General features: G+C 36.1%; 5 long non-coding RNA genes and 1 pseudogene across 10 annotated transcripts; 4 read left to right on the top strand and 2 right to left on the bottom strand.

Annotated features, from left to right (window-relative positions):
• Window positions 1-14,193: 14,193 nt before the first annotated feature.
• On the bottom strand, window positions 14,194-39,010 carry LOC107984624 (uncharacterized). Of its 2 annotated transcripts, XR_001749992.2 has the most exons (5): window positions 37,002-39,010; window positions 34,043-34,150; window positions 32,764-32,857; window positions 32,059-32,141; window positions 14,194-22,962 (listed from the first exon to the last, which is right to left on the bottom strand). It is a non-coding gene; the product is annotated as an uncharacterized LOC107984624 (long non-coding RNA). The 2 variants fall into 2 exon arrangements; XR_001749990.2 differs by having other exon boundaries at window positions 14,194-32,141.
• Window positions 39,011-77,736: 38,726 nt separating this feature from the next.
• On the bottom strand, window positions 77,737-162,198 carry LOC107984606 (uncharacterized). 4 transcript variants are annotated; one of them, XR_007063859.1, is made up of 5 exons: window positions 162,002-162,198; window positions 161,415-161,513; window positions 147,875-147,999; window positions 84,920-84,967; window positions 77,737-80,196 (listed from the first exon to the last, which is right to left on the bottom strand). It is a non-coding gene; the product is annotated as an uncharacterized LOC107984606 (long non-coding RNA). The 4 variants fall into 4 exon arrangements; XR_001749995.2 differs by lacking the exon at window positions 147,875-147,999; XR_001749993.2 differs by lacking the exons at window positions 77,737-80,196; window positions 84,920-84,967 and adding an exon at window positions 121,760-129,830.
• Window positions 138,523-139,347, top strand: RPL7P45 (ribosomal protein L7 pseudogene 45; annotated as a pseudogene).
• Window positions 147,605-161,347, top strand: LOC107984607 (uncharacterized). 2 transcript variants are annotated; one of them, XR_007063861.1, is made up of 3 exons: window positions 147,605-147,691; window positions 153,464-153,580; window positions 155,779-161,347. It is a non-coding gene; the product is annotated as an uncharacterized LOC107984607 (long non-coding RNA). The 2 variants fall into 2 exon arrangements; XR_007063860.1 differs by having other exon boundaries at window positions 156,120-156,200.
• Window positions 162,199-162,678: 480 nt separating the features above from the next.
• Window positions 162,679-215,507, top strand: LOC107984608 (uncharacterized). Its single transcript, XR_001749997.2, has 3 exons — window positions 162,679-162,805; window positions 214,509-214,932; window positions 215,208-215,507. It is a non-coding gene; the product is annotated as an uncharacterized LOC107984608 (long non-coding RNA).
• LOC105370342 (uncharacterized) lies at window positions 175,951-193,376 on the top strand. The gene is made up of 3 exons (XR_931691.3): window positions 175,951-176,019; window positions 191,805-191,950; window positions 193,273-193,376. It is a non-coding gene; the product is annotated as an uncharacterized LOC105370342 (long non-coding RNA).
• Window positions 215,508-254,015: the final 38,508 nt, after the last annotated feature.

Raw genomic sequence — 254,015 nt, forward strand, 5'->3', positions numbered from 1 at the left:
CAATTGCTTTAGCACTGAACACATCAGCCTGGGGCTCATTATAGCCTGCAAAAAAATTACTTGTTTAACATACACTTTGTTAATTTCTGTTACATGAGACTGATAGCCATCCCAACTCCTGTTGCCCTGTTAAGTTTGCCTCTTCCAGGTAAAAGTATTTAGGAAGAAGGTAAATATTTGGTTCTGGGATCTTAAAAGACAGATCTGGCTTAGAGACCAAAACAACAACAACAAAAACAACAATAACAACAAAATTGAAACCTATGAATATGTGGTAAGTCAATCCCCAAATATAGATGAGACTGCAGAAGGAGACAGAAGAAGAAAGTGCAAAGTGAGAAATGGCTATGAAGGATGATTTATTGGTTTGCAAGATTTATTGGACAGCTAGAGGAGAAATAATTTTACAGATGACAATAGACTAACAGCCAAACAATTAAGAAAAATGTCGGTAGTTCTCATTCTGCTGGCCTTTCCCTGATTGGTCTGTCAGGCATTTCTTATGCCATGCAATGCATCTGCTTAAATGTCTATGATCCCTCATAATTTGATATTATATCATAATTTAATGAAGCTGACTGGTTTAAAGACCTCTTCATTGGGAAGCCAAGGCAGGCGGATCATGAGGTCAGGAGTTCCAGACCAGCCTGACCAACATGGTGAAACCCTGTCTCTACTAAAAATATAAAAATTAGCCAGGTGTGGTGGCACATGCCTGTAATCCCAGCTACTCAGGAAGTTGAGGCAAGAGAATCGCTTGAATCTGGGAGGCGGAGATTGCAGTGAGCCAAGATCGTGCCACTGCGCTCCAGCCTGGGCAACAGAGACTCCGTCTCAAGCAAAACAAAACAAAAACCTCTTCGCTATCTGAGGAAAGTGAACATTTTTCAGTCTGCTTTCTTAATAATTGTACTGGCTTTTTCCCTGTCCTATAACTTAAGAGTATCTTTTCTTGCATCGTGTACATTTGGCATTGTCCTCTTTACTGGAAGTGTATTAGTCACTTTCCTTTTTGGAATACTATTCATCCATCTTTTCTCAAATCCCAGTTCCTCCATAAAACTCTCTTCAATTACTCCAACCCAGACTTCTCTCTTCTCCTAAGGCCCATGATACTAAATAGTTTCATCACACAATCAGGAGAGTTAATGATATGTGTTGTTCTCTCATGGTTTTATGAATATTTATCAGGTCTTCCAGGTAGATGTTAAGCACTCTGTCTTATATTTTTCTTTTGTATTACTAAGAGTACTTAGCAAAATTTTACCCAAGGGAGGCTTGCTCTGCTAGGTGAGAAAAATGTTGACATAGAAATTCCCCTGTTCTCCATCTCATCAAATCTGCCCTCCCCCCATATATTCCTCTTCCCCAGATTTATTTTTCTGTGTTCTACAATGTCAAGTACTTCACTAGGAATTCTGTTTCACCTGTGTAACCCGTCTCAGAGGATGGCTATGTATGTCTCATGGCGAGATAGGAAAAATTTCACACTACTAATACTTAAACTGTGCTTAGGTGTAAGACATGACTGAAATAAATTATTTTTCCTTAACAATGAGGATTCAAACAATGCTTTTTCCAGTTCCGTAGGAACTAACCAAGTGTCAAGGTTTGTGCTAATATCGCAGCCAGCATAGGCCGGTTGGGGTGGGTGGGAATTTGCGTTACTGCACTCCTTTATCACCCGTATGACACAGTTGGATTTTGCAGGTACAAAACAGGTTAGTTGAACCTTTTGCAATGGGAGCCACCACACCTGTTATACTCTAAGTCTTTGATGTTGTGCTCATCTCTGCAGTTTTTCCTGAGATGCAGTAGATTCTATGATCTTGACTAGGGGCAGACAGCTTCAGGGATTAGCACTTGGCCTGCTTCCATACTAACTTACTCCACAGGTCAGGGAGCCAATAGGAACACACTGGATTTTAAAGTGAGCCTCCCCAGTCAGTTGCTAAGAGTATCTGTCACAATTGTACACTCCAGGGTCAGAGAAATGACAATAGGAATTGTGTGTTATCCCAATGGGCTTGCCGTAAATGAACTTTGGCCAGGGTTCAATGATATGACTGGCCTCCTCACTAGTGTATTCTATCTTGTCACAGTAAAGTGAGTGACTGCTGGGCCTTCAGGGAATGTAGTCAAGCAATGGGTTCTCTGGTCTCACATAAAATATCAAAACTAGTATCTCCTCCCGTGCCTCCTGAGCCATGCTAAATGTGCTAAAATGTGTCCAACATCCCTACCTCATTTTCTGTAGGTTGCAGTCATGTCCAAGCTTCAAGAAAAGAAATGTAAGCAGTAGTAAAAAGTCACTTCTTATCAGGAGCTACTCCAGGTGTAATGGTCTCCAACACCTGTCTCCACCCAAATACATTCTCCTTCCAACTTTAAGTTCTGCCCTTTGCGCTTCAGCACCCGGAAGGGTGACTCCTAACTGCGTCCTCTATGTCTTGCTGGTTCATAGCAGCTCTTGCCAGAAGTTGACTGCACTTTTTCCTCTGAGTACTGAGACTGTATATCCTTGCACAGGCTAAAATGTAATACTCTCAGTCTGGAGGCGTGATTTTTCCACTCAGCAGTATCAGCACCACCTGGGAACTCAATAGAAATGCAAATTATCAGCCCACCCAAGATCTAGTGAATCAGAAGCGCTGGAGTTAGGCTACAGAAATGATCCTAACAAATCCTCTAAGTGAGTCTGATGAAATTTAAAGTTGGATAACTGAGAAGTGGAGATCAGTGGTCATCAAGCTATGGCCCAAGGTCAAATTTCCACCTCTTGCCTGTTTTTGTGTGGCCTTCAACCTACAAATGGATTTATTATTTTTAAATGGTGATCTGTTCAACAGTTATATAAATGCCCACATCATGCCCTTGATTCAGATCCACAAAGCCTAAAATACCTATGATTTTGCTGTTTTCAGAAAGTTTGCCAACCCCTGGCCTAGTGCTAATGAGGGAAATTAGAACAGACTTTCGAAGGGAAGAACAAACATCATCTTGTGAGAAATCTGTCTCAGAAAATGTCTTTATATGGGCACCATCAGAGGTGAGAATGGTCTTTTCTACCAAGCGAGTGGGAGCTAGGTACCCTAGGTGACAATTGGAAGCAATTGCTGAGGATTCTCAGCTTGTCCACCCAAGCAGTGTCCCCATTGCAGGTCTCATGGCCATGGGTCTGCCTTATCACAGCCCTGAATTTAGTGAAGGTACTTACCAAGGGCTGCATTTAGTCTAATTATAGCTCTGCTAACTAATTGGTCTATATGTTGGGCCTGACTTTCAGCACAATGTGCCATGGAGCTGTAGGAGATAAGGAGGCAATAAGGGTTCCTTTGGTTGTTGCATAAAGGATTCCTGACTTTTATGATGTACTTTGAATTGATAGCTACATTGAGCATGTCATTTTCTGTTGTCAAGGTGTCAAAAGCCATTTTAAAAAGCCAGTTCACTCTACTGCCTTTACACGTACCATTGCCTCCCTCAGCAACTTTATCTCTCAACCACCACGTTAGCTCATCTCAAGTCATAATGGACATGAATCTTGCAATTGTGATGTTACTGCATTCTGGGAGATGCCCCCATTATTGTTACCACCAGCAGTGGTTCTGAAATGCTGTCAGATCAGTGAGTGATCTATTTCCAGAAATCTTCTTCCAGTCTACCTTCTAGAAGGTACCAGCTGTCTTATGTTTGGTTCCATTCAGGTCCAGAGCTAAGGCTGGGATTATGTGAAGATTTTAGAAAATAATCTCAAGGAACAGGAGAGTAGACTGAAAAAGTAAAATGAGGAAAGAGAAGTAGCCAAAGAAAAGAACTGTTGTTGAGCTGAATTCTGCTCTAGGCACCTAGATCTCAGACCCACAGGGATCCTCCAAGGAGCAATGTATACCCATAATTTTTCACTCTAAAAGTGGAAAAGCAGAGAATTTATACACTGATTCTTGGTCATGGAGTGTCCCAGCCAGGGGCCACAAAACTTCTAACTTCTAGGTTTGAACAAGGGTCAAAATAACTGAGACCCTCCTGCAGGTGGAGGAGCTGCAGAAGACAGCAGATGTCGTTGAGGTGGGGCCTTCCCAGGCTACAGCAGCAGAACCTGATTCCATCAGAATAGACTTATGCTTGTGACCCCAGGGCCCTCAGCAATGTCAGGAACAGGGGTAGCTAGACGGAATGTAGATGAAGGAGAAAAATCTCTGTTAAGAGATAAAGTATTTTTAGGCTCACAAAAACAGACAAAATATTTCAGAACACTGCTGTCTTTAAATGAACCCAGTGCTACACCTACACCAATACTGTCTCATTTTCTCACCGGTACTGGAGTCCTGTGGCTTCTGTAACATATTACCATGAAGTCTGTGGCTTAAATCAACAGGAATTGTTCTCTCGTCCAGAAGGCCAATCAATCTCACTGGGGCAAAATCAAGGTGAGAGACCTGAGCTCCCTCTGGAGCTCCAGGGAGATTCTGTTCCTTCATCCTTCTTCCTGGGGTGACTGCCAGCATTCCTGGGCTCCTGGCCTTATCAGTCCAGTCTTCAAGGCCAGCATCTTCAAGCCTGAGCTTTGCCTTCCCATTGATATTGTGTATGTGTGTGTGTGTGTGTGTGTGTGTGTGTGTGTGTGTGCATGAGATAGAGAGAACTTATGTCCTTCCACTTTCCTCTTCCAAGGGTACATGTGATTACATACAGTTGAACTCAGGAAAATCTCCCCATTTCAAGATCATTAGCTTAATTATAACTACAATCACACTTTTCTCACATAAAGTAATGTTTCCAATGATTAGAACCTGATATCTATGAGAGTCATTTCTGTAGCCTACTACATTGTCTATTCAGAAGCAATTGCCAAGGCCTAATTTGAGATTTGAATAAAACATAGATATATTCTACTCCAAATGCCCATTCCATTATAGAAATTTAATTTAATTTTATTTTAATATTTGTTATTCACAAGGTTTTAAAAGGAAATATATCAAAATGTTCATATTTCTAGAATTCATACTTGCCCTTTATAAAACCAACTTAGAGGATGTAAGTATTGTTCTTAGCATGAGATGATGTTAGGTGAATAAAACTGTCATGAGATGGAAATTTCATTCCCCCATTCAATTACAAATGGCCAATTAGGGGAATAAAGAAATACTAAGAATACAAGATATGTATTGTATTTTACAGACATAGGTCTTAAAAAATATTCAACCAACTACAATAAAAAATACTCTATGATTATAGCCTATGGTAGACTTTTTAACTTGGTAAAATTATATTAGATGGTTCACCATGAGTAGTCGCATATTCATACAGTGGAACTATTGCATAAACCTGATTGCAAAGTTATACTCAAAAAAATGATTAAGGAATGTTTCCTAGTATTTAATGACAGAGACATTCAAAATGAACTAATACTGATAGTGATTTAATAGTTCTTATTCTTCTTTGAAAACCATTTTTAAGGAAATAAAAATTTCTGCTTAAAAAGTTATTTGTAATCAGAAGAATATTATTTTCAAATACCTATTTCTCTGTTATACTTAAATTGCATATGATATATTTTGCCAATGTGTTTTTTTATGAAGGTACCTTTTATCTGCACATAGATAATATTAGGTATCACCGTGATTGTGATGGCAGGGTTACTTTTTTAGTGAAAAGTATGCAAAAATTCACATAAATTGTTAGCACTTAAGTTGCACTTGTCTTAAATTGTCAGTGTTCAGATTCTTACAGATTTTTCCAAGCATTATACTCCCTTTATTTTCTACATATTATAAATTTATTTATTTTCTTCATCCTACGGTCTATATTATACTATGAACTTAGTGCAAAAGACAGTAAAATTAAAGATATTTGATTTGAACCATGAAGATAATTACACATTTAAATTCAAATTATAAATTAATAAGAACAAATTTCAAGTTAAATATTTAAAAAACAGTCTTTAAATTATTTTAAAATATACATTGAAAAGTCCTGAAGACAATAATAAATATTTAATGCAAATATTTCCCATATTTGGTTCAGTTGTAACTATAACTGCACAGCCTAGTTCTGTGTTTATTAGTTTAAAAGATAGTGTAGAGTAGTAATTAAAGAGTACTTATGAGGCCTGAATAATTGAACATCCAGCTGTTGAGTCTGGTGTTTGATATGGGTATAGGGAAAGGGGAGATAGTGTTGTTGCAATATTACAAAGGACCATCTCCAGATGGTGGGAAGGCAGCCTCCGCCCTTTGGGCATTTCCAGGACATCTGGCTTGCCATATGAATCCAGACAAGATTAAGGGAAAGATGTAAAATTCTTGAATACTAAGGATTTCTGATCAAGTCAAGACTTCCATATTAAACTCCAACGTTGGCTAGCATTTAAACAAAGATGGTCTCCCCTGTTGACATGGAGAATATTGTTTATTACAAACCAGGGGCTCTTTGAAGGCAGAAATGGATCTTATTTTATAATTTATCATTAGCTCTGGAGCCAACACATATAATAATGTATTGTGGTAATTTATCCTATTATATTTAGCTTATTTAGAATGAGCAACATACTGCCCGGCACAGAGAAAATATCCTATAATTTCATTCCAATCAACTATTTATAATTTCAGGTATGTTTTCTTGCTAAGGCTAGTCCCACATAGCCATCTATTTGTTTACCCAAGAAAAAGGCAACAAATAAGAGATACCTGAGTACCTGAGAAAAAGAGATTGTTTGCATCGGACAGAAAGAAAAACGTCCAGGCTAAAACAAAAATAATGAAAATAATGAAGGGAAATTCTGCCTACGTTACTCTTTACAGTTGATGTAACTCAAGTTACTGATGTAACTCAAGTTAATTGTACCCCAAAGTAATTTCAAATCTAGGGAACTGGCCTGGCACAGTGGCTCACACCTATAATCGCAGCACTTTGGGAGGCTGAGGGAGGAGCATCACTTGAGCCTAGGAGCTCAAGACCTGTGCAACATAGCAAGACCCCATCCCTGTTTTTGAACCTAATCAATCAATCAATAGAAATCTAGGAAGGTCAAATAGGCTCCTAATTTTTTAGACTCTTTTTGTTTTATATTCACCCAGGTAAACAGCAGTGATATCATTCCAGGAGAAGAAAGCAGATAGTGGAGGGAGCACAGGACTTGAAATGGAAGACAGATTTCAAGCCAGCAATTCCACTTGAGAGCTGTGGAATTAACTGCACTTCAGTCTCTCTAAAGACTATAAGCCTGTGGGCACTGTACTTTTCTCAGCCTCAGTTTGATTTTGTTGTCTTTTGTTTGTGAGTTTATTGTTATTATAATCAAATGCATCTCATAGCAATCCTGGGAGAAATATATTCGAAAGCAGTTTAAAGCGCAAAATGCAAAATGAAAGTTAGTTATTATTGATAGCAGTAAGTAGAAAGTGAAGCTGGAGTTCGAGAGAGGAAATTGTCATATCTGTGGAGTAGATATCTTTGTTACCGTTTTGTTCAAATGAGGAAAACAGGTTTTAGAGAGGTTAAAGGTTATGCATTTAATTAGAAAACATGCAAATATCAGTAAAAGTCACCTTCATTCATTTGGCTGCTCCAATCAAAAGACATGGACTCAACCTTGACTCTTATATACATATATGAATATATTTAGTTTTTTATATATATAAACAAAATTTAATCCAAATCTTATAAGCTGTATCGTCAAAATATATCACACATTAACTCCCTCGCATCACCCCCATCTGCCTTATGCCCAAACCATCATTGCCTTGTTCCCTGCAGCAGCCAAAGGGATTTTTTAAAATAAAACTGACAGCCTTGCAACCCTACTTGAAATTTCCAATGACTTCATCTTACACTGAGCAAAAAACGTCGATCTTAATTTTGTCCTAAAGGATTGAAAGCAAGTCTCCTCACTAACTCTCTTGTCCCTGCCCCTGATTCCCACCACTTCAGCCTCACTGGTTTCCTTGTACTGTGGACATGGCATTCTAAACTGGTCTAAAAATAATCTTTTAATTAAACTTGAGCATCCCACTAAAGACAAAGCATACACTTCTGCTTTCTATATTTTTATTATTTTACTCTTCTTTTTCCCCTTAATAGTGCTTTTTGCTATCTGACAATGCATTCTAATCTAATGTATGTCATTGCTAGTTCTTTCTTCCTCCCACTAGATTGTAAATACCCAGGAACAAGGAACAATTTAATCTTGGCTGGTTTTCCAGAACCTTGGAGAGCACCTACCTCATAGTAGGTATATTGGGTAAACATTCATTGAATGAACAAATTAGAAGAGCTGGATATTCAAACCCAGGTCAGTTTCACTCCAGTGCTCCTGTTCATAACCATTTTTGCACACTACTTTTAGTAGATATATCAAACTAAATAAAATACATTAAATACAGATATTCTCAGATCTAAGGAAGTATGTACCATCTGGTATGATATGGGTGTTGCCTTGTTACAATTTCCATTTATAAACTCATCCAATTAATTACATGACAAGTTGAAGAAATGGAACTAGCCAGCTGTCTCACAAATGTGCTTCTTTCTTGGCATTGATATTCAAAACTAAAATATACCTGTCCTACCTCTATCGCTGAGAGGTTTCTAAAAAGTAATTTGTGTTTAGTTTTTTTCATTATGGAGCTTTTACTTCTTCAATACTATATTAGATAACTTAACATTTTTCATATTGTTAAATAGCAAATACTATTACATAAATTATTAATTAAACTAATTTTGTGCTTCAGAAAGAGATACAGGCGAGCTTTCCTTTATGCATTTTTAAAAGTACATGTGTTGTAATTTTGCCAAAATACTGATATATTGAATATACAGAAATATGTCAAATGTAACTAGGTTGCTGTAACATATGCTTTCATAAAATGATTTTTACATATTATTTTTTCAGACAGCACAATACTTCTTTTAGTTAATTAATGTATGCTCACTCAGTTTAATTAAAGGACAACTGAAAGCAGGTTGGGGCAGGGGAAGAGATTATTGTTTATTTGTCAGTAAAACTGCATACATATGGAGATACTTATTAAATAGCCATTAAGTAATGTGCTTCTCAAATTAATATAGGCCATGATGTCTTACTGTTAGCAATCTCTGGTTTTAATTCAGTAATGTACTTTCCTTTGTCATTATTGACCTTAAGACCCACTACTTGGGTTCAGAGTCAGTGACTATATTTGAAAAAGCAGCTAGAAAATAATGCCTTCTCATTGTAGTGATGCAATTTACCCAGAAGGAAATACACTTATTACTTTCCAAAGATGATCACAATAAAATCTGGAATCTGTACAATATGTATAAAAAAACTGTTGAATACAAGGACACCTCTTCCATTTAGAAATAAATGGGGTTCCCAAAGGCAGTTCATCTATTTCACTGGTTGCTAAATCACATACAACTATGAGGAGTTTAGGCACATCGTCACATATGCTTTTCTTTAAGCATGCCAGTCAATCCTTCAAAATACGTAAACCAAGGTTATTCTTTCTTTGCTTCCATTAAGCATCTTCATTCAATATAGAATTTTGACCAGATTGTTCTATATTGAAAATCTTTTGATGGCACAAACTCTGTTTATTTCCCCAATGATATTACAACTTTGTAGATCTGTCATCATCCACGTTGTCCTTTCAAGATCTGAAAGACCCTTGCATAAAGTGAAATGATAGTTTTTATGTGAAAAGAAAAACAAAACAAACAAAAACATCATCCAGCACTTTTACTACGCACAATATGTGAGTTTTCAGCAAAATATGAGCCTTGTCTGAAATTAATTTGACATAGACAAACATCTAGAATTGACTCTATTTTTCTAGCAAAGACTTGGAAGTTTTTCTACTTCATTAGTTGCATTCCCTCTTCTTTTTGCTGATTATTAATAATTCCAACAGTAGACAAAATTTACATTATTTCATATTTTGCCTTTTGGAATTTCTTGCACTTTGGATTAATTTATACTCTATAGATACCAGTCTCTATAATTAATTTGTGTATTGCTCTTAACTTTTTTATGTTCATTTCCAATGTAACTCACATTTTTGTGGAGTAATGTCAACAAACATCAGTCTACACATTTGGGTGTAAATTAAGTTTAATTTGGTATACACTGATTTAGGAAATTAGATTTGCCAGAAACAATATTCAAGAAAATTTATTTGGAGAAAAACTTGTACAATATGTCATATTGTAGTATAGATTTTGATTATGTTCCAATATATCTAAGATAGACAATTATACATCAAGCAATAAAAGGTCTGTTTGCTGTTTTGCATACAAAACAAATGGCTTATCCAGTTCTCACTGGTTTGACTGATAACGAGGTTTCAAGCATTGCCAATCATATCATATGACTGAAATGTCAGGGTATGAAGGAAAAGATGTAAAGTTCTAAAATGTTATTTGTCTTTTTTCTTGTTGCTCTAATAACAATATACAAAAAAAAAAAACCATTTAAATATTTGGGAAAACAAAATTCCCCAAATAAATAGAAAGTGTATATTATTCATAGATTTATCTATATTAAATGCTGTTTTCATATTCCTAGACTTATTAAGAAGCAAATTTTACTGATGTTGCCGAAATTATGTTAAAGCCACTAATTGAATAATGTATTTTCCTATTTGAGTAATAATACTGTGGAGAAGTTTTGACGCATTTCCCGTGAGTCCCATTTTTTTCGTGCTAGCTATTTAGGCCTATACTACTTAGTGCAATAAATCACCTTCTACTAGAATAAAATCATTCTGATTACATTTGCTGATACATCGTTTAAAATAGCATTTTAATGGATAAGAATGGATAAATAATGAAATATGCATTATATTTGATGCTGAGGAAACAACCTTAAAGAGGTCTCATCATGTTATGACTATAGTGTGCGTGTGACTTCATCACTAACAGAGTATAAGAAATCACAAAGCAAACATACCATCTATTTCATATAGAAAAGGTCACAGCTGAGCATTGATCAAATTACTCCTTAGAGATTTACCAGTGATAACTTTGTCTCTAATGCTTTAATATGAAAAATGAAAGAGGCTTCTCTATCTCTCCTCTGTCTTTGCAATTTACGCTTTGCAATTGCAGTCTCATTCTTAACAGTATCTGTTTCACTTGGAAAGCTGTCCATTACAGTCCTCCTAAGGGTGTGTAAGTGAAGCTCCCACTATCAAAACCCTCTGCTAAAGGGAATTCTTTTCCTTTGCAATATGTTCAACCTTTGCCTTTCAGAATATGCTCAATTCCCCTCACAGAACAATTTTTTTAGAACTGCATTTTGTGTTAAATTGAATACTGTTTATGTTTAACATTGATGTATCTAGTACAATGCCACAAATGGCGGCATCTGAAGATAGAGCCCCTGGTTAAGTACAGTTATGCCTGGAAACCATCACTCTTAATGATGTTCCAACATTTGCAAGTCATATTAAGGCTTTATTTGGGAGGTGCATTCACACACGTATGTTGGTTTATGGGCTTGGGACAGGTTGCTATCTGCCTCCCAGTTTCAGGCCTCTCCTTCTTCATGTGATAGGTCTAGATACCACCTGTGTACCTGGAAACTTGCAATTATATTTGTGGTTTTTGGCTCCTTTATAAGGGGACAGGCCTTGAGAATGTTCTGGCCAATGGCATGAAAATGAAAATGGTGTACCCACTTTCAGATGTGTTCTTAAGTGGGAGTCGGGGAGGGGAGGTGCTGTCCTGCTTTAAGTCTTTTATTCTCCCTTTCTCTTCTTTGGAAATTTGGTTTTATATTATTAATATGAATTCACCTTTTTGACATTTCTTAATCTAGCCTTAAGCATGAGGTTCTATTTTATGCATGCACATCTTCTCAGTTCATGCAACGAAGTATTAATTTATATAGGACTAAGAATTTACTATTTATCTGAGATGGCTGAGACACTGCCTGCCTTATTAGCAAAGAAATAAGAATGATCTTGAGTGATCCCTCTCCTTCACCTAACTTTCTAAAAACCCTGAGTCCTCATGCCATCAAATAGAAGAGAATGGTAAAGTAGATTATGGGTTTCCCCCACCCAGGTGCACATGTGGCTGGGGTTGAACCAGGCCCCTGCGGTTCTGATGGCTCTTGCCTTGCAACTTTTTTTTTTTTTTTTTTTTTTTTTTAAGACAGGGATGCCCTCTCTCACCACTCCTATTCAACATAGTGTTGGAAGTTCTGGCCAGGGCAATCAGTCAGGAGAAGGAAATAAAGGTTATTCAATTAGGAAAAGAGGAAGCCAAATTGTCCCTGTTTGCAGATGACATGTTTGTATATCTAGAAAACCCCATCGTCTCAGCCCAAAATCTCCTTAAGCAGATAGGCGACTTCAGCAAAGTCTCAGGATACAAAATCAGTGTGCAAAAATCACAAGCATTCTTATGCACCGATAACAGACAAACAGCCAAATCATGAGTGAACTCCCATTCACAATTGCTTCAAAGAGAATAAAATACCTAGGAATCCAACTTCCAAGGGACGTGAAGGACCTCTTCAAGGAGAACTACAAACCATGGCTCAATGAAATAAAAGAGGATACAAACAAATGGAAGAACATTTCATGCTCATGGGTAGGAAGAATCAATATCATGAAAATGGCCATACTGCCCAAGGTAATTTATAGATTCAATGCTTTGCAACTTTTGCTGTGATTCCTGGATGAGTAAAATCCTGATTCCTCAGGGAAGTCTCCTTTAGGACAACCTCTTCTGAAGTGGATTTGAAAATCAGACCTCTTGGTCCTTCACTGCCCTGGTTCAATGACCCTCCTCAATCTTTCAGGGGACCAAGCCACTGAGGTTTACTGAGTCATTGCTGGTCCCAGGGATTTGTTTCTTGCACACCTAGAAGCATAATCCTCTTCCCTCCTCTTTGAGCAGCACCAGACGTCTAGAAGTTAACATCTCCTTTGAATCCTCAAACCACTAAGAGCTTATTACCCTCTTCCTCTAAAAATCCCTCTAGCTTGCTCACCACCCTGTGAGAGGATATTCTTACAAGCTATGTGGAGCCTACATTTCTGAGGGAGAAACTCTGCAGTGACTTACCTTCTAAGAGCAATTTATTAGGTGCTTCCAAAGTGCGCGAATGTGTGCGTGGAGTGGTTGAGCAGGAGTTATTGAGCTATTCTCGGAGTTTCCATGGTGGTTGTATTAGGCAGGGTTTTCCAGGGAAACAGAATCAATAGTATGGATATATAAAAATAAATATGGTATTTATAGAGGTAAATAATAATAATCTCTACAAATCAATATAAATGTAAAATAAATTAAATATCTTTATTAATAAATATAAACGTAATGTATTAATTCTAATATAAATATAAACTATAAATATAAAAATAGCATATTTATTTTCTATTTATATTTTATATATAAGTATAAAATATTATATATTAACTAATATTATATATTAGACAATGGTACCAGGAAAACCCAATAAGCTGCCTCAAAACAAATGTCTCAGCTTCTTTAGACATTGCCGGGGAAAGCACAATGGAAATATAAAATATTAATGTTTTATATTTAAAATACAAGCATAAAATAATATGATACAATAACTACTTTATAGTGATATTATATTTTAAAATATATAATGAGATATATATTTATTTTACTTGCACATACCAATCCTTTTAAAGACTCAGAGTTTTACAGAAAACTGTTATCCTGAATAAATATCTGGAGGAATGAAGGAGAGATTTTGTTTGTTGATTTGTGTGTTTGCTTATTGTGTTGTTTATCTTTGTTATAAGAAACAGGAATTTCCCACACATTTGATCTTATTGCCATGATTTTTCACAGTATTTTATGTTATTCTTGTGTTCTGTAGTATTATTGGTATCTTGAGTTGAATCCCAGCTGATAGTGATGCTGCTTTGCCTCCATTCACCTTTTCCACCTAATTGTACTTTCCCCAGGAATTTCTTTTTTTTTTTTCTTTTTTTTTTTTTTGAGATGGGAGTCTTGCTCTGTCACCAGGCTGGAGTGCAATGGTGCAACCTCAGCTCACTGCAATCCTTCGCCTCCCAGGTTCAAACAATTTGTCTGCCTCAGCCTCCCAAGTAGCTGGGACTACAGGAGCATGCCACCACGTGCAGCTTATTTTTATATTTTTGATAGAGATGGGGTTTCATCATGTTGGTCAGGATGGTCTTGATCTCTTGACCTCATGATCCGCCCATGTTGGCCTCCCAAAGTACTGGGATTACAGCCATGCATCACCACACCCGGCCTACCCCAGGAATTTCTAAATAAGCAGAGACATTTGTTTTGAGGCAGCTTATTGAGTTTTCCTGGTGCTGTTGTCTAACATATAATATCACCTCCAATTTATTTATAAGAACATCTTATGACAACTTCCCATTCTTATTTTTGACATTTTGTAATGTATATTTTCTAATGTAATTGGCAAATTGTAATTTTGATGACATTTTATTTTCTGAGCACTGTAATATTTTACTTTTGTTTTGTTTATGACAGATTTATTAAGCTTTAGTTAAAAAAAATCCCTCAAGAAATTATGATGTCCTAGAGGTAAAGTTAATTACTTTAATATCCAAACTCTAACTGGAGCTTGATGTGGAGTGTCGGGGTGGAGTTTATAAAACAAGAACAACTTCAGTTTTACTCAAAGGAATGGAGAACGTTTTCCAAAGAAAACAAGAACTGCATAATAAAGCCATTATTTTATGCCCCAGGAATAGCAACATTTTCACACACACACACAAAGCATGTTTTCATGTAATTATCTAAAAAATTTAAGATCATTATTATGGGTTAAATTGTGGTTCCACAAAAGATGTTAGTATCGTAACCCCCAGTACCTCTGATGGGATCTTATTTGGAACTAGGTTTTTTGCTCATAATCAGATAATATGAGGTCACTAGAGTGGCCCTAATCCAATAGAACCCACGTCCTTATAAAAGGAGAAATTTAGACAGGCAGAAAGAATGCCATGAGGAGATCAAGGCAGAGATTTAAGTGATGCGTCTTCAAGCCACAAACACCAAAGATGCCCAGTGACCCCCAGAAGTCAGGAGAGAGACATGGAAGAGATTTTCCTTCAGGTCCAAGGAAGGAACCAGCCCTGCAGAAGCCCGGACCTTGAACTTCTGGTCTCCAGAACTATGAGACAATAAATTTCTGTTGTTTAAGCCACCAATTTGTTGCACCCTGTCATGGCAGCCCTATAAACTAATACAATAATAACATATTTGTTCTCTACATTTGAATTATGAAAGTTCCTTCACTATCTGCTGCTGTCTCTTAGTAACTAAATCTTTGATCAAATGTGGGCACTTCACAATATAGTTGTTTTCTGTACAAGATATCTGCATCCTCTTTAATTAATAAATATTGTGCATATATACCGCCTACTTTTCGAAGATTTCACCACTTTTCAAGTGGATGAAGGCTGAAGATAAATTAATGTGATGAAAAGAAAATAACAAGCATGTTATTAATACTTTTAAAATCTATTAGATACTGGAGTCTCAAAATTAGTATTATTTTAGTAGCCCAGGTTTTAAGCTTTGGTAGAATAATAAAGAAAATATTTTATTTCCATATGCCCTTAGGTGTATTTCATATAGTATATTTTATATAATTATGTTTTACAAGTTTATTATAGGTACAGTATTTTAAAGCAATTCAAACACAAGATGCAAACATATTCTCCTGATAACCGCAAATTATAATTTTATTATAATTTTGCATTACTGTATATGGTTATTAAATATTAAATGATCAATTAAAGAATATGTTAAATACAAATCAAGATATAAGCCAGGAAATCTATTCTGAAGAATTAATTTATCAATGAATAGTGCACCTATGCATTTTGAAATGCATAGAAATTAGCTAATTAGCTATTCCCTAACCACTTGCATTAACATGAGTTCGATGATTAACAAACCACTTTGTGTCAGTGCTTTTAGCCTGTACTATTTTAGTCTTCCAAATACATTTGCTAAGTCTAAAACTAAAGTATATTACTAAAGTAACATTAGAGAAGAAAAGGGTTTAAATATCCTTTTTCTAATATTTTAAAAATATTTAATCAAACTGGCTCAATATCTCTATGTACTGCCAACTCTTAACTGCATATAACTGTCAAGAAAGATAAGATTACATATCAGATATTGTTGTACTTCTGCCCTGCCTGGTGGTGAGATCTTATCAGGGTGAAGTTCTTCAATTTCTCTCTCTCTTTTCCTCTCTTCTTACTGTAAGAGGGAAATGCATTACAAGGTCTTTAGGCCATAAGCAATGTTTTATCAAAAAATTAAAATATAAAAAAGGAGAAAAATCGTTTCTAGGGATTCTTTTTTTTCAGGTTCATCAAACGTCATATCTTTTCTTTAAAACCAAAGCAAAGTAGCCTGAATAATGCATGCTTAAAGACTTTGAGAAGATAGTTTTGTGGTTTTTCAAGGTTGCTGTATATCAAGGATACCCAGTTGAAAGCTCAGCTTTCAGCATAAGCATATTACATCTCATTGTGGACTAAGCAGAATCAGGTGGTACCCCCATCTCACACCTTCACATTATGAAAGTACATCTGGCAATTTATGTTAAATAACTCATTCATTCTGGATCCTTTAGAGGGGTGAGAAGACTTGAAATCAGAGTCACATCAAAGTGTTTGCTGAAGAAACACAATGGTACAATCTTTTAGTTTAAATTTTTTATTTTATCAATAGAATCCAGTATCACGAAGAAGTCTAGAGATGTGGATTTTAAGTATACAAATCCATGCTTCTAAACGCATCCATTTCTTAATTGACAGGAATCAACTTTTTTTGGTTTATTGTGGTGGGGGCTGGGGTACAGTATGATGCTGAAAAAAAGAAGTAGCTTTTATGTCAGGTTAAAAAGCTTGGAGTTAATCATATGAATCCTGAAAAACCATTAAAATGATTTAAGTGGAGGAAGCACTGATCAGATTTGGGTGTCAAATCCTTCTGGTGGCATCATAAAGGATGGATTTAATTTGGGTAAAAGAATGAGGCAGGATACCCTGAATAAAATGATTAAGAATAAATTTCCAAAATTATACCTACATATTATAGTATTAATAATATATCACCCTGGATTCAGACATTTTCAAGTTCCACATGTTGCGTTTTAAAACTTTCTTTATTCCTACTTTCTGAAGGTGTTCCTCCTTCTCTATTCCTGTTGATCTCATACATTTTGTGGGATGTTGTAACTAAAAAAAAAAAATCAATTGTGTCCTAGGTTTCTCCCTCTACTCCACGTCTTGCTTCCAATAAAATTCAGATATCTTGTCCATTCCCTCTCTTCAATCCATATGCATTTCCTATTCTTATACTATTATTCTGTTCTTCTTGGTCTATTGTAATCAAGTCCAAATGTGTAAACCTGTTCCAATCACCTCCAGCTGCTTCAGCTGCTTTCATTCCTGACATTGTTGCTAAGAATCCACTTTTCTCTCCGTTAACTCACATTTAATTATCTCGTTTCCCTGCATGAAAACTTTGAGACTGTCCTATAAGGTCCATTCTCCATCTGTCAACAGCATCCTTTCCAGTGGATGCAGTGATTGTGCAATCTGTCTAATTAAATCACACCTCGGCCACTCCCTGAGCATATTGTGATGCTTCTCATGTCACCATGCCTTCAACACACATTTTCTTGTAGTTGGCTTACACATTCCTTCCTCTTCGACCTTGTAAAATGATCCTACACAAGGAAACTCAAAAGTCATCTTCTATTTAAACTTTTCATGTTTTTTTTTCTAGTATGTGGTCCACAGAATAATGGACTCATCATAGTGTCCAATACTTTCCCCTAAACACATAAAAATGCCAAGTTACGACAAAGGAGAATTAAGATTGCAGATAAAATTAAGGTTGCTAATTAGTTGACCTTGAGATGAGAAGGTTATCCCTGATTATCCCAGGGCAGCCAACCTAATGACAAGTGCCCTTATAGGTGGAAAAGGAAGGCAGAAGGGGAGTCAAAGAGAGCACAGCATGAATAAGTCTTGGCCAGATGTTGCTGGCTTTGAAGATGGAGCAAGGAGACCATGAAGGGAACCATACGGAGGAACCTTTGAAGCTGGAAGTGGCAGAAATTGATTCAAGCCCCCAAAGGCTCCAGAAGGTGCTGACACCTTTTTGTTTTGTTTTGATTTAGCCCAGTGATACACATTTCTGACCTCCAGAAATGTAAGATAAATTTGTATGTGTTTTTTAAAACACTAAGTTTGTGGCAATTCCTTATAAAAAGAATAGGGGACTACTACCCTGTCAAATTAACATCTGTCCCTCTAAGGTGAGAAAGGCATACAGAAATGATAGTACATGCCTGTTACTTTTCTCGACGCTTTCACTTGTCCCTCATTTCATCTTTGCAACCCAACTAAGTAGATACTATTATCACTTTAAAGATAAGAATATTATTGCTTAGAAAGCTTTGGTCATTTGTCAACATTAAGAAGGTTAGGTGATAAAGCCAGTGATGAGGAGAATGGGTACCAATCTAAGTTGGTCTGATGCCACATATAACACGATTTCCTGTTGTGTTATTCCAGGTTTTTTATTTACATTCTCTTATGCACTGATTACAATGACTGGGGCTGAGATAAGTTTACTGACCTGCTTGAGATCACACAGCTGGTTGCTCAGAATCCAAACACCATAGCTTTCCCACCATTTCTATTGCCAGTGTGCAGGACCAATCTCTGAAAACCTGACTTGATATCTATGGCACAGCTGCCTCATTTTGGCAGAACTACATAGGGAAACAGGGAGTGCAGATCTGTTTTACATCATCTTGATGGAAAATGGTTGAAAGAGACACCATTGGCATGAATTCCTCATTTCTCCATCATGAAGCAATCCTGGACTTTGAATTATTTTAAAGTCAGGCAGACTCATTTAATGGTTGCCCAAGTTTATTCTCCTAGCTGTGAAACATTTTAGTGCAGCTGCTAAAATATTTGGGGAATATGCAATTGTGTGTCCTTCCTTTGGGCATAATGTATTACAGATGCATCAGAAGGTCTTGTCTGTTTTCTCTAGCAATTATTTTTCCATTCTCACTTCCACCTGCATTTTGAAAGGAGGCAGGCGACTATAATAATAAAATATTATTTGTATTTTAAAAAGGACACAAAGGTGGGATAATTATCTCTCCTACCCCTGTTTTTCTACCAATAACATTCTTCTACTCAACCTTCTCAATACTGTCAGTCAGTGGATTATTCTTTAGAAACACAAACATTGATAAATCACTACTATTAAATTGGAAACATTTGTGTTAGTTCTAACTACTAAAGAGATATAATAGGTATTATTAGTATTATTAAAAGGAAAGGGTGAGTAGAGCTTTTAGAACTTTCTTGTGTTTGGGAACACCTAGTCTTAGAGAAATCCTTTCATTTCCAAGAATGAGAGAGAGGCATGTGGAGAGGAAATTCCATAATCGTTACTGAGTTAAAAGTGCTAAAAAAATGCTACAATGGAAAAATGGAAGCTTAAAACATGTAATTGCACCAGGAATATGCTCTCTGTATACCAATTTCAGTAGTTACCCTTAGGAGTTTACTGGAAATTTTCCTACACACTGAATAGACAGGTAGATAAAATCAGAATTGATGGACAATGGCTTCATAAGGCAGCCATGTGCATGATGTAATATGAATTTGAAATTTTGACTACTGCCTGGAAGATAATGTTTGTGATGAATTCTCAAGATGAGAGAAAATAAAACTGCAAATAGGAGCTGAGTGGTCTGGTTTATCAATTAAATCCAGTTCAGATTGATATTGAGCCCTGATGGAGAGATGATCACCCTCAATGTCTGATGAAAATGTTTACTTGAGATTATTTATGGAACTCTGAGACAAACAGTGTTATTTAAAGGAATAGATAACACAGGGATTCACAGAATTCTGGAGACGATCATTCTTCTCATTTCCATGCAAAGCACAGCACCACTGGGACCCTCCAAGGTTAAAAATTGTTTTTGGGCCCGCCGCGGTGGCTCACGCCTGTAATCCCAGCACTTTGGGAGGCTGAGGCGGGGGGATCACGAGGTCAGGGGATGGAGACCATCCTGGCTAACATGGTGAAACCCCGTCTCTACTAAAAATACAAAAAATTAGCCGGGCGTGGTGGCGGGCGCCTGTAGTCCCAGCTACTCTGGAGGCTGAGGCAGGAGAATGGCGTGAACCCAGGAGGCAGAGGTTGCAGTGAGCCGAGATCGCGCCACTGCCCTCCAGCCTGGGTGACAGAGCAAGACTCCGTCTCAAAAAAAAAAAAAAAGCTCCCTCAGTTAGGATCTTGTCAAGCTCATAAAGGACTCCAAGAGCCCCGACCATCGTGGGCCTCAGCAGTTGCTCTTTAACCTGAAAAGGCTGAAATGGGGAGCAGAACATGAGAGGAAGAGCAAAGAGTGGAAGGAGTGGCTGTGGCTGAGCCAGGCATTTGGGATCATAAAGAAGAAATTTCTTGGTTACAACTGAAGGGTAGAACTCAGCTTTATAGTAAAAAGTCCAGTTGAACCAAACTAGCCCTTAGAGAATTCAGTCTGAGAATGCTACGAAAATACTGTAAAATGATATTCAGATTTTATAGTAATTCACATAGATTTACTTTTTCTACAGATTATCAGTATTCCATTTCTAAATAACACAGAATAAAGAAAAATTAAAAATACCCCATTAATACATTAGAATTTGTTGTGACTTATTTGTATCTCCATTAATAAAACACATGGAAAAGTCTACAGGCATTGACTTTAAATGGGAGTGATTTATCAGTTGCCACAAAATTTATGCAGAGGAATTAACCGTGGTGGTGATCAACCTGCAATGAGTGTTTGCAGTGTAACAGAACATGACTACATTTGTTATATGTGTTAAGCCTTCTAATCCTCTGTAAGATATATACTGTTACTCTCCCCAAGTTTTCATATGAAGAAAATGAGACAAGAATAACTAAAGTAACTTGTACATAACCCAATAGCCAGTAAGTCACTAAGCTGGGCTTTTAAACATACCAACCTAGCTCCACACAGTTACTTATTTTACTTTATTTTCCCACTTCTAAATATTTTTAGCTGATGATAAAAAAATAAAATCCATAAAATGGACAAGAGTAGTCGTTGACTTTTTATGAATATGCATATGTATGCTATAACTAAAAGTTATATTAAGCTCTGATAATCCCTTTTTAACTTTTTAATTAAAAATGCAGATATTTAAAAGAAGTGACAAAAGTCGGAAAAAACCTATGTAGTGTTCAGCCAACTTCAATAACTATCAAATCATGGCCAATCCCTACCCACCTCCCACCCCCATATTTTTCTGAAGAAATTCCCAGACATTTGATTGTATTTGAAGATGTAGTTAATGGGAAGTTTCTACAGACATCCAGGTGTGAGATATCTGGAAGTAAGAATAAAGTTTGGCAGACACTGTTAAAAAACAAAAGAGAGAGGCAAAGGCTTCCAACAGGATTTGGAAGGCTTGCAGATCAGAGGGCGTATGGCGAAGCCAAAAATAACTGTGGCCAAGTGGGTCTAGTGGAGACTCTGTGGGTAGGAGCAACTTGAACTATGTAAAGTTAAGTCACTCAGTGATGAAAACAGAGGTGTTAACGTTTTTCTAAAAAATGAAAAAGCAACCACTCCTCAAATCAATTTGTGTGTAGATGATCATTAGGCCTCATTTCTCATAAACCACATCTCTTAGCAAGACTGGTTTTCCCATTGGGGATCTTCAGATTAGCAGACAGCACCATGAGGTGAATGTGCAGAACTATAACTGAATTTCAGCGACTGGAACCCGCTAATGGCTAAGAGCATAAAGCGATAGGTGCACACCTTGCATGCAGTGGTAGAAATAAGGTGATAATCATTCTCCCTAAAATTCTCTTTCTGACACTTAGAACTAAAAGAACTTTAGTGTAATGGAAGGTTTACTTTTACTATTTCTGACACAAATTTGAGTGTTATACAACAGGAAGGGTTTGACACCGTACTTTAAAATGACAAAGGGAAGTGAGTGGTGAGATCTGCCTGAATGTGATATTCCCCTTGGACTTTACCATCCCGATATCATCAGAAGCTGCCACATGGTGTGAGTTGCAAAATGGAGATTAAGGTAGAGCAAACATATTTTCACCGCAGGTTAAGAACATAGAGTTCTGGGAATAGAGACCACATATGAACTAAGCCTTGGAAATCTAGTGATCTATTTGGGCACCCATAGTTTCCAGCTTCCTGAGTGTTATGGGTGAAAAACAACTGTGTTATTTAGCTATATTCGAACAGATTGAATAACTAATAGGTATACATTTTAGAAGCTGGGTTTGAAGTATGGACATCGTGTTTAAAGCTAGAATATACTTTAAAAAGTAATGAAAATATAACTGTTTTCCACATAAAATAGATAGTGAAAACAGAAAAGAAAATTTAATTTGAAATGCTAAGCATTTAAACTATGAATTATAAAGAGGGCTAAAGAGTGAAGTGATGAGGATATTAAAGCACGCTAATACAATAGAGATATTTATAATGGCAACATAATATGAATCATCACTATGGTATTTTGACAGATTTTCATGTCAAACCAGTTCCAAAATACAATCACCACTTTAAATTCAATGCTTCTTTTGAATAGAGAAAGGAAGAATACCAATGAGTGGGGAACCAATAGAAAGATTGGATTTTAACTAAGGAAAGTGTTTCTGGGAAATGTTTTACAAAATGGTGCATCATTATATCCAAATGCTAACAATAACACTTCATTTTTTTTTCAAGAAAAGGAAGCAAAATAAAATAACTTAAAATTTAAAATTATGAACAGATTAGATTTACCCGAATGCAGTTTGTGATTGATCACTGATGATGAGGATGACAATGACAACAAGGAGAATTCGGATAATAGAGACAGTGGTGTCCATGGTGGTGGAAGCAATCTGAATTGAGGATTGTACAATTTAACACTTTTATAAATAAATGTGTTGTATTGTAACTACTTTATTATTATTATTATCATTATTATTATTATTATTATTATTTTGAGACTGAGTCTTGCTCTGTCATCCAGGCTGGAGTCCAGTGGCACTATCTTGACTCACTGCAACCTCCGCCTCCCGGAATCAAGCAATTCTGCTGCCTCAGCCTCCCAAGTAACTGGGATTACAGGAACCTACCACCTCACTCGGCAAATTTTTTTTTAAATATATTTTTAATAGAGGTGGGGTTTCACCATGTTGGCCAGGCTGGTCTTGAACTCCTGACCTCAGGTGATCCACACACCTTGGCCTCCCAAAGTGCTGAGATTATAGGCATGAGCCACTGCACCCAGCCTATTATAACTACTTTTAAACTCCAGATCTTGTGATTTATTTATTCATTACTAAACTTAATTACATAATTAATAAGCATTAATGAATTAAATTTATTTTATTGGTTTAAAAATTAAGGCAATGGTGTCATATGATTGCTTGTATCTAATATTATTAACCTTCTTGAAGAAAATCTTATATTGGCAAAATGAGCACTAAACTATACAAATATGGCATAGTGAGAATAGATCATCTTGTACTGTTAACTGAAGAATACGTTCTTTATCCATGCTAAGTCTACTAGTGAAAGGTCTTGGAAATGTAGGCAACACATTGGTTTGTTTCTAGTTGTTATCTCACATGGCCTATATAATCTTTGGGAATTTCCCTGATGCAAAATGCAGTAGTTTATTTTGAAAGCTACTGCTGGGGCTGAGATAAATGAGTTTTCATATAAATACTAAAAGAGCTCTGAAACTTTTATGTTAACAAGAGGAAACTTATCAATAGCTATGTGCATCTACTCCCAAAGCCTAAAGAAGCTGTTATTAGTTGAAGACATGATAGTGTGTTAGAATAAATGATTCTGGTTACAAAAAATAGTTCTAATTTGAAAATACATCATTGTGTAATAAAGCACATTCACATCAAGATGTAAATTTATCTTAATCTTCTAAAACACATCCAATATTTAGTTTACAGGTAACAAAAGAAAAGGAAAAGGAATATTTGGTTTGCTGATCATCTCATTACAGTTGTTCCGTTGTGTGTGCTTTGCTGGTTTCCGTGTGAAAATAGTCTAGAATTTGTGCATGACTGAAGACTTTTCAGCAGCAGAAATTTCATGCCATAGATATTTTTTATCAAAACTGTTTTACACTTCTTGTTCATATTACAAATAGATGACAAGCAGCTGAGACCGTATCTACCCACTCCAATGAGCAATAATTTGCAATCAAGCTGTCTCTAAACTTGCTCTTTCTTAGGTTTATAAATAGTATGTTCTGTGAAAGTATTAGAAGTAAATAATAAAGAAACAAATTTAATTCATTGTGATGGCATCTTCTAAAACATAAGTAATATTGATTTGGGATTTGTGAAGATATTAAGCAGTAATGAAACTTGAATTCTCCATACTGGGCAGTCTTTTGATTAGCAGAAAAATATGGTCATGACTTTAGAGTTTCTCCCCAAAGCTCTTAATCGTATCATTTCCACCCTTCATTGTCTCTTATTCTTTAACACTTACACTTAAGGAAAAAAAAAAAAGGGAAAAAGACTTCCAACACAGATGAAATAAAAGTGTGTTCAAGTTTCAATAGAACAAAGTTCTTCTGGGGCTGAATTTAGTATAAAGCAGATTCACCTCAAAGTCAATTCAAAAAATGGTATTATTGAAAGCACCAGAAAGGCATAATTATAGCATTGTCCTGTGGTCTGGACCCTGAGGCCAATTTCAGAGGGAGACTTCACTGAAATATGAAATCAGATGTAAAATGCACCTTTTCAAGGGCAATTTCATTAATCTTATTGGCACAGAAAAGTTGTTTTTTTTTTCAGCTATTATACTGACTTAATCCAATTAGCAAAAGTGACCTTTCTTATTACAATGAAGATTTCTAATATGAATACTTTATTAAATCAAAGGATAAATGAAAACTATAAGTCCATATCTATTTTGTATATCAAATATGAAAGATAATATGACTGTGGTTTAATAAAATATGTTTTAATATTTAAAAATATTTCTCTTTGATTCTAACATTGCTGGAAGATTAATTAGTTTTATGAGAGGCTGAGTGATGACCGTGTCATTAAGCTATTCCTGTAATCATCATAAGGCTGTGTGGGACCTTCTCTGTGAGGAACGCTGTATTTTAGTCTGGATATGATCTTAGCATATCCCCAGTTCCCTAAAGGAGAGCTGCAGAATTCTATGGCTAATCCCAATCCAGAAAAATATTATGTCACATCACACAGTAATGAACATTATCCAGGAAAAAATTATTAAAATGGGGTGTTTTTCATTACTTCAAACAGAAGATTGTAACTTTGCAAGCAAGTCAGTGTATCCGATTTCTCACACCTCTTTACCTTTGACCTCCTGCATGTGTGTGTGTGTGTGTGTGTGTGTGTGTGTGTGTGTGTACTGCATCTATACTTTGTCACTGCATGGTTTTCTAAACAATTTCTTTGTAGTATCTAAGAGCACTTAGCAGTTTGGCCTTTTTTGTGGCATTTCAGTCTTGCATTGATTATATTTGATTTCAAATAAATGCTGTAGATCAAGGGATAAGTGGGCACAAGAAATCACATATATTGAAGTCCTCACAACATTATTATAACCCTCTGTTTTAAATTAGGAAAGGCACCTTCTTAGAATTGGTGTCTACATTGCCACATCTTCCCTTGCGGTGCCCACTCTTTCTTCAAATTACAATGGCCTGGCCCATGACCAATCCTGCTCAGACACTGTGCAAAGGTGAGGCGTCTTTCTGCTTATGCCTCTGCTGGCTCCACTTGTTGCAGAAGCACTGGAGCACCTGAAGCATGGGACAGAGGGTACTGTGTGGGCAGAGGAGCCCAAGGCATCCCCATCTTCTTCCTGGACAGACCCCTTACCTCACTGTTTGATGAAGCAAGAGGAAGCAGCTCTGCTTCCCTACTTCATGTCTAAATGATTTACTGTGTTCAAAGAGCTCTCAGGACGTTCACAAAAGAGAAGTGGTTCTCCTTCTTTATTTTCACTAAGAGCAAGATAAAACTGCTCCCTAGGTATTAGGTTCATATTGCTTCTACGTGATTTCATGCATGGGCTCCCAAACTATAAATTTAACTCACAGAGATACTAAAATATGGAAACAATAAATAGAAAGCTCTTGGTGAATCAATATCAGTATCATGTTTTAATTTCTCCTATGTGATTCAACACTTGAGGACCCTTTTCATATGGGGTCCATTGCGATACTTTTCCTATAGTAGTCACATAAACACACACTGTTGATGTGTTATGCATGATTTATACAAGAAACATATTCATTATGAAACTTCATAATTCCTCAGAAGTAGCAATGTTGGAACTCTACATGCAACCTCTCAAAGCAGTGTTTTTATGGTTGTTGTTTTGCTTTGTTAACGTTTTTTTTTTTTTTTTTCTTCAGGAATGGGCAGATCTTTTTTGGTGTATTATGTATATAAGCACCTTATTTCATACTGGCTTGCATTTATGGCCCACATTACCAAGAAATATCCATCTTTAAAAGTAGAATCCCATTTGGCCCTGTTATCTAGTCACCTGTGAGAGTAAGGCAGTAACTGAGTGTGACAGAGGACTCACAGAGTCATGCCTGCTGTCATGATGGGTAACCTGGGGACATCCGTGCATCAAGGGAAATGTTTCATTATATTAGCCAGACTGTTTAAATTGTTATTTTCCTTTCTTTCTCCCTTGTTCTTTCTCTTGCCTTCCATCTTATTCCCATTGTAGCCTGCTCTCTTTATCTAAGAGCATTGAATCAATTTAAGTGTTTATGTAATGTAATGTAATGCCACCATTCATATATTTGCACATCAAACGTGATTCCTCTTTACTGGGCAGTCTCTATCTATTAGGTGATAAGTCATAAAAGGCTTCCAAATCACTAGGTATAGATGGTGGTTGGATAAACAATTTTCAAACATTATTTCAAACATAATACTCCAATGTATAAGATATACATAGACCCATTTTCCAGATGAGCAATCAGAGAATACAAGAAATCTTCCAAAATCTGTAAGTGTTAGAGCTAATATACAGATTTAGTTTGGCAGAAAGAAATATGACTTTGTTTTGTCTTGTTTTGCTTTTTACAATTAATAATAGTTTTTTTTAAAAAAAGAAAAGCTAATCATAACTTACTGACAAATTGTTAATTCAAAAGTGATAATGATGGACTAAAAGATACTTTTTATTTTTTTGAGATGGAGTCTTGTTCTGTTGCCCAGGCCGGAGTGTAGCAGTGCAGTCTCTGCTCACTGCAACCTCTGCCTCCTGGGTTCAAGCAATTCTGCCTCAGCCTCCCAAGTAGCCGGGATTACAGATACCTGCCACCATGCCCAGTTAATTTTTTGTATTTTTAGTAGAGATGGGGCTTCACCATGTTGGCCAGGCTGGTCTCGAACTCCTGACCTCGTGATCTGCTGGCCTCAGCTTCCCAAAGAACTAGGATTACAGGTGTGAGCCACCGCGCCTGGCATAAAAATACATTTAATAAGTTCTGACTATATGCCAGACATGTTTTAGATAATATACAGTTAGAAAATAAGCATATATCTACCTTCATATAATTTAAATTTTCCTAGTGGGAGACAAATAAAACACGTAAGTAAAAACATAATACGTTAGATTGTATAAGTGCTAGGACAAAATAAATAAAGAAGGGGGGGTGGGTTCTAAGAGTTGGTGTGTGTGTGTAAGTCAAAGAAAAGAAGAAATATGCTATTTCAATGACACCTGTTATTGAGTTGATAAGACAATGAACCTTTGTTCATGCAAAGAGGTGAGAAAGGAGCCACCTTTGATTGAGTGCAGGCTGTGTGTTTGTAGAACAGTATAAAGAGACAATGGGTGGGAAATTGTGCTCAATTTCAAGAGTGGAAGGAGATGCAATCATAAAGCTATGAAAGGTCATTGTGATGACTTTTATGCTGAATAAGCTGGGAAGCTACTAGAAGGTTATGAGCGAGGAGTGACACAGTCTTCTTATTTTGAAATAATAACTCTGGGTGCATTGTTGAGAATTGACTATTGGGAACTAAGGGGGAAATCAGGGAAAAGAAGTAGGATGCTATTTCAATAACACCTGGCAGGAATGATGGTTTCCTGGACTAAAGCAAGGTTGAAGGACCAATGAAACAGAGAAGCCATTAAAGAACTATGGGGGCAAATGTTGGAAAGATTGTCTACGTGGAATTCAAAGTCATCCAAATTTATAGTAAGAACAATAAAAAAGAATGAGACAATGACCCAGGTAATAAAATATTGAAGGGATGGAGGAAAGCAAGCCAAAGACTTGGATAATTGTGACAAGACAGCAAGTAGTAAAGACTTTGAGATCATGAGCTCATGTTGGGAGCTCCTAGGGAAAATGGAGGTCTCTACCCTTTCCCTCCTTCACTTTTTTGGCTCTGTGACAGGATTTCCTAGACACCCCCAGCTTGTACTTCTCTATTATCTTTTCCCAGGAAACTTTTTGTCCAGATGGCCAGTTCTTATAATCTGATATTCTCTTCACCTGAACTTTATTTTCCATTCATTTTTCTTTCTATTTGGAGACATTTCTACTTCATATCCTCTCTATTTCCTGCAATTTCACTTTCTCTGGTTTCTATTAAAGGGATATGTGTCTCTCCCCAAAATGTCTTCTTTTGGTGTTTGCTTTTTCTGAGCTTCTTTCTCCCCCATATATTATATTTATTTCCATTGTGGTCAACATGCTTTTTTTTCCCTCTGCACAAGCCGTGCTTTCTGCAAAAAGACCTGCCCTTGGTTTCTTAATTATTTATTCAGGTAATAACAAGTTAAAGTACGCACGTGAGGAATAAATTGCTACTGCTGCTATATTAAAAAGGAGATATGTAATTTAGGTTTCTTTGACTATTTTTCCCCAAGACCCTGTCCTTCTTCATTGTCTCAAATAGCACTACTTATATTACAAATCCAGTCAAATCTCAATCAAGTTCATTCCAGGTAGCCTGAATAATCTTACTTTTTTTTTTTTTTCATGCTTTCCTCTACCTTGACTTTTTCCATTACTCTTAGAAAAGATGTGTCATAAACACTTATATTTTCATTTAAAATAAAAATTATAAATTTAAGTCAACTATGGTAATTTGCATTATGGTAAATATAAAATGAATTTTGTTTTATGAGGATAGTACATCACAGAAAATGAAAGGTAACCAAACAATTCTTATTTTCTAGCTTGTTTTGTAATTCGGGGCAAATATCTTCATATCTCTAGGACTCAGTATCTGCATGTATCAAATGTGTTGGCAAAATGTGTCTCCTTTCCCCAGGCTTCCACGTGGCACAGTGAGGACGGAGGGCTGCTGATCACCTCCTAACAGGAGAAGGTCAGGGCATGCTGGGCCCCGCTCACCACCTGTGTACTGGCTGTGCCTCAAAAGATGGGGAGCAGCTTAGCCAGCCACAGACAGCCTGGCATCCAGCATATCTCATTTGCCAGCACCTTGATAGGAGCACCAGGTCCATACTTCATCTTCTTCCTGTGTCCAGGCAGAGATGGTGATCCCCATTCCTGAGTTTATTCCACTCCCTCCTTCCACTCTGCAAGTCTCATGCACCCTCCCAGGCAGGCCCTCCTCCTGGCCCATGGGGATTAGAGGTAGGACCTTGTGTAGAAAATTCAAGTTTTTTTTTTTTCTGCTGACTCTGCTCTTTCCACAGATAGGTTTGCAAGTTCTAGATTCAGGGTGCAAGTAGAAAGTGCCTCTCTGGGGCCAGGCACAGTGGCTCACACCTGTAATCCCAGCACTTTGCGGTCAGGGGTTCGAGACCAGCCTGGCTAATATGGTGAAACCCTATCTCTACTAAAAATACAAAAATTAGCCTTCTGTGGTGGCGGGTGCCTGTAATCCCAGCTACTTGGGAGGCTGAAGCAGGATAATCGCTTGAACGTGGGAGATGGAAGTTGTAGTGAGCCAAGACTGCACCATTTACTGATTTTCTTGGTAACAGAGTCCTGATACTGAGGCAGAGTATTAGCTCCTCATCTGGCCGCTGGGAAAGCTGATATTTTGGAAACAATTTAGTCTGCGATGCTTCAGTGTACAATAGGAGGCCAAAGGCCAAAGTAGATAGATCAATTCAAAGGGCACTGTATTATAGCACTTAGGTTCTATCTCAGGTTTATACCAAGGAGGGGCTTGGCCTGTGTGGCTTGGAAGCTTGCATTGTAGATCTAATCAAGAACTACAAGCTGTCCTGCCCAATTTTTGTTTCATTTCACTTTTTGTTTTTAAAATAAACTTTTTATTCTAGAACAGTTTTAAATTTATAGAAAACTTATAAAGTTTGTACAGAGGGTTGCTATACACTCCCTGGTCCAGGTCCCTTAATAACATTTTTGTTGCTTTGATATAAATATTAAACCAACATAGATACTTTTTTATTGACTAACATTCATTTTTATGGATATTACATGACTTCCTTACTTGCTGTCTATCACAAAAAGGTATAACTTTTTATGTTCCAGGTATACCAGATTATTTTTATTTATCACATTTTAGGTGTACTTCAGATGTAAGAGCTTCTCAGATTTTCCTTCTGTTTTGGTGACCCTGACAATTTCGAGGAGTACAGGTTGGGTGTTTTGTAGAATGTCCTTCAGTTGGGATTTGTCAATTTTTTTTTCTCATGATTAGATTGAGTTTATGTGCTTTTGGGAGGAAGACCACAGAGGTAAAGTGTGATTCCCATCAAATCAAGGGTGCACACTATCAATACGTCATCACTGTTGATGTTGACCTTGATCATCTGTCTGAGATAGTTTTGATCAGGTTTCTCCACTCTCAGATAACTCCTTTTTTCCTTTCTTTACACTATACTGGTTGAAAGGAAGTCACCATACGTAAGCCACCTTTAAGGAGTGGCCTCCACTCGCAAATCACACATTTTTTCCAAAATATCGTCCCCCAAATGTGTATTAACTTTAAAAAAAAAAGAGAGAGAGAAAAACTTATAGTGGAGAAACTGAGCAGACATTACCTTTTCCTCTGAAAATGGGATCATTTACATGCTCCTAAATTTTAAGCTGTCTTTAAAGTTCTGACCCTTAGTCCATGGTAGCTAGCTGTTTTCTAAGATATTAAGAGACAGACAGGAAAATGTGTTAGGAACTGGAGGGACCTGGATTGGTCCTAGGCAATGCCACTCGGAATCTCCAAATATCAGGCAAATTATACCATCTGTAAGAGCCTTGGCTTTTAGTTGTCTTAAGCCTGAATTAGTAAGACTATTCTCAAAGGGGCTTCCTTGTCAGCATTAAATGAGATACTATAAGAGCTCTTATTTTCTTGAGTAATCTTGACAGCACTTATGGAGTGCTTGCTAGGTGCCATGGTGGTCAGCACTTTACATATATTTCGGTATTTAATTTTCACCACAACCATCAGTGATAGATGCTATCCTTGGTACCCACATATACCAAGCAAGGATAGTGAAGATCAGAGAACTTTATAACTTGCCCGAGGTTTGAGAACAGGACATTCAGGAAAACAGACAAATAAAACACCTTCAGATTTCATTCATTGCACTTTGATTCCAGAGCTTGTGCTCTTAATTACATAAAAACATATAAGTGCTCAAAAAATGTTTGTGGTTTGAGGCAGTATAGATGTCATTGAGAAAGGACTCTAAAGAGAGAAAGGTGGATGTGCCTCCCAGCTCTGCACCTTGCTCGCTGTCTCCAGGCATAGATTCCTCATCTACAAAGCAGTATAAGAACGGGTACCAAATTAACAGAGCTGCTGCAGGAATTAGATGAGTTAATATATGTATCAAGAACCACTTAGAACAGCCTAGTGTGTATAATGTAATCAACATATATCACTAATTACTTTTAGTGCTGTTTTTGCATTCTTTTACTTACGTATTCATTCATACTTCTCTTTTGTGATGACTCGATGAAATAAGTCCAATAACAATATGAATTTAATAATTACCTGAGGTATTCTTCAGTGTTTTGGCCACACATCTGTGACTCTCAGCCTTTTAGGTACATTCTCGGATTCCACTTTCTGACCAGCTTTGCAGGGACAGGAGGGAAGCATGATTAATTCTGGCCAATGAGCTGCTGGGAAGGCATTGAACTTTAACATTTAATTGTCAATAAAATATTTTTATTTTTTTTCTGCAGTCTGCTAAGCAACTTCTTAACTTGCCTGGTATCCCGAGTGACTACAATGAATAGGTCTTCCTGCCAATTTGCTCAAGAAACAGGGAGCTGATAAAGTTTGTAGTTTCTTTCAGCATCCTAAACAACTCTCTTGACTGAACCATCACCTGACTGATTGAATTATTAAACAGAGCCAAACCTAGCCTAATCTGAATGATACGTTTAACAAATGTATCATTTGTTACAACAACAAAAAAAATAATTCTCATCATAAGGAAGCAGTGCTAAAAGTTGCTTCAGCACAGATGAAAGCTACAATCTGTGCGTTATGCTTTAAAAGACCACATTCATTTACATTGCAATTGCTCATTTGAAAAACATAAATGTGTAGCAGTATGAGTTTGGGGACAAATATATAAACTAAGCTTTCACAGAGTTTTTACTGAATTTTAAGGAATACAAATTGTGCAAAGTAATGCAAGAATTCAGAGACTCAGGAAGCCAGCGTATGTAAACATAACTGAAAACATACCTGAACCCCAACAATCAGCCCTGGGCCTTTTGAAGTCAGAGTCTTGTGTTGTAGTTGAATTTTTTTCTCTCTTCTTAATATAAAGTCATTGACACTGGGAAGGCAAGATGTACATTTCAAGCAACTTAAATGTTTTAGAATTTGTAAGTGTAAAACTCTATAAATAATAAAGCATATATTTATATTTTCAACTATAGCATATTGTTTAAACTTAGAATATTACTGTAATACAGAGAATCAACATATAACTTTTCTTTCACTACACACACACACACACACACACACACACACATACAAAAAGTGAATCCTTGGTTTTTATGATTTTAGATTAAAATAGAACAATGTTTTTGTCCCATTACTTAATCATATCTTACTCCCAATACAATTTGTTACTGGCTTAAGGACTTAATGAATATTTGTTTTTAATATAAGTTACTCTCCCCTCACTCCAAAAATGCTTCTATTACAAGGCTCTATATGCTGTAATAGGTCAGCTCAATAATACTTTTTAATGAATATGGTGAAATACTAACCTCTGTTAATTAAGGCTATGGACACAGCTGTAAGAAATTATATAGTAACACCTATGAGCTTCCTATCAGGTCAGTTACATAAAACAAAATGAAAGCTACTTTATCACAGGCAAATAAAAGCCATATAAAAACCATATACCAGTAGGGGATTAGAGGTTTGTAAATGAGGAGTCCAACTTCATACAATGTAGGACATAAACCATATTTATTTTTTTGGTACATAATATGAGCCTTGGGAGTTCTTTCTGATTCTAATCCAAACCTTTCTTAGTATTACTTTCCAAAAATTTTACCTGAGCTATTCTTGAAGTTGCTAGTTCTATAAAAGGTAATAGCACCACACTTCAGGTCAGAAAGCTTCAATTCTATTTCTAGACCTACTCGTGATTAGTTGAATGTCCATAAGTTCATTAAAATCTCTTTAATGAACTAAATGAATCTCTTTAAGGAACTAAATCCAGAGAAGGATTTAGTTTCCTTCTCTGTAAAATGAGAATTTTGGATCAGATAATTGCTCACAGCACATCAAACTCCAAGCTGTAAAACTCTGTTCCAGATTCTCCAATTTGATGTATAAGTGGCTTTATCTGAACTCTGATTGTTTTCTTTATCAGTCTTCTCTTTCCACCAGATATAGGTTTGATCCAATGTCCTCTTAATTAGAGTTCTTGCATTAAAACGTGATTTCCAGAAGATATTTTGCCAAACACAACCGAGGAAGATGATCTTTTTATAAGCATACTTACAATGAACTGATCAGCTGCTCAGTAAAGACTGAGACTCTTTGACACATGCAATAGTGTCACCTCCCATCATAGACTTGAGCCAGCCATTCAGAAGGAGATGAACCGGGCCTGAATAATACAAACAAGGAAACCAAGATGTGACTACAACAATTATTATCTTTGACATATACTTCCCCTAAGGAGAAGAAATCAGAAGTTAATATCAGAAACACACAGTAAATTATTTGTTATACGTTGCACGTATACCTAGTTGTTGTTATTTATGTCATAGAATGCATACAATTCTCAATTTATAGTTTGGTTTTAGTTAATAATTGTATTCTTCATTAGACTTGCACATTTATTATGCCCAATATCTCCTCTCCACTTCCTGCTACCTGAGAATTTAGTCCTTTAGAGCTTCTTGTTCAAACCACAATAAGTCTATTCTATTCTATTCAAATTTGTCTTCTTCCTAACTGTCCTCCGTATTGTTGCATTTCATTTTCCAGAATGAAACATTAAACATTAGAAAAATATTTAGCAATCCCACTACTAGGTATCTACCCAAAGGAGAATAAGTCATTATATCAAAAAGACACCTAAACACATCTGTTTATTGTAGCACAGTTTACAATTGCAAAACCATGGAACCAACCTAACTGCCCATCAACTGATGAGTTGGTAAAGGGAATGTGGTATATGCACAACATGGAATACTACTCAGCCGTGACAAAGAACAAAACAACATCTTTTGCAGCAATGTGGATGGAACTAGAGGCCATTATTCTAAGTGAAGTAATTCAGGGATGGAAAACCAAAGACTGTATGTTCTGATTTACAAGTAGGAGCTAAGCTATGGGTACACAAATGCATTACAGAGTGGTATAGTGAACAGTGAACACTAGAGACTAAAATGTGGGGCAGGTGGGAGGAGGGTGAGGGATAAAAACTACACATTGGGTACAATATACACTACTTGGGTGATGGGGGCACACTAAAATTTCAGACTTCACCACTAACAATTCATCCATGTAACCAAAACCATGGTACCCCTAAAGCTACTGAAAATTTTTTAAAAGACAAAATATTCTCACCTAAAACAGATTAAAACTACTTGTAAAGTGGCTTCTGCAGAGTTTTCCATCTCCATTTTCTTACTTCTCTCATCCCAGCTTGTGGTTGTATAATACTGAATTACATGCATCCCCATTCATCCCATCAACATGCTTGGATGGGTGACTATCCGTGGGTATGGGTTTTAGTGAAGCAGTTCCCTCTGCTTGAAATGGCGTCCCTTCCTGTGCACAGCTATCCCTCAAGGCTAAGCTATGAATATCATCCCTTCTTCTATGAAGTGTCTTCTGTTTATCTGAGTAATGTTTTTTTTACTTTTTCCTTTATAACTAATGTTACAGCAAAACATATGTCTAAACACTTTCTTTTTATGATACATATATGTTTATTATGCCTAACCTATAAGTCTCATATATATATGTATGTATATATATATGTGTGTATGTGTGTGTGTGTATATATATACATATATATATTCTTTTGCATTCTCAGCACCCAGCAAAGCACTTGGCACATATCAGGGTCTCAACAATCTTGCATACATTTAATAAATATATTACCTTCAGGAACTCATAAATAGTTAATTCAGATTGAGAAGACATGAGGATGTAAATTACATTATTTTACATTATTTTGTTGGAGAGGTTGAATTAGAAAAGTGGCATCACACCGAGTGGTTTCTGAGCAGGCATTTATTTCTGGGATGCTCCAGGTTACATTTACTGTAGAAGAGCCACACTGAGCTGCCATTAAAAAGGATGCATATTGCGGTGCTGGGGCACTGAAAATGATACTCAAAATATGGTGCTTTGGTGCTCTGCATGCATTGAATTGAAGAAAACAGAAAGGCCTCAGAAATGAGCCTCAGAGCCAAGCTCCTTCTCTGACCTTCCCCTTTACGGACTCCCTTCTCTGTCTCTCCAATTCTTTCCTGCAGCATCAGGAGGGAGTCTCTCTGGAATTTGTCAGACTAAGGAAGCTTCTTTCCAAAACAAATGAGATTGTCTTAAGATTCCATCCCTAGGAACCTCATCAAATAACCAGGACAGATTAACCATCAAAGATGGGACAAAAGTGGAGTCTCACCACACCCAGACAGACTGTTGATTCCTGAGAGGGCAACTCTGAGAGATTACCTGGGAGGTGTTATCTGGATTACTGGGTAATTATTCTCCTGTCATTCCCCTCTGCTTATGCACATTAAATAACTTTGGTGTGCCTTTTTCTCCTATTAATCTGCCTTTCATCAGTTCATTTTTAGTGAATCTTTAGTGGGCAGAAAGGAAGCTTTCTCTCTGCCACTATAGGAGTAATGATAACACATATGCAATTTGTACTAGAACGGGCCTGAAAGTTGTAATAAGAAATAACATAAAATTATGTTTGTATATTGTATTGGTCCATTCTTCTGCTGCTATAATGAAATACCTGAGGCTGGGTAATTTATGAAGAAAAGATTTTTAATTGGCTCCCAGTTCTGCAGGCTGTACATAAAGCAAATGCCAGCATCTGCTTGGCTTCTGGTGAGGGCCTCAGGAAGCTTTCAGTTATGGTGGAAGATGAAGGTACGATGGGAACACCACATGGAGGAAACGGGAGGAAGAGAGAGGGAGCAAGAAAGAGGGAGGGAAGGGGGAGGTGCCACATTCTTTGAAACAACCGCGTCTTACATGAACTCAGAGCAAGAACTCACTCATTACCATTAGCAGAGCACCAAGCCATTCATGACCAAAATACCTCCCACCAGGCCCCACCTCCAACATTGGGAATCACATTTCAACATGAGATCTGGAGAGAACAAACATCTAAACCATATCATTCCACACCTGGTCCCTGAGATCTCATGTCCTTCTCACATTGCAAAATACAATATTCCCTTCTTAGTAGTCCTCCAAAGTCTTACCTTGTTCTAGCAGTAACTCAAACTCTAAAGTCCAAAGTCTCATCTAAGACTCAAGGCCGTGTTTCTTCCACCTATGAGTCTGTAAAATCAAACAAGTTGTTTACTCCCAAGACACAATGGTGGTACAGGCATTGGGTAGATATTCCCATTCCAAAATGGAGACATAGGCCACAATAAAAGGACAATAGGCCCCACAGGAGTCCAAAACCCAGCAGGGTAGACGTTAAACCCTAAAGCTCCAAAATAATCCTTGGCTCCATGCCTTGCATCCTGGACACACTGGTGTGAGGAGTGGGCTCCCTAGACCTTGGGTAGCTCTGCCTCTGTGGCTTTGCATGGTGAAGTCCCCATGGTGGCTTTCACGGGTCGGAGTTGGGTGCCTGTGGCTTTTCCAGGGTTAGTGTTCAAGCTTCCAGTGGCTCTACCATTCTCAGGTCTGGAGGGTGGCGGCTCCCTTCCCATAACTCTGCCAGAGAGTGCCCTGGTGGGAACTCTGTGTGGGAACTCTAACCCCACATTTCCCCTCATTATTGTCCTAGTGGAGGTGCTCTGTGGGGGCTCTGCCCCTGCATCAGGCCTCTGCCTGGGCACCCAGGCATTCCAATACATCCTCTGAAATCTAGGAGAAAGCTGCCAAGACTCCTTTGCTTTTGTGTTCTGTGTGCCTACAGGCTTAACACCATGTAGAAACTGCCAAGGCTTATGGGTTGCATTCTCCAAAGTGGCATCCTGAGCTTCACCTGGGACCCTCTGAGCCACAGCTGGAGCTGGTGCAGCTGAGATGCAGGGAGCAGTGTCCTGATGCTGAGCAGGCAGGAGTGACCTGGGCCTGGCCCCCAAATTATTCTTTCCCCCTAGGCCTGTAGGCCTGTGATGGTGTTATGGGAGCAGGACAAGGAAGTGCTGGGTAGAGAAGGTCAGGGTTCCTGGTGAGGGCTCCACCCTTGGGCCTGCGTCCATGGACCAAAGTGAGAACAGGCACTCCTGTTTTCATTCACAAATGTTGTATTTTCCAAGACCACTATGGCCCACCACACCCCCATCCTGTGCCCAGAAAATCCCAAGACTGTAGCGGGCACACACACAAGTGGCTGGACATCAAGAGGAGCAGAACACATGGACAGACACCAGCAAGCCATCAATGGTGGGAAGATGTGGAATTCAGCCGAGGGTGGTCAGAGGAGAGTCCAGCTGCTGGGTGGCCGGACTCCAGGGGAAGACCACCTTCCCATTCCATCCCCCTTCTGGCTCCCCATCCATTTCACTGAGAGCTACCTCCACCACTCTATAAAACCTTGCACCCATCCTCCAAGCCCACATGTGATCCGATTTTTCTGATACACTAGGGCAAGAACCTGGGATACAGAAAGCCCTCTGCCCTTGTGATAAGGTAGAGGGTCTAGTTGAGCTGATTAACACAAGCTGCCTGCAGACAGCTAAGCTGAAAAGAGCACACTGTAACACAAGCCCACTGGGGTTTTGGGAGCTGTAAACAACCCTAGATACTGCAGTGGGGTCAGAGCCCCCAAACACTCCCCATGACCTGCCTGTCTGCATGCTCCCCTCTATGGGTTTGAGCAGGGGAGCACTGAAAAAGCCAGCCACACCCCTGCGAGGGGGAGAAGAGAACACTCTCATTTCAACAGGAGGAGCTTTTTAGGAGGTTTCTGAAATACCTTTGAGGCCTTTTTCGACGGTCTTGGGTATTTGCACTTGGCTCCATTTAGTTACACAAATCTCTCCAGCAAGTGATTGCTCTATAGCTTGCTTGAATTCCTCTCCTGAAAATGTTTTTTTTTTCTTCTCTACCACATGGCTAGGCTGCAAATTTTCCAAACTCTTATTTTCCAAACTTCTGTGTGTATTCTCGTTAATGATAAATTCCAAATTTAAGTAATTCCTTTGTTCCTGTATCTTGCCGTAGGTGTTTAGAATCAGCCAGACTTCCTCTTGAATGCTTTGTTGCTTAGAAATTTCTTCCGCTAGGGGAACATCACACACCGGGGACTGTTGTGGGGTGGGGGGAGGGGGGAGGGATAGCATTAGGAGATACACCTAATGCTAAATGACGAGTTAATGGGTGCAGCACACCAACATGGCACATGTATACATATGTAACAAACCTGCACGTTGTGCAAATGTACCCTAAAACTTAAAGTATAATAATAATAAAATTAAAAAAAAATTTCTTCCGCTAGATACCCTAGGTAATCAATTTTAAGTTCAAGCTTTCATAGATCCCTAGAACATTGACACAATGCAGCCAAATTTTTGCTAAGGCATGACACAAGTATCTTTTGCTCCAGTTTCCAATAACATCCTAATTTCCATGTGAGACCTGCTCAGCCTGGACTTCACTGTCCATATTTCTGTCAGCATTTTGGTCACAACCATTTAAACAGTCTATAAGAAGTTCCAACTTTACCTCATCTTCCCATCTTCTTCTGAGCCCTTCAAACTCTTCTGATCTCTGCCTTTTACTCAGCTGCAAAACCACTTCCACATCTTCAGGTGTCTTTATAGTAACACCCTACTCCTCAGTACCAATTTTTCATATTAGTCTGTTTTTGCATTGCTATAAGGAAATACCTGAGGCTGGGTAATTGATAAAGAATAGAGGTTTAATTGGCTTACAGATCTGCAGGCTTTACAAGAAGCATGGCCCCAGCATCTGCTCAGCTTCTGGTGAGGGTCTCAGGAAGCTTCCAGTCATGGGGGAATGTAAAGGGGCAGCAGAGGTGTCACATGATGAATGTGAAAGCAAGAGAGAGGGAGAAAGACAGAGAGAAGGGGGAGGTGCCACACTCTTTCAAACAACCAGGTCTCGTGTAAACTCAGAGTAACAACTCACTCATTATCCTGAGAAGAGCCACAAGCCATTGAGGAGGGATCCAGCCCCATGACCTAAACACCTCCCACCAGGCCCCACCTCCAACATTGGGAATCACGTTTCAACATGAGATTTGGAGGGGAGACAAACATCCGAACCATATCACAGACCATTCATTCTTTCTTCTGCATATTATTTTTTTCTCCTTCTTGTATTCTTTCTGTTAATTCCACAAAAGGCTGATTCATCTGGAAACATACTTGTACTTACCTTCGTAGTTCTGTAAAAAGTAAAGTAGAAGTTCCTCTTCAAAGGCTTTCCTCCCCATCTAATTAGGAATAAATAGTAACTTCTCTTAGAAGCAAAATTTATTCAAAGACCTGTGGTAACATTCTTAAATATCTGCTAGCAGTAATAAAGAAATCAATGTACTTTATGTTCTTAGCTCCCACAATTTAGCCTAAATATTCACCCTGGCATGCTTATACTGGTCGAAGCAGGCATTAGGTCATAGCCTGTTCCTCTTCCTTATTTAAAGGTGTTTTTACCTTTTTCAGCACTCCACAAGTTACTTCCTGCTTCTTTTGTTCTCCTCTGCCTTTGCCTCTTTTAAAAAGTTCTAAGTTGCTAGCCAATCAGGACAAATACAAAATATGAGGTCCCGTTCCAGCCAGTGGAAACGGGACACAGCAGTAGGGTGGATGCGTCAGGTTATAAATGACCCTGTCTCCTTTGTTTGGTGTACTCTCCTGGCAAAACTGCTGGCGAGTGCGCCGTTTCTGCAAAAAGTATAAAAATGGCCTTGCTGAAGAAATTAAATTTATGTTCAAATACTATTTCTTTATGGCACCAGGGAACAAGCATTTCAAACAATTTTGTATCAATTCATGTGAAAAATTATCTAAATAAATATGTGAAGGGGCCCATAAGATGATAAACTCCTTACAAATAGAGAAAGTCACAGATTTTATATGTAAAGTCCACATTTCACAGTCTTTGACAGTTAATAGATATCCAATGTTTATTTACTGTCATAAGTGATTCTAAAATGTCTCCAAGGATTAAAAAACTGTATGAATGTGTTCCTGTATACAAACTAATTTAGCAGTACATAGCTATATTGTATACATTATATCCTCTCAGTGTATAGAGATTATTTATAATTCCTTGATTATATGTTTTCAATGAGACATTTTCGCATTATATAAAGGGATTACTTATTGTTATTGCATAACAAAACCAAATAGCCAGTATTCTATTTCTGCAATTATACATATTAAAAGATATTCATTATTTTGAGTGTATTAAGGTTTAATTAACTTTACATTCCCTAAAGGCCACCAATTTAGAAATTCTTTGTAATTGGAATCTGTGGATTGTAATAAGCTCACTTTCCTTAAGCAAAAAATCAAATCCATAAATGATAAACAAATGTGACACATCCCAAACCACCTACTGCCTTGTTGCATATTTATATCAATAAAAGAGCAAAATTTTATGTTAAGAGATAAATTTAATCGTGACCAACTACATTAAAAAATATCTGAGAGGCAATATTATTTGACCATAATAGAAAATTAAATGCTCAAAATCTGGTTTGGGCTCTGTTATAAATTTATTCAATGACCGTCTAACCTTACTCTGTGTGTCCTTTCATTCGTGAATTGGAACACAAAAGCATGCTACTTATCAGAGCAGTCATTAGAATACATTAACATTTGGAGCACAGTTTTAGATCTCTCTTTTAGCATAATTTTAGTATGCAAAAAAGACAATTATTGCTGAACTATTCATGTCTGTAAATTTTCTCTCTTTATTTTGTATTATACTTTGTATTTCCATGATACATTGATCTAATATATTTAATAATTTCTTGGGGAAAATCTTCCATTTGTCTATTCTTTACTCCGTAAGATGTGTAAACCCATTATGTGATAATGCACAATTCTCTCTTTAGTTTGGGGAGGGCAGAAATCTCAGCTTTGGCACTACTGGCATTTGGGAGTGCATAATTATCTGTAATAAGGGGTGATCCTGTGCACTCTAGAATGTTTAGTAGCATCCCCGGCCTCTACTTCTAGATGCCAGCAGCATCTTCTTCACCCTATTTAATGAGAAATGTCTTCAGATATTGCCAGATGTCCCCTAGAGTATTTGAGAACTACTTCAGTTTTCTTTACATATTTTTCAGATACGGTTTTTATTGAAGTCTCAAAGAAATTTATAAACACATGTAGTGGCCAAGGGAAAACTTTTCCTCCACCCAGTACAATGTACTGACAATGTACAGATTAATAGAAGAAAAGGCATACAAATTTATTTAGCATGCGTAGCACAGGAGAACTGCAGGAGACTGACTACCCTATTACCCAATGAAGGAGAGAGACACTTATATACCCTATTCATAGGGGAGAGGGAAGAGGGGGAAAAGGTGGGACATTCTTTTGAAGAGTAAATGATTATTAGGGAGAATGAATGGACAATGGGAGACAGAAATTAACTTGTAAATGATGCTCTTGGGAATTTGAATGAGCTTAAGAGTCAGGTATTATCTTATGGAAAAGTTTGTCTGGGTTTAGTTGCCTTCTTCAGTCTTCTTTTGCGAGATGTATGATGAGGAGAAAGAAGTTCTAGTTCTTGTTGAGATAGGAAATCTCAGAGAAAAGTCTCATTCTATGCTTTGGGAGAGACAGAGGCTTGAGAGGCAGGGGTAGGTGGAGTAGAGAAGGAGAAGTTAGAGAGATTTTAAGGCTACTTCTTTAGTTTAGCCTTTCTAAGTGCCATCTTTTTGAAACTGCCTTTGCAAAATTATTATCAGCAGGAAGTTTACGGCAGTGAGGGAGATCTGATCTAGGCCCAACCCCCTCATGGCTTTAGCCCCCGAGCTGTCTTTGATTATTCCTGGGCTAGCTTTGGGAGACATTTCATTCACAGTTTAAAGGATAGTAGCCCCTCCCGCAAACTCAGCCACCTTTGTAGAGCTAACAAGAGGTTGCCAGGCTAGAAGGAGCAGAAGAGCCTGAATCCGGCTAAGGTGCAGACATAAACGATTGTCAGCCATCATTCTGGAGATAATAGGATATGAAACTTCTCTAATTGCTCCTGCAAATATCATCACTATTGTAGAAACTAAGATTGGCCTTTTGAGATCCTTTCTGATGTTTTTGCATTGTCTAACACCCATGGCTCCACCAGGACCTGATGGCTTCCCATGGACCTGCCAACCCTCCTTCTGTGGCCTCACCCAGAAGAGATTCAACCTGCAGGAGGACAGCTTTAACCTACTATGATTTCATCTCTGGCCCAACCAATTAGCAGGAAGCACTTGTTACCTGGCTAACCCTACCACTTTGCCCAAACTGCTTTTGAAAAACGCCTAACCAATATCAGGGGGGAGACTGATTTGAGTAATAATAAAACCCTAGTCTCCCATACAGTTGGCTCTTTTTGAATTAAAATATTTCTCTATTTCAATTCCTCTATCTTGATAAATCAGCTCTGTCTGGGCAGCAGGCAAGGAGAACCTGTTGGGTGGTTACATTTTGGCATATCATTTTTTGAGCCCTAACAAATGATAATAAAAGAATAGTTGTCATTCTAAAACACAAAATGGAAGAAAAATGTAATTAGTGTAGGTTTGTTGCCTCAGCATGCAGCAAGTCAATACACTGAGGTGCCAGGTTGTAGCAGAGAAGGAGGTTTAATCGTAGGGCCACTGAAAGAGTAGCTAGGAGGAAAGTTAAAAATCTATCTCCTAGAAGAGTTTGAGACTACGGTTTTTAAGGGTTTTCGAGCAGGCCGAAGTGTGAAGATTGTTGACTGGTTGAAGGGTGCAGGGCGAAGCCATAGGACAAAGAAATAAAGAATCTGTATTCTCATACTGATTTGGTTCCTCTGTGGGGGACTTCAAACTGGTTGTCGTCAGCTCTTCTACAGGAATTCAGGGTTTGTTTAAGCAAGTCTTAAATAAGAACTTTATGATTCTAATGTCAAAAATCTTATCTATACAAATAATGGGGAAACAAATGATCATGCAGATAAGCACAGGGGTCGTGTGTGCATGTGCGTGTGTGTGTGTGTTTATAACATACAATATACAGGATATATTGTAATATATAATGAGTATGTATCTTCACATTGAAAAAATCCTCAAAGAATATACTATCAAATATCAACAATAGCTGTCCCTGTTTGAGGGGATTTCAGGTGAGTTGGAAAAGGGGGATTTCAGGTGACTTGGATCCTTTTCTTCCTTTTGCTTCTCAGTATTTTCTAAATTCGTATGCAATGACTTTGTACACATCACTTTTGGTTATAAGGCAATAGACCAAAGTAAAGCCTGATTAATACTTAAATGTAACTGCATTTCTGTCTACAGTTCTTGAGGTGAGGACTGCTTCAGTTCCCCTTTGTCTTCTTCATCCTCAAACCTGAGGTTTTGTAATCAATAAGGAAGGAGTCAGACAATGACTGATCTGGTTGCTTCCTGTTCACAAGGGATGCAGACAGGAAGACCAGGATCAGAATTTGAGGAATACAATTACTTTGCATTGGCCTATAAATGCTTCTGTGTGTCAGGTCTAGGGTGCCAACTCAGCATGACAAAAATATCAGTGCTTGTGTTAATAGTCCCTGTTATCTGTTGGCAATAGAAAAAATATGCAAAATTAGAATAATGGTAATAGCAATAGTTTATAAGGGGAACCAAAACCAGTTTCCCATTCCCCTGGAAACCACATAAAAGGATCATTAAGGGGATCAGTGGCATGCATGTCTTGTAACCATTTAGCTTGTTTGGAAATTTCTCCTGTTCACAATCAGCAGTATTATCAATTGCAAAGATGACTCTTTGTTTTGGTAGGAGGAAATATAATGCAATATGATTATTCAGAACTAACTGGACCAGAGAGTTTAAATCATTCTGCTAGCAGGTTTCTTCAGTTCAGCAGTTTAATGTTCTGTATTTTGGGGTATAGCTTCATGAGCCCCAACTTCTCCTTGTCTGAAATTTCTTTTGAGGTTTTATACACTGAAGTCTGCATTGGTGGATAAATCGAGTTAATAGCTGAGTGGTGAAGAATCCCAGTAAACCAGTCTCCCATTCCTGGGCATAGGTCAGTTCCATTAAACAGCTACATCTCATTTAAGGAGATGGCATTGCAGACAAGCTTTCAAACAGAAGAAAAACAAATGTCAATGTTTGGAGCAACTTATAAACCAGTTTCCTTAGAGTGGGCAGGGAAGTCGTTTCAAGTTTCTGGATGTTAGACTTCTTCAGTTAAAATGAAAGTAGGAGGTGGCAATCTGACAGATTTTTCTTGACTGTAGTTTGTGTATCACAAGGTATGCTTGCATAGCCTCAGGAAAAGGTTGTAGAAATTTCACTGAGTTCAACTCAGAAAAAATGGAAGAAGAATTTGGAAACATTAGTTTGGAGACAGGTAGCAAGGATAGAATTGACTATTCAGTCCAAAGTGTAGGAAAATATTAATAATATAATAAATTTATTATATTAAAATAATATAATAAATAATATAATAATATAATAAAAAATGATGAATAAGGTTAGAATCTAGTAACAGGTATATTATAGTTTTCTTCTGAAACATATTTTTTGTCTCTCCAGTTTTCCATTTTATGCATGAATAAATCATGGTAAGAACAATTTATTTTAAAAAATTAGCTGTATTATACTTGGCCTGATTATTTGCATAAAATACAGCAAGAATTGTTATTGGACATACAGGCTGTCTTAAAATTGGCTTTGCTGGAACTTTTTAATAAGGAATTTCATATTAGACTTTCAAAAGTGTCAAGGCTAAAACCAAAGTTTTGCCATCAGACTGTCTGTACTCTGTATCAGTTGGGTGAATTTCTCTCTTCTCTAGGTCCAAAAATAACTTGTGGTTCCTGGACTCATCAGAAAATAACACTCTTTTCTTACCACAGGTCAGAAACCTCATAAAGAAACTGCAGAGAGAAGGTAGTAGGCCAATATTTCCAACTGGCTTTTTATTGGCTCTGTAAAGGCAACTTTAATTCCTCAAAGCAGTGTGATCATATCAGAAAATATGTCATTCCTGTTGAAGCCTTAATAAAATGACCAGTGTCTCCAATTGTGTCCTGTTACCAAAGAAAACATCTTCTTACTGAACTTATGCAAATAACTATATGGCCATAAATTAAGAATATTCACAAATAGTTTCTAAATTCTGGTGAAATCAGGTAGAGCAAATATAAATAATTCAAGGTTTCATGCACAAATATATAATTTACCCAATTTATTGTAAGCTATACATAGCTCAAAAGGAAAAAACAAAATACAAAATAACATTTTCTTGACTTCCAAAAGTGGAACATAAAAAGAATCAGCAATATTTCAAACAAAAAAATCAAAAATTTCTCATATAATTAATTCTTGTTCTGCTTCATGATGATTTGCAAATATTTATGAATGTATGTGGTTTTTATTATAGTTCAGAAAGATTCTATCTGCTCCTATGGTATGATTTCCAAAGTTATCAGAAACCTATATTCAAGAGTACTGTCAGAATCTTTAAAAGGCAAATTTTGGGATGTAGCCAATTATAAGTTCCTTTCTAAGAAGAACCAAAATAAAATAACAATTTTCTGTGTGAGATAAAAGTCTTAGAATAATCATAGTTAGAGAGGTGAAATTGACAGGGAAATGTGGTTATTTCTGTGGTTTATGACAATTTAGCCTAATAATATCAGTTATTACTGATAACGCACACAAAGGCATATTACAGTTTCAGAAACCTCATACAATTTTGAAAGATATATTCATAACACTTTTATACAAATACAACCCAAAAAGCTAAACATTATTTCATATTTAACAATGCTTCCTATATTATTTTCACATGCTAAATAAAACTAATATGTCTGTCTCTTGGACTTCCAGGTGCCCTCATATCTAAAAAGTTAATTTAAGGTAAAAAATATGGAATTTAGGATTCAAAATTATGATTTTGAAATGTTTTTCAAATATCAGAGGTTTTAAAACACTTGATATCACAAATAGGATCACAGTTTAGTGTAAAATAAGTTGTTCATTTATCCCAAGTGATAATTCAAAGACTTTAAAAAGCAGAAACCTTACTCTTTAATAGAGAGGAGACTCAGATTTCCAAACAATTAAAATATCTAATAAAGATAGCATGAGCCAAACTGAATTCATCTCTCCCTTTCTCACCTCCCTTTTATTCTTGTAGCTTATTCAAAAGGTGAACAACAATGTTTGCTATCTCTTACTGTAACTACATAAAAATCTTGTTCAAAAGAGAAAACCAAATTTTACTTTTGTTAGTGTATTATCAATACTAAAGCTAATTTTAATAAAATTTTAGGTAGATCTATTCAATCCCAATTATCTTTGACCACACAAAATAATATGATTTCTACAAACTTTTTATAACCCTTAATAATTTTCCCATTTTCTTTCCCAGCTTTTTATATCTATTTAGTTTTATCTATAATTCCTTTTCTGTCAATTTATAACTTTCAAAACCTCTAAACTAGCCAAATTTCTTTCCCTTTAACAAAAAAACACATTTTCACTTCTTTATAAGATAACAGACAAATTAAGCAAGTGTCAAAAATATCAGAAAACAACAGTTTTATGACCTTACGGGATGTAGCAGACAGTATAAACCAGTCTGACAAGTAGACCCCGGGGAAAAAAAAAATGTCTACATTAAATTTTGAATATATGTCTATTTTATTTTACCAATAATCTTCAAACCTTAATGATTAATCAAAGATTACTAAAATCACATAAACTTAGCATTTAGGGTTTGTAACTTAAATTATGAGTGCCATTTATTTACGTCAATTTGATACTCATGTAGATAATACACAGACACACACACACAAATATACATGTAAAAATACAGACAGACACAAAGACTTGATAATTTTTATTTGAAAATTTGAGCCATGAGACAGATAAAACTCACTAGTTTAAAACTGTACAGTTGAATTGAATTATGCCTTTGTTAATGGGAAAGGTTAACATTTATCTTTCTTACATAGCCGATGCCCTCACTGATTTTTGGAGAAAACAATGTAGCAAATTTACATCTCAGATCACACAGAGAGGGTTTAAGGTTTTTTAAGAAAGAGTTTGAGTGTGTTAGAGGAACATTAAAAATGGAGATATACAGATAAGCCTAGAGGGAATTCAGAAATCTTTTAAAAAAAAAAACAACTAGCTAAATATCAGAGTGTTATATTATGAAGACCAATCTAGCTGTATAGCTGACTTTTAAATTGGATCACTGGGCTCAGGAGGAGCCTACACTGAATCCCAGATTCCTAAAAAGAGAAAATTGCTATGGAATCAGGCCATATAATGCTTTCATGGTGCACTTTGTTAGGAAGATATTTCACTAGGTGTTCGAACTGTGCCATTTTCTTTGTAAATATGCAAAAAATAAGCCTCTGTGGTAACGACTATTTACCGTAAACAACTGCCCTCCATCAGGAATTTGCCAGCCATTACAAAAAAAAAAATCTGAAACTTGTCTTTTTCTTTTTGACAATACAGATTGGATATCAGCCTTTAATTCGGCTGACTTCTGGCCATATAGCTTCTTAAAATAAAAATCTTTCAAATCTCTTGTTATTCAAATTTTAGCTGTGACAAGGAGCTGATATTTCTGGCTTTCGAATCTTTTTTTTTTCACCAAAGGTACTCTCCCAAGCGAAATACATAAGCCTTAACCAAGGCTTAAGGTTCTGACTTAACCAAAGATACACAAATCATCTTCAAAGAGGTACAAGGCAGTCCACATGAGATGCAGAACCACCACAAAGTCAACTTAAATAATGGAAAGTTTGGCTAGCTGCAAATGGAGTCCAACTCACATTCTGTCCAGCCATGTTCTCTAGGGTCTCAGCTTCTCAGCTGACCGTCTACATACAGAGGATAAGAAGTCCCATATTTCCCCAAAGATGGAAGAAAAAAGGAAATAAAAATCTGCCCATGGAAAGGAAAAGAATCAGTATTTGGCCTCCCTCAAAAATCAAAAGTCACACAAATACCAAAGTCACACAAATATCAAACCAAAACGACTGGCTTCTTGATCAAGTATTGAACCCAAGCTGCAGTGGTGAATGCACGTAATTATAAACGGACTTCATTATAAATGCCACATAGAATCAAAAAACAGGCAATTCGAGCACACAAATTTTAACTTTGATTTAGGTTAGACTTTTTCATTTTAATTTTGTCAAGACAGTTTCTGAAGCTAGCCATCACCCTATTATGCATCTATTTTAAAATTTAATCTTCCCATCAATTGTTTAGATGAAGAGATCTCTAATTTTTTTTAGATTTGATTAAAAAGGTCCATTTCATGGCCATTGATGATTAGAATTTCTAACGATGTACTTAATTTCTGTAGTGACCCAGTTCAATTGCTTCTTTCAGAAGAAGCAATCCCAAAGATGCCTCCGCCCTCTTAGAAATAGGTTAACGTAGCAAAAGACTTTCATTGTTAAAGCATTAATCAGGCAACAACAGTTGAGATGACAAAAACTCTTTTTCAATGGGGCTTCTTATGACAAACACTCCCAAGAACTTGACACATTCGGAATAAATGTCTTGGGTTCCCAGCCATTTCAGTCTTCATGACTAAGCACATTTGAAATAAATATTTTAAAAAGCAGACATGACCACCTAGCAATCTCCTAGATGTTTTAGTAAATATTGCTTCAAGGTATATCAAGGAATATTTCTAAAAGTTACATCACTATTATGAACTCAACTTTTAAAATATCAGAAAAAGAGAATATTTACAATTTTCTTAGTAATAATTAATCCATAATTTTATAATTGAAAATGATTCAGAAGAACCATTACACTAAAGTCACTTAACAGTCCAATTATGTATCGTAACACACCCACACAAATCAGCACATTGATTACATTATACACAAGCAATGACAACACTATGCATCCAAAATTATAATTGTTCTTGGAAACTCCAGCCACAAGACCACTTTACCCTTTTCCTATAGCCAAATATTTTCTCATTAACTTAGATCTCTCAGTGCTAATAATCATAAATTTACATATTCCATCATAGGAAGTGGCATTCTGTGACTAAATTCTCAGGCTTCTTATTGTTTCAGCACTCTCCATGCTCATTTCTGCCACTGCTTTTTTATGCCTGATGTTCGTCTTCCCTTATATCCTAACAGACTTCCTTGTACCTGTACATATTTTGCAAATCCTTAAGACTGGGACAAAGTCTGAGGTTAGCCTTGTGGGATACCCTACTGGCTATCCCAGTCTTCACTTACCTTCTTGGCCATCTGTGTCTCACTAAAATAGAACTCAATAATATTCTATTCTTTTTGTTTCTGTGGTAAGTTCCGATCTAGATATTTTTCAGTTGCCCTGTTTTATTTTGTACTAAAACACTGAAGCTGATTCTTACTAAATGAATCCTAAAAATTTGCTTATTAGCTAATTGTATTTTATTTTCTGTAAGTTGTCTGTTCATTTCTCTTTTCCTTTATTGAAGTAAAATTTTAAAATGTTGTATATATTTTTGGTGCACAATGATGTTTTGATATATGTATATGTTGTGAAATAATTATTGAATCGAGGTAATTAATATATTCATCATCCTACATAGGTATCATTTTTTTTGTGTGGTAAGAATATTTATGATCTAGTCTCTTGGGAATTTTTAAGATAAGAATTCTGTAGGTTATCCCTTCACTCTGTTGATTGTTTTCCTTGCTTTGCAGAAGCCTTTTAGTTTGATGCAATTCAACCTGTCTATTTTTTGCCTTTGTTGCCTGTGCTTTTGGGGCCATAGCCAAACAATCATTGTCCAGACCAATATGAGGAAGATTTTTCCTATGTTAACATCTAGTAGTTTTACATTTTCAGTTCTTATGTTTAAGTCTTTAATCCACTTTGAGTTCATTTTTGTATATAATGTGAGATAAGGGTCTAATTATATTCTTCTGCATGTGGATATCCAGTTTTCCCAACACCCTTTATGGTGGAGACTGTTCTTTTCTAATTGTGGGTTTTGTTATCCCAGATGAAGATCAATTGGCCATAAATGCATAGATTTTTTTCCAGGCTTTTAATTCAGTTCCATTTGTCTACAGGTCTGCTTTTGTGTCAATACCATGTTGTTTTGATTACTATAACTTTGTAGTATATTTTGAAATCAAGTAGTATGATAATTCCAGTGTGATTCTTTTTTGCTCAAGATTTCTTTAGCTATTTAGGGTATTTTGTGGTTCCACATTAATTTAGATTTTTTTTTTTACTACTGTGAAACATGCCATTGGGATTTTGATAGCAATTGCATTGAATTTATAGTACACTTATGTCATATGGACATTTTAACAATATTAATTATTTCAACCCATGAACATGGGATATCTTTCAGTTTATTTGTGTCTTCAATTTCTTTAATCAATGTCTATTGTTTTTAGTTTATAGATATTTTGCTTCCTTGGTTAAAATTATTTTTAAGTATTTTATTTTTAAGTATTTTATTTTTGAAGCAATTGTAAGTAAGACTTTTCTGGCTGGTTCAACATATGTAAATGATATTAAAATAAAGAATTTTAAAATATATGCTTATCTCAGTAGATGCAGGAAAAACACTTGGGAAAATTTAACATCATTTTATGATAAGAAATCTCAGCAAATTAGGTATATAAGGGATATACCCCAACTGAATGAAGGCCACATATGACAAGACCAACATTAACAACATACAAGATGGTGAGAAGCTGAAAGCTTTTCCTCTAAGATGGGAACCAAGACAAGCCTGCCCTCCTGTTGCCACTTGCCAACTCAAAGTGAATTAAAGACTTAAACATAAGAACTCAACATGCAAACCACTGATATAGTAGGAATTAATATCTCAAATATATAATAATTAAATATAGTCCTAAAAGTCCTATTAATTAGGCAAGAAGACAAAATAAACAGTATCCAAATAGGAAAGAAGATGTAAAATTATCTCTGTTTGCAGATAGCAACGTCATAGATCTATGTATATAAAACCTTAAAGACTCCACCAACAAACGTCAGAAGAAATAAACAAGTTCATTAATGTTTCAGGATACCAACTTGGCACAACAATTAGTAACATGTTTATACATAAACAACAAACTAACTGTAAAAGAAGTCAAGAAAAGAATTCTCTACTAGATTTAAAATGACTTGATAGTAGGCAACTATTTCATAACATTGTAATCTAAGCAATAATCAGCAGAGTGTAATGCATATAAAAATTCCTTCAAGGTATATTTAATTTTGAGAGAAATCTAAAGCCACTCTGAAGAAAAAAAAATACCCACATACACACACACAGTACTATATTGGTTGGTTCTCCTTAATCAGACATTAGAATCCAAGGAAGTAAGAACTCAGTGAGGACCGAAGTAATGCAGTAATGGAGGAAAACTATCAATTAAGACGTCAAGTTGTACTGTTAAAGAATGTTTTGCATTCAGGTGATTAGAGGAAAGCACACATTCTTTATTATTTCATAGAAGAAAAATTAAGAGTGTTTGGGATGCTGAGTAGAAGTTTCTAGAAAAATCCAGAACAAATATATTCTTCAAAGATTAGAGGCCCAGCATGAGGTGTATCCCTCAAGGTGGTTTGCTCTGACCATTTTGAGGAGGGCTGATTTTAAGAATAATTAGAAACGAGCATATGGCAGAAGGCAAGGAAATTGCTAAGGAAGGGTTTACCAGCAGAAGATTTCAGAAACGTCAGAAGAAATTTATCTCCTGAAAGTTAAAGAATTACCTTTTAGTCCATGGGTTGTATGCTCTAGGTGCTGTGGAACCTCAAGTTTATAGATGAGACTTCTGAAACCCTTCTTGATCAAGTTAAGATTGAGAATCAAAAGGCAGAGTGTTGAGCAAAAAAGAAAAAGTAGAGTGGCTTCATTTGTAATTTACGTTTTATGTATTGCATGGCTAAATTCAGCTGGTATGCACTGGTGCCTCCATTAGGTGATTCATGGGCTTGTTGTTTTGTTCTGATAGGGTGCTACTCGTACCATACCAGGTATTAAATATTTTAATAAATATTTAAATATTGCCTTTGCATATAGCTGATGCCCTATCAGCATACAACTCAGGTCCTTTCTTGCTAACATCACAACTCATAAATAATCATTAAAAAATAATGTACACTTTCCTACCACATGTTTTTTAGTGTTATGTAGACAAAAATTGTCAAGATAGTCTCCCTCAGACATATTATTCACATATATTAAATGGTGATTCTTAATGCCTGTTATGATGCAAATTGGTTTTGTTCACCTTTAAATTAAAATCCTTGTTTCCACATATGTGACAGGACCTGCTTTTTGGAGTTGTGTTGCATTGATATTATGCCACTTCCAGCAGCGTCATTTAATAGAGCAATTTTTGTCAATAGCTCCTTTTGATTTCCCTCTGAGCATAATATTTCTGTTAACTTAGCGGCTGACTTTACAAGCTTCCAGATAATGCAGTGCCTGGTACTTATTGTTGGGGGAAGTGTTGATTTGAATGATGCCTGAATGATCCTGCTCTCCCTTCCCTACACTTAGTGGAAAAATAAACAACTTTGTCCTCTAAATCATGTTTTTGGACTTGTTATGAAAGAATATAAAAACAATTGGTTTAGCAAAAAGGACAGTGTATTAAAAAAAGAGATCAATGTATCAATGACATCAGTACACAATTTGGTAAAGCTTAATAACAGAGCACATATTGGGGAATAGGAGTAAATGGATCATGAATTCAATAAAATCAATTTTTTCTCATGTTAATGGTATTTTTATGAATATTTTTTCTGTTCTGCTGCTTATGAGAAATCCTTACCTTTATTTATCACTTGTCAATGCACATATAGATTCATATATCATTTTGCCCAGAATTTGTCCTTTTTATGTTCATGTTTTACAAAGTTGTAGTATTTATGCTAAAATTTTCATCATTAGTTCTATGCAGCAATGATTCCTTTGTGAGCCACTCACAATCTTTGTGACTCAGATGTAGAATGCAACATAATAATAAAAAAAGATATCAATATTAACAAACAATAACATAACACAAAAATCATATGAAAATGTATTTCCTAAGATGAGTAGCATATTGTATGAATGGAACATAACCCAAAACAAAGCAAATACTGCAGAACTTGTAGTATATATTCCAACTTAAGGCAATGGTTATTATAAATACAAACAAAAGAGTATATGAACAACCTTGTTTTAATGTCTTTTCATGTTAATGGTACAAAAGTACCATTATCGTTCTCATGTTTCAAGAATCATTTTCATAGAAGAAAAGATTAGGGAGGAATGAAAATTGGTCCACATAGCATTCATCACAGAGGAAGAACATGAGCAAGGATAGAAGTACTTCTTTTGTTGTTGTTTTTTGGTTTTGCATGTTTGTTTGTTTGTTTTGAAACAGAGTCTAGCTCTGTTGCCCAGGCTGGAGTACAATGGTGCAATCTCAGTTCACTGCAACCTCTGCCTCCCGGGTTCAAGCAATTCTTGTGCCTCAGCCTCCCGAGTAGCTGGGATTACAGACATACGCTACCACGCCTGGCTAATTTTGTATTTTTAGTAGAGACGGGATTTCACCGTGTTTTCCAGGCTGGTCTTGAATGCTTCACCTCGTGATCCACCCATCTCGGCCTCCCAAAATGTTGAGATTACAGGCGTGAGCCATCGCGCCCAGCCCATGCAATTTTATAAAGATGTTTCTTATTCTGTGATTTTTACAGAATTATACTCAATTATATTTGTATTCACTAGCTTATCTGATATTAATGTGTTCAACATAGTCTCACCCGTAGAGAAGCAGACATAGTATTTTTTTAGATGCCTGACTTTTCTGCGAGAGCACTCCAGGTATATTCTCCTGCTCATTTTGAAGTAGATTCTAGATGAGATTGACTATACTAGACTCCAGAAAACTGATGCCCCCAGTCTTTGAGCTGCATAGTTTTTTTGTACCATATTTCTTTCTCATAGAATGTGAAGACATTTCATTTCCCTTTCCTCTGAAGCAGTATTGATAGTAAACTAAGATTCCCTTCAGCAACTTCTGGAGTTGCTTTTTATTTATAGCAGGCAAAGAAATAGGTGGAAACACTATTGGTGACAAATGATAATAATTATGTCCACTTTTCTCCTTTGAGATTTACAATATATATTCTGTTCTGACTTCCTGCATCTTTGGGATGTATGTGAAACTGCCTACATCTACATTTTATTCCAAAATTGTGAACCCCATCATCTCAGTCACTCTCAGGTTGGTTACATGAGTGCCAGGGACCCTTTTCCTAGGAGGAACATTATTCCCTGTACAGCATTCTGATTGCCAAGGTTTCCTGAAACAATTTCATAGAAAAGTTAAGGACTTTATTTTATGCAACTTTGTTGATCCTACTTCTAATGATATGACTCTCTTATGACCTTCAGAAAGAAACAAAAAGACAAAGAAACTCCAATGTAGTATGTATTATATCAATCTGGCAGACAAAAATAAACATTATACTGATAGATATGGGTAAATTATCAGCAAATGTTCATATATTACCTATTTTCTTCAGATTTATTTTATTCTTGTCATGACAAGTCTATCGCATATATGAAAATTTGGTAAATAATAGATATTACACACTAATATCTAGTAGTATCCCTTCTGGGAAAATGCAGCATTATATTATTTATTAAATATCCTATATAAATCTGCAAGGTAGTCATTGCAGCTTAGCAATGCGAATGCCATGATTTACAGAAGTTAAAATAATTTGTCCAACTCACTGTTAGGCTTGAACCCGAGTTTGTTTGTCTCTTTAGTTCCCAAAGTCATTCTCTAATCTCTGTGCATCAGGCTTAGTTGCTGATCCCTTGGCTTGATTATTTAGATGTGTATTACTCTCTATGTCTCTATATCTAAATAATTTGCCCCTTCAATTGAAGCTTCTCAAAAAAAAAAAAAAAAAGACAAGTGTGGTAAGCAGAATTGTAAGATAGTCCCCAAGATTCCGGCCCCTGCTGTGCGAACCCTGTATGATCTCCCCCTTGAGTCTGGGATGGACCTGTGAAAATAATAGAACAGCCATCCACCTGGCTACTTAATTTTTGACAAAGATAAGGAATAGTCATTCCTGTGATGTTTTACATTATATAAGATTCCTTCATAGAAGCCTGGAGTGAGGTTGTCCTGCTGGCTTTTAAGACGTATGATGCCCCATTTTGGAAGAGCCACATGGATAGGACCCAAGAGTGTCTTTCCAAAGGAGACAGTGACATAAAACTTATGAGATAACTGGAACCGCCACTCTGCAACCATAGGAACTGAATTCTGTGACAAAAGCTTGGAAGAGGGTCTTGAGCCACCGAAGAGGTCCGAGTTCCATCAGCATCTTGATTTCAGGATGTCCATTTGTTGAAATGCACAGCAGAACTTTTCTTTTACCCCTGCCCATATTCCTCATTCAAGAATGTACATACTAATTTCTTGTTGTTTAGAGCTTCTATATTTAGGAATTTGTCATACAGCAATAGAAAATGAGTCTAGCAATGTTCATCCCCTGTCTCACTTCTTCCCTTCCTCTTTTTCTTCTTTTCTTTCTTCCTCTAAAAAGTACATATAGTATCTAGAAAATTGACAGGCATAGGAAGAGGCTTTAGATGCTTGATTTGATTTGGATTTGTATCTAAGCCCAAATCTCATGTCAAATTGTAGTTCTCAGTGTTGGAAGAGAGGCCTGGTGGGAGGTGATTGGATCATGAGGGAAGATTTCCCCCTTGCTGCTTGTGCGATACTGAGTGAGTTCTTAGAAGATCTGATTGTTTAAAAGTGTGTAGCACCTCCCCTTTTCTTCTCCTCCTTCTGCTCCAGCCATGGAAGACATGCCTTCTTCCCCTTCCCCTTCTGCCATAATTGTAAGTTTCTTTAGTCCTCCCCAGCCGTGCTTCCTGCACTGCATGTGGAGCCATGAGCCAACTAAACCTCTTTTCTCTATAAGTTACCCAGTTTCAGGTATTTCTTTAAAAATGTGCAAACAGACTAATACATGCTTAACTACTTTTTATCAAGTAAATGCCACTCAGGGTGGACATCTTTTTGTGCAAGTCAAGGAAGCTTTTGATTTTTGCATTTTGATACTAATGTTTGCATTGGAAAATACATTGCAGATCTACTTAAATCCTTCATTTGTCCTTGCATTTGTATTCATATTCAAAAGTTGAAGGGACTCGAGCTACAAGAGAAGGGACAGGAAGACAGCGTGGATATGTGAGTGTCACAGTGCCACCACATCCCCATACAAAGGAATTGCCATTGTCAAGTGGCAGCCACAGGAGGTGGACCCTGTGTCAGGAGAGGCTGGAATAGAGGAAAAGAAGAGAAAAGACAAAAAGAACCAAACAAGTGAAAAACATGAAACATGAATTTGAAAGTTTCAGATTTATTGGTTAAATTATTTTTATGTCTACTACCTTGAAGGGTGGAGGTTTTCTAAGGCTATTGTGTCAATATTAGAAACCTCAGAGTGACATCTGCATCACAGAGATAAAATTACACAGAAGAAATATGCAACCAGGGAGCACTGAACTATTTTGTTTGGAGCTGGTTGAGCTTGAAATGGATTTTAGGAAATGTGGTCCTTACTTTGTAGTTAGACATATCTTATACATAGCTATTAAAAATAAACAAAGCCACATATTTGAATTGCTATATATGTTTTGTAATAAACATAAAATATTCCAACTGAATTGTGCATTCTTGACTTACCCTTCACTATCCTTCCAATATATTTCATGAGTAAATGAGATAATTACTGAAAAGCACCCCTGAGAATATTTTCTGCAACAATTTTATGTTTTGGGCGTCCTGTGTTTTGCTATTGAGGCTCACACCTGCAGATGAAAACAGAAGTAAATTGCTGTCTTGACATTACTTCTGAATGTTTTGAGCAGCTTAGATCAAAGTTTGACATTCTGAGCTGTTTAATTCTCTCAAGGGAAAGAGTTTTCCCAGTTGAGAAGCTTCAAAAGTAAACCTCCACATCCCAAGTCTTTCTGAAAGAAGTTTAGAGTCTTGATAAGATTATTTTCAGATACCTTAGCACTTGTATGAAGATAACAAATAAATTGTTTAAATAAGGACCTCAGGCAAGGATTGTAGCCCAAATCCTATATTGTGTTCTGTGTTTAGAAAACATTGAAAAAGCAGTTATCATACTGTAGAATGTCTGCTTTAACCAATAGAGCTATATTGATTCCTATGAATTGTGATTTTTTTAATGTAAATTTAAGTTTTCTTTCCACAGACACATTCTTATACAGCTTTTTCCCATTTCTTGTACAACAGTCTTACACAATTTTTTGTTGCTTCCTGATCTTTTATTTCCAGAGAGCATGTCGAATGCCACATCATATTTGTATATTCCTTTTGCATACGGTTATAGCTTTACAGATTAGAAAACTTCACAGATTATAACTGTACAGATTAGAAAGCTAAAAGTCAGTGTAGTGAAATGACTCACCATCATATAAAAAGTATGGAAAGATAAGTATTAAATTATTAGTTTCATCTCAGTTAAAATGTAAAGTCAGTACTGCTCATGATTATATCTGTGAAGTAATTAGTCATTTTCAAAGTATTGGAGTACTAATTAATAGAAAAGAAATTGGAAAACCATTTACACTTATAGAGATATCAGGAAATAAGCATTAAAGAGCCTAGATCGATGTGGAAAAGATCCAATTGCAAATTAATTAGTGAAGGCATTTTTGGAGATTTTCTTGAAAATCTTCCTGACATTCTCACAGTTCTTGCTAAATACATTCACACACTATTGTTGATTTAGTGTAAAAATAATGATAGCCTGGGTGACAAGCTTAAGTAATAATAATAGACAGTATTCTATGTTTTTTCATATTTTGTGCATTTATGAGTCTTCACAATTATCATATGAAATAGGTGATATTATTATCTAAATTTAATAGTCAAGACAACTGAGGAAAAGAGAGCTTGGTAGTTTGCCTGTGATCTCACAGCCAGTAAAGGAGAGCAAGATTTCAACTAGACAAGTTGACATCTGGCTTATTGATTGAAACACTAAATGTCTTTTGTAGATTAAGCCATAAGAAATTGCCAATATTCAATGATTTTCACCTATAAAAACAGTAATTTCCTATGGTTTAAATGATGATTATTACCATCATTTTTCTATGTTAAATGCAAAGTTGCTATTTAATCTATCTCTGTAGTGCAGCATTTAAACTTAAGGCTTAAAAAATAATGTATTGTCTATTTAGTTTATCATTAGTTTATTTAATTATAGTAAAGTTGTTATAGATCTTGGATTAGTCAGTTCAAGTGGTAAGTAAGCTGTTAATCATACTTATTATCTTTCTGTCAATCATGCAGCATTGTCTGTTGGTGGAGTATACTTAGGACCCCTAAGTGGAGTTTTCTTCTCTTGCTGTCTGTGCAAGTCAAATAAAGACCATGGCTTCTGCAGATGTAAAACTGAATATAATAGAAAGTCTCAGACTTAGAACTTCAAACTAGGGAGCTTCTTATTCTGAATTTAGAGGATTTGCTTTATTAAATCTGTATTCATAATGTCATCTTAAATGATTTGCCAATGCTTTTCAAGTAGAATTAAGACATTTTCAGAAGAATTACCATCAAAAAACCTTCATTTATAAAAACAAAGAATCAGTCATTAGCCATTAATTTTTATCTATTATGGGCTGAGATTTTGATAGATTTTTCTTAAAACCATATAATATAAGATATTTTCAGAAATCTGGAAGAGAAAGTGGTCTTCAAAATACTTAAAGTAAAACTTAACATTTACGTAATACTTTGCTATATCTAATAGACAGCTTATACTAACTTTAAATGAAGTCATACCAACATCAAATTAAATGATATTTTGAAGTTTATGTTGTTTAATAAAATCTGTATCTTGGCCAGTTTTTGATTGCATGAAAGTAAATATAAATAATACTTTTATTTAAATAGTAAACGTGCTATACTTTTTTTTTTTAACATCACTGAACTTCAGGACCACAGCTTAGTGGTAGAGCTGATTAATGTGTCTGTCATGTGTGAATTGAAGCAGGAAAGTTAAGCAAACAACACTAGTGTGGGGTCCAAAACGTCATTGTGCAATTTTAATATGTGCATTTAAGAAGGAATAACTGTTATTTCAATGACACAATTCAAGGACATCAGTCAGGGCTTGTACCATATTGTAAAAATCATATGCATTAAGTTTGGACCCCATCATTTAATGTTAGACAGGAAACAAACTTATAGTGACCCAATCAGCAATGAATGGAAAGAAAGAATTTGTATTAGTTCAGATAATGGCAATAGAAAATGATGAAAGGGTCAAAGGATGGTGATTATTTATATGGAGAAGACAAAGCTAGGAAATTATTTAACATAATATGGTTTGCAACTGGATAAAATATTTTAAAGGGATTTGTCAAACTGATGTTTATTTTTTTCAGTGAAGTTTTATTTTCATTCACCAAAAAGAGTTTTATGTGTGGAGATATGTAGAGTTTCCTAAATACTAAATTTGGCTTGCTATTTGGTACATATTTAGTCACTGATGGAGTAATGACAAAAAAACTTATTATTAAGACAAATTAAAAATAACCAATATTACAAGGACTTTCAATAAAATATTAGCTTTTTAAAAAATATAAAAACAAATTTTACAATGTTGAAAGTTTCTTCCACATATTTAATAGTTATCAGTTAACTAATGTTAATTATGAGTTAATATAATTTTATCTATTTTTAAACCAGTGCTATTAAATCAAAGCAAATGTGCCTCTAAACAGTACATTGTATTTTATATAACAAAACATGTCTTTCAAGCATCTCCAGCAAAACACAGTATTAACGTGATTATAAAAGTACAGTGTCAATTTATGAAAATTTATAGAAAATGCCAGAATGTTCTCAATATGCTTAAAATCAAATAAAAAGATAAGAATTATGACTGTAAAAGCTAATTAGAAATAGAAGAAAACAAAGAATTATAAAACAGATATGATTGTCTAAAATACTTGCAGATAACATGTAGGTAATGACATTTCAAAATGCTTCCAATTTATATTATTATTATGTAATATGAAAAAATAAATCAGAAGAAGGGTAGTGAATTTTCTATGCCCAAGTGTGGTTGCTTACATTTATTTGCATTTTGTTGAAATACATTTGGTAAAATGGAAGTGAAAGAAGAGCATCTTTAAGGTATTTCCCCCAATAAATTATGTTTTATAAACAAATATTTAAGACTTATCTTTAGAATTATATTCCATTAAGGCCTTCATATAATAATAACCAATGACTCTTTTTGGTTAATAGTATGCTACTGCCACCTCAACACGTAGGACTTGATTGGTTGAATCCACTTCTTCAGAAGCTGGAGCCTCAGATCAAAACCAGTGGTTTATATCGAACTCCAGAAAAAGAGTACTGTGCACCTAAAGACAAAAGCCTGAACTTCAAGTACTTATTAATATTTAGTTGCCTAATATGTTTTCTGAAACCACTTTCTAAATAATATCCTGGAAACAAGTCAACAGAAATGTCAGAAAACTGAGCACAGTGCTTGCAAACTACACAGAAGACGGTTCTGCTGGGATCCCTGCCTCCCTCTCCTGTGAACCAAGCAGCCATCACAGCATCATGGAGCTGGTAAATGCTCACAGCTCAAAACTAAACACTGCAGACAAAACTAAACCACCAGACAAAACTAAACACTGCAGAGCTGGCTTCCAGTTCACAGCTTCTCCTTATCCTGCTCATTTCCCTTGTTTTCAAATCATTCTTCTTGTCTGCAATCCATTTTTACTAGACATTATGAAAGCATTTTAGGATATTCTATTCTGGCAAGCCCATCCTCTCAATTACTCCAGATTTAAAGTGGGTTTTCCAATACATGCACGGTAGAAAGCCATAAACTAACGCCAAATATGAAAAAAATGAGAGAACCTTTCATGTAACAGTTAAAATTATTATTAAAATATTAAGGTACTCAATAAAAAGCAGTGCCTTTTGATGGTGTCTTTTATTTAAATTGTGAAGCATTTTCTCCTTCCTCATTACTACCTCCTTCTTGCTCACCAAATACTTGTGTCATGCTGCCCTTGTTATTAAGAATCCAACTCCCTTCCCACGTAGCAGCTGGACTCACTCTACAGCAAGGCTGTAGCCATTCTGTGTTGAGAAGATATTGTCCAGAGCTGTTTTATTCTCTATGACTCACTTATGAACATTCCAAACTACATCCTTTCAATACTGTGAATATCATCCTTATAGGATATAACCCACACTTGTTGGGTGTGGCGGGGTGTTAAAGCCATCCACGAGCAGAGATCGCCGGTAACACATCTTTAATAGCAGAAGAAAAGCCGTCAACTGACCTAAGGCTTCCATTTAACTTTCTAGCTGCCGTTTCATCGATCTCAATGGAATCTGTCAGAAGTTCTAAGGCAAGTGCTTCTGCTGGTCAGTTTCTAACAGTTCTAAGAAAATAAACTTCTCAGAGATTGAGCTCAATTAGTGATCACATCTAATTTACTCTTTGCTGTGGCAGGCCATGGCTATGCAGTATTGCTCTCTTCGACTGTACCATTCTTTAAAGGCATTCAGTCAGAGGGAAGAAATGGGCCAAGCTGTGTATTAAAACTCCTTCCAATAAAGTGCTATCATGAATGTTACAAAGAAACACACACACACACCCTTAGAGACACACACACCGAGACCTTTCCCCTAGATGTTAAAAACAAATGTTGTAAGGCAGTGGTCCCCACTGACCTGAAAAATCAAAATCAGCTGAAAGTTGATTTTGATAGACACTGTCAGCTGATAAGAACGTCCATTTGCTTGAACAGTAAACAAGTTAGTGGCATGGAATTGAGTGGTTTCACACCTCCAGGGACTCTTGGCTATTTTGATCATCATTCATATTTGGAGAATTTTCTCTTTTATTAGATTTTTTTATTCGTTTTTGGCATCAGGGAATAGTGTTCATGGAAGCTAATTTTTCCAGGGACCTCAGGTTGGGGAATTGTTTCAGGATGAAACTGTCCCACTTCAGATCATCAGGCACTAGTTAGGGTCTCATAAGGAGCACACAACCTGGATCACTCACGTGCACAGTTCGCAGTAAGTTTCCTGCTCCTATGAGAATCTAATGCCGGTGCTGATCTGATAGGAGGCAGAGCTCAGGGTAAGCAATGGGGAGCACGTGTAAATACATATGAAGCCTCACTCACCGGCCTGTCACTCCCCTCCTGCTGCGTGGCCCGGTTCCTAACAGGCCACGGACCAATACTTTTTCACAGCCTGAGGGTTGGGGATCCCTGCGTAAGGCTAGATTAATAATTGTATTCTAACTGGCCAATGCTGTACTGATTTTTTGGGCTAAGATGTCCAGGGTGAAGTTATCCAGAAACCAAGTGTTATCTGGTTATGTCCAAACATAATAAAATATTGGTCGCCATCAAAAAAAAAATAAGTTTATATGGTTAGGAGCAGATATAATGGTGGATATAGTATAATAATCTAGTGATTTTTAAAAATTGGCATGGTATCGACCGCTGGTATCTAGTTTCCTAATTTCTAAAAACAGCTTTAAAAACTGATATGATATATTTTGAGAAAAAGCATATTATAGTAGACAGAAAAAAGAAGAGAAACTAAATTTAAATAATATCATTTAAATAAACATGGTGAAGCTATTATTACCTATCTAGAGCTGCCAAAAAATGTAGTTCCAGATTCATCATCTCTCCATACAGCTGAACCTGGAACTTCGAGCTACCTGTTCTTTCTTTAATTTTCTTTCTTTCTTTTTTTTTTCTTTTTAAATTTTCTTTTTGGAGACAGGGTCTCCTTCTGTTGCCCAGACTGGAGTGCAGTGGCACCACCACAGCTCACTGTAGCCTCAAACTTCTGGGCTCAAGCAATCGGTTTGCCTTGGCTTCCCAAAGTGCTGGAACTACAGGTGTGAGCTATCTCTCCCAGCTGGGTGAGCTACCTATTATTTTATAATACTTACTTTTATCTCCAGAGTATATGGCACATCACCCCTTTTTTATACAAGTGCACTAGGGGTGCAATTTTATAATACTTACGTTGTTTTATATATATATATACACACATTTACATATACACACATATATACATATATATACACATATATACATATATACACACATATGTACATATATACACATATATACACATATACACATATATACATATATACACATATATACATATATACACATATATATACACATATATACATATATACACATATATATACACATATATATATCTCCAAAATATGTTGCACATCACCCCAGTTTTACACAAGTGCTATTCATAAAGAAACTAATAAGTAGTTTCTTTATAAATAGCTGCTACTTTGCGGCTGCTCTCGAACACTGCAACTTGAGGAACTTCTAATGAGAGCAAGGATGTTTGCCCTTACACTAAGTACGACAGAATTGCGGTGCTTTTCCTTGTGTTTCCCTCCATTGTTACATTTTAATTCCCACAGAGACTATCAATGCATATAGAAGTGCTCACTGATGTTAGAAATGTTCAGGCTTTTAATTTCTGAAGCTTCTGCCTGCTCCTTTTCTTATCTTTGTTTACTTCTATTCATTTATTTTCACCCATGATTTTCCAACTAGCTGAAAGTTGATTTTGATAAACATCATCAGCTAATAAGAATGTCCATTTGCTTGAACTAGTACACAAATTAGTGATGTGAAGTTGAGTGGTTTCACACCTCCAGGGATTCTTGGCTATTTTGATCATCATTCATATTTGGAGAATTTTCTCTTTGTATTAGAATTGAGCTATTCTGGAGGTTGTTAGTAGCTATCTATTTGCTTGATAAAACGTATTGTAGTAGAGCCACGCTGGTTAATATCAGCTGCGTTGAAGTTATTCAGGCGTTTGTGTTTTTGAAGGGGAGAAAAAAAAACAAAAGAAACAGCATTTATCTTCTGAGCACTGGTTCAAGGAACCTTCAGCATGGCACCATGGCAGACACCTAGCTAGCGAGTCAGCGAGGCTGGCAGATGGGCAGTCACACACATGCCTGTCTCCCTCTTCAATTCCCTTGGGAGAGAGTGGAGCACAAATCTGGCCGTGGCACAATTGGCTGTTCGTCCCTGGATGTCCTTCAAACAGATGCTGTGCTTGCTGGGACAGGGCTTCTTGCTACACAGTCTCCAGGAAAAATGTCACACAAGTGAAAAAGGGGAGGTTAATGATACGAAGGGGGTGGGGAGTATGTTCAAACTCCTAGAACACATTTTTGCTGAGACATGCAATATTAATTGATCTCTTTTCATTTAATTAATGGGTTTTCATGAAGTATACTAATAATATGGGAATTATATATAATACTCAAGGTGCATAATGTAATATATGTGTAATAATACAACATAATTCACTTATATAGTATCATTTGTTTTCTATCTCATGGAGATGAAAAATATACACTATTATTTTAATCTGAAAAGTATACACTATTGTTTATGTAATAGTATATGTTCTCTACCAATCCATTGCAAATCAGCCTTTGAATTTTACTCATTCCTTTTCCATCATGAATTACTGTCATCCAGTATTATCCTACTACAGTTTCAAGTGTTTTAAATAGTAGATAGACTAGAAAAAAGCCCCACTTTAGAGAAACTTGATGAAGTAGAAAAGGTCGAGTTTAACAAAAATATTCTAGATCATATTGGACCTAGGAAAATGCATCAATGCTAAAGACACCTGAAATGTGGCAGTCATAGCAGGGTCAGTGTAACCAGGAGACATTTTAAAAAATGAGTCCTTTTTTTTTTTTTTTTTGCGTAAAAGTACATTTTAGGAATTGGTAGGAATGGATAGGAATAAAGGTTGAGTCTTTTTGAAATGTGAAGTGTACATTGATTTAGTAGGGGGAGAAGTGCTTCAATTGTTTCTCTTTTAGTTTGTTCTCATATTAAATGGAGTTAAGAAAATCTAATTTTGAAAAAAATTGGCAAGTTTTTATGGCCTTTCTTCAGAGAAACTTAATAATTGATGTCACAATGATGACTACATGCCACAGAAAATGCGGGAAAACAGCAAATAAATGAGAAAATATGTGATAATTTTTGGGATGGGCAATGGTAGTGATGGTAGGGATATTTTAAAGGGCACAGGAAATGGGGAGAAATTAGCAGCTGACAAAATTGTGGAGAAGAAACCTCTGATAAGCCACAGTCTCTCTGAGCTGGATTTCTCTTTCTCTCCCCCTTTTACCATTCACCTTGAGCTTTTTATTTTCCAGTTTAAATAATTCCTTTATTTATGTGTGTGTGTGTGTGTGTGTGTGTGTGTGTGTGTATACATATTTCCAAAGAATTCCTTCATTGGGGTGTGTGTGTGTGTGTGTGTGTGTGTGTGTATGAAATATCTCACATAGCAGAGCCTATTTTTTTTTATATTAGACATTTTGATAGTAGCAAAAAGTTCATAATAATAAATGATTATATAAGATTCATTAAGAAATGAAAGCATCAACAAACCTAATAGTTTAACTACTCTTGAGGCTCAATGCTGATGGCTATCAAGAAAATATGTTTATACTTTTGTTTTTATGCTATCCAGTAGGTTCCAGAATCATTAATATATTATGTAAAACCGTTACTTGTTAAACTTAAATATAGATGAACACATTTTTTATTATTTTAAAAGCATAGTTTATAGTGTTTTTATAGTAGCAGTAAATAATAGCACTTATGGAGCTATTTTAATTAATATTGTAAAAATATCAATATTTTATAAGGGGTGAAAATTTTTCTCTTTATATTTTCTTATCACTTTCAAAAAGGTAAAGTAAATAAAAATGATACATTTTTGACAAAAAGTATAATATTTTTATTTTTAATTATCAACACCAGATAAATCTGCATGGATTTGAAAACAGCATACTATTTATAGACATATATAAATAGTATATAAATATACACTGTATTCATATGTGCCCATGAATTTATATACAAACTTTTTAGGTTAGGTTATTTAAAATTCTGGTAAATAATTCAGCATCTTAATACAGATGTCACCATTCTTTAAGAATTGAGGGATCTGAGGTTGATCATTCATATTGCTAAGAAATTGGAAATTGAAGGCCAATCCTCCCAACTTCCACTTAGTCCCCATATTTATTACCAGTATGAGGAAGGCCCACTCAGTTGAAGATCGCATAGGTAGGAAAGGCATGCAGCAGGGATCCTTCAGCAAGCCTGACACCAAAGTTTATGATTTTCCACAAATACGGGGCTCACGTATTTATTAAAATAGTTTTACCCAACATTTTGCAAAGTAAGCATCCTTTTTAAAAGGCTAATTTTAAAGACTACTTGATATTCTAAATTATAATAGTGATGATATATTCATTTAAATACTCTGCCTACATCTTTTCCTAAAAATCCTAGTAACAGATAGTTTAAGTTTGAAGAAAGAAAGCCAGCTGTGCATGGTGGCCGAAGCCTGTAATCCCAGCACTATGGGAGGCCTAGATGGGAAGATCACTCTAAGTCAGGAGTTTGAGACCAGCCTGGACAACATGGCGAAAACCTGTCTCTACTAAAAATATAAAAATTAGCTGGGCATGGTGGCACATGCCTGTAATCCCAGCTACTTTGGAGGTTAAGACATGAGAATCCCTTGAACCTTGGAGGCAGAGGCTGCATTGAGGCAAAAGTATGCCACTGCACAGAGCAAGACCCTTTCTAAAAAGTAAATAAATAATTTTAAAACAAGTTTTTGATGGAAAAGTTGCAAATAAATTTAAATTTTTTGATTGGATAAAAAATTATCATGGTAATTATCATGACATATACATGATTATCCTACCTAAAATGAATTAATTTAGTTATTATTTAGCGATTTGCCCACTAGACAGGATTATGTAGTTTAAAAAAAAACTACATAAATTTTGCTCATTCAGTGACAAAAATAAAAAGAATAAAGAAAACGAATGAAGAAAAAGTGAAAGTACATCTTTATGACTGGACAAGGAAGTTAAGTAATAACTTTAAAAGCTGTGACTTCCCCTGGATTTGTGTTTCTCCTCTGTGTTTATATAAGACAAGTACTGATGTTTATTATGCCATGGCTGCAATTACCATGTATAGCTGAAGCAACGACAATGGCTTTTATTTTCTAGTCTTTCAAAAGATGATATTCATGATTATTCTATTGGGAGAGGGTTGACATTAGCCTGGGATAACCTCAGTTTTAGATGCTCATAAATCACTTACATATAATTTAAAAAGTCAGTAAAATATTATTTTATCATATTACATATTATGTTATTTAAAACATGTAGACCTTATTATACAAATGCACTAAATATTTAATTATACATTGATTTTTCAAAATTATTTCTGAATTATCTATCTATCTATCTATCTATCTATCTATCTATCTATCTATCTATCTATGGAGAGAATGATATGTACAACAAGCATCCTAAAAGTTTTTTAAATATGTGTCACAAGAACTGGGCCACATCAACATATAATTTGAAACCTAACTGTATGAATTATCTGTTCAAGTTTTGTTTATGCAACATTTTTTTCTCTCCTCGAGATATATGGGATATTAGCTCTTTCATTTCTATGTTTCTAGGCAAAGTTTTAGGATTTTTTAGATTAAATGCACATATAAAGTGCCAGTTACTTTGAAGTCTGTCCTTTACTTTTCATTGTTCTCTCTTTTAAATGCCAGAGAACATTCCAACAGGTAAGATCTTAATATTTATTTCTTTAATGCCATGAAACAGAAAGTGTTTGAAAAGGACTCAGGTTTAAGGTTTTATCTTATGTTTTAAATAACTTATTTTATAACATAGACCCTCCCCTGTCTTCCTCTTTTCCCCAAATAATTGTCATCATTAAATCCTGCTCTGCTGAGAGGTCACTCACTAGATGATAGCATAATTTATCCAATTAACTGACATATTGAGTTAGTATCTCCTGTGGAGTTAACGTTTTTGATGAATTTTTTTCGGCTGCCACTTAGCTTTATTACATGCATGGCACTGGCATTTGCGTCTTTCTCCTGGAAGTGATTCCCCTGAGTCACACCTCAGATATGGGTCTCCCCTTTCAGAGACCTTTAAAACGGGAGCTTTGGCCATTGAGACATTTAAATTGTGCTCACATTGTGACAAAAAATACCACATAAAATCAGAAATTGTTTTTAAAGGATCAGTATTTCTCAATCTTCTTGATATGGACAGGATATTTAAGGTTTTATGTTCCATCTTTTGCTATATCACATGTGTTTTTATTATTCATAAGAAGAGCTTAGCAAAACGTTCATTAAAAACAGTCATGAGGCAACTTAGCCAAAATGTCTTTCTTTTTTCTTCATCTGGGCTGAGTTTTAAGGAAGTCTGGGAAGAATTATGGTTTAAAATTGAAGTTGTATCTAAATTGGTAGTTTATACCAAAATCCTAGGCAAAGCCTATTTAATGTGAATTTTTTTTTATTACCAAAGCCTTCAACTAATACCATTTTTCCTAAAGAGGTGGAGAAAAAATCCTATTTCTCACTTGCACTTAGGTTTCATATATAAAAAAATTAAAACTAAGGGAAAAATTATGGAACAATACATTAAAATCTAAAACATGAATTCCATAAGGTATTGCAAATGATGGTTGGCTTAATAAATGATAAACAAATATTTTTGATTACTCGTAGATGATTGGGAAAAAGGAATGATTTCCATGGAGTGGAAAGTGTAGTATTCTCAGCTGTTTTAAAAAGAATCTCCAAGAAATGTGAAGTGTAAGGAATATATCTACTTCCTTAAATATATGTTAAATTATTTAATATTTTTTCTTGATATTTTCTAAAAAGAAAAAAAACTTAAAGACATACACCATGAGCATCCCAAAAGATTGTTAAATGAATATGTCAAGATAATGTAGGAAAAACTACTTGGCATTTCTTAATAAGAAAGCGAGTGGGAAAATTTACTATGATTAGGTAACAATATAATGATAAGAAAGTACTATTTTATGTATATTCTAGTCATGTTATTTGAAAAAAATTAATAAGAAACTATGTAGTTAGCATAAAATGCCTGTTGAACTAATGCTATTGGGAAGTCAGCTCTCAGGGGATATTCAGTGCAGGGCCAAACTTGCTTTGTGCCTTATGAGAAAGAAATGCCTATAAGCTCATGGTGAGATCTAATTGAAATATACGTAAATGCTTTTATAGCATGTTCTCAAAAAGCTCACATAAATCTGAATGAAATGCCGTTTATAAAAGCAGAGTATTTTGAATAGACACACATAATTCATGTACATACTAAACAATTCATGTACATAATAAAGAATTAGGAGCCAAAACTTCTATTTGAAAGGTCACTTTTCTAGAACTGGTTACTGTTGGGCTGAAAGTAATGTATTCTATATAGAAATTCCAGAATAAAAGCACCTAATTTTCTTTTGCTACGTCTTTTTAAAAATTTATTATTTATTTATATTTTATTTTTTGAGACAGAGTCTCTCCCTGTCACCCAGGCTGGAGTGCAACGGTGGCATGATGATCTCGGCTCATTGCAACGTCCACTTCCCAGGTTCAAGCGAACCTCCTGAGTAGCTGGGATTGTAGGTGCATACCACCATGCCTGGCTAATTTTTTTGTATTTTACTAGAGACACGGTTTCACCATGTTGGCCAGGCTGGTCTCGAACTCCTGGCCTCAGGTGATCTGCCCGTCTTGGCCTCCTACAGTGCTGGGATTACAGGCGTGAGCCACTGTGCTTGACTCTTTTGCTGTTGTCATAACAATGTTAGAAACTATGTAAATGTCTAATTCACAAAACATAAGAGACATTTTTAATGAAGAAATAAATGCCCATCTAAGGTGAAAACAGTGGGCGATATGTAGATATCTTATAAAAACTCATTATAATCAGGGCCACTATTTTACCTCAGGTAAAATACAAGTTAATTTCTCAAGGAGATTTATTATTATTTAATATGATATTGATAAAATAATTTCACAGATAAATTTTTACTTAAAATGTTAACATTACTATTGATAAAATAATTTATTTTTCTTTTTATAAGGTCATAAATCCAAGACTTGGAGAATATGCATACAATTATGAATATACAAAATTAAAAGTGGTTGTGAAATGTATTTTAATATATTCAGATGTGGTGTACAGAGTAGTTTTACCAATTTAGTGATGATATTAGAAATATTGGCAATTCACATGTAATGTTAAGCAAATGACTTCAGTGGAAAGCATAGCACTGTAGATTCAGTTAGTTGTCTCTGTTAGAATAGTTAACGTTCAGTGTATCAATGTGTTGAACATTAGTGTTCAATGTTAACCTCTCTTGGTTTAGTTATTTTGCGTGCATAATGAAGGTATATGTGCAATCATCTAGCAATGAATTATGTCTATAGGAACCAGAAATTCTGAAATTACTGGAGCATATTCAAAACCACTTGGACCTATTGAACAGTTTAAGCAATCTCAGTGCAATAATTTTGCTCACATTATTAATTTGCTCAGCAAGTGATAAGATTTGGCTGTGTCTCCACCCAAATTTTATCTTGAATTGTAGTTCCCATAATCCCCACGTGTTCTGGGAGGAAGCCTGTGGGAGGTAATTAAATCATGGGGGTGGCTACCTCCATGCTGTTCTCATGATAGTGAGTTCTCACAAGATCTGATGGTTTTATAAGGGGTTTTTCTCCTTATTGCTCTGCACTTGTCCTTGCTGCCTCCATGTGAAGAAAGACATGTTTGCTTCCCCTTCTGCCATGATCGTAAGTTTTCTGTAACCTCCCCAGCCCTGCAGAACTGTGTGACAATTAAACCTCTTTCTTTTATAAACTAACCAGTCTCAGGTATGCCTTTATTAGCAGTGTGAGAACAGAATAATACGGCAAGTTTTATGTATAAATATAACCAAGGTGAAAATTTCTACCCTATCATAATGTCTAATTACTGACATTCAACCAAATGGATATATGTAACTGTAATTTTGGTCCCCTTCTGTATGAAAAAAAAAAAAAGGATTATTAAGTTTAAGACTTCTGGGGTCAGAAAACAAGTGGAAGATCATGATGAGAGACACGGATCTCTCCACTGGGTCACAGTGTTTTGAGCCCTCTGTAGATGTTGTGTCTGCTGCAAAGAATCAACCAGCATCATTGCTTGGAGGGCTGGGGAGATATCTGTGTTCCTCAGTGTGAACAGAAAAATGATGTAAATTTTGTGTGTTTTTTAAAGTATTGTCTTTTTAGTATCAGGCATTTGCTTAAAAACATGTATATCTATAATACTTCATGTTGCCCCTTTCTTAGAAGTTTACACTTTAAACTTTCAGTCATTAATAATTACATGAGTGATTGAAGCCAATGAATTAAAAAATATTGCTTTAGATCATCAAAATAACAATTAGTTTTATATAAGGCATAGATTTTCTTCTTAAAGTCCCCCCCCAAAATAAATAAATGCATAGCTAAGTAAACTAAGCACTAGTTATATTCAAAAGTATTTTATAATTTTTTTCAAAAAGTCAGAGCTGAATTAATATTCAATTCAATTGATTCATGTGGTAGGTCGTTGCACTTGTTCAAAGAAATATAGAATGCAAATATTTCAATGCTTTTGAAAGAAATCATGCTATCCAATAAACAGTGACATTGTATATATATTTTACTAATGTCATACAGTTTCAGATCTGTCCTATAAAGCAGAACAAAGTAGAAAGGTGGCCATTGCTTTATATTCATCCATGATTGATCTACTACTGAGCATTTATTTCAAAATCTCCACTAAGAATGGGAAAAGTACAACATCTACATCATTGTTTAAGTGCTAGGCTCAGCTTTGAGGAAGCACAGTAGGTGGCCGAAGTGAGAATTAAAACCGCCCAGTTTCTAAAGCTTACACATTTTTGTATTCCTCTTCAAAGGTTCCAGTGATGGCAGATTCTTTCCAATCTTGTTATGCAATTAGTTGCCTTGATTTTGCAAAGGAAATAAGGCCTTCATATCATACCAATAAGAAAGAGCCTTAACAGAACCTATTTTATTTCTATACCTTTATGAAAAAAAATCAGCACAGACATTGATATATACAGAAATTACTTCTAGCCTAATGTGAAATACAATAAAATAATTAATAGCAACTTTGTGTTAGGCAACTGAAGGTGTTTCAAATATCAATACAATTTTAATTTATACTTTGACAAAAACACACTGGAACAAAAGGGCTCTATGTAATGTCTAATAATTTCAATGAAATCATTGTATAAATTGCCTTATTTCTCTTAGCATAGCCTTGTGATGCCAAAGCTTGCCTCCCAGAGACATTTTTTATGAGTGACATCAAATATAAAATGTAACCACCTGAAAAGATTTATATTATATCACTATAATAAACAGAGATATGTATAATACATTTTGAATGAATTATCCAAATATTGTCAGGAAAATGGCTTTGGTTATGTCAATATGTGTGTGAAGTGATTTTGATCAATATTTAAATGTCTTTCATCTTACCTGATGTACTATTTGTCATGAATCTTAGTGTCTATTTGTTTAAAAAAGTTAAACCACTTATCTTACCCCAATTTTTAATTTTATCCAAGAAGCCTTTCTTTAAAGAGTAAAATTATGGAGACAGATTGAGTGAAAAAAGCGAGAATATGCTCTATGCCGTTCCTTTTACCTGGAAATCCCTCTGTTCTTTTTCTACCTTTTTTCATAACCTTCTTCACAACCACCATATAGTTGATGTCATCTAATTAATTTTTCTTGGCTCATTCCATTTGACTCTATACGCTTCTTTACTTAGATCATCACCCACACTAACATGTTTAACTTCCACTAGTTTAATGTACACTTGATCATTAATTTTAGTTTAATTCTATACTAGAATACATAGTGCAAGATGACAAGAGCTAATGTCATTGGATTCTTTGGCCTTTCGTCTTATCTTCCATTATCTCCTTTTTAATGATGTACCCCTGAATTCTCATCAATCTTTACTGGCATAGTCTCTATGAACATAGAAAACTGCTTACAAATCTGCTATTTATTACAGTGAATATAAGGACTAATAGTAAAACAATATTTTAATATGAATATGTATTCCTTATTAATGATAGTATCACTAAAATTTTTGGACTTGATTTCAAAATACCAATGTCCTCTCTTCAAAGCATTGTATTATCATTTCAAATATTTAAAGTACAAATTGCATTTATGGCTGTCCCTCTAAGTTGATTTGTTTGTACTTTGGGAGCTTAGTATTTACTAATTCTCTCTGAGTGCCTAGTGCTTTGCAAAAAAAAAAAAAAAGTAACAAAAATGAAAGAAAATAAAGTAATTTTTTTTTTTTTTTTTTTTTGAGACAGAGTCTCTCACTGTTACATGGGCTGGAGTGCAGTGGCACGATCTGGGCTCACTGCAACCTCCGCCTCCTGGGTTCACGCGATTCTCCTGCCTCAGCCTCCTGAGTAGCTGGGACTACAGGCACACACCACCACACCCGGCTAATTTTTTGTATTTTTAGTAGAGACAGGGTTTCACTATGTGGGCCAGACTGGTCTCCAACTCCTGACCTAGTGATCCGCCCGCCTCGGCTTCTCAAACTGCTGGGATTACAGGTGTGAGCCACTGTGCCTGGCCAAAATAACTTTTCTTAACATTGTGATAATAGTTTTCCATTTAAGTAAAATATGGGAGTCTCATCCTATTTAGTTCAGCTTAGGACAGCTTGGTGTACTCTGATCAATCCCTAATGTGGGTGTTCTGCATTTCTTCATCACCATGGCAGGCACTGGCGGAGCTAAGATTCTTACTGTGTGAGCACTGCTAGCATGCTTGATCAGTGAGGTCATGTGCAGGAAGTGCAAAGATTAACCTAGAAGGAGTCTGAATCCTACCTGTGAAACAAAATAGTTAGTAATGCTGCTAGCCAATTACACAGTACTCTCAATCCATAACATTATCATGAAATTCTATTTTTCCATCACTGCATATAGGGTACAGTATTCTTAATACACATTTATTTATTTATTTTTCCTGGTTTAAAATGTACTCTTAATATAAATAACTGTTAAAGAAAAATGGGGAACAACTGAAAGTCCATACAAGTCATTTAAAAAATTGAATGTTTAGATATTGCTATTTCTCTAGCTAGTTATCTTATTAGATAACATTATGTGTAGAGTTGGCTAACTTGATTCTTTTCCACCAGACAACACAGTGAGGATTTTGCCCTTTCAATAAAATATATATATCAAGAGTTGAGAGGAGTATATATTGTGAAAAAAAAGTAATAAGAAAAAATATGGTTTGCCTTGGACTCTGATCCTATTGTGGAAACTAGTTAATGTGGGAAACTCAGATCTCTGAGATTAAAGAAAAGAGTAAGTTTTCTTACATAAAATGTTTCTCATAGGAGAGCCCACTTAGAAATAATGTATTGTAGTAGTTTTTTTTGAATTTGCTAAATATTTTGAAAATGTTGCTTAGTATATACACTCTATGGTCTTATTTTTACATGCTTATTCTCATTTCAGAGTAATTTACTTACAATAGTTTTATTTTAGTTAGATGAAACTTTTTATCATAAGATGTTGAATGTTTTGATTATTGGTGTTTTCAGTGATGAGATGCATCAAGTTCAATAAGACACCTTGAGAATGTACTTTTTCTTACTCAATGATCAATCTTCTTTATATTATGATAATTTCTTCAATATCTGTGAACGTGCAGTATTTTATACAATTTATCAGGGAAAAAATCTTCTCCGAATTATGATAATTGACAAGACAGTAGCAAAGCTTTGAGTCAAAATACTGTAAACAGAGACAAAGAAAACAAATGTGCAGATAATTTATTTCTCATTTTTAAAAATATTTGTCAAACATTCTTTGCAGTGTTGTGGATACCTAGTTATTTCCTAATGTTCTAAAGAAAATAATAATATAGACAGGTAAATTTTAAAAGAAAGCCAAACTATATACACATATGAGATAGACATGTAATATAAGCAGAAAAAAACAGTGACAGTACTCATCACCAGAGAAAAAATTGGTAAAAAAGTAACTGATATGTCTACACTTGAAAAATTAACTGCGAGACTGGAAAAGAATATTTGTGTAAAGCTTGCACTGGAGATGTCTAAGAGTCAACGCTATTTCTGGAGTTCTCTCTACTTCCTCTAAAAGATATGGTCTGGTAATTTTTTTTGTTCACAACAGAGAAAATAAAATGTCTGTTTATGTCTGCTTAGAACAATTTATGAAGAGAATGTTTTACTTTAAAAAGGCGTAATTCAGCTGGGTGCAGTGGCTCACGCCTGTAATCCCAGCACTTTGGGAGGCCAAGGCTGGTGGATCACAAGGTTAGGAGCTTGAGACCATCCTGGCTAACACAGTGAAACCCCGTCTCTACTAAAAATACGAAAAATTAGCTGGGCGTGGTGGCACGCACCTGTAGTCCCAGCTACTCTGGAGGCTGAGGCAGAAGAATCGCTTGAACCTGAGAGGTGGAGGTTGCAGTGGGCTGAGATGGCGCCATTGCACTCCAGCCTAGACGACAGAGCAAGACTCCCTCTCAAAAACAGAAACAAAAAAAGGCATAATTCAAAAACTTTACCTATTTTTGAAAAGTGAATTACAGTGACCTAAAATCTCATTATCTCCTGTCTTCCAATGTTACAATATAAATATTTACTGGCATCATTTACAACACATCATATGAGTCAACCATTAACCATTATCACCAATAACCATTCTCACATTAATCATGACGCTGTCTGGGTCATGCATGTTAGCCCCTGCTCCTGCTCATGGAGAAATTACCAACTGATTCTCTTCCATTATATATTGGTGATAGGACATATTTTTCTCTTCATGCCTCTATTCTCAACAGTATCCTATGCCCTGTTCCCAGTTTAGGGTAGTTGATAGGTACAGTGTTTCTAGAACTTAAAATTGGTTCTTCTTACAAAGTGGGTTGGCAGTCCCACACTCAAAGAAAACTCAGTGAAAATGCTGGTAGTAATTTGATTCCAGGCTAACTCAGATGTGGTCTTACTACTGCCATCTGACATTATAAAATCTTCCCACTTTTGTGTAGCACTCCACCTACCTACATCTGCCTCCTCATACAATTTTACGGGAGGGTAGAAGAGACTTACTATCCCATTGTATAATCCATCCTATCCCCCTTTTCTCAGGATATCTCCACTACTGTTTCCCTTTCAGAATTTTTCTTCCAACTGTATCTTTCCCACAAACCTTCAATTTTGTTTATACGTCTTTGTCCTTACATTGCATTCCAAGGATAATCTTGCCACTGGATTCCTCTTTACAGTCAAATATCTGGAAATAAATTTATATTCCTAGTTTCTCTACTTCCTCAGCCCCTGTTCACTTCTCATCGCCCCCCAACTCCACAACTCCAAGACCCTACCAAGAAGCACTTTCTGAGATGAGCAAAGACCTCTCATTCCCTAAATGCAGTGGGAGAGGTCTTGCTAGACTCCTCAACAGCTTTGGAAATTGTGAAGTATTGTGACATCCAGTCAACATTAATTTCAGACCCTTTTCAGACACTGGGAACATGGTGATAAACAGAACAATGTCCCTGCTGTTACAAAGCTTACTTTCTGGCAGGGAAGACAGAAAATAAACAGGAAACAAATAAACATGAAGAAAATATATTGTTCAAAAGTAAGAAAAAAATAAAGGAAATGCAATTGATGAGAGGACAAGAATAATATTTTAGTTGGGATATTCATGGAGTAATTCTTTTGATTCTTGAAGTATTTCTTCTTTGGGCCACTGCAACACACCCTCCTCATTTTTCACTCCTCTGAGACTCCTTTGCACCTCTTTGTTCATCTCAGCACACAATGGTAGCATTCAAGAAGCTTGTGCTGGGCTTTCCTTCCCTGACTCTACACATTAATCCCAGGCAATTAAATATATATGAATAAACCTCAACATTTTCATAGCCAGATATGTATTTATCTCAGAACCTTAGATCATAACGTCCATCTAGGTATCTCTCTAACATCCATCTGGGTTTCTCCTGGCACTGCACCCTTGAAAGATTTCAAGACAAAACTCCTTATTAACGTTGACCTCTATTCATTCTTTGTGTAACCCATGTATCACCAAATCCAATGGTAGAAGTCAGAAATATGGAAGCTTTTTTTGTCCCTTTTCATCCTCATCTTCCATAAGTAACCCATCATTGCCGATTGTACCTCATAAATATCTTTCAAGTTCATCCATTTCTTTCTGTCTTCAAAAACAACTACTTCATGCCAATCTACCATTGTCTCTCAACTGGAGAAAATAATAGCTTTTTTCCCCCAGGATTCAGTCATCATCTGTCTGCCTTTTTTTTTTTTTGGCTTGTTTTATATTATTCTTTATTCTCCAAATTATTTTCAAAGTCATCACTTGACAATTTCAAGCTGTTAAAAATTCTTCTGAGACTTAGTCTGGACACATTGTCCTTCAATTCAGATGTCAGTTCTTGAAGAATGTTTCCTCTAGCTCAAAAGGCACATTCAGGTGCCTTTGTTATATGCTATCGGAGTATGTTGTGTTTTTCTTTAAAATGTTAACCAGGGTTAAAAGTTTATATTTACCTGTGTAATTACTTAAATAATGTTGTGCTCTACTTCCATACCACATGCTTTTGAACAAATTATCTTACATTGCAGTACCTAAAATGGAACTCAACATGTATGAGTGAGTAAATACATGTTGAAGAAAGTTGAAGATTAGTGAAGTGATTATATTGTTATAATTTTCTATTTGGTGGCCACTTTGTAGATTTATCAAGGATCTTTTCATTGCAAGGATGGACATATAAGTTAGGTTACAGAGAGTAGCACTAGGAAGCAGAGTGAATAAAGCATATAATTTTTAAAAAGGCATGGATTACATTCTGGCTAAAGAGAGAAACAAGTAAAATAAAAGGTTTGCTAAATAAAACCATATTTTAAGTTTAAGATGAGAGTTGTAAACAAAGTTTTATAGTGAGGGAAAGGGGCAATTTCTAAAAAAAAAAAAAGAAATTGATTATGTGAATATAATAAAAGGTTAAAAAAGTACATGATGGACCAGAAGACAGGGGTCTAAAGAAAAGAAAGAGGGAGAAGAAGTCATCTGAGTTGGAGAAATGTGAGCAAACATGGAACATATGAGGCATTTGGTGTAGTTACTGAAAAGTTTTTAGCACCACGATACTGCAAGGGAAAGATGCCTTCTGTCCCATGGAATTTCATTCATTGAGAAATAAAGTCCTGGCAATTTTGCTTGGGAAAATACAATGGAGTTCTTCTCTCCAGACGTTTTGCTGCATCATTACATGTAAAATTTTCCACTAACGAACTTCACACATAAAAATATAAATATTCTCACTTTAATATTTATGTCAAAATATGATTTTGCTATCACAGCACTGTAGTTTATAATTTAAATTGTAAACTTTTCATAATGAGAGAGGTAAGGACCATAGTAACATATGATTCAATTTTCTCATGCTATAGATTTAAAAACTGAGCTCACACAGCTAAAGAACAATGCTAGAGTGATAGCCTGACTCAATATTCAATTAAATGTCATTTCAAAATCAATTCCTAGAATCTTGCCTATCTTGTATGCTCCTGTGGTTCTTAGGATAACATATCTCTGTTTTCTAAATTGTAATCATTTTTCCTGGCTAACATCTGCACAGGCTGCTATTTGTGCACTGTACACATCTTTTTATCTTCCACTGAAAGTATATAGGTAATTTTATGCAGTGCAGTTTTTTTTCAAGGGGGTTATCATATAGATAGACCAGATAATAGAATTCTCTAAGGTGGAGATGAAAAAGACCTGTCAGGTCACTTAGTCTAGCTCTTCGACAATGCAGTTTTTTTTCTTAGATTATTCTTTTGAATATTTGAGCAGTCTAATTTGAAAGCAATTCCAGTAATGGCACGGCACACATTTTCACATGGTGTTTCTAGAGACTTCTTACCTCTCAGCAGCAAGTGTTTCCTGAGAAGACATTTGAGTTCCAATTTCCTTTCTGACTAGATTTACCTATTCCCTCAACTGTTACTTCAGTTTAACCCACCCAAATACTGAACCTTTTTCTCCCTCTTACCTCTTCTGGCTGTGGTGATCTTTTCTTTTTAGCAACGCTTGAGTCTGTGTTTGCCATTTAAGCCTTCAAGAATTTGAGGAAAAAGTTTAAGAGGATTAATTGTATAAAATTAATTACTTTATATTGGATGAATAAAAGTTTTATTAACTTTCTGAATTTTTGACACTGACTGTAGCATAATGGATGAATTAACCTATTCATTTTTTATAGTGATAGAACCTGAAATGTGAAATATACATAAGAAATTATGGCCTAGGCCCAACCACATGCAAACTGACAAATCCACAGTCCAGGCCAACTTCTGAGATTTTTTTCTTTAAAAAGTTATAATAATTTATTATATCTGCATATTTTTTATATGCAGATATATGCAATAATTTATTATTATTATTGCATATTATATATGCAATAATTTATTATATCCTGGTAGTCAATGCAACTTTGTTTTATGATGAGAATAGATTCAAGTGAAGAATTTGAACAACGTGTACACATTCACAGATGAGAAACAAATAATAAAACCTCTACCACCTCTGGTGCAAAAGAAGATTCAGAATTCCGGTCATTGCTGTGGAATATACGAACTATTTCTGTGTCAATCCGTCTGCTTCCTAGTAAGCACATGCTGAGGCTGAGGGGTTCTCTTTGAGTTTTATCATGCTTACATGCAGACGTCATTAAGTTAGGAGCAGCCAGGCATTAGGGGATGTTTCTGACCATAGTCATTTATTCAGCAAATATAAAGTGAGGAGATATAATGTGCTATGCAAAGGAGAGAAGAGAAAATAAAAAATTCTCTATATTTGTTTTAAGAATTGAAGTCACAGGCCATACTGCCTAAAGCAGGATGGTTCACTGTTGTAAGACATGTAGCAAGGGGAAAACTGAGTATTCAGTCTAAATTATAGGAAAATCTTAATAATAAAAACTAAAAAATGATGGTCCACTGTTGTGAAACAAAATTAGATTTGTCTTTATATTTACTTTTTTCTCACTGAAAACAAATGCAGTATGAGCTGATTTTTAGAAAGATTCATAAAAGTCATAATAACTTGATTTGGGTGAGGAGAAACTGCTCTGTGCCCTGCAATAATCAATGTCTTGAACTCTCTACTCATGCTCTACTGTGCCCTAAATCCATAAGCTCATAAAACCTTACACATATCCCCTTATCTTCCAGAATCTTGAATGAATTGAGGTCACATTATCCTTGCTCAGGAGCGATGAGAAGACATGAACACGCGCAGACCTGTTGTACTCAACTGACACTCCACTCACCTGATTACATGCAGTAGTTCCCAGGTGCTCCTAAGAAAAAGCTTCCTGAGAAATCTCATAGAAATCCACCCTCGAAGCTTAATTTAGCACTTCAAAAAATGAAACGCCTTTAAACAACTATTCCCTTGCCTGTTCACATAAGTTTCATTGAAAACGTCAAGCTTACGCACTGACAAAGAAACATGATTTTCTTCCTATCCATGTTCATAGTTTAATCAACAGTGTAGAATTAAAACTGTATGCATATACTCCTTAGCAACTGGGAAGGAGTTAAAAAGTTGCTCTTCTTTTCTCTATATATCTGAATTTTTCTACCAGCTTTTGACCTTTACATATATTGACCTTCCTCAAAATACAGTATAATTATTTAAAACAAATTCCAGCTTCATTACAATTCTAGCTGAACTTGGAAAAAAGCAAGACACAGATATCTTTTTCAAATGCCAAAATATTCCAAGTGAAAAGAAATTAAATATGATGCAATTTAAATATTCTGTGCTTATTTATTTGTAGCCTGCTTTTTTCCAGCTGCTAACACAAATTCATATGGTTCATCATTAAAAAGAAGGTGAGCAAATTCAGCCAAATAAAACAAAATTATGAAAGTAAGTTGAAGCCAGGGAAAAATTATTCATAAAGTGCTAGGTGTGGGCTGAAAACTTGGCTCTGTGTTTCTTAGAGATCAAAGCTAAAAGAACAACATAAACACATGATTCACAGTGTCCAATGCGGGGGGAACAAAGAAGTAGGTTGCTCTGGAGAGGAAAGGCTATTGCTGATAATGTTTTCAGTGGAAAAACATTTCACCCATGGTCTTTCCTCATAAAGAGAAAATAGATATGCAAATACGGATGTGGAGATATATGTTTGTCATAAAATGTGTTTGTCATAAAAACAATATGAGTGGCAACGTAAAATGGTACAGCCACTTTGAAAAACGCTATGGTGATTCCTGAACATATCAAATGATTACATAAGGCAGCAATTTGACTTCTGGGTGTACGTCCAAAATAAGTAAAAGCAGGGAATCAAAGAGATATTTATATACCCACATTCACTGAAGCATTATTCGCAGTGGCCAAAAGGTGGAAGCAACCCAAATGCCTATCAGTAGATGACAGTTGATAAACAAAATCTGGTACAAACATGCAATAGAATATTATTCAGCCTTAAACAAGAAATACAATTCTGACACATGCTACAAAGTCAATAAAATTGAGGTTATAGTGCGAAGTGAAATAAGCCGGTTACAAAAGAACAAATGCTATATGAGGTCCCTAGAGACGTCAAATTCATAGAGACAAAAACTAGAATGAAGGTTGCCAGGGGCGAGGGAGGGGCAATGGGGAGTGAGTGTTCAATGGCAACAGAGTTTCAGTTAGGGAAGATAAAGAAGTTCTGGAAATGGATCGTGGTAATACAATGTGAATGTACTTAATGTCGTAGGACTGTATGTTTAAAATGAGTAAAACGGTACATGTTGTTATATATGTTTTCAGACATTACAAAAAATATGTTGTATAACACTATTTTGTATAACACCCATAGATTGAATCTAATATTCAAAAGGCCATTCACTAGATGCATTTCTATAAAGACTGAAACCATATGATCTAGTTCTGTAGCTGTCAGATGTTCTGACTTAATAAAATGGCACAACACAGAGAAGCTAGAGTAATGGTTTTCAAGCTTGGAGTGAGTGAGTGTTTATTCACTGTTTATTGAAGTATCATAATAGAAAATGAGTGTAAGATCTCTGTTGTGTGCACACTTTTGACCAGGTCTCCATGAAACACAGACTGAAAACTGTTATTCTAGAAAGACTGAATAATCATTTTATTTTTCCACATGTCATCTTTCCATTATAAGCGGCCTTTACTATCAAGTATATCACTATGTTTATGCTTTCACAAGTTAGCAGAAATTACGCTGTCGAACCATCATGCACCAAGGGTCATTGGAAATTAACTAAAGTTTTAGGTATCAGATTACTAGCTGAATTACAGAGACACAGCCCTTTAACTTATATCAGAGCTTCCCATGGAGCAAACAGGTTATGCAACAGGTAATGGCTTACATAAACCATTACCCCTTGACTGGGGCAGAGGGGAGTCTTCTCTCTTTCAAAACCACTGACATTTTTTATTATCTGAAATACATGAAAATATCTTCAAAATGGTGGCAATATCTATTAAGTAAGAATCTAAATACCACACCATCTGATAAGAAACAAACAATATTTTACTATGTAAGCTCTTATGTTTCTAAAGCAGAGAAAAATCAGGGAAACATTTTCAAGGACTAATCTATAATGTCAGCCACTTTCTTATGTATATCTGCTAAATCCCATGTGTTGTGAGATTAGTCAAAAATGTCAGGTCAAACACTCCACATACAACAGCACATACTGATACCATTCAGCAACAATAGGATATAATAAGGCTCTGGGTTTAGGGCACTATATTTCACATGACTGGTTTTCTATAGGCCCCTATCTTATTGGCCCAGCATTTCAATGGAAATTGTGTATTTAAAGTATTCTTGTTTTTTAGTAATTTCTTCCCTGATCCCAAAATAAATTTTAAATAGCCCCTTGTTAAATTATCTTAGGATCAGCTTGTAACCCATCCCTCAGGTAAATATATATATATAGCTTAATGAGTATAATTTTTACTCAAGCTGTATATATATGTATATATATATACATATATGTATATATATAGTTACATATATATATGTGTGTATATATATATAGGTTTTAGTGGTTCCAATTCCAATTTTCCTTATATATCTAGAGACCAATTTGTGGTACCTGCCATGAGAGGAAAATTCTTTCAGTCTATTAGGTATGACCAAGTTATTAGAAGTATTGGTGCCCATTCACTTGGTTCCAGGTTTCTAGAGGCATAGGCAAGTGAGACGGAGTGGAGTAGTTCTTTCAGAGGGATAGGAGCCAGCAAGGGTCTCTGGGCTTGGAAATATATTTTACACTTTCCATCAATTCCTGGTGAAATGGTGAGCTGTTCAGACCCTCACAGTGTATTAGCTATCCTTATGGAATTTTACCACTATGTGAGCTGTTCCCTTCATTGCAAAAGGGGATGTGTGAATGCCTTGATTTTGATACTTAGCTGCAGTGTTACTCCTGGACCTGTTCATCCAGGTACAGTGTTTCTTTTGTGCAATTTAACATAGGGTTCTGGAATGAGAGGTATGCCTCCCATATTAGAGAACAATATTATTTCACATAAACAACATTAAGACTGATTAGTCACAGGTGGCCAATAAGCAATGTCAATATTTTTACTGGTGTAAATAGACTCCCTCTTTTGGTGTCTCGAATTATCTGAGAGTGCCACTCCCGGAAAACTAGAATATGGTTGCAATTACTGCTCTAAAGTAGGGCTGGCTTTCTATATTACCATGTTTCTACCATAGGATATATACTGACTGAATAAAAATTTTTACTAAACTCTATTACAATTGAATGATAGATCCCTTTACTCACCACATGTGCCACTAGATTCTCCATTCCTCCACTTGGAAGGTTCTAGTGCTGGAGCCATAAGTTTGTGAAGAGAAGAGAGAAAAGAAAACAGTTCAAGTTTTCTCCAAATTACCTCATAAGATGAGCTTCAAATGTCTACTGCCCATGGTGTTTGTGTGCTTAAAATATTAAGCAATAACTATTCAGGACTCATAGCCTTTAGAGTGACAGGAGAGGCAGCTCTGACTACTCTTTCTGCCTGGACTGTTAACGCCTTGAAGAGTAAGGTGCACTGAATGTCAGTCTTTGAACCAGTCAATCAAATTTCCTAGTCAACACTACCGATGCTCTTGAGTGAGGGGATGATGTCACTCTCCTCTCCTTGGTTTCCTAAGATAATTCTGGAAAGACAAAACAAAATAGCATCTGCCGTTTTGTTTCCGGTGCTACAAGAAGTTAATTAGTGGAAGAGTAAGGTTAGAAGCAGAAGGAAGGTGGCTTCCCTGAGCCAGCCTGATCTCTTCTTGCCCTACTTTCATTTGGGTACTTCTGAGCAACATATTGGGCAGCTAGAGTTATATGTATCCAGATGTTAACTTACCTCAATACACAGATAATACCTGTGTATACCTACATATGCAATCCTAATTCATTGTCCCCAGGGCTGTGTCCTTTAATCTCTCAATTGGGGAGATCAGATCTCTTTTTATTCTTCCTCCTGTGGTTGATTGCAGAGAGGAGTTGCTAATCATGCCAGTTCTTTTTTCCCTGGATTTGGTGGCAAATAAAGCTTTGCTAAATGGCTCCTACACTTCCATTAATATCTCATTGAATCCACTATTGCCTGATACTCTGGATCTAGAACACTCTCCACTGCCACCACCTCTTGTCTCATGGATCACAAATCTGGAGCTCAAATGGACATGTTCACACCTTCACGGGGAAGCACTTTGTTACATTCAACCAATTTATCTAAGTTTCTGTGGGCAAGTTAGAAATATTGTAGTTACTTCCTGTGTGGAAAAGCTGTTTCAGAATACGTAAAACAAATCCAACATAGAGTTCCTTCACCACACCATTCCAGCAGCACCTACTTAATAAAGCTGGGCACGGTAGCTCATGCCTATAATCCCAGCACTTTGGGTGGCCAAGGCTGGCAGATCACCTGAGGTCAGGAGTTGAAGATCAGCCTGGCCAACAGGGCAAAACTCCGTCTCTACTAAAAATACAAAAATTAGCCAGGCGTGGTGCCAGGCTCCTGCAGTCCCAGCTACTCAGGAGGCTGAGGTAGGAGAGTTGCTTGAACCCAGGAGGTGGAGGTTGCAGTGAGCTGAGATCGTGCCACTGCACCCCAGCCTGGGCAACAGAGTGAGACTCCATCTTGCAAAAAAAAAAAAAAAAAAAAAAAAAAAAAAAAAAAAAAAAAAAGTAGAGGCTGATTCTAGCCTTACAATTCCTTTTCCCTGACTCTATCTTTTGAAGGTTTCCTTGGTTGTAAATGCTGATTGCCTGTGCAGTACTTCTAAGAAGCCTAGTCTTTAAAAACCCATAGCTTTGTTGTATCCTTCCTGCTGCACAGGGTAATAAGGACGGTGGAAATGCCACACAATGAGACTACATTTTGCCCAAATCTAAATGTCATGGGCAGAGAAGCATGATTTCTGGTAGGAAGCAATGGTAGCTAGAGTTCTACAAGCTTTATTAAATTATCTGCCTACATTCTTTACTCCTGACTGCCAAGATCCTATAGACAGTAAATAGCTTTTTAAGTCCTGATTGAAAATACGTAACAATGAGCCTGCTCAGATGTCTGAGTGAATTTGCTCATACTTCTGTCAAAGAATGGCATATTCTCATGACAGCTACCCCATTGTTCTCCTTGCCTTACTCCTTTTAAGACAATCAGTACATTTCGTGTAGGGAAGCACGGCCTTTCTAGCTTGCTTATTTAAGGACACGCCTTGTGACCTCTGTGGGGCGTGTCAAGGTATTAGTTGGCAAATTACATGGTAAGCTAAAGGCAAGCCATTTCTGTGAACTTTCGGCCATTCTTTTGTATCTCTAAAATACACCACATCAGATTTTATCAGGTAAGCTTAGACATGCCTCTTAATACCCTAGGTCATGTCTGCTGAAAGTCAGGCAAGTCAGCAAGTTTCAGCCCCGTTTCCCAGGGAGCAGTATAAATAAAGATCCATCTATGCCTTCTTGGGATAGAGATATCCCAGATATCTGGTAACTGGACTACTAAGATTCCAGCCATTGTACTCATGCTCTGGGGTATCTGTTAACATTCCACCTGTCGCAGGAACATGGCTGCTGTGTGTGCCAATGCTACTACCTGTGAGAGTGGTAGACTGTTCTATTTCGGACTACAACTTCTGCTTTTCTTCTTACCGCAAGGCCTTCAGTGGAGTTCAGGAGAACAAATCCCCAAAGGCTGAGTGACAAGTATTCTTTACATTTCCAGCTCTTAACCTGAGTGGGCTAGGATTGTGACTACTCTGGTTGTACTATTGACCACTGATTCCTGAACCCAGCTAAATTTATATTCAGTTACCTGTTGTTACTCGAAGCACAGTTGGATTGGAAAAACATCCTAAACTCCCAGTAAACTGCTTTTCAAATAAACCACTACTCTAAAAGCCAAGTGCTATTGATATGGTTTGGATATTCATCCCCTCCAAACCTCAGGTTGAAATGTAATTCCCAGTGTTGGAGGTGGGGACTGGTGGGAGGTGTTTTAGTCATGGAAGTGGATGCCTCATAGCTTGGTATTCTCCTCACAATAGTGAGTGAGTTCTCGTGAGATCTGGCTCTTTAAGGGTGTTTGGCACCTCCCCTGCCATTGCTCCCGCTCTTGCCATGTGAGATGGCTGCTCCTCTTTCACCTGCCCCCATGATTGGAAGTTTCCTGGGCCCTCACCAAAAGCAGACGCCAGCACGACACTTCCTGTAAAGCCTGAAAAACCATGAGCCAATATAACTCTTTGCTTCATAAATTACTCAGCCACAGGTTTTCTTGCTTGTTTGTTTTTGTTTTTTGTTTTTTGTTTTTTTATTTTTTTATTTTTGAGACAGTCTCGCTCTGTTGCCCAGGCTGTAGTGCAGTGGTGTCATCTCGGCTCACTGCAACCTCTGCCTCCCAGGTTCAAGCAATTCTCCTGCCTCAGCCTCCCGAGTAGCTGGTGTTACAGGCGCCCACCACCACACCCAGCTAATTTTTGTATATTTAGTAGAGATGGGGTTTTGCCATGTTGGCCAGGCTGGCTTTGAACTCCTGACCTTGTGATCCACCCTCCTCGGCCTCCCAAAGTGCTGGGATTACAGGTGTGAGCCACTGCACTCAGCCAGGTATTTCTTTATAGCAATGCAAGAATGGTCTAATACAAACATCAAAGTGTCATTCCTCTCCTTGAGGACTACTGTGAAATCCAAGTCATTAGGTTTCATCAGTCCCAGCTTTAGAAGTTATTGGACTCTGATGGTTGAAGGCCCCAAGGATAAGGTCTATTGCAATGCTCGATTGATCTTTTCTATGTCAGAGTCACCTTTTCCCCCTATTTTTCTACTGTTGTAACTGCCAGATCACTTACAAAGCAGTCTGGCATCTCCTGTATGCTTCCAGAACTTGGATGTAGGGTCACTGGGCTTACACAACCAGGATGGGGTTACTGCTCTTCAGGTCAAATGACTCTTCGTCTATTTGCTGTCATGCTTTTGTCTTTTATCAATACCAATACCAATTACCAATGTATCATTGGCATTCTTGCCCCAATTTCTGCCTTAAGAATAAGTCCCACTATCCTGTAATTTTCATATGAAGCAGGATTAATATCTGAACTCCATTAATCAGATTTCTACTTGTGTATCAGAAATTAGATCTCTCCAACTTAACACAGAGGGTTTCTGTTACGTGTTAAGTTGTATTCCCCCAAAATTTAAATGTTCAAGTCCGAACCTTTAGTACTTTAGAGTGTAAGCTTATTTGGAAACAGGGTGACTGCAGATGTAATTAATTAAAATTAGGTCATGCTTGTGTGGGGTAGGCCCTTGATCCAATATTACTGTTGTCTTTATAAAAATGAGAAATGTGGACATAGACATGCACATGAGGAGAACATCATGTGAAAATGAAGGCAGAGATTAGGCAATGCGACTATAAGCCAAGGAACACAGAAGGTTGCCAACAAACCACCAAAGGCCAGGATGGGGCATGGGACAAATTCTCCTTCACAGCCTTCAGGAAGAACCAACTCTGGTGACACCTTGATCTTGGACGTCTAGTCTCCAGGAATCAGATAGTAAATTTCTCTTGTTTAAGTTTCTCAATTTGGGGTACATTTTTACAACAGCCCTAGCAAACTAATACAGTCTCCATATAGTGTAATCCCAGCTATGCAATTTCCAAACAGCAAGCTTATCTCTGACTTCTCATAAAACGAAGTAATAATTTGAATTTAACTCTAATTTATACTCTTCATTTTCCTTCTTTAATTAGTATTCCCCAAGAACCCTATTCTTGAATGACCTTCTACTCTTCCTTAACATATGCCTAAAGTAAAATTTAAAAATGCATATATTTTAAAGTAAAATTGAAGGAACAATATTTGGGCTTCACTGATAAATGTTTACCTACTTAAAAAAACAATAATGGTATAGTTATTAAATCTTCTTGGAGAATATTTATGAAATCCTACAAAATTTTTGCTTATTGCCTAAGTAATATGAAACACTTACAGGTTTAACAATTGCACTATTCCATGCTTTTTACCCATGATGGATTTATATTTTTATGTTCTTGACATGGTATAAATTTATTTGTGGAAAAACAGGTAAAATTTAGGTTATTTCTGATAATGTGAGCCCCCCATAAATTGCCCAAAGTTTGGTCTTTTGTTGTTTAGTTTCCTGGCTGGCAACCTTGTCCACTTTGCAAAGTATTCTGTAATGTGAGTTGCATAATTTTCCTGTATCCATAAAAGCAAGTAGTCAACACAGAGCCAGGATGTGTCTGTTAATTCATTTCATGAATGATTTCTGTATCTAAATGATATAAAGAAGTTATTAAAATGAATTAAAGTCACAGAATTCATCAATTTAATATTTATTAGAAAAATACAACAATTATTGGTTGAAACCTTCACTAATTAAAAGAAATGCATATAATGTGTGGCTATACATTTATTCATATATCCGTAAAGATTCGTGTTGAAACATTCAAATTATTCAACATCTATATATTTCATTTCCTTTTTCCTATACCAGTTGCTCTGTTGCTCATATATATTAATGGAATATTAATGCTGGAATGAAGTTTTTGAGATACAAAACTCTCTAAGTTAAAATGTATTAAGCGAAATAGGCCTGGGATGTCAATGGAGAATACTCAGACTGTTTATTTCAAACAGAGCAGAGATTCTTTCTTGAAGCTCTCCTTTTTTCTGGTTTTCTGGTTGTTCTGTGACTCAGAAGACTGCCCCTCATGTCCCATAGAACTTGCTGGGGCAAACAAGTTTTCAGGGGCCACTCCAGAAGCAGAAGACAGATGAAGTCCATGAGGCTCTTTACTGCTACATCTGGCAACTGAGCAGCTCTATTTTCATCTTTTCTGTATATATTTTTGTATACTATGAGAGTATAGGAAACTGTGCTATTCCCCTATTAATTATAAATAAGTTATTAAAACACTAGACTTCATCCAGTTTCCCAAACCATCATTTAAATATGAAAAATCCTTTTAAAAAATGTTTAGCTTTCTTCTAAGAGACTCAACTGCTATATCTAATGTAAAATCACCACCCCCACCCACACACACACACAGGCACACTTAAGCTTTTAGCTTGGCATGATTATACTGTTGAGTTCCACATGGTTTAACTGCAGATATGACATGCTCTGGAGATATTTCTAATGGTTTGTGTAATTAAATAATTTACATTGGTATTTGTTCCCAGAAAGATAATATGTTTAATTCATTTATCAAAAAAGTTCAATTAGCTTTTTCCCACAAGAAATTTCTTGTTAATTTTATTTTCATTTCCTAGGAAAAATAATAGTTTTGAGTAAAGCTGATATATACTCAACATAAGGAATTCAAGCAATATGAAAAGCACTAGAAGATAGAGAAAAAAAGTCTTTCCAGCAGAAGTATGTAGATGAAATTTAACTATACCTTGTTCCAAAAGTCCTTGTATAAATATGCACAAATGAGTGTATATAGATAGTAAAGGAGACAGACAGATAAAAGTTTATTTTAATTATCATCATGCAACATATGACATTTTAAAAGAATACCTTGCATTATATTAAAGTATCATGTTAATTTTACTTAAAAACTGAGAGGAAATGGAATTGTCTAACATGAAATATTTATCCAATTAGATTATTTTCTGATGTTAAAAAATTCCTTAAAGACATTGAAAGTTAGGATCATTGTGTGTTATTTATAATCACTTTTCAATATTAGACTCTGGTATGGAAGACAAGGACATGAATATATTCACACTTCATCATAACCCAAGTCTGCCAATTATATTAGCTTTTACATTTTCAAGGTTTGTAACATCGTTATTCAATTCTATAACTATAGTTCCCACCATAATTTCGTACTGTTTTATATTTAAATTGATTGAGTACTTAACAGAATTCATTTTATGATGGTTCCTCAATTCTTGAGTTGTTTTTATTTAACTGTTCTTTGACCAGACTTCACTGACAGAAAATAATTTCTTTTTCTTGATGGTTCATATTTGAGAATGTCAGCCTGTGCATCTATGCACGATTGACGTGGCAGAATATAAAGTCTTTGCTCCAGAATTATTTCCCAAAGATCTCGGTAGGCAACATTATTGCATTGTCTTCCAGCCCTGTCTGAGGCCAGCTCAGTTTCTCTGCCTTTTAAATGGCTTGCCAGTCTCGCTTGCTGAATAAAGAATTATGAAAAATAAAAAGCAAATGTTTACACTTTAGTTTTAAAATAACATCTGGCTAGCTAAAATAATCTTATTTGTGGTGTAGTTTTTATCTGTAGTCTGACAATAGATCAAAAGTCGACTTTAAAAATCTTGTAAGGTGTGCTTTTTAAACCTCAGATTAAGTCTTTTATTTCAATAAGTAAACTTTCTTCATTTGCATGTTTGATATGATTTGGCTTTGTCCCCACCCAAATCTTATCTTGAATTATAGCTCCCATAATTCTCACATGTTGTGGGAGGGACCTGGTGGGAGATAATTGAATCATGGGGGCAGTTTTCCCCATGCTGTTCTCATGGTAGTGAATAAGTCTCACAAGATCTGATGATTTTATAAGGGGAAACCCCCTTAATTGGCTCACATTCTCTCTCATCTGCTGCCAAGTACGACGTGCCTTTCACCTTCTGCCATGATTGTGAGGCTTCCCCAGCCACATGGAAAACTTTTTCTCTATAAATTACCCAGTCTTGGGTGTGTCTTTATCAGCAGTGTGAAAAGAGATTAATACAATGTTATCTTTAATAACTTCTCCCCTCTGTTTTTCTTACCCTTTTCAAGTTACTACTAATTTTTCTCTAGCCCCTATATAAATAGTTTTCAAAACGTGGGCCCCATACAAGCAGCATCAGCATCACCTGGAAACTTGTTCAAAATGCAAATACATTCTCAGTCTGCCTCAAACCCACTAAATCAGAGACAGTGAGAGTGGAACTCAGTATTCTGTTAACAGTAGCTTCAGGCAATTCTGAAGAATGCTAAAGTTTGAGAAACCATACTCTGTGCCATTAATTCAGTAGTTAGGTAAATCTACATAGCTGGTTTCTAATAGTTCAGTCCTCAATTTAGGAACTCAGTATTCTGTTAACAGTAGCTTCAGGCAATTCTGAAGAATGCTAAAGTTTGAGAAACCATACTCTGTGCCATTAATTCAGTAGTTAGGTAAATCTACATAGCTGGTTTCTAATAGTTCAGTCCTCAATTTATCGCCCTCAGTTTGCAACATCCCTTACTGTCTCCTTCTGTGTTTTCTTGCTGCATTGAGTTTAAGTTCTCAGGTAATTCTGCATTATTTAACGTATATTCTTATTTTTATTATTGTACTGTGCCGTTTGCATAGTTGATTTGATTATTTTTTAATCTTCTCCATCCTTACATGGCAATGCTTGGGACCACTATTTGCTCCGACATGAATGGGATCCATTTCTACGTGATTCCCACCATCTGTGAGAAAAGATTAATTTTGTTCTCTGACCTACATTATGGGAGCAGGGTATTTTGTGTGGCCCATCCGGTTATCATAGCCCAAAGAATATTGGATCCCAAAAGCAGGAGTTCTCTCTCATAACAATTCGTGAAGTTTCCTATACCAGGGTTCATAATACCTGTGCCTTTGCAGGGCAGTGGAGAGGAGAACTCATTCTTTTGATCTTGAGATCTTCCTGTATCAGTGTTTTGTACTAAAGTCTTCACTTTTTCAGAAAACATCAGCTTAATTTTTCAATGTCTTGTATCACCTATGTGTCCCAGCAGCCATTTCCACTGATCCCTTGTTGGAGGGAATCTATGAACGATCCCACTCTGAGGGCATGTGCATAGGCATTAGGAATGCTGTGTACTATTGGTATTTCAATACTATAATAGCGTCTCAGTACATCAGCCCTATCATTCACGTGCGTGTGGATGTATCTGAGTATCATGAACTCATCTATTAAAGAGGCTCCCAGGCAATTTCTGAGTCCCTGGCACCTCCAAATATTCCTCATGGGTGGGAATGAGAGGAGCGCTCTAGAGGCCCACACTATGCTTTTCCTGGGAGAGTTACACATGTTTCCATCTTGTCTATCATGATTGTCCACAGTGCTTTATTTGACCTATAGGAAAAAGCCACCTATTCCTGGTCCAGGCTGCTACACAGCAGCAGTTTTTTGTTTGTTGCCATGTACAGGTAAGTGCTGCAGAAGAGGCTGCATTGTTGAATTCAGAACAAGAAAGCTCAGGGTAACTAACCTATGGTGACCACAGCTGACAGCTGTGGTATTCTTGGCAGGTGTCTCTCCCGTGCTTGTCTTTGTTTCTACCTTTGAAGAAGCAAAGCAGAGAACCCCAATTCGCCCTCTGTACCTTCAACACTCACTTCCTCACCACAGCTAGCTGCCTTAGGATAATCGGAATGAACTTCCCTTTGCCCTTGACCTAGATTTATGTCAGTCACCAAAAGAAGCCAAGGCGCTCAGATCAACCCATCACCCTCACATCACCATGTGGCCTTACACAGTCTCTGCCTGCCACCACCCAGAGGGAATTGGCCAGATAAGAAGGAAAGATGCACGATCCAGAAAGGAGCAGGGAGATATTCAATGGCTTCGCCCTCGAGAAGATGCGTAGTCATTTCTTCCACAGTGACAAGTGAGAAGGAAGGCAGGCAGATGGGGCAGCAATGGGAGCTTGTGTGTTGTGAGATCTGTTCTCGTAGCCTTTGGCTTTTTCTGTGATTTAAGTCATCAGCTGAGAACGAAGGTGGGACACTGGAGATTATAGCAGGGACAGGAAAGTTTTGAGGATAAAAAAAGAATAAAATAGTCATATGTGAAATTAGAAGAATGAAAGGCTATAGAATAAAGGATAATTGCCCAAGACCACTAAGGCCCCAGTCGTCTGCCTACAGTCCTGTAGTTTCTCATCTCCAAGTAAATATCAAGGACCTTATTCTGGCTCATAAGGCCTTCCCTTCTGACTCTCCGTATTCTGACTTCATCTCCTGTTCCTTTAACTCTCATTTATCCCACTCCAGTGAAACTTAGCTCTGAAGGTTTTCTGAAATTTCAGAAATGCTCCCACCCCAGGGTTTTTGTACTTTCCTTCTTTCTGCCAGTTTCACCATCTTTCCAGATCTCCCATTAGCTCGCTGCTTCACCTCCTTGCAGTTGTTCTCAAATAAGCCTTCTCAATGGGGCCTCCCCAAGCCACTGGCTAGAAAGATGAAACCTTATCAACAACCTGGCCATCCCTGTGCCTCTCCCCTAATGTATTTTTGCCCAACGTTTTATTAATTTTAAGTTAATTATATTTAACTTTGTTAGTTTATTATTTTTCTCTCCCAATGGCAATGATTCTTGTTCATATCCATCAGTGGTGAAGACTGTGCCTGGCACATAGCAGCACAAATGAGCTTTGTGGAATAAATAAATAGGGAGAATATTAAAGAGCTATGGAGGCCAGGCATGGTGGCTCACGCCTGTAATCCCAGCACCTTAGGAGGCTGAGGCAGGCAGATCACCTGAGGTCAGGAGTTTGAGACCAGCCTGGCCTGGCCAACATAGTGAAACCCCGTGTCTACTAAAAATACAAAAATTAGCCGGGCCTGGTGGCATGCACCTGTAGTCCCAGCTCCTTCGGAGGGTGACGCAGGAGAATCGCTTGAACACCGGAGGTGGAGTTGCACTGAGTTGAGATTACATCACTGCAATCCAGCCTGGGTGACAAAGTGAGACTCTGTGTCAAAAAAAAAAAAAAAAAAAAAAAAAAAAAAGGAATGATTTTGTCGTATTTATTTTATTAATATAAATATTCTTATTTCTTATATTGATGAATGGAAAACATTTACTAAATGCCAAATATATGTAGGCACTGTTCTTATCTTGGTGTAGGTACTTAACTTGTAACTCAATTATATAAGTACATGAGGTCTTTGCAGCTGTTTATACCTACAAATTAAATTTAAAAAAATTAAATATAAAATTGAAAAACTGAAAATATGCAAGCTATGTAAAGAAGAATGTTAGTAGCCTCATCTACGTGGATGCTTGCCTCAGCATTCTATTTGATATTGAAGATATAGACCTAATGTGCCTATGATAAGTTAATTGGTCTAACTCTGAACAGTTAGGTTGGGGTATTTCTGTATTCACTATATTCAAAACCATCTTGAAATATGCTGCTCTGGGAGCACCTAAGAAGCAAGTGTTATGCATTTATGTATTTTTAAATGGTTACCTTTGTTTATGACTTATAATGTATAACATACATTTTACAAATTATTACTATTCCTTTCTATCTGATTTTATTAAATACATTTATACATGAATTGATAAATACTATAAAAACTTTTTACTTATTCAGCCTTGTTATTGTCGGAAAACAATGGGCTTCCCTTTCCATATAGCTGAAGTCAGAAGATACATATCATGTGAAATAGAAGGTTGCTTTTTATGTGCATTGACAATGAAGTCATTACAATCTACAATTAAACTAGTTTTACTATCTAAATGACCAGTTGAAGTCCTCATTAATCAGACTTATTGAGTATTTGTGAAGTTTTCAATTTACACTACATGAAAAGTTTGTTATGTTGTATAAGAATGAAGTACAAAATGTATCAAATTACATAAATAAAGGGAAGTCTCATCTGAAATATATCAGAAAACAATGTGAAATTTTTTACAACTATCTTCAGATTGAAATTTGAATCAGAACGATCAATTCACAAACCACAATAGATTGGCCTATCAACCTTAATCTTAGCACCATACATTTTCTTTAAACAGGCAATTTACAAAATAGTGATAATTATTTAAGTAAACAACTTAGGCAACTTAAGTTTAAGTAAATAACTATCCCTATTTTATTGGAAGAATATTAAGGTACACAATTACTGAAAAGCAGATATCAGGCATATAGGTTTTCTGGGTGACAATATAATGAAGCAGGGAGTCTGGCCATTCAATCAAAATAAACAATTAAAACTTACCCTGTATGTCTAAATTTTAAACATTTTTCCAGAGGTATCCCTAATAAAAATGGAGTCTTTACATTTGACTGAAGTTATTCATTTATGGTGAATTCTCTATACTATTTTATTTTGAAGACAGTCTAAACAGCCCTTTCAAATATTTTGCCCTTATTTGAGCTTGTTTTCATTATTGTTCAAGTCTACTAAGTGTTGCTTTCTACAGTCCTTAATGAAAAGTTCTATTAGTTGTCATCGGTTACCCTACTTCTGGTGTTCACAGAGTCGTCAAATAGGTATGTTCTCCATGTGCGGTAAAACTAATAGAGTAACTTTACTGTGACAAAGATAGGATGCTAAAGATCTATGTGTAGATTTAGATAAATCCATTCATTAACTGTAACTTAAATATATACATCTACACATATATATAATCTATTACTTAAATAATCCATGATTTTTGCAATATAAAGGAAACTGAATAAATCACATGTAAAATAACTTTGACATTTTCACTTTGTAAGACATTTTTCTCCAAATATTATATGTTCATATAAGTTAAATAGCACTTTTTGGATATTCTAATATCAAAAATGGAGTAATCACCTTACATTTGAAGACACAGAGTATGTGGGTATAAATTGCCCCTAATAGCTCTGTGTATTTAAAATAGAATTGGCATAGAAGGTTTCTGATTTCTTTTGGAAACAATTTCAAAATTGCCCAATTTTCAGGGATTCTTGAATTTTTTTACACAATTCAGTTAAAGTTTTCTTATATCATTATGTTATAAAGCATAAAAATGTAATAATCCCTGGGAGGTTCTCATACAAGCTAAAATATTACCAGTAACTGCCTCTGCTCTAACTCTATTTCCACTCACCTTCCCACAAACCAAAGCTCTTATGCTGAATTTCGTATTTATTACTAACATGTTAATATATAACATGGCTTAATTACTAATATGTGTAAGGATAAGCAATATATTGTTTTCTTTTGCTTGCTTTGTATCACAAAAATATTATGCTGTACTTCCTCTTCTAGGGTCATATTAATTGATCAATAAATAGAAAATTAAAATGAAAAGAAAGCAATAAAAAAAACCAAGCACTCAGAAGGCATTTCCATATACATCCTCAATGACTTTCTCTGAAATGTAATACTATTCCAATTCTACCTACAGAGATTATCATCTTTACCTCTTTGTGATATTTATATAAATGAAATTATTAAGCATATACTCTCCTGTGCATGGTTTCCTTTATTCCATTTTAAATTTATAATATTCAAGTCGCTTCATACAGCATCACATCATTCTTAATTATTGCTGTACAGCATATTCCATTGACCCTGTTACCAGTCTATCAATTTTCAGCTCCAAATGGACCCTTCTCTCTGCTTTGTAACACTTTGACTGCTGGGCTCTGTTGAAATTTTTCTTTTACTAACTGATCTATTAGGCTTTGTCAATAGAGGGCACTAGAGAGGCTTCTAATACCATTGCAGGAGGAAAGAGCTTTCTTTCCTGCCTCCAGGGTACTGTTCGTGCAAAAAAACAAAACAAACAAAAAAAAAAAACCAGGAGATGAGGCATAAGTAATTCAGTAGTTCTCATCTAAGCAGCCCTTGTGGATCAACCCTGGCCAGCATTCTGTACCAGCTTTTTAACCACCAGCTGAGTGCGTGTTTCTGTGACAGCCACACACACCTTCTCCAAAGGATTTGAATCTAAGCCTTGGGGAGGTAGGGAACTAGGCATTTCTGGTGTTTTAAGTTCTTCCTTTGTTCACGCTCCTTAAAATAGGTGGTAGCTACTTTCTGCTGTTGCAAATTTTCTACCTGTTAGAGTTCTATTTTGACCCTCTTATGACTTAACCACATTAGTACTTGTGAACATTATTTCTATTAAATTTTTCCTGTTCAAATTACTTGTGTGGGACTTGCACTTCCTGCCAAGATGGAATAAACAGGATAAGATTCATGCCCCCACCAATAACAACAAAAACAAAAATCAGACAAAAATATACAGAAGACTAGTTTCAAAATACTCAAAATTCAGCAATGAAAGGCCTAATTATAATATATTTCCTGAGAGACAGAAAATAAAAAAAAAATGAGGAGGATTCTATTCACTTCCCCACCTTTTTTCCTCAAGAGAATTTCAAGGTGGTGACTTACAGAGGGGAAACTCAGGAACAGCCCAGAAGATTCCCTAAAATGAAGAGACTGGAACTGAGAGTCATGGGGCCCCAAAGTAGGTAGAGTTCTCAGGACACAGTGGAAGAGAGAGAGAGAAATCTGGGGATATGCAGAAATACTTTGAATGTTCATGAAAGTGCTGATTAGCACATTCATGTGAGCAAAGTATGTAGGTCTGAGAAAGAACCACACAAAAAGCTGAAATCAAACATTGCCCAGTATGCACACAAGGGCAGGCGTAGAGCCTCTTCCAGAAACTCCGCTGTAAAACCTCAATCCAAAGCATGTTGAGTATAGTACCCGAGAATTTCTTCCCACTTTAAAGTGCAGAATTAACCCTTGATGTAACTCTACTTCAGAACCATGTAACAAACCATAAAAGCAAGACCCAAATAAGTCACACTGTCTCCACTAACAGCATGGCAGAACAAAGTGCAAGAAGTTCAGCAGGATCTCTTCAGATGCCAGTAAACACAAACATTCAGTACTCAACACAATGAAGTCAAGTGTCAGGCATCCAATCAAAGATGATCACACATGCAACAAAGCAAGAAAATAAAATGAATGGGGGATTCAATCAATTGAATTCACTCAAAACTGACACTGATGTTAGAAACGGCAAACAAAGACATTAGGGCGGTTCTTATAATTGCATTTTGTATATTCACAATGTTAGGCAGACACTTGGAAGACACAAGAGAGGCAAAAGTCAAACTTCTAGAGGTGAAAGCTATAATGTCTGAAAAGTAAAATTGACTGGTTGTAACTAACAGCAGATTGGATATTACAGAAGAGAATATTAGTAAATTTAAAGACATAACAAAAATTACTATAAAAAAATAAGCAACAGGCAGAGAGCAGTGGCTCACGCCTGTAATCCCAGCACTTTGGGAGCCGAGGCAGGCAGATCGTCTGAGGTCAGGAGTTCAAGACCAGCCTGGCCAACATGGTAAAACCCCATCTCTAATAAATATACAAAAAAGTAGCCGGGCATGGTGGTGCGTGCCTGTAATCCCAGCTACTGGGGAGGCTGAGGCACGAGAATTGCTTGAATCCGGGAGGCAGAGGTTGCAGTGAGCCGAGATCATGCCACTGTACTCCAGCCTGGGTGACAGAGTGAGACTCTATCTAAAAAAAAAAAAGCCCAGAAGAAAATGATCGTAAAAAGGAGTGTCAATGAACTGTGGGTGAACTTCAAGCAATCTATTGATATCATATGCACAATTGGATTTTCACAAGGCAGGGGGGAAGCCAGGCCCAACAAATATTTGAAGAAATGATGGTTAAAAAGGTTTCAAACTTGGTGCAAACTACAAACCCAGAGATGCAAGAGTCTTGAGAATCCCCAAGCACAAGAAGCAGAAGAAAACTGTATATCACAATCAAATTACTGAAAACAAGTTGTACAGAATCTTAAAAAGCAGAAGAGAAAAAGACATGCTATATACAGAGAAACAAAGATAGGGATTAGAGTAGATCATAAACAATGCGAGTGGGCAAATAGTGGAACAACATTTTTAATGTTTTAAATGAAACCTAAAACCCAGAAGCCCATGAACAGCAGAAATAGATTTCAAACATGAGGTGAAATAAAGACATTTTCAGACATATAAACCTGAAAAATTAGTGTCATCACACCTGCTCTATAAGAAATGTTGTCTTTGTTTTTTATTTCTTTTTTCTGTTTTTGTTTTGTTTTGTTTTGTTTTGTTTGAGACAGGTTCTCACTCTGTTGCCCAGGCTGGAGTCCAGTGGCACAATCATGGCTCACTGCAGCCTTGACGCCCCCTAGACTCAGGTGTTCCTCCCACCTTAGTCTCCCGAGTAGCTAGGACCACAGGTGTGCACCACCACACCTGGCAAATATTTTCACTTTTTGTAGAGACATAATTTCGCCATGTTGCTCGGGCTGGTCTCAAACTCCTGGGCTCAAGCAATCTGCCCTCCCCTATCTCCCAAAGTGCTGGAATTACAGGTGTGAGCCACCGCACCAGGCCAAGAAAAATGTCTTTAAATATGTGAAGGAAGTCCTTCACACAGAATGGAAATAATTCTAGATGGTAATGTAGATTTACACAAAGTAATAGAGAACATCAGAAACAGTAATTACATGGTTCAATATGTATGAGCTTTTCTGTTATTACTTAAATATCCTTCTGGAAGTCTGAATATTGGTGGTTTACCTTGGTCCTCTCAAGGTTTGTCTTTTAGGGTTGTCTGTTACCACAAATTAATCTAGCATATCCTCAATGATACCAACTTATTTTGTTTCCTGTATCTAATGATTCCAAACGTGTTTTTCAGTCATATGATTATACAATTATTTTGAAATTATCTTTTTAGCTTTTCTCATGCTGGATGGTTTTTTCAAGTATGTAGTGACCTTTTATTACACGTTTACATTCATTGAAACTTTACGAATGGGATTTTAGAATGTCTTAGGGCTGATCTACTTAGGTTTTACTCTTACTTTTAGGACATAGTTTATTCCTGCCTGTAGCTTTTCTCTCTAGGTCCCAGCCCTTCTGGGGCTTCAGTAGAAAACCTGGAGTATTGACCCAAGATCTTTTCACCTTGGCTGGTTGTAACCTGCAGGAGTGAATGCTGAAATGGCCTTCAGATGCTTATTCTCTTGACTGCTGTAGTCTCCTAGGTGTCCTGGTGACTTCGTCTGCACCTTTACAGCTTAAGGGTAAGCTAGCAATTTGGAGAAAATACACATACAGATTTTTTGGCTACTTCTCCTGTATTTCCTATTCTTTGGGTTCAAGACATTTTGTCAGACCTGAACTTCTATTTTAGCCTCATGGCCCAGTAAGACAGCACCTTTCACTTAGATTTTCCTCTCGCATGCCTCGATTTGGAAAATCCCTTATGAAAAAAGTAGCTAAATGTGCCAGTCAAGGAACTTAAGCCTTTGTTCATTGCTCCGTGATGGAGCCAGAGACAAAAGCCTTCTTTCAGTAACTTAGAGTCGATGCTTTAAAATACAGCAATGTACTTCTCCTAAACCAGCCTCTGCAAACAGAAACCTTGCACTGGGCTCCACAGACCATAGCTCCAATGCTCCACCCTATCATTCCTTTCTCTGTCCCACTGAGACTTTTATATTTTATTTTACTTTTTTTATTTTATTTTTTTGATACAGGGTCTCACTCTGTCACCAAGGCTAGAGTGCAGTGGCGTGATCTGGGCTCACTGCAAGTTCCACCTCCCAGGTTCAAGTGATTCTCCCACCTCAGCCTCCCAAGTAACTGGCACTTACAGGTGCCTGCCACCATGCACAGCTAACTTTTGTATTGTTTGGTAGAGATGGGGTTTCACCATGTTGGCCAGGCTAGTCTCGAACTCCTGACCTCAAGTGATCTGCCCATTTCGGCTTCCCAAAGTACTGTGATTACAGGTGTGAGCCACCACACCTGGCCAGGACTTTTATATTTTAAATTTGCTTTTTTCTGTACAGTGAATGGAGCATCACGAAGCTCAATGTGTATCATGTTGAGTAAAACGGAGATGAGGAGAATTAGGCGGATCTACTCAATATCTCTTGGTACCTTTCTGTATAAGAACACATCCCCAGGCAACTACTTGAGTACATTTTCCAAATGTTCTGGTAGCTATGAGTGGTATAAGTAGTCTGAACAATAGGGATAAACCAAGAGAATGTACACTTCTCACTATTTGCTACTGTGTAGTCAGATTACTCAAAGCTTCATGTGCCATGTCCAATCATGAGATGATCTTGGGAGTGGAAATTATGCATTAAAAAACTGACATGGTTGGAGAAGCCGAGGTCTCTGCCACTCCACACTGCATCCATACCTCTGGTATGGCAACTTCAGAACTAGGTTCATTTGATAAAGGAAACTTCTGTCTTGTTCAAAATAGTGGGTATTTTTTTAATTATTATTATTTTTATGCTACTCATAGCCACATCAAAATCTAAATTTTACATTCTTTAATTCAGATGCTATATGATGATTTCTTTGTAATCCTACATTATTCAACTGTTATATTTACGAGGACCTAGATACAGAGCAACTGGGAAAAAAAAAGTTTATAATCATGACTTTATTTTTGATTCTTTCTCTGAAAGCAATGGGTATTCATACCAGGGATCCCAGAAGCCTATGTAGTAGAGATTTTTAATAATGTCAGTGTTTTAATGAGAGAAAAGGCAATGTTAAAATGAGTGAGGCAATGTTAAAAGTCTAGGTGACATGCTTATGTTAGAAGACATGTTAAAAAATGAGCACATAAAGTTGCAAGTCAGATAATGATTATTTTAGGCACCTTTGTAAGCCTGTAAAAATGTAGTGTGATTGATATTTAGCTCATTTAAAAAATCAAGTAAATATATGCTCCTTTTGTTTCAATGTACTGTTTCAGTACATATTTTTTCTTATATTGAAGCCATTTAATTACATCCCTTCTAAAACACTTTAAGTGATTATATTTGAAATAATTTGCCTGATCTCCAAATGGCTGAAACACCTTGGTGAATTGGCAATGCAACAGATTATTTGGTCACACTGCAAATTGATTAGATTTGAGGACACTCCATTTACATAGTTAAAACGACTTTCCCCTATTTCAGTTGAAAAAAAAAAAAACAGGTTTTACTATGAAGGACATCAGGTAAATGCAATTAAATTCTCACTAAGCATTTGCTTTTAGGTGAAATCGCCCTGGTTTCTACAATCACTTGTATATGTATTTTTAGTTTGGTTTATAAAAAAGTTATGTAAATTTCCTATTTTTTTAAATCTTATTGAGATACATACTTTTCAGTTGACTCATGTTGCAGCACAGTTAGCATCTGCTCAAATTACTAGGAGGACATTAAATAAAAAGTGAGCATGTGTGCATCTTTAAGACATTAGAAATGACCAGCTGTTTTATATTCTCAGAGCCCTTTCAATAACAAAAAGCTCCCAAGTAGCTTCCAGTTAAGGGGTTTTGGAGAAATAGGTGGGGGGGCGGGGGACTGGCAGGCTGGGCTTGCAAACAAGAAGCTATAATAGTATCACTCAGCAGTCCCACATTTCCTGTGTCAAGCTGATGACTGTGGCCCTAGCAGGTGGGCATGCCAAAGGCCAAAATCCATGTCTAGGAAGGCAGAAACAATCTACAGACCCCGTTCAAATATCCCTTTACAATATAAAAGAAATTACATGTTCACTCTAATGCAATATAGAAAACTGTGGTTCCTCTTGTCCATTCAGGCTATATTATGAATCATCTTGAATACACATAGAAAAAATCCTGTTGTGTAGCAAAAGAAAGCTTTTACACTTTTCTTCTCCAACAGCTGGTAATGAGAATACTTAATTAAACTCTTGTAATATGATACCCCTGCCAACATCACTTGCTAAAGCACACTCTAAAAACGTCATTTATTCGTTCAATCCCAAAGTGCACAAGACCAATGCTGCGCAGTTCTTGTTCTCAACACAAATTTTCGACAAATATTGACTCATGTGATAGACCCAATCAGGGTATTTCTCGATGCAAGTGAGTCCTCTGAAGATGGCTCAGTTACAAATGAGTATGAAGGTGCCAGTGTCCATGTCTCTGCCCTAAGGCACTGTCAAATGGACTTCGCTGTTTCACCCAGGGGCACACACTTGCTCCCAGCTATGACAATCAAGTTCTCATCCCCAGATTTAAGAGATGTGGAATGGAGAGAGAGAAAGCCTGGTGTCTCTTATGAGGAGTCTCAGAAACGGCAGAATTTCCAAGGCAAAATCCACACATTCCTACTGCTGATTTTCTAGTGTTTTTTTGGTTTCTTCAGTAGCTTTCTGCTTCACTGAGTTCTTATTTTCATTCCATGAGCTACTGCTGTGCCACTCCCGCCAAAATATTAGTAAGAGTTATTTTTCTGTTTTTTGCAATCAAGAAAGCATTACTAATATGTAAATTAGTATATACTATACCTCTTGCCATTATTGTGAGCCACTATCCCTATCTCTAATGCTTAGGTTCTTATGAATCTCCACATTTTTAAAAAATAATCTATACCACCTCGGGCGACAACACATATTACCTAGATAAATCTTTAAATTGTTTAAAATCAACCTCCTTTAAACTTCAAGATAATATCTTCTTCAAATAAGAAGAATGGAAGGGAATGCAGAATTGATAGGATATAGATTATAAGAGGTTGGCAAAAAAAGGAGATGTGCATCAAATGTAATCATATAAGGCATTTAAGCACAGAAATATTAAAATGGAATCAAAATACTTGAAGATGAAATTATACATAATCAGATTTATATTTCTCAGTGGCAAACAGTCATCAGGGGAGCAGTGGTCAATGTGAAACAGGGTAGGAATATGTTGCGGTAACCCAGACGAGATAGTGGGTGGCTGGAATGGCTGGGTGGGTGGAATGGCTGGGTGGCTGGAATGGCTGAGTGGGTGGCTGAAATGGCTGGGTGGCTGAAATGGCTGGGTGGGTGGAATGGCTGGGTGGCTGGAATGGCTGGGTTGCTGGAATGGCTGGGTTGGTGGCTGGAATGGCTGAGTGGGTGGCTGAAATGGCTGACTGGCTGGAATGGCTGGGTGGTGGAAATGGCTGTGTGGGGGAAATGGCTGACTGGGTGAAATGGCTGACTGGGTGGAATGGCTGGGTGGCTGGAATAGCTGGGTGGCTGGAATGGCTGGGTGGCGGAAATGGCTGGGTGGGTAGCTGAAATGGCTGACTGGGTGGAATGGCTGGGTGGCTGGAATGGCTGGGTGGCTGGAATGGCTGGCTGGGTGGCTGGAATGGCTGACTGGGTGGAATGGCTGGGTGGCTGGAATGGCTGTGTGGGTGGAATGGCTGGGTGGAGGAAATGGCTGGGTGGCTGGAATGGCTGGGTGGGTGGCTGAAATGGCTGACTGGGTGGAAATGGCGGGGTGGCTGGAATGGCTGAGTGGTGGAAATGGCTGGGTGGCTGGAATGGCTGGGTGGCGGAAATGGCTGGGTGGAGGAAATGGCTGGGTGGCTGGAATGGCGGGGTGGGTGGAATGGCTGGGTGGAGGAAATGGCTGGGTGGAGGAAATGGCTGGGTGGAGGAAATGGCTGGGTGGCTGGAATGGCTGGGTGGCGGAAATGACTGGGTGGCTGGTAGTGTGAACTGTGAGGGGTGGTCGGATTTGAGAGGGATGTTCAGGTCAACATTAAAGGACCCCTCAGTGGGAGCTAAATAGTGAGTATGTTAACAAAGACCCAAGAGAGGGTTCTGGGACCTCATGCAAGAAAAAATTCGGGGCCAGTCCATAGAGTAAAGTGAAAGTAAGTTTATTAAGAAAGCAACAAAATCAAAGAATGGCTACTCTAGAAGCAGAGCAGTGTCCTGGGCCGCTTGACTGAGTATACTTACAGTTGTTTCTTAATTATGTGGCAAACAAGAGGTAGATTATTCATGAATTTTATGGAAAAGAGGTGGGCAAGTCTTCAAACTAAGGGTTTCTCCCCTTTTTAGACCATATAGGGTAACTTCTTGACATTGCCATGACATTTGTAAACTGCCATGGCACTGGTGGGAGTGTCTTTTAGTATGCTAATACATTATAATGAGCAGTGAGGACAAGCAGAGGTCACTTTCATCGCCATCTTGGTTTTAATGGGTTTGAGCCGGCTTCTTTACTGCATCCTATTTTATCAGCAAGGTCTTTGTGACCCGTATCTTGTGCTGACTTCCTATTTCATCTCATGACTAAGAATCCCTAACTTGCTAGGAATGTAGCAGCCCAGTAGGTCTCAGCCTTACTTTACCCAGCCTCTATTCAAGATGGAGTTGCTCTGGTTCAGAAACCTCTGACAAGTACACATTGATATACAGATGGGAGAAATGAATGTTGGGGACTACTAGAAGATGGGGGGAGTTGAGGGTACTACCTACCAGTACTATCCACCAGTACTACCTACCAGTACTACCTACCAGGTACTATGCTCACTAGCTGGGTGACAAGACTCAGTTGTACTCCAACCTCAGCAATGTGCCATTTACCCATGTAACAGACCTGCACATGTACCCCTGAACCTAAAAGTAAAAAAAGAAAAGTTAAAAAAAAAAAAAAAAAGACGCAATGCTTTATTATTTATCAGCCATGGGGGCATGGTGAGGATATGAGGATTTTTCTTGCACAGGAACAAATGATGATGATCAGGAATGGACAGAACAGTAATTAGGGAATGAGGGGGAGGAGCTGAGATGATAAATTCAATTGTAGACATTTTCAATTTGAAGGACTTGCAAGGCCCATGAGTGAAGGTGTTCAGAGTGCTGCTGGAAGATTAGGACTAAAAACTGTTGGGTTGAAGATACCAGTTTGCAAGTGAGTCACACAGAGATGACAGCTGAAGACTTGAGAGTGGATGCAGCTGCCAATGAAGAAAATGCAGACGCTGAGAAGAGGTGACCTTAAACAGAACACTGGGACATGTAAGATCATAGGAATAGAAACAGGAAGATGATAGTATTTGTCTGCAAGGGCTACCATAACAAAATACGACATTCTGGGTGGCTTACAAAACAGAAATGTATTTTCTCACAATTCTGGAGGCTGGAAGTCTGAGATTGAGGAATGGGCAGGTTTTATTTCTCCTGAGGACTCTCTCTTTCGCTTGCAGATGGCGACTTTCTCACTGTGTCCTCACATGGTCTTTTCTCTGTGCACTTGAATCTCTGCTATCTCTTTCTCTTCTGAAAAGGTCATAGGTCCTATTGGATTAAGGCCCCACACTTATGGCCTCAGAGGAGGCACATGTCAGTCCCTAACAATGACAGAGACAAAAGCACCTATGTACAGGCGTCTGAAGGCAAAGAGAAAAACTCAGGGCAGCCCTGAGCGTGGAGGCCCAGGGAACCAAAAGTGAAGGGTGCAGGCCAACAGCGTCAAGTTCATGCTAGAAAAACTATCAACCGAGCTGAGGAGAGCTGAGAAACTAGAGAAACGAAGTTTAGAACATTACTTTTTTGAGACAGGGTCTCATTCTGTTACCCAAGTTGGAGTGCAATGACATGGTCATGGCTCACTGCAGTATTGACCTCCCAGGCTCAAGCAATTCTCCCACGTCAACCCCCAAAAGTAGTTGGAACTATGGGTGTGGCCACCATGCCAGGCTATTGTTTATTTTTTATTTATTTATTTTTTTTTGTATTTTTGTATGTCTTGTAGAGACATGGCCCCACTCTGTTGCTCAGGCTAGTCTCAAACGCCTGAGTTCAAGAGATCCGCCCGCCGCCTTGGCCTCCCAAAGTATTGAGATTACAGGCATGCGCCACTGCTCCCAGCCAGAAAATTCTTTTTTTTTTTTTTTTTTGACGGAGTCGTGCTCTGTCACCTAGGCTGGAGTGCAGTGGCACGATCTTGGCTCACTGCAACCTCCACCTCCCAGGTTCAAGCAATTCTCCTGCCTCAGCCTCCCAAGTAGCTAGGATTACAGGCATATGCCACCAAACCCGGCTAATTTTGTATTTTTAGCAGAGACAGGGTTTTGCCATGTTGGTCAGGCTGGTCTTGAACTCCTTACCTCAGGTGATCTACCCACCCCGGCCTCCCAAAGAGCTGGAATTACAGGCATGAGCCACCGTGCCAGGCCCAGAAAATTCTTTCTCAAAGTTTGTCTCTGAAAGGGAGGAAAAGTGAGAGTTTGTTGAAAGAGAATTTAATGTTGATCAAAGCATTTGTTTTGTTAGGGGAAAGTAGAGCATATTTTAATGCTGCTGAAAAAGGGGCGTTAGAGTGGAAGTGTGAGGATTGAAGACCCTTCATAATATCTCCACACATTGTGAGAGAATCCGGGGTGAAGTGGAGGGTTTAAGGATTCCCATGTGGCTGCCCACTGTCCACCTAGTTCCGTGAATTTTCCCAGGAATGTCTATTAGCCCTGTTTCAGATAGAGAGGTGTCAGTGATTTTTCTTTTTTTTAAATTTTAAACTCTAGACCTTTTTCAAGGGAGTGTGATAGAATAAAATTGAGAAAATGAGCTTAGGGATTAAGCAAAGGAGTTGTCAAGGTTCATGGACCATGCACTCCAAGTTGCCTGGGGAAGACAGTTTTTATTTATTTAACAACATTTACGTAATAAAGCTCATGAGGTTCCAGGCTGTGTTCTAAAAACTTTACAAAAATTAACTAATGTAAGCAATGACTGAAGCAGAATGAGAAATATGAGAATTTAGAGTGTCAAATGGAGGACCTAAAAAATTAAAAAAATCATTACTGGGACCAAATTAGATGCTAAACACTAATACACTGCCTCGTGTTTTGTTCTTCAGATTCTTAGGAACACCATGTAAACCTATAATCATAAGTAAGTTGATATTAAAGTTCTTTTCTGACTCAAGGATTATGTGTTTAGATCTAAAACTAAAGATTTTATGTAGCTCAAAGTTCTGATCATAAAAAATTCACAGTCTTCTTATTTGACAGCTTATTAAGTACAAGAGCCTTGGGTCCCTTTCTTATCCTGTTGGGGAAACTTCAAACAGACATTTTGGTAGACATGGTAAGCCTGATTGGATTTGCAGTCTTGTCTATAAATTATTCAGTCCATCCTCTGAATGTAGGCAAGACAGTCTGCTCTTAACTCATGCTAATCTCTATTAGAATTTTGTTCTAATTCTCAGGCTTATGGGTTTTCAATATGTGTTTATTTTTTTTTTCAGCCACAAAGAAAAAGAGGACATTAGATCAGCCTGAATACATTTGAAGTTGCTACTTCTGGTGCTTAATTGTTTATGTGTGTGTGTGTGTGTGTGTGTGTGTGTGTGTGCATATATATATGCAAATGCATATATTGTTTTATTTACATGTAAATATATATGTTTTAATTATCAGTACTATTATTACTATTTTTGAGACAAGGTCTCACTGTATAACCCAGGCACAGTCATGGCTCACTGCATCACCCAGGCACAATCATGGCTCACTGCAGCCTCAATATCCCAGTTCAAGTAATCCTCCCATTTCACCATCCCAAGTAGCTGGGTCTACAGGCATGCACTACCATGCTTGGCTGATGTTCTCTACATTTTGTTTTTTGTTTTCGTTTTGTAGAGACAGGGTCTCACTGCTTCATTTTTTCTTCTTATCTGTATCAGTTGTCCCTCGAGCCATCTCTCTGCTCATTTTGAACTGATTAAAGTAAAATTCTGAACTGCATATCTAGGCTGATTCTAAACTCCATCTGAAGTTTGAGTTTACTACTGATAGCTTTCTCTGTTTCCTGGCCATTGCTTTTTCTCTGCTTCAATATGTTCCCAATAGTGAAATTAGTCATAACAGCAACGTAGTAGAAAGGGGAGGGGAGGGAAAGCCACTGTTTTTGTTTTGTTTGTTTTGTTGCAGGGCAGGAACAATGATATGTGGACCCAACTAATCAAAATGGCCTTTGTCTACCTCACGTGAAATACCTGAGTAGCAGTGGGCAATTTGGGAATGGGGAGGGGGAAGAAAAAACATACACAGAGACATAAAATCGCTTGTTTCTGTCAACTGCCTTTCCTTTCTTACATTATGGGATTAGATCAAGCAGGCGGACATCCAGACTCCAGTCCCTGGGAGAATTATGGTTCACACTTCGAACAGGCACTGCTGTCAGATGTTAAGACTACTGGCCTTTCCACTGCTCCTTTTTTCTTTGCTGTTGCCTAACACAATATCCCTAAGTGAAAATAATGTGCGGTCTTGGAATTTCAATTCCCATACCAACTCTGCCCCTAAATAAAATCTGTTTTTTTATTAGTAATTTAGAGCTAATGTACTTTGCAGAGAGTCTCCCTGTTCTGAGGTTATTCATACCTGGAATGAAACTCTGAAATATCCAAAGAGAGGGACTAACTTTATCCAGCCACAAAACTCCCAGACTTCGATATTTGACTTCTAATGATATTCAAAAGTTCTTTCTTGCTTTCTCACCTTCCCGCCCTTCCTTCCTCCCTCCCTTCCTTTCTTCCTTCTTTTTTTATTTGAACATCTAAATATTTGATTTGGTTAAGTGCACTGCCCTGGATATTTGTACATTGTTCCGTGAAATTTTATTGATCAATAAATTCTAAACTGGGCAAAGAGCTAGTGTATATATACATATATATATATATACACATATATATATATGTGTATATATATATATATACATATATATGTATATATATATACATATATATGTATATATATATATATACATATATATGTATATATATTTACTCTTGGAAGAATTAAACTGACATAAAAATAGTTGCAGAAAATAATTGCAAGAGAAAATTGCCTTCTGGTAATATTTCTCCTCTAGGATACTTCAAGAGGGTAAAATGTGTGCTAAAATTGAAATTCCAGAACATGTCTCTGAATATTATTCGTTAGTAGATAAATGTATAACCCAAATCCAGGATGCTAGAGTCATTGTACTCCTTTCTTTACACAGGATGAGTATCCCTTATCTGGCATGCTTGGATCCAGAAGTGTTTCAGATTTGGGATTTATATACATGTAATGAGATATCTTGGGGATGGAACCCTAGTCTAAACACAAAATTCATTTATGTTTGATACATATGTTATACACATAGCCTGAAGGTAATTTTATGTAATATTATAAATAAAATATATGACCCCTCACATGAGGTTAGGTGTGGAATTTTCCACTTGTGGCATTATGTGGTCACTCAAAAACTTAAGGATTTTAGATTTTCAAATCAGGGATGCTCAACCTGTATATGTATCTTGAATGATGCACTGGTTAGAATAAGGTACAAAGGGGTATTGAAGAATATACCTATTTGGTTTGTTCTTGAGCAATTTACCAAAACGTTCAGCCTAGGGCCTCATTAGCAAGGTCATATATATTAGCTTTGGAGAAAAATAGGCTTGGTATATATATCCAGGTTCACCAAATTAGCAGCTGTGTGACCTCAGGCAAATTAAGCCACCTCTCTGGGTTGTGATCCTCTAATATCTAAATTTGTGAGAGTGATAGGCCACTTTTGAAATTATTTTGTATAGATTTTATAAGATAATGGATGCAGAGTTCAAATGAATAATAAAACATAACTTTGCTTAAAGAATAAAATTTTAGTACACATGTATACAAAAAAACAGAATGTAGAATCTGTCCTTAAAACTTGCATGTTTAATACTACCTCATTTTATCTTATACGTTTGGAATTTCCCCTAACATCCATAGAAATTATGGCTAAATTATCAAACAGCCCTGAGGGTTTTTCTAATTAAAGAAATTAAGAAAAAAGCCTAACAGTTTTTCTTTGTAAATTTATTTTAAACAACAAGGACTAATGATATCTATTTATGATACACAACATGCTGTTTTGATATATACTTTACACTCCATGTTCTTGGGTTTGGCTTTTGGCAGAATGAACCAATTATTACAGATAAAAAATATTTGAAGAAAAATTTTAAAAAAGTACAACAGTAAAAATAATACAAATAAAAATAATATAGTATAACAGCTATTTACATAGCATCTACATTGTATTAGTTATTATAAGTAACATTGAGATTAATGTGTACAGGAGGACATAGGTTACATGCAAATATCACACCATTTTATATAAGGGACTTGAACATTCCAGAATTTTGGTGTTCAGCGGGTGTTGGAACCAATCTCCCATGGCTGTCAAAGAATTACATTATGCATACATGTTAGAATGTTTAAATCAAACTGGTTAACCACTTTTCTAAGAAAAACTTTTAGGGCTCAATCTTACAGCTTATTTTTTCAACACAGGGAGATCTAACTTGGGCTCAATACGTGAAGTTCATCCTTCTTGCCTTGATAATTCATTTGGAAGTAAGACTGTGGAAGCCACTTTACCAGCTCCACGGAGAATGGGGTAAGTCTCCACTACCCCTCTCCACCAAGACCCCTTACTTTCCTTCTCCTTGGTCTTAAATAAACAGACACACACAAAAACAGACATAAACAGAGATAGACAGATGGCTAGGATGGATAGATAGATAGATAGGTAGTTAAATTTAAATGTTTCAAATAATTTAAATTCAATATTTGGACAGGTATTTATTATGAATAAATTCTGTTGGCTTATAATCAAGTCAATTAAAAACTTGAAGCTATTTTTAATTTATAGCACTAACATATTGACAGAAATTAAATCCTGAGGCATTAGAAATATCTGAGGCAATATTCTAATTTCTCTTTCTCTATGTCTTATTTATTTGCTTTAAGATTTGTATGAATTTATTTAATCACTTTATCGCTTATCCAAGAAGTTGAAATTTTTTTACCTCTAAAAAATGCTGAAGTGAAATTTTTCTCCATTTGTAATCTCAAGAGGTGCTTAGAAGGCACATAAGAAATATATAAAGCACTCAGGCTTTACATTAGAAAACTTACCTAAACCCATTATAATTTATTTTTTTTATTTTTATTTTTTCTTTTGAGACGGAGTCTCGCTGTGTCACTCAGGCTGGAGTGCAGTGGCGCGATCTCGGTTCACTGCAAGCTCCACCTCCCGGGTTCACGCCATTCTCCTGCCTCAGCTTCCCGAGTAGCTGGGACTACAGGCGCCGGCAACCACGCCCGGATAATTGTTTTGTATTTTTAGTAGAGACGGGGTTTCACCGTGTTAGCCAGGATGGTCTCGATCTCCTGACCTCGTAATCCGCCCGCCTCGGCTTCCCAATATCATTTCTAAATGGTAAGAAAAAAACAACACATTTATACCCATCCAGTTAGTTATGCTGTGAATTTGCTCTATAGAAATAATATATGGGAATGAAAAAATTTCACCGAACTATTCATAATTCTTTACTTCTTGTGTCAAAAATAAGGGTTCGAGTTCATTGTTTTTTATGAAACATTATCGAAAGTTGATGTCTGAGACTTTTGATTGTCCCCAATCATTTAATTGGGGCAATAAACCCCAGGAAATGGAATCTGTCTACCAAGAAGGCAATACAAATTCTGCCACTTCATAAGAAACTACAACTTTTTGGGCATGTAGCATAAAAATTAGAGATAATTTATTAGAACATTATATGAACTTTGCTTCTGGAGATCATAAAACATTTAGGGCAGTTTTCTTCACTTTTTCATCTTCAAAACATGAAAAACATTTTTTACTGAATAAAAATGCAGTATGTTCAAGTGTCATAGAATGTTTGCTCATTAAATATTTGCTTGTAAGTTTGGAAAGTGCATCTTGTAGGTGTCATATGCTTGGATGTTCCAGGAAGCGCTATAATTACTGAGAGGCTCAATACTTCAAAAGACCATGCCCTCTATTATATAGTAAATGCACTGAATCTTCGAAAAGAGTTGACAAGTTCGTCAATAAATAAGTCTTTGTATCCTGTAGCGTATAAATAAAATGCCAGTTAGAAAGTAGATGTTATTTAACAATGGCAAACAGATGATTTTTGATAAGAAACCTGAGTTTTGCTCTTTGCCAAACCAAAATTTGTGAAAAACAATAGAATAGTATATTGCACTATTTAGATATCAATCATCAGATGTTGTCTGCAAGACTGTCATTTCTATGAATTGGAAACCCCACTTGAAATTTATAAATAAAAACAATTTACATTTTCTGCAACTCTTGCCCTTTAGAAACAAAACTTATGAGGGAAGCATTTCAAGTTATCTTTTGACTTTACAAAAATGTTATTTTATAACACTAAACCTTTTTTTTTCTTTTCTTATTTTGTCACTACAGCCCAAACTAAGAATCCTGGTTTTGAAAGATTTTTGTGCCTCTGCTTAATCCCTGGTCATTTGCTTTTCTTTATTTCACATTTTGCTCTGGTTTCACCTTCTTAGCCCAATCATCCTTTATTTTTAGCCCATACTTCACTGGCTATGCCATCTGGAAATATTATTAGATGAGTAAAAATTACATTTCTGCTGAAAGACTAAGGATTATCCGAAACATTATTTGATGATGTATCATCCTACAGAATGTAATACTAAAACTGTCACATACTATGTCACACTAGCACCAACTATCATATCACACCTGCGTAGGCCTCTCCATCAAGTTCTGATTACTGTCAACAAGAGGTTAGCGATGGAGGGAGAGAGTCAAATTTGTAGAATAATGGCATCTGACATGTCTCTGCAGCTGGCAGAGACATGCAACAGATGAAAAGGTAGCACATAATATAACTTTCATTTCTCAGCAAAGGCATATACTCTACTGTGGAACATTTCAACAACTGCTTATGACTTCTGTTAGATTTTCCTTTTTCTCCTAAAATGCAATTAAATACAGGAAGGCTGTTCTATATTCTGTATAAATATTTGTGACAATTCAAAATGAGCACTTCCTAACTATTCACAGTGCAGTGAATTTTTTCCTTCTTGGGCAAAATCCCCATTGCTTTTGCATGGTCTGAATTTCTATGTTCAAGGTTGAAACCTCTTTGCCAAAACATCTCATCTCAATCTCCTAACCTCCTCTGTCTCATCTTTGAACTTAGAAAACGAGATATTTCTGCTTAAGTGTGAGCTAAACAAATGAAAACAAAATCCTTTTGTATGAGCCCCCAAAGTGGAAAAGTCCTACTTGCTGGCTGCCTGCTGATTTCTGATTGTACTGCTGTTAATAAGCACAGAACCTCTCCTTATGTACTTTGCACTTAAATCCCCCTTTGGGATTTAGTAGTAGAGTGGGATGGAGGAATGTAAACTTCCTTTATTTTTGAACTCTCATTTTCGGTCTTTCCCTAGTCCATAGAGAAGATGATGAATCAGAATGAATTGATGAAAAATATAAGACACTCTTGTAACCCCGTTTCCAGAGAATATCTTATGACTATGTACATTTAATGTACACATAGATCTGTAATACAAGCTCTTCATATCTGCCATAACTTTCTGATTGCCCAACTATGGTTTGGAAGCATAGATCACGAATAGCATTTTATCTTTATAATTATTCATAAAGGTAAAGAGTTTCTGCAAATGGGTTCCCTTTGGATTTATAAATGTGAAACATTGTTTCCTTCCTAACTGGCAGGTTTTTGGGAAGAAAAATTTAGAATATATCAGATTAAAATAGGATGCTGAATACTATTTTAATCAAGGACTGTATCAAGGACTTTAAAGTATCAAGGACTTTATCAAGGACTTCAAAGTATCCCTGTTGTATAAAGGACTCATACGTGCTTACTCATATCCTATGTGTTAAACATTTGGCAGTGGGGCTTTCAGTCAACAATTGAACCTATAAAACGACCTAAGATTTTGTTCTTTACGACATCCAGTAGTCAGACAAGAATCTGTAGATACTGAGCTTTAAATTTTAGCTTAGTCAAGTTTGATGTATTTTGAGATGCATAATAGAAGTGTAAAGAGTTTTACTAATTTCCAATCACAAAAAAGTGAAGATTTTTGCTAAAGAATATTAAAGTTGCAAATTTAATATTCTGGCAGGCTTATACCTGCTGCAATATTTTGTGCTGGGTAGGCGTGCAATAAATGTTGGCAGGCTGCATTCATAAAGTAAGACAATCACTTCATTATTTTAAACATGGTTTATATCAAAGCCTTAAATGTACAATTTAATGTTAGGAAGCACTGGTTAAGATTCTAAATATGCTATTCATATGTTGGTCATTTTTTTTTGCATGTGATTTTATGCTTTTAAAAAACAAAAGAAAAAAAAGCCAGACCTCTACCTCAAAGAAGGGCTTCAAACATTACTGGAAGCGTTTATGACAAAAGCTTTGATCCCTCTGCACATCCAGTAAATACAAAACATTACTATGTTTTAAGGATGTGCTTATATGCCCACATTATGACTCTAACAAATGTTTTAAACTACATTTTGAAAGTTATTGGTTTGGTAAAGTTCCAAATACATTTCTTCTTAAGTTACCAACACTAACCCTATGAGCTTCAAAGTATGATGATTTTACATATTGCAAGGGGTTATGCATGCAAAACTTGACTCTGTTTCACAGACATATTGTGTCGTGTTTCAAATAATGAAAGTGCAAGGTGAATAGCTATAAAAATTAATGCACACACCCAGCAACTTTGATATAAGCACTGTTATAGACTAGCTTTGCACGTGAAGTCTGAAATTAGCTTAGAATACAATGGGAAATGCCTTATAATATTTATAATATTTTAGTGATACTGTAATTTCTGTTTAGTTCCAGTATGGCTAAATATTTTATACAAGGATGAGATAATGTTTTAGGACATACTCTAGAATATCATTTTACTTCTTTCACAAATTTTATCTATTCTTGGAAGCTGTTAGTGGGTGATTAGCTGTACAATGTTACAGCTCTGGTCTGACAGGTAGACTTGTGTGGTCATAGATAAACTAAGAAAAATGGATTTACTACTTACATAGTTACCAGTATTATTGCAATAAAATCCCCTAAACTATTTAGAACATTGGAAATACAGATCAGGTAATGGTATATACCAAAAAGTGAACATTTGCCTATTTTTTTAAAAAAAACTTCTCAGTTTTATTGACTAAAAGCAGTGTAGAACCAGTAAAGACCTTAGGGATCATCAGATGGTTATTTCCAAATTGTGCTATGCAGAGTCTTTGTCCTCTACTGTATGGTGTCAAGGACCTCCGAAGGGCAGGACATGAGAAGAACAAGTATATAGGATACCAACTATGTTTATTACCCTTTACTGTATATTGGGGACTCTGTGCAAACTTTGTTTAAGAGAAAGAGAGAGAGAGAGAGAGAGAAACAGAGAGAGAATTTCCACTGCTTAAACAAATGAAACCAATTTAAGGCAATTTTCTCTGTTTAGAGATAAAACATACCAGTGCTTTACAGGGAGGCAAAATGATTTCTTTTTGCTTAATTGTGCTTGTTTATTGACATTTTACAATTCGGTTGCCCTCTACAGCTTCTGTGGTTTTGAACCTATATGGACTTAAAACAACACTGGTTGTTGTTACATATACATATATTACAACACATCGGTTCAATTTTAAGATATACAACACTTTTAACTTGTTTGTTATTAGGAGTCAGAATATTAGAAAATGGTATACTGTGTTTTCGATTTGTTAGTTCATTTTATGTGTTTATTCAATCAGTAAACTTTCAAGGAGGGCTTCCTTTTGACAGGTGCTTGGAAATTAACTATAAATTGGAAAAACCTACAGGTAAGTATATGATTATTATAAATCCTTCAAGGATCATGACAGAGGTGTCTGCAAAAAAATATGAGGAAAAGGAAAGGAAAAACCATACGTAGGGGCAAGTGAGGGTGGGGGAGGGTGTATGAAAAGCTGATTCTTGGTTCGGGAATTTTCCTTAGAGAGACATTGGTTAGAAATATGAACAGAAATTGGAATGGTCCAGGTATTTAAGGCCAAGGACTTTTTCTCAGATGCCCTTTGGTGAAGACACTCCATGCTGGAACATAAAAGTAAGGGAAGTACGCGACAGGGAGTGGAGGGCTGAAGCCCACCTTCCTGAGAAACTGCCTTCTGCAGCTTCAACTCCACCTTCGTCTTTATCCTTTCTTTCTCTTTTTATCTTGGATCTTTCTCGCGTATCAGAGGCCGGGGGATTTTGAACAAGGTTGCTAGCTGCATTTTTTTGCAATAAAATGCTGCTGGATATTGATGACCAAACTTTATAACATATGCTTACATAATACTGCAATGTATGTAATATGAAATGCCATTATATGAGTGTATATTATAGTAGTAGATAGTAATAAGTTTTATATAGTTTTTGATAATTTAATGAAATGTGTCCACTCATCAAAAGAGCTGATGAATCCAGTGTGAAGGAGAAACTGGTAAGCAATAAGGATTGGCTAAATTTGTGGTACAGGGAGCCACTAGCAGAACAAAGCTGAACAGGAGGGTTCAGTCAAGGAGCAGAGGCTGGCTGGCCAAAGAATCAGGCAGGAACACAGCTGTCTTACCAAACAGAAGGAAATGGAAGGGCCACATCTTCATTCAGACAATTGACTAACCAGGAGACAGAAAGGATTACCGTAAAAGGGTCTGATTTGTAGGTGTCAGGTAGCATTCTTAGCTAACATTATTATGATTTGGTTTATGAACCACAGTGGGAGAATCATCTCATCCAGAGACAGGAGCTCTTGTGCAATTAAACTGGAATGAAACATCTTGTGTGTCCTTTTTACCTACCTCTCCCTAACCTGTTCCCACTTACATACATTTGTTTTCTCTTTTTCTTGGCTTATTTCTGCTTAACTTGTCACAGCTCCTATCTGAAGTCCTGGTATTTCGCTTTGCCTCATCTCCTACTTCTGTCATTTGCATGATGTGCTGATTTAAATATCCATCTGCTGACTTTTATCACCACCCATTCTCAACACAATTCTGTGCCTCAGAAATTGTAGGCTTGCCATGTTCTTGTTCCAGAAACCACTGGGACAATAAAGTGAGCAGATTAGATGAACTACAGAAGGGATGGGCCTGAGGCACAGCGGCCTGCTCCTCTCCCGGATCTTGCTAAGGCAGGGCCCACCTTCCTCCCTCTTGCTTGTTATTCCTTGGACAATGCTTGTATTTATGTGGAATTGCAGAGGACTTAATGTTGCCTTTCATATTGTAAATATGTGGCATTGTGGCATCCCACCTTAGCTGCTGGTATTTTCCACAGTTCTAGTAAATTTGACTTTTTATTCCCCTGAAAGCAAATTGTTTCACAATAAATCTAAATCCAAATTGAGGGATTCTAGCACACATCACATTTAGGTAAATGAGTTTCCCATGATATTAACTGATTTGGGTTCAGTGAAGTGGAAAGCACGATAGTGGTAGGAAAACCGTTTTCATGTAGCAGAAAGAGAATGAACGTGGAAAGAGCACCTTTGAGTTTGATTCCAGGCTTGGGTGAATTTCTTACAATTGGACCTCAGGTTAAGTAAGGATAAGTAAGTTGGCTCTTGAAGCTTAAGTTTCCCTACCTGTTAAAGGGGATTATTTACAGCCCCCATCTCACTGAGTTTAAGTAATAATTAAATGCTAGAAACAATATAAAAGTGTCTAGTTAAACACACAGCATATTCAAGCACCCAATGCCCACTTATTAAGAAAACAAAGTGTTTATAATCACCTAGGAAGCAACACTGGGGAAGTGGAGTGTTTTGCAAAATGATCTCAAATCATGGGTGCCTCTAACTAAACCCAATAGTGTATATAGTGAGCTTTGAGATCCCAGGTTGTAAAGTTAAAAATATAAATGAAAGACTTTGTGAGCTTATTGGATCCTAACATCTCAAGTGTCATAGAGATATCTGAGTATAGCCGACTGTATCATTGGAGAGAAGGGATGAAGTTTGAAAATATAAACACAGGAGAGATTTTGCTATATGCTAATGCATCTGCTGTATAATTTTTGCCCTTCAGATCATCACCCTTTCAGAATTTTATAGCATATCTTAATTCTTTGTGAACTTATCAATAAAATCTGTACTTAAATCTTTGGTATTGTATCTTTAGGAAGTAATTCTCACAACTTTGATTAAAAAGTAATGTTTACTTAAAAATTAGATGTATCATTGCAGAATAACATTTGGCAAGTGTAGTTATTAAAACAAATTAAAATTTTAGTGATCTCCATAATTTTATTATACAAGGTTTAAAATACGTATATCTTTGAAAATTAGAAGGCTCATAATCTGAGAGAGAGGGAAAAATTGTTTCTAGAAGTGATGCTTGGAAATTTTCACCAAATTAGATGTGTTTATAAAACAAACGTGAATAATTTCCATACATATTTCCCCGTAGTTTTTGTGTCTAATTCTTACATTTTCATAGGTGGATGAGAGCACCTTACCAGTCTATAGATGATAGATTCAGACACTCTGCTTGGGATGATTTTATAGCTCCCTTTCTAAAGAAGCTCATGTTAAGTAGGTTAAAGAACATGTTTAATAAACACTCTTTGATGAACTCAGATGCCATTTTATAGAAGCCTTCAGTTATTTCACTAATATTTAAGACAATGATTTTTTAGAACTATTTTAATCAAATGTTTAAAATGTTGAAGTCATGTGCTTAAGAAAGGAGATATTTTATGGAATAATTCATGTCGATCTTCTTTATCAGGAGACTATTCCATTGACCTCAGGCAATACAGCATGTCTTGTGATTGTTCTCTAGTAAAAGCTATAACAGAACACTTAGCCCTCAACTCTCACTGACCTTACTTAAGGTCAATGACACATGAGTGAGGTGGTTAGCTGAAGCCAAGAATTCAGAAAATGTCTTGCTAAATATAAAGGTATTTTCTCAGAATTAGTGAGCATACAACAGGATCAACATGTGGACAATGGTGTCATTAGCTTTCTTTAGGAGCTAAAGAAGGGATATTTTGTTCTGTGCTTAGTTTCTCTATGAAGACATCGTAGAACCACTGTGTTTTGTTTCAGTGTAAGATATTTCTTATCTATGGTTGTTTTTCTCTTTAGTGAGCTCATAAACTTTTGAGCAATAAATTTTGCTTTTGTGATCCTCTCCTTTGAACTATAAGAGATTTAGTACCACTATTTTGTTAGGGCAGCCCAATAGACTAACATAAGTTTTGGTACTGAAAGGTGGGGTGTGGCTATACTTAAAAATGTGAAAGTGGCTTTGGAACTGAGTCATGGGCAGAGGCTGGAAGTGTTTTAAGGCTCATGCTAGAAAAAGCCATGGTTGCCATGAAGGAACAGTGACGGAAGCATGGATGTGCAGCACTGTTCACTATAGCAAAGACATGGAACCAGCCCAAATGCCCATCAATGATAGATGGGATAAAGAAAACGTGGTACATATACACAACGGAATACTATGCAACCATAAAAAGAAATGAGATCATGTCCTTTGCAGGTACATGGATGAAGCTGGAAGCCATTATCCTCAGCAGACTAGCACAGGAATAGAAAACCAAATACCGCATGTTCTCACTCATAAGTAGGGGCTGAATAATGAGAACACACGGACACAGAGAAGGCAACAACACACACTGGGGCCTTTTGGGAGGTGGGGGAGGTGAGGAGAGGAAGAGTATCAGGACAAATGGCTGATGCATGCAGGGCTTAATACCTAGGCAATGGGGTGGTAGGCGCAGCAAACCAGCATGGCACACATTACCTATGTAAGAAATCTGCACATTCTGCACATGTATCCCAGAACATAAAATAAAATTTTAAAAAATGGCATGTGAAAGGTCATTCTGGTGAGGTCCTAGACAGAAATGAGGTTATAGGAAACAGGAGAAAAGGCAACTCTTGTTACAAAGTGGCAAAGATCTTGGCTAAATTGTGTTCTGCTATGTGGTGAAAGGTAGAACTTACAAATGATAAAATTATATATTTAGCAGATGAGATTTCTAAATAAGCTATTGGAAGTTTGTCTTAGTGCCTCCTTACTGCTTATAGTAAAATGCAAAGGAGAGAGGTGACTTGAAGAGGCAATTGTTAAGCATAAAGGAGCCAGAACTTGGACATTTGGAAAATCCTTAGGCAGCCATAGAGCAAAAAATGGGAAAGTTTGTTCAGAAGAGAACACTGAGAGTGTAGCAAACAGCTATCTGATGGTGAGACTCTTGGCAGCCTGAGCAGACTAATATGGTTATAAACACATTTATGCACCTTATAATTTAACTTCTTATAATCTCTTGGAATCCATGCTCTTCCATTTTCTGAACTGTGATGTTATCATTGCCTCTAGTATTTTTCTTTTTGGAAATATCCCCTTAGTCCTTCAATGGTGATTCAGATATCTCTAGTATGAAGATTGTTGTTAATGACAAGCTATATATTAATCAATAAACTAATTATTCATTCATTGATTCAAGTGTATATTTCATCCTTTTATTGTCAGCCACTGAGATAGACATTTTACCTTCAGTCTTCACAGCAACCCATGAAGGTATTCTGTAGTTGTGAGAAGACACATAGCTATTCAGACATAAAAGACAAGGATCTAATTCATGATCATTGGAAAATGAAAATTTCTCCTCTTTCTACTTATGAAGACAGATGAAGGAAGAAGAAAAGTAAGGCTGACACTTCTATGTTTCAGCCAGTGCTTCTGTCTGCTCTGTGTGAAACTTGTGGATTTTTATTAATGCAAAGCCAGGCCCGAGTGGAATGTCAAATGTTCTGCCTAATAAAATGCAGGGAATGCAGGTTCTTGGAAAGATCTAAAGGGAAATAACTTAGGAGAATGAAAATCTGAGATTTTTTTTTTTTTTTTTTTTTTTTATGGTGGAGAGTTTGGGGAAGGACTCAACTATCACAGTAAGTAGGAGTCTGGAACCTACAAAAAATGTGACAAGTGAGGAATTTTCATAGTAAATGAAGGACTTGCAATGAGAGAGGTGTATACTTTTCAATTTTGAGTTGTTTGTGTTGCTATCATTTTAAACCCTTGAATCACTTCGAACACTGTATGAATGGTTTATCGGGAGACCAAGGAATAAGGACTTTTTCCTTTTGAGAGTTAATACAAAGCAGAAAATGGAGAAAAGGGTTGTCTGTCATCTTGGCTCCATGTGACATTTTCATGAAGACAGGTGATATACTTTATCGGAATCAGGGCATTGGAACCAGAAGTGACCGTTGCATGTGGAAGCTTTGGGACTATAGCAGCTTGTTAAGGCTGAGGTAGCAAAGTACCACAGAATAGGGGATGCAAACAACAGGAATTTATTGTCTCAGAGTTCTGGAGGCTACAGAAGTCCAAGACCAAGGTGTTGGCAGGGTGGGTTCCTTCCAAGGACTGAGAGAGAAAGATTGGTTCCAGGCCTCTTTCCCTGAATTGCAGATGGCTATCTTCTCCGTGTTTTCCATTAACCTCTGCTCTCTATGTGTCTGTGTGCAAATATGCTCTTCTATCAGGACACAAGTCCCATTAGATTAGGGACCCAGCCATAATGACCTCGCTTTAACTTAATTATCTCTTTAAAAAGTTATGTTTTAAAATAAGGTTGCATCTTGAGGTACCAGGGATTAGGATGTCAGCATATAAACTTTGCAGGTACCCAACTCAGCTTATAATAGAGATTTACAAAAATATTGGGATTGCTTTTCCTCTAGGAGATCAGAGAAAAATATTGATCCAATGTCTAGTCACAACAGATAAAGTGGCTTCCACACATATCTTGTTGCACAACCATTTTAAAGATTTACAAAATGACATTTAGTGAAATTAATTATATATGACCTAAGACTCACAGCTTATAACCTAAGACTACACATACACCAAGTTTATACACAAACTAAGACTTAGCTTTGACACAGGATTAGGCAAAGTCTGATGCCCAACTTTGTCTAATCTTGAGGCAAAGCTAGATTCAAACCCAGGTCTCTGATTCCAAAACTCTTGCACTGTCAAATCTATCATTCTTCCTCTAAGTCACATTCAGAAAGAAACATCCAATGTATGCATTTTAATATGTTTAAGCAACATTTACAACCATTATTAGAAGCTAATATATCCTCCAGTTACTTAAAGTTTTTGAATCAAGAACAAATTATAATAAGAAGCAATTTCATCCGGAGTAGTTTCTAGCAATAGTTTTGATCTCATAAAAAGTAAAGAGATTTTACAAAAAAGAAAGGGAGCACTCTGTGAGTAGATACATGTCTTTAATTTTTATTCATTGCTAAAAGTATGACAGCACTTTGAATGTATGGCTTAAGACACATTTTAAAAATTTCAAAGAAGCAATGCTCTTATTATGTTCATTTTCATCTTAGCACTGACATTTATTATTGAAAATTTATAACAAAACTTAGTCATGATAATATGAAGAGAACTGGTGCATTTCCAAATCACATTTATTCTCTCATAGCATTGTAAAGTTCTGTTACCTCAATCACAAATAACAGAAGATCCTGATTTAAGCCATGGATTAAAATTATAATCCATTAAGAGACAAATGAATGTAAATAAAGTAATATCAGGAACTTTATTTTCAGGGAATTTAATTCTTAAACAACAGTTCTTATACCGAGTTACCTGGAATTCTAGTTCTAGTAAACTTTAAGATCTGAAGACTTTAAGAGATTCTGTGTTCATTTATGCTTGGGAAATAAATGAATAGAATTAAAAGGATTTCTTTACTGTAGTACTTATCAGAGGCCAAATTAAGTCACATTTTAAAAGTCTCCAAAAGGGTAATATGATATAGCACATGCTGCAAATAGATACAGTTATAAAACTCATAGAGTGAGGGTCATGCTACAGGGAGAAGATTTTTTTAGAATACTCTTTCAAAAACGATTCCAAACACATCACAAAGTAGTTTCAGAATCAATTCACTTCACGAAGTGTTTATTAAGGGCTCTTTGCATTCAAAATATCAGGCTTGGTGTTTGAAGTTTTAGTTTGAGAATAGGGTAGAAGTATTATGCATACACACGTAAATAAGATGGTGTATTTTTAGAGGTTTACTGGTGTTTGAAGGTGTTTAAAAGTTTGAGAAAAGGGCAGAATAATTATGCATACAAACATAAATAAGATAGCTTATCAATAGAGGTTTATTCCCCAGTGGATTCATTTACTCCTGTACATAACATTATTAAGCAATATTTATGAGCAGTTAAATGTCTTATACCTGCTATACTCATAGTGTAGTACATTGAAAATTATTGTTCACAATGATTGTCTTCAATCAAGGAAGAATCATAATAGAGAGAGAAAACTATTTCCTCTGCAGTTTTAACATTCAATGAACATTATTTTATGCTATTTGTTTTGTTTTGATTAAAGGAATAGAAAAAGCCAGCTAAAATGTTTATTGTTTACTAACCTATAATTGCATGCATTCATAAAAATAATGTGATATGCAAACATTTATTCATAGAAAATATTAAAAGAAATATATATGGAGATTATGATGTGTTAATTCAAATATTTAATAATGTTGAGCACAAATTTTCTACATATTTTGGCAACATCATAGCTTACTGCAGAAAATTCATTTTAGAGTTATCAAATAAAATGCTGATAGGTAATTTGCTCCAAAAAATGTTCTCAGGACAGCCTAATAACAAATTTTGCATAGCATTTAGCTAATGAAGCATTAACTATGTTCCATCGCTTTGCATTATTTTGAAAGTCAGAAGTATTTATGAACATTTATAAGGATGCCTTTTACATCTAGAAATTGATGTAGTAATGTAGTCATTGTAATTAGAGCTGTACTTTAACTTGGTGAAACGAAGAGGAACTAAAATATAGGAAATCAAACCTGAAAGGCACAAAGCAGCCACACAGAGCAAAAAGCAGTGGCCGGTAAACCCTTCAAGCAAGAGCACTCCCTCAAGAAATGAAACCGATGGTTTTTACCTTGACTGAAAAGACTTCAGGAGGCACCATGATACCCCGGCAAAGATCAAGAGTTTGAGATCCAAACAGCTTGGGTTTGTGTCCTTTGTCTACCAACCACTACATTTATGGACTTGGTCCAGTCATTTCATTTGTCTAAGTATAAAGGTCCTCATCTGAAAAATGAGAGCAATGATCTTTACTCTGTAGGGTTGGACAGATAAGCAAGGACTAATGTGTGCTTGGTACTCAGTGCAGAGACCAGTACACTAGACTCTGCACTTGTATGCCTACCATGGTATCTCTAAAAATGACCCAAATCTTGGTTCCGAATTAAAATATTATGCATTTTCCTACAAAAGAGGCAGTTTTTATTGCCAATAAAATAGTTTTAAATATCCCAAAAGAAGGTTGGAGAGAAGCATTTTCCCCCTAAAAGTTAGAATGAGTTTTTACCTCTAAATCAGAATAGAGATTACTTGAACTTACTGGGAAATTGTCTACATATTTCCTACTTTAAATTTCACTTTGTATGTGCTATTTCCTATACATGTGGACATTGTCTTTATATTTTCGTTGTTTGCAGAGGTTATTCATTGTCCTGGCTACCCACTGTCCTGTTTATAGTTAACAGAACTAAAATTTTGTAAAGGGGGAGTAAATCATGTTCTCTACACAAGCAATCCAAAAACTGAATGCCTGGATGTAAAATATGTGTAGTGTAAATATGCTCTATTGGTTAGTGGCAGAAACAGATAAGATCTAGCCAAGATTTTTATTAAGTAGCTTCATTAATTCGTGCATTCCTTGGAGAGCAGTATAGACAGCAAACCAAGAGTCAATTAAAGTCTACTCAAGCCACCTGAAATGATCTGTCAGTCTGGGATCACCTCTTCATTTCTGTGCATTTCTCAGGCCATGTAAGCAGCTTGTGAAAATCTGGTGTGATTGACAACTATGAACTGTCAAAGATATTAATGAGTATACTATCACGCAGCTGCCAACAGACCCTGTGTAAAAGAGAGCTGGAAAACACAGTTTTGCATCTACGAATTAGAGGGCATATTTGGTTTTAAAATTATCTTTGGCTAAAAGCATGTAAAGTATTTTAAACTAGCAAGGCATGAGAGGTGAGTCCGTTCTTCATATCATGCCAATACGTGATATGCAATTTAGCAGTAAACATCCTAGGAAACTCTGCCCTTTATAAACCCACAAAAATTTGAAGTTCACACAGTCAGCTCAGTTTGAAAATATATCTATTATTCAAAAGTTTCAAGCAGAATACAGTTTTTTTCGTATCTACAGATATCAGGGCAAATATGCATTTAGTGCCTGAATTGCTTGAATAAAATACCTACTATTTTCTATTTTTCTGTGAGTACGTAGGCATGGATTTAGAGGGTCATCTCGGACATCACATTTTTACATACCTGCGCACACACGCACACACTATTGTCTGAATCAGTTTTCAGGAATTCTACTGAGAAAACAACCACGGGCATGGAGCCCCTGTAATATATATTTGAATGAAGCTCATAAGAAATAAGGATTTGGGTCTCACTCCTATGGGAGATATAAAGAGAACAGTACACTGACAGCATCCTTGTACTTAGCAGAGTGGATAAAAATGTGCATAAATTTACAACAAAACTATTTTCAGTTTGCACTGTAATATTTTCTCAGATTATTTATTTTTATTGCACTATGTATTAGACTTACAATAGGGTTCTGTGACCAACACGAGGTAATGGACAATGTCTGAGGAAATGGATAATGAGGATGAAGGTAACACACAGGTGCACTCATGCAATTGAACCATTTATTAAGTTTATTACCTTTTTTATTGCATTCACCCATACAAAAGCTACATTGAAATGAGGGAAAAGTTCTAGTGCAGGCCAAAAGCAAAGAAATGCAGTGTTAAGGATGCACTTTTATTTTTGAATTGCCCCATTGGAGAGTGTATATAGACATAAAACACAAATTTTATTTCTCCAAAATGAAAGAGGGGACTGGGAAATTGAATGAAATTACCTACACAAAAGATGAAGTATATTCTTGAATTCTACAAAACTGAGCTACAGCATATGTCATTTAAAAATAAATAATGCGATCTACTTATGCTTGATGTGTGAGATCTATTACAAGGAACCCTATTTTATGTATTTTATTAATTTAAAACAAAATGTCAGGAATAATTTCCTAAATGGCCTCCTGGCCTAAGTCAGGGTTCTGCAATGTACCACAAACGCCAAAATGACAGAAAAGGTGATTTTGAATGGCAGGGCCAGGGTGGCCTTAGGCAAAATATTGAAAAAAGGTGGATATCATTGTCCTCCCTCAAGCAACCCCATTAGCACAACACTTCTCCGTTCACGAAGCTGCCTGACCTCAACCCCAGGCCCTCATCCCAGATTCCAGGCAAGCCTCTGTAAAACTTCAGAAGTTCTTGAACCAGTACAGGTTGAACTGAAGGCTTTTATTAGCAAGAAGTTGCCCACATCACAAATCTTCCTCACCTAAGGGCACCTTCCTGATGCCCATTTCAAATCCTGACCTGAATATTGAACCCTTTACCTAAATCTGAATAAATGAAAACTAAGCATGGTATCTTTAAAAATGAGCCAACTCTTGGTTCAGAATTAAAATATGATGCATTTTCCTAAGGTTCTGTTTCAAGTACTGTGGTCCGAGCATGGCCCAATGGACAAATTGAAAAGTCAGTCCCCTCCTCTGGGAGGAACTATAGAGTGACTTCTACACAGAAGCTGTTCTATGAATTCAGCCTCTTTAAGTTCTGTGATCATCTCTGGGAGAAGTTACATTGAGCTCCTCCTCATGTCAATCTGCAATTGATTTCAGGTACTCAATAACAGTATCATGCTATTTACAACTACTGTGGGTTCTTGATACATTTTTTTCATGTAATTTTTTCAGTTTTTTTCTGTTTTTCCTTTTTCCTGTAACAACCAGTTGCATGTACACATCATTTAGTACATATATAATACACACAAATTCACCTTGACATAATTGTTTTTATATGAGGGACCTTTTCTATGTACTTGTAGCTGATCCCGTGCCTTGGAAAACCAGCTCGTCCATGTCTACAGTTTTACCAATCACCTCTTCTAATTCTTAAAATGCAAGAGGCATCCCTCACACAAATTTTATTCTTTATTTCTAAACATCTATCCTTCTCACATGAATATGAAAGAAAGTTCTCTTTTATTACTTTTTTAACATTTGTCTTTTTTTTCTGTAGAATATTGTTTTTATCGTCTTTACTTTCTTAATTTTGAGTAGACAAAGGGTGAAAAATAACCAACTGTTTGTTACAGACCCTAGCTAGGTGGCTGGCTGAGTTAAACATCCCTGACTTTAAGAATTGAGGTACAAAGTTTGTGATCGGTGAAAAGGGACCAATTTCCATTTCTATATTCATGCATTCTTTAATGTTTCATAGTAAACATAAAATGAAAAGCCTAAAATGTAAGGCTTTTGTGGGTGGTTTCACAGTGGTTTGCTAATGGCAGTTTGAAAACTGGCACTCTTGACAGGTCAGGACAAGTTTATAGGTCTATATGGGATTGTGAAAACAAATTTCATTCCCCTTTAATCAGGACACAGTTGTCAGTTGGGTTCAGTAAGGGTCTGGCCAATCGGGTCACTCACAGTCTCTCAATCATCACAGAATTAGTTGGTTAGGATGGCTGCTGTGAAACCCGGCTTCCTGTTATCTCCTAGGCAGTGCTGCTCACTGATGCTAGAAAGGCATGGTAAGAAAAAAAAATTTAGTGAAAGAGAATTTAATACCAAATTGTTGAACCTAAAATATCTTATAACATTTAAGTTCTTTTCCTGATTTCTGAAAAAAAAAAAAAGCATTGCAAGAGCTTGAAAAATATAAAAAAAATAGAGAAAATGCATCAACTTCACCTGTTATTCTACCTCCATTGATGACTATTGTTATCAGTGCATTGTATATCTTCCAGTTTATATAAATAGAAACATACTAATCTGTTATTTATATTATATTATAAATATTTTTCTTTCATAAAATTGGAAAAATAGTGCATACCGTTTTATCTGGTTTTTTTTTTTTTTTTTTTTTTTTTTTTTTTTTAATGGAGTCTCTCTCTGTCATCCAGGCAGTCTGGGGTGCAATGATGCAATCTCAGTTCACTACAACCTCTGCCTCCCAGATTCAAGCGATTTTCCTGCTTTAGCCTCCTATGTAGCTGGGACTACAGGAGCCTGCCACCACGCCCAGCTAACTTTTGTATTTTTAGTAGAGACAGGGTTTTGCAATGTTGGCCAGGCTGGTCTCAAAACTCCTGACCTCAAGTGATCTGCCTGCCTTGGCCTCCCAAAGTGCTAGGATTACAGGCGTGAGCCATCATGCCCAGCCTTGTTTTATCATCTATTTTAGTTTATCTACATAGTTTAGACATTTCAGAATATGTTTAAATACTCAGCAACAAGACTTTCAATAGCTACACAATATCCCAGATCATGGGTTCATAAACTAAAGCCCATGAGCCTACCCAGCCTGCCACCTGTTTTAGTAAGGCCTATAGAGTAAGAGTGATTCTTAGAGATGAATATTTGCAATTGATCTGATGAGGAGGAACACTACATTTGGACCTTAATTGAAGAAAATGCTATCCCACAAAAAACAAACAAACAAACAAACAACAACAACAACAAAAACACTCCATTCTTTTCATTGGTAGACCTGTGATATTAACAGTAAGAATTCCAAAGGCATTCCCAGTTTTGGGTTATTCCATCAAACACTGTTGTAGGTACTACCAGCAAGGAACTTTGCACATAGAATTAAAGATACTAAGCTGACCTTAGGACAGGGACATTACCACTGGGTTATTCAAGTGGTGCAGATGTCATCATGAGAGCTTTTCAAAGCAGAGGGGTCATTTATACACAGTCACGGAAGAGGAGATGGGAAATGAGCAGAAGGGGAGGAAAGAGAGATTTGAAAGCACGAGAGGGACTCAGCTTCCATTGCTGACTTTAAGGATGGAGGAAGAGGCTTGTGAGTCTCTAAAAGCTAAAATGACCCCAGGCTGGCCTGCAGCTGGCAGGAGAATGGGGACTTCAGTCCTACAATCGCAATGAAGTAAATCCTGTCAAAAACCATGATGACATGAAAGCAAATTCCCCACTAGAGGTTCAGGAAGAGAACACAGCCATGCTGACCCCTTGAGGTCTTGATGTCTGCCTTGTAAAACCTAGTGCAAAGAAACAGCTGAGAAACATGGTACCCTCTGGACCTACATGATGGTAAAAAATTAAACAGGTATTGTGGTAAGGCATTAATTCAAGGTAACTTCTTACAGCAGCAATAGAAAACTAATACAAAACCCATACTATTTCAAAAAATGCTTGATTATTATTATATTTTCAATTTTATTAAATATATGTGCAAAATTGCTTTCTGTTTTGTTATATAATAGAATTGTCTACAGAACTAATTATAGTTTCCTCTTGGCACACAAAGCCTAAACAATTTGTGATTTGTTATCTGGTTCTTTATAGAAAAAGTTTGCCAACTCCTGCTCTAGGCTATATTTTTACAACAATATATGTAATGGTTCTGTTATTCCTAAAACATTGATTTCCCAGTCTTCCATGTCTCATTCTAGCTTGTTGCACTTGGATTTCTCCTATGACAGAAACATAGAAATTCCCGTGAAGCCAAACTCAGGTGATGTTTCAGGGACACACTGACTCATAAAAATAATCTACCATTGTGGGGCCATTGTTGCTGTTTTTGTGAAACACGTAGGCTTATCAAGATTACCAAGATAAGGCATATTATCAGGTTAACTAGTATTAACTTCAAAGTTGAGATGATCTATGGATAACTGGTTGGGTTAACACCAATGACAGCTTTCCTAGTTACATAGTCTCAGATCAGCGCTTCAGTCAGACATTGTGGACGCTTTAAGGTGTCTAAGAGTAATCATATAACTTTGGGGAAAATGTGTCTTAGATAGGAATTTATTCTGCTTTTTAAAACAATAGAACAATTCATATGACATATAGCTGAGTATTTTAATTAATATAGATTTGAGACAGTAAAAGCAGTTGAATCAAAATCAAAGATGAGTAACTAAAAATACAAAAGAAACAGCAAGTAAAGGAAAAACTCAAGAAATATTAAATTTTAAATATGTTTAGCCAATTAGAAAAATATCAGTTACACATGCAAGTTGAAAAATCTAATTTTTAGAATTATGTATTTATAATTTTTCAAGTATAATATCATATGATTGTATGTTTGTTCTTGCTAGCAAAGAAACATAACATGACTTTTGGAAACTTTTAATTAATTTGCTAAGTTAACAAATAGGCAAACACATACATTGTCAGAGGAAATAACGAAGGTTTTCGGTGCAGAAATGCAGCTGGTGGTGTACTCATGCACTTAGACATGTAATATAGCATAAAAAATTCACTATTTGTAAAACAGTGTTGCAGTATATATCAATAACCACAAAAATATCCATAATAACAATGACTCAGTTATATCATATTTAAGAAATATTCATACATTATTTTGTAGAAATCAGTCAAAAAGAAAAGTTAGAGAATAGTCGGTAAATGTGATATCAAGCAATATCTTTGACTGAAGATAGCCATATATCTAGGCTGAAGGATGAAGTGTTCCTCATACAAATTTTGGCTAAATAACAAATTTTGTGTTGAAATTATACTGGTTCAGATATGAAATCATCTTAATCAAACATTCTTTAGATCCAACAATGAATCTAAAATCTTATCAAGAAAATTTAATAGTAACACAATTTTATTATTATAACTTCACTTCTAAAATGTTTAGAAACTTCTTGAATAATCAACACCGTTGGCCATTAATTTCTTCTTGAATTCAATATATTAAATTTTTTTCATTAATGTTGATATTCGCTTTTAGTCAAGGTCAATGGTAAAGGAAAATTAGGGCTGGTTGGGTGAGCTGATACTTTTTCTACAGATTTTTTAATACACAGACTAAAGATAATTTATTATGGATTTTATTATTTTATTTTGCAGTTTTTCATTGTTATAAATTTTCAGATATCAAATACAGTTTATTGACTAACCCACAACGTGAAAATTACACAAAAGTTGTTTTTTCATGACTCGTACGCTAAGTGGAATTTAATAAATAAAAATTCAATGCGGTTCTTAAAATTTTTCAATGTAATATTATAAATGTTACTACCCCAAATAATTTTACAATAATAAAAATTATGATAGAAACTAAGGTCTATCAAACTACTTTGTATTGTAATTTAATTTTTTTGCAAACACCTCTTGCCTCAAAAATTCCTAAACTTATCTTTCTAACATATCTTCGCAACTTTCATATTACCTGCCAATCTTTACCTATTTATTTAATTAGTTGAAATCCTTAAAATTTGTTTGTGTGTATAAAATTAACAGCTTTCACAATAAGCACTAATTGCTGCAACATTTTAAACTTGCAAAAATAATTACACATTTAAACTGCTAAGCTGAAAGTCTTTCAACTTATAAAGCCCATTAGGAGGTATTCACTCCAAGCCAGTAGAACCTTTACCTCTATTGATGTAACTGTGTTGCTATTAACACTAAATCTAGTGGGATACCTTAGTCTTACTACGGACATTGAGAGCCTCACTGGATATGATGGTGCCAGAGAGGACAAAGCAGCAGGTATTTGGCAACTGGAATTTCCCAGGCTGAGGCTAAGGAGAGGCTAGCCAGCAGCCAGCAGATGAAGGCAGATGTTGAAATCTCTAGCACTCTCAGGGCACCAGAAACCACAGCTGCCTATTTTAAATAAAAATAAGGTTACTCACAGCACTTACAGAAGACATGTGACCAGTCTTGGGAAATGATCATAACCAAGTTAACTCCGAAGTCGAGGTAAGAACAATCCCAATGACTGTCGTGGAGCAGGAAAGGTCCTTTCCCATGTGACACCAAATCCTCAATGAATTATGCATATCTCACTGTCATTCCTGACTTTGCATAACTAGCTTAAAGTCCAAAGCCCAAAGACATAGTGATTAATAAGGTCTCAGAGTTGAAAGAACAAGGCTCTTACACTTGGTCCTTTCAACTCCTAGAATCTTCTAGAAATTGTCCTAGAATACTTCCTATAGTGACCGAAAGGAAATTTCCCACAGGGATATTGGGAAACTGTTAATAACTATTAGATTATTCTATGATCCATTTGTTTTGTTGTTCTATCTAACCTGCTGCAGATAGGGCAATCAATAAAAAGACCGAATTTCTGCCATGATTGAATTAACATTGGAGTGGAAGATAAAATCAATAAACTTAGATCGGCATTATAATATCCCATATAGATAAATGATAGGAAGAATAATGAAGCACAATATGGAGATTGAAAATATGGGATGCAAAGTCAGTTTAGACAAAGTGGTCCTGAAGTTCTCACTGTTATGGCGAACCAGGAGCAGAGACCTCGGTGAGGGGAGAAGTTCAGCCGCTAGATGGCTGGAGGAAGAGCATGCTGGGCACAGGAAATGGCAGGTGCAGAGGCAGGGTGCTTGATGCGGTTGAAGAATAACAAGGAGCCTCTGTGACTGAGGCACAATAAGCAAAAGGGAAGTGCATTGGAGGTAGAGTCAGAACCCACATCACTTAGGGGCTGGGGCCAGGGAGAGAACGTTGAGTTTTCTTCTAAAAGCAGCAGGAAACAATTGTAAGTTTTTCAGTTAGAAAAGATATGATCTTACTTTCCCAGGAATTGCATGTGGTAAGGCATTATGCTTCCAACTATAACTTCCCATGGAACAACTTCAGAGACAACACGAATGTCAAAAAGCAGAAATAGTCATGCAAATTTGTGGCAGAGAAGCATAAGTAGAAATTACATGGCAATTATAGGAGAATTAAAGGACATGGAATTATATAGAAAACTGTGTAATATTAAGTGAAAAGATGATCAAATGGTAAGTAAAATATATATGTATTAGGATAAGGTACAAAATTAGGGTAGTTATGTTAAAAATACTATGATTATATGTGATTAAAATTATTTAACTGTGTTTGTTGCTTTTTCAATGTTGTTGATGCTTATAATCTTTGCTAACTCAAATTCTCCCAACCAGTATGTATGGTGCACACAGATGTACTGAGAAGACCTAAGGGCAAGCTGCCCTATTTCCAATCTCTTCACCTCCCATTTTCATAGATTGTCCCATTGCCAGCCAAACTCACTTCTTCTGTTTAACTGTTCTTACTAAGTATATCCCTACTTCTAGCCTGCCAAATAGAAAGTATCCTTGGGCTTCTTGTCTTCATTATATGATCAACTAACTCCAACTCATCTTTCTGCAACATATTTTTTGTAATCCTTACAGTAACTTTTGGCATGGTAAATGGGACCTTCACTGTACTAAAACAATTTAGAAGTATCCCACAGAAATTAGAAACAATGTTTGGTGTGCATAGTTTATCAATACACATCTATAATTTTATAAGCTAATCTGATTAGTTGTGAATGCAGTGGTTATATTTAAAATAAAATTTTAATTGGACGAGTAGCCTCATCTGAGCTCTATGGATATTTCAGCGGAAGTCAGAAATGGAAATTGACCTAAATTGGCATGGTACCTTAGGTTATGGTGATCTTCAGTAAAATAATTAACTAGCTTAGTGTTTATGGGCCAATAAGCATTATGTTGATGTCATCATATGCCTTCAGAAAAGCAGAGATGAGCAAGTTGTCATTATTGTCAGACCTCCTGAGGGGAATCCTACCTTTGTAATGCATTGCCTTTGTGACTATAGGCAAGTTACCTAACCACTCTCAGAGTTAGTTTCCTTGCCTGAAAAATATAGATAGTAATGTTCTTTAGCTCATAAAGTACGAAGATAAACATATACTACATGAAATATAATTAGCTTATCTCCTAATTCAGAAAGGAATTTTTGTTTGTTTAATACCACTATCATCACAACCATAACTACAAACAAAGCCACCAACATCACACAACCAACTTTTCAACCCCCGTCCCCTCCCTTCTCAATGAAGTTTAATATATGGTTTATAAGTGTAAGCCCTAAGTCCCACTGGGTTCAAATCCCAGCTCTGCCATTCACCAACTATCAATTTATTTGTCTTTTCTTTCATTTAGTCACCTATTAAATAGAAAATAATGCCTACATTATAGCATCACTGGTAAGATTCAAAAGGTTGATATAATGTGCTTAGAACAGTGTCTTAAACAAAATACGAAAATGTTAGCTTTTACTCACTCTAATAAATTCCTTCTTTGCACAGGTAAAATTTCAGATTTTGCATTTCTACATGTGTCTGTTTTTTATAAACTTTATGTGTCATTATCATTGCATATTTTCTGCAATTTAATGTGGTTACTAATAATCTGAAACTTTCTAAAGAAAAATTAAGAAGAGTAAAAAAAAAAAAGTTATCATTCTTTCCCTAAAATGTAAAGAAAATAGCAGCACCTGAAGTTGTTTTAAGCTCTTTGACTTAAGAAAAAACGAGAAACTGGTAACATAATGTTATTGGGAAAAATTGCTAAAAATGTCAAATGCTATGGACATTTTTCTACTTACAGGAAACTGTATAAGTTATATTGGGGGAAAGTGAGTTCCACTCTTAAGGATTTTTGACAACTAAGCTGTAAATAATATTTTACATACTGGGTTCTCTATGGACTGTCTAGATAAATGTCTGGCCTACTGTCATCTATGGGACTTTCCTGTCCATCTCGACTTTTTCAGGTATAAACCATACCTTAGAAAAGGCTGTGCACAGCAACCCTTGGGAATGGTGCAGACCTGTGAATTTACTGGTGGCGGTGAGGGAACAGTTGTCTGCATGTCTGCCGACCAGAAGACTGTTGATTTAACTACAGCACACAGCAGACCCAACTTTTTAAAGCTATGAAAGATGGGGATTTTTCACACTCTTTTTTTTTTTTATAACCTGCCACCTTAACCTGCCTAAATAAATCATTTGAAGTTCTAATATAATTAGTTTTACCATCACTATGGTCTTCTGACTGATCATTTCTTTAACTAATGTAAGCCTGTAGTAAGAAAAATAGTTAAGTATCTCTAGCTCACTTTAGAAATTTGTAAAGCCTCATCGCTTCTGTAACAAATTCCTGAGCATAGAGCCATGAAAAATTGATATATTCACAGGAAAAATAAGAAAATTAATGGTAAACATGTGTTGCCAAATGCATTTAAATTCTAATTTGGCTAAGTCATTGGCTACATTTAACAGGAAAATTTGATGTACCTCACTCTTGACAACCATCAGTAAATTTATTCAAAATTTAAAGCAAGATTTGGGGCAAATTTTGTCAGGATCAAAACCATTTGACCACCCACAAGTATAAGAGACAGATGAAAATATTATTTAAACAACTGTATCCAAATAGAGTTACTGATGGACAAGGAATGAAAAAAGATATGTCTCATACTGACTCCCAACACGTCTATACCAGAATTCCTCTCTGATAATTTAAATAATATCTCAAATAGATTCCACAACTTATCTAGTTACTCTGAACTATTAAAACTCATTCTAATGTCTGGGCATTAAGAATCCTGTTTGGTCTAATGTAGAACTGTCAATCATACATCCACTTCAAAAGTCAGCGATTTATGATTTACATCTCTGTACCTGCCATTTCCCGTACACAGCATGCTCTTCCTCCAGCCACCTCATGGCTGAATTTCTCCCCTCTCTGAGGTATCTGCTCCTGGTTTGCCACAACAGTGAGATCTTCAGGACAACCTTGTCTAAACTGACTTTGCATCCCACGTTTTTATCTCCATATTCTGTTTCATTGTTCTTCCTATCATTTATCTACATGGGATCTTATAATGTAGATCTAGTTTATTGATTTTATCTTCCACTCTGATGTTAATTCCATCATGGCAGAAATTCGGTCTTTTCATTCATTGCCCTATCTGCAGCAGGTTAGATAGAACAACAACAAAATGAATGGATCATAAATAGATACGGTTTATGATCTAAATAATATCTCAAATAGATTCCATAACTTTTCTAGTTACTCAGAACAATTAACACTCATTCTAATGTGCAGGCATTCAGAATCCTGTTTGTTCTAATGTAGAATCGTTGGTCAAACCTCGACACATCTACTTCTCAGGTTCTGTTCTGACTCATGACAGGCTTTGGAGAAGAAGAGGAGGTGCTGGCTTTCTCCATGTTTCTTGTTGCAGCCTGCCTTGACTTATCTGCTATTGTCAGATGCCAGCATTGGGGCAGGCATGGGGGGGCAGACAAACGAAATCAGATGGGAGCTACAGTCATTATGAGACAGATACCCCAATTACGGCCTTAAGCTGGAATTAAATACCAGTACGATGATCTTTCAAGAAAAAAAAGCAAACATAAAAAAATGAAGACGCTCTTTTCCAACTGGAATCGTGGAGGGTGTTGAAAAGAAGAGGAAGTTGCCTGCTGTACCAGAAACCCTTTAGAGAAAGTAAAGGAATTTTGCAGAGCTGAAGATAAGTGCCTGAGAAAGAAGTTTGCCCATAAGATGCTTCAAAAGGCAAGGAGGAAGCTCATCTATGAAAAAGTGAAACACTGTCACAAGGAATATAGGCAGATGTACAGAACTGAAATTCAAATGGCGACGATGGCAAGAAAAGCTGGCAACTTCTTCGTACATCCAAAACCCAAATTGGCGTTTGTCATCAGGATCAGTGCTATCAGTGGTGTGAGCCCCAAGGTCTGAAAGGTGTTGCAGCTTCTTTGCCTTTGTCAGGTCTTCAGTGGAACCTTTGTGAAGCTCAACAAGGCTTTAATGAACATACTGAGAATTGTAGAAACGTATATTGCATGTAGGTACCCAAATCTGAAGTCAATAAAGGAACTAATCTAGAAGCATGGTTATGGCAAAATCAATGAGAAGCGAATTGCACTGACAGATAACACTTAGATTGCTCGATCTCTTGGTAAATATGGCATCATCTGCATGGAGGATCTGATTCATGAGATCTATACTGTTGGAAAACGCTTCAAAGAAGCAAATAACTTCCTGTGACCTTTCAGATTATCTTCCTCACTAGGCAGAATGAAGAAAAAGATCACCCATTTCATAGAAGGTGGAACTGCTGGCAACAGGGAGGAGCAGATCAACAGGCTTCTTAGGAGACTGAATTAAGTGTCTACCATGATTATTTTTCTAAGCTGGCCAGTTAATAAACAGCACCTGCTCTCAAATTGAAATTAAAAAAAGACAAAAAGAAGGAAAGAATAAACTAGCAAATATGTATATGTATACACATAAGAACAGAACCCAAAGATAACCAACATTATCCAATAAAGAATTTCTAAAATAGAAGGAATACTGAATGATAAGAATCGCAAAATAATGTCATATAATGTAAACAAATATTTAATGTTTAAAACATTCTTGTTTTATCATTAGACAGAAATCTTGATATTAAATACCAAGGGGAAAAGGAAGAATAGATACATGTTAAAACACTCTATGGTTTTACCTCTGGTGTAATGCAAAAGTATTGATTTGATTTTGACATAATTACTTTTAATATGAGTGTTAAAAGTTTCTGTTGTAACCACTAAAATAATAGAAAGATTGTCCAATTCTCATATTAGAGGAGAAAAAACAAGTCAATTCCCAGCTTGGGCCTCTGTCTGTGTGGAGTTTGCACATTCTCTTTGTGTCTGCATAGGTCCTCTCTGACTTCCTTTCCCTTCCCAAACATGTGCATGTTAGGTGAATTGACATGTCTACATGGTCCCAGTCTGAATGAGTGATGACGTGTGTGTGAGTGTGCCCTGGGAGGGAATGGCATCCTATCCAAGGCTGTTTCCCAGCTTCTGCCCTAAGCTGCAGGGACGAAGCTCTGACCCCTCGCCACTATGAATTGGAATAACCAGGTTGGAAAATGAGTGAAGGAATAAATACAGATTATTGTACAATAAAAATATATATTGCTATTGATTTGACTGCATTTTATTGACTTTCTGTATTTCCTTTGATTCAAAATGTAAATTTAAAAAATACATTTCATGCAATTGAAAAGAAAAACACTTGGTGGAAGTGTGCAAGATTCTCTATCAGGGTCATTTTCAGTGACATAAGTAAAATGACTTGAGGTCACTATCCTGAAATGACAAGAGTAGATGTCTCTGATTTAAGCACAGAAAGAAACAGATGCTGCAACATTTTATGTTTGTCTTGCACAGGCTTCAGTCCACATGCTCCTTTAAAGGCTGGGTGCAGTGGTTCACGCCTGTAATCCCAGCACTTTGGGAGGCTGAGACGTGTGGATCACGAGGTCAGGAGATCAAGACCATCCTGGCTAACACGGTGAAACCCCATCTCTACTAAAAAAAAAAAAAAAAAAAAAAAGAATAGCCAGGCATGGTGGCGGGTGTCTGTAGTCCCAGCTACTCAGGAGGCTGAGGCAGGAGAATGGTGTGAACCCAGGAGTTGGAGCTTGCAGTGAGCAGAGATCATGCCATGCACTCCAGCCTGGGCAACAGAGCAAGACTCTGTCTCAAAAAAAAAAAAAAAAAAAAATCCAATGACAAAATCATTTTTTTTCTGCCAAAGTGTTCACAAAACTGCAATCTGGTTTTAAGGTTTCCAAATTGTACCAAAGATAATTTAAAGCATTACGATGCATAAAAACCTTCTAATTAAGAAAACCCTGGGTGCTAGGTCATTTACTTTCACTAATTGAACATGTTCATTATATTAAATTCCATTTGCAATTTATCGATGTAAGTAGTATGACAAGTATTCATAGGAAACCCTTGTACTGTATCTCAGTATTGTTGAGGGGATTGTTTTATTTCATTTTTCTTTTATTTGGGTACAAATATTGCTCATTAATTTCACATAAATAGCTTATGTCATTTCTTTTAGTTGGTTTAAGACACTGACTCTTGGTGTAACACTAGTCCTGTTTCTATTGCTACCAAAAACAAATGACTAATAGCCAGGGTTTTGTTCCTCTTGTCCTTCTGCCAAATTCTTGACATAATTTGGCTAAATGTAATTTTCTCTGACACCTGTTCTAGTCGCCTTCTCATTTTTTCCATTTACATCTGATTTCCTCGTCACCCTCCCTCTCCTTTTCACTCATTCCTCAATTGATTTGGTTCCCTAGCACAGTCAAGAATGCGTTATACTTGTTTTTAAAAATCCCCTAAAATTATTTATCTGTAGATTTTGATGTACGTTCCAGAAGGTTGAATGCCCGAGTCATATACATGTAGTCCAATAGAATTAACAGCTGTAAAACCTATTAGAGTTAGTACCTTATCTATTTCTTGGCATTGGCAAAGTAGTAGTTGGTCAGGAATAATCTGATTTGATAGAAGTCAAAAGTGTGGAAAGAGAACCAAACACAGGCTAATTGCTGGGGAGAGTGCATCCAGTATGAAGAGCCATGGAAACCAGAGTCAAGACTCGGGTTCTGACTACTGCCTAGGCAATCAGCGCAGCATGCACAGCAGGGGAAGGGTGGACACCTGTGCAGAAGTTTGCTGATGCATTGGACCACAATGGCTATGGCGATGCCAACATGTCCCTTCTATCAGCCACGTAGTGTGGTCACTAAGCTGTGATTGTAGAAACTGCTCACAGCTGGATGTTGCCCAAATACTCATTTTCCATAATGTAAACAATTTATTTAAAACTACTATAATTCATGAGACTCATAAACATATATACTCTTACTCCTTTACAGCCCAGAAAAATACAAACACACATTCATACAGCTTCTGGTTGAAATTGAGACACATCTATACATATATGTGTTTTAATTTCCCCATATATATATATATATATATATATATATATATATATACACACACACACACATATGGGGGAAATCAAGCAAATTTATACTACCAATATAACAACAGCAAAAAGAAACATTAACCTTTGAGTAAGTTGTAGTGAAGCCTGTGCATGTTCCTTTTCCACAACAAGACATACTTTAGCAAAAATCTGGATCCTGCATTAGAGTTGGTCTTGGCATAGAAGTATACATTTTGTAATCCCACTTTAAGCCTTGGGTGTTCTGTATCCCTAATTGAGGGAAGGAACTTTAGCATATTTTTTAACTTAGTCCAGTTGAATGTGTTTGCTGCTACTCAACCATTAGTCTGCTAAGTCTTCAATTTCAGACAGGAATTTTATTAATGGCTCCTTATTAACACCTCTGACAACTTCATAAATAAAAATTATAACCTGAAAAAAATTCAACTTTAGACCATAAGAAATAACTAGCTATTGGAAATGGAAAACAAGTTTCACTGTTTTAACTAACAGAAGCTTCTCAGTACACAGGAATAGCATGCCTCAAATCTAAGACAAATTTTGAAATGAGCATTTATTCTTTATCTGAATGGTATTTTCCTTAAGTGTCATTTTTCAGTAGCCCAAACAGAAATAGCTCATTCTCTGAACTGTTTATCTATAAAGTTTTCCATATTTGTGTCTGTAAAATTAACTCGGTTTTTCTTATAACAATGAAAACACGGTCTAATTTACCATGCCAAAAGTTACTGTAAAGATTACAAAAAAACATGTTGCAGAAAGATGACTTAGGGTTAGTTTATCATGTAATGAAGATAAGAAGACCAAGGACAGTTTCTATTTGGCAGGCTGTAAGTAGAGACATATTTAGCAAAAACAGTTAAACAGAAGAAGTAAGTTAGAACCAGGAAGGTAAGTTCTATACCTCTAAAAGCTTTTTATCCAGATGAGTTAGATGCATTTAATAATTATATTTCTGAAAAACAGTTACAACATTTATTAAGATACATTAGGTTGGTTATTATTTTGTATCCTTGTCTGAGACTTCCCATTTTAATAAATATTAAGATGGTGTGTCTCTATAAATTTAGAAAAATCATAATTATAATAATAAATGCATTCTAGGTGAGCAATGTGCCCTCCTTTCTCATACAGTATGGGTCTGGATACAAAGTCCTTTGCAACAACCTGGCTGGGAATCGACGAAAACGGCCATAGGGCAGAGGAGTAAGATGAGCGTACCAGCCTCTCCAGGATGCCTGTAGCCCATCTTCCTTCTCTCCCAAGAAAACAGCTCCACGTCCTATTGCTAAGCTGTAGCATATGCACGCTGGGGCCCAGGGATTCTCAGAATCGCAGAAGATACAAAAATTTAACCTCCTAATTTAGGTTAGGAATGAGGAATGAAGGACATTTTACTTATCTTACTTCTCAGGAGAAGATAATGAAAAATCATCTCTACATTCTGAACTTTTTAAAATTTATTTTACTGCCCCATGAAATTATCAGAGGACGTTACATTCTTTGCGAGCTTTTCCAATTCATATCACGTTTTCTTTCCTATTTTTCTGTCATTTATGAGAACAAGTATGGTGTCAGCACACTCATGCATGCATGCATTCTTGGATTTATTCAATTATTTATTCAGAATAATTTAGTTGTCACCACTGTGCCCCAAGCCGAGTGATTGATCTTAGAAATCAGTGGTGAAAAATGTCCCTTTTCCACTCAATTGATAGAACAAGAAAGATAATTATATAACTAACTAGATGATAATAGACATGAGAGTGAAGCATCCTAGGAACAGAGAGATGATGGCAATTAAATCAGCCTGACAGTGGGCTTCTTGAGACTTGCTATTGCTTCCAGTAAGGTTTGGTTTCATCAGAGTGAACAGGCAACCTACAGAATGGGAGAAAATTTTTGCAATCTACCCATCTGACAAGGGGCTAATATCCAGAATCTACAAAGAACTTAAACAAATTTACAAGAAAAAAACAAACAACTCCATCAAAAAGTGGGCAAAGGACATGAACAGACACTTCTCAAAAGAAGACATTTATGCAGCCAAAAAACACATGAAAAAATGCTCACCATCACTGGCCATCAGAGAAATGCAAACCAAAACCACAATGAGATACCATCTCACACCAGTTAGAATGGCAATCATTAAAAAGTCAGGAAACAACAGGTGCTGGAGAGGATGTGGAGAAATAGGAACACTTTTACACTGTTGGTGGGACTGTAAACTAGTTCAACCATTGTGGAAGTCAGTGTGGCAATTCCTCAGGGATCTAGAACTAGAAATACCATTTGAGCCAGCCATCCCATTACTGGGTATATAGCCAAAGGACTATAAATCATGCTGCTATAAAGACACATGCACACGTATGTTTATTGCGGCTCTATTCACAATAGCAAAGACTTGGAACCAACCCAAATGTCCATCAATGATAGGCTGGATTAAGACAATGTGGCACATATACACCATGGAATACTACGTAGCCATAAAAAATGATGAGTTCATGTCCTTTGCAGGGACATGGATGAAACTGGAAACCATCATTCTCAGCAAACTATCACAAGGACAGAAAATGAAACACTGCATGTTCTCACTCATAGGTGGGAATTGAACAATGAGAACACTTGGACACAGGGCGGGGAACATGACACACTGGGGCCTGTCGGGGGGTGGGGGGCTGGGGGAGGGATAGCATTAGGAGAAATACCTAATATAAATGTCGAGTTGATGGGTGCAGCAAACCAACATGGCACATGTATACCTATGTAACAAACCTGCACGTTGTGCACATGTACCCTAGAACTTAAAGTATAATAATAATAAACAAAGAATATGAATGGAAAACTATTAAACCCATTTATGCCTAGTTTCCATTATTGGAACACTAAGTTTGTGGGAGTTATTTATGTCCTACTGCTCAAGGTCATCGTCAAAATTGCATACATACATACAAAAATTGCAAACTCTGGCATAAATGGGTTAATCAAGGAAAGGAGTTGCAGCAAGCTAAACTGTGAAAATACTTAAATTGGTTACAAAGAGAGAAGCAAGAAAGAAGCAGAAACTTCTTCTTGCTTTATGTGAGTAAAGAAAACATAAATATAAGATACATAGTAAGGAGTTATAAAATGAACTAATACAGGAAGAAGCAGATGCAAGAGCAAGACTGAATACTCCAATCTCCGCAGGATTGATCTGCGTCCTGTTCCAGTTGCTGTGAAGTTTGTCTGAATAATTTGTGAGAACTGTAATCCTACAAGATCTGTTTTCCTATTCCAAAAGAATGCATTCTATACACTAGGTTTACTTGAATAAGATCCTTGTTAATAAGAGAGTTCACATAAAATGTTAGTCTTATCTGAAAACATTTCTCTTCTTGTACTTCAGGCTCTGTTGTTTAATGTGCCCCCTAATGCATATCAAAGAGCACCAATGTAATTGGAAATACTAAGCATACAAAACAAGCAACGCCTGGTAGGCACCATTATTTCCTTTGGGAGTGCTCAATGGAGATGATGATACCCAGTAAACAGGGACAGATTCAGAGGAAACAAAAATGCCCACTGTATTAGTCCGTTCTCACACTGCTATAAAGACATACATGAGACTGGGTCATTTATAAAGGAAAGAAGTTTATTTGATTCACAGTTCCACATGACTAGGGAGGCCTCAGGAAACTTACAATCATGACAGAAGGCCAGAAAGAAGCAAAGAACGTCTTACATGGTGGCAGGGGAGAGAGAGTGAAGGAGCAAAGGGAGAAAAGCCCATTATAAAACCATCAGATCACTATCCCGAGAACAGCACAGGGGAAACGGCCTCCATGATTCAATCACCTCCCACCAGGTCCCGCCCTCGACATGTGGGGATTATGGGGATTAGAGTTTGAGATGAGATTTAGGTGGGGACACAGAGCCAAGCCATATCACCCATGAATGGTAACTGGCCAGAAATATAAGTGCATTTCAACTATCTTGGGACATCAAAAACTAATTTGGGGAATTGAAAGAAAGCTTAAATATACCTATAAATCATTGAATTCCATGGCTCTTAAAGCACTAATTCTTTTAGTTAATAAATAAATATTGTTATTGTGAATATGGAACCTTCTTTTTGTGTGACTTTAGTAAAAAAAATCCTGAACTAGAATTTGATTGGTACAGTTCATCTTTTGAGTCAAACCCTATGACAAAGACTTGATTGAGATGTCTGCCTTTGATTTAATAAGCTGTTTCAGGGTGGAGGTTGGGATACTCATCCAGAACATGTATGTTTAATGCAGTCAAAAACAAAAAATGGGAATTATCCAAGGCTGCCTTAGAACATCATATAGACAGGTAAGGAGAAACCCACCCACTGTTAATTACTGAGTTTGATCAGTGCAATATTAGGGTTAGACAATGTTGCAATGGGACAAAAAGAAGGCTTTTTGGAAAACATAGCTCAGTAGGGATCTGGGCTGGGGATACAGATCGTGGATTCCTTCAGCTTATGAACAGCAAGTGAAAACATAATATTATTTGTAATCATTGAGGAAGACTCTAAATTGAAAAGAAGAAATGGACTAGAGGAAAAAACACGAGAACCACCATTCTACTGTCTTTTTTATGTGAAAATTGAAAATTCATCCAGAACAACAAACTCTATTAGTTCCACTGGGGGAAAGAGAAAGAAACATGATGAAAATTGTCATTTAAAACAGAGAAAGAGGGAAGGCACATGAACAAGTGGTCACAGAGCAAAGAGAAAAGCCAGAAAGGGACCAGAAAAAAGAAATTCCTTAAAGAAAAAGCCAAAAGTATCAAAAGCCCGACAAGACAAATTTGATTATTTGAAAAAGATGTTGACAATGGCTTCATAAAAGTTGTGTTAATTTTTTTAAAGAAGATTTAATGAGAATGGTGCAATGAGAATCCTGAAAAGGTAATAATTTGAGTAGTACATGGAAGGCATGTGAATATATTGTTAGTGTAGACAACACTTTGGAAATATTTGGTTGTAAAGAGTTAGAAAGAAGTTAGAAAGGTTGAGGGAGATCTAGGGTCCTAATAGAGATTTTTTTGTGAGTGATTTTTGTTTTGGTTTGAAAATGGAAAAATGTGATTATAAAAAATGTGTAAGGTATGATTATATTAGAAAGAATTATTTCAAGAGAGAGGGGCTAGGTATAAAAAGAGATAAATTATAGAGAAAGAACTACCAAGAAGGTAAGAAAACATAAGACCTGGAACACAGGGAGCTGGTCTTAGGTGGGAGGAGGTGCACATTTTCTATTCCTCTCATTACAGGAAAGAAGTATCATAAGAATATAGGTATAGCTGACTATTTTAATAAAAAGAATACGAGGAAATTTTTTTTCTTTGGTGAAACTGATATATTTCCCAAAGATGGCCATGATAATGTATCCCATAGCATATGCTGTTCTTTGAAAGAGTTGTTGACTTTTCTCTATTGAGACACAGGGTCCTGTTCCTTTTCCTTGAACTACATGGACTTGTGAGAACAGCAGAAGTGATACTGTGATGTAAGAGGCTAGGTCATAAAAAGCAACACAACAGCTGTCTCCCTCTCCCTTTCTCTCTCTCTCTCTCTCTCTCAACACGTGCACATTTGGAGACCTAAGCTTCTGTGTAAAATTACAGCATAATTGAAGCTCAGTGTCCATGGCAGGTACTGGAAAGAGAGAGATTTCCAAGGAGCCACGATCCAGCTCTCAGATATTCAAGTCTTTTCAGACCAGGCACCAGATAGGTAAGCAAACCTTCAGATAATTCTGTTCATTGGCCTTCAATCCACATCACCTTACACAGAGTGGAGTAAAAATGAGCTGTCACCATCAAATCTTTGCCCTAACTACATATTCATGAGCAAAATAAATATTGTTATTCTAAGCCACGAAGTTTTGGGGGTGGTTTATCATGCAGCCTTACTTACTGTAACATTTGGTGAGAAGGAGGTAAAATGATCCTTGATAGGATAAGAGATCATTCTCATTGATTTCTCTGGGAAGCAGATGCTGAGACGGAAGCCAGCACTAAAAGTTCACTGTGGTGTAACACCTGGAAAAGAAAAAGAAAGGGAGAAAGATTGGAAAGGACAGTCAGCAAGACAACAGCAGGTGTGCAGACATAACAAAGTATGATAGACCAGGAGGGAGCTCTGATTCAGAGAGAAAATATGCATGAGGTGGAAATAGCTAGAACCTTGTATTCTCACCTTGCTCAGATGTTGACTAAAGTCTGCCCTGAGATGAGTGTAGCCTTGACTAGAAAGCTGAGAAAAACCTTAAAGAAGGAAACAGCTACCCATGCTCCTCAAAGTGGGGCAAAGTCTTTTTTGGGGGAGGGGGAATATAAGTAGTGAACATACATGGATTCCACACTCCTTTCCTTGGGGTATTTTATCCACTTCCCTGTAGAATTTGGGGAGCAACTCCTCCAGGGCCATGATGAGCCTTTCTTCCTGCTAGAAGAATGGGACTTGAAAGAGGGAGGTATTCACTTTGCTCTTAGGGACATAACTATTTCTCATTGATCTCCCCCTCTACTATTCATTCTAAATTTCCTTTGCTCAAAGATATCAACCCTCTTAATCCAGGTGGCTTACATTATGGTGCAACCCAATACCTCATTCCTAAAACATCTGAGTCTATTCAAGAGGGTTCCCTGAGTTTCGTACATATTTTTATCCATCTACACTATCTAATAGCAACCAAACCTTCTCCTGCTGACCATGGTCAATTGCCACTGACAAGATCATGACTCCTCTTCTTGCCCACTGGCACCTAGACACCAGGTGTCAACATTCCCAGGTAACATCTGTAGGTATACTTCAATGAAAACTTTGCTCTATTACTCAGAGACAGAATCACCTCCTGCAATCTGGGGATAGTATCTCCAACACTACAGAGCTCACAGCTAAAGTAACAAGGACAAATCAAAGTGCTTGTAAGTAGGGCCACTTTTGCTTCTATTCCATGGTTCTCAGGCCCAGCTACTCTTCTTAGTGGGAATATACCTGCATAAAAATTACTTTGATCTAATGCATGTTGGAGAATGGTGTCCCCATCATAGGATATTGCCTCTGACTGAATGTTTTAGTGCTACCTTCAGCAGGTCATTCCAATCTCTATCATGGTGTACAGGCGATGTAACCAGTGTATCTCATGCCTAGAGTTATTTTGTGTATAAATAGCAAACGAAAACATGATCTGTTGTATGTGATGTCATGACTATGGATCAGGCATTCTACAATCTTCTGAACAGTGGCTGAGGTCCTGTGGACTGAAAAGGGGATCCCATACCCAGAACAGATGTCAATTCCTATGAGAACAAATTTCTGTTTATTCCAGACATGAAGGAACCCAGTGGAGTTGATTTGTTACCCAGTGGCCCAGATCTCCCCATGCAATAGTGTGTTGGTCTCTGCTGCTGGCACGTTGGATGTAAAGAAGCAGTAGTAGCTAGATCAGCCTTCATATGTGGGAGCCCATGTGGTTGAGCCCATGCAGAACTCTTATATCTACCCCTGTGGCCACTTTGTGTATGTGCCCCTTATGCCAGCACTGGGGTGGCTGTGAACAAAAGCTGATTAACATCAACTGGATAAGTCACTTTGTCTATCTGGTTATTTGTTGCCACTTTCATGCCACATGCTTTCTTAGAGGTCTTAACATGAGATACAATGTTTTTCACACTTCCTCTCAATGCATATATTCTTTCACATGCCTTTAACTCATGTAATTTTGACTTATATCTTCCAGCCTTTTTCCTTTTTGGCACCTATCAGCCAGAGAGACCACTGGTCAATTCTCATGAATCAATACATACCCTAACCTACGGTTTCTTTTCATTCCCTATGATGAGCAAGTACACTGTCCACAACATTGTGCACTGAGAATTTTTTTCCTTGCTACTGTATTTCAAGTTCTTCCATAAATGTAGCTGAAATGCATTTGCCATCCATTTTCTGAGTTTACGTTACACCAACTCAACCTTTCCATTATGTGAGGCTGGATTTTCCCTCCTTCTTCAGTTGGTATAGAAACATCCCTTATGATGACAGGTATGATTTCAAGGTAAGGTACTGGTCAAAACAGATGGGAGAAATGAAGGTCTAGGCTATCATCTCATGCATTTGTGTATGTCCTCTCGGCCCACTTAATTCTAGATGTTCCATTTCTATCTTGCAAATAAACTGCCGCTATGCCTACCATCTTTGTTACCTGCATGGCCAGAGAAGGCTGCAGTGCCAGAATTGCTCAGGATAAGCTTTTCTGGATGCCTGGTCACTTGGTATCCATGGCTGAGTGTCCAGTCTTTACTAAGTTTCAGTAGCATACTTTTTTTTTCCAAAATCATGTAGTTTTCTGCTGTAGGTTGCTTAGCCTTGCTCCAGAAAACTAGCGTCTACATTGAGGTTCTCCTCTTCAGACTTGCCACAAACTCCAGACTGCATTTTTGTTCAACATTGTCACATTCATTACCATAGAGTCTGTAGATCATACAGCCCATGAAGCAGGTCATAAAGCCACCCCTTTTTTTTCCTCAGGAACCTGCTCAGGACAATCAGACTTCGAATTTCACCTGGCTTATCATCTTAACCAGCATTCTTAGATGTTGACTTAATTGCTTCTAGGACCCTAGAAGTAATACAGTCTTTTCTTCTATGTGGAAGTAGATTAAAAATACAACAATCCATCTTTACCTTTAATGGCAATGTCCTTGCATGCCCCTGACCTTGGGATCTAGAAAATTTTTACTTTCCAGGCTCTACAAAACATATTTTTTAGCAAGGCTTCCATCATACGTGCCAACTCATACACATCTTGCCTGATTGGCATCATATAATCAGTACTTGGTGTTCTGCAATGGTGTTCATGTCGTCCAGATCTTTTCAGACTATAAAAGGTGCTAACATAGTGTTAAGGCATTATATTAAGCATGGATTGTTTTTTGTTCCATACAAATGAGACATTTTTCAGATCCTCTTTCTTGATTAGGATGGAAAGTAACTCATTTGTCAAATCAAGGACCTCTTGGTTGAGCTCTAGCCATTCCACTGTCACTCTCCAGCATCCATCAGGTTGTTCAGGAGCCAGAGAGGAAAATTAAATGGAGACATGGTAGACATCATCATCCATGCATTTTTTAGATCTTTAACATGAGCTTATATTCACCATTTTCCCCAGGAAGTGATGTCATTTCTAATTTACTATCTTGGCCAGGAGAGGAGGGAGAGCATTCAGTGTTTTCTTGGGGCCTCGCTTAGAATTAGAGAGGAGAAATTAATAATATATTAATACATGATTTTTCACAGAAAATTAGTATCTAAAGTATAAGCAAAAAAGAAGCTGAACAATTGGTTTGATTCAGAGATGGTATTTTTCTCAAGATCGAGTTCTAGAGAGAAACTAAAGCTGTTTCAAGTGAGGGATAATAAAATATTTGATATATATGGGAAGAAATAAAGACAGGAAGTGTTTAGATATTTCATAAAAATGTAGAATCATCAAGAGACTGAAGTTTTTAAGATGTTTAAGGGTTAATATGGTCATAATTGAAAGATTTGGAAGGAAAAGTGTTTTTGGTCAGAGGGTGGAAAAATTAGATTTAATATGGAGCATTTTCAGCCCGAATAAATTGATGTGAACATGCAGGGAATGGTATCCCAGAACACCACCGTGAGGAGTGGAGTCCGGGAATTATTTATAGATAAGGTGGCTTGGTGTCTGTGCTGTAGGGGAAGAGATGGAGAAAGAGGGAGGAAATTTCAGCTGTGGGTTTAGGGGGCATGAATGTGCTTCTGCAGTTGGGGTGACAGGGACATGGTATTTTTGGTAGTGTGAAGAGCCATGTACTTTCCATGTATGCAGAACATAGGAAACCACTGACTTATGGCAGAATCTGCACTTCTCAGAGTGAGGTTCCATGTGACTGTACTTCAGGGACATGGTTGTTGAGAGTAGAAATACTGAAGAAACCGGCTGGGCGCGGTGGCTCACGCTTGTAATCCCAGCACTTTGGGAGGCCGAGGCGGGCGGATCAGGAGGTCAGGAGATCGAGACCATCCTGGCTAACACGGTGAAACCCCCGTCTCTAATAAAATACAAAAAACTTAGCCGGGCGTGGTGGCGGGCGCCTGTAGTCTCAGCTACTCGGGAGGCTGAGGCAGGAGAATGGCATGAACCCGGGAGGTGGAGTTTGCAGTGAGCCGAGATCGCACCACTGCACTCCAGCCTGGGGGACAGAGCGAGAATCCGTCTCAAAAAAAAAAAAAAAAAAAAAAAAAAAAAGAAATATTGAAGAAACCAAACTGCATTTGTCAAACTAAGAAAGATGGCTTCATATTATTATTGTTTCTCTCAAATGAAACAGTATTTCTAGAATGTTTTCATAGAACTTTGCATCCTTTAATGGCTACCAATTTATAACCTAGCAGTTATTCTATGAATAAGTGTCTAGGAGACATATTCACACTTAATAGCAGTACTAGCAAAATTCCATGACATGTCCAAATGAGAGAGGACAAAAAGGTCCTATTTATTATATTAAGAGTATAATATTTTCACTCTGTCATGCAATGCATCTTTTTAAAAATGAATATGGAACTATAACTAAAATTTAAAAACCCCTTTAGTAAGAACCTCTTTATTAAGAAGCAAAATTATGTTTAAAAATGTACTCGTTGTCATTCACTATGGACTCATCATTAAGGTAATAGCAAAACAAACCTTTTCAGACAAGCATTAAATAGTCTATTTCATAATGACTTCACTTTTTCCCGTTTGACAAATTCTGTCCATTCAAAATACAAATACTTAGTATAGAGTGGACATATTCTACTAACCCTACATCTTCCTTTTTTGCTGAAAAAGTGATCTGAATGAACTAATTCACGCAGTAAACAGTGTCCTAAAAATGTGCTGTTGTCCAAAAATGTGAACATCTTCAGGAAATTTGAAGTGTAAGATCCATCAGACTCTAAGTCAAGTGAATATCATATTTAGAAATGTGCAGCTGAAAGAAATAATTTGAAGAGATTTAGTGACCAATAGAGCAAAATTTGACTTGAATTTGATTTAATCTCAGAAACATTTAAGGTTAGGAAATGAAAGATTTGAACTGCTCCAGTCTACATGCAGAAAAAGAAAAAAAAAAGAGATGGCTAATAATGTAGCTTCTAATTAAAAACGCATTCTTCTCATTTTGCCCCTGCGCCGTTGAAGTGTTAGGGTTCGGGCGTATTTCCTGGCTCTGTCTCTACCTGGAAAGGGCAAATACTGGTATATCTCAGCCAACTCTGTCAATGTATGTAATTCGTTTAGGAACGGGCATATCACACAACTCTGATCAGCGGGCTATAAGAGAATTCTCCTGGGATCTTCTGAAGACGATCCCACACAGTTAATAAAGTGAACATGAAGGAAGATGGATCTTTCTTCTTGTGACGCCCAGAACTGTGAGGCTACCTTTACTACCTGATAAAGAGACCTGCTTTAAATACCTCTTTCTAATTGCTAAGGACCTTGCCAACATGTGAGAAGGATGCTGAGGGAAGAGCTTTTGTTCTTGATGCTGCCATGGAGACTGAATTAGCCAACTCTGGAATCGTCTCCGTCCAGGTTTCTTGTTATAAAAGGTAATAAAGCTTAGAATAAAAGTAAGACCATTCCACTCAGGTTTTCTGTATTTGAAGCCAAAAGCTTATATATGGTTACTGAATTAGTACAGTTTGAGTTATGAGGGGATTTAGGAACTGACAACCTTCAATCTGGAACTGAAAGAACTGACAAAACACCGAAGAAAATATTATGTGGAGCTGAGAGGAAGATGCGTGCATCACAAAGAATTAGCAAGACAGTAAATAACTTTGATTTCTCACTTTGCCATATAAGCATTTTGGCACTCACTAGATGGTTTATGGAAATGATTATTTAGCACAGATGTTATCTTTTTCCTTCCTTTACAACCTGAGGTCGTGCTATGTAAAATAATCATATTGCAATTTCAGAAGCAATTTTAATACATTGTTTCCTCAGCAGCATATGGGTGCATGTGAATCAATCTTTAATATAATATTGTATCACCTAAAGCAATTATTCCCTTTAAACGTATATACCTTGAGTTGATTGTTTTTCTTAAATTATAATTTATAAGAAAATTCATGTTGAATAATTTTAGCTGGGACCATTCCTAACCTCCAGTTATATTATGGACATAAATAGACAATCTTAAGTTTAGAATAAATGTCTAGCATTTTTGGTAAGACAAAAATGTAGGACTAGAACATAATCAAAGAGACAGAATTTCCATATTGGAATAGAGCTGCAAAAATAGCTTTTTTTTTTCCCCCTACCTTTCCTTTACTGCCTAACACCGTTTTGTCTACTTGTGCATAAATCTTGGAGTTTCACAGGATTCCTAGGCCTTCCTTCTTCTTTAAACCCAGAGTCTTCCTGGGTTATCTCATCCACCTGCCCGGCTTCAGCAATCTCCCGTGTCTTTTTGTTTTTTCTTTTAGAGACAGGGTCTGTATACGTTGCCCAGGCTGGAGTGCAGTAAGTGTGATCATGGCTCACTGCAGCCTCAAATTCCTGGGGTCAAGTGATCCTCTCACCTCAGCCTTCTAATTAGCTGAAATTACAATTGCACACCACCACACCTGGCTTTTTTTTTTTTTTAATGAGGTCTCAGTATATTGCCCAAGCTGGTCTCAAACACCTGTCCCCAAGTAATCCTCCTGCCTCCTGAACCCTTATCTAGCACAGATATCTCTCTAAAAAAACTATTTTCAGCTATATTCAGATAGATTCTTCACAGAAACAGAATCAGTAGGGTATAGGGGTGTGTGTGTGTGTGTGTGTGTGAATACGCATCTCACTAATGTTAATGTTGGATATTCCTTTTAAGCAGCAATGCACACTACACTCTGAATTACCTCAGATCTACCTCTTTCTTCCTTCTGGTCCTCGTACACACTGGCCTACTACAAAGCTGTCTCAGCCCATCCATCTCACATGACATATGTCAAACATTGCACATCAACACTGAGAAGAGTCGTGATGTCTTTCAAGAAGCCATTCCTGACCCTCCATCTTCTCAAAAATCTGAGGAAAAATCCAACTTATGTGTTCCTAGAATATTTCACTTCCAGCCCTTGCAAATGTTATTTGTAAATTTTGATTATTTTTCTTTGTCCCTTAAGCAACTTGTTAAATGTTTGGCATATACTCTATACTTAAATTGTAATGAATGAGTCTCAAGCAATTTTAATGATGTATGATTTTGGACTTTGGGATATTTGACTGCTATCTAAGACTGTTTTTATAGCAGATATTGAGTACTTTCTATCTCCTAGGAGCCAAATTAGACATTAAAGGGACAAAGGTAGTGGTTATTTTTTTTTAACTATACTTTAAGTTCTAGGTTATTTTATCCTAATATATGTGACTGACAGAAATTGTTCTATGGAAATTCACTCTGAATTTTAGCATTTGTGCTAAAGAATATATTAGTCACATTGAGTTAGCATGTTAGTGACATTTATGTAATGATTTTATGTTTTAATTTATTTCTACACACACCAAGCCTTGTAAATAAACCTGGGCAAATATTTATTATTATTTCTGTTTAACTGGTAAAGAAATAAAGATTCATAGGGTTAAAACATTGCACCCAAAGCTTCATGACTAGTAAATAGTAAACCCAGGCCTTACAACCACATGCTTTCAATTATATCACACTCTCTCAGAACTGATAAATCCAATTCAATGATCTATAATCCATGCTTTAGTTTGCAGACACTTTTAAAAAATGCACTGTTCTTTGTATTTATAGAGAGAAGAAACAACTGAGTCATCCTCAAGTAAGCTCCCCCAGGATACTAAGGTGCCTCAGTGGAAAAATACATGTAGTCTTACAGAACAGTACAACTTAACTCATCAGTCAATACCGGACCTTAGATTTTGGCCTTACAGGGACTCAAAAACTTGTGACCAGGCTATGACTAGGTTTATTAATCCCAAATCATTTACAGAATTGTATGACCAGCACAGTTCTCCACATGATTTGAATGTTACATTGGATTTAATATATCCAACACACTAGCTACTTCTCAGCCTCTGTAGTAGGGCTCACATGGAGAAGCACTGGAACAAGTTTTTTAATCTTTTATTTAGAAACTGATCTGCGGAACCTTCAGGAGATTGGTCTCAAGAGACGCATCTGCCTTCTCGATGGGATTGTTGGCCTCTCGTGTTGAAAGGATCGCATTTCAGGAGCCAGCAGGTCATTTCATCTCATCCTCTAGTATCATCTTACAGGCTCCTAAGCCACATGAAAGTCACACATGCCAACTGATGGCTTACTTTGGTTTTGTCAAATGGTGGATACTTAGTCACAGTTTGAAATGAAAATACACCTGGTATGTGCCACCTTAGAAGGTTTAATTTTTCTCAGGGGTTACAGAAAAAAAAATATGTGATAAGCCATGGTCAACCGATGTGTATTTAAAGTTCACATTTTAATGTACTTTAATTTTTGATGAAGACTACTGAGAGGAAGGAGCAGCGAAGAATGAAACAACAAGGTAGGGGCAGAGGAAAGAAAACAGGGCAACAGAATGAGATGGATTGAAAAGAAAACAACCCGCATGAAACTAGGATGGGATTAGCTGAAGTACAGCAGGAGGAGGCTGAAGCAGTGACAAGGGAAAATGTCTCAGGCAGGCCTGCCACTGCCATTTCCTCAGGCGAGAGGACAGAGAGGCCCACATTCCACTCTACATGTCAATATCTAAAGGGGATACATGAGACCAGCACACCACAAAGTCAATTACGGTTTGCCCTCCTCCCTTGACAAATACATTCTTATGACAACAAAACTGAAAAAAAAAAAAATAAGTAAAGCCATCACATCTGAATTTTGCTATATTTTCTCATATCTGGGGTTTCTGTTGATAACCTAGCAGTGTTTGGATGAGAAGGAAAATAGAGATGTGGATATAAAAATTATTAATACTTACTCAATATGATTTATTTTGTGCTTCTACTTCAGGAATATTACTAATTCTATTATTAAGATTTTTATTTAATTTGATAAAAATAATTGGCAGAATCAAATGAAATGCAAAAAGTGCACAAAACAATAACATATTTTCGTAAAAATAAAAACAAATGAAATAATAAAAAAGTAAAATAAGTATATTTTGCAAACTCTTTATCTTTAAATATTCACAATTATTTATAAGCATAAATATTTTAAATCAATGAATATAAACATTTAAAGCTACATTTATTATTATTTCAGAAATTTAGTTCTATTTTAGTTAATAATTCTAAAAATTAGAAGCATATTATTCTAGTATTTAATGGTTTATTTGGTTGTCAAAATTGTCAAAGTCAGGAATTGGTAGCAACTTAACTGTAATATTTATATAAACTTAATAAAACCACAAATTGTTCATCCCTGTGTACAAGTGTTGTGAATAACGACCTAACTCCTGAATTCCTATAAATCCACAACTTGGAACAAGAAGAGAAGTGAGAAAATGGCAGTACTAGGAACAGATTAGTATCTGTTATCTGAGATAAAGGATTTGCCAAGTAATGAATTTGTCTTGTCCTTGCATAAGTTGCTCAAACCCTCCAAAGGCTCCAAAGCATTGGCCATCTCTCACATTAGCTGCAGCACTCACAACTCTCCTTGTAATCCCTGTGAGGCTGCCTTTCCTCAAAGACAGAGTTAAGACCCATGGGGACAATTGCTTTTACCCTAGGGCTTGAACAGGTTTGCAGGTAGAAGATGAGAATTCATGTTCAGAATGTTTTTTAAAATCGAACTTTATAAAAGAAACATTCAATTTAACACCTGGTTAATTATCAACAAAAATTAACATTAATCAATTAAATAATTGACGTATCTGTGATATCTATGGTATTGATAAGCAAATTAATAACTGTTAGAATTTTGAAACAAATGGCATTTGTACGAAGTTGCAATAAAACTGTAAACTCTTTTCAAATGTAAAAAGTAACCTCTAAAAAATTGAGAAAGTAATTATATTCTGGACAGTAAGTCCAGGCATGACAGAATAAAGTAAAAAATCTGGCATATTTGAAACCAAAGCATTAAAGGCTCATTTGAGGGGGAAAAAAGTATGTTATTATAATTTTACTGCATTTAAAATTAATGAAATGTCTTTGTTTTATCAAGAACTTAGTGGTGGGGAACACAGTTCACGTGAGTAAATATACCCAGGTCTGTTCTGTAACTGAGGTCTGATATTTACAAGACCTCAAACTTGGAGGAACTTAATGTAAGCTCTTTCATTGCCCACGGTTACCTCTGGGTAAAAGGAGGGGCACATCCTGACAGGTTTCTTCCAATAAAAGGCAATTGGAGACTGAGGAGGTACAGACTGCACTCATTAGCCTTAAGAAGTTAAATTGCAGGGACTGAAAATATGGATATGACTCTTGAATCTTAAAACAACTAGATAGTATTCCATTCACATCAGCCTTCAAAATTCCTAAACAAAAGTCAAAATTTATTGACCGTTTTTACAGGTGCCTGAAGTAACCGAGCTGAGTTCAGTCAGATGGCTGTGGGCACCATCTATGTATAGATGCAGGCTTCATACAAATATACCCCTCTATCTCTATATACTTTAGATGGCCCATTATGGGGAGAAAATCTGAAAGTCTGAACTCTGAAAGTCTGTAGAATTTTATTTTTTGCATATACAACTGCCTCATCGAAATATTCTCTTGTATGCAAAATAAGCATTTCAAATATAGAACAAAAATAATAAAACTCTGCACTATTCCTCTCTTTATCTCATAACCTGCATCCAATACGTTGCAATTTTGGTTAGTTCTACCTTCAAACAGAGCCTTATTCTAACCATTGTTTTCATCTTTCCAGCTCAAACATTGGCCAAAGCTATCATCACTTGTGACCTATATTACTGCAAAATCCTAACTTTTCTGTTCCTGCGTACAGCCTAATGAAGTTGACTATCTGTCCAGGAAGCAGAGAGATTTTTATAGCATAAATTAGGTTTATTTCTCCCTTGCTTACCACCTACCAGTGAGTTCCAAATATAAGTAAAATAATATTAAAATCACCTACTGACACTCTAAAGGTCCTGTATGAAATGAAGGTGGGTAGTAAGATTTTATATATTGGTTATAAATGAAAGCAATCCATCTATGAAGGATTCTTCTAATTACAACTCATAGATACAAGTCTTGAGGTAGGTAACTGAGATACTTTGATTGATTTGTTTATTTCAGATTATTAAAATCTGAAAAGGGAGGCAGGCAGCGGGAAGCAGAGAATCAAGACTTTCTTATGATCAAGACTTTCCCAGACTCTCATTGCTGTTTATTAATTTTCTTGTCCTTCTTAAATGTATGTTTTATTTTCTTTTTAAAAATATTGATTAAAGTTATGCACTATCATTAAATTAATAAATAGTACCAAAGGGCTTAGAGTTAAATATAAGAATTTTTTTGCCATTCTCCATCCTGTCTTGATCCCCAGAGGTAACAATTTTAAGAACTGTATTAGTTTCTTTAGGTACTCATGTATGTGTTTATAAATAGTAACTTATATTATTGATCCTGGAATTCTCATTGTTATGATTTTGGGTCAAGATAGTATTCCACAAATTTTTTTAAATATGTTAGCTTGTGAAAAAAAATAGAGAAAAATGTAAAATTATGAGACCCCAGAAATACACAATGCTGAGAACCCAGAAATGTGTGATTCTAGTATAACTATTTATTTATCAAATTAATATTTATTAAAATCCAATTATGCGCAAGCTATATCTTAGCATTTTATATACAAGTGGATATAATTAGAATTTTAAAATATCAGTATTATTCTTCACTGAGAAAATACATGAATATTGTATAGAGATTATATCATTTAAAATATAATGCAACAATGTAACAACATAACAAAGCAATAACTAATGAAAATCAACTTTGTTATCATAGAAATAGAAAAACAAAGTTCTTAATTGTTTTTAAATTCCAATTTCTAAACTATAACCGTGACGTAAATCTATTTTCAATTATAAATAGGTGTAGCAATCACAACAGAATGAGTAAGCATATCTTGCAATTCTTTTCTTTTGAAAAATACTGATTAAAGTTCTGAACTATTCTTAAAAATAATATATAGTACCAAAAAAGAACCACGGTGCTTTTTTATTATTAAAAAGTAATGTGTAATCTTTACTAAAAAGTATACAATTAAGAAAGAGAATAACTAAAAATCTGCCGAAATGGAGAAGTCTTTTTAACAATGCAATTAACAAAACGTGAAGAATATTATTTTTCTATATTAACTAGTATTATAATATTTAAAGAAAATGAAAAAAATCAACTACATTTTATAGACTATTTCCTCTTTCTAGGTATTATAAGTAAAATGATGCATTTAATTAATCGTAGAAATTGTAAGAATGCCAATAACTTCATGCAGAATATATTTTATGCACTTATGGTCTTTCGTCCCTTACATACTAAACATTTTGCACACATTATTTCATTGATCCTTGTTTTTAAATTAAATTTTAATAAGCCTTAAACTCTCACAAAATACATTTTCTATGTTATTTCCTACTTAATACATAGATTTTATTTCTTATTCATAGTAGTTGTTCAGATATCCTTTGCATTACCTGAAGAAAACAACATAGAATAAAATAGCAAACAGGTAAAAAACAAATTATACAAAGCATGTGCTAGGAGTTGACCATGTAAGACTAGCCTGAAAACTTGGGAGCAGTCATTTGATATGAGATTGTTTATAAAAGTCTTAGTGGCACAGTGTTGATTTTCTCTAGAATTTTGGAGTGGATAAATTAATATGACATTGTGTCTTTTTTATTTTCTGGCACTGAATTTTACCATATTCATGTATTGCCAAATCTAGACAAGTAAAATATTCTTTACAGTTTTCTTTTTCATCACCGAGAGCAAATTCCTTGCAAAATCTAATTGCTTTTAATTCTAAACACAATTGATTCTCATTATTTATGGCTGTTATGTTTAATTAAGTTGCCATGAACCCTAAATTAGCAAATACAGAACAATTGTCCCTAGAGGAAATACAAGGTTAGGTTCCTGTGAGTCTCTGGTCACAACATCTTCACCAACCAGTCAATAAATATCTTTGTTTTATGTATGTTTATATTTAAAGACCTCTTTTTAAATGTGTATTATTGAGTCATTAATATGTAACTCACGCCCAGCAGCATTAGAACTCATGCCTGAATGAAGCTCATTTTGTGTGTATTTTCTCCAGAAAGCTCACTGCAGCCTTCTTGTGCTTAGGGATGCTAGACAGCCCTTTTGCACTATGCTTTGGGCCATTTTAAGCACCAAAATCACTAACAAAAAGCACACAAATTTGACAAATATGGTGCTAAATAGACCACAAAAATCACATTTGCTTACCTTATGAGTGCTGAAACAAGAAGACAGACTGCCCCAGTTCAGTCTCTGTGGGAAATGTTTATGCCTGGCGACCGAAATTTTTTGCTACTCTTTGCACATCTGAGAATGATTATGAAAGCATTGTGAGTACGAATTTTGGTGTTACAAATAAATGTTATCAAATAGGCAAATTTGCAAATAGAGAACTGCAGAAATGAGGGTCAATTGCAACTTTTGAATCTGTCTGTTTCTCTCCATTCTCCCCCAAGTAGCATAGTTTGCATTAGCTTAATAACTAGTGAATCATCCTCCCCATCCACCCATCACAAGTCTCCGGACTCTCCCAAAATGACTCTTTAAAACATAGATATAGTCCTGCAACCCTTCGTTTAAATCAAATTAATGGCTTTCCACTTTAAATTATGGGGAAAGGCACACACAGCTTAAAGACCCTACCTGGACTGGCTCTCCAAACCTCTCTCACCACATCACCCTTCTTTTATTCTCTTCTTGTTACAATCATTCCTTGTATGGGATATGCCCTCCACCTAGATACCTGGTCCTCCTCCCTCCTCTTAGCTAACTCCTCCTCATCCCACAGATTTTACCTTGGATGACCTTCCTTTATCAGGGAAGCCTTCTCTGACCTTTGCATAAGACAGATCCTCTGGTCATGAGCTCACTAAACTGTCAAGAGATTGCTACATTTCAGCACCACCAACAGTAGCCTTGAACATCTGCTTGTGTGATTATGTAACCAATGTCTTCTCTTTCCTAGTCTGTCGATTTCAGGAGGTTAAGACAGGAAGCTCATCTCGTTTTACTCCCTTTTATATTGCCAGACTGGCACAGTGCCTGGTCCCCAGTACATGATTAATAGGTATTTTTGTGCATAAAAGAAGACAGGGAGGGAAGGAAGAGAATTGAAGAAGGCAATCGAACTAAACTAGGACTTGAGAATGGCATTTTAAGAACAGGTGAAGGAACAAGACAAGAACAATGAAACGAGACAGAGGGAGATTTTGTCAGAAGCTGAGCCCTGACTTCAGGACACATGAGGTGCAGGACCAGAGTCGCCCCTAATCAGCTAGGCAGATTGTGCTGTGTTATTCCACTTATGAAACAGCAATTGCAGATCCTATTGTGGCCTTCTCGGGAGAATAACTGCTTCAGGCTTTGGGGATAGTTAATTTTATTGTAAAATTTACACGGATTGGGCATAAGGTTGCCCCATGAACAAAGAGAGATCTGGTGAATCAATACAAAGGAGTTATATGGTGCCATTTAAAAAAGCAAACAAGATATGACATTCCCTGAATTCAGGGATGTTTTCTGATATGTTCTCATCTCTATTTCTAGCTCGTAGCTTCGAAATGTCTCTGACTGCATCTCGGCTGCTTCCCTTCACCCCTGTAAGTAACACGTGTGCATATCTATATCTTTCAAATAAATGTATGAATAACGAATCCTATGATGCATAACAAATCATATCCCATGAAGAAACAAAGTATTGTTACCTCAACATCAAATTTAGCAAGGTCTTTCATGCTGTTCTCCATTTTCTTTAAGACTTAATATTGTAATATAAATGAAATATGGAAAATACAGAAAAAGTCAAAAGAATTACAAATGCTTTACAATCTAGACTAATCCTATGAGGTGAAGCTAAATGAGTTAACACTTCTAGTTCACTAACAAATTCTACAAGGACTTTTTAAATAGTATTTTTATAAAGTGAGATATTTTGCATAACTAGAACAAATTCATGTTAATAGACCTACTGATAGGGTTGAAACTGATTAAAAGTTGAGGTCCTTTTAAAGTCATATATCTCTAAGCGTCCACATTTCATTGCAAACTATTCTCTTTCCACTTAATAAATGTCTGTGATAAAGAATCAGTTGAGTATAAAATGAGGACCAAGCTAGATGATTTAGACTAAACTGGATTTTTAAGCACACACACCTGGTATGTTTTGGGGATGAGGTTTGGCATGTGGAATATCAAAATGTGCAGTAGTTTAGCTGAGAATTCAGGAGTAAGAAGAACTTTAGTAATCATTCATATATATTACAGATGCTCTTTTTCATGTTTTGGAATTAAAAACTCATTTCTCATTTCCTCCAAAGCTATAATCTTCTCTGCATCAAAGTGTCTCTTTGCTTCATTCATTCCTCTCTTTTATCTATCTAAGAAGCTGTTCTAGGAGATAAATAACTCTTACGAATATGTTCTTGGAGATAAATACCTTTTGTAAAATTTTTCCTTCCAGTGGGTATTTCTGGCCCCAAGACCCCTCTCCTTCTTCTTACAGCTGTAGCCTGTCTCCAAGTCCACAGCTCCTGTGACGGTGACCAAATGTCACTAGATTTTATTTTTTTAGGTATTCTTTTAATTCTTGTTAAAATTAGCTTCAGCTGTTCTTTCTGTTTTAATTAATGTCTCCTAGCACCAAATTCAAAGCAGTGATAACTTAGACATTCTTTGAAATACAAAGTAAATTAAGTGTGTTTTCCCTGTATTAAGAATCTATAAATAGTGATTAATTTATTATAGTTCAATAAACTCTGTTTCATACTTTCTTTGCTCTGGATTGGTAGAAAGATGAATGAGATTATTCTAAAACTCCTGTAGGGTCTCCAAATACACTCTATAGGTAGGTGAATCCACCACCCTGCTGGCAAGGAGCTTGAAAGCATTTCCATATGTAGTCATTCTGTCACTTGTAAATCAAGACACACTGAGTATTGACTCAGTGTTGAGTTGAGCATCTTGCAAACAGCCTTGTAGTATGGCGGTGGAAGTGGGATTTGTGAGGAGGGTCAAATAAAGAAAGCTAAAAGGCCAATTCCATTAACAAGCACTGGCCTGAGTTCCTGCTTTCCCTCCAATGAGTACACTGCACTAAAAATACGATGAATATGTCACTGGAATGCACACATACATGTTATATATCCATAGTTTTATATATATTATAAATGTAATATCATCTTGGTAAGACAATTGTTTAACCCTGATCATTCCATAGTTTAGCTAAAAAATCGATTTTTCATATCACATGATACTTCATCCTAAAAACTTTTTAGTTATATCAAAGTTATCAGGAATAAATTGAATTAGCTTATGATCTGGCTACATGAATATCGGGTGATGGGGGAATACTTTACCATTTTTGTTTGTTTTAAGTTCAGAGTAGAACTTATAGTTGCTAAAATCACAACACTGCTCCAATGACCCTTCCTACCAAAAGCTGTATTTCCAGTCAGATATGTGAGATCAGAAATAATATTTCTTTTGTTTCCTGAGAAGATTATCCAGAAAAGATCTATTGTAGTATATTTCTTTAGTATAAAATATTTACCTAATCAAAATTTTTTATTTTTAAATAATTTCAAACTTATGATGAAGTTTCAAAAATAGTTCCAAAAGGTTTCCTATCCCCTAGTTGTTAACCTTTCATTTTCACAGTTGTCTTTTCCTTTTTGTTATGTCTTCTAATATTTTTGAACCATTTGAAAATAATTTGGCCGGGCACGATGGCTCACGCCTGTAATCCCAGGACTTTGGAAGGCCGAGGCAGGTGGATCACGAGGTCAGGAGTTCGAGACAAGCCTGGCCAATAAGTTGAAACCCCGTATCTACTAAAAATACAAAAATTAGCCGGGTGTGGGGGTGGGCACAAGTAGCAAGCATGAAAACAACTCCCAGCTACTCGGGAGGCTGAGGCAAGAGAATCACTTGAAACTGGAAGGTGCAGGTTGCAGTGAGCTGAGATTGTACCATTGCACTCTAGCCTAGGTGGCAGAATGAAACACCATCTCTCAAAAAAATAAATAAATAAATAAATAAATAAAATAATTTTTACACAATACTTCATTAACTTTAGATACCACAGTGTACATTTCCTTTAAAAAAAAAAAAGTGTTCAGCATCATAAGTCATTAGCAAATTGCAAGTTAAAATAACAATGAGATACTACCACATACCTAATGGAATGGCAAAAATCCAAAACAATGAGAATGCCAAATGCTGGTGAGGATGTAGAGCAGTGGTCCCTAAATCCCTGGCTGTGGACCAGTTCTGGTCTGTGGCCTGTTAGGAATGGGGCCACACAGCAGGAAGTGAGTGGCGCGGCGAGTGAGCATTATCATCTGAGCTCTGCCTCCTGTCATATCAGCGGTGGCATTACATTCTCACAGGAGCATGAACCCTATTGTGAACTGTGCATGTGAGGGATCTAGGTCACATGCTTCTTATGAGATTCTAACTAATGCCTAATGATCTAAGGTGAAACAGTTTCATCCCGAAACCGTCCCCAAACCTGCATTGTCCATGGAAAAATTATCTTTCACGATCTGGTCTTTGGTGCCAAAAAGGTTGGGGACCGCTGATATAGAGCAACAAGAATTCTCATTCATTGCTGATAACAATGCAAAATGGTACAGCTACTTTGCAAGGCACTTTGGTAATTTTTTACAAAACTAAACATACTTTTACCATACGATCGAGTAATTGTGCTCCTTGGTATAAATTTAAATAAGTTGAAAATGTATGCCCACAAAAAAAAAAAAAAAAATCTTAGACAAGGATGTTTATTGAGGCTTTATTCATAATTGCCAAAACTCAGAAGTAACGTCCTTCAACAGGAAAACAGATAAATAAATGGTGGTATATGTAGACCATGGATGACAGACATATCTCAAAGGTATTGTGGGTTTGGTTACAAATCACCACAATAAAACAAAGATCACAATAAATTGAAGCACTTGAGTTTTTTGGTTTCCCAGTACCCATAAAGGTTACACTTACACTACAAGGTACTCTGTTAAGTGTGCAATTGCATTATGTCTTAAAATGTGATGTACATATATTAATTAAAAACACTTTTTTGCTAAAAATTTCTAATGATCATCTCAGCCTTCAGTGAGTCCTAATCATTTTGCTGCTGGAGGATCTTGCCTCAACATTGATGTCTGCTGACAGCTCAGGGTGGTGGTTGCTGAAAGTTGGGGTGGCTGTGGGAGGTTTTTTCTTTTTCCTTTTCAGATGGTGTCTCTCACTCTGTCACCCAGTGAAGTGGCACAATTATAGCTCACTGCAACCTCTAACTCCTGGGATCAGGCAATCCTTCCACCTTAGCCTCCTAAGTAGCTGGGACTACAAGCAGGCACCACTAAGCCTGGCTAATTTTTACAGTTTTTGTAGAAGCTGGGTCTCGCTTTGTTGCCCAGGCTGGTCTTGAACTCCTGGCCTCAAACTATCCTTCAGCCTTGCCCTCCCAAAGTGCTGGAATTATAGGCATGAGCCACTACACCTGGTTGAAAATTTCATAAAATAAGACAACAGTGAAGTGTGTCACATCGATTGACTCTTCCTTTCCCCAAAGACTTCTCTGTAGCATGTGACACTGTTTGATAGCATTTTACCGATAGTAAAATTTCTTTTAAAATTGGATTCTATCCTCTCAAATTCTGATGCAAATTTATCAACTAATTTTATATAATATTCTAAATCCTTTCTTGTCATTTAAATAATGCTCATAGCATCTTCACTACGAGTAGATTCTATCTAAAGAAAGCACATTCTTTGTTCATTTATAAGAAGCAACTCCTCATCAAGTTCTATCATGGGATTGTAGCAATTGAGTCATATGTTCAGGTTCCACTTTTAATTTTAAATACTCTGCCATTTCTACCACACTTGCAGTTACTTTGTCTAGTGAAGTCATGCCCCTCTCCAAGTCATCCGTGAGGGTTGCAATCAACTTCTTTCAAACTCCTGTTAATGTTGATATTTTGACCTTCCATGAATCACAAAAGTTATTAATGGCATCTGGAATGACGAATCCTTGCAGGTGATTTTTCAATTTACTTTGCCAAGTTCCATCAGAAAACTCACTATCAATGGCAGCTATAGCCTTATGAAATATAGTTCTTAAATAATAAGACCTGATATTTCAAATTACTCCTTGATCCCCAGAGTTCAGAGTGGATGCTGTGTTAGTAGGCATGAAAGCAACATCTCCTTGTACATCTCCATGACAGATCTCTTGAGTAACGAGGTACATTGTTATATAAGTAGTGATATTTGAAAGAATTTTCTTTTTCTTAGCATTAGGTCTCAACAGTGTGTTCAAAATATTCAGTTAACTATGTTATAAACAAATGTGCTGTCATCCGGGCTCTGTTGTTCCATTTCTAGAGCACAGGCAGAGTAGATTTAGCATAATTCTCAACAGCCCTAGGATTTTCAGGGAGGTACATGAACACTGGCCTCAACTGAAAGTCACCAGCTGCATTAACCCCTAACAAGAGAGTCAGCCTGTTGTCTGAAGCTTTGAAGCCAGGCATTGGGTTCTCCTCTCTAGCTATGAATGTCCTAGATAGGATCCTCTTTTAAAAAAGGCAGCTGTGTGCACATCACAAATCTGTTGTTTAGTGTAGCCACCTTCATCCTTTATCTTAGCAAGATCTTCTGGGTAACTTGCTACTACTTTTCCATCAGCACTTGCTGCTTCACTTTGCTTCTTTCTTTAAACCTCATATCTGCCTCTGCTAGCCTCAAACCTTTCTTCTGCAGCTTGCTCACCTCTCTCAGCCTTCATAGAATTAAAGAGCTTTGGCAACTTGCTCTGGATTAGGCTTTGGCTTAAGGGGATGTTGTGACTGGTTTGATCTTCTATTCAAACCATTCAAACTTTCTCCATATCAGCAATAAGGCTGTTGTGTTTTCTTATCATTCATGTGTTCACTGGAGCAGCACTTTTAACTTTCTTCAAGAATTTTTCTTTTGCATTCATGACTTGGCTAACTTTTTGGTGCAAGAAGCCTTGCTTTCAGCCTATCTCAGCTTTTGACATACCTTCCTCTCTAAGCTTATTTCTAGCCTTTGTTTTAACCTAAGAGACGTGTGACTCTTCCTTTCGCTTGAACACTTAGAGGCCATTGCAAGTTTATTAATTGACCTAATTTCAATATTATTGTGTCTCAGGGAATAGTGAGACTTGAAGGGAGGGAGAGAGGACTGAGGAACAGCTAGCTGGTGGAACAGTCAGGATATATACAACATTTATTGTTTAAGTTTGCCATCTTATATGAGTGTGATTTGTGGCGCCTTAAACAATTACAATAGTTACAGAAAAGACCACTAGTCACAGATCACCAAACAGATATAGTAATTTAAAAAGTTTTAAATTTTACACAGAGACATGAAGTAAGCACATGTTGTTGGAAAAATGGTGCCAACAGACTTACTTAATACAGCGTTGTCACTAACCTTCAATTCGTAAAGAACACAGTATCTGCAAAGCACAAAAAATTAGGTCTGCCTATATTACTGAGTGCTAAGAAGAAATGAACTATCATGGCATGAAGGGACATAAGGAATTCTTAGGTGCATATTATTAAGTGAAAGAAGCTAATCTGCAAAGTGCACATAAAGTATAATCCCAACCGTATGACCTTCCGGGAAAGGCAAAACTGAAAACAGTGAAAGGATCAGTGGTTTCCAGGAGTTTGTGGGATGTGAGGTGTGAATTAGTGGGACACACAGCATGTTCAGGGCTGCAAAACTTCTCTGTATGATATTCAAAGGGTGGCTATATGTCATTATACATTTGTCCAAACCCACAGTTTGTACAACATTAAGAGTTAACCCTCACGGAAATCTTGGACTTTGGGTGATGACGATGTGCCAATGTAGATTCATTGGGACCCATATAACACTCTGGTGTGAGATGTTGATAGTGGGGGAGGTTCTGGAGGTGTGTGGTCAGAGGTTGTAAGGAAACCCCCTGTACTTTCTGCCCAATTCTCTTTTTTTTTTTAAGATGGAATCTCACTGTCACCCAGGCTGGAGTGCAATGGCATGGTCTTGGCTCACTGAAACCTCCTCCTCCTGGGTTCAAGCAATTCTCCCGCCTCAGCCTCCCTAGTAGCTGGGACTACAGGCGTGTGCCACCACACCCGGCTAATTTTTCTATTTTTTCTTTTAATAGAGACGGAGTTTCACTATGTTGGCCAGGCTGGTCTTGAACTCCTGACCTTGTGATCCTGCCACCTAGGCCTCCCAAAATGCTGGGATTACAGGTGTGAGCCACCACACCCAGCCCTTTCTGCCCAATTTTTTATGAACACGAAACTGCTTCAAAAAATAAAGTCTATTAAAAATGTTGAAAGTGTCCTACATAATCAAAGTTCAATGAGCATAAGTAGGAAATTAACATTGCTGCATTATTGACATCTCATCTGCAGATTCCAATCTCATTTGGCCTACTGTCCAAATAGTGCCCTTTATTTGTCCAGGATCCAATCAGAATCACACATTGCATTTAGTTATTATGTGGCATTAGTCTCTTTAGTTCCTTTCAATTGGAAAGAGGTCTTCCCATACCTGATGGCTGATCAGCCCTGGTTCCATCCCCTCAGCCCCTCATTCACCCATGATGGGCTCTGATCAAGTTTGAGGGAAAGGAGGAAGAGAAAAGAAGCAAGGTGAAAGTGAAAACTTTAGTTTTTAAAATTATTTGTATGTGTCTCATATCCTCAAAGTATCTTTATAGGTAGAAAAAGCATATACTCTATCCACATTTAGAAGACAGAAAAATAATGCTTAGAAAATTTAACTGAGAAGCTGAAGCCAAATAGAAAGAATTAAAATTAATCTTTATAGTATTAAAAGACAATTCTTGATTAAACATAGAAAAGCAAAATTTCTTTATACTATATTTGAGGAAGTTAAAGCACAAATTTTGAAATGCAAATAATTTCTAGGGGGAAAATGATCTAATTCAATTCAACATACACAGCCTTTCTGATTGCTATCTATGCACATATGTATATATGTACATACACATACATAAATACTAATACTTATATGTGTGCAAAATACATCTATCTATATATCCATCCATCCATACATATGTGCGCATAACTATATATGTACATGACAAATGCTGAATGTTGCAGAATGATTAGAGACAAGTAAAATATCATAGTCTTTTTTTTACTAAGAGCTTATACTCATTTGAAATCCGGTTTGGCAATCTATGACATAGATTTTTACTTTTATTTTTCTTATAAGAGGAATATACCCCAGAAACACTCTTTCTCCTTTAGGGGAGTAAAACAAAAAAGTAAATTTGAATGCCATAGTAATTCATCGGGAATTCTGATTTCTAAAACATACTTGTATGTGCAACTGTTATGAGGCATAGCCTTTGTTACATTGACTTGGTTTTATGAAAGATACTGCTAAAGCAGTGCTGGATATGTTTATAGAAAAATACTTCTGCATGCAGATTGGCTGCCTCAAATACAATGGTAAGAAATGCATGGAAATGGGGGAAGTGAAATTGCTCCGCAAAGAAGGAACCTCTGAGATTATCACTACCTTGTTAGAACTGAACACTTAAAGGAAGATATGACATTTACATATCCTGCACTCAGGTGCAGAGAGACTAAGAGGTATTCTAATTTCCTGTTTCTGGGATACTTTTGATATATTTTACTTAGTCCTTTACATGACTCTTCCTTGAACACAAACCAAATATGAAGAAGCTATTTGTTTTATTTAAATGTATGTTATTTCTCAAAGAAAGAAATGTTTGACCTTCATAAAACATTTTCACCACCTTGTTATTTTCTGTACATCAAAAATCTTAGGAAAATGGATGGATACGAATGATCTATGGTTACTAAAATTTGTTTTATTGAATCTCAGTACCAAGATATATACATGCATAGAAAAGAAGATTTCTGTATACTTGCAATGTCTCTCAAACATTTGTGTATGTGAATCACAGGAGAGCTTGTTAAAATATGGATTTGGCTTCAGTACCTCTGGGGTGGAGCCTAAGTTTCTGTATTTCCAATAAGTTCCCAGGTGTTACATATACTGCTTGTCTTTACATCAAATTTTTTCATGACAAGGAAGTAGAGAACACATAGAAATATAGCAATTCTATTTTGATTTTCACTTTCTTTATGAAGGAAAAAAATACACACCCCATTAAATTACTACTTATACTGTAAATGTATCTTCAAATATCCTGTGTATTTTTTTCTCAGTCTTTGCTGGATTGATTTTGCTGTTTTAATATCTGAAAGTTTTTTCACACATTTTTTCTAATATATAGTTTTCTTGGCTCAAACAGTACACAGTAAGTAGGAGATTAAATTGTGCTATTCTCATGGGAATATGAAAAACCAACACGTCCTCTGGTTTCCAGTCTGGCATGTAAGAAACCTGGAAGTCATCACTTCATCCTATTAACAAGTAAAAAGCTGCACAGACTGAAAATCAATAACCTTTCCTTAGATCAGGGGAAGAAATGAGGTCACAGGACAAACCTCAAATACGGAGAATCAAAACTCACATGAGCAAAAACCCAGCAGCTAAAACCTCCATGGAAACCCATGCGGGGATAGGAAACCTGTAACTGTAACTGATGAATCACTGGGGGCTCAGTGTGGATGAGTCTGAGAGACAAAACCCCCAAAAGGACCTGGTCATTAGAGACCCACGACTTTTGTGAGTTCTACATCCTGGAGTTCTACCAGGTTCTCACAGTGAATATCAAAGGGAAAAAAATCAATCCCGTTGTGCTTCCACAGGGAGAAGGAAAAAGGAAATATCTTAAAATACACCAGAGAATTCTGTTATTATTAACAAGGTCTGCCCTTAGGACAAGCTGCTTAACCAGAGTCTAACCTACTGGGAAATTATCAGAGCCTAACTTGCCTGGGAGAAGGGAAATACACAATTCCAGCCCTTTCTAACTTTCCTCGTGGAGGAAGAGAAGTAAATACCCAATTTTAGCCATCCAGTCCCACTCAGGGGCGAGGGGGCAGGGATCCTGAGAAGAACCAGCCAATCTCACAATCCAGAGGCAGAGGCTCTGCCAAAGACTGAAATCTGATCATGAGACTCCAGGTCACTCCCCCAACATACACACCTTGCCACTGCATTGCTACAGGGCTATTTATAGCATTTCCTTTTACTAAGTACAGCGTGCCTGCTTATCAAGCAAAAATTCCAATGAATTTTTGAATGTCTGAATGTCTCCCCAAATTCATGTGCTAAAATTTGATACCCATTATGGTGATATGAAAAGGTGGGGTCTTTGGGGAAGTGATTAAGTCATGATGGCTGCACCTTCACAAATGGATGAGGCCCGTATAAAAGACCTGGAGGGTATCAGCTTAGACTTTTCTGATCCTTTTGCCCTTCTTTCCATTTCACCATGTTAGGACAGCTACAAGGCGCCATCTCAGAAATAGACCGCTGCCCTCACCATTCATCAATCCTGCTGGCGGCTTCACCTTGGACTTCTTAGCCTCTAGCACCATGATAAATACATTCATACTGTATATAAATTACCCAGCATATGGTATTTTGTTATAGAAGCACAAACAGATTGAGATACAAGGCAGGCCAGGCGTGGTGGCTCATGTCTCTAATCCCAGCATTTTGGGAGGCCAAGGCAAGCAGATTCCTTGAGCCTAGGAGTTCGAGACCGTCCTGGGCAACATGGCAAAATCCCATCTCTACAAAAAATGAGAAGTGTTAACCAAGTGTGGTGGCACATGCCTGTAGTCCCAACTATTCAGGAGGCTTAGGTGGGAGGATAGTTTGATCCCAGGAGGCAGAGGTTGCATCACTATACTCTAGCATAGGTGCCAGAGAGAGACTCTGTCTCAACAAAAAAAAAAAAAAAAAAAAAAAAAAAAAAAGCAACAACAACAAAAGCAACAAGAAACAAGGCACATTAAAAGGCAAAATACACAATTTGAAGACAGAGCAAGCATCAAAACCAGACTCAGGTAAGTCAGGGATATTGAAAGTATCAAACTTGGTCATTTAAAACAGCTGTGATTGGCAAACTAAGGCCTCTAATGGGTAAACATAGATAGCATGCAATTTAAGCAGAGAGGTGAAAATTCTAACATAGAACTGAAAAAAATGCTAAAGATCTAAAACACGGTCACAGAAATGAAGAATGCCTTTGATGAGCTTATTAGTAGACTGGACGCAGCTGAGCAAAGAATATATGCGCTGCCCGTATCTCCACAGAATCCTTCAAAACTGAAGCACATTTTGCAACTAATGGAACTCACAACTGCAAACATTAAATACCAACTTTTCTTCAAAAGATTTATTTTTCTGCATATAAATATTATTTACTTTCATTCTTATTTTGCTACTTATTTTAAAAAAATGACATATTTCTGAAGCCCTTGTGAAAGGTGCAACAGACATTATCAAGAATGAGGGTGAAAATACACATGTATTGCAGCAGAGAAAGTATGTTTCCCCCCAAATATCCATACACTTGAAGATAAATCAATAATATTCCAATATTAGAGCTGTGAGTGGCAGAAAAATGCTTTGGGGACAATGAAAGATCAAGGCTGATGTACATGGAGAGATTGCTAAAGTATTCAAACAAACAAACATATTCTGGTGCACAGATACTCTCATCATGTTGCACAGATATGGGAAGTTCCTATAAATTCTATATCTATAATTAAAACTATATCTTTTACTCATTTACTTTTAAGTCCACCACTAATTCCATTATTTTCCAAGGTGATTGAAGCATTAGATTACTAGCAGATAGGACAACTTATGTTAAGGAACTTCTGAAGAAAATTTTGCCCTTGAAATATCATCTGTACTTCTCTATTTTACCATCTAAGCAAAGAAAATATTGAACCAAAAATCCCGGTAGCTAGAGTCCTCATATGTCTTCTGCTCCTAAACCATGGATAACATGGCCCCCTGCTGTGACTTGTTTATTTTCTTACTATGCCCAAACACACCCAAATCTTACAGATGTCTCCAAGCTTCCAGGGAGATAAGGGAAGCAGAAGATTTGACAAGGATTCTAGGTGAATTTTTGCACAGAGAACACGAAACCCAGCATGAGTACCTCAGTCTAGGTGAATTTTTGCACAGAGAACATGAAACCCAGCATGAGTACCTCAGTAGGAAAAAACAATCTCGGACAAAGAACAAGGGAAAGGAAGTAAGATGCCAAGGGGATGCCTCTATATCTAGTCAAGTCTTGGGAGGAGAGGATTAAACATTTCAGGAAATAGCAAGGAAGATAAAGGGTATTTCCCACTATATGATTTTCATCGTGTTTTCTAACCCAGAATCTGTTATACTCCTTAAATTTTTTTAAAAGATGCATATTAAAATATTTCTAGCAAGGCTTAGACAAAATATGTAGTTATATGTAAAGAAGGGACACGTGTTATAAAATGTAGCTTCCCTTCCTGATCCAATGTAATTAAAAAATGAAAAATTTAATACTCTCAATACAGACATTTGTATCAAGAAATTAAATGACATAATGCCACCAAATTGCAAAACTATATGCTAAAAAGTTATTAATTCAAATTTGCAGGCAGAACTTAAGAAAATATAAAAGAAATAGATGAAAACGACATAAACGTGATATAAAACCAAACTGCCAAAACACAACAGCAAGATCTAATTTTTTTTAATTTAGTTGAATAATATAATCTTTTAACGAAGTTAGAAATTAGTAAAGCACTGTAATTCTAAAGCTAGCGATGGGAAAACTAAATCGGATGTAGAAGCTAGACAATCTAGTAAAGCTCACAGGCTTCAGTTGTGCATTCAGCAGCTGTATTGCAGAGGCTTCCCACCATTCCTGTGTCATGAGCCTGGAAATAACTAACTAACTTAGAAACAAAAGCCTACTCAGAGAACATGGCTGCCTCTGAAAGTCATTGCTATTGTACTGCACATTTCTTAGGTGCAATATCCAGAGCATTGTAAATTTTCCATTGTGCTTTAGATATTAGTCTACCTGTGGATGAAGAAAAGCTCAGGTAAATATCATGGAAGATTACAACTTTGCACATTGATATTGAGGATGCTTTGCCAGATATAAAAATGTTACGGATACAGCTTAGCAAATAACAAAAAATATATAAGGACTTTAAGTTTGAATATATTTATACTTAAAATATATTTCCAAGAGGGAATGAACTCCCAAGAGGGACAAATTAGTATTAGAAAATAAGTAAACTCTTTGAAAAATAATTTTGGGTGTCAACTCATTTCATAAGAGACATAAAATAATTACAAAATAATCCCTAAGTTAACATTAATGTGACTAGACTGTAAGTAGTTTGAAAATGTAGCTCAATTTTAGGCATTCTTTCTTAATCATTGTTAAGCCAAACAGAAGTAGTATCAAAATTACACTCTTTTCTTAACATACTAATTACGTATTAAAAAGCACATGAGAAGTGCCCCAAAAATAAGATAAAATAAGTCATTCAAAGAATTGTGGGCGAAATCATTTACCTAGACTTCCAAACTAGAAAACACTTAGGCAATAACAGAAACAGAAGTAGTTGTTTTTTTGCTTCCCATGGAAATAATTTCCTCAGGCTATAAAATTGCAAATTGCTTTGAACTGCCTTTTATACTCAGTAGGAATAATGGAAATAATATTGCTTGAACTGTGTTATCATTCACAAAGCATGCCCTTAATACTAATACTTTTGTACTTTGATAGAATTTAGGTCCCAAGGATTCATGATCATTAAACACTGATTCATCTTGAAAGAATCTACAAAATATGCAGGTAACCGACACCACGTTAGCTTAAAAAACAGGAAGAGAAAACAAACTCTAAGAAACAACAAAAATCAAGTACGCCCATTTTTATGTTGATTTGATGGCACACAAAGTATTTTTCTTATTTAAGGTAGTACCTGTGATTTCTGAGAGTGTTTACCATTCAGTATTTGATAAGTCACACAATAATACAGTGGCAGAATGGGATGATCAGAGACTCAGGTAATGGCAAAAAGAGTAAAAAGGTGGAGAATAGGATCATAGTTTAACTGATAAATACATGAAACTTCATGATGTATTGGCAGAGTCAGGTAAGGGACAAGAATGTACGCAGAAGTGATTTGAGTATATTTCTTCATTTTCAGCATTCTTAAACCACCTACCTTCCTAAATACGATGGGTTTATGAAGAGCAGTATTAACATTATTTTCATGAATTTCTGTACCCTCTCCCCTCTAATCCCCACATGATGGAAACCTCGGTCACTGCATGTGGCTTTAGTCACTCCTGTACCAATTAAGAGACAGTCTAATGAAGCCTATGTTAGTGATTTATGCAGCTTGGACCCTCTATAAAATTGTGGTTCATTTCCAAGTATCCCATAAATATAATGCCTGTAGGAATTGAATTTCACACTTGCTTTTATATGGCAGAAATGCAAATTTGATAACCTTATCTCTAAACTACTTTAGCTTATTCTTAGGAATCCTGATTCTAATTGTAGCCAAATACAAAGGACTACATATATTTTCAAACCTCCCTGAAGGCGCATCTTTTTATGAGATGAGATTGCTACACATTTTGTTTTTAAAAAGTCCTTAGTAAATGAAGGTATATACCATGTTCATGAACTGGAAGACCTAATATTATAAAGATGTGCATTCTCCCCAAATAGATCTCTAGATTCTATGCAATTTTAATACAAATGTGAATAGAAATTTTGTTTTGGGTAGAACTAAACAAACTCACTCTAAAATTTGTTAATAGATTCCAAGACAATCTTAAGAAAGAACAAAATAAGAAGGCTTTCCATACCAGATGCCATGACTTATTATAAAGCAATAGAGATGAGGAAAGTGTGGTATTGTCACTCAATAATATGTTTATTAAATATAGAACCTAATTGAGAGGCCCAACACAGACATGACATGTAGAAACTTGATTTAGAAAAAGGTTTGATGCTGAGGGTCAGTGGAAAAAAAAATGGTATTTTTAATCAATAAATCTGGGACCACTTAGTATGCATGTTTTTATAAAAGAATTTTACTATATCCAAAAATAAATTCTAGAGAAATAAATTTAAAAGAAAAAACAGCTGGGCGCGGTGGGTCTTGCCTGTAGTCCCAGCACTTTGGGAGGCTGAGGCGGGTGGATCACAAGGTCAGGAGATCGACACCATCCTGGTTAACACGGTGAAACCGCATCTCTACCGAAAATACAAAAAAAATTAGCCAGGCATGGTGGCGGGTGCCAGTAGTCCCAGCTACTCAGGAGGCTGAGGCAGGAGAATGGCGTGAACCTGGGAGGCAGAGCTTGCAGTGAGCTCAGGTTGCGCCACTGCACTCCAGCCTGGGCGACAGAGCGAGACTCCGTCTCAAAAAAAAAAAACAACAAAAAAAAACATTTTTAAGAAAGTCATTTAGGAAAATATCTCAAGGAAAATTCTCAACAGGATACAGAAAGATCTACCCATAAAGTAAGTTAATGAAATGTTTTATTACATTGAGATTGAGAGTCTCTGTTCATCTGAAAACACCACAGTAGTTGTTCAAAATAATGTATATAGAATAGGAGAAAGGCTTTACCTTTTAATAAATTCAAATATAAATTTATAAATAAAAGCAAACAATAAACATAAAAATCCCTATAAATCAATAAGAAAAAGTCTGACAACCAATAAAAATGAGGAAGTGACTGTATAACAGGCATAGCATAATACAATGATTCCAAATGGTCTCTAAACATATGACAAAATGAACTACTTCATTAGTTATCAGGGAAATGCAAATTAAAACCAAAGAGAACTACTAGCCGCCACTCACCCACCAGAATTGTTAAAATATAAAAAGAAACAGACGAGGGTAGAGCGAGATGGCCAAATAGAACACTTCAGTCATCGTCCCACTGGCAGAAACAGCAAATTGAATTAAAGTCCACACAAAATAGCACCTTTATAAGAATCATAAATCAGGTGATTGATCAGAGTACCTTGTTATAATAATATATCAAGAAAAGAAACACAGAAGAGGGAAGGGATTACAGTCTTAAACTGCTGACATCACCCTTCCGCCATTCCCAGGCAGTGACTGCATGGTGCAGAGAGAGAATTTGTGCACTTGGGGGAGAGAGAGCGCAGTGATTGTGAGACTTCTCTTTGAACTCAGCACTGCCCCATCACGGTGGAAAGCAACACACAGCCGACCTCAGCTGGTGCTCATCCAGGCAGCATTTAGACCAGCTCTAGCCAATGGTGAATTTTCCATCTCAGTGGTCAGAAGTTGAGTCCTGGCAAGCCCTGCCATTATGGGCTAAAGTGCTGTGAGGTTCTAAATAAACGTTAACGCAGCCTAGGCCGTAAGGAATGCGATTTCTGGGTAAGTCCTTGTGCTGTGCTGAGCTTGGAGCCATTGGATTTGTAGTGCACGTTACCCGGTGAGACACCAACCAGTGTTGCCAAGGGAGTGCTTGCAGCACCCCTCCCCGCAACCCCAGGCCACGCAGCTGTCAGCTCTTCCCTCCACTTGAGGAGAGGTGAGGGAAGCGTAAAGAGGACTTGGTTCTGCGACTTGAATACCAGCTCAGCCACAGTACGATAGGGCACTGGGCGAAGTACTCATTCTAGACCCTAGCTCCCAGACAACATTTTTAATCACATTGGGTCAAAAGGAACCCCAATGCCCTGTTGGGAAGGATCCAGTCCTGGAAAGATTTATTCTCTCCTAACTAAAGAGCCCTTGGGCCATGAATAATTAGTAGTGGTGTCCAGGCAGTACTCGCCGCAGGCCTTGGGTGAGGCTCAGAGCCCTGCTGGCTTCATATGCAGCACATACCCAGATGTGATGGCTACGGAAACTGACTCCTGATTGATGAAAGGACAGGTAAGAGAAAAGAGGACTTTGTCTTACAGCTGGGGACCAGCGCCGCCACAGTGGGGTAGAGCCCCAAGGGGCTGTTTGGGTCCCTGCTTCCAGGCCTTGGCTTCTGGACAGGTATTTCTGAACCTTCTCTGGACAAGAGGGGAGCCCACTTCTCTTGAAAAAAAAAAAGAGAGTCAGGCCTGTGAACATTCACTGCAAGCCAGCTGAAGAGTGAACCTTGAGTCAGCCACAGATCTTGAGTGAATACTGGCAGTAACAAGGCAGTACTTGCCATGGGCCTCAGGTGGTAGTAGCCACAGGGAGAGACTCCTATTATTTTTGTTTATTTGCTTGTTAATTATTTTCAGACAGGTCTTGCTCTGTCACTCAGGCAAGATTGCAATGGCAGGATCATGGCTCACTGCAGCCTCGATATCCTGGGCTCAAGCAATCCTCCCACCTCAGCTTCCCATGTAGCTGGGACTACAGGTACAAGTCACCATGCTCAGCTGATTTCTTTTCTTTTTGAGTATTTTTTGTTGTTGTTGTTTTTGTCTTTGTTTTTGGACTCAAGCAATTCCCCTGCCTTGGCATCCCAAAGTGCTGGAATTACAGGTTTAAGCCACTGCACCTGGCTTAAGACTCCTGTTCTTGAGGGATAGGGAGGGAAGAGTGAGGAAGACTTTGTTTTGCAACTTGGGTACCTAGATCAGTCACAGTAGAATAGAACACCAGATAGATTCCTCCCAGACAAGCATCTTTGGACCTGCCCGGGGCCAGGGTGAACTTACCACCCTAAAGTGAAGGACACAAGCCTGGCTGAGTTTATCACCTGGTGATATTAGAGGCCATGGGCCCTGAGGGAACATAGGCAGTAGCCAGGCAGTGGTCACTGCAGGCCTTGGGAGAGACCCAGTGCTGTGAGAGAGAGAGAGAGATGATCTTTTAGATAGAGAATTCAAAACAGCTGTTTTCAGTAAGCCAAATGAAATTCAAAATAACACAAAGAAGGAATTCAGGATTCTATCAGACAAATTTTTTCAAAGATTGAAATAATTATTAGATTGTTGCAAACATAACTGCAGTTTTGGGCTGTGAATTTTAAAGTATTGTAACTAGGCTAAAACACATCTTTATTAATCAAAATAGGAACCATTACAATCAACACTTTTTGCCAGCAAGAAACAAGTTTGTTTATTCCTGTAGTGTAAAAATCTGTGCTTCAGGATTCGACAAAGTCTTGGAAAGCATTTTCTGCATCCTGCTGGTTATGAAAGTGTTTCCCCTGCAAAAAGTTGTCAAGATGTTCGAAGAAGTGGTAGTCGGTTGGCTGCAAGTCAGGTGAATATGGCAGTTGAGGCATAACTTTGTAGCTCAATTTGTTCAACTTTTGAAGCATTGGCTGAATGATGTGCAGTCAGGCATTGCTGTGAGGAATTGGGCCCTTCCTGTTGACCAATGTCGGCTGCAGGTGTTGCAGTTTTTGGTGCATCCCATTGATTTGCTGAGCATACTTCTCAGTTGTAATGGTTTTGCTGGGATTCAAAAAGCTGTAGTGGATCAGACAGACCATTGAACAGTGACTATGACCTTTCTTTTGGTGCAAGTTTGGCTTTGGGAAATGCTTTGGAGCTTCTTATCGGTCCAACCAATCTGAGCTGGCCATTGCCAGTTGCAGAATGATACAGTTTTCGTTGGAAGTTGATAGCAAAAATAAGACCATTAGTAAGAGAAGTTCACTAGGAAGTGTAAAGCTTAAAGGAAAGGGCTATTAGTAATTGGTGTTAAATGCATTGTTCGTAGTAGGACCCTCAACAAAATGAGGATATACTAAATTTAATAAATGTATGAAAGAATGAAGAAATATCTAGTGATTGACAAATAATGGGAAGGAGAAGAAATGCTCTCAAGTTAACAAAATAGTATAAATTAATACATTTAGTAAAAGTTAACAAAAGCATTCCTCTTCTTTTCTGAGTAAATGTTCACAAAAATAGAAAATACTAAATTATAGTCTTCAACATAACATATCTGATTGGAGAGTATTCCCATGTAGCCTAAAATCCTAGGCTTCAAATGCAACATTTCACCCTTCATTGGAAAAAAATATGTAAGATATAAGAACATAAAACCCAATCAAGGGTATATGATGCAAACTTTAAAAAAATATTTCACCCATGTTGGTAGTTGCCCCGCAACCTTTTATTTGGATCCTGAGTGTTTTGATACTTTGCTGCAATGTACTGTAGAAAGGAAATAAAGATTCCTGTTGCCCCACTATAAGAAAACCTCCCTTCCTGCGTCCAGGTGTTCTCATTGTTTTAGGAGATATACCTAATGTAAATGACGAGTTAATGGGTGCAGCACACCAACATGGCGTATGTACACATATGTAACCTGCACGTTGTGCACATGTACCCTAGAACTTAAAGTATAATAAAAAAATTAATGGAGAAAAAAAGAAGAAAACCTCAGGGCAAACACTTTAAGGGAAGAATATATGTGGAAGTTAGCAATCTAGAATTCTCTTAAAACTGTCTCATTTGTGACTCTCTTGAAAAATGTTTGGGGACTCTTAGAATTTACATGCCTTAATGCACAGGCCACTGCTCTAGGCCATTGCATTGACTCTATGGTTTCAAAGTAGCACTGTTTTAGATCGTTTCAAATTGAACCATCAAAAAAATAATTATTAAACATCTACCGTGTGACAGTCACTATTCTAGGAATTGAAAAGTAAAAGCACATCAAGTACTAATTACAAGACTATCTGATATAGATATCTATATTTTAAATCAAGAGGTTATTTCTGATTCCAGGCATAGATTTCCATTGCTTTTGTTTAACTGAAAGTGCCTTTATTTCTCACTCACTCAAATAATATTTTAATCTGGTGTACATAATCTTGACTGTGTTTTTCCCCAGCATTTGGAAATTAATGTAACTATTTTCAGACTTCCATTCTTTTGGCAAACTATTTTTCTCTTTGCAAAGCCTGCAAATAATTTCTCTCTTTTGTAAATAATCCCATTTTTCTTTGTAAATGTTGTGATTTTCTTTATTTTTTATTCTGTAGCTTCACTGTGAAAGTGTGAATTGTTAATTTTTAAAATTGCTAGTTTATTTTGCTGAATGGTCGTCATGTTTTTCCAGCTAAGAATTTATTTTTTCAATTCTGGAAAAATTTTCATCCAGTATCTTTGAATTTTGCCTCTTTTTTTGCTGCTCTGTCTCTTCAACACACATTAGTCATATTATCAAAAGGTTATTAGTCATGGCCTTTTCATTTTATCTTCTATGAGCTCTTGATTGCTCTTTCAGATTTTATATATGTATCATATTTTTATTGTGTGCTACATGGAGGTGATTTCTCCAATTCATATGTTATTTGGTTAATTTTCACTCTGCATATCTACAAATGCATTCTTATAATATAAATAAAAACTCTATTACATATAAGAATATGTTGAAAAAGTTACACTTTATCTTTAAAAATTCCCCATTTTATAGTTTTTATAAAAATCCCTAATCATTGTATAAATTTCAAATTTCCATAAGGTAAGTAATTATGGTGTATATGCAAACTGACTTTCATTTATATTTCAATGTTTGAAAAATAAAGAAGCATATTAGTGGCATGTGTTTAATAACCACTTGAAAATGTAGAGTTTAAATAAAGTATCAAGTATTTTGTAATATATGTCTAATCTACATAAAAGTTATGCTACAGGTAGAGGAAAATAATTATACCAAGTAAAAGGGAAACATTAACAATATTCAGATGCCAAGTTCAGTAGATCAGGGCCCATAATCCCAGTGCTTTGGGAGGCCGTGGCAGGAGGACTGCTTGTGGCCAGGAGTTTGAGGCTGCAGTGGGCTATGATCATGCCACTGTACTCCAGCCTGGGCAACAAAGTGAGACCCTGTCTCTAAACATACATATAGATAGAACTTTTTTTCAGAATTTATATATTTTTGAGAGCTCTCTCTCTTGCTCTCTCTATATATATGCATGTATCTATAATATATACTAGATCTATATATCCATTATATATACTTACATACGCTTGATGTATTTATCCATTATATATGCTTTTATATACTAGATATATTTATTATATGTATGTTTGTATGTGTATATATATACACATACACATGTATATATACACATACAAACATATATATATAGAGAGAGAGAGAGAAAGGGAGCTCTGAACTGAATTTTCAATTGAAAGTTTCCCTCAGGGCATAAACAGGCAAATGTTTACTTCTCAAATGCATGAGTAATGAGGAAAAATACAATGAAAGAAATAAGCTCATCCAAAAAATTCATGCAGGATGAGACATTTCTGTAAACAACATTGTGTAAATTATAATTTTATATTTTACTTGTCAAATATATTTCCCATTTACTATAAAATACAGTACCTAAATGATTTCAATAATGTTTTTGAGAAACTAATATGCACAATTTTATGATTGAACTTTGGTATTGAATAGAAATATGCTTTATTATATTTTCTTCAATTAACACAGAAAAATGAAATAATTCAATAATATATCATGTTTCTAAAGAAAATCTTATATGGACATTTGAAGACAGTAAGGACCTCAACAACAACAAAAAATATTTATAAGTAAATAATAATATGTGCCAACTTCTAAAATACTATGTTTGTTAAAGATCAGAAATAGTCTTGGTCTTCTGGGAATTTTTAACTTACTAGGGAGACAGAGTAGACAAATGACCATATAATTACAGATAAGATTTTAACCATGGCAAATGCTAGAAGAGAGAGGATGAATATTAGGGAATAGTGGGCAGGGCTCTGGGAGGTTAAAAATGGATATATATATATATATATATATATATATATATATATATATATATATTTTTTTTTTTTTTTTATTATACTTTGAGTTCTAGGGTACATGTGCACAACGTGTGGGTTTCTTACATATGTATACATGTGCCATGTTGGTGTGCTGCACCCATCAACTCATCATTTACATTAGGTATATCTCCTAATGCTGTCCCTCCCCCTCTCTCCCCACCCCACAACAGGCCCCCGTGTGTGATGTTCCCCTTCCTGTGTCCATGTGTTCTCATTGTTCAATTCCCACCTATGAGTGAGAACATGCAGTGTTTGGTTTTTTGTCCTTGTGATAGTTTGCTGAGAATGATGGTTTCCAGCTTCATCCATGTCCCTACAAAGGACATGAACTCATCATTTTTTATGGCTGCATAGTATTCCATGGTGTATATGTGCCACAAAAATGGATTCTTAAATGGCATTGAGTTGAGATCTATGGGATAGGTGTGAATATTCAGAGCAACAGCGAGGATAAGCCTCTCAGGGAAAAAAAATCCTGTATTTAGTGCCAATGCAGAAGAAAGCAAGGTTGGTTCAAGGCAGGGAATGGAGTTCGAGTTTGGGACAAAATGATGATGAGAATGTGAAATGGGGCTGGAGAGGCAGAAGTGGATTGCAATACCTTGGTGCTACTGCAACAACCACCCAGCCTCCAACTCAACAACAACAAGGCAGAGTTTGGAATTCAATTAGATGTACTTTGGCTTTGCTTTTCTTTTTGTTGTTGTTGTTTTTTTTTTTTTGGAAAGGGGCTTCGTAGTAAAAGTTAAGTATCTTTACTAATTTGTGAGTTCAAAATTCATCAGAGTATTTCTCTATTCATGTGTATTGTATCAGCAATCAAAAAATTTATGAGAGCAAATGGTTGCAATTTATTAAGGAATTTTTTAAAAAATTTTAAGAGAGCTCAACATTAAGCGCACACGGACAAAAATATGAGAATAACAGACACCATGGACTACTAGAGGGGGTGAAGGGAGAAGGGCATGGGTTTAAGATCTACCTATGGGGCACTATACTCACTACCTGGGTGATGGGATCTGCACCCCTAACCTCAGCATCATGCAATATCCCCATGTAACAAACCTTCACATGTACCTCTTGTATCTGAAATAAAATTTGAAATTGAAAAAAAGTCTCAAAGCATAGAAGCATATTAATGGAAGCAATCATACTTCTGTCACCATGGGTGTTAATACAGTTGTCCCAAGTTGTTGTTATTTTGCTGTCTACCCCACTCTCCTTTTGATGTATATGGATAATCTTCTTGCCAACCCAAGGGATGATCATTTCTTGGTCAGCCATGCCTTGGGTTCATGAGCATCACTGAATGTTGTGGAAAGGTGTCAACATGAAAAAACCCTGATAGACATAGAGCAAAGTGTTTCAGCACTATGAGGGTCATCTCTGTTTAGCTAATCAGTTATTAAAGTGCTAAAGGGGCAACATTCTCTACCACCCCAAAATAAGAGCTGCAAAAGGAGAACCTGGGAGTAGGTAAAGCAAAGTTCTTAATTCTGTGAAGACGAGGTCATTTTTCTGGTAATGCTTCAGTTTGGGTAACATTAAAAGCTCTAGAAGAATTGGCCAGGTGCAGTGGTTCAGGCCTGTAATCCTAACACTTTGGGAGGCCAAGGTGGGTGGATTGCCTGAGCTCAGGAGTTCAAGACCAGCCTGGGCAACAACGGTGATACCCCATCTCTACTAAGATACAATAAATTAGCTGGGCATAGTGGCATGCACCTGTAGTCCCATAGTCTCAGCTACTTGGGAGACTGAGGCAGGAGAATCGCTTGAACCTGGGAGGTGGAGGTTTCAGTGAGCCGAGATCACACCACTGCACTCCAGCCTGGGAAAACAGAGAGAGACCTCATCTACAAAAAAAAAAAAAAAAAAAGGCTCTCAAAGAATAATCTCCACACTGGTCCCTCTCTGGAAGCCTAGAAGCTCCCTTATACATTTACCTTCTTCTAAGACAAGGCCCTTTTTATGGTTTCCCAGGTCTCTAGAACTTCATATATAATTCTCTACAGGTTTTCCTCCATTGTCTCTTGATACAAATACATGACTTTCAGCACATGTGTGTGCACACGCACACCACACATACACACACACACTATTTTTCTTTGTCACCAATAGAGCTGAAAGAAACACTTTTAAAAGTCCAAATAGTTTATCAAACTACAGACTAATTTTGTTCACCTCAAGGTAGTGAAGGCTGGTTTTAAACAATTCTTAGAAGTGAAGGAACTTTATTTCTGTCTAGGAAAAGATATTTTTCTTCCTTTAGTTGGTTGAGTCCCTCTAATGAATCAGATCAGTGCCGGATGGGCAGATGATGGCTGGGGAGGTAGAACACAGTGACGTTTCCATATTGAAGCTGGTTGAATATTCACGTTCAACTTCCTTTCCATAATGTATTTGCTTTTGGTAATTTATGTCTGAACAATATTGATGCTTGTATTTGATGGAGTGAGGATTTTTTGGCAGAAAAAGCAAGTGATTTGTCTCAAAAATAAAATTCCATGCAGAAAACACATTTTTTGGTAAGTTAATGAGGAAAAAATCTGCTTGAAATTTTTGGCTTTAATTTAGAGCTGTATCAATCAGTATTTGATCAAGAAAGAGGAACCACTATTGGTATTTATAAATAAGAGATTTATTGTTGGAATTTGACTTTACTCAGTAGTAGAAGGAGGTGGGATGGTGAAGTCAGGAAAGAGAATGTGAAGGATCAGAGAGGTCCTAAGCAATCTCTGTGAAGCACTGTGATATGGTGAGTGGACAAGATGAGCTTGCAGAGAAAGATGTGAAGCCAGGCATGTGCAGCAGCTTCAATATAATCATGAAAGTGAATGGATGCCTAGGTGTGTATCAGGCTTTGCATCAGGTGGTGGCCTTGCTGTTGCTGTTGATTAGCACAGCAGGGGTCAGAGAAAGAGCTGGTCATGGAGGAACGTAGAGCAATGAAAAGCTGGACTTGGCCAGCACCTCTGTGTCTCATCAAAGAAACTCTCAGAGTATCATGATTTGCTGATTTGCTTCTACCTTGCAAACACTGAACAAACATTCATTTCTGAAATCTGTGCATATTGGTTTCTTCATTAACTTTAACATAGAACATGGGATAATTAAGAGCCTCCACAGGGAATCATCTGTATTCCAGACATACTTCTCCCTCTTTCATGTTTTAGTAACAACCTTATTTATTTATTTATATTTATGAAGCCAGTCACTTTGTCCTGTATAATCACCCCTTTCTATGCCTACCATCTTGGGAGTCCAAGGAGACCAAAGTGGCCAAGTGCAGTCTAAGCTTATAGTTTAATGGAATCATTACTCAGTTCACTAAGGGGAGGATTCTGCCCTTAGAAGCTAAGACCTCTAAACTAACAAAGACCCTAATATTCATGAAAAGGAATTTTTTTCTAATAAATAAGCAGGTGTAATATGAAGAGGACCTACTCATATTTTCCTCCCTTGATTACCAGACCCTTAAATCCTGGCTATGGGAGAAATATAAAGGATGTTCCTTTATGTCTACAAAATGTTATAATCCAGTTGTCACTATTATCAACTGATTGAAAGGTCAGCCCTCCATTCCATCAAGCCAGCTGCTTCAAGGTAACATGAAACGTTGGGTCCAGTGAATTCCATATCCCCAAATCCATTGTCATGCTTTTTATATGCAGTAAAGTGAATTATCCGATCAGAAGCAATGCTATGATAAATAACATGACAATGAATAATGCTGTTGTAAATCTTTGAATAGTGATTTCAGCAGGTGCATTAGAAACAGGAAGACAAATCTGTATCCAGAGTGTCTATTCCCATGTGAACAAAGTCTTGCACTTCTCTTGATGAAAATGATCCAATGCAATCAACAAGACCAATGCAATCAACCTAGCTGCATATTTCCTCAGAGAATGGTGCTGTAGCATAGGGTACTCCCCAGAATTTTTCGTCACCAGTTTTCCAATTGTGTTTCTTCTAAGCACATATTCATATAAATTGATAGCCACTGCCCATGTATTGAAGTAGATCTGTTCTTAAATGATGTCTCTTTCTCTTTCCAGGCAAAACAATAGGTTCACTGCTGCAAGTAATGCCAACTGGGAGGATTTCCTTTCAGCAGTGTTCTTTAGGGCCTCCCATGAGTAGGACTATCATGCTGAAACAGTCCTCTTCTGAGTAGTGCCCATATATCATGCAGAACCACCTGTGCACCAGGTCTAATTCTTCATTCTCAAAGTCTTCATTGGGACTACACAACTAACACGTTGCTAATATAATTAGCATGTGTGTGCCTTCTGGGCCTACTCACATCATATTCTTTTTCTATGGAGTACTACCGTTCACACCTAAATTGACTCTGCAATTGTGTCATTTAAAAAAACAAAAACAAAAACAAACAAAAGTGAGTCTTCAGACATATTTTCTGGAGACTTCTTGACCAGCATTTCCTTCTGTACTCCTCATTTAGGTTTCTCTACTATTTGATTAAATTTGCTTCATCGAAGAACAGTCTCAAATTTTGAGTAAAAATTTAGTTCTGCCAGTGATAGACTTGCTCATGGCAAAAATGTTGTGGTTTTCGTTACATTGCATCTAATCACTTCTTTTCATGGTCACTGTCTAAACCAGGTGGAAGAATGGCTTCAATTTTCCTTCTAAGAGGAAGGTCAGGTTATTAACCTGACCATTGTTTCCAGAGGGTGAAATTCAGCCAACATCTGTCTTATATTTGTCTATTCACTTAGATCTGTAGAGAAAGAGAATATCAAAAATAAAATTCTCATGTTGCAGGTGGATACTCTTCAAAAAAGTTTTACCATAATCTTTCAGCTAAGAATTTTATTTTCTCATTTTATTTTCTAATATTGCATAATTTTAAGGTTTTATAATCAACTATTATGAGTGATTGGCAAAAGTTCAGTGTGTATATTATATTTGGGATTGAATAGGTATCTTTTTTATACAGATATAGAACAATAAGACCAACATAAGTACATGATCCTTTGCTTATATTAATTTAACTAATATTTAAAATGATATTTACTTATTCTTGATTATGTTTTTTACAAATGCTAGGCAAGCTCTCTAAAATTATTAATTTAAGATGCATTAAACCTGCTTAATTTCCTATCTATAAATATGGTAAAACTAATTTCACTAGCATGCTATAATCATATAAAAGTTTACATATGGTTATATAAATAGATGCAAATATAATTGGTATGTGTATATATTCACATGGGTGCATATATGTACATATACATTTTTAATATCAACATTTAAATTAAGCATTTTCTATTTGCAAAACAAAGTAATTTGTAATATAAAATGTTAAATATATATTTTTGAAACATATAAATACTTGAAGTGTTAGTTTCATGAATATTCTTGAAGTGTAAGTGTAGTTTAGTTTTTGGCAGATAATTTTTAGAGCAATTTTAAAATTAAAAGCTGCCAAATATCATTTATTCCTTTTTACTAGGAAAATAAATGCAATGGATAATGGAAAACTTGCTTCAATTTTTAAAGTATTTAAATTATTTCTTCATCAAATAGAAAAACTGGCCCATTGAATTTTATTATTTTTATTTCCTTTTAAGATGGAGATAACAATGAATTCCGAATAGTAAAATGATAGGTGATAGAGAAAAGGCAAAAAAAAAAAAAAAGATTAAATCATTAAATAATAAGATAGCTGAATATCTATAAATTAATATCAGAAGTAGAACTGGAATAAAACTTCACACTATGTCCATGTAAGTGTTTACAAAATGCCTCACTAAAAGAACAGACCTGATTTCTGAAGGATTTATTGTGCAAAGTAACTTTGTTAACAAGTACAATAAATTAAGTCTAATTTTCCCCTTGAGTTTTTATCCATTTAAATCTACCAACATAATTGCTCCTAGTCCTATTATATATTTGAATATAATTTATTTCTAAAATATCTGAAAAATATTTTAAATAAAGAATTGGGCTTTTATATGGTTATCTGGCTAGTAATAATCACAAGTATTTATGTAAAGAACAATGCAGAAAGCTTATAGCAACTGCGTGCAGTGAGCTTATGGACCTGGAACCTGGGGGTGTATTAGTTTATGTCCACGATTCTGCTAACTCACTTTGAACCTAAGGCTGACATGGAAGATGCAGGATACCTAGAGAAATCTAAATTTCATATAAACAACAAATCATGTTGTATTAGTTTGTTCTCACACTACTATAAAGAACTACCTGAGACTGGATAATTTATCAAGGAAACAGGTTTAATTGACTCATAGTTGTGCAGGGCTGGGGAGGCATCAGGAAACTTACAATCATGGTGGAAGGGAAAGCAAACACGTTCTTCTTCACGCGGCGTGATAGAGGAGGCGGGCAGGGAAGTGCTGGGAAGGGAAGGACTTGGTCCCTGGTGAGGGCTCCTCCCCAGCCTATGCCCACGGACCTAGGTGAGGACAGTCACTCGTGCCTTCATGCCCAAATGTTGCATTTCCCAAGACTACCCTGGCCCACCATGCTCCCATCCTGTGCCTATAAAAACCTCAAGAACCTAGCAGGCAGCCACACAAGCGGCTGGACGTGGGGAGGAGTGGATCAGTGGAAGAAGACACAAGTGGCTGGACGTCAGGAGAATGTCCAGGGGAGCACGCTGGCAGAAGAGCCCACTGACAGACGCCAGCACATAGGCAGGCCATTTACTGGTGGAATTATGCAGTTGTTGGGGGGCAGGTGTCAGAGAAGTGTCAGGCGCTTGGCTGCCTGACTCCATGGGAAAACCATCTCCCTTCTGGGTTTCCCATCTTCTGAGAGCTACTTCCACTTAATAAAACCTTGCACTCATCCCCCAAGCCCACCCGTGTTCTGATTCTTCCAGTACACCAAGGCAAGAACCCCGGGATACAGAAAGCCGTCTGTCCTTGCAACAAAGTAGAGGGTCTAATTAAGCTGGTAAACACAAGCTGCCTACGGACGGCTGAACTAAAAGAGCACCCTGTAGCACACACCCACTGGGGCCTCAGCTATCAACATTCACCTGTAGACACTGCTGTGGGGTCAGAGCCCCACAGTCTGCCCATCTGTATGCTCCCCTGGAGGTTTGAGCAGCGGGGCACTGAAGAAGCAAGCCACACACACACTGTGAGGGAGACAAAGGAACTTTTCCTGTTGCAGCAGCAGGAAAGAGAAGCACCAAGCAAAGTGGGAAAAGCCCCTTATAAGACCAAGACCATCAGATCTTGTGAGAACTCACTCACTATCATGAGAACAGCATGGTGGTGACTACCCCCATGATTCAATTACTTCCCACCAGATCCCTCCCATGACATATGGGGAGTATCAGAACTACAATTCAAGGTGCGATTTGGGTGGGGACACAGCCAAACCATATCACATGTTTTACTATAAATATGCCATATGTAAGATTTAGGACATCACTCCAAAACATGATTAACTAAACATTCTATATTTTTGTTGGTTAAATCTGATCTATGGAAGCCTTATTCTTTTTTGGTTAGTCCATCAGAGATGTTCTTGAGAATAAAGACATTATAGCCTTATCTTCTATATAGCCTTGTCTTGTCCAATTAATCTTAAATCATGCATGCCTAGATTCTCTGAGCATTAAAATTTACGTGGTCCCTGTTACACAAATTCTTCTAAATGAATCATAGCAGCATCACCATAACAAGAGTTTTCATCATACGTAACATTCAAAATTATGCAGTTTTGGAATAGTTGTTCTTATTAGAAAGAGATACTCTTATCTGTACATGTGAGTTTTTTTTTCTACAAGATATCATTTCCAATGTCTTTCCATTTTAACTCAGTGTTCAAGGAGGCAAAACAGAATTAGAGACAAGACAGAAGCATGTTCTCATGTCATGTTCTCATGGAGAGTGGCTATCTTTCTGAATTGGAATCACCTGATAACCCACTCAACTAGCTCATTGACTAGACGATTAACAGCTGACAGGTTAGTGATGTTTAGTAAATGCAGTAAATGTGATTGGAAGTGATGAGGTAGGAGTTACTCTATAAAACAGAATGACAGAGGTTTTGTCTATAAAACATTAGACTATGTAGACTATTAACTCTATGGAAATCTAATAAGCCATGTTTACTTTATTTAACCTATCCCAAGTAATTTTAGGCTGCTTTAGCCATTATGTGGTTTCTCCAAGAATCATTGTGAAAAGTGATCGCATTTTATTTCTACTGACTTTGATGGTTTTGTTCTGCATTTCTTACTTAAAATGCTGCCTAAAGATAGGAAAAGATACCTTCTACAGTATAATTATCTGGGATGTCTTACATAAATGGTCTTAAAATAGATCTCTGGTGTGACAATCTTCTAATGCTCTCTTTTCAGGTTCTCATAGAACATGCTATACGGAAATTTTCTTTTTATAGTTAATTATGCTTTCATGACAAAAGCCAAAGAGATAGCTAAAAACAAGCAGAATTCCTTATGAATTCTATGAATTATGCAGAATAAGTTTCTCTCTGTTAAAGTAAAATTTGCTTTAGCAAATATACTTGTGCTAAAATATCTTTTACTTATGTCTTATTTTCTAAGTATGATCTGAAATTTTCTCTGTAGATTTGAGAAATTATCAGCTCTAATTTTTCTAGTCATGCTTATTCAATGGTCACTCTGTTTTTAACCATTACCATACAGTATTTGGCACATAATCTAGTCATTTCTGAATTTAATTTCCAGAGAGGGGATGCACATAGTGTGAAGGACATCTTTCTTTTTATGAAGGTGTATTTAAGGAGCAAACAGCAAACTGTACTTAGAGTCTGATAATACTGGGTTTCAACCATAGCTTTCACATTTATAATCCTAAGGGATTTACCTAACCTTTCTGAGGTTCAGTTTTCTCATTCATAAAATGAAACAAAATAGATAATTCAAATATTTAATTTAAAGATTAAAGTCTTTAAAATATCAACGGGAGTGACTGATACTCAGTGAGTGCAGCAGTGATTATATCTGAGCCTCAAGTCCCCTGTGGGACAGGCTTTTTTATGGGTATCTCTCTAATTTTTCAGAAAACAAATGAAAATGAATCAAATGGAAATAATTTTAAAAAACTAAAAATTCAGCAATCACATATGGAACTGTTACTGAATGTTCTATAATATGCCAGATTTCAGATGATTTGTGTCCTTTTCTCTCTGAGTGAGTGGGTGTTGAGAAGCTTGGGGACTATCCTACAGCAGAACACCCAGCTTCGCTGAATTGAGAGGCCCTGTCCAATGCGAATGATTCATTCCACTTTCTCTTTCTAGAAACATCTACCATTTGGGGGGCTGCCCATATTTTCAGCCAATTTTCTCTCTCAGCCATACACCTGGAAGACTTGATACACCTATCAGCTCAGCACAGATATTAGAGCAGGTGATTTTAATATTTCTTCTACTTTAGAGCAAGTGACTTAAAAGGTAAGCCATTCTGGAATCCCGTTTAACTCTCGGCTACCATAAGTCAAGCAACATAGATGTGATTTCAGGGAGTTAGAACTAAAATTGCACATTGTTTCTGGTGTTTTTCTCATTTTAATAATTTAGATATTCTCCAAGGTGGCTACTCCTTGATTATACAGAACGAACAGATATTCCCAGCTTCATCCAATTTACTGTCAGTAGAAACTGACGATTGGTTTATTCTGAAATAACTTTTCAATCATTTTACTTCCAGTTCAGTTAACTTCCCAATGTACCCTTTAATTTCAACATACTGTCAGACTTTTGACTTTACAACATTTTTTTTAAAAAATAACTTTTTAAATTGATATATGCTTCTCATAACAATACACACCATTTTAGAATGAAAATCTTCATGGTTTTTAGCATGTTTACTGTTGTGCAACCATAACCACTAGCTATTTCTACAACATTTTCATCACCCACAAAGGAAACTCTGTATCTATGATCAGATAGCTGTAAATTTCCCCTCCATACATACCCAGACAACCACAATTCACATCCTCTATCTGTGGTTATGCATATTCTGGATGTTTTGAACAAATGAAATCATACAATAAGTGGCCTTTTGTGTCTGACTTTTATTACATAGCATAATGTTTGAAAAGTTCATTCCATGTTGTAGCATGTAAGAGGGGTTTAATCTTTCTGTGACTGAAATCATTTCATTATATATCACACTTTTTACCTATTAATTATTGTTTTTAAATGTTTCTCTTGCCTGCTCACAGCAGCTCTGCAGCCTTTCTACTGAATTTTTCATTTTAGTTATTGTAGTTTTCAACTCCATAATTTTATATTTTATAATACCTGTCTTTTTATTAATATTCTCAGTCTCATGAAACATCAGTCTCACACTTTCCTTTAGTTCTTTGGACATGATTTTCTTTAGCTTGTTGAATACATTTAAAATAGCTGATTTGAAATTTTTGAGGCATGCCCTCAGTACTCAGGCAGGCGGTTTGCAACAGGGAGGATATAGCCGTTTTGCTCCCAGATGGAGTCTGATAATGTAATTAACAAGGAAAAGAGCAGAGAGAATGAAAGAAGCCAGGTTCTGATGATGCCTATTGAGTCAGATAAACCTTGATAAACCCTGTTTTTCTCAATTACACAAGCCAAAAAAGTAAACCTACTTGTGTTGTATTTTCTGATATTTGCATCCAAAACAGGCCAAAATGATAACCATACCTTTGACAACATCTAAACAGAATAGATTAATGATATCTTTGTTAATGTCATCAAATCTGATTCACATACTCATATGTATCAAATTGCTTTTCTCAGGAAGATCCTATTTATTCTGTTGATGACTAAAATATCTGATAATTTTTTCTAGACATATACTTCATTTTAGTAAGTTATTCACATAATTGATTAGGATTGATTAGATGATGATTCATGAAGTCTCAATGGATTCAAACCATTATTGACTGTAAAAAAACGTGATTATTTCATATACTCCTAGAAAGAGTTATAAACATGGGCCATTTTCAGGGAAAAAGCCGGCGATGTTAAAATGCATTTCACATTCAGAAATGTTAAAAATGATGGAGACATTCAACGATGGACTTATTCCTGGAAAATCCACCTTTTTCTTCTAACTAATCATATACATACTTTATTAGGGGTTTAGAGAAATATAAACTGATGCTGTTTATCAGTAACAGGAGTGTTCAATTTTGACCTTTTTTGCATAATTATGACATAAAATTCCAAGGAGAACAAGAATATATTAATATTTTTTCTTGCCAACGATTTTCTTTCATAAGGTTAGTATGTCATATATAAGCAAAGTTAATAATCCAAGGCAAATTAAACATTGGCTTGGTATCAAGACTTGAGCCTTTTGTCTTGACCTAACTTTATAATTTAGTAACTTAGGTGGAAAGGAGTAGAGGGATTCTTTTGTCCAAGCATGGATTCGTCTACAAATATAGGCCTTCCCATAAGTAACATTGAGTTCTGTTGATTTACATGTATTCAGATTTTTGTTGTTGTTGTTCTTGCTAATAAAATTGAGGAACAGTCTTCAGTTAGTCCTTAGATTTTGATCAAGATCTGAATTTTAGAGTACAAAAACCAAAACACATGACAACTGTTTGATCTAATATATCAGGAATTTTGTGAGAAATATCTGTATTTTTTTTATTTACATGATGTGAGATATTTCAGCTTCCACTTCACAACCATACATTGCATAAACATCACCTATTTAAAGTGGAACTTTAGTTCCTGAGCTGAATATGTATCTCCATATATATACTTACTTGATTAAAGTCTACACTCACAGTAGAGTGTTATGTGCGGTAACTTCTCAAGTTAAGTAGGAGCTAAGTCGGGAGATAGCTTTGACTCTTCCTAATTGTCCTTTGAAAATCTCACTAGTGATCAGTTTTATTTCACAAGACACAGGATTTCTTCATCATCCACTGCGACTACCAAGAGAGCCTCATCAGATGTAACTGACATATGCCTATATTTTAACTAACTGTGTTTGTGGAATTAAAAATAAATTTCCCAGGGCCCATGCTTCTGACATTTTTCATACAATTTCTCAGTGTTCCCAGTGTATCTGTTTCTCTTTATGCCTTGAGTAGATCTTGTAATAAAAGTTTGAACATCATAAATATAATGTTTTACTGAAAAGAGTAAGTATTTTGAAAGAAACTTAGAATGCTTTTTTTTATTTAGGATAATTGTCTACATATTTAGAACTTTAAAAAAAGTAAATTTTTAAAATATCCATGTACAATATTTTTAAGATAATAGCTCCTACTGCTTAATGTTGGTAAACATACAAGCCTGTCATTGACATACTGTTTTGCATGAACTATTTTCTTTCTTTTCTCCCAACATTTTATAATTTTTTTTTTTCCTGAGATACAGGATCGATGAAGAAATGGTACAATACGCGTTGAGAAAGTCTCTACCCAGATTCAATTTCAATATTTTCTAACATTTTACCTTGTCCCCTGCCACGTCCCCCATTCCTGTCTGTTTCTCTGCTTTTTAGAGCACCCCTGGAGCTTGTCTGAGCTGGGACAATTGGCACTTGCTAGGATAGAAGGGATGGGATGTGAACAGGCGGCTGAATACCCAAGCTTCCCTATGCCTTCAGGGGAAATTCAACTTGGTTTCTCAAAGCTTTCCCAGTAGGACTGTACCTTAGTTGCCTGCAGCAGTAAGCTGACAGGTAACATAAATTTTATTGGCTTTTCTCTGTTTCCTCTCTTCTTCCTTTCTCCTACTTGTGCTTTCTGAGATCTTCTTCCACTGAAACTGCATGCACCCAAGTCCTGTTTCAGGATCTGCTTTGAGAGAGACTTCAAATTAAGATGGATTTTTTTTCGTGTGCCCTTTAACTTATCCCTTATTCCTTTTATTTGATAAAAACAAGAAGTCCTGAGGCTAGCTTAAATTGGGCAAAATAAAAATGTGAATTTCATACTACATCACATCTGGAGACTAATATCAGTTTTCTCAATACTTGTTATGAAACTTTGACCCTTAGTTACTAGATAAAATTCTGCAGAAAACTAAATAACTCCGTCTGCGTATAAACAAGGTGGACGTAAAACAGGCATTTGGTGGCTCTCCATCATGAAGTGATAATTATTTGTTTACATGCAAGTTTTCTAAGAGAGGTTTACTGAGGATCTGGTCAACAAATTTGTTAAAATTTACGCAATCAAAGGAAACATTAAATTTGCCTTTGGCTAGTGGAAAAAAAGTTATTATTATTTTTTCATTACTTTTAGAAACTGTGAAAGGTAGAGAAAACCAGAAAGTAAAAATCTGAAAGTAATTAATACCCATACAGTCTGTTTTCAGGGTAATATCATTTTAGTAAAGATTTAGGAAGAGAAGTGAAAATAGGACTTGGAAATAATACTTTGTGTGTGTGTATGCAAAAGATAATCCTATTTGTTTACTTTTTTTTTTTCTTGGCTCACAGAAAGATTATATTCTGCGGCCTCCCTGTGGAATAATGAGGTTAAATGACTGTGTTCTAAGCCTAAAAAAGGACAGGAAATTAGGTCTGTCCCTTTCAGAGCTGGTCCTCTCCCTCCACATTGCCTGCTTGATGCTTGTAGAGGCTGCAAAGGAGGATTCTAAGGTGCAGAAGGCTGTGGAGTTACTAGATTAGAGGGATTTGAATCTGTCCCAAAGCTCCACCCCACTCAGCCATCGGCCCTTATTGGAATTAGAAGTAAATGATGAGTAAAATTGTGTTTGTTTAGCCACTGAGATTTTAAGGGTATTATTATAGCAATTAGCACTCCCTGACCAATTCCATTAGGAAGGTGAAGAAGAAAAGTGTATGATAAGATGTGGTTTGGTAGATCACTTCCTAGCTAGAAAAGGGATTTAAAAAAATGAAAACCCAACAGTGCTAAGGAAAACACTCTTGGCTATATGAATTCCAGCATAGAAGGTGACAAATAGAGTCACTTATGAAAAAGTGAAGTTGCATTCCAAAGTGAAGGATGAACAACGAGATTGACATTTATACCCACATACTATTTCACACTTGGAAACTTCTGAGAATGGCTTTTCAGTAGTCAATGCCTCTATGCCATTCCAAAGCATAGCACTTACCATTTATCCATTGGTTAGTATCATTGATCAGTGTTATTGAACTGTCAATGTATCTCTGTCATTATAATAAATCATTTTCCTGGAAATTTTTGCAATCAGACTTATGAGAAATAAATCAATTCAACCCTGCAGTAGCCAATTAGAAAGTATGTCAGATGCACAAATCACCTATACAGATACAGATTTTGATTCTATATCAATGTATCTATATTTCTATCTATACATTTCAACATCTCGATAGGTGGAATGTTGGTAGACTGCTTTCAAAATAAATATCTTGTCACTTGTGACCAATTTTTATGTTATAGGGTACAAAAAGGATCATTAATCTGAATCTGATTAACTGGGCCATGAAATAAGGCTGACGTGAGAGTTAGAAGAGTGTATTGAGAACTCCCCCAGAGACTCACAGTTTAAAGTCTGAAGACAAAATTAAAGTGTTTCTAGGGCTTAAAAATCCTGTAATTAATAGTGTATAACTAACCACAGTGGCTTGCAGTTTTACATTTCTAACACTTTTTTTTAAATTTTCAGTACTATTGATATAAGATGACACTGCCCGTTAATTAATCCTCAAGTTATTTTTAAAATCCGCAAGTATCTAAATGGCATTCACCACAAATTTATTCAATTAATAATTGATTATCATTACTTAATAAGATTCTCTATAATTTATTGTATGTGTCCCAGGTAGTTACAGTTTTATTGTAGATAACTTTGGAGAGTTTTAATTACATGGCAGGTAACATATATTTTGTAGGAAGATAAATTAAAGTGATATAGATTACTGCTTGGTGTACAATGTTACACATGATCTAAAATGGTTTGCTAGTTCTTCCCCAGAGATGACTGGTTCTGTTTTATATGTTCCCCTGAATAGCAGCAGAAACAACAGGGAAATTTGTTTGGATGAGATCAAATTGCAAATAGGTACAGAGTGTCGCATGGAGAAATGTTTCTGTCCTTGTTGTGGTTCTTAGTCACTGAATCTCTGACGAGCAGCTGAATGTTGAAGCAAATGACAAAACATTAATGAAAAGGCACCCTGGCACATTTACAGTGGGGGAAACGATCATTTTACTTCTTATGAAACAGAATGATCTAGGCACCCTCCACAAACATAAGCAAGAATAGGGCCTACTTACTGATGTCTTTCCCAACTCATTGAGGAATCATGCAGTTCAGTGGTAGGGGATACTTCCTGAAGTGGATCTCCATTTGACCCAAATATGAGAGGAGGGCCTCCTCAGGTCCCCCTGTCTGGGCTGTGATTTGCAGCTTCCTGTTCCTTCAGTTCCTCAGTGGAGGTGATGGGGGCCAGGCAGAGTATGTAACCCGCTGGAGACCAGTCAAGTAAGCCACAGGAGCTGGGGGGAGAAAGGGGAGAAGCACAGCCAGTGGGCTTGGCTGAGGTGTGTGATTTCCTTTCTGCTGTAATCAGAGGGTGGAATCTGTCACACCAAAATGGTTTAGGCTGTGAGAAACTAATGACACAAGGTGGCAAAAAATTCCTCAGCTAGGATAATTATGTTTTCTCAAAAAAAATCAATAGAAAATAGATACAAACAACTGGTTTCATTATTAAAAGTCTATCTTTGGGCCAGATACAATCATTTTCTTTAACTAGCAGAGAAGATTGTCATTTCCTGTAAAGCAGCCTTGCAGATGGGTTCAAAAAAAAATCTATCAGACTGAAAAACTTCACGTGTCCTTCCCACATCTATCAATGTCACACTAGCAGCATTTCTTAGGCTTTTCCCACACTCATCAATGCCATAATGACATTGCAGTGAACTAGAGTAGCCTTAAGATATTGAGTGCCAATTCAGCCATTTATATTTCAGTTCATCTTTAATGATTCCTACTAGTTTCTTTTGTGTTGTCTTTTATTCTAGATATAGCAGTGTCTTCTGATTTTTTTAAACTGTATATGCTGGACCCAATTATTGCCCTGTAACAAAATTTGTTTCTCAGAGACCACTTTTGCAGAAAGAAATTAATAAGATAGGCTTTCTGTTTATTATTTCTGATTCAATTGAAAATTCAAGCTAAATGGGGTTGTGGGAAAGTGTGTTTACCTAGGGTTTCCTTTCACCTCTGCCGCCGTTCTGTGTGATCTTAGACATGGAATTTAATCCAAAGAACTTTGGATTTAAAGATAAAGATATTTAAAATAGAGACTCTTGTAGTTACATTCATTTGTAAAGTTCCAGGATAATTTGGCCTAACCCATTTAATTAAATGCTCGGATACACATAAAGAAAAATAATCTCTCGACATTAATCTTCAGTTCTTCTCACTAGATAATTGGGCGTATATTATAGATTCTCAATTACAAGAGAGTTAACAATGGGTTCTGTTTGAATAAGTTAAAGTTACCTTTTTGAATTAGAATTTAAATTTTATACTATGTTAGTTTTAGGATTCAGGTAATTTGAGGAAGTTTTAACAGTCTTTGTCATATAGTGCTGGCACGTTTTTGAAATGGAATCACAAATGGTAAAGTTCCTTTACATTGGCTGTTTGCCAAAGTTATGTGAGTTTCTATATCCATATAAGCCTTTAAGTATCTGTTTGCTTTGAAAGTAATTAAATTAATTAATGTAAAGTTTAAGAAGATAGATCTTAAGTCAAATCAAAGATCAAAGAGCCCTAAAGTGCTGCTAAGCATTAAAAATTATATATGTGCTCCAAAGGAACAATTTCAATAAGTTTTATGTGGAATGGTAGAGACATTTTCCCAATGGTGATAAATGGGTTTTCTAGGATTTTCTAAATCTTAATAATGTACTGTTTCTGATTTTTATTTTCCTGTTTGTAAGCTGATACAACATTGTATTAAAGTCAGGACCTTTGGTTTTTTTGGGGACTACAAATCCTATGGTCATAGATCAATGTTTTCCATCTTTACTTGCAGCCTTTAACAATCCCAGAAAATGTATTCGTTTTTAAATTTTAAAAAAGGAAAAAAATGTTTTTGTAAAAAGGTGTGCAGCACAAAAATGGAGGAGACCGCAGCATGAGCCAGTCCTTCAGACTCTCCATGGGTTGGGCCCACGGTAGCATTACACTTTTCCCCTCACTTGAACTCAGTCCTGTCTGTATAACTTGGATTGTTTTGCCCATTCAACAATTGTATAATGAGTACAATGATGGCAAGTAATGCTTTTTATTCTAGATGCCTCTGGATTAAGAGTCATGTCTAATGAGACATATCCGAATCTGATGAAGAGCACAAGAACCTGGCTTCTAAGCCTGCCTTTGCAAGTGGAGGAGATTTGAGGGGTTACTGTGATAGGGATAAAAACATGGGAATGAAGTGAATAATTATGGCCAGAGGTTGAACTGTAGTATTATCAAAATCTTGCTAAGTTGAAGTATCAGAACTCTGCATAACAGATTAGCCATAAAGTTATTAAATGGAGCAGAGCAACTTTAAAAGTAGATTAGGCCAAGTAGATTAGCTATTCTTACACTGACCCTAGATTTGAGAATTAATATACTGTGTCCAGTACCTGAGAGTGTCCAGTACCTGAGAGTCTGTGTCCAGTACCTGAGAGGCTGGTTAATTGAAACCTGAAGTATGTGGTTCTCTAAAGAGACAGGTTTGAAATACCAGAAGTTTCCTGGCTCAGAATTTTGGAATGGGTAGATTATGTGGAACCAGCCCAGCTACTTTATTACCACATTATCCTACTCTGTGTAGATGGGAGATCATGGACGAGAAGCACTGTGGAATTTGGCTGTTTGATTTCAATGGAAGAAGAGTAATAAAGATCAAATGGTGATTCCTAACAGTGAAAGACAGAGCACTATTACTGTGAAAAGTAATGGAGACATAGAAATAATAAAAGCATTGTGAAATTCAGTGATCACTTGTGACTAAATAACCCCTATGAATGAACCCAGAGGAATGAAACATATTGCAGTTTACTAAGATAACTCCTGCCTATACAAGCAAAAAGGTCCATGTTTGACGGGGAGAAATCCAAGCGGAAGAATTACAGTGGGGAATCTCAGCCTCTTACCTAGGTGTCAGACAATGCCTGTTTACAGACACAGAGCTCCTTGATTGAAGGAGAGTTTGTCTTTTTGGAAAAAAAAAAAAAGGAAACAAAGCCACATATGTACGCACTGAATCTTCAGTAAAACATTATTAGTGGATGTGGTGGCCATTGATGAAGGTGTCAGTATTTTGGTAGGAGAAATAAACAATCTAGAGATCAGTAGATGTTAAATCTGAACTAACATTAATACCTAAAGATAAAAATCTTCATCAATAAAGACACAAAGTGGCCACTCTGTAATTTATAGAGATTGAGTGAGTCTTGACCTGAGTCCATTCTACGGTTATTTTCTTAATCTCAGAATATGTAAAGGAGATATAAATACACTTACTTATGTACAGCTACTCACAGGCTTCCTTGATCATGGAGTGAGGGCTATTAAGGTAGAAATAATTGTTTCCTAACCCTTCATTAAAACATTATATTAAAAACAATATTGCACTGGGGAGGGATTGTAGATGTTAGTGCCACTAACGAAGACTTGCAAGCTAGGAGTGTAGAGATTCCTATTGCATCCTCATTTTTTAACTCTGTATTTGGCCACTGTAGAAGATAGAGAGGTCTTGTAAAGTGAAATTGGATATTTGTCCACTTAATCAGATGCTGATAAATTACAGTTGTTATTTTGATCTTATATCTTTGCTCTGCTTGCCGAGACTCTGTATGCATCTATTCACCTAACGAATCTGTTTTCTACCAAAATTCAGGGAGATAATCAGAAGCAATTTGTCTTTATTTCACAGGGCAGCCGTACACCTTCAGTATTTTATTGCAGGTCTACTTAAACTTTTTTGCTCTCAATCGTGATGCAGCCTGCAGGAACTTTAAAAATGTTCATACTCTACCAAACATTACAGCATTTCAGGGATGATATTATGCTTATGCTTATTGGACCTGGTGAGAAGGGAGTAGCAAACAACTCAAGTGCTTCAGCTGATGGCAAGTATGCTGGAAGGTAGCTTTTCACTGCAGGCATTTCATTTGATGGCAAGTATGCTGGAAGGTAGCTTTTCACTGCAGGCATTTCATTTGATGGCAAGTATGCTGGAAGGTAGCTTTTCACTGCAGGCATTTCATTTGATGGCAAGTATGCTGGAAGGTAGCTTTTCACTGCAGGCATTTCATTTGATGGCAAGTATGCTGGAAGGTAGCTTTTCCCTGGAGGCATTTCAGTTGATGGCAAGTATGCTGGAAGGTAGCTTTTCCCTGGAGGCATTTCAGTTGATGGCAAGTATGCTGGAAGGTAGCTTTTCACTGCAGGCATCACTATGAACTTGTGATATATATGGCCACTGTAAGGGCCTAGTGCAAGATTCCAGGAGTACAGAGCATACCTAGTGCCCAGATCTTGATTTCCCAATGTTCATTTCTACTAAATGAACCAGAGCCTGCTACTCGGAGAAATACATGATTCCAGGTCTAATATTTCCATTTTCAAGTGAAAATGCAAGCTTCATTTATTTGTTTATGGAAATGAATAACATGGTAATGTGTTAAACATATTTAATATGAAAAATAATGACTATAGGGATAACTTAAAAGTTTTAGACATATAAGAAGAAAAGAAAGAAGGAAAATTTTACAGAAAATGCTGGGTAATAAATAAAGAAGACATGATACAGTTGGAATCTCTTCATTTTAGAACTAACTTTCAGTGTGAAATTGCTTCAGGCAACGATCTTCAGTTGGGTGACAGGTGGTTGGAGAACAGAGTACTCAAATTGTCTCAAAGTGTTCCACCAAAATATAAGTATCAATTTCAAAGTAAAATAGGTTCCTTTACTATGAAACAATCTGATGGTGACCACCTTCATGCAATTTATTACCTCCTAAAATGTGAACACATGGAATGCCTCCTGACAATATGTGGTGAGCGGTGCCACAAGACTTATGGTATGTTACTATGAAATGTGTAACATGAGCTGGTCTCCAGGAAACACATCAACATATGATTGCTGTGTATTTAACAACAAAACTGGAACAGGAATCATCCAAACTTCCCCTATTATAGAGAGAAGAGCTAAAGAGGCTGTTGAGATTAAAAAATTTTTAAAAAAGGAACTAAAGATAAGCAACCCAGATAAGTGTGTAAACATTTATTGAATTCTAGATAAAAAACAAACCAACAAAAAGACATGAAAGACTCAGGACAAAAGAAAAAAACTAGAATTATCCAGCATATATTAGATTATGTTGTAGAAATAATGTTAATTTTCTTCAACGTGGTAATGGTATTGTGTTATAAAAACAATGTCCTATTTGTAGGATATTCATGTCAAAAATTTTGGAGATATGTATCATGTGTGTGCCATACTTTTAATGGTTCAGAAGAAAAAGAAAAAATAGTCTGCAGCAGAGCTGATCTGAGAGCTACTTTATCTGAATGAGGTACACATCGTTCTTGAGTCGAGAAAAGAAGGGGATTTTATTCTTTGTAACATCTTAAGCAAGATTATTATTTTTATTGTGATATTCATAAAAATTTACTCATCTTACAATGTAAGCATATAGTGTGTAAAAGGCAATTTAGTGTTCAGTTTTGCCAGCTTCTAAAAGTGTACAATCACGTGTTTCTTAACAACAGGGATACCTTCTGAGAAGTGTGTCGTTAGGCAATTTTGCAACCATCATAGAGTGTACTTACACAAACCTAAATGGGATAGCATAGTACACCTAGGCTATAGGGTATGGCCTATTACTCCTAGGCTACAAACTTGTACAGCATGTTACTGTACTGAGTCTAGGAGGCAATTGTAAAAGAATGGCCACTGTATATGTATCTCAACATATGTAAACATAGAAAAGTAACAAACAATATATGGTAGAAAAGGTTAAAAATGGCACACCTGTGTAGGACACTTATCATGAATGGAGCTTGCAGGATGGGAAGTTGCTCTGGGTGAGTGAGTGAGTGAGCAGTGGGTGAATGTGAAGGGCTAGGACAGTACTGTATACTACTGCAGACTTTGTAAATACTGTACACTTAATTTATACAAAATAATTTATCTTCAATAATAAATTAACCTTAGCTTCTATAACTTTTACTTTATAAATTTTTTAATTTTTTTAACGTTTTGGCCCTTGTAATGACGCAGCTTAAAATGCAAGCATATTGTACAACTGTATAAAAATATTTTCTTTGTTTATACTCTTATTCTATAAAGCTTTCTATATTTTAATTTTTTATCTTACTTTATAAACATTTTTTGTTAAAAGCTAAGACACAAACACACACATTAGCCTAGGCCTACACAGGGTCAGGATCATCAATGTCACGGTCTTCCACCTCCACATCTTGTCCTACTGGAAGGTCTTCAGGGTCAGAAACACACATGGAGCTGTCCTCTCCTATAACAGTATCTTCTTCTGGAATACCTCCTGAGGAACCAGTCTGAGGCTGTTTTACAGTTTTTTTTTTTATATAAATAAAAGGAATACACTCTAAAAGGTAAACAGTATAATACTGTTAATATATAAATCCTTAATATAATTGTCTATTATCAGTATCAAATATTACATACTGTGCATAATTATACGTACTAGACTTTTAAGTGCAATAGATTTGTTTATACCAGTGCCACCATGAAACATGAGTAATTCATTGTCCTATGACCTTAAAATGGCTACAATATCACTAGGCAATAGGAATTTTCAGCTTCGTTATATTCTATGAGACTACTGTTGTGTACATGGTCTGTTGACTGAAATATCGTTACGTGGTGTGGGCCTGTGTTACTAACTATTCTGCTATAAATTTCTAATAATATAAAATATTTCTCATCTGTTAACATTTCTACTGGGCTTCAAATATTGGTTTATCGCACTAAACTAATTTACTGTTATTCTCAATAAACATATATCAAATTCTGTTTTTTCTTTTTCTTTTGACATGGTATTTCTGTGTTTTAGGTTAAATGATTGAGCCCCTATCAGTTACTCAACACTAAAATTTGGTGTCTGGATAAAAATACAATTTTTGGAACGTGGACTTCCTGAATATAACTTGAATTTATAATTAAACAACATTAGATAAAGGAAACACATGAGTTTAGAGACATGACAAAGTCAATGAACTGATTTCACAGAATGGTCAGCTAGATGATTAGCATGTTAAAATAGCATATTTATCATAAATGATATAGTATCAAATGACTTATACTGAAATGATAGTAGTGAAATATGTGGCAGCCATTAGGATTTGAATATATTAACGTAAAAATAATGTATTCATATGATATTATATTACTATGAATTTTGATTAGCAATTTATTTTCAACATTGATAAAGGGAATTTGAAACATGGATTTATTATTATTCAGTTTAAGCATTTATATTTTTCTCCCTTCTGAATATTTTTCCTTTTTTGATTCATCTTAATTTTCTTTATAACTTAATGACTGTTCCCTGGATATTAGATGCCTTCAGCAATAATATTTTACTTTCATGTTTTCAGCAGATGCAAAGACTGTTGATTTCTTCTAAGTACAATTAAGTTGAATTTTATCGTGTCCTTAATGTAGTTATATAATCACCCAACAACTTTACTTAGAAGTAAATAAATCATGCTTGTTTAAGATTAAACCATAAAAATTATATTTTTATTAAAGATTTTTAAGTTTTTGTCAAGAAGTTCTTCTTTAAATTCTTGCTTGCTCCAAAAAAAATACTTAGAATGCTATGGAATGATACTACAAGCTACAAAATCTTCAAGTGTTTTTAAAATGCAATGCATTAGACCTTTTAAAGTGTCCTCAAAGTTATGATGAAAATTGCCATAGAACTTCTCTAATTTCTCTAGCAGGGACCCTCTCTTTCTCATAAAATATGTAATTTGTGGACACTAAAATGAAAATAATACTAATTCTCAATATCTTGTTAATACAGTGAAACAATCACATCCATAGTCCAGAGTGGGTCATTTCAGTTGGCCAGAGTTGGTCATTTCAATTGAAATGGTTGATCCTGATTTTGAGCAAAGGAGATTATGTGATCCCTGGTCAATCCTTAAAACCTGAAACTGCAAACCACATAACTTACCCTTTTTGTATTGCATTAGACTTTCATAGACAATGGAGACAATTGATGGTAATGTTATTATTTCAACTGGATGTTATTACACCAGTGATTTCCAAAAATCCCAGACAACACTGAGAGGCCTAATAAAACCAATGAAAATAAACTCAAATATATGTCAAAAGCGGGATCACTAGTATTAAATCAAATTGCATTTGTTATTTATTCTAAATGTTCAGAAACTAGTATTGTTGAGTAGTTGAAGGAAGAAAGAAACTTTTTTTTTTTTTCTGGAAGATTAAAGAGAGGTGATTTGGGAATTTTATTTTTTTTCCTGTAAACTGCATGTTAGAATTAAGTCTGTTTTTTTCTCCTATTTTTTTTTTCTTCAACTTTTATTTTAAGTTCAGGGGTACATGTGTAGGATGTGCAGATTTGTTACATAAGTAAACATATGCCATGGTGGTTTGCTGCCTAGATCATTGCATCACCTAGGTGTTAAGCCCAGCATCCATTAGCTATTCTTCTTGATGCTCTCCCTCCCCACTTCCCTCTCCAACAGGCCCCAGTGTGTGTTGTTCCCCTCCATATGTCCGTGTGTTCTGATCATTCAGCTCCCACTTATAACTGAGAACATGTGGTGTTTGGTTTTCTGTTCCTGCATTAGTTTGCTAAGGACAATGGCTTCCAACTCCATCTATGTCCTTGCAAAGGACATGATCTCATTCCTTTTTATGTCTGCATAGTATTCTATGATGTATATGTACCACATTTTATTTATTCAGTCTATAATTGATGGGGATTTAGGTTGATTCCATGTCTTTGCTATTGTGAATATTGCTGCAATGAATATATGTGTGCATGTATCCTTATAATAGAATGATTTATATTCCTTTGGTTATATATCCAGTAATGAGATTGCTGGGTCAAATGGTATTTGTGCCTCTAGGTCTTTGAGGAATCGCCACACGGTCTTCCACAATGGTTGATTTATACTCCCAAAATGGTTTAATTTATACTCCCAACAACAGTGTAAAAGGTCTCCTTTCTCTCTGCAGCCTCACCAGCACCTGTGGTTTTTTGATTTTCTAATAGTAGCCATTCTGACACACAGGACATGGTATCTTATTGTGGTTTGGATTTGCATTTCTCTAATGATCATTGATGTTGAGCTTTTTATTTTCACATGCTTGTTGGCTGCATGTATGCCTTCTTTTGAGAAGTGTCTGTTCAAGTCATTTGGTACTTTTTAATGTTTTTTTTTTTCTTGTAAATTTGTTTAACTTCTTTTTAGACTCTTCGTATTAGACCTCTGTCAGATGGATATATTGCAAAAATTTTCTCCCATTTTTAGATTGTCTGTTCACTCTGATGATAGTTTATTTTGCTGTGCAGAAGTTCATTAGTTTAATTAGATCCCATTTGTCAATTTTTGCTTTCTTTGCAATAGCTTTTGGTATTTTTGTCATGAAATTTTTACCCGTGCCTATGTCTTGAATGGTATTGCCTAGATTTTCTTCTAGGGCTTTTATAGTTTTGGGTTTTACATTTAAGTCTTTAATTCATCTTGAATTAATTTTTGTAATATAGTATAAGGAAGGGGTCCAGTTTCAATTTTCTGCTTATGGCTAGCCAGCTTTTCCAGCAGCATTTATTAAATAGGGAGTCCTTTCCCCATTGCTTTTGTTAGGTTTGTCCATAGATGCAGAAAAGTCCTTGGATAAAATTCAACATCCTTTCATGTTAAAAACTGTCAATGAACTAGGTATTGAGGGACTATACCTCAAAATAAGAGCCATATATGATAAAACCACAGCCAATATCATTCTAAATGGGCAAAATCTGGAAGCATTTCCCTTGAAAATTATCACAAGACAAGGATGTCCTCTCTCACCACTTTTATTCAACATAGAATTGGAAGTTCTGGCCAGGGTAATCAGGCAAGAGAAATGAATAAAGGGTATTAAAATAGGAAGACAGGAAGTCAAATTATCTTTGTTTCCAGATGACATGATCCTATATCTAGAAAAACCCATCGTCTCAGCCCACAAGCTTCTTAAGCTGACAAGCAACTTCAGCAAATCTTAGAATACAAAACCAATGTGCAAAAAAATCCCTAGCATTTCTATACACCAACAACAGGTAAGCAAAAAGCCAGATCATTAATGACCTCGCATTCACAATTGCTACAAAAAGAATAAAATACCTAGGAATACAGCTAAAAAGAGATGTGAAAGACCTCTTCAAGGAGAACTACACACCACTGCTTGAAGAAATCAGAAAGGACACTAACTAACAAATGGAGAAACAGTCCATGCTCATAGATATAGGAAGAATCATTATTGTGAAAATGGCCATACTGTACAAAGTAATTTATAGATTCAATGCTATTCACATTAAGCTACTGTTGAATTTGCTCACAGAATTAGAAAAATACTCTTTTAAAATTCATATAAAACCAAAAAAAAGAGCCCAAATAGCTGAGACAATCCTAAACAAAAAGAACAAAGCTGGAGATATCATGCTACCCACGTTCAGATTACACAACAAGGCTACAGTAACCAAAACAGTATTATACGATATAAGAACAGACACATAGACCAATGCAACAGAATAGAGAACTCAGAAATAAGACCACACACCCAGAACCATCTGATCTTCTACAAACCTGACATAATTAAGTTTTTAATTTAAAATATCTGTTGCCTTGATATTTTATTACTTTTTTTTTTTTGACAGAGTCTTATTCTGTCACCCAGGCTGTAGTGCAGTGGTGCGATCTTGGCTCACTGTAACCTCTGCCTCCCGGGTTCAAGTGATTCTTCTGCCAAGACTCCTGAGTAACTGGGACTAGAGGTGCCCACCCCTACATCTGGCTAATTTTTGTATTTTTAGTAGAGACGGGGTTTCACCATATTGGCCAGGCTGGTCTCGAACTCCTTACCTCGTGATCTGCCCGCCTCTGCCTCTCAAAGTGCTGGGATTACAGGTGTAAGCCACCGCACCCGGCCTGATTTCTTTTTTTTTTTTTAAAACACTCATAAAACATCAATCCTTCTTCACACTCTCTTCTGCTTACAAAATTTTGGTTTGGTGGAAGTCAGCCCAATGTCACAGATTTTTGCATGCTGATAAGAATGCAGATGTGTCTATAAAATTGTATTTTCTCAAATTTTTTCACTTACTGTGCAAACATTTGGCAAATTATAAATATGAGTTTCTATTTAAGTGTGACACAGTTTTTAGTTAGTTTTATTGAATGTGATAATTAAATACAATTGCCTGAGCATAAGTGTGAGTAATGTACATACGATTTTGATGTGTATGTACAATAAAATATGAATTGAAAATACATGCAATAATAAATATTTCTATGATGAGGATAAGCTACCTCAAAGGACTGTTAAGGGGATCAAATGTAAAAATGAGGGATACTTTGTAAATTGTAAATTGATATCTAAGTGGTAGTTATGTTTTTCATTTGTGATCTAATAATAAAAGTAGGTGGTATTTAGCTTCACTTTAGTGGCATCTTTTTAGATTGTCCTTTTAACGTTTATCAATATCAGTTATAATGGATATTACAAATGATGGTATGAATACATTCTAATTAGTTGAATATTTTAATTATTAAAAATATTCTTTATTTTTTACCTATAGCTGAAATTTTCATATATGCAAAAATAATATCTTTTCTTAAAAATGAATTTTAATGACTATCTCTTTAGTAGAATTTGGTTATCAAAAAGAAGACAAGGTTTCTGCAGGTTGTGGCCTAAGAGGAAGTGCAGGTTTTGTTTGGTTTTGTGTTGTTGCAAGCAAAGCAGTTTTTATCATCAAACCATCATGACTGCTTTGATATCATGTTAGTTTGAATAATGGACTTTGACAATTTGTTTCACCACAACTATAGAATATGTGTTATAGATCTATGGTGGGTGATTTATATTAGATTCACTTTGCATACTGTCTTATTCCTAATACACATTTCTAGGTAATTTCAACAATTTATTGGAAAAATTAAAATATTAAACTCTATAACCCAAGTTAACATGTGTATTATTTATAAGTCAAAGAAAACTAATGATATAATTAAGAAATGACTATGCTATCCTTAATATCTTCTTTAAACATTCATTTTAATATATATTTATTTTTTCATTGTGAAAGTAATTTACATTTAAAATGTAAAATTTGAAAACGTTTTAAAAAGAAAATAAATATCACTAAAGTTGGCCAATGTTAATATTTGTATAGCTGGAATTTTAGTCATTTTCTTTATGGAATTCATACATAATCTCCAAATTGGTATTTCATTACATATCTCCATCTTTGTTTCCCTTTGTCTACTCACCTACATATGGTTTTGTGTTCTTTAAATTCTTTATTAAGAATATTTAAATGTATTAACACATGTTATATCATAGTACATGTATCAAAATTTCAACTGAACTTATATTAACATTTAAAATTTTTAATTAAAATGTATCAAATCAATATATGAAATTTGTTTCTAAATTTTGTTTCCATGTTTTATTCTTTGATAATAATGTGCTTCTGGGAGTAAAGTTATTAAGTTCAACTTTATATGATATCTTAAAAGAACTTTAAAGAAATACCCAACTATCTTTTCACAAAATTTGCAATACTTATATAAACAATATCACTTAATAAGAGTGCATATGTTATTGAACCTTAATGCATTTGATACAACAATGTTATCTCTTATTTTAATTATGCAGTTTGATTAAAAAAGCTATTATATAAATTGGCATATGTTCAGTCAATAATTTTGTTCTTTTTTGAAAAAAGTAGTCTTAAGCTGTGTATTTTTTTCTTTTAGTATGTTAATATTAATGCTATTTTTAAAAGATAGGTTAATTGTACTAATGCTTAGTTTATGAGTTTTGTTCCTTGCAAAAACTTTTGCTTTATTTTCCAGGTAATCAATTACATTGTTTTTTATTTGTGTTATATTACCTTGCATTTTACTTAAAAATGTTTTTATGATAGGTCGGTGACATATTCTTCTATATTTTTCTAGTATTCTATGTTTTACTCAGCCTAAGCAGAATTTTATCTTTTTTCTCTTTATTTATCATAAATAATTTTTCTCATAAGATGAATTTCTAACTCCTTAATCTATGTCTTACTTATCTCAAATTACCAGTTATCCCAAGATTTCTTCTCCACTCATTTGTGATGTCTTCTTTATTGTCTACAACTCTCCCTGGACAAGGATTTGTTTAAGGTCTACTATCTTTCCTTTCTTTCTTCCTTCTTTCCTTTTTTCTCCCTTCCTTTACTTCCTCTCTCTTTTTTTCCTCCTTTTCTCCCTCTTTCCCTGATATGATTTGGCTGTGTCCCCACTCAAAATCTCATCCTGAATTCTAATCTCCATAATCTCCATAACCCCCATGTGTCAAGGGAGAAACCAGGGGATGGTAACTGAATAATGGGGCAGTTTCCCCCATGCTGTTCTTGTGATAGTGAGTGAGTTCTCACAAGATATGATGGTTTTATAAGTGTTAGTTATTTCCTCCTAGTTCATTCTCCTTCCTGCTGGCCGGTGGAGAAGGTGCCTTGCTTCCCCTTTGCCTTCCCCCATGATTGTAAATTTCCTGAGGCCTCCCTAATCATGCTGAACTATGAGTCAATTAAACCTCTTTCCTTTTTAAATTACCCAATCTCGGGCAGTTCTTTATGGCAGTGTGAAAAAAGGATGAATATATTCCCTCTGTTTCTTCCTTTTTGTTTCTTTTATGCCTTTCAACTGTCTATTGATATTTGTACAAGTATCACTTTGCTTTATTACTTCAAATTATATTGAAATATATGAATAAGCAAATACATAAGGAAAGTCCAAAGCATTGCTCTAGACAATAACAAAATTTTCTGTTGATTCTTCTGGATGCACTTTAGAAAAATTGTACCATGCTGTCCTAAAATAAAAGAAAACAATAATGGAATAATTTTATTTTTTGGATAATCATTAATTTAGAAAGAAATTTAACTTTGTTATTATAACATTTAGTCTCCTTATTAGGATATATGTCATCTCTACACTGGATTTCATAAATAGTGTGTATGTCTTTCAATAATGTTTTGCAGTTTTTGCTCATATGGGCTTTTATATTTTTAATAATTAACTTTCTATGACTTTCTATATCAAAAATATTATTGTAAACAAAATATATTTCTTTATTATTGTTCAAACTAGTTATTGCCATATTTTCCATATGTATTAATCTTTAATTTTTCTTCATCTGAACATTTTATTGCACTCGCTAATTTTACGGTTTATTTTCTGATATAGAATCTACTTGATTATTAACACAAGAAAAATTTGCTCCCATCATTTTTACTAGTTTTGTTCCATACTTCTTTTTTATTCTTTGTGATCTTCCCAGAAATCCAGGAAGTATATTAAATAATGGTGACAGCAGATATTTTTATGGAAACATCTCTAGTATTTTACTGCATATATGAGAGGAGTGTTTGACTAGGTGGACCATACTCTTGATTCTAGTTATATGTTATTGAATACCTTTCTTCAGTTATTGAAATTACTTTTCAAAAATTGATGTATTAATAGATTTTCTAGTACTTTCTTTTATAACTGGATAATTATTTTCTTAGAGTAGTGCCATCATAGGTGAGCTCAGGTTGTGACATTCTATTTTATTCTCAACTTACCTTGAGTTTATTGGACATTCTATTTTATACTCAACTTACTTTGAGTTTACAGAAAGAAAGGCCTGAGACGGGTATAGTGTGTAAGAGATTTATAGAGGTAGTAATTTCAAAGAACAAAAACAGGAAAATAACTGCAGGCAGATCTCCCAGGAAGCTCTGGAGTACAAATTGCAACACAGAACTTGTTCTGCTCAGATAGTGTTCTGTGACCAGCATCCGTAAGTCATGGAATATGAGGAAGCCCTGGGAGTCGGGAGTGGGGACAGAAACTTTCAAGCATCTCAGGGATAGGAAGCTTCTGTCAGGCAAGGGTAATCCTCCAGAGAAGGACATAGCTGTAGGTGATTAGCATCCAATCTGTAGAGCAGGTTGGGCATGGGTGCACCTATTCTGGGATCGCATCTGGTTTAGGTACCAACAGCAAACCTTATAATCCCCTCTTTCCTATCTCAGAAATGCTTATTTTTCACATTCCTATCTCAGAAATGCTTATTTTTCACATTCACTTTATGTGGTCACAATTTCTTCAGCGTTCTGGTTGCTTACAATTTCTGGGGAAATTTCCAAAAAGAGGATTTGTGAAAGAAGCTATAGCTCCCACTGATGTCGTTCATCCTGAAGTCATAACTGAAACACATTTCCCTCCTTTCTCATTCATTCTAGGATCTCCTCACACTCATCCACCTAGATCCTGAAACTGGAGGGACCTGCACTACTTCGTAGTCTGTTTGTTCTGCTTATCCGGGTGAAGATGGAACTGGACAAAAGAATACCTAGGGGTGGACCACTTGGTGCCACACTTCTTCTTCTGTGTCTCCATCATATAGCAATGGCTGTGACTCATCCCGATGATTGGGATCAATTACGCCTGCAACAGTGCCCTTTTTTGTTTCTTCATCCACTGGTCTACAGACTTGCAGAGCCCAGGATGAACTAATAGCAACCATGGCTTTACATTTAGTGAGAATTAGGTGGAACACAGGCCTTCAAGAAGAGTCTTCCCACAAAGAAGAAGAACATCTAGACACACAGAGCCTAAATATTCATGCAGAACTTCACCAGCACAAACACCCTGCTGGAATTGGTGGTAAGTGGAACCACTTCTACTGTACTTTTTGTCAGTTTGTAGTATCAGAGTTTTGCTAAATGTGTAAGACCATGAATTAACCTTTCATTCCAAATTTAGCCATACACTTTGTTTTGATATACAGCATTTCCTGTTTTTATTCTGTAACATGCATAAATTTTCTATAGACACAGTTTTATTTTTTGTCCCAATTTGTATCTTAACAGTTTTCAGAAATTATAAATGGTTATTTAAAAAAATACATTTATTAATTCTTAGTCTTATTTGCATTATAGGCAAAGACTATTCTGCACAGTTTTTGTCTTGAGAAAATTGAGGTTGCATAGAATATGGCAAACTGGACAAGTGCTTCACTGATTGTTGCAAAAAAGATATGTTAACTATTCTGCAAGTATATACTTTATATATATGATTTCAGTATGATCAGTTACTCAAATTCTCATTATTTTTGTTTACTTGATTTTTGAAAGAGCACTGTGTAAAAGGCCCTCCTAATACATATTTCTGTCAATTTCTCCTTTTATGTATGATACATTTTTAAAATATATATATAAATTGCTACATACACTCATGAATATTTATTCTGTGTGGATTGTATCTTTTACAAAATGCCCTCTAGATCTCATTTAATACCTTTCCTTTTAAATTTCTATATTCTAATATGAATATAGCCAATCTTTCCTTTGCCTGGCATATATTTGCACAACCCTTTACTTTTAAAAATATCATGGATGGAGTTGGAAGCCATTATCCTCAGCAAACTAATGCAAGAACAGAAAACCAAACACCACATATTCTTACTTACAAGTGGGAGCTGAGTGATGAGAACACGTGGACACATGAAGGGGGAAACAACACACACTGGGGCATGTCAGCTTTGGGGCAGGGGGAGGGAGACCAGCAGGAAAAATAGCTAATGGATGCTGAGCTTAATAACTAGACAACGAGATAATCTGTGCCACAAACCACCATGGCACACGTTTACCTATGTAACAAACCCACATATCCTGCACAGGTACCCGGAACTTAAAATAAAAGTTAAAGGAAAAAGAAAAAAAAAATCTCTTGTGTTTAATGTGTCTACTATATGTTATATACACTTGTCTTAAAAAAGAGCTTTATTAAAATAGATATAGATAAAAATAGATTAAGAGCCCAAATCACAAGTGTGCAGCTCAAGTAAATGTGCCCATGTAATTACCAGTCAGAACAATAAATAAGACATTTCTAACACACAAAAAGCATGGCTGCCTCATGAAATCCCCTGCTTCTTATTAAAAATAACCCATTTCTGTTGTAATTCATATGAAAGTTTTATGTTATCTTATTTTTAAATTACTTTGTTTATTATTTTTTTGCTTATATATAATATTTAATTTTCTTTTCTCCAACAAAAAAAGATCCATCCTGTTTTTATTACATTGTACAAAAATCACTTTTATATTCCCCAAAGTATTACCTTTACCCCAATTTCCAAACAGAACCAAATTTAAGGTATATATAATAACTTTTGACTCCTTCCTAAAAATAAGATCAGGAATTTAGCATGCATTCCCATTCCTCATTCCCCCACTTCCTGACATTACAAATATAAAGATCATTCCCTCAGGAGCTCTGAGGATGAGGACACTCTGTAATAGAATGTACAGTATCCTCAAGGAAACACCATTACAGCAGAAACTGATAAGTGTGTAACGTTGCTGTTTCTTCTATTATCCTTGAAAAAAGTCAAGCCAAAGAGAAATTCAAAATAATATAACTCTTAAACAGGCAATTGATATAGAGCTCCAAAAAGCCATCATAACTGATCAACACCCAGGGATAGTTGGATGTGGGGTTGCCGGATCTTATCTTAATGATCTCTGTTTGTTTGTTTGTTTTAATGTTTTTATGGTCTACAAAATGAAAAAAGTCATTAAATGTAATGTAGTTACAGTGTTCTAGTGAATAAGCAAGAGATCATAATCAGAAAAATATTAAGGTCAACAATAGATTATTTAGCAGGATAAATAAATTTTATACCACCGGGGGGATACAGAAGTATTGTTTCACTCTGGTAAGAATTTGAGAGATATTGAGTGGCAGTGAGATTTTACTACCTGGAAAGTTCTGAGCACATGGTTTTCCTGAATTATCATGTTAGTGCAAGATATCATTCTTCAATTCAGAGTTGAGCATGGCAGAGAAAGTGGAATTCTCTTGGGAAAACTGAGAATTTCATGGAAATATTTGTGAATGAAAAGCTACTTCTGTAGTTGATGGTGAGCTGAGGAAATAACTATTTATTTTTATAAATTTCTACATTTTTACAAGTATTACTGTTTGCTACGGACATATTTATACCTGTTTGCATTTATTGGAATTTCATATACAATTTTTTTTTCTTTTTTTCTTTTTTTTTTTTTTTTTTGAGACGGAGTCTTGCTCTGTCGCCCAGGCTGGAGTGCGGTGGCGGGATCTGGGCTCACTGCCAGCTCCGCCTCCCGGGTTCACGCCATTCTCCTGCCTCAGCCTCCCGAGTAGCTGGGAATATAGGCGCCCGCCACCACGCCCGGCTAAGTTTTTGTATTTTTAGTAGAGACGGGGTTTGACCATTTTAGCCAGGATGGTCTTGATCTCCTGACCTCATGATCCGCCCGCCTCGGCCTCCCAAAGTGCTGGGATTAAAGGCATCGGCCACCGCACCCAGCCACAATTTTTTAAAATTTTATGTTTTAAAAAATCTTAAATGCATAGAAAAATTATGAAGATAGTAGGGTTTCCACATACCTCACATGGTTTACCCTATTATTAGCTTACTGTATTAGAATGGTTTATTTGTTGCAATTGATGAATTAAAAATGAGACATTATTATTAAGTAACAACCATACTTTATTCAGATTTTTATAGTTATCATCTAACGTTCTTTTTCTATTCTAGGAAGAATCCTATTCATGACACTTTAACTGTACTGTTTTCTTAGGCAACTCTTAGCTGTGGGAGTTTCTTAGACTTTGCTTGTTTTCAATGACCATGAGAGTTTGAGGAGTGCTCATCTGGCATTGTGTAGAGTGTCCCTCAACTAGGATGTGTCTGATGTTTGTCTAATGGTTAGAATGAAATTACATGTTCTTTGGAAGAAGACCATTGAGTTAAAGTCTCACATCATGTCATGTGTTTTCAACATATCATATTAAAGATGTTTACTATCAAAAAGTCTTATCACTGTAGATGTTAAACTCTGTTTGGCTGAAGTGGTGTTTGCCAAGTTTTTCCACTGTCACGCCACCCCTTTTCCCTTTCCATACTGTATCCCTTGGAAGAAATTCACTATATGCAGCCCACTTTTTTTTTTTTTTTTTTTTTTTTTTGACATTCTTGCTCTCTGGCCAGGCTGGAGTGCAGTGGCGCGATCTCGGTTCACTGCAACCTCTGCCTCCTGGGTTCAAGCGATTCTCCTGCTTCAGCCTCCTGAGTACCTGTGACTACAGGCACGTGCCACCAGGCACGTGCCACCATGCCCAGCTAATTGTTTTATTTTTAATAAAGACAGGGTTTCACCATGTTGGCCAGGATGGTCTCGATCTCTTGATCTCGTGATCTGCCCGCCTCGGCCTCCCAAAGTGCTGGGATTAGAGACGCAGCCCTCGTTTTAAAAATGGAAATTTATATTTGACCTCCTATATGCTCCACCCTTGTAACATCTGTATAAAATATTTGGAGATCTTCTGCATAAAGTATTTACTTTTTACCACTTATGTAGTTACTTAATAATGTATTTAGAGGAGTTCGTGCTCATGGATATTTATTTCATATTTTGCATTATAATGCAGTGCTACGTCATTTATTTTGTTGTCTCAAATTGTTGCAGATTTGGCCTTTAGGTGCTCCTTCATTGGGTTCCTGTGTCCTGTTGATTTATTCTCATCAGCGTGTGTGGGGTTTTATTGGTTTGGTTTTTTGCTTTCTTATCTTCAGATATTACAAGATACTTCAGGATCATCTTGTATGTTTGCTGCCTCTGTCCAAAAATGTGTCATTTCTGCAAGGATCCCTGACTCCTTTTATAGGAAAATGATATTAGAAACCAATATATTAGGTATGCTCATTGCTATGGTGATATGATTGCTTCTAGAGCTTCTCAGCTGACAGGGCAAGGAAAAATATGTGTGCATCCTAACTGTGCATATACACATATGTATAAATATTTCTGTATGTAACCATCTGTATCTATATTTAACTAAACATGAGAGTTCATGCTGATGTCTCTAACTCTAGTCCATACCACTTGGATTATTTTAACCTCCACTTTTTGCTTGTCTGTAAATAACCACCCCAACAGTGAGAAACCAGGCCCTCACCATCTGCCATCCATTTATATAATTGTTCAGTTCTGGTATACACTTAGAGTCTACACATTTGATTAATTTAAAAGTTTACTAAAGAGGATTTTTGGTAAGGTTGTGTTCAGGAAAATTCATGAGACTTTCAGCCCCACTTCTGCCATATAAAGAATTTGGAAGTCATTACTTTGGTTTTTACACAAGCAAAACTGGTTAATCGGAAAATCAGTGACTTTTTTTTTTCTCAACAAAGAACTGAAGTCACAGAGCAAACTGGCACCCTGAAATCTGGAGAGATGGGTACAGCCCAAGAGAGAGACATAGCTTAGATCTGCTTGCCTGTTGCAAAAACTGCTGAGGCTGAAGCTGGAATATTTAATGGCAGTGTTGAGTAATTACTGGAAACTAAATGTAGAAAAACATGAGACTGAGAACGTCCTGGTGGCTGAAGTCTTTGCACAGGGCCGGGGGTAGGCGACATTGATAAACACACATTCCTAGGTTTTACTATCCAGAACCCTAGTAGATTCTCAGGATAAAAATTCTAGAAAGAGCTCATTAAAGCTCTGGGAAAAGCAGAGGAATATCAATCTGTGTGAAATATACTGAGAACCTTCTCCATAACATAGACCTTCTCTCCAGGGAAAAGGACTTTGTGAGAGCCTTATCCCAGCTGTGGAAAGGGAATCCAGCCAGAGGAAACATGAGAAAAAGTTTATATTAAGAACAGCAACAGGAACTTGAATTAGGAGATACATGCATAATTTAAAACTCGTGGAAATTAAATCTATATTGTGTGGCTATAGAAAAAGACAAATAGATTTGAACTGAATAGAAAATCCAGAAAATAGATTCCAGGTTACATAAGAATGTAATACATGATAACGTTGCTATTTCAATTTAGTAGGGTAAGAGAGGATGATTTAAAGCTTGGAGATAGCACAAGTTAGTACTTACTATTGTTTTAAAAAATAAAATTGGAAACATATTTTTCCAAAAAGCGGGGAGGAGTTCAGTTGGAATAAATACTTAAAGGGTAAGAAATAAAACCATAGATACTCATTAAGGAAATCTTGAATAAATTAAAAACTAAGACAAGGAAAGAGTTAAGTAACTAAGTCTTCTATCTAGATGCAATAAAATAAAGGAATGATATGCTTGACTATATACAAATAAAACTTTTCATGGGAAACACTCTATAAACAAAGTCAACAGACATTCAGTAGATTTGGGAAAACATAAATTTAATATAGAGTTTAGCCAGAAGGAAAAATTCATAATGAACAGAGGTTTTAAAAGAAGGAAAAAGTCACCCAATAATAAAATTGAAAACGGCCATGATAAGACAGTTCATAGAAGAGAAAATCCAAATGTTTCGCCAGTGATATAAAAACCTGCTCTAACACATTTGTGCTTAATAGATTAATAGGTTGATAATTTGATGTTATTATATTATGATCTTGTTTGTAGTAAAGTTGTTGAAAATACCAGATAAATAGAAGGGTCTAATTATAAAGGATTTTGTGTGCTGTTAAATAGTTTTAACAGAACTCTACAATCAATATGGGCACAGCGCTGGGTATGGTGCCTTGCACCTGTAATTCCAGCTGCAAGCATGAGGTGGAAGGATTGCTTGAGGCCAGAATTTAGAGACCAGCCCGGGCAATATAGGGAGGCCCCTGTCTCTGAAACTTAAAGAAAAATAAAATGGAGATGGTGACATATTTTAGCCATGAGTAAGAGGTGGAAATAGTACAATTTATAAACAAATCAAAAATTAGTTTTAAAAGTTTTAAAAATCATTTGCATGTGTTTCTTGATGCCAATAAATAACACAGGGAACAAAGAAGAGAAGACATTAAACAGATTTGGGGGCAGGATGATAATATCAATTTCTGTTCGATAACAAGGTTAAGATGTTATCTTGTTACTAACAAGATGAGCATATTTCTAAGAGGTGTATGGGTTGAAGGTAATGTTCCGAGTCATCAGTACATGTAGGTGGTAGTTAGGAATGGAAGAGGGTCATCACTCAAGGAGATTGGAGCCAGACAATGAAAGGTGCTCTCTCTGCAGCTCTGGGTCACACCCAGAATCAAGAGTCATATACTGAGCTGGGGCTTGTGTATCTGTCAGTGCCCACACACCCAGTATCATGTTCATATGGCTGATGTTAGAGAGCTATTTTTCTGTACTTGTGTTTTGGAATTCATGGAATAAAAGGAGCAGTAGTTTTATCCTTTCTGTTCAAGGCACATCATGCCAGAATCCATGGAGCAAAAAGACTGAAAAAAACAAAAGCATGCTCTGGATTAGAATATAATTCACTATGCATGAATCATGAATGCCCATTTAAATGAACATATTTACTTGAATCCAAAATATGTATTTTTGTGTATATATATATATATATATATATCTCTACCTATATATATACCATATATATATGGCCTCATTTTGTTCATTGGTTTGTTTATATTAAATTTGTGACATTTAGGTTGAACTTTCTAGCTGATTGTTTGCAAGAGCAAAATGCTAATTTAGGTGGAAGAGACCTGATGTGGTTTGGCAGTTTGGCTCTGTGTCCCCACCCAAATCTCATGTTGAATTGTGATCGCCATAATCCCCACATGTCAAGGAGGGATCTGGTGGGAGGTGATTGGTTCATGGGAGTGGTTTTCCCCATGCTGTTCTCATGATAGTGAGTGAGTTCTCATGAGATCTGATGGTTCTGTAAGTCAGTTTTCCCTGCTCTTGCATTCTCTCTATTGCCTGCTGCCATATAAGACATGCCGTTTCCCCTTCTGCCATAATTATATGTTTCCTGAGGCCTCTCCACCCTTGTGCAGCTATAAGTCAATTAAACCTCTTTTCTATAGAAATTATCCAGTCTCCGGTATGTCTTTATAGCAGTGTGAAAACGGACCAATACAAGACCTGAATGACATTTTCTCAATTACAGTTGAGTAGAGCAAAATAATAGGACATTAATAGGACTATTCTGCTGCATAATCGTCCCTAAATCTGTGCTTAAAAGTTTTTCTTCCATTCCAAATCAATGTGCACCTAGTCACCCAAATACAGGGAGAGCATATGGAGAACTCCTGCTTCTGCCTGTGGATCAGTATAATTATGGATGGCTCCCTTTTTCACTTTAAGAATTCTCCAGGCTTGGAAGGCAAATCATGTGGTCACCTGACCAAAATAATAGAGTTTTGTGGCAGTTGACTTTACACTGTATCTTGTCTTCATATCTCCTTTAACTTACTTCATATAATTCCATAATTTTTGTCCAGATATTTTATATTTACATCCTACCCAGAGTGGGCTGCACTTTTCTATCATTCCTTTGTATATCTATACAAATAATTAGTTGATTCAAGATTTATAAAGTATCATGTGTCAAGAAAGTGTCCATATTCTTAAGAAAATAACTGTCTAATCAGAAATTATGTCATTAGAGTATGTAATTAAAATACGATGAGGTAAATAAGAGTTGTAAATTGACTATCTTGGTATTGTGGTGGGAGAAATTATTAGCTATAGTTGTCTCAAGAGTCAGGAGAGACCCTACAGAGAACATAAGGCTTGAATTCGGCATCGAGTAATATAATAATAATTTACAAGCTAAATTTGTGCTGAGCTTGCAATTTTTGGGAACTGACAAAATTAAGTATCTCTCTTAGATGCCAGGCTTCCTGTGGGTGGGAGGTACCCAGAGAAGTGAGCAAAGTTTTACCTTTATTTTTCTATCCCTGGAACCAAATACAATTCTTGACATATGGTTAGAATATTATACTTGTGGTGTGAAATCAAAGTTAATAAATGGGTTTGGAAGAAAAAAAATAAAAACAACACTAATTCTCCTTTATGCCTCCAAATTCTGCCTTTCTTTTCTGACTTACACCTACTAACCAGTGGCTACTAGGACTTGAGACTAAGTAATATTTTTAAATGGATTCTGGAGCCATTTGACAATACCAAGTCTGATCTATATTTTTATTTTTTTCTATATTCAGGAAAGTATTTTTGATTGACCTACTATTTTACTTTTAATTTGTTGTGTTATATTCCTTACAGTATTCAGAGAAATGATAGATTTTCTGACTTCTAATAGTTTAACATCCAGTTTAAGAGATAAGATACTTCGTTAGACTCTTTAGAGGCAGAAAATGTTTATGTTATTACATGAGTGATGCAGTGAATACAAGGCTATATAATTTCAGAAAAGAAAGATCACTCAACTGGAACTCTAAAAAAGAAAAGGGTCTCAAAATATTAAAAATAGAGCTACTTTATGACCAATCATTCCCACTAATGGTTTTATATTCAAAGAAATTGAAATGAGTATGTTAAGAGATATCTGCATTCCCGTCTTTATAGCAGTGCATATTCCACAACAGCTAAGACATGGAATCAACCTAAGTGTCCATCAATAGATGAATGGATAGGAAATGTGGCATATATACATAATAGAATATCACTCAACCATAAAAAATGGAATCCGACCATTTGTGACAACATGGATGAACCTGGAGGACATTACATTAAGTGAAATAAGCCCAGCACAGAAAGACAAATGTCTATATGATCTCACTCATTTGGAATATAAAAACAAAAAGTTGATCCCATAGAAGTAGAGAGTAGAATGGTGATTACCAGAGGATGGGGTGATTAGCAGGAAGGAAGAATTGGGGAGATGTTGGCCAAAGGGTACATAATTACAGTAATAGAAGAGGAGCAAATTTCAAGAGATCTATTGTACTGAAAGCTGACTAGAGCTAATGATGACATATTGTATTCTTCAAAGATGTGAAGAGAGCATTAGTTATGTGCTCTTATCACAAAAATGACAAGAGAGCCAATGCGTTTGTTAATTAGCTAGATTTAACCATTCCATAATGTATATGTACTTCTAAACATCATGTGTACACAATAAAATCATAAGTTATCTGTCAATTTAAATGACATTTCTAAAAAAGGAAAAGAAAAAGAAAAGTTTCCTGAGAGGTAGACTTGAATGGGAAGTTAGAGGTGAAATATTATTTTGTTATATTAAGATAAGTTAAAGAATTTTCTTGTTCATAAAGGTCACAAATGCTCTGAGGACTGGATTTATCCTTTGAGATAAACGTTCCATTTATGATATCCCATCACCTTTATATTTTACTTGAGAATATTATTAGAAATAATGTCAATGAGAGGATAAGCATATAGTCCCTCAAGGTGATTATTTTTAAGAACAAAATTAACTGTACACAAACTTTCCAGTAGGATTATTTAATATTACTATTTTAATAAAATGATCACTTTAGCTATTTAAAAATGCTGAATAAACATATTCTTTATGGTGAATGCAGAAGCAGGGGGTCGGATGGAGATTTTATAAATAGGAGGTGTTAATTTTAAATGTTCTGTGTAATTATCTTTACTAAAATTTTAGTCCTCCTTATGCAACATCTCACATGGCTTCATGTAAGCATAGAATAAATGATTATTTGGTGACTCAGTGAATGAATTATTGAAGTAAAGTAATTCAGGTTTTCCAACTCATTTTATGAACTAGCACACCAGAGGGCTCTCCAAACATGTTTTAATCAGCAGAGTTCTGTTATGTAATTTGTTTGTATTATAATTAAATAAATCATGAAAGATTTTAAAATAAAAAAGATAATCTCTAATATAGGGATAATAATCAAAGAAAAACAATAATAATGCTTCTATTTCATCTTGTTTTTGCTTTAATTTGAATAAATATATCTACATATTTAAAATGTCTAGAATTATTATCAACTATCTAATGTGAACTACTCCACCATTAAAAATCTCGTCCATCTCTCCCAATTTGTTTTGGGTATCTGGACCATAGTATTCTTCTAATTCCAAAGAATTTCCCACAAGAAAAAACAAAATGATTTCCATTTTTTTTCTTGTGGGAAATTCTTTGGAATTAAAAGAAAAAATAATTTTAATAGAAGATTGCAACTGAATAGCATTCCATGTTGTCCACAAAACCTCATTATTATCACTTATCATTGTTTTTCTTCTTGTCACCTTCAGTACAAAAGTGGATAGGATTTTGCCCTACTGAATTATACTTTTAAATTCAATTAAAAATTAACATTCAGATTAATAATTGGATAAAATTATGATTAGCATAGCTTCCATGTAATTCTTAATATAGAAATTGTAAGGCAGTGGTAAGAGGTACTTTTTTAAAAAATAAAAATAACCTGTGTTAGAAAAGATGTCTCATCTTGGACCCCACTGGCGATTGTGTGACCTTACTGTGATTGTGGTACTCTACAGTATCTGCTCTAAATAGGGGTGCTGGGCCTGAAAGAAGAGGCTCAGTGTTTCCATCCATGTAAGTGCAGACATATGTATTTGGATGCCTATTTTTAACTTTGTAAGCCATTTTGTACTTCAAAAATAACATGGCTTTGAGCAATTTTTGCTTGTTTGCATTCAATGTTTCCCATAGCAGGGGTCAGGAACTCTAGCCATGGGGTCACTGAGTATCTCTAAATTGATTCAAAGAGTCTGTTGATAAAGAATTAAGCATAGGCAATTAGCATTGCCGATTCCTGGCAAGAAACCATATGTCAAAATTATCGAGACTTCCCTCTTCAAATCCCACCATTGGAGTCACCATTTTCAGTAACCTCCTCTAACTCCACAATGACTCATTCTTCACCAACCTTTTCTAACAAAGATCACTACCATTCTGATACATGCAGAGACCAGCTCTTCTATTGCAACTCTCTTGCAATGGAGGTGAGGTATTGAAAAGCAAACTTTCACTATCATGGAACAAATTTAATAATGATTACTGTAATACTTTTTCTATATATTATTTTTTCTGCATTTTGGGAGTACTTGAATTAGATACCTAAGATACTTTAAATTGCAAAAAGACATGTTAAAAATCTCAGTCATTAGAACTCTAGATGCTCCTCAGTTACTGTGGAGTTAGATTACTTTATTTGGATTACAACAGTAACTGGGATCTTGCTTACCAATTATGTTTCCATCAAATTTTAGGTCTTTACGAACAATGTAATTCTTAAGATGAAATGTGCATATCTTGATACAGCATTGGTTTTGGTAATCAGTTTTCTACCACTTCTGTTTCTCAGTGACATAAAAATAAATCTTCTTTAAACAAATTATAATTTGTATTACCTGGAAAAAATACGTAAATTTAAAAAATGAATTAAGAAAATAGATAAGAATATTTTAACATTTAAACCAAATTAAATTAACATCAAATAAAACATGAGAACTAATAGGCTCAGTAAAGTGATGGAAGACAGATGTTTTCAATAATCAGGGAGCAAAACAAAAATCATTTTTCCAAACTGTAACTGGTAAAATAAACGGAATTATCAGCAAATTTATTTCCTGATAACATAGTTCCAAAAGCAAGACACTGAAATGAAGGTGGCATTATTATATAGCCAGAATGTTTAGTGGTAGGCCAAGTAAATATTTGAATAACAGATTTAGACTATTTGACAAGATACCAATAAAGTATATTTAAAATTTATCTTAGCATCAGGGACAATGTATCAAACCCTTAAAATTATAAGAAAAATGTAGCAATGGTAATTAGTTCCATATGAGCCAGGATAAGATCAGAAAAAATTGTTAACATTTTCCTATCAATAAAGGTGCATTTTAACACTTTTATTTAATTAATACTCAATTAATTCTATTTGTCTGTACTGATATACAATATATAAGTTATTGTCTAAGGAAGAAAAATTGTTAAGAGTCAACATTTTCAAACAAGTTACATTTCATAGATAACCATTAATGGACTGACTCTCTACATTAAATAGTGAAATTTAGATCCATTATATTTAAAATAATTTCAGAAAGCATAGATCTTAAATTTATAACAATATTTTCTTGGTTGATGATATTGTAAAATAATAGTGAAATTTATATCTTAAGAAAAAGAAAAACACTAAAATAAGATTTGTGATGAAAATAGTTGGCTATATAATTGGAATCAAAAGAAACAAATAAATAATCTTCAGGAATAGGAGATGGAAAAATAAATGAGAAAAAACCCCCAGCTATTATACATGCACAGTAGAAAGTCCCAAATTAGCTAATGTAATCTGAGACCAGAAACTTGACTGATGAAAAGACAATTGGTTTTATATTTGGAAAGGACGTAGTATCTCTTTCAAAAGATTTTAACAGGAAGTTTAACCTGAAAATTAGGTTTTAAAATACTTAGGAGTTTTGTGTCAAATCTCTATTGCTTTGATGAGAACATGCAAAAATTTATTTAGAGAATTAAAAAGAACAGAGGAGTGAGGAGTAAATTATTTCTCTTTCAGGCCAGTAGTAAACCTAGATAGACTAAGTGGCTTATATTTTAGAGCTGTCTATATTGAAGTATTTCTGTACCTATAAAGATATCTTTTGCACTTCAACCCTCCTTTCTTCCTTAAGTATTACTTAATTCTTAATTAATAAATATTTCTTGATATTTATTGATTTTGTATTTCTCATAATATACCACTTATCACAAATAAATTTGCACATTTTATCTCCATGTAAGTATCTCATCTCTTCCTATAAGTTTTTCTATTTTTCTTTTGTTTTACTGTGTTATTCTCCTCAAGACGCTTTAATACCTACCACTCAGTTTTTGAAATGCCTTTTAAAATTTTCTCAGGCCACACTAAAAAGCAATTACCTGTAAAGAAGTTAATCCCTTGCAAATTTATTTTGTTCATTATATTCAATGCACATGATAAACTAATGTTGTTAATACATGTACGTCTAAATTGTAGTAATGCATGTAAATATAAACATATTTACGAATTTAAACTTTGTAACCCTCTACCCTCCAGGTTTGCCTAGGAAAGTGTATTTTATTAGCTGATAATTTTAGAGAAAGTGCTATTTTCATGCTTAAATTTCTTCTCATATATAGTGGCATATTACATGTTTTTAAATAATAAAAAGTAATGCTGTGCTAATTATTATTTTTATTCTTTTATTTTAAGCTAATAGCACAGTACATTAGTATTTCTCAAGTCACAATATTCTATAGTAAGTTCCAAGTAAGGACCTTTTTTGTTTGACTGTTTTTTCTTCACTTATTTTCTCAATTATATTCTCAGTCCAACTGAAGCATACATTGAGGGTATTTGGTACACATTTTAGTTATTTAATTCTTCCAAAGCAAAGTTTATATATGTGTTTATATATTTTATATTTATGTAGCGATATGCTTTATTTGATAATAGATTTACATTTTGTGTTTATTTTTAAAATGTACTTAACATATTTTGCTACATTTTTCATCCCATTTCTTTGTTGTAACTCCGTCTTTTATGTTTGACATCTAACTTGTGTTTATAGATGTCAATATAATTATATTACTGCCTGTTGCATAGCACTTCAGTTTTTTGCTTATACCACCTTTTATTTATATAGTTCTCTTACATAATTTAAGTAATTTTTTTATTTTTATTTTTTTGCCAGCAAAACATGGCTATGAATCCTATTATATAAAAATCCTGTGGACCTCTGGAAAGTAATTTTTTTTAGTTATTTACTCAGGACAACTGCTGAGTGATAAGGCATACATAATTTCATTAATTACTGCAAGATCACTCTCAGTATGGCTGCGTTATATATTTCCACCAGAAATGCAAAGGTTGTTGATTTATTCCTTTTTGACTGTGCCTATTTTCCCTGTTTCTAACTTTTCCCATATTATGAGCTTAAACTAGTATGTCATTATTATCACCTGCATTTCTTCAATTATTAGTGCAGTTAACTATGGTTTTACATATTAGCTAGCAATTAAAGTTTTCTTTCTGTTTAAAAAATGTTTGTGGGTACATAGTAGGCATATATATTTATGGAGTACATGAGATACTCTGACACTAGCATGCAAGGCATAATAGTTACATCATAATAAATGGGGTGTCCATTCCCTCAAGTGTTTGCCCTTTGTGTTACAAGCCATCCAATTATATTTTTAGTTATATTAATATGTATAATTAAATTATTGTTGACTATAGTCACTCTGTGGCGCTATAAAATATTAGGTCTTATTCATTCTTCTTACTACTTTTTGTACGTATTAACCATCTTCACTTCCACTCTTCACTCCTCCCTTTCTCAGCCTCTGGAAACGATCCTTCTACTCTCTAACTCCTGAGTTCAATTGTTTTACATTTTAGTACCAACAAATAAGTGAAAACATGCAGTTTGTCTTTCTGTGCCTGGCTTATTTCACTTAACATGACCCTCAATTCCACCCATATTGTTGCAAATGACAAGATCTCTTTACTTTTTCTGGATGAATATTACTCCATTATGTATATGTGCTAGATTTTCTTTTTCCAGTCATCTGTTGGTGGACACTTAGATTCCTTCCAAATCGTGGCTATGGTGAACAGTGCTGCAACAAACATGAGAGTGCAGCAATCCCTTCCAAATACTGATTTTCTTCTTTTGAGGTCTATACCTAGTGGGATTGCTCTATCCTATGGCAGCTCCAGTTTTTGTTTTTGAGGAACCTCTATACCGTTCTCCATAGTGTTTGAACTAATTTACATTCCCACCAAAGTGTATGAAAGTTCCCTTTTCTATACATACTCATAAGCATTCATTATTGCCTCTTTTGGAGAAAAGTCATTTTAACTGAGGTGACATGATATATCATTGTAGTTTTGATTTGCATTTATCTGATGATCAATGATGTTGAGTGCCTTTTCATAGGCCTATTTGCCATTTGTATGTCTTTTGAGAAATATCTAATAATATCTCAAGGTATTTTCCTATATTTTTTATCTTGTTTCTTTATGGTATAACTCAGTCTATTATATCTGATATCTAGCTTGTGTTTATATATGTGTATTTGTGTTTATATGTATATAAACACAAGTTAGATGTCAAATACAAAAATACAAATTGCTCTAGCCTTTTGTATAAGGCAATCAGACAAGAGAAAGAAACAAAGGGCATCCAAATTGGAAAGTAAGAAGACTAATTATCTTTGTTTGCATATGATATAATCTGTAATTTGGAAACACCTAAAGACTCCACCAAAAAACTATTAAAACTGATAAATTTGCTAAAGGTTCAGGATAGAAAATTAACTTACAAAAATGAATAGCCAACACTGAACAATCTGAAAAACTTTTGCTCATTTTTAATCAGATTATTAGATTTATTTCTATCCAGTTGTCTGAGCTCCTTATATATTCTGGTTATTAACACCTGGTCAGTTGGGTAGTTTGCAAATATTTTTTCCCATTCTGTGGGTTGTTCCTTCACTTTGTTGATTGTTTCCTTTCCCATGCAGAAGTTTCTTAATGTGCTGTGATCCCAATTGTCCATTTTTGCTTTGGTTGCCTTGACTGTGGGGCATGACTCAAAAAACTTTTGCCCAGACCAATGTCCTGGAGTTTCCTCAATGTTTCCTTGTAGTAGTTTCATGGTTTGAAGTCTTAGATTTAAGTCTTTTATCCATTTTTCTTTGATTATTGTATATGGTGAGAGATAAGGGTCTAATTTCATTCTTCTGCATATATAATTTTCCCCGAAACATTTATTGAAGAAACTGTTTTTTCCCTAATGTTTGTCCCCAATGTTTGTTTTTGGTACTTTTTTCAAAATGAGTTCACTGTACTTGGATGGATTTGATTCTGGGTTTTCTACTCTGTTGCATGTGTCTGTTTTTAGGGCAGTACCATCCTGTTTTGGTTATTATAGCTCCGTAGTATAATTTGAAGTCAGATAATGTGATTCCTCCAGTTTTCTTTAGGTAGTATGGACTGTTAAACAATATTGATTCTTCCAATCCATGAACATGAAATAACTTCCCAATTTATTGTGTCCTCTTCAATTTCATTCATCATTGTTTCATAGTTTTCACTGGAGAGATCTTTAACTTCTTTGGTTAATTCCTATTTAATTTTATTTCTAACTAATGTTAAGTGGGAATACTATTTTGACTTCTTTTTCAGATTGTTCAGTGTTGGCTATTCATTTTTGTATGTTAATTTTGTATCCTGAACCTTTAGCAAATTTATCAGTTCTAATAGTTTTTTGGTGGAGTCTTTAGGTGTTTCCAAGTTACAGATTACATCATATGCAAACAAAGATAATTTGTCTTCTTACTTTCCAATTTGGATGTCCTTTGTTTCTTTCTCTTGTCTGATTGCTCTAGCTAGGTCTCCGAGTACTATGTTGAATAAAAGTGGGGAAAGTGGGCATCTTGTCATTTTCCAAATCTTAGAGGAAAGGCTATTAGGTTTTCCCCATTCAGGATGATGCTAGCTATGAGTCTGTCATATATGACTTTTATTATGTTGAGGTATGTTTCTTCTATACCCAGTTTTCTAAGGGGTTTTATTATGAAGGGATCTTGAAATTTATCAAATAATTTTTCAGCATCAATTGAAATGACCATATGGTTTTGTCCTTCATTCTGTTGATATGCTGTATCAAATTGACTGATTTGCATACGTTAAACCATCCCCATATCCCTGAGATAAATCCCACTTGGTCATGATGAATCATCTTTTTAATGTATTGTTGAATTTGTTTTGCTCATGTTGAGGATTTTTGCATCAAAAATCAGAGATATTGGGGTGTAATTTTCTTGCATTTTCTTTTTTATTTTTGATGTGTCTTTGTCCGGTTTTGGTATCAAGGTAATACTAAACTCATTGGATGAGTTTGAAAACATTCTCTCTCTTCTATATTTCAGGATAGTTTGAGTAGGATTGAGATTATTTACTTTTTAAATGTTTGGCAGAATCAACAGTGAAGCCATGGGTTCCAGGCTTTTCTTTGCTGGGAGACTTTTTATTATGACTTCCATCTCATTACTTGTTCAGGTTTCAAATTACTTCATGGTTCAATATTGGTAGTTTGTATTTGTCTAGGAATGTATCCACTTCCTCTAAATTTTTAAAATTTATTGGCATATATTTGCTCCTAATAGCCACTAATGGTCCTTTGAATTACTGCAGTATCAGTTGTTATGTTTCCTTTCTCATCTGTGATTTTATTTATTTGGATCTTCTCTCTTTTTTTTCTTAGTTTGCCTAAAGTTGGCAATTTTGTTTAACTTTACAAAAGAACCACTTTTCCTTTCATCGATATTTTTAATTGGTTTCTTTAGTTCAAATTAATTTATTTCTGCTCTGCTCTTAATTATTTTCTTCTACTAATTTTTGATTTGGTTTGCTATTGCTTTTCTAGTTTTTTAAGATGCATCATTATGTTGCTTGAGTTTTTTCTTCTTTGATATAGGCACTTACAGCTAAAAACTTAGTACTGCTTAGGACTGCCTCTTAGTGCTGCTTTTGCTGTATCTCATAGATTTTGACATGTTTTCCATCATCATTTGTTAGATTTGCAAATGTTATCATTCCATAATCATTTGTTTCAAGAATTTTTTCAATTTTATTCTGAATTTCTCCATTGACCCATTGGTTATTCAGGAGTATATTGTTTAATAACTGTGAGTTTTTATGGTTTCCAGAATTCATCTTGTTATTAATTTCTGGTTTTATTCCATTGTGGTCAGAGAAGATGCTTGATATTATTTTAATTTTTTGAATGTTTTAAGATATGTTTTGTGACCTAACATATAGTCTATCCTTGAGAATGACCCATGTGCTAAGAAGAAGAATGTGTATTCTGTAGATATTGGATAAAACATTCGTAAATATCTATTCAGTCCATTTGTTCTTTAGTGCAGGTTAGGTCTGATATTTATTTGTTTATTTTATGTCTGAAAGAACAATCCAGTGCTGAAAGTGGGGTGTGGAAGTCTCCAGATAGTATTGATGTATATCTCTCTCTTTAGCTGTAATAATATTGGATATATATATATATATATTTTCCAGCATTGGGAATATATATTAATGTATTCACAATTGTTTTACCCTCTCACTGAACTGACACTTTTGTAATTATTTAGTAACTTTCTTTGTCTCTTCTTACAGTTTTTCTCTTGAAATACATTTTGTCTAATATAAGTTTAGCTACTTCTGATGTTTTTTGGTTTCTATTGGTACGAAATATCTTTTTTCATCCCTTTATTTTTAGTGTATATGTATCTTTGTAGGTGAAGTGTTTTTCTTGTAGGCAAAAGACCTTGGGGTCTTTTTTTCTTTTTCATTCATTCAGCTACTGTATGTCTTTTGACTGGAGAGTTTAGTCCATTTATATTCAATGTTATTACTGATGAGAAAGGGCTTACTCTTGTCATTTTGTTATTTGTTTTCTGGTTGTTTTGTGGTCTTCTCTTTCTTCTTTCCTTCCTTTCTTGTCTTCTTTTTAGTGAAGGTGATTTTCACTCTGATTTAATTTGTAGTATGATTTAATTTGTTGCTTTTTATTTTTTGTGTATCCATTGTATGTTTTTTTTTTAATTTGAGGTTTACCACGAGGCTTGCAAATAGTATCTTATATCCCATTAGAATAATAGTGTAAACAAACAAACAAGGAAAAAGAAAACTAATAAAAACTCTATGCCTTAGTTTTTTTCTCTTTTTTACTTTTTGTTGTTTCTCTGTGTCTAATTGTACTGTCTATATCTTCAAAAGCTATTGTCATTATTATTTTTTATTGGTTCACCATTTTGTCTTTTCTACTTAAGGAAAGAGTAGTTTACACACCACAATTACAGCATTAACATACCCATGTTTTTCTGCCAGGGGATGGGGGTGGTCAGAAATTCAAGATTGTTTTCCTACCTTTTCCTACACTGAAGAGTGTCTCTTTCAGTGATATAAAGTTAAAACCAGGTACCATGATTGCTCATCTGATTTTTGGTACTTATGACAGTTCTTTCACGTGGGTGTTTACTATTACTAGTGAGTTTTGTACCTTCAGATGATTTCTTACTATTCATTAGCAGTCTCTTCTTTCAGATTGAAGAACTCTGTCATTTCTTGCAGGACAGGTCTAGTGTTAAATCCCCCAACTTTTGTTTGTCTGGAAAAAGTCTGTTTCTCTTTTATGTTTGAAGGATATTTTTGCCTTCATATACTATTCTAGGGTAATTTTTTCCCCCACAACATTTTAAATATGTCATGCCACTCTCTCCTGACCTGTAAGGTTTCCATTGAAAAGCCTGCTGCCTAACACATTGGAGTACCTTTGTATGTTATTTGCTTATTTTTGCTTGCCACTTTCAGAATCCTTTCTTTTTTCTTTACCTTTAGGTTGATTACTAAATGTCTTGAAGTAGTCTTATTTGGGTTAAATCTGCTTGATTGTTCTACAGCCTTCCTGTAATTGAATATTGGTATCTATCCCTAAGTTTGTGAAGTTGTGTTATTGTGACTTCAAATAAATTTCCTACCTCGATCTCACTCTCTGCCTTCTCTTTAAGGCCAATGACTATTAGATTTGCCAATTTGATGGCTATTTGTCAGATCTGGTAGTTATACATCATTCTATGACTTGGCTAGGAATTGAAGTTTTTGTATCTTACACAGTCTTTCAAGTTTACTTAGAACTCCAGAGCACTTTAGCCCATGGTGGTGAGACTTGCTGAGAAACTCTAGTTCCAACTGCTGGGATGGGCGTTTTCCCTCTGGCAAGGGCTCGTTCAAATTATCCCTCTGAAGTTGGAGACTGGCTGAGCCTAGCACAGCTTTGAGATCTTCTGTGACAAGGCAGCACTGAGTTCAATGCCAAGTCCCCCAGTCACTGTGCTCTCCCTCCCCCAAGTGCACAGATTCTCTCTTCACGCCACGTGACTTCTGCCAGGGGTTGGGGGTGGTGGTGTCAGAAATTCAAGACTGTCTTTTCTACCCTCTTCAGTGCCTCTTTCAGTGACATACAGTGAAAATCAGGTACTGTGATTGCTCTTCTGATTTTTGGTTCTTATGACGGTTCTTTCATGTGTGTAGCTGGTTGTTAAAATTTGATGTTTCTGCAGAGGGAATGATTGGTGGAGGCTTCAATTCTGCCATATTGCTCCATCCTCAACCATTAAGTTTTCTACCTCTGTGATTGCTTAAACACAAACTGCTCATAATGCTATTGATTACATAGTTCCTGATTCTCTACGTTATGATGCTATTTCAAAATAACATAATTTTAAGTCTATAACCGTTTAGAAATTGCACACATCACCATCCTGTCTTACATGTGGATATATTTTTGCTGCCTTTTATTGAACTAAAATCTTTAGTTTTGATACACTTATCTGTACCCATTATAGTTTGTCTTTATAAAAAGATAAAAGATATTTCTGCATACACATGTTCCAAAACTATTTGATGTTTTATTCTATTATTGTCTTAGTTTTTGGTTTTTATAAGATATTTAATCCTTTTATATTGGTTTTGGTATGGTGTGATAACATCTTTTTATTTTTCACAAAATAGTGAACAAATTTCCCCACATCATTTAATAAGAAAACTTTTAATTTACCCACTGACTATTGAAGACACTTATATTATATACAAATTATAATATATAGAGGAAAGTTTCAGACTCTGCGTGGTTTTTGATCCTTGTCTTTGCATTTTTCCCAGTTCTTCATTATTTTCACTATTTGGTCTTCATAGACATTTTGTTTTGAACCAATTTTATAATTAATGAAAACGTTGCAGAAAAATACAAAGAGTTCTTATCTGTCTCTCAACTTTTCCTATTTTTAACATCTCACAAAAACATGCAATTATCAAGAACAGGAAATTAACACTGATACAATATTACTAACTAGACTATTGACCATACTCAAACTTTTTCTACTTTTTCACCAATGTCCTTTTAAAACTGCTTAATAGTGTGCTCTCTCTTTGGCTTATTTTAAAAAATTATCTGTAATAAACTACCCTATAAATCAAGCATATTTATCCTCTCATATTAAATTTAGACAGTTTGTCATAATTTCATTCCACTTGAAATCAATAAAACTGTAACAATTTCAGATAAACTTGTGGAAATTTGAGATTTGTATGATAATGACTTGTCTCATGCAAAAGAAACAGGGTTTCTCATCATTATTATCAGCTATTTTTTCCTAAAATATATGTTATTTCCCTCCATAAATGTTCCACTTATTTGTAGTTAGATATAATCCTATATAATTTTTCTTTCTTATTACTAAAATTATATTTTATTTTCTGTTTTGGTTTTTATTTTTGTCAAACTTATCAATGCATATAGTTTAAAATATTAACTTGTTAATTAGATACCTTAATAGACAACAAATAGCAATCCCTAGCCTCCCACCTTACCTTACGTTTTATGAGTGACTTTAAAGAAAATCGCTCATATTTACCTCTGAATTTCTAAATAACTAAGTTATATTTCCACTTTTCACTCCTTAAATGTAAGCATAATGTATTTCCTAAGATGATGACTTAGTTTCTTTCTCTCAGCCCCACTACATTCTTGCATATAAAATATGTATAATTCTGGCCAGATTATTATTCATTACCCACACTATTATGTCTGCTACTTAGAGTTACACTATATGGTAAACTAGGATTAGTTATCCTTTTTGCGATGTTTTCATTTGCATTCCATGGAGTAATTTTCTTTTCCATTTATTTTCTTGTCCATGAATTTATTAATAATTGAACCCAACTCTCCTCTAGGAAAATCATTCATTCTAATATCAGATCACTTTTATCTACTTGAAGGGCTGTGTCCTGCCATCTTCCGACCTGTTCCTATCTGAATTGATTGTTCTTCGATCTTTGTGCACGTCTCCTATCCTGGAATATCTCTGCATTGCCCATTTTTGGGAATGCACCACATGCTTCCTGGTTTTGGTGTCTTCTACTTTCTTAAAATCCTCCCTCATTAGAATGAATATCATGTTACATGAAAAAATGAGTGTATGGAGTAAATATTTTGAATTCTTACAGGTCCTGAAATATCTTTATTCTACCAAAACACTTGATTGATTATTTAGCTGGCAATTATTTTCATTCAGAACTTTCAGACATGGTTTTATCATCTTCTCGTTTCCAGAGCTGCTACTGAAAATCTGAAATGATTTTGATGCCCAAATATTTCATGTAAAGTGTCTTTTTTAATGAAAGTTCTCTGCTGGCAGATGTCATTTGAGCAGGGGTCTGAATAATATGAATGTTGAACTAGTTCTTGAGATTATGTGAACGGTAGCTGTTTTCATTTCCTGTAGCTGCTATAACTTATTACCAAATACTTGGTAGCTTGAAACAACAGAGATACATTCTGTTACATGTCCAAAGAGCAGAAGCCTGAAATGGGTCTTGCAGGGCTAAAAGTAAGGTATCAACAGGGCTGGCATCCTTGCCGGTTCCAGTTTTGGTGACTGCAAGTATTCTTTGGTTTGTGGCTATATTAGTCCAATCTCTGCTTCTATAGTCACATACCCTCTCCTCTTCTGTAGTGAAATCTCTGTCTGCCACTGTCTTAAGAGGAAACCTGTGATAATATTGGATTACAGTGGGACTGCCTGGATAACCTTACTATCTTAAAATCCACAACTTAATCATCTCTGCAAAGGCTCTTTTAATGAGAAAGGTATCATATTCAGAGTTTCTGAAGTTCAGATAGCAACATCTTTTAGGGGGTGAAGGGATAATTTTTAAGCTTACCACAGTAGTCAATCAGAAAAAAAAAAGATAGTCAATGCAAAGATGTTTTCTGATTTATTGAATATGGTAAGAATTTCATGTGTCATGGAAGGGTACAACATAGGCTAGAGCAGAAGGTCAGAGTTGACTTTGTGCATGGTATTGAAATTCATTCAGGGGTTCACAAAGAATGAGGGATTTCTTTCTTTAAAATCAGCAATAAAAGAATCCTCTTCTTAGAAAGTGTAGATGCTAGCCACTTCGTAGTCTATTGCTTCTCACACTCATTATTATTACAAATAAACAACTTAAGGTTAGGGAGCACATACTACTAATTTTGATAATAATAACAATAAAAGCTGACATTTGTTCTTTATTTACTGTGAGAAAAGCTCTATTGTCAGCATTTTAAATGAATATTTTCATTCACTTCTTACAACAATCTTATTATCACCATCCGCATTCTCCAAATGAAGGGTTATGTGACTTGCACGAGGTCACACTAAGGTTTGAAGTCAGAATTGGAATTCAGGCTCCATTTCTTCTGAAGCCACATGGAAAGTCCACCAAACGTATCCTGAGGGAAAAAATCAGCGAGCATTTCTTCCCCCTTGTAGCTCCTGCCATTTGTCCTAGGGAGTGTCCCAGTAATGAGATGAGCATGAATGGTTGGTTCCACCAGGTCTAATTTGAGTATGCAATGCAATTAATATAGAATAAATATATTTCCTTTTAAAGGAGTAAAACATAATTAAAATATGTTAATTATAAATTTAAGAATACCATAGTTCTCCCTAAGCATGTTTAATTGATAAAGGTCAATTGGTAACATTCAGAGTGGTGATTTAATCCTGAAATATTGAGAATTTTTGTATGACTCAGGTCATAGTTTCCTAATTAGTGAAATTACGTATTTAATTTCCAGAGACTAGAATAACTTCTGTACTTTGCAATCCTGAAAGGCTCTGCCAAAATACCTTTTGGCTGTGAAATGCAGTTTTGTTTTATTTCCCTAGGAGCGGGCAAGGAAAATACAAAGCAATCCTCTATACTCCATGATTAGATGCTTTCCAGTAGAAAAGACATTGGGTTTTAATGATTGTTCTCCAACTATTCAAAGCAATTTAATTAATTTATAGAATTTAAAATGTTATAAATTCTGGAATAATACAAAGACCTATCATCTTGGTCAAGCTGAGAACATGGATGGGGTCTCTGTTTCCTAAGTTTAATTTTCTGTTTTACAATAAATTAATCCTCATTTAGGAGGCAAGGGAGTCTTTGTAATGTTGTTCAAATGAGTTCATCTGCTTTTGATTTGGGCCCACTTGACTCTGCATTTCCAATTTTCCTTGGTATGTAGTTCTAAATCCAAGTGGCTGGATCAAATCACTGAATGCTAACACAGTCTTCTTTATGTGTATATACCAAAGTGTTTCAAAGTCTCTCTTTCTGTGCATTGAAATAATAGAGTATATTTCCCTCCCCTCCCCTACACTCATATTGTGATGTTACCCAGGCTTGTGCTTTTATTTCTTAATAATTCATCACCCTTCACATTTTTTCTTGGGAGACCCTATTTTTGTCCATGGCTTCAACTATCATTTTTATACTGATGTTCTTAACCCACTCCTTCTTCTGAGATCCAAAGTAATCAACCAAACTTCCTCTTCAGCATCATCACCAGGTGGTCCCTTAGGTACGTTAAGACCAACATGTTCACAACACCCACACACGCACCTGCACACACACATGCACACACTCACACCATTCTGACCCATAACTCCAAAGCTATTCATTTTCATACATTCCTTTTCTCAATAAATTGCATTTCTAGCTATCCAGGTGTCCAAGCCTTTCATGATTTGCCTAGCTGCCTTCTTCTCTCTCAGGGAATCTCAACTTGGATTGATCTTTAGAATCACCTATAAACTATAAAATAATACTATAACTGAACTCCCACCAGAAATTCTGATTTAATGTGTTTGAATGAAGTTAGGACATTTATTTGTTTCTTAAAAGCTGAACAGGTAGTTCTAGTTACATCAGCGTTAAGAACCACTGCTTCATGTTATCCAGCTTTCAACAGGTTACCAACTATATCGATCACTGGTTTGCAACCTTTGCTGAATACTGTAATTAACTGGGGAACCTAGAAATATACTATACGTGAATTCTGCTTGTTTACCACCAAGGCTAATAACCACCCTCATAGATACCATCTCAGATAGCTGATCCCTGACAACCCTATGCTAACCCACATTTATTGCCTTGATCCAGGCAGTAATTCTCAGACAGTTACTAGAAGCTTATAGTTCTCTAATCTCACTGCTGCCAAAGAGATTTTCTTAAAACATAAATCTGACTATGGTCCTGGTCCTACATTTCCTAAAATCTTCCGGAAAGTCATTCAGCTTCTGTAGCATCCTGGCAATGTGTTTCTTTTATTATTTATTTATTTTTATTATTTATTTATTTATTTGAGACAGAGTCTTGCTCTGTTGACCAGGCTGGAGTGCAGTGGGGCGATCTCAGCTCACTGCAACCTCCGCTTCCCGTGTTCAAGCGATACTCCTGCCTCAGCCTCTGGAGTAGCTAGGATTACAGGCGCATGCCACCACGCCCAGCTAATTTTTGTATTTTTGGCAGAGACGAGGTTTCACCATGTACTCCTGAGCTCAGGCAAACCGCCTGACTTGGCCTCCCAAAGTGCTGGGATTACAGGTGTGAGCCACCGCGTCCGGCTGGCAATGTGTTTCTTATAAACCAATTTTACCAATAACAACATCAAAGAAGAGTGGTAGGCACAATATTTGAGCACAGGTGTAAAAGACTAAGTCCCACAATTTTATTTCATAGTTGTAGTGTTTATTAAACACAATGTTCCCACAAACAAAATATAGGTCTCTTGTGGCAAGGGCATTTTCAATAAAGTGGCTGGCTGGTAGTAATAATAAAAGAATAACAATAACAACAAAACACCAAAAGCTACTAAAGAGTTAAATGTATATTTCTGTATAATTTAGATAAGTCCAAGACGTTCTCAATCATGGACTATTAACAAATGGCTTAAACCACCTAGAGTTATTTTATTCAGCGTCATTTGTAATAGCCAGATTGTTTAAGTGTTTCAATCAAACTGATTCTGCAAACAGTTCTTAGTAATGTTGAACTTAAACTGTTCAAAAAAAAATCTAGTCAATAAGATTAAGTGTTTTACACTTCAGGTGTTCAGAAAAGCAAACAAAAAGTCAAACATCTGTGGCTCTAGATGATAATTTAGAACCCTTCTACTTTCTGAATTGTGTAATATTTTAAATCCCAAATGGCTTCAGTATTACTCCAAAGATTGCTGCTATTACACAGTATCCAAAGCTAATGTTAATACTTCTGAATAGAGAGATTAAAAACAATATCTGAAGACCCAAGGGGTTATAACAACCTGCACTGTTTTTCATAAAATTAAGATTATAATCTATGTTTATATCTGTCTCATCTATTTACCTCTAACTCACATAATATTATTTATTAATTTTTTAAGGGTCATCATAAAACCCTGTCAAGTATCTTTTATCTATTTAAAACAAACAAACAAAAATAGAGAGCTGTAATTCTGAATAACTCAATGTGTGGCCCGAGCAGCGGCTTAATATGTTTTCTTCTTATGATCCCCGGTCTGTGAATACTCAGAATCCATGTGCTGAACTTCTTTTGAGATTCACCACCATTCTATATACAAACTCCTCTGGCACTCATTAAATGTGCTGGTTGTCCTAACTTGACCTCATGCAACTGGCCACACTGATTTATTCAGCAGTGTGCTCCTGACACAAGGTAGGCTAGTGAGGGTTCTTCTCTTGGATTTTTAAGGTAGATTTAAGAAGGAAGATTCATCTCTCTCTGTGGCTGAAGCCTGACACTGAGTCTTGGAAGTTGTCATTGGTGAGATCTCAGTTTTTCAACCAAGTGAAGTAAGCCAGTCTACTATGAGAAAAAAATAATGAAGCTAAAATAAAAGATGCAGAAAGAGATCTGGCAGCTTTCTGATTTGTATTTTATTTTTGCTTAACTTACAATGGAATGCCTTTCCTATCTAGATTTTAGTTGTTCACACTCCTTGAATTAAATGAGCCAATGGTCCCCACTAATCTATCATAGTTTGACCCATATCTGTCTGAGACATATGTTTGTTCGATCAACCTGCTTAGTTGGATGCCATAGTGTTCTATATGGTTAGACTTCATGGCCTAAATTCAAATTGTGTGTGCAGTAGATATAAATAGAAGTAAGAAGCCAAGCATTTCCTGACAAAAGCATTGCTTTTTGGTGATATTTTAAACGTTTAAAATATTTTAAACGTTTAAAATATAGGCAATGACCAATCAAATCAGATGCCAGCTAGAACCAGTGGCCACACCAGTGTAAACTAACTAAACATTCAATTAAACACAATATTAACGCAAAAGACAAAAGTTATGTTTCTTGGGGTGACACAGTTTTTGATATAGTCAATGGCTGCTAATAATACAATCAGACCTACATTGGGTGTTCTTCCCATATTCATTTAAAAACAAGAGAGCCGATGTCTTCCTAAGAGAAAAGGGTGGGTGGCAGCATATGGCATGATGTAGAGTTTATGGAGAAGACCTCAAACAGAAAGCAAAAGAAATTAGGTTTAACAATTAATACACTGCCTGTGACCAGCAAGAAAGCTTCCAAAATATTTTATTGAGTTTCATATTGCTTTCTTTCTTCTTTTAGTTATCCTCCTCCTTTTCTGTTATTTTCTTGCAAAAATTGTCAACTAGTGTGTTTCTGATATGGTTTGGATATTTGTCCTGTACAAATCTCATGTTTAAATGAAATCTCCAGTGTTGGAAGAGGGGCCTGGAGGGGGTTGTTTGGGTCATGGGGACAGAGCCCTCATGGCTTGGGGCCGTCCTCACGATATTGAGTGCATTCTCAAGAGATCTGGTTGTTTAAAAGTGGGGGGTGCCTTCCGCCCTCCACTCTCTCTTGCTCCCGCTCTTGCCGTGTGACTGCCTGCCCCCAGTTCACCTTCCACCACAAGTAAAAGCTCCCTGAGGCCTCTGCAGAAGCCAAGCTGATGCTGGTGCCATGCTGTTTGTACAGCCTGCAGAACCGTGAGTCAATTATGCCCCTACTTTATAAATCACCCAATCTGGGGTATTCGTTTACACCAAGCCAAGGAAAGCCTAACACATCTCCTCTCCCTTTTCTCTATGTTCCCAGCATCTCTGCCTCCTAACTTTCCTCTTCTCTGCCTGTCACCCTCCTCACACACTCAGCTGCTACAATGAGCCTCATCCACCCAGACATGGTGTCCACTCAGCGAACCGCCATCACCAAATCATTCCTCCTTCCTCTTCATCAAAGTTATTATTACCAGAAACTCATTTTACTTTCAGTTGAACACACACACATGCACCCACACACACACACAGAGCACACTCTTCAGTAAACAATGCTTCTTAATCTAAATTAAAGGACCTTTAATAAGGTCAGAAACATCTGCTTGTTTCACCTGTCTACCTTCATTTCTTCTTCTCTCATCATCATTCAATAATATTATATGATATCCTTTAAGAATATGGTAAAAGGTGGCTGTGTAAAAAGTGTCCGTATCTTTCACCCTCACTCATTCAACCAAATGCTTAGGGGGTAGCATGTGAGAATGTATGGCGATGGTGATAACACAGAGATGAAAATTATGAAGGTGTATTTTCCAAAATAATTTGCAATTGCACAGGATCAAGAAAAGACAAATGTTTCACATGAGGTTTTTGAGCAGAGTGTTTGTCTCCATGTAATTGCTAATGCAGTGATGTATCATCAATATGATAAACATTAAGCTCTTTAACAACAGATTTAGGAAGGTAAAGTGTTCCTCTACCTCTTGGGAAGATTAGGGATTTTTAGGATACTTAACTGAAACAATTTTTGCAGACTATATTTTAGAGAAGACCCCATGCATGCATCACCTCCCCAACTGTCAAAATATCCATGTGGGAATACTGTGAGTGCTCCAACTGTGTGAGTGGGAAAGGGAGACTCTCCTCTCCCAAACACACACCGCCACTGGAGAAGCTGAAGGTCTGTTTGTGGGAGAAGCTTCCGACTTTACCTGGAGCTGAGTCAATTTAGAGAGCCAAGCAAAATACAGGGCTAGAGGAAGCAGCAGAAAGGCCCTGGGAGCTCACTGGGTCCCAAGCAGCCCATTTTTGCCTGGTACCACAGGGATCCATTGGAAGGGTGACCAGAGGAGCAGGGGGTAAAACTCCACAGGGAGAAGGAAATCTCTAGTTGAACTTTGTAACAATTTGAACAGGGCAAGAAGCCTCCTGGCCAGAGCTCAGGTAAGGGTGCAAATCCTGTGTGCAGACTCCACAGGCAGGGGAAGAACCAAGCCCTTTTCTTTCCCAACTAGAAGGCAGGTAGCCTGGGGCAAGTTTTCAAGCCCACACACCCTCCACCTGGAAACAGACTCGGGGCTGTTGGGGAGAGGCAGGGTGGGAGTGAGACCGGCCCTTTGGTTTGCATGGGAGCTGGGTGAGGCCTTTGACTGCCAGCTTTCTCCCACAACCCGCATGACTCAGCAGAGGCAGCCATAATCCTCCTAAGTACACAACTTCAGTGACCTGGGAATCTCACCCCCATCCCCCACAAGAGCCACAGCAAGACCTGCCCAAGGAGAGTCTGATCTCAGACACACCTAGCCCTGCCCCCACCTGATGGTCCTTTCTTATCCACCTGGGTAGCAGAAGACAGGGGGCATATGATCTTGGGAGTTCTAGGGCTCCGCCCACCACTGGTCCCTCTCTATACTACCACAGCTGATGCTTTCTGGAAAGCACCACCTCCTGGTAGGAGGCCAACCAGCACAAAAATAGAGCATTAAACCACCAAAGCTAAGAAACCTCACAGAGTCCACCCCTGCCACCTCCACTGGAACAAGTACTGGTATCCACGGCTGAGAGACCCATACATGGTTCACATCACAGGACTCTGTGCAGACAACCCCCAGTACCAGCCCAGAGCCAAGTAGACACACTAGGTGGCTAGACCTAGAAGAGAGACAACAATCACTACAGTTTGGCTCACAGAAAGCCACATCAATAGGAAAAGGGGGAGAGTACTACATCAAGGGAACACCACATGGGACAAAAGAATCTGAACAACAGCCTTCAGCCCTAGACCTTCCCTCTGACAGAGGCTACCCAAATGAGAAGGAACCAGAAAACTAACCCTTTGTTATGACAAAACAAAGCTCTTCACACCCCCCAAAAATCACACTAATTCACCCACAGTGGATCCAAACCAAGAGAAATCCCTGATTTACCTGAGAAAGAATTCAGGAGATTAGTTTTTAAGCTAATCAGGGAGGGACCAGAGAAAGGCAAAGCCCAACGCAATGAAATCCCAAAAAATGATACAAGAAGTTAAGGGAGAAATATTCAAGGAAATAGATAGCTTAAAGAAAAAAGAATCAAAAATTCAGGAAACTTTGGACACACTTTTAGAAATGTGAAATGCTCTGGAAAGTCTCAGCAACAGAATTGAACAAGTAGAAGAAATAAATACAGGGTTCAAAGACAAGGTCTTTGAATTAACCCAATCCAACAAAAACAAAGAAAACAGAGTAAGAAAATATGAACAAAGCCACCAAAAAGTCTGGGATTATGTAAAATGACCCAACCTAAGAATAATTGGTGTTCCTGAGGAAGAAGAGAATTCTAAAAGCTGGGAAAATATATATGAGGGAATAAATGAGGAAAATTTCTCCAGCCTTGCTGAAGACCTAGACATCCAAATACAAGAAGCACAAAGAACTCCTAGAAAATGTATCACAAAAAGATCTTCACCTAGGCACATTGTCATCAGGTTATCCAAAGGTGAAGAAAGAATCAAGATCTGTGAGAGAGAAGCACCAGGTAACCTATAAAGGAAAACCTATCAGATTAACAGTAGATTTCTCAGTAGAAACCCTACAAGCTGGAAGGGACTGGGGCCCTGTTTTCAGCCTCCTCAAACAAAACAATTATCAGCCAATAATTTCGTATCCGGAGAAACTAAGCATCATATATGAAGGAAAGATGCAGTCATTTTCAGACAAAAAAATGCTGAGAGAATTTCAATACTAACATTGAATACTAACACTGAATGTAAATGGCCTAAAGCCTCCACTTAAAAGATACAGAACGGCATAATGGATAGGAACTCACCAACCAACTATTGGCTGCTTTTAGGAGACTCAAACACAACACATAAAGACTCATAAAAACTTAAAGTAAAGGGGTGGTAAAGGGCATTTCATGCAAATGGACACCAAAAGCAAGCAGGGGTCGCTATTCTTATATCATACAAAACAAACTTTAAAGTAATAATGGTTAAAAGAGACAAAGAGGGACATTATATATGTAAAAAGCTTTGTCCAACAGGAAAATATCACAATCCTAAACATATTTGCACCTAACACTGGAGCTCCCAAACTTATAAACAATTACCAATAGACCTAAGAAATGAGATAGATAGCAATGCAATAAAAGTGGGGGAGTTCAGTACTCCACTGACAGTGCTAGACAAGACATCAAGACAGAAAGTCAACAAAGAAACAATGGATTTAAATTATACCTTGGAACAAATGAACTTAACAGATATATACAGAACATTTCATCCAACGACTGCAGGATACACATTCTATTCAATAGCACATGGAACTTTCTCCAAGACAGACCATATGATAGGCCATAAAATGAGCCTCAGTAAATTTAAGAAAACTGAAATTATGTCAATCACTCTCTCAGACCACAGTGGAATAAAACTGGAAATCAACTCCAAAAGGAATCTTCAAAACCTTGCAAATACATGGAAATTAAATAACCTGCTCCTGAATGATCATTTGGTCCAAAATGAAATCAAGATGGAAAGTTAAAAATTATTTGAACTGAATAACAATAATGCCACAACCTATCAAAGCCTCTGAGATACAGCAAAGATGGTGCTAAGAGGAAATTTCATAGCCCTAAGCACCTACATCAAAAAGACTGAAAGAGCACAAACAGACAATCTAAGGTCACACCTCAAAAAACTAGAGGAACAAGAACAAACCAAACCCAAACCCAGCAGAAGAAAGGAAATTACCAAGATCAGAGCAGAACTAAAAGAAATTAAAACAAAAAAAAAATACAAAAGATAAATGAAACAAAAAGCTGGTTCTTTGTAAAGATAAATGAAATTGATAGACCACTAGCAAGATTAACCAAGGAAAGACGAGAGAAAATACAAATAACCTCACTAAGAAACAAAACAGGAGATATTACAAATGACACCACTGAAATACAAAAGATCATTCAAGACTACTATGAACACCTTTATGCACATAAACTAGAAAACCTAGAAAAAATGGATCAATTGGTGGAAAAATACAATCCTCCTAGCTTAGATCAGGAAGAATTAGATACCTTGAACTGACCAAAAACAAGCAGCAGGATTGAAATGGTAATTAAATATTACCAACAAAAAAAGTCCAGGAACAGATGGATTCAAAGCAGAATTCTACCAGATATTTAAAGAATTGGTGCCAATCCTTTTGACACTATTCCACAAATAGAGAAAGAAGGAACCCCCCCAATTCATTTTACAAAGCCAGCATCACCCATCACCCTAATCCCCAAAGCGGGAAAGGACATAGCCAGAGAAAGAATACTACAGACCAATATCGTTAATGAACATTGATGCTAACATTTTTAACAAAATACTAGCTAACTGAATCCAACATCATATCAGAAAGATAATCCACCAGGATCAAGTGGGTTTCATACCAGGGATGCAGGGATGGTTTAACATACACAAGTCAATAAATGTGATACACCACATAAATAGAATTAAAAACAAAAATCACATGATCATCTCAATAGATGCAAAAAAAAAAGCATTCAACAAGATCCAGCATGCCTTTATGATTAAAACTCTCAGCAAAATTGGCATACAAGGGATACACCTTAATGTAATAAAAGCCATCTATGACAAACCCACAGCCAACATAATACTGAATGAGGAAAAGTTGAAAGCATTCCCTCTGAGAACTGGAACCAAACAAGGATGCCCATTCTCATCACTCCTCTTCAACATACTACTGGAAGTCCTAGCCAGAGCAATCAGAGAAGGGAGAGAAATAAAGGGCATCCAAATTGGCAAAGAGAAAGTCAAACTGTCAGTATTTGCTGATGATATGATTGTTTACCTTGAAAACCCTAAGGACTCCTCCTGAAGAAAGCTCCTAGAACTGATAAAAAATTTAGCAGTTTTCGGATAGAAGATTAATATACACAAATCAGTAGCTCTTCTATACACCAACAGCAACTAAGCAGAGAATCAAATGAAGAACTCAGCTCATTTTACAATAGCTGCAAAAATTAAAATAAAATACTTAGGAATATTATTCCTATATAACCAAGGAGGTGAAAGACCTCTGCAAGGAAAAGTACAAAACACTGCTGAAAGAAATCATAGACAACACAAATGAATGGAGACACATCCCATGCTCATGGATAGGTAGAATCTATATTGTGAAAATGACCATACTGCCAAAAGCAATCTACAAATTCAATGCAATCCCCATCAAAATACCACCATCATTCTTCACAGAGTTAGAAAAAACAATTCTAAAATTTATATGGAACCAAAAAAGAGCCCGCATAGCCAAAGCAAGACTAAACAAAAAGAACAAATATGAAGGCATCACACTAGCTGATTTCAAAGTACACTGTGAGGCCATCATCACCAAAACAGCATGGTACTGGTAAAAAAATAGGCACATTGACCAATTGAACAGAATAGAGAACCCAGAAATAAACCCAAATACTTACAGCCAACTGATCTTTGACAAAGCAAATTAAAACATAAAGTGTTCTTTTTTTTAATTTTTTAATTTTTTAATTATTATACTTTAAGTTTTAGGGTACATGTGCACAACGTGCAGGTTTGTTACATATGTATACATGTGCCATGTTGGTGTGCTGCACCCATTAACTTGTCATTTAGTATTAGGTATATCTCCTAATGCTATCCCTCCCCGCTCCTCCCACCCCACAACAGTCCCCAGTGTGTGATGTTCCCCTTATGAACAGACACTTCTCAAAAGAAGACATTTATGCAGCCAAAAAACACATGAAAAAATGCTCACCATCACTGGCCATCAGAGAAATGCACAGCAAAACCACAATGAGAAACCATCTCACACCAGTTAGAATGGCAATCATTAAAAAGTCAGGAAACAACAGGTGCTGGAGAGGATGTGGAGAAATAGGAACACTTTTACACTGTTGGTGGGACTGTAAACTAGTTCAACCATTGTGGAAGTCGGTGTGGTGATTCTTCAGGGATCTAGAACTAGAAATACCATTTGACCCAGCCATCCCATTACTGGGTATATACCCAAAGGTTTATAAATCATGCTGCTATAAAGACACATGCACATGTATGTTTATTGCAGCACTATTCACAATAGCAAAGACTTGGAACCAACCCAAATGTCCATCAGTGATAGACTGGATTAAGAAAATGTGGCACATATACACCATGGAATACTATGCAGCCATAAAAAATGATGAGTTCATGTCCTTTGTAGGGACATGAATGAAGCTGGAAACCATCATTCTCAGCAAACTATTGCAAGGACAAAAAACCAAACACCGCATGTTCTCACTCATAGGTGGGAATTCAACAATGAGAACACATGGGCACAGGAAGGGGACACCCTTTTCAGCAATGGTGCTAGGATAGTTGGCTGGCCATATATAGGAGAATGAAACTCGATCCTCATCTCTAACATTATTCAAAAATCAACTCAAGATGGATAAAGGACATAAACCTAAGACTAAAACTATAAAAATTCTAGAAGAAAACATTGGAAAAACCCTTTTATACCTTGGCTTAGGCAAGGATTTCATTACCAAGAACCCAAAAGCAAATGCAATACAAACAAAGATAAATAGCTGGGACCTAATTAAACTAAAGAGCTTTTGCAGGACAAAAGGAACAGTCAGCAGAGTAAACAGATAACCCACAAAGTGGGAGAAGATCTTCACAATCTATACACCTGACAAAGGACTAATATCCAGAAGCTACAGTGAAGTCAAATCAGTACGAAAGAAAAAAAAATCCCATCAAAAATTGGGCTAAGGACATGAATAGACAATTCTGAAAAGAAGATATACATATGAAAAAATGCTCAAAATCACTAATTATCAGGGAAATGCAAATCAAAACCACAATGCAATACTAGCTTACTCCTGCAAGTATGGCAATAATAAAAAAAAATCAAAAAACAGTAGATGTTGGCATGGATGCAGTGAATAGAGAACATGTCCACACCGCTGGTGGGAATGTAAGCTAATACAGCCACTATGGAAAATAGTGTGGAGATTCCTTAAAGAACTAAAAATAGAACTACCATTTAATCCAGCAATCCCACTACTGGGTATCTACCCAGAGGGAAAGAAGTCATTATTCAAAAAAGATACTTGCACACACATGTTTATAGCAGCACAATTTAAAATAGCAAAATCGTGGTACCAACCAAAATGCCCATCAATCAATGAGTGGATAAATTGTGATATATATGTATATATATATATATGATGGAATACTACTCAGCCATACAAAGGAATGAACTAACAGCATTTTCAGTGATCTGGATAGATTGGAGACTATTAAATTCTAAGTGAAGTAACTCAGGAACGGAAACCAAACATCTTATGTTCTCACTGATATGTGGGAGCTAAGCTATGAGGATACAAAGGCATAAGAATGATACAATGGACTTTGGGGACTTGTGAGAAAGAGTGGGAGGGGGAGAGGTATAAAAGACTACAAATAGGGTGCAGTGTGTAGTGCTCAGGTGATGGGTGCACCAAAATCTCACAAATCACCACTAAAGAACTTACTCATGTAAGCAAATACCACCTGTACTCCAATAACTTATGGAAAATTTACATATATGCAGGTTTTTGTGTGCACATAAATGTTAAACATATTTGCGTAAATACCAAGGACCCGATTGCTGGATCATACAGGAGATTATGTTTAGCTTTGAAAGAAGCTGCAGAGCTGTCAAAGTTGTTATGCCATTTTGCATTTCTACCAGCAATGAATGAGAGTTCCTCTTTCCCCACTTACTTGCCGGCATTTGGTGTTCTCAGTGTTTCTGAGCTTTCAATATTCTAATAGATGTGTAGTGGTAACTGATGCTATTTTGAGGTAAAATGACAGATGTTTTATTTAATGATCTTTCCCTAACTGCCTATCATATGAAAGCAAATATGGAAGGGTATGAGATTAACAGACTCTTTGATTTCTACTAATATAAGCCTGGAGCCCAGAACAGAGACTTGAAAGTGGCATAGAATGTCCGATTACAATATTTAAAAAAAAAATCACAGTCACTTTCAAAATTCTCTCCTCACCCTTCCTCCCAAGCAAACACAGTTAATGATTACTGCTGTTTTTCTCTTGATATTTCTAGAAGACAGATGCATTATTTTGGACATACAAATTCATGGGTGAGGAAAGGGAAGTAAGGCAAGAGAGGGTGTGAGGACTTTCTAATGGAGACACCACGCTGGCTGCCACTGCACCGTGAGCCTCAGAGGACTCACTGGTGGCCCCTGTGCTGCATATTTGTCTCCTCAGAAGGAGACATGAAAACACGTCCTACAAGCTACCTGACAGACACTCATCAAAACCTTGAGGTCATCAAAAACAAGCAAAGGCTAAGACAATGTCCTAGACCAGAGCAGCCTACGGAGAAAAGACACTCAAATGTAATGTGGGATCCTGAAGCAGAAAATAGACATTACTGGGAAAACTGGAGACATCTGAATAAAACTAAGCATTCAGTTAATAATATTGTATAAGTGTTAATTTATTAGTTTTGACAAATGTTATCACAGTAATGTAAGGTGATAACATTAGGGGGAATTGGATAAAGTATAGCACTGAATTATCTTTGCACCTTTTCTGTAAATCTAATACTATTCCACAAGAATTTATTTTTAAAAAATAAGTCACTAATGCTACAGGTAGACTATAAAATATCATTGCCGTGTTTTCCCATTGATCTTAAAGAGAAGAGGATACAGGCTTATTTTCTTGGGAGGGTATGATTCAGGAGGGGGAAGGGGTGGAGTAGGGTTATTAATGAATTTAAGATAAATATTAATTAAATAAATTAGGCAGCAGCTAGCCTCTTGCCATTTTGTTCAAATAAGTGATTGTAGGGACTCAGTATTAAAGAGTGTTTGAAGAAAACTAGGATGGAGGGCTAGAGACTATGAGGATTTGCCTACATTCATTTCTGGAAGACATTATGTGTACTTTTATTCTGTAAGCAAGGTGAGAAATAAAACACAGACAGACTAGAATTTACACTGAATTTCAAGAGCATAAATATTTTAATATAAGTGTGTTCCAAATATTGCATTTGTTGTTTATCTGAAATTTAAATGTAGCCGGGCATCCTTTATTTTATCTGGCAAACCTACTAGAGGGGACCCTCAGGGCCCATGGCAGACTGCCTCTCTCAATACAACCATAAAGAAAAGGAGCTCACGTTCTACCGGGGGAAATTGCTGTATACTTAGCAACTTGAAAGCATGATACAATGTGAAAGATTCTAAAATATGAATTTAAAATACTTTGGAATCTTTCAGAAGAACATTTAATTAGAACTGAGGGAATTAAAGAGGTCTTGATGGAAGAGATGGTGTTTGTACTGGGTTTCTCAAGGAAAGTAGAAGGTCTGACAGTTGAGGGATAGGTATTTCAGGGTATATCAACAATGTGGAAAAATTACAGAAATTCACTCAGCAAAGGTTTGCTGGTTCCATGGTACATGCAATTTTCTATTCTTGGAAAATGGAAAAATCGCCATCATCCCTCAGTGTAAATTCAAAGAGGAACAAGAAACAAATAAAAATAAACAATAATTGATAAGTTTATGAAATGGAAAGTGTTATAAAAATAAAATTAAGGAAGATTCAGAATGGTGGGAGAGGAGTACAATTTTATATAAAGTGATCGCAGGGAAGGTAACATTTAAGCAGACATTGGAAGAAAGAAGGCAGAAAGAGTAAGGTGTGCATCTTTTCAGGAGCAGAAAAAGAAAGTTCCAGGTAGAGAGAAAGCAAGGGCAAGAGCTTGGGGGCAGAAGCATGTCAGTGCCAGGAAGAGCAAGTGGCCAGTGTGGCTGGAGCGAGATGCATGAGGCAGAAGTGGTGGAAGATCAGATCAGAAGAGTGAGTGAGTCAGATCATGTAAGTCCTCCCTGTCCAAGAAAAGGACTTGGTTGTTGTTTCTCAGAGAATTGCAAAGGTCCTGGAGTTCTGCAAGCTTAGAAATGGCATGATGTGATTCAATCCATAGAAGAGTATTCAGTGTAGGCACTGTGGAGTTTCTACATGGTAAAGATCAAGGCTGAACACCCAATGGGGAAGCTATCATGCTGTTTGGAGTGAGAGGTGATGGTGGCTGGGTGTAAGAGCAATGCATCAAGGGGCTCCAATTGCAGGATTTATAGCAAAAGTAGAACATGAAGGATTTCCTCATGAATCTGAAGAGGAGGAAGGTGAAAACTAAGAGATGGCTTTAAATCATAGAATCATAGAACAGAAATGTTGGAAAATAATAATCAATACAATTAAAGGAATGACCAATGGATGGTAGTGAGAAAAATGCAAAAACATTGTAGTAAATAATAGATGACTTTTTTCAATGTTAGAATAAGAAAATTTGACTTGATTCTGTGGGCAATAGGAAATCAAAAAATGGTTTTGAGCAGAAGAGTGTAATCTCATACAGTCATGCATAGCTTAACAATGGGAATGTGTTCTGAGAAATGCATCATCAATTGATTTTGTCCTTGTGCAAATATCAGAGTGTGCCATAATTACACACACCTAGATGGTACAGCCCATTGTACACCTAGACTCTATGGTAATGCCTATAGCCCTTAAATGCTTATGATTGTGTTACAATTGCTTTCAGGGTTCAGTACAGTCACATGTATTTAAAAGTATATGAATATAGGAATGACACATTAAAAAACATGATACGGAAGATTTAAAAGTGGTACACCTGTATAGGGCACTTACC

This window comes from Homo sapiens, chromosome 13 (genome assembly GCF_000001405.40).
Source record: "Homo sapiens chromosome 13, GRCh38.p14 Primary Assembly".
Taxonomy (NCBI): Eukaryota; Metazoa; Chordata; class Mammalia; order Primates; family Hominidae; genus Homo; species Homo sapiens.